The 285120-nt window shown below is 50.9% G+C and overlaps 5 protein-coding genes across 19 annotated transcripts; 3 read left to right on the top strand and 2 right to left on the bottom strand.

Moving 5' to 3' along the window:
• Positions 1-6569: 6569 nt before the first annotated feature.
• KCNG4 (potassium voltage-gated channel modifier subfamily G member 4) lies at positions 6570-19149 on the bottom strand. The gene is made up of 3 exons (XM_067020237.1): positions 18969-19149; positions 17107-17866; positions 6570-7360 (listed from the first exon to the last, which is right to left on the bottom strand). The coding sequence occupies exons 1-3, from the start codon at positions 19007-19009 to the stop codon at positions 6590-6592; spliced, it is 1572 nt and encodes a 523-aa protein (XP_066876338.1). The 5' UTR covers positions 19010-19149; the 3' UTR covers positions 6570-6589.
• Positions 19150-59557: 40408 nt separating this feature from the next.
• WFDC1 (WAP four-disulfide core domain 1) lies at positions 59558-87175 on the top strand. The gene is made up of 7 exons (XM_059045522.2): positions 59558-59957; positions 73329-73512; positions 77497-77580; positions 78637-78777; positions 83158-83199; positions 84937-85009; positions 86739-87175. Exons 1-6 carry the CDS (start codon positions 59814-59816, stop codon positions 84993-84995), a joined length of 654 nt encoding a protein of 217 aa, XP_058901505.1. The 5' UTR covers positions 59558-59813; the 3' UTR covers positions 84996-85009; positions 86739-87175.
• LOC136793068 (guanine nucleotide exchange factor subunit RIC1-like) lies at positions 83819-84718 on the top strand (the record flags this gene model as incomplete). Its single annotated transcript, XM_067019600.1, has 1 exon — positions 83819-84718. A coding segment is annotated over one exon (594 nt), but the record flags the coding sequence as incomplete, so codon positions are not given.
• A 23127-nt stretch (positions 87176-110302) lies between the features above and the next one.
• On the top strand, positions 110303-191944 carry ATP2C2 (ATPase secretory pathway Ca2+ transporting 2). Its single transcript, XM_059045536.2, has 27 exons — positions 110303-110401; positions 143188-143298; positions 144498-144614; positions 151665-151754; positions 152995-153030; positions 153135-153196; positions 156967-157075; positions 165571-165720; positions 165807-165875; positions 166423-166498; positions 170523-170589; positions 176704-176828; positions 176977-177074; positions 177671-177772; positions 178925-179014; positions 179854-179955; positions 181769-181925; positions 183171-183341; positions 184111-184208; positions 184306-184356; positions 185879-186045; positions 186493-186561; positions 186638-186754; positions 187885-188032; positions 189972-190070; positions 190165-190306; positions 191604-191944. Exons 1-27 carry the CDS (start codon positions 110303-110305, stop codon positions 191720-191722), a joined length of 2841 nt encoding a protein of 946 aa, XP_058901519.1. The 3' UTR covers positions 191723-191944.
• MEAK7 (MTOR associated protein, eak-7 homolog) lies at positions 181052-235620 on the bottom strand. Of its 15 annotated transcripts, XR_010837950.1 has the most exons (16): positions 235479-235580; positions 224499-224676; positions 220581-220811; positions 220072-220216; positions 210050-210472; positions 204792-204910; positions 203181-203360; positions 201184-202708; positions 192594-192788; positions 191840-191935; positions 191578-191662; positions 190724-190899; positions 190022-190448; positions 182137-183802; positions 181578-181878; positions 181052-181425 (listed from the first exon to the last, which is right to left on the bottom strand). XR_010837950.1 is itself a non-coding variant. In XM_059045538.2 (9 exons), the coding sequence occupies exons 3-9, from the start codon at positions 224649-224651 to the stop codon at positions 202595-202597; spliced, it is 1365 nt and encodes a 454-aa protein (XP_058901521.1). In that variant the 5' UTR covers positions 224652-224676; positions 232060-232094; positions 235479-235571; the 3' UTR covers positions 199673-202594. The 15 variants fall into 15 exon arrangements, 2 of the variants coding, with proteins under 2 accessions (XP_058901521.1, XP_066876339.1); XR_010837948.1 differs by lacking the exon at positions 181578-181878; XR_010837946.1 differs by having other exon boundaries at positions 181052-181878.
• Between the last annotated feature and the right edge of the window lie 49500 nt (positions 235621-285120).

Consider the following 285120-nt stretch of genomic DNA (forward strand, 5'->3'; position numbering starts at 1 on the left):
GCCGCGGAGCGGCTGGGCCCGTGAGCCATGGCCGCTGAGCCTGCGCGTCCGGAGCCTGTGCTCCGCAACGGGAGAGGCCACAGCAGTGAGGGGCCTGCGTACCACATACACACACACACACACACACACACACACACTATATATATATATTTATATTTCTAACTGATATTTGTGGATGTGTCCTAAAAATGTAAAGCGTTGGTTCAGTTCATCTCCCAAATAAACTGCCTGCATGTAAATCCTTGCCTCGGGGTCTGCTTCTGGGGGAACCCAAACATCTGGGAGAGCCAAGGCAGGCCTCCTCGGGGCCGGCGCCATGTATGGTTAATCCTATCACCACTCTGCCCTCTTCCCTTCTAGGACTTATCACAGGCTCTGCTTCTCCTATGTATCTCCTTCTTGACTTATCCTTGGTCTCCCTCTCTACCCCACTCTTGCCCTCCACCCAGCTCTACAGGAGCATCTGTCTCGCTGACAGAACAATGCCTGGCACGTGGCAGGCATTTAAGAAACACTGCCCCAGAAACTAACCATTGCCCTTCCACCTTCTGACTTGGCCACAGCCCAGGGGTTGGTGAGCCCCGACCCCTGCCACCCATCACCTGGGGGACCCTCCCACCTCCTCCGACATCCCTAGGTCAGCCCCAGCAGTCCCCAAGGCTAGAGCTGCCCCAATACACCAGAGCAGCCACTTATCGCATCTTAGTACAGTTTAATGTTTGTCTAGGAGTTGCAAGCGGGTGGGGCGGGGGGTGGGGGGAGCCCCGGAAAGCTTAGTTAGGAAGGCGCCAGGTGAAATTGCTGAGTTTCCCAGGGGATCTTATTTCAAGCCAGTCATTGACTGAGTACAATGGAAGCCTTTGGAACAGCAAGATTGGCTAATTTTAGCTCAGGGCGTCCAATTTCATGCTTTCTTTCCGTTTGTCCCCCTTGCAGGAAAGGTGATTTATGAAAGTCACGTGCCTTCTCTGCGTCACGTGGAGCTGCGGCCAGGGAGGCTGGGCTCATGCAGCCTCAGCCGGGCTGCTCTGGACGGCCCCAGAGCCACAGGACTGGTGGGGACAGCGGCGTCCCTTTGCTTTATTTTTAACTGACACTGTGTTCCCAGAGGTGCCCCTTGGTTAGTTGTCAAATGATGGATGAGCCCAGCACTGGGCGAGGGTCAGGAGGCTCAGAGCTGCGGGCGCCGCCTGCCACTCCTGGCTTTGCCGCCTCTGACCGTGTGACCTGCCCCATCACTCCCCTTCCTGGGCCTCCGGGTCCATGCCCGTAAAAGGGGCAGGCTGGGCCCAGTGACCACGAGGACCGTTTAGCTCTGAGAATCGGTGAGGCAGGTGGTTGGTTCCCGGGCTGCCAGGGTCAGGAGGGCAAGGGACAGTCCCCTCCTCGTGGCAGCTGGAGAGTGAGGCCCTGCTCTGAGCCTCGGGGACGGGGTCACCTGCCAGGCAGACCCTCTCTCCTCCTCACCGAGGCGCCAATGGTCCGTGCACTGCCCGCCATCTGGCATGTTCTATCTGGGCTGCATGGGAGCAGGGGTTAATTTTGTTTCTTACTTGAATGCCTTGGGCCCAGCCACCACTCCCCTGCTCTGCACTCCCTTGCCAGCATTTCCTGGGGCCACCTCCCAAATAAAGGGCTTTTATGTCACAGTGATGGCATACCCCAGATGTGATACCCTGAGAGTTACACAACCTCACGGATATAGTGTATGGCCAGGAAAGCACAGCCTCAGTCTAAGCACAAGGAGATGGGATGAGCACAAAATGAGGCATGTTTTACTAAACAAGGAGGGGTCTACACTCACCCCACATCTCCATGTCGTCTATGTCGAAGAAAGGCTGTGGAAAGATCCAGATCACAGGAGGCTAAAGAGATAGGACAAGGAAGTGCAACATCCAAGCCTATGCTGGACGCGGTCCCAGACGGGCACGCCTATAAAGGATATTACTAGGTCAGCTGACAAAAGTGGACCAGGCAGTAGATTAGATTAAAATATTGCATCCAAGTTAAATGTGCTGACATTGGTAACTGCATTGTGGCTTTGTAGGAGAATATCCTTATTCTTAGGATCTACGCACCACAGTATTTCGGGTCTCCTTGGGCTCTCCATCTTAAAACGAAGGAGTTGGTTTACCTTAGAGCTTCTGTCCTTTTACTTGGGGGAGGAGTCATGGCTTCCTTTGAGAACCTGATGAAATCATTGAACACTGCACTCTGAAACGCACATAACGTACATGTGCTCTGTTTCATGTCATCTCCAGAGATTCCCAAACCCCTTGTGGAAGCTCTTGGCTGGGAATCCTTGGACCGATGGTCTTCGGATAGGCTTTCCAGTTACTACCTTCTAAAGTTCTGAAAGCAAAGTGCCATGATATAGTCATCTATTCTCAAATGGTCCAGAAAAGCACACTATATAGGTAACTAAAAAATAGAGAGAGCAAACGGTAAAACAAATGGGGCCAAATGTTTCTTAAAAGGTGTATTGGAGGGCTTCCCTGGTGGCACGGTGGTTGAGAGTCCGCCTGCCGATGCAGGGGACACGGGTTCGTGCCCCAGTCCGGGAAGATCCCACGTGCCGCGGAGCGGCTGGGCCCGTGAGCCGTGGCCGCTGCGCCTGCGCGTCCAGAGCCTGTGCTCCGCAACGGGAGAGGCCACAACAGTGAGAGGCCCGCATACCGCAAAAAAAAAAAAAAAAACCAATTGCGGGGTGCCTAGTAATCATTCAACAAGTGATGTCCATTATGAGCATTTCGACAAGAAGAGGAGGAGGGAGGGAGTTTAACGCCACTGGAGGGAGGTGGGCATGTAGAGCCGTGCAGCCAGGCACTGGGGTGAGGCACCCAGGTGGATGGGTAGGCATGTGGCGGGCAGCTGGTGGACAGAGATCTTCATGAACTCCTATTCAAACTTGAACTGCTTGCTGATTTTTGCTATGGGAGCAATTCTGCCGATAGTCAGGGACTGTGGTTAGCTTTTCTTTCTCACCTCTCTCCCTGTTTCTTACCTGCCCCTCTCTCTCCATTGTATAAGTTGTAGCAATGAACTTCCAGAATCCCACTGTCCACGCTGGGAGGGAAATTAACAACTATCTCATCCACCTTCTCCATGGGATCAATGAGGAAAGGAAGGCCCAGTGAAATCAATTTCCATGCCCATGGTATACAAAGGGTTAAGTGTTGGTACCCAGGGACCCCAAGACCACCCTCCTTACTCTGTCAGGGTGGCATGGCGAAGTGTTAGAATCTTGTCTTGAATATTTTCTTTGAGGTCTTGGGCACTGTGTCAGATGAACCTAAGAGCTGATACACTAGAAAGAGTGTCCTGCTGGGAATCAAGCTGCTCAGATCTAACTAAACGAACATGCTGTGTGGCCTTGGGTAGGCGGCTTTCCCTCTCTGAGCCTTGGTCTCTCCATCTTAAAATGCAGAAGTTGATTTACTTAACTTCTTGTCCTTTTTCAGGGCTCATGGATTCCCTGAGGGTTGATAAAATCATTGAATCCTTTCTCAAAGCTGTGCATTTTGAGACACACATACTCTCCAGACGTTCGTGGACACCTCCTGGAAACCACCTGCTTAGGCTGTCTTCTGATGGGCCTTCCAGGTGTCAATTTTCTCCAGTCCTAAAAGCTATGAAAATAGAGTCAGTGGGTCGAGCCCCACTTGCATTGCGTTGAAGAATTAACCCATCCATCCTCCATTCACTTGGGCTCAACTCTGGCTAGAGAGGTGTTGAACTAACATTTTAAAGTTCCCTCTGGGAGCCGCATGAAAATAAGCTTGAAGTCAAGGGGCCTTTGCTCTTTTGCCTTCAGCTGGAAAATTTTGACTTTTGGCTGCAGTCATACCCATTGGCCTCCGAGAAAAACAAGCCCTTCTGGGAATCGCAAGACTCCTTTCAGCCAATGGGGATGAAGAGACCGCCTAGCAACTCGCTGGTCATCCCCATCCCACCCAATCAGCATGAAGGAAAGGCTGCTCCGCCAGGCTAGACTAAACACAAAGAGACCAATCCCCCGGGACATCGCAGGGAGGGAAAAAATAGAGCCTTTAATTAAGCCCCACGTGTGAGCGGTCAATTCCAATTTTCCACTTCTAATTTGGTAAAGAATTTCCACCGGGCGCATACTGAGACGTTATAGAGCCTCATAATGTTAGTGATGGGCTCACCTATTTTTCTTTTAGTCCTGGCACATTTTGTTCAGATGACTGGTGTGGGAAACAGAGGAAAACGGAGAGGCCTGGGTGGGAGCCAGTCACAGGATGGGCTGAGCCAGAGAGGGGAGTTATTGCCTCAGGTTCGCAGCACAGACAATTCTCCAATCAGAAGAAGAAGGAGCGATATGCGGTCTGATGTGGGTCCCAGGCCTTCCCTGATCTGGGGTGAGCTTGCCCCCAGTGGGGGCCATGACTGAAATGGGGGAGGGTATCTAGAAATTTGCGCATTCTCTTAAAAATCATTATTTGCAAGTGCTGCACCTTGGGATTCAGAGCTCTCCACCCACACAGCAGCCCTGAGGGTCTTCGTGAGACCCCCAGCTGGAAAACCACAGACCTAGCCCGATGCCTGAAACTGATAGAGAGGAGCTAAAGTCACAGGAGGCTTTTCTAGGGGGTAGGGCTTTTCCTTGTGAGACTGGCCACCTTGCCACTATGCAAAGCGCCTATTTGGTGGAATAGCATGGGAAGGACTGGGGGGTGCCCTGCTGACTTTTGGGGAGTTAGAGGGACGGGGACCTGTGTGTCTGTCAGCTGGGAGTGCACCCGGAGAAGTCAAAGGGAACGAGGGCTCCCCACGCGAGATCAAGGCCAGCTTGAAGCTAGATGCTGATGTGGGTGCTTCCTGTGCCAGAGCCCGAGGCCACACTGACCCCGGCGTTGAGGTCAGGGGAAGGCGTGTGCGCAGCACATAGTAGGCCTGCACTAAATACTAGTGGAATGAATCAACAGCACGTTAAGTTGTCCCCGCTGATGAAATGCTAACACGCTTACACATGAACCACATCAGATCCACAGGTCCATGATCTTCTCTCCATCATCCAGATGACTGGTATGGGAAAGCCGTACCTGTGCTCTTTCTCAGCGGATTTACAGCCGACGGTGTGCAGCTGTGCACGGCTGAATCACTGGTGGGAGGTGCCCTCGAGGCCTCTCCCAGGTGTGCTCAGCTGGGGAATAAAAGATGAGACTCCAGGGCTGCCACCGCCTTGGTCGATTAATGACGTGGAGGAGGCAGGCCCTCGTAGCTTGCCTGACCTTCTCGACTGTTCCCTGTTCCCAGCTGGTCCTCCTGCAACCCATCCCGTCATCATCATTCACACCCGCAGTCCGTTCACATCACCCCTGTCTCCAGCATCTGCAATATCTCCTCTCCATCTACCGAAATGTCCAAGTCCACTACACAGCATCTCATCCCAGCCCACCTTTCCAGCTTCATCTCCCCAAACAGCCCAAACAGCCCTCCACATTCAACCCCTTCCTGTGTCTCTGTGAAGCCCTCCGTGAGCCGACCACCCAGAATGCACTGCTCTTTCCCCTCTGCTCGGGATGCACTGCTTTTAACTCTAATGACTTGGTCCTACCTCTGCCTCCTACTCTGGATGCAAAGGGCCGGGTCTGTTAATGAATGAATGGATGAGCAAATAAATTCATTTAAATTTCAGCCAAGGTCGTCTATTCTCTGGCATCAAGGGGTCGGGGGAGGGGGGGAGCAGGCAAGGGGCAGATCCTAGGTCTGCCCTCGTTTCTACGCTGCACCTCTGGTGGCTTAGCTGAGAGTGGAAAGCCGAGGTCCCCGCAGTGCTGGAGGGGCCAGCAGCAGGAATGGTTCTCTCAAGGGACAATGCAGTGCCCTGTGAGAGTTAGCCTCTGTCAAGGCCAAGGACCGGATAATTGGACGATGTCTCACCAAGAGCCCAGGTGGCCAAGGAGGACCTGCCGTGCTGACAAGTGCCGCTCCTGTCCAGGTCCCAAGTGCGTCAGGGGGGATGGCAGGCCACCATCCCCCACTGTGGGACTTAACGTGGAGGCCAGTTCTGCCTTCTCGGCTAAGAGCTTCCAGAGCTGGGGGGAGGCAGCTGCATTAGAAAAATGCCATTGGTGGTGTAAGAGAACTGACCCCGGCTAGAACCCCCAGTAGAGCTGGGTGGAGAGATCTGATAAGAAGGGTTTGCAGTGACTGAACCCTCCAGTTCCTGGCGGTGGGTTGGCCCAGGAAAGAGGGTCTTCGAGGAGGAATGGAGTTCTGTAGGCTTGGTTCTCTAGGTGTCTGGAACCTAACCTGGCTTGTTGAAGACTCTGCAGGGAAGGAAACAAGATTAAAGGGAGACAGACCTAACCCAGCAAGCGAATCTGCTTGGGATCAGCGAGGGGCAGGGAGAGAGGAAACGGCAAGTGATGTGGACATCGCGGCCAGGAGGGTCAAGAATCACCCAACCAAATATCTTTGGCCTCAGGCCCCTCCTGGCTCTGGGAGCGAGCCCCAAGCTCTAGAAACACACCGCTGGATGATGTAGGTGCTGGTGTTCTCCGGTTCATGTAAGCCGAGGGCGATGGGCTGAAGATCTGGAATACTCAGGGGGGATTTTGAGTTAAATGTATGCGATGGGCAAGGCAGGGCCCTCCAGGATCAGGTCTTTGACGTCGTTTAAGAGCTCGTGTTCACTGGCTGTGGCCGCGTTCCGCAAGCGGCGGAAGCGAGCCTCCAGCCGTTCCTGCTCCTTCTTGAGCTCCAGGTAGGAGTGCGAGAAAATGTGAAAGATACACGTGGCCGGGAAGGCCATGATGAGGATCCCGCTCAGGATGCTGCTGAGGGCCACCATCTGGCCGGGCACGCTGCTCGGGACCATGTCTCCGTAGCCCACCGTCGTCATGGAGATGACGGCCCACCAATAGGAGGCCGGGATGCTGGTGAACTCCAGAACTCGCCCGGACTCATTCTCGGCCACGTAGACCAGAGGAGAGAAGAGGCTGATGGCTACGCAGAGGAAGAGGAGGAGCAGGCCGAACTCGCGCGTGCAGCGGCGCACCGTGAGGCCCAGCGTCTGCAGCCCGAGCGAGTGGCGGGCGAGGCGCATCACGTAGAGGATGCGCAGCGCCCGCAGCACGCGCAGCGCCAGCCCCGCCTTCTCCAGGTACGAGCTCCGCCTCGGCCTCTCGCCGTCCTCCTGGGGCTCGTCGGACACCGCGAGGGACACGTAGTAGGGGGAGATGGCCAGGATGTCGATGATGTTCAGGGGCCCTTGGAAGAACTGGCACTTGCTCTGGGCCTGGACAAACCTCAAGCAGAACTCCAGGGAAAACCAGGCCACGCAGACGGTCTCCACGATGAAAACGTAGTAGCACTTCTGCGAGCACTGCCCCTGGAGAGGCGACAAAACGCAAGGTAGAGGGGGGACGGGCAGCAGCGTCGGAAATGGCGAAATAACCGCACTGAAAAGCAATTCCATAGATCTGTAACGACACCGATATCGATTCCTATGCAGAGCCTCTATACTAAATATATATTAATAATATATTAACACATACTAATGTATTTATTCTATATTAATATTTATAATGCACATCATAATATATTACTGTAATATATATTATATAATACATATCACAATATAATGATATATTAAGTATAGCATATATTAAACATTAAATATATATTCTCTCTATATTTTATATATTAAATATATATTAATAATGTATTAACACATACTAATATATTCTATATTAATATTTATAATGCACATAATATATTACTGTAATATATATTATATAATACATATCACAATATAATGATATATTAAGTATAGCATATATTAAACATTAAATATATATTCTCTCTATATTTTATATATTAAATATATATTAATAATGTATTAACACATACTAATGTATTCTATATTAATATTTATAATGCACATAATATATTACTGTAATATATATTATATAATACATATCACAATATAATGATATATTAAGTATAGCATATATTAAACATTAAATATATATTCTATACATATTCTTTGTATAGTATATGGTCTCTATATTCTATATATTATCTATCTATCTATCATTTATCTATACATCGATGGAGCCCCGTTGTAGACTCTTAGTCATCTACAAAACCCCTCTTTTTACATAGTTCTCAAGTTGTGGCTGTGTGCACGGCCAGTCAGCTGGATCAGAGACCACTTTTCCAGCCTCCCTTGCAGCTAAGCATGGCCACATAACTAAGCCGACACCCACAGAATATAAACAGAGGTGAGGCACGCCACCTCCAGTTCCAGGAGTTTAGTGTTGGTGTGAGTTCCTGCGCACTCTTTCTCCCCTTCCTGTGAGCCAGGACAACCCAGATGGCCCTGCACCCCAGCTTAGAACCAGCAGATTGGACCAACGCCCTGGGAAGGATGAGCGTCATGGTGGGAAAAATCTGGGTGTCAGAATGAGAGCTGCCCACTCGCCTCGGTCCCCCTCTTTATGAGAGAAACCAACTTCTATTGTGTTGAAAGCTGTTCTATCGTGAGGCCTCTTGGTTAGAGCAGCCAAGTTTCTCCTTTGTGGCATAAGCACCTCTTGTGTACCAGGCACTGCTCTGGTGCTGTCACTTAAGTCCCACAGTGATGCCGTGAGCAGGCAGCCGGCTTCATTTATGGCCCAGGAAATGGTCCTGAGCGCTGAGCTAACTTGCCTGAGCTCACATTCATAGTAGATGGTCTCCCAGAGATCAGGCGCTGTTTTGTAACTACTTTGCCCGCCATCCCTCATTCATTCATCCAACAAAATTGCATGAAGGACTCACCTTGTGCCAGGTCCCGTGCTAGACTCCGGAGGTAAAGGACTAGAGAAGCAGACGTGGTTTCTGGGGGCTTGGAGCCTGGGGCAGGCAGAGAGGACACCGGCAACCCTGTGCTGCGGATGGCAACTATTTCCCTCCTGAGATCCCAGCCCGGTGGGGCTCCAGTGGGTTCCTCACTGTGTCATTCACACCCCTGCCCCTGCCCCCAACGGAGATTTCCGCTAGCCCCTCTACTACTCAAAGTGTACCCTGGAACGTAAAGCATCAACCTCCCCTGGGAGCTTGTTAGAAACACGGAATCTTGGGCTCTGCGGCATCCCTGCGGAGCCAGAATATGCATTTTAACAACGATTTGTGTGCACGATAAGGTTGGAGAAGCTCTGTTCTAGTGCAGTGGTTCTCAGCCTTGACTGAACGTGTTAGAATCACCAGGGAGGGGGCTTTGAAAAATCCTGATGTCCAGGTCAGGATGCCAGAGATTCTAATTTACTTGACCTAGGTTTTAGCCTGAGCAGTAGAATTTTCCAGAAACCCCATCAATGATTCTCATGTGGAGCTAGAGTTGAGAACCTGACTCTAAATATTACATCTACATCTTCATTTCTACCTGCATCTATCTCTATATTGTCTCCATCTGTGTCTGTATCTCTATCATCTGTATCTATGACGGATGAGTGAACCAATGACCAAAGCCAGCTGACTGAGTGAAAAGCAAGATGTTGACAAGTGCAGTTTTCTTTGGATTAAAAACCTCTGACGTGGAAAAAGAAATTATTTCCAGTGCCTGGGCTCACAGGAATACTAAACTGAAATAATCTTTTTGTCTGGCCTTTGAAGAAAGAAACAGGCTGGACCGTCCTGATCTCTATTTGCCGGTCCAGTGCTGGGTAGCTCTCTCCCCTGGTTCTCTGCCTCGGGAGAGACAAACGGGAATGATGCAGGTAAAGAAGTTAGCAGGCTGCTGCATCTGCAGGTACATGAAACATTGTAGCTACCGTATGAGATGATTCAATGGTGGCAGACGTAGCCTGCCTGGTCTGTTTAAGGGTAACTATCCTTCTCCTATCCTGGATTTTACAGGAGGCTGAGGAAATTCTCCAACACACTAGAGGTCTTTGCCTTGACTTCCTGGGGTTTGCTTCAGGATTCTGGAAGCCTCAGGAGTTTTGGACCCTGATTCCCCAGTCCTCCTACAAACTTGCTGTGTGACTTTTCCGTGGTCAGTGCCTCTCTCTGTGCTTTAGTTTCTGATGAAGAGGGTGGAACAGAATCAATATTTCTCAAAGCTGATTCATAAGCCCTGCATCAGAGTCCCCCAGAGTGCTCATTACAAATGTGGATTCTGGGGCCCCCGTCACAAAATCAAAGCCCTGGAGTGGGGCCCAGGAATCTGCATTTTGGCAAGGCCTCCTGTTGACTCAGAGGCACCTGGACGTTTTTCAGCCTCTGGGCCAGATTCTCTCGATAAGGCCTCTTTCGTCACTGACATTCTGGGAGATTTTTCTCTGGTGTAAGAGCCTTGTGTGGCCTGGAAATAGTCTTCCCAGACCAGCGACCCAAGAGCTCAGGGAGGTGACTCCTGGCAGGCAGAGGAGGCTCTGTGGGTCCTTCCTCCCTTTGCCTCTGGCGCTGGCTTTGGGGGGTTCCAGGCATGCACCACCCACCTCCCACCGGCCACCTCCCTGCCCTGAAACAAGTGCTCTGCCGTTTCACCTCCTGCATTGCTGCTCCGCTCAGACAGCCTAAACCAACCTCCCGGCACTGGTCCTCAGAGAAATGCCCTGTTAGCGGCCGGCATTGGAATGGCAGGGGTTTCTGGGGTTCGAGCTGAGAAAATAATTCCCAGGCCAGGCAATATTTGAAGAAAACTAGAATGGAAGGAAAGCAAAAAGTCACTCTCTCTCTCTGAGGAAGTTTCTGGTTGTATTCTGTCTGTAGGATGAACAACTCATCCTGGTTTGCCCAGAACTTTCCAGGTTGAGCAACAGACAGTCCCAGGTCACCGGAACTTCCCCTCAGTCCTGGGCAAACCAGGATGCTTGGCCACCCAAGTGATTGATAACAGCCAACAGTGGAAACAAGCTAAATGCCCACCAACGGATGAACGAGTAAACAAAATATGATCTCTCCACATGATGGAATATTATTCATCCATATAAAGGAAGTCCTGACATGTGCTACAAAGCAGATGAGCCTTGCAAACCTTATGCTCAGTGAAAGAAGCCAACGTAAAGCCCATATATTGTATGATTCCATATCTATAAAATGCCCAGAAAAGGCAAATTGATGAAGATAGAAAGTATATTCACTGTTGCCTGGGGCTGGTGGGATGGGGGCGGAGAGGGGATGGGGAATAATTGGAAGTGTGTGCAGTGTTGCTTTTTTGTGTGTGGTATGCGGGCCTCTCACTGCTGTGGCCTCTCCCGTTGCGGAGCACAGGCTCCGGACGCGCAGGCCTAGCGGCCATGGCTCACAGGCTTAGTTGCTCCGCGGCACGTGGGATCTTCCCGGACCGGGGCACGAACCCGCGTCCCCTGCATCGGCAGGCGGATTCTCAACCACTGCGCCACCAGGGAAGCCCAATGTTGCTTTTTAGGGTGATGAAAACGTTATGGAATCAGTGGGCATGTTTGCGTTACTGTATACTAAGAATCACTGATTTGTGCACTTGAATATTTGAGGCTATGAATTATAGCTTAATAAAAAAGAAACTCGAGTTTCAGTCCGAGTGGCCAAGTCAGTCTGGGTGAGGCAGGGAGTGAGCTCCAGAGCCTTGCCCCATCCTTTCCTGAAGCTCCAAAGCAGAGCTACTCTGAAGGGCTCTGGGGTCAGAGGAAGGCCAGGGTTTTTTCTGAGGACAAAGCCATTGTCCCTGAGGGACCATCTGGACAGGTTGTCCAGCAGATGGCTGCAGGTGCAGCTAGGGCCAGTTCTAGAAGTTCCATCTGAGAGGGACTTGGGGCCAAAGTCTTGACCTTGGAGCCTCCCCTGCACCCTCTGTCTCTCTCACAGCAATGCCTGCCATCTCCCTCTTTGGGAACGAGGCCAGAATCGGCCACGTCTCACCGGCTTAGCTCAGTGCTGGCCCCACAGTCCCATTCAGCAGTTCCACCCACCTCCCTCCCTTTCCTTCCTCCTGGCTGTGAAATCCATCATTTGTGCCTCTGGCGCTGGCCTCCCCCTCCCGGTACCTGGTGCTGCTAACTATGCCTCCCCCTGAGAGCCAGGTCTCTCTGCCATCCTCCCCTCATTTAGGCCCCTTCCACCATCCTCTCCCTTGTCGCCCTCGCCTTGAGCCGCCGTCCCTCCCCCCGAGCCCTGCGCCTACCCTCAGCTGCCTCTCCCTAGCCTCCCAGACTCCGCAACCCTGGCACATGGGGGCTCTGAGGGGAGGGGCTAGGAATTGAACGCACAGAGACCAGGGGAGCATGGTAAGGCGGGAGGGACAGCATGAAGTATGTATACTCAGGAAAGGGGGGCCCATCCAGGAAATGGGGAGTAGGGCCTGTTGGCTGGGATATAGGGAGACTCAGCAGGGGGCAGGCACCCCCACCCCCCCGCCCATACTCCCAAAACAAGAAGAATTCCATAAAGCCATTACCAAATGTCACCGAACACAGTGAAGCTACAGAGCGGGCAGTTCTCTATGGAGCTGATCCATGATCCAAGAAAGGGCCAGGTAGGAGGAGACACTGGCTCCAGCACGAGACTGTTTATCAAAGGCGGGGAGGAGTGGGAGGGAATTGCAGCCCCAAAGGTGAGCTGCACCCGCGCCAGGAGGGAGTTGTTCCATCGGGGGCCCCCAGTGGTTCCACCTGGTCTTTAAAAAGCTCTCTGTAAAAAAAAAGACTCTCTCTGTGCCTTCCTTCTTTCCCCACCCCAGCGAGACGCGGAAAGCACAGAACAGGGCACAAGGGGGCGGGGGAAGCAGAGTCCCTCCATCCCACCCCCAACCGCACCGAGGCTCTGCTCCCATCCAGTGCACTTTGCACAGATGCAATCCAGAGTGTCTCCCTTCGCAACATCCCCGAAGTCCCAAGCAAACCTCTGGGCAGAAGTAGAAGCTAGAACAGGGGGGGATGTGAGAGCATGTGCCTGTGCTTGTCCCCAGGGGTCCCACGGAGCTGGGAGTTTGAGGAACAAAGCAGGTGCGCAGGCGGGAGGGGCGTGTGCGAATCCCAAAGGTGGGTAAAAATAGCCAGTGCTGGCTCTGTGCCGGCACATCATAAATAGACCGTCAGTCCTGTTGCCTCCCTCTGAGCAGGTGCTGTCGTTATCCTCAGTTCTAGGCGAGGAAATAGAGGCATAGAGAAACAGAGTGACACTCCCGAGGGCAGAGCCAGGTAGCAGCAGTAAGGAGGAAGAAAAGGTCAAGAGAAAAGGACCATGTGTCCAGCTGTAGCTGCCTCGTGACCTTCTGACTCCCCCAGAGGGGGGACGAGGTGCTCTGACCGGCAGAGAGGCCAGGCAAGGGCTACAAGGAAAGGGCACTAGGGCTAAACGGCAGGGGTGACAGCCCTGGTAGAGGACTCGGGCGGAGGGAAGCAAAGAACCTGAGGAATCCATCACTGGATGGATGGATGGATGGATAACACATTGTGGCATTTTCAGCCAGTGGAATAGTACTCAGCCCTGAAAAGGAATGAAATACTGACATAGGCTACAACACAGATGAACCTTGAACACGTTATGTGGAGTGAATGAAGCCAGAAACAGAAGGCCACACAGTGTATGATTCCATTATATGAAGTGTCTGGAATAGGCACACAGAGACGGAAAGCAGACTGGTGGTTGCCAGGGGCTGAGGGTGGGGGTGGGGAGCAGCTGCCTGATTGGTCCAGGGTTTTCCTTTGGAAATGTATTGATGGAGGTGTCGGCTGCACAACCTTAAGAATGTGCTAAGGGCTTCCCCTGTGGCGCAGCGGTTGAGAGTCCGCCTGCCGATGCAGGGGACACGGGTTCGTGCCCCGGTCCGGGAGGATCCCACATGCCACGGAGCGGCTGGGCCCGTGAGCCGTGGCCGCTGGGCCTGCGCGTCCGGAGCCTGTGCTCCGCAACGGGAGAGGCCACGACGGTGAGAGGCCCGCGTACCACACACACACACAGAAAAATGAAAGTGCTAAATGCCACTGAATTGTTCACTTTAAGATGGTTAATTCTATGTTATGTGAATTTCACCTCAATTTTCAAAATGGAGCTGGGATGCTCAGGATATAAGCTCCAAGAAAGTGAGAAATTTGTCTTATCTGCAGCATCTGGAAGAATAGGCTTAGTAGGCACTCCGTGACTGTTGATGAATGAATAAAAGGATGAATGTGGTGACTTCCTGTTAACTGGTACCTGACAAGTGAATAATGATGACGACTCACATTTTTTGAGCACGTCCCGTGTGTCGACTTTGTTCCAATCACTTTACGCGAATTACTCTTTTAATCCTCACCACAACCCCCCGAGGAAACGGCTAATAGCATGCCCATTTTACAGATAAGGAAACTGAGGCTCAAAAGAAGTTAAGTGACTTTTCTGAGATCATTGAGTTCATGAGGGATGAGGCCAAGATTCAAACCCAGGGCGTCGGCACTCGGCACCATTACCCTGGACAGAGAAGCACTTCACAAAGTCCAGCTGCCTTAGAAGTGCTAAGTGCCATTAAGGCTGAGGGTCTAGCCTACAGGTCGAGGGCCGAGCATTGGAAGAAGGGGTGCAAGGGGTCAGGTTTTAGAGCCAGGCAGAGGTGAGCTCAAATCTTGGCTCTACCACTTACTAACTTTGAGCTTAGGAAAGTGATAAAAAGCTTCCCTTGAGCCTCAGTTTCCTCATCTGTGAAATGGGGGTAGAAGTGGTATTCACTTCCCAAAGCTGTTACAAGGATTAAGTCCATCCTGTCAAATGCCAGCCTCCTAGAAGGGCACTTAATAAGCATCAGCTCTCTCATCCCCTCTGGGCTGAGCTCCCCCAGGGAACCCAGCAGAGTCTGGATGCTTCTGGAGGTGCTTAGGCACTTGGTTTGGTCTTTCCTGTCCACAATGCCTCCTGCCTCCTCCCTTTTAATTTGCAATCTCGGGCGCAGACCTTGCACCCCAACTGCCAAGTTTACTCAAGGAGTGTTGCTGTAAGAAGCTAGAAGAATTAAGGGCAAGGAAAATGCTTTCTTCGCAGGTGTGCTAATTCTCCAGCCCTGCGTGACACCTCTTCCGTGTCTGATGGAGGTGTTCTGCAAGTCACATCCCCTCAGGATGTTGAACCCTCACGCCTCTTGGGCACTTCCTGGCCCCAGAAGTAGCTGTCCAGCTTTGCAGTCGGTGCAGAATCGCTGCTTTCAGACTGATGTCCCAGAGGACAAATGCGAAATACCAGGCACGTGTGGCCGGGAAACGACATCATCTTTTTATGTAAATATAAGGGCGCGGTTTGAAAGAAAGAAGCCCGCCTGGTCCTGCAGGCTCTCTGAATTACCATCGAAATAGACACACGTTTTTTTGGAGGGCTGCATCTCCCAGCCCCTCTCCGGGCAGAACACCCAGGGGTGGCTTCACAGTTGCACAGAGGTTGCAACGGGACCAGGGATCACCTCCCTTGTCCCACGAGTAGAAATGGCTGCCTGATTCTCCGGTTCTGCGGACCTCTTACCCACCTCTGATTTAATTCTTCAAGTCCCTGTCACACCAACCTGTGTTCCTACCCTGCGTAATTTTCAAAGCATTAGGCTTTGAAAAGAGCTTGTCCCTCTGCACAGTCTAAATCCTGGCTCCCTGAAAATCCATCCCTAAGAGGAACAGGCTTGTGAAAAATCCGGGGGTCCTTCCTCAGCAACGGGGATCAAGGGCACCCTTAGGGGACAGGGGACGGAGGCCCCTTGCTTTGTCCTAATCTTTTTACTGCAGCGCCCACATGTAAATATTTCTGTGCACAAGCAGGCTATTAATTACATGATTTCGTGCTAAGGAATGAAAAAAAATGCCTACAATTAGAGCTATAGTCCTCTCTATGGGGAAAAAAGCTGTTTGAAACTCGAAACATTTTGGCTGGTTTTCTTTAGGACAAAATATTAATAGGTTGAACCAGATACATTTTATTCAGCAAAAATTTATTGAGAGCCTACTCCGGGTGTGAAGCACTGGCTGCTTCTCCATCTAAGTCCTCTCTGTCTGGAAAGTTCTCTGATCCTCCCTGGGATATACGTTTAGGAGAAGGGAACTTAGGTCAACTGACAGCAGTTATAAACCATATACAGCCTGCACTGCCTTATGTATATGTTTTATTTATCGGCTCTCTCTCTGCTATAATGTCAGCCCCATAAGTTAGGGGACGGGGAGCCGTGGAGGATTACAGAGCAACATTTGAACTTAGGAAACAATCCAGTTCTCAGTTTGAAGCTCTCCAATAACCTTCCAAACAAAACGTTAGATTCTTATCTCATTTCTCAGACCATCTGGCCCCCTGGAGGGTGTGGGCGCTCTCCCACAGCTTCCCGGAAAGAGAGGGCAGGAGTGGGCAGGCAAACGTTTCTGCCCTGGCCTCCCGGGGCAAGGTCACTTCCAAATCAACTCATCTGTGAGTCCCCCATCCGGTGGGACTGATTGGGAGGCTCAGGAACAAGGGCCCAGAGACTCTGCCATCATCGGCATCTTCACTTGGTTACTCCAAGGAAGCTAAGTGCCCTGAGCCTCAGTTTATTCACCTGACAATGGAGCTGAGACGCCCACGAGAAGGTTGGCTTAAGAAGGGAGGGAATCTGGTCCTGGTCTAGCGCCTGGCACAGAGTAGCTGCTCAGTTAACATGCAATGGGTGCATGGACTGGGTGCACCTTCCTAGTGGTGTCAGCCGTCTTACAGAGGAGGAAACTGAGGCTCAGAGAGGTGGAGCGATTCGCCAGTGGTCACAGAGCCAGGAGAGGCCGGCCTGGGCCAGCTCAGCCCACTAAGCCCACGGTGGCTTTGTCAATGCCTGGCGCTCTCTATCAGAGGCAGGGCCCCTCATGACTTTCGTGGGTGCCCTTTATGTGCTTCCTTCTTCAAAAAAAATGTATAAAATTCTCTTTTACCGCTGCACTGGTCTGAAAATGAGTACAATTCACACAGGATCATATTCATTTCTTTCTTTCTTTTTTTTTTTTGGTTGTGTGGCGTGTGGGATCTTAGTTCTCTGACCAGGGCTCGAACCCACGCCCCCTGCATTGGAAGGGCAGAGTCTTCACCACTGGACCTCCAGGCAAGTCCCTCTTTCCCTCTCGTCTGCAATGATATTAAGCGTGTTCGTGGGCCCCCAGTGCCGCGGGTCCCGGGCACCATGCCCGATAGGGATGGAACACTCACCTTGCCTTCCTCGGCCCTCAGGTCCGGCATGGTGCTGATACATAGGCTCACGGCCATGGCGGCCACGAAGAGGACGGACACACAAGCAAAGACCTTTCCGGGGAGCCCCGACCGCGGGTCCTCCACCGTGTCCCGCAGCCGGTTCATGAAGAGCGCCCAGCGGGACGTGGGCACGACGGGGCGGCCGGCTGCCCGACGCGGCAGCGTCTCCTCCGTGCGCAGCTCGGCCAGTTCGTCCAGCTTCCTCAGCAGTGTCTGCAGGCAGCACGTCTCCAGATTGGCTTCTTCGATCCCCCAGTAGCTCAGCTCCTCCTGGAAGGACAGCACGCACATCTCCTGCAGGAGGACCAGCTTGCCTGCCGCCAGGAAGCTTACGATCGCCCCGAAAGCGCTGGGGCTCCGGTCAAAGAAGAACTCTTGGTTATCCTCGTCGTAATCGTCGCAGAGCTGCGCGATCTCCTCGTGGCTCCGGCAGAAGCGGAGTTTGCTTAGGCGGCTCAGTGGAAACTCGTCCAGCGTGCTCCACGGAAGGAGGTACCGCTTGCCTCCCACGTTGACCAGCATCTCCTTCTTCAGCTCCGCCGTCCAGGAGGCGTCCTGCGCTCCCAGCTTCCGGGCCCTGCGGTAGTAAATGCCCTTGATGGACGGGGGCTCCACGGCGCGTGGCAAGAACTGACTCAAAGGGCCGCGGGAGCTGAAGTGATGGTGTCCGGGTTGCAGGCCCCTGTCTCTGGAAGGCATGGGTATCACCGAAGTCGTCCTGGCGCCCGAAAGGGACAAGAGCAAGAGAACGGGGGAGACATCAGTCTCAGGGCAGAGTCCTAGACAGCACCTCCTCATGTCTGCTTTCCTGCAACTGCATCTGCATCATTTATTCTTTTAATCTTCCAGCCAACACAGATTTACCGAGCACCTACTATGCGCTTGGGATCTATCAGTGAACAAAAAGAGATGACGATGACATCCCTTCCCTGATAGAGCATTTATTGATATCTCAGAAGAATCTCCCTGGAACAGCTGTGTCATATTCAGGCTGTGTGGTCTTGGGCATGTAGCTTAACCTCTCTGATCTCAGCATCATTATGGCGATGACAGGACTCGTCCCAACTTGGCAAAGTACGGTTGTTGAAAATAGAGCTTAGGGTGTAAAACTTTGTCAAGTTCACTGCCAGGTTGCGATCCCTTACGGACTGCCATCCCAGGTAGGTTTCTCAGCCTCTCTGAGCCCTTTGCTTCATCTTCACGGCTAGGGTACTTTGAGTGCCCACCTCACTGGACACAGTGAGGGTTATGTGCAGTAATACACGTGAAGTGTATATTAAGAACACTTCTAGACGCTTCTGACATGGCAGGCACTGACCCACATGCCTCTCCTATGTTAACTCATCTCAGCAACCCCATGAGGTAGACAGTAGTACACCCATTCTACAGATGAGGAAATTGAGACCCAGAAAACTTATGTAACAAGGAACTGTATGGGGCACAGTGTCTGACTCCCAGGAGAAGCTCCACAGGGATCACCTGAGCCCTCTTATTTGCCTTCCCACTTAGAGGACTTTGCTATCGATGAGAGCACTCCTCCGTGTTCACTGGGTGCTTGCCTTAGCCACCTTGCTGTGTGACCTTGAGTCAGTTACTCCCCCTCTCTGGGCCTCGGTCTTGTTATCTGTGAAATGAAGGGGCCTGTAATGCTCTCTCCATTTCAGACCTATTTGGGATGCTTGACTTAACAGGGAAGGGTTTTAGATTCAGCCCACGCATTAAAAAAAAATCATCGCCACAATATCTCTCATCCTCAGCCTCCCGCAACTGTTTCCTGTGCTATTCTTTCTAGCCAGAGCTGTTTCCAAAGCATCCATAACCTTACATTCCAAGGTGCACTCCAATCAAGAGAAAACCTCATCCGCTGAATGGAAATAAAAGTTCCTCTCAATTTCAGAGCCAGTTGGGTTCCAGCAGACAGCGAAGAGTTGAATCACAGCCGATGCATTGCACACTTGCTCCCCACACAATAGTCTGTTATTCTGCGTGCACTACTTCGTTTACAATGTACGGCCAGAGAACGATGAGCAGCCTGCAGAAAGAAGAGTATTTTGAAATCAGGGGAGCCGCTTCCCAAGCGTTCTTGTTTTCCGAGTGAAAAGACGCAGAGCCAGAGAGCTGAAGTGACTCATCCAAGGTCACACAGCGAGTCCCGGTGCAACCAGGGCCTCTGTCTCCCAGCCGGGGGCTCTTTCTAGAACCCCCCAAACTGCTCTTTCTGAATCCACTGCACAAACGCAACTCTGTAACCCACTGCCACCCAGACATAGCCAGCACGCAAACCTCCTTCCAGAGCGTGGGGAAGGTGCCCACTCAAAACAGCGCTTTGACAAAGGATGTTTAAGAGCGCCCTGCAATCCGCCCCTCCCCCGCCACTGCAGCAAACACTAACTTCTTCCCCCGAAGTTTAACTCACCCTCCTGTCTCAGGGAGCCTCTTTTCCAGCTGTTTCTCTGCCGGGCAAGGGGAGCCCATGTCTCGATGCCCAGGGAAGAGACAGGTTTGCGGTGAAGATGAAGGGGGAGAAAAGAAATAGCCTGAACACAGCAGTTTCGGGCAGAGTTAGCTTTCAACCTTCCTTTCCTTGCCTCCTTCAGAAACCAGAAGTCCGTTCATTCTGCAGTTCTCTCTCCAGCAGCTGTCGAAAAGCCCAGGAGGAGCGGGGTGGGTTTTTTTTCAAATCCCCTTTTCCAGAATCCCTTTTCCCCCGTGAGAGGTGAGGGTCTGAGGGGTTCGTGCTGGGAGGGAGCCGGGCCGGCTGTCCTGCTTCAGCGGTGGGCTCTGCACTCTGAGTCCCACCGGGAAAGCCAGTGTGGTCCTGCGAGAGAAGGGGGTGGGACGACGGGAAGGGCTTAGAAATAATCTCTCCATCAGCCAGGCAGCAGGCAGGAGCAGCCGCCGCTCTGCCGACCGCCTGGAAGGCAAGGACAGCCGTCCGCCCTCCCTTCCAAGGAGGAGCAAAACTCGGAAGGAGCGGAGGGCAACTTAGGGCTGGGGCATCTGCAGCTACCTGTCCCGGGCATCCCGGAAGCTCCTCGGGATGTGCTGACGATGGGGGGGGGGGGGGGCGGGGGCGGGGTGCTCAGGTTGAGGCCGCAGGAGGAACTGCTTTTAACTAGCCCAGGCCTGGGACAGGTGCAGAGAAACCCAGCATCCGAGTGCTGGGTGGGAGTCCCGGAGGCTGCGTGATGGACCGGGAAGTGGTGTGAGCTTGGAGTTGTACACAGCTGCATCTCTGGCTCCCGTGTAAGTGGATGGGTGGCCCTGGACAGGTGACTTTGTGCCTCTGAGCCTCAGTTTCCTTGTTTGTAAAAGATATGAGAAGGAGAGGGGATTTGGGGAGAGTCTCGCCAGAGGGCACGGGGCAGCCTCCTTCTGTGGGTTTGACAGCGTGGTCGGGATAAAGAGGGAGAGGCTCGGTTGTAGGGCCTGCGTCCTGGCTTCAGCTCTGCACTGCCTTGCTGTGTGTCCTTGGGCAGTCATTTCACCTCTCTGGGCCTCAGTCTTCTCCCTGGTCAAATGAGGACAGTGGAAGTGGTGATGGCTAAAATTGCAAAAGCATCTTTTCAAGTAGGTGCTCAGCGTACACTGGCTCTTCCTAATTTTCTTAAGAGGTTCTAAGGCCCAATCTCTTGGCTTCCAAAATGGAGTTATTATTATCAGCTCCATTTTGCAGATGAGGCCCGGAGGTCTAGGGAAGAGGCTTGCTCAAGTCACCTTGCTGGTTGGAACGTGCACTTAACGGAGACTTCGGGTTCTGGTGCGAGGATCTGGAAGTGAGGAAGTCCAAGCTTGAGTCTTCCGAAGCTACCCGGAGGCGGGTGGCAGGAGCGGGAGGACCTCCGTGGGCTTTCTGCAGCGCGGGCAGTGAAAGGAACCCAGGCAGGAGCAGAGGAGATGATGCAATGGAGCCGGTCTAGGGTAGCACTTTGCAAAGGGTATTGCCTGAAACCTGAGGGTTCCGCACGAATGATCAAGGGGGCTGGAATGAGGGGGGAGGGTGACAAAGAAGAGGGCAGGGAGGGATGAGATTCTGCCTCACCATGGCAGCTTCAATCAGATCGGTTTCCCATAGTTCGTCTGTAAGTGTAACCCAAATAACTGCTGTGGCCCCGTGAGGCCCAGTCACCACACTCCGCCCACTCCAAGAGACCCCAGGGCACCTCTGCCCCCTTCACCTGACTCCCCAGCTCTCTCAGACCTCACAGCTGCTCCAGCACCTCTCATAGACGAGTTGCCAAAATCACCTTTCCAGCTCCTGCTGGCTTTTTCCCCTCCTCTCTCTCTCTGTCTCCCCACCTCCTCCAGCTCTTTATTACTTATCTCAATTTAACATCTCTGGCCAAATCTCCCCCAACCTGTTCCCCTACCTCTCAGTTCTCTTTGGATCTGGAGTGCATGGGTTCCAATCAAGAATTTACCACATCCCCGCTGGGTGACCTTCAGCAAGCGTCTTAACCTCTCTGTGCCTCAATTCCCTCATCTGTGAAATAAAGATGATAGAAACTACCCATTGGTTTGTTATGGGTATTGAACATGTCAATTTACATTTCTAAGGCAAGCAAGAAGAAGAGTGTCTGGGGCCAAGCAAGTCCCATTTAAGTGCTTGCTGTTATTATGATTATTATCTTAACAAGTCACCCACAAGAGACCCAGAAAAGGGAGGCAAGAGTCTGAGCTCGCATGGGCCAGCCAATGGCAGGCCAGTGTGCTTTGCACAGACTCAGTGTCTTCTATCAGCGCTGTCACTTTGTTCAGGCATAGGTTCTATGCCTTTAGCCTGGTGTCCTGGCCCAGGGCATTCAAATGAGTCCTTCCACAGGGCTTGGTAAAGTCCTAATTCCCTTTTCACTTAATGCCACTGCCTTCCCGCCCACGATATTTCCCCCGTTGTGTACACTTGACCTCAGCTAATCAGAGAATATAGCCAAGCCCCCATCCCTGTCTCGCCTCTTCTAAGTCTGGGATACAGGACAGCCTAAGCCAGCCCATCCTCTTCTCTTCTGAACGACTGCCACCTGCCATATTTTTCTGATAAAGGGATGACCTGTGACCATGAATGAGTCTCCTAGGGCTGCTGTAACGAAACACACAAATGTAGTGGCTTAAAAGAACACATGTATTATCTTGTAGTTCTGGAGGCCAGAAGCGCCAAGTGGATCTTAGGGGCTAAAATCAATGCATTGTCAGGGCTGCACTCCCGCTGGAGACTCTTGGAGAGAGAATCTGTTTCCAGTTCCTAGGGGCTGCCCACATTCCTTGGCGGGTGGCTGCATTACTCTGACCTCTGCTTCTGTCCTCACATCTCCTTCCCTGACTCTCCTGCTTCCCTCGTATAAGGACCCCTGTGATTACATTGAGCCTGCTGGATAATCCAGGATACTCTTGGAATTTTAAGATCCTTAACTTAATCACATCTGCAGAGTTCCTTTTGCCCCATCAGTCACATATCTGCAGGTCCTGGGGATTAAGATGTAGATACCTTTAAGCCCAGTGAGACCCATTTTGGACTTTTGACCCCCAGAACTGTGAAATAATAAATGTGTGCCGTTTCAAGCTGTTAATTTTGTGGCATTTACGACAGTAGCAAGAGCGAACTAATAGAAACCCTGACTGGGGGAGGGGCCGGCAGGTCACAAACCAGTCATCAGAGAGACTTGCAGTTTGTCGAGGAGAAGGTCCTGCCTTGTCTGTGCAGCCAGGCCTGCCAGCACCTGCTTCCAGAAGTTAAGATCCATCAATCCATGCAACGAATACTTACTGAGATCTACTCTGCTGCAGCTGTCGCTCACTGGCTGTGTGACTTTGGGCAAGTCACCTTCCCTCTCTGTGCCTCGGGAGAGATGGGGTCATGATAGTCCTTACCTCACAGCGTTAGTATAAGGCGTGAATGAGGAAATGCACGGGAAGCACGACTTCAGAGCCTGGCACACAGTAAATGCTCCAGAAGAAATTATGATTTTCATCGTCACTGCTGTGTATTATTACAGGAGCTCAAGCCTCCTGATAACAGAGCATGAGAAGAGCAGGTGCCAGCGTGTTATGAGTGAGCAGAGGAGGCAAATAAACGGTGGTGGGCTGTTAAATGATAATAACTGGCTTTCTGGTGGGCGGGGGGAGAATGCTGATTGGTAGCATTTGCCAATTACTGTGGTGTAAATACTCCTATCACGAGACTTCGTGCTCACAACACAACACCTCGGCTCTTGGAGGCCCGTGCCCCTCGGCTCCGTGTATCACAGCACACGCAGCTCACCAGGCGACCAGGGTAACACTCCCCAAGCAGGACCCCCCGTTAAGCCTCGATGGGCAGGCAGCGGGTACGTGATGCAAGAAAGCAGAGAGGCAGGTGGGAATCAAAAACGATGTGCTTCTCTGCCTTGCCGAGGGCTACAGACTTTACGCTTGCCTGGGGGAGCCTTTGGTCATGAAAGCTGCGGTTCTCCACCCTGGAACATTCTAGCATCACCCTGGCGAGCTTATAAGAAAACCCCAGCGAATGGGCCACATCCAGATCAGTGAAATCTGATAAATGATATGCGTTTTCCAGAGCCCACTGTAACTCACTCAGATACTGCTGGAAGCAGTGTAAATTAACACGATCCTTTTTGTTTCGTTTTTTTGGTTGCATGGCTTGCGGGACCTTAGCTCCCCCGGCCCCCCCGACCAGGGATCGAACCCATGCCCCCTGCAGTGGAAGTTCGGAGTCCTGACCACCGGACCACTCCCCTGGTACCACCCTTTTAAAGGGCGATTTGGCACTATTGAGCAAAACAAGAAATGTGGGTGCCCTCTGACCCACAATCACGTGTCTAAGAATTTATTCGGCAGATATGCTTGTACATGTATGCAAAGACAATTGTATAAAGATATTCATTGCAGCATAGTCTGGGATAACAGTGGATTGGATATGACTGAAATATCTCTCATTAGGGGGCCGGTCATTTATTTATGACTAAATAAATGGTAGTCATAAAGGCAAGAGAAAACTCTTGCTTTAACTCCGCTGTTAAAAAGAAACAGGAGAATCTGTATGTACTGACATGGAAGGACCAGCACGATGCATAAAGTTCAGGGTGCAGAACGGATCGCCCTGAAAGCACTAGTTTGTTTGAAAATAGACAAGAGGAGTGTGTGTGTGTGTGTGTGCGTGTGTGTGTGTGTGTGTGTGTGTGTGCGCAGAGAAGAGTTATTTCTGAAAATGGGTAAAATCTAGAAATTGGGCTTGCCTCTGGGGAGGGAAACCCAGGAGTTTGGGGAAGAGGTGGCAGGGAGAGGGAAATTTCCTTTTCTCTCTATCATTGTGTACTATTTTATTTTTAAAAACCATGGACATGTATTGATTGAAAAACTTCTTTTTAAAGTTAACTTAAAAGGAGGAGATCATTTATCAGCACCCTCACTGCAGTGACCTGATCAAGGTCCTTGGACCACTGGGGTCATTCAGCATGACCTCACGGGTGAAACCGACGCAGCCCGGTAATCTTCATTATAGACTCGCAGCAAAAGCACACTCGGATCGTTTCCCACTGAGAGTCCCAGAGTCAAGGCGCCTCCAGGAGCCGGGAGGATGGCATCCGGCAGGCTGGGCAGGGGTGGTGGGGGAACCCAAAGCCCAGCTCACAGAGGGGGAATGTGGGTGCCATATTGTGGGACCTTTGCAGTTTGAAAGGAGAGCTGTAAGCCTGATCTGTATGCTACATCTCTCAAATTCTAAATGTTGCCAACTAATGAGAAATGTATAAAGCACCATGGAGCTGAACATGTACACACCTGCTGACCTAGCGATTCCTCTCCCAGGTGTACATCCACGAGAAACGCGCTCAGATGCTCACCAAAGGCACGGGTTACGAGGCTTGTCACCGCGCTGTTATAACAGCGGCAAACTGGAACAGCCACTAACAGGAGCGTGGGTAAGTAAATCACGTGTGCTCTCACAGCGGGATACCATACGGCAACAAGTGTGCACACGCTACAGCCACGTGCAACAGCACAGAAGCATCTCATAGCCATTATGGTAAGTGCACGGAGCCGGACATAAAGAGCAGATACAGCGTGATTCCATCGATAGAACATTCAAAAACAGGCAAAACTAATCCACGGTGATAAAAGCCTGGAAAGCGATTGCCTTTGTGGGGGCATAGAGGGTTCTGGAGGCTGATTACACAGTGTTTTAAATCCGTGCAAGTGATATGTGTACCTTAGTATGTATGTTGTGTTTAATCTTTGGAAGTGGGTTGTTTTTTTTAAACTACCACTGACGCAGAGGACCAAATAAGCCATGTCGGTGGGCTGGTTTCAGTCCCGGCCCAGTTAGCTCTAGATTGTCACAGTGAGTGGCTTTGAAGTGGCTAGGCTTTCGAAGCTACTCCAGCCCCAGAACCTCTAATTTTTTTGTCAGTCACCCGTGATTCCTGCAGTTATGCCCAGCTCTGTCTCTACATGGACCATGCCTGCCTTTCCTCCCTCGCATCCTCCTGGAATTCTGATGTCCTAGAGAAAACTCAGCAGTGGAGGTTTGCACGCTCACCTCCTACCTTCCTTCTACCTTCCTTTTCTGGAAGGAAGGTGAGAGCTGTCTGGACCAATGACAGCTGCTTCAGCTTTCTGTTTAAAAATATTGCTCAAGATGTAATTATCCCCAGTGAAAGATGCAAGCTCTTCCCGAAAGCGAGGCTGTCCTCGGGAAGTTTGCAGAAGTTTTGGATTGTCAGGGACAAGTCTCTGCTTCAAAGGAGGCATGTGCCATTGCTTCTGAATGCCAGGCAGCTGAGTCCTTTCTATTGGAGGAGGAATCGCCCTCCTGGGAGATCAGATGTTTTATATTCTGGTTGGAGGATTACAGAGCGGAACACATGCTAGGGGCTCAGCTCCCGCCACCCTCCAGGTGCCTGTAGCTTTTTTTTTTTTTTTTTTTTGCGGTACGCGGGCCTCTCACTGCTGCGGCCTCTCCCGTTGCGGAGCACAGGCTCCGGACGCGCATGCTCAGCGGCCATGGCTCATGGGCCCAGCCGCTCCGCGGCACGTGGGATCTTCCCGGACCGGGGCTTCGTGCCCCCTGCAACGGCAGGCGGACTATCAACCACTGCGCCACCAGGGAAGCCCACACAGGTAACTTTTTTTTTTTTTATTTGCGGTACACGGGCGTCTCACCATTGTGGCGTCTCGCGTTGCGGAGCACAGGCTCCGGACGCGCAGGCGCAGCGGCCACGGCTCACGGGCCCAGCCGCTCCGCGGCACGTGGGATCTTCCCGGACCGGGGCACGAACCTGCGTCCCCTGCATCGGCAGGCGGACTCTCAACCACTGCGCCACCAGGGAAGCCCTGTAGCTTTTTATTTTTTTATTATTATTTTTTTTTTGTGGTACGCGGGCCTCTCACTGTTGTGGCCTCTCCCGTTGCGGAGCACAGGCTCCGGACGCGCAGGCTCAGTGGCCACGGCTCACGGGCCCAGCCGCTCCGCGGCATGTGGGATCTTCCCGGACCGGGGCACGAACCCGTGTCCCCTGCATCGGCAGGCGGATTCTCAACCACTGCGCCACCAGGGAAGCCCCCCTGTAGCTTTTTATTATGACATTTTTCAAACAAGCAGAAAAATTGCAAGACTAGTACAACGAGCATTCCCTGCCTAGGCTCATAACTGCTAGCATTTTGTCATATTGACTTTATATATGAATATATATATATTTTTTCTGAAACATTTCAAGGTAAACTACAGGCACTGTAACAATTCACCTTGAATTCTTCAGCATGGACATCTGGAAAAATAATTTCTACATATCAAAAAACCCTTATCACACCAAACTCGATGAACAATAATTAACAAAAATTCCCTGACATCATCTAATACTCAGTCTATAATCAAATTTCCGTGTCTCCAAAATGTCTTGTGTAGTTGTTTTTCAGACCAACATCCAGCTAAGGGTCACATATGATTCTCGCAATTAGATTGGTGGATTATATTTCTTTACTCTTTTTTTTTTTTTTTTTGCGGGCATTGGGTCTCTGTTCACTTCGATCTCTACTACCATGTATCGCTGAGCTCTTTCTGTGTACCACGCGCTGAACGCAATAAACATTTTAACCCTTACAACAGCCTGACGATTGGTGGTAGATTCAATTATTCTCTCAGTTTAGAGATGGAGACACCGAGGCTTGGAGAAGTTAAGGAATTTGTCCGCAGGCATCCAGGATTCAAAACCGGGTCTGTCTGCTGCTAACTCTGCTACATCGCACCAACCCTTCAAATTCCAAGACTAAGTTTCTGGGGCTGTGTCCCTGCCTCGGGAGGTAACAGAGGCTGGGAGAAGGGTTCAAGGTTGAGTAAGAAATGCGAGATGACACCAGGTACAGATTAAGCTGCCATTGGTAACCTTAAGGTTACGAAGATCCTGAATCTTACTTTCCATTTAACCTATTTTGAACATTCATGTATCATTTTGAAACCTACGTATGATCATAATGACAATAAACATATTGGTAACTATCATAAAGTTATTATTATTCTATTAATTTTATTTTTTAACGTTCAAGACAGTTGGCTAGTTTATGGGGCCTGTTATAAAGGGGTCCACGCAGATCATGTTGAAAGTGCTTGGTTTCTGCTGGAGTTACACTCCCTGCCGGGTTCTGCCACAGACAGGGCTCAAGGGTGGAGCCTGAGGGGCGATCAGCGGTGAGTAAGACCCAGCCCTGGACTTTAGGGCTGCATGTTGGGGAGACGGACTCACAACTGCCTGCAACCAAGATTTAGAGAAATGTTAATGGGACAAAACACTGAGTTTTGGGAGGACAGGGAAATCGGAGATTGATTCTAATTGGGAGAATCCAAGGAAGATTTTTACAGGAAGGGCCATTTGAGCTGGGCATGGAGGTATGAGTAGGAGTCTGAGCAGCGACACTGACGAAGGCCTTTGGGCTAAGGGGAATACAGGAGTGAGGAGAAGGGTGCAGAGTGAGGCAGGTCTGGGAAATGCGATGTGTGGCCAGCTTGGGAGGACAGTCAGAGATTAGGTTAGAAAAGGAGGGCTTCCCTGGTGGCGAAGTGGTTAAGAATCTGCCTGACAATGTAGGGGACACGGGTTCGAGCCCTGGTCTGGGAAGATCCCACATGCCGCGAAGCAACTAGGCCCGTGCGCCACAACTACTGAGCCTGCGCGTCTGGAGCCTGTGCTCCGCAACGGGAGAGGCCACGACAGTGAGAGGCCTGCGCACCGCGATGAAGAGTGGGCCCTGCTCTCCGCAGCTGGAGAAAGCCCTCGCACAGAAACGAAGACCCAACACAGCCAATAAATAAATAAATAAATTTATAATTAAAAAGAAAAAAAAAAGAAAAGGAAATAGGGGTCAGAGAGAACATGGCTTTGAATGTTGGATCGAACACTTGGATCTTAATTTGAAAGGCATTACAGAGTTGTCAAAAGAACTCGGAAAGAATATGACCAGATCTGACCTACCTTAGGGAAGATATGTCTAGGGTGGGATGCAAAGACCAGATGAAAAGAAAGACAAGGCAGGGACCCCAGTTAGGACACCATGAAAAGAGGGCGTGAGGCAGACAGCGGGGACCACAAGAGTCCGAGGCAGCAGGAGGAATGCAGACGAGATTCAGGAGTGTCCGCAGGATGCTCCTGGGGACTGGCGGATGGGAGGGTGGAGGAAGCTACGTGACCCCCAAGATCTCCAGTCTGTGCGGCACAGCGGATGGAGGGCCAGTAACCCACCTAGGAAGCAATGGAGGAGAAGAGGTTTAGGGGGAAAAGGTGTCAGCCTGGTGCGGCTTGTTAGGTTAAGGGCGCCCAGGTGCAAGTGTTTGGGCAATTGCGTTTAGAGCCCAGAGAAGAGCTCCGGGCTGCAAGCTCAGGCGTGAGCCTCCTCAGACCCCCTTCCGGAAGCGGAAGCGGACTCACCCTCGGGGAGGTGCGGCTGAGGGGGCGGGAGGTAAGTGATGGGTGACCCGGAAGGGATGCTGTGTGGAATTTCCTCTGCCTCCCAGGAAGCCAGAGGGAGGCCGGAGCAGCTCCAGGTCCTGGGAGACCTGGAGAGCCCTTGAGGGAAAGGATTTCCCCCAAGGCCAGGTCCCAGATGAGAGGCAGGAAGTGAGTGGGGATCTGGGCTTGAAGGGAGCGGAAACGGGCTGATCCGGGTGTGTCCCGGAACCGCGAACCCCCTGCCTGGTCATGGGGGGCCTGGCCGGTTTCTCCTCCTGCCAAGAGAACCCCCCAGAGAGCCTTGAGGAGCCCCCTGAGGGCCTCGGGTGGGACAGAGGCCCTTTCAGAGTTTCCCAGGGATTCTGAACGACAGCCTGGCTGAGTCCATTTGGCCCGGCCAACTAAGCCGCCACGGGGGTCACCACGCCTCGTCAGGCTGCAGAGCAGTTCCTGTAAAGGGGTGAAAGAGGGTCTTAGAGGGCCTCCCCTGTACCCGCCGCTACCTCTCTAACTCCCCTCCCCCACCCCCAGGAAGCATTTGAACTTGCATGGCTGCCCCTGAAGACGCGTGCTCCAAGGCCCTCAAGGAAAAGGATGCTGTTCCAGGTGAGTCTGGGGGACACGGGCCAAGCGGTTTCCCCCCCTGGGGATCTGCTCAGCAACCTGGCCAATCCGACGTGAGAAGTGCCTCTCCTAGACCAGGGGCTGGCTGGCTGTCTCCTGTGATCCCCCTGACTTCTTGCTCCCCGGGGTCGCCCTTTTCGACAGGCCGTCTCTCCACCCTCCGTTGTTGGGTAGCTCAGCCTGGTACCCACTGGGCTTGGCAGGCTCCCTGGCAGGACAGCGAGGCAGCACCGCAGTGGGGGATGGGCTGGAGTTTCAGCAGGGCCCACGGTGTGGTGGGCGGTTCTCCCCAGGCATTCTGCAGGGGCGGAGTCTCTGCAGGGGCGGAGTCTCTGCAGGGGCGGAGTCTCTGCAGGGGCGGAGAGCTGGCAGGGGGTGAAAATGCCCAGTGGCAGGAGATGTGAACTCTGGAGCTCAGGAGGCCCCTGTTGGCAGTTGGGAGCCTCCAGGTGGGCCCAGGGAGGGAGGGAAGCAGCCCCGCAGCCAGGTGTTCTAACCTTTGGAGGTCTCTCCTCACGGAGCATCCAGCTTCTGAAATGCGCCCCAACCCCCTATCAAAGATGTGCTTTGCTTTGCAAAGATGTGGGGACATATTTCTTTAGCATTGTGCTTTTGCAATCTTTTGGCTGCGAGGAGCTGGCTGAATTTAGGATTGGGCCCACCCCTCAGCGGTGCTCTGTTCCTGTTTCCAATAGGCCTTTTCAAAATGAGACGAGAAAGCGACAGATTGGTTTTGATGCAATGAAATATTTTGGATGTCATTGGCCAGTGAACAGATACATAGGTTAACCTTCAAAATCTATATTAATAGCAGTTGTATTTTTTCTCATGATTTGGAAGCTTTGTTTTTAGAATCGTGCATCTTTTAGTCGGTCTCTGAGAAGCTTGAGGGTCCAGGGGTCTTGGCCAGAGGGGCCCTAATGGGGGCAAGGGAAGAGGGGGAAGGGGCGCCGGGGAGGGACCAGGGGCCTAGGAGAAGGGCTGGGAGCCCAAGGTCTCCAGGAGGACAGTGGCCAAGCGGAGGCAAAGACTCATGTCCGAGTTCAGGAGGACAGGAGAGTTGTAAAGGAGGGGTCCCGAAGTCCCAAGGGCGGCTGGTGGTGTGAGGTCAACCTGGCAAGGTGCCTCCAGGACTAAGCAGGAAGATGACGAAAAACTTGAGAGTAAGGCAAATGGATGCCTCTCCGTCCTTTCAATGTCACACTACAGCCTCAACTAACAGGCCAGCCCGGGAGTAATTGATATTTAATTCTCTAAGGAACCGTGCCTGTGTTTGACTCACTTATTACTATTCATTAGGGTCCAGATTCTGAAGTGGACATGCTAACTAGCAAATGTGTGTCTGACAGAGATGCATATGATTTCTCTCTGTTAGCAAAGAAAGCCCCAAGGATATGGTTGCCTTGCTCTGCAGAAGGCTCACTGGTTTTGAATCTCACTCAGCGACCTTATCCTGACACTGTCAGGTGCCTATAAACTCTAGGTGCTCCCGTGCTTCTTGGACCAGCTTTGCCATCCCGTCGGCCCCCTCGTTAACGAGCAAAATAGATTTTCCGCACGTGTTCATCCTACAAGAGGCATTGTTTCAAAAACTTTCTGAAAGTTATATTTTGATGCCCTTTCCTAGCCAAACATGCCTGCTGGAGGCCCAGGCAGGGCAGGCCCAGGGGGCGGTGGGGACCTTTTAGAGGATTTTTGGTCTCGTGGTTCCTAGATGCACGTGGAGTAGCACAGAGTTCGGCTCAGTTTGTTCAAGTCAGTCTGTGTTTCCAGGACCAAATTTTGTTCCGGGAATCTACTGCTGTAAAACAAACCATCGCGAGCTTAGTGTCGTAAAACAGCGAGCACTTTATTATGCATAAAAAAGAATCATGGATTCTGTGGGCCAGGAATTTGGATGCAGTGAAAAAGGCTAGTGTCTCCTCTGTGATGTCGGCCGGGAGACTCAGCAGGCGGTGTGGCTTCAGCATCTGGGGCTGGCATCTTGGCAGGGATGGCCGGAAGCTGGGCTCAGTTGGGACCGTTGGCCAGAGCATCTCCTGGTGGCCTCTCCAGCGCGGTGGCCTCGGGGGGTGGTCGGACCTCTATCATGGCAGCTCAGTGCTCCTGTGGGCCAAAGGGGAGCTACATGGTCTTTTATGACTCAACCTCAAAGGTCACATGGTGTCACTTCTGCTGTACTCTGTTGGTCAAAGCTGTCTCAAGCCTGCCTACACTCAAAGGAGGGGGCACAGCCCTGCCCCTCAATGGGAGGGGCGTCAAAGACTCTGTGGTCCTGTTAAAGCTGCTACTGCTTCTTTAAATTTCTTTCCTTTTTGGTCATTTGATGACTTGTAACCTCCCACGTATCATAATAAACCATGAGGCTTTATCAGAGCCAAGGGAAGAGCAAACCTCCAGATTTAATCTTTATTCCCAGTTCTGACTTTATTTTATTTATTTTATTTATTTATTTATTTTTGCGGTACGCGGGCCTCTCACTGTCGTGGCCTCTCCCGTTGCGGAGCACAGGCTCCGGACGCGCAGGCCCAGCGGCCATGGCTCACGGGCCCAGCCGCTCCGCGGCACGTGGGATCCTCCCGGACCGGGGCACGAACCCGCGTCCCCTGCATCGGCAGGCGGACTCTCAGCCACTGCGCCACCAGGGAAGCCACCCCAGTTCTGACTTTAGTTCTTGGGTTTTTTTATCCAGTCATGGTATCTTCTTTCTCTTGGCTTTCTGATCATGAGGGTGGAAAATATGCCTATTGACATAAGAGAATATTCATTCTACACTTGGTAAGTGAAAGAGGCAAAGGAAAAATAAAGTGGAAAACTATCTACCAAGGTGCTAAGTGGTTATCTCTGAATGGAAGGTTTAGACATGGTTTCTATTTTGTTATTGCAAATAGGTATTCTTCTTTCTGTACAAATTTCAAGTATCACGTGGAGATCAAGCTTGTAGGCTCTGGAGTCAGATCATCTAGTTTCAAATCTCAGTTCTTTCCATTTCTAGCTTGGGCAAATTACTGTATTTCTCTGAAACTCAGTTTCCTCATCTGTAAAATGGGGCTATCAATAGGCCAATAGCACCTACCTCAGAGGTAGGATGGTTGTAGGATTAAATAAGATAATGCATGTAAAGCACTTACCATAGTATCCAGCATAAAGTAAGCAGTCTAGATTCGGGATTATTCTTAGTGGTATTATTACTAACAATTTTTTATAAAAGATAACCAACCAAAGTTTGTACAATTATACAGAAAAAGGCAAATTATAGAATGACAGAGAACCCTTAAAAAAATAACTAGGTCTTAACTGTTTCTAATGTCCTGACAGCAGCATCTCATGTTAGTGTGTGTGTGTGTGTGTGTGTGTGTGTGTGTGTGTGTGTGTGTGTGTGTTTTATCAAGTGCCTAAAGCCAGTTTTATTGCTGGAAAAATATCTCATCATTTGCTCTCACACCTTTTGAGAGCTGATTGCTCCAGATGCATTCCACCTTCCTGAAGAATTTGAAAATCTAGGGCAGTTATTTTCCTTAGAGGGGAGCGAGAAGGTCACAGAAAAGTGTGCTATCCCGTGGATCCTCAGTATTCTAGAGCAAGCCCTCAATCGGGCAAGGTTGAGAAGGTAAAAGCAATGAAATAATTGACCTTATTATTATTTTTTTTAATGCAGAAGCTTTGTTCTTTCTCTGCTGGAACACAGAAACATTTGTTATCCTAAAAAGAAATGTTTCTCTGACTGCTTTTGCTGTCAGCAGAAATTTTGGCTTTTGCACCCAACAGCCTTTCTAGCTAAATAAATAGGAAGGACAGACAGTATTATCCGTTGTGCATTTAGAGCAAGTCTGGAGGAGCAGACAGTGGTGGGGAGGTGGGGCGATGGTCCCCTCCTCCAGCCGTGGTGGAAGATGGATCCCCCGGCAGCACTGTCTCAGGAGCAGGGCCGGCCTGGGTCCGACGAGGTGGGATCACATCCTACACTGTTGCAGAGGGTAAAGTTGGGCCAGAGCTGGAAGTCTGTCAATTTTGCTCCTGGCATAAGGGCTGGCATGGAATGGACATAGTTATTAGTAATACTATCACTAAGAATAATCCCGACCCTAGACTGCTTACTTTATCCTGGATACTATAGTAAGTGCTTTACATGCATTGTCTTATTTAATCCTATAACCATCCTACCTTTGAGGTAGGACCTACTGATAGCCCCATTTTACAGATGAGTAGCATTGGGTGGGTGGATAAATAGAGGAGTTAAGTGGAGTTGGAGACACTTTCCTGACCCCTGAGCGCCTGGGGCTCCCAAGCTCTGCTTGGGAGCTGTGACCAGAATCTAAAGGAAAGGACACATTTTGGTCATTTTTCTGCATTCCACATGAGGTTTACCTGGCTAAAGATAAGAATATTTATTGGGCTTCCCTGGTGGCGCAGTGGTTGAGAGTCCGCCTGCCGATGCAGGGGACGCGGGTTCGTGCCCCGGTCCGGGAAGATCCCACATGCCGCGGAGCGGCTGGACCCGTGAGCCAGGGCCGCTGAGCCTGCGCGTCCGGAGCCTGTGCTCCGCAACGGGAGAGGCCGCAGCAGTGAGAGGCCCGCGTACCGCAAAAAAAAAAAAAAAAAAAAAAAAAAAAAAAAAAAAAGAATATTTATTAAAGACCGACCATCTCTCCCTTAGGGATGTGGTGCTGGGTTTGCAGAAAACAAGATTTATTTTATTCCGAATAATTTTCCACATTTTCTAGAATGAGCATGTGTTGTTTTCATATATTCATACAAAATTTACGACTATGTACAAAGAAAGCAGATGCACATTCTCCTCTTAACAAAGAATCACTGTTTTTATCTCGTTGTGCCTATTTCCGGACCCTTTTCGACACATTTTGTATTATATGCTTGAGGGCTGGCTGCATGCTCTTCTTCGTGGCCTCCGTTAGCCACCACCCCAGCAGCAACTTCAAGATGAAGGCTTTTCATATCGTCTTTTTACAGATATGAAAACAGAAGCTCAGAGAGGTTAAGCAACTTGTCTGAGGTCACACAGCAATGAGGGGGTTGAGGATCCGACATCTGAGTCCATGCCCTTAAACACCCTCCTGTACTGCTCCGTCCTTGCAACATAATATAGCAAAATTAATTTGCAAGTGTATTTTTTGTGATTTAAAAAGTAAATTCACTTTTTTAATGGGTAAAGATGAGGATGACAGCTGGCTGATAAGTGCAGAGGACCTGGTCATCTCTCTCCCAGACCTGGCGCAAGTGCGTTCAGAGTCCAGGCTCCAACAGCCCAGGGATGCCGAGGAGGCTAAAGGGCAGAGGAGAGGCACTGCCTTAAGTCTTGAACCCCGGTGGCCAGCCTGTCCTCTCTGTCACTTGGAACTCTTTCCAGAGGGTCAGCAATCACTTTGATACCATCAGGTTCTGTTCTCCAGGCGGTGAGGGTAGGATTTCATTTCGCCGTGGTAGGAATTCAGTTGCTTTCAGTTGTACCGTCTTACACCGACTGCAGGTGTCAACAGGTTTGAAGATTAATGTATGCAGAGAAATTAATTATTTAAGGAAAAGCATTTGAACTTGAGAGAGGGTAAACCTAGATTAAAAAGCAGGAGGTCCGAACTGTCAAATACTGCCAGCATATTTTTCACGCTCGACAAAAATGAACAGTAGCCGACACTTGCATTCTTATAATTTACTAGTAGCCTTATAATTTACTAACTTGCACTATGTAGTTCAGTCTTAGGTGATTTGGGAGGTCTCTGATACAGGTGTATCACACCACTCTCATGGATAAGGATGCCAAGGGCCAGAGAGGTCGAGTAACTGGCCCAGGGTCACACAGCTTCAAAAGACCAGAGCAGGGCTTCCTTGGTGGCGCAGTGGTTGAGAGTCCGCCTGCCGGTGCAGGGGACGCGGGTTCGTGCCCCGGTCCGGGAGGATCCCACGTGCCGCGGAGCAGCTGGGCCCGTGGGCCATGGCCGCTGGGCCTGCGCGTCCGCAGCCTGTGCTCCGCGGTGGGAGAGGCCACGGCAGTGGGGGGCCCGCATACCGCAAAAAAAAAAAAAAAAAAAGACCAGAGCAGGAATTGGAACCCAAATTCAAAATTTCTATGACTTTTACATCCACTATTCCTCTGCAGCTGGTTCAATACCAAGATATATATATGCATTGCCGCAGAAGGCGTTCACTGAGGCTTTTGTGACTCTGGCTTTTCCTATTCATTATATATTGATTTGAGGCTGAGAAACAACCATTTGCAGACGTATTTAGGAATACAAGTAAGTCCCATGGTGTCGCTGGGGACACTTAGGCAATCAGAAATTGCACGGAAGACTCACTGTTGCTTTGGGTAGAACATGGACTCTTAGTTATGGAATCAATCGATGGTGACAACACTATAATGAGGCCATTGAATGGGTTCCCACAGCCTCATTCCGACCCTTGTGTATGTGGAGAAGCCACGTGTTCCATTTGAGCTCAATATCATCAAGTCGCATTGTCTTCCCAGCTCAAAGGTATTAAACGCCTGGGGTTGACGTAATTTTTAGAGGGTGAGACGGTAACTGTTGCATTTAATGGGGTAGAATTTGCAATTCTGGTTAAGCCTCGGGTAACTGGACAGACCCATGCAGAAACCCCAGCTCAGCCTCCTCCAAGCAGCATTGCTCAGGGAGAATGCTTCAGTTCTCCAACTACGGCTCTATCCCCTGGTCATCTCATCTGGGATAAGGGTAGTGTCTACAACATAGCAGCACCGTGCAGGGAGGCCTGCCCGGTGCCTCCTGGGTTCGTAGCAAGCCATCAGTAAACATTCACCGCTGTTATTATTTTTGTTGCCAGAGGTAGTGGCCGTGTGCATGTGTGCATGCATGGGTACACATGCACGTCTTTTAAGGCCATGAGAATGGCTCGAGATTAGGAATGGGATCTCTGGGACCTGAGTTCTCATTTCCATGCAGCTCATGGATGATTCTAAAATCCTGGGCAAGTTATCTTCTTTGGGCTTCCCCTTCTGTGAAACGAACTTAAGCCAGATTATCTGTAAATTTCCTATCTATATAAGACATTCTTAGAGTCTGTAATTCTTGTTCCAATTCATGCAGATGGCAAAACCTCACCAGTGGGGAAGGAGCCGGTCACAAACACAGATAGGCTGGGAGGGGAGGCAATAGGGAGTGGTGGGGATTGTGGTGAACTGGGGAGGGTGAGTCCCATTCGAAGGGGGTCACTGAAACTCAGGAACAGCTGCCTGCTGCCACATGGGAGAGAGGGCTCCTCGCAGCCATATTTCCCTGTTTGTTCAAGACAAGCCCGAGCAGAGATTCTAGTATAGAACTTGGCAATTCTTAAATGCTGACAGCTAATTTAAAAGAAAATGAAAATACCCGACATCCCAAACAAAACTGCCTGAATGTCAGATTCAAACTTGGCCCACATTTGTGGCCGCTGAACCTGCCATACCTCCAGGCCAGCATAATTCCCAGGCAAGATCACCCTGGGGGCTGGGCGATCTTTTATTCTAACATTTTCTTGTAACGTTAAGACCCGTATTATAGTCTCACGAGCACCAAGAAGGAGACGGAAAAGGGCCCTGTTCTGGAAACGGTTCATCTGCTTTTAGCCCTCTGGGCTAAGCGTGGTTGATTATATCATCCTGCGGGACTGCTCTTCTGGCACAGGGCTTCAGGGGAGCGCCCTAAATCTTCCTCAGAAACCTCGATTTCCACCGTTAGTGCTGGAGACTCTGACCTCCTTGCACCCACACAGAGTCTCCCCGTCTGTTACCAGACATTTTTTCATAGTACACATGAGTTTGAGTTCTTTGGGGTGTTTCTTTAAATTTATATAAATAAAAATGTAAAGTATATAGATAAAAATATGCATATCCTAAAATTGACCGTTTTCATCATTTTTAAGTGTCCAGTTCTATAGCATCAAGTGCATTCACGTTGTTGTGCAACCATCTGCAGACTTTTTTTTCACTTGCAAAACTGAAACTCTTGTCAGTATGAAGTGATATGTCTCTATGAATTTGACTACTTGAAGTACCTCATATGAGCGGAATCATGTAGAGTTTGTCTTTTGTGTCTGGCTTATTTCAACTAGCATGATGGCTTCAAGGTTCACCCATGCTGCAGCCTGTGTCAGAGCTTCCTTTTTTTTTTTTTTTTTGCGGTACGCGGCCTTCTCTCTGTTGTGGCCTCTCGCTTTGCGGAGCACGGGCTCCGGACGCGCAGGCTCAGCGGCCACGGCTCACGGGGCCCAGCCGCTCCGCGGCACGTGGGATCTTCCCGGACCGGGGCACGAACCCGCGTCCCCTGCATCGGCAGGCGGACTCTCAACCACCGTGCCACCAGGGAAGCCCAGAACTTCCTTCTTTTTAAAGGCTGTATAACATTCCATTGTATGTACGTATATGCCACATTTTGCTTATTCATTCATCCATTGATGGACTCTTGGGTTGTTCTTTTGGCTGTTGTGAATAATGTTGCTGTGCGCAGGGGTGTGTAAATATCAGTTCATGTTCAGTGCTTTTGGATGTATACCCAGAAGTGGAATTGCTGGATCGTGTAGTAATTCTGTGTTTAATTTTTTTGAGAAAGCTTTATACTGTTTTTCCAAAGCAGTTGCAACATTTCACATGATTCCCGGCAGTGCCCAAGGGCTCCAGTTTCTCCACATCCTCACCAACACTTGTTATCTTCGGTTTTTGTCTTTAAAAAAATAATAGCCATGCTCATGGGTGTGATGGGTGGCTTTTCTAAGGGCTCAAGATAAGGGGAAGGGGATGATAACACAAGGGACCTGGGAGATAGAAAGTCCTTGAGAGGAAACAGTATAAACGGCTCCGTCACCTGCAGCAAGCGCTCCAGAGTTGTGCTGTCCAATAAATGCCACCAAAAGTCCAGTCTGTGTATTGTAGGTGCACGTTTCAAGTGCTCGGAAACACAGGTAGCGGCTGGTGGCTGCCATGTTGGACACTGCGGACCTAGAGCACTCCATCATCACAGAAGGTTTTATTGGCTAGAGCTGCTACAGAGTCCACAGAACGCATGTGCACAAATATGTCTCATTTTGAGGCTTGGGACTCCAATACTGGCCCTGCTGGTGACTTGATCTATGTCATGCAGCCTCTGGGTGGTAGAATCAAAAGTGGAGTCCCTCAGACTCCTGATCCAGTGTCCCATGTTCTCTTCCTCTTACCCTAAGTTCACATAGAGCATGGAGGGCAGGTGGGGGGCGGTGGACAAGGGGGAAGGAGTTGATTATAAAGGATGCTGGTCCCACAGCATTTCCCAGGATTTGTTTTTAAAGAGGAGTAGGCTGTACTAATATTTCTTGTCCAGTGGTTTATTACAAGTAATGCACCACATGCTCCAAGGATTATATCACCCTCGTGGCCTGGTGGCTCTGACAGCCCTTAATCGGCTTCCTGACTGCAGCAGGCTCAGGAGATTCCATGACCTTGTGTAGCCAGTTCTCTCTTCTTCCACGCTAATATCATGTCAGCTGGGCACATGGCCGCGCAGGGCAAAGACTACATTTCCCAGCCTCTCTTGCAGCTAGGTGTGGTCATGTGACCAAGTTCTGCCAATGGGATGTCGGTGGAGGGTCAACCTGGCAGCCTCCGGGGATCTATGTTAAGAGATGGCTGGCAGGCGTGGGTCCTCTGCCCCTCCCTTTCCCTCTTATCCCTTTTCCCATTCTGCTGTCACTGTGATTCCTGAATGTTAGGGATGGAGGAGAGGAGCAGAGCCACCATGCAACCCTGAACTGCTAACGTTTGGCCTTTTATGTGAACATGAACCAAGCTGCTGTCTGGGTTAAGTCACTGTTATTTGTTGTCAATGGTACTTGCAGGCAAACCCAGTTTTAACTGATGAGCTAGGTGATAACAGTGGCTAACTGTAGGTCAGGCCCTCTCTATAAACCCTTAACCCTCAGAACAGCCTTAGTAAAGTAGGGATTGTCACGTGGGGATGATTTTGTCCCGGAGGAGACCTTAGGCAATGTCTGGAGACATTTTTGATGGTCCCGACGACTGTGTGTGGGTGTGGAGTGCTACTGATATCTCCTGGGTCAAGGCCAGGAATACAGCTGAACATCCTACAATGCAGAGAACAGTCCACCCCGCGGGAATGATCCGGTTCCAAATGTCCATAGTACTGAGGTTGGAATGCTCTGCTTTATGTTTTGTTTTGTTACATATACGAAAACTGAAGCCAAAGGGCATAAATTACTTGCCTGTGGTGACAGAGCTTGTAAGTGGCAGAGTCAGGACTCAAACCCAGGCAGTTTCAGTGCAGAGGTGAGGGTTGGTATGTACCGTGGGGCAAGGTGTGGGATGCACTGAACATGCCCCCCCAGACACCCTGCACAGTCCCACCTTGTCTCCAGGAGTCTGGCAGCTCCTGGCTTTGCCACTCACTGAAAGAGTGACCTTGAGCTGGTCTCCTCCCCTCTGGGTGCCCCAGTTTCCTCTGCGGTAGGGGTGGGGGATGGTAAAGCCCAAGTGCCTGTTGCGTGTATTGGTGAGCCCAATGCAAAACCTGTACAGCGGCTCTCTGACCAATCAGAATGGACTTAAGCCCAATGCAGCACCTTTACAGCGGCCCCTGACCAATCAGAATGGACTTGAGCATAGATCCCAGAGGCCCCAACTGCGCAGAGCCAGCCCTTTAGTTGCCAGACCGTGGGGGGGAAGCCGAGGAGGGGGGTGGATCTTGGAGGCTGGAGTCGGGGGAAGGTACCTGAGCACGTGCCGTTTGCTAATTGGTATGGAAAGATTTCAACACTTCAACAACCTGCACGGTTAATTCTTGTACCATCCGCCACATGTCAGCATGAGTAGGAGATGTAGAAATCATTCAGGTCAGGAGGGAACCTGGCCTCGTTTGGAAGAATGAATCTGAAGAGCTGGTCTCCTTTAACCTCCAAATTATCCCGCCCATCTTGGGTTTAAAGAAATTAAAACACACCCACCATTCAAATGAAAGGTTAGGGGTGAGAGGGGACTGCCCGATGACCTCTACCTAAGACCAGGAGCTTTGCTATCGTTTAATTCATTTCATTCCCACAGCTGTCCCACACACAGCAAGCGGTGTGTTTATTATCTGCTCCCATTTTACAGATGAGGAAACTGAGGCCCAGAGAGAGTTCGTGCCACTTGCAGGATTTTGTAGCTGGTAAGCAAACTCAGGAGTTTATTTACACAACCACCCAGTTAGAAGGCAAAGGGTGGGATTTGGGGGCCTGTGGCCGTCTCTGATTTGCGCAGATGGGCAACTTTTAACACTCAGAAGGAAATAGGGAAAGGACTGGCCTCAAAGTGCGTTTGGCTTGCTGAGTTTGCTCAGTTGGGCTCAGCACCGAAGTTCACCGGGGCAGAAACTGACGCATTCCATTTCCCTTTCCTGCCACCTGCCTCACCTTGACCCCTAGGACCCGCCTACCGCATTCGCACTGCCTGACTGGCGCCCTGTCAGCACCAGCCCGGGCTCTTCAAGCCCCTCCTCCGCACTCCCTGGCAGGTTTGAGCCACCTCTGGATTAAGGAGGCGCACATGATGTGATATCTCAGCCTGGGAGTTAACTGACCTCTTAGCTCAGTTGGAAAAATTTCCTCTCTCAAATAGCTGTTTTATCTTCTGGCCCCTGCGACCACTTTAATTATAGTAACTCCTCATCAGATGCCTCAAAGGGCATCTGAGAGGGAAAAAAAAAAAAAAAAAGGACAAGAAGACAAGACACTGGGACAGGCTGAGTTGCCTTTCTAGACCATTTGGAACACAATTGCTTATCACCCTCTAAATCACCAGCTTTCACCTGGAGATTAAAAGGCATCCCTTGAGACCACTTGAAATGACCATTAAGGCCTCCAGAAGCTTCATCTTCTCAATGGTCGTGAAAGCTGGGTTTTATGGGACATTACCTCCCCCAGCCTCCAGTTTCCCGTCTCAGGCCATCAGTCCCCTGGGCAAAAATGGTGCCCTGGGAAAATTCACACCTCCACAAAGTGGTTAATGGCACTTGAGACCGTTTCACAGTGTAACCAGAATGACATGTTTCCAACCTTCAGTGAACCTCCAGTGGAAGGACACCACTGACGAGACTTGGAACTTTGGGTTCCAGAAGCTTCCAGGGTGGATGCTTTGCTTTGCTCTTTTCCTCCCTCCCTTCCTGCCTTCCTCCCTTTCTTTCTTTCAATAAAATTGAAGACTTTTATTTAAACTTTTTTGTTTTAACATAAAGTATAAATCTTAAGCCTTTAATATCAACTTGTCTTTCACAAAATTGGAAAAACCACAAGTTGAAACAACATATTGATACTAACACATAATTCAAGAACAGTTTCAAGAGGGAACACATTTTGAATACAGCTATTTTATAATCGGTGTGGTGTCGCAGAACCCAGGCATCTGAACGCAGTTTCTTAGGCTTCAGAGGGATGTAATAGGGCTTGACCTTTTGAGGGTTGATACAACTTAGCTGTATGAGTCCTGGAATAAGAAACGTCAGTGCTAATCAAATGTTCATCTTTAGCAGTCAGTATTTACCAGTGTGAATGGGTTTTGATGAAAGGTGATAGACCCAGGTTGAGAAAACGTGAGAGTGGCCTCAGCAATTACAACTCACATGTATGCAGCACCCATAAGCCAGGCACTGTGCTAACTGCTTTGCAGGCGTTATTTTACTTGATCCTCCCCACAGCTCAGTGTAAGAGATGTTATTACTGCCCCATTTTACAGATGAGGACATTGAGGTTTGAGGGGCGGACAACTTGCCCACGAATATGCATGCTGCCATTACGTTGCTCTGTGACCTTGGACCATTCGTTAGTGGAGTTCTTATATGGCTCTGAAAATGTAGGTCAGATTTTGACCTTGGCAGCTCGAAGCCAGGGTATAGCCTGTAGGAGTGTTTTGGGTTGGCCCCCACAGTGTTATTAAAACTATGTGAATGAAGTGGAATTTGGAACACTTTGGGAAACTGGCAGTTTCTACTAAACTGAACTCGTGCCTACCCTAGAACCCAGTAATTCCACTCCTAACTCTTTCCTGAAGACAGTAAATACTCCTGCCAACCAAAAGACACAGACCAGAAGAGTGTCCACGGCAGCTCCATTTGCAGTCGCCCAAACGTAGAACCACTCAAATGCCCATCAACGTGGATAAGTTGATTATTCTATGGTCGTACAATGGAAAACTCTACGCCAGAGAAGGTGACCGACCCAGTGCTGTGTGTCAACGTGAATCTCACGAGTACCGCTGAGTGAAAGAAGCCAGGCATGGACGAATGCACACGGAATAATCCCATCCGCAGGAGGGACCAGAAGGGCAAAACTAGTCTAGTCTAGTAGAAGTCAGAATCGCGGTTACCTTTTAAGAATGAGAGGAGAGCGCAGTTGTGTAGTTAATGGGACAGGGCGTGGGAAAGGGGTCTGGGATGCTGGCAGGGTCCCCAGCTCCTCTGAGTGGTGGTCACGTGAGTCCATTTGCTTTGTGGAAATTCATCAAGCTCGATACCCTTTTTGTTAATATCGCTCTCATTTTTTGGAACAGCTTTATTTGAGAGATAACTCACATATCTAAAATCCACCCGCGTAGAGTGTAAAATTCAGTGGTTTTTAGTATATTCACGGAGTTGTGCAACAATCGCCACATCTAATTCTGCAACATTTTCATCTCCTCAAGGCGAAAACTGGTACCCGCTAGCAGTCGTTCCCTCTGTACCCCCATTCTCTTGGCCTAGGGCAACCACTAATCTACCGTATGAGTTATATACTCTTTTTTTTTTTTTTGGCTATTATTATTTTTTAACTTGTCTTCCAGTCTTTTTATTTTTTTTATACAGCAGCTTCTTATTATTTATCTATTTTATACGTATTAGTGTATATATGTCAATCCCTATCTCCCCTTTGTCCCACCACTGCTCTGATTTGTTTTTTAATCGAAGTAGAGTTGATTTCTAATGTGGTGTTAGTTTCAGGTGTACAGAAAAATGATTCAGTTATATAGGTGTATATATAATATATATCTATTCTTTTTCAGATTCTTTTCCTTTATAGGTTATTATAAGAGATTGACTAGAGTTCCGTGTGTTACACAGTAGGTCCTTGTTGGCTGTCTATTTTATACATGGTAGTGTATATCTATTAATCCCGAACTTCTGACTTATCCCACCCCCTTCCCCCTTTGGTAACCATAAGTTTGCTTTCTGTGTCTGTGACTCTGTTTCTGTTTTGTAAATAAGTTCATCTGTATCATATTTTAGATTCCACAGTGATATCATATGGTATTTGTCTTTGTCTGACTGACTTCGCTTAATATGATCATCTCTAGGTCCATCCATGTTGCTGCAAATGGCATTATTTCATTGTTTTTATGGCTGAGGAGTATTCCATTGTATATATGTACCACATCTTCTTTATCCATTCATCTGTCACTGGACACTTAGGTTGCTTCCATGTCTTGGCTATTGTGAATAGTGCTGCTATGAACATTGTGGTTCATGTATCTTTTCAAATTAGAGGTTTTGTCTTTTCTGGATATATGCCCAAGAGTGGGATTGCTGGATCATGTGGTAGCTCTGTTTTTAGTTTTTTAAGGAACCTCCATGCTGTTCTCCATAGTGACTGCATCAATTTACATTCCCACCAACAGTGTAGGAGGGGTTCCCTTTTCTCCACACCCTCTCCAGCATTTATTGTTTGTAGAGAGTTATACACTCTTAAGTGTGTATGTAGTTATAGTTAAATGAAAAAGTTACTGAAGAGCCAGTGTACCTGGTAGGAATTGCACTGAGCTCCTAATTCCTATGGTCTTACACTTGCTTGTCTTGTACATTTACATCACCTGCCTGGGTTCCCCAGGCGTTCAAATCTGTGACTTTGGGAATAAACAATCTTGAGAGTGTTTTCCAACCGGAGTATCTCTTGTTTCTGGTTTCTTTCGCCTGGGAGCAGGTCTGGGTCAAATCATCCCTTAATTTAGACAGCACAGTGGAGATGTATTTGACAGCCAGATGTTGAAGTGGGTCAGGTTCCTTCTGTACCCACGTCACAGCTCTCCCTGGAGAGCGGATACCCATCTGGAGGGAGTCATTTCTCTGACTCCTTCACTGCCCCTGGGACCTGCTGCTCTGCGTGAGTGGGAGATGGCCCTCCCTGAAGTGCCTGGCCAGTCCCACGGGAGCCCAGCACCAGGCTGGTCTGAGAAGGACAAGGTAGGGGAGGGAGCAGAGAGTTGTATGTCTGGGCAACTTGAGGATATGAGAGTGGCCTGGCCTTGGGTCACAGTGGATGGGGGAGAATAGTCGAAAGGAAGAGTTGTTCCCTTGGCTGGTCCAAAATTAAAAACTGGCATCCAATCACTGACCATCTTCCTTACTTTCTCACAACAAACATCGAAGGTTAAAATTGCTCTCCCCATTTTTCCGATGGGGAAACTGAGGCTGAAAGATGAACCAGGCCAGGGACTTAAAACAACAATGATTTGTGATTTTCCCACAATTCCATGCATGGGCTGGGGCCCTGCTGATGGTTCTGGCTGGTCTCCCCTGAGCCCCGTCCTGCAGCCGGGAGCTTGGCAGGGAGCTTGGCTGGGTCTGGAATGTCCAAGGTGGCCTCATTTGCCGGGACATCTCTCCATAGAGCCCCTCCTTGGGAGGTAGTCCAGCCTGGACCTCTTCAGAGCATGGCAGCCGGGCTCCAAGAGCTGTTAGGGGCTATGCTCGGAGTGCCAGCTGGGTGGGAGCTCCGACAGCAGGCAGTAAACCTGGACTGGGGATAGACAGAGGGCTTTCTTGAGGACGTGGGACCTCCTCTTGCGTGGCTCCTTAGAGAAACGGTTAAGAGGAGGACTCTGGAGTCGGACCGCCTGGGTTCACATCCTGATTTCAATTGCCAAGAGCTTGGACCAGACACTTGAGCTCTCTGCCTCAATTTCCTCATCTATGAAATGGGCATAACAATCATCCTTGCTTCATAACCCAACCGGCGGTTCCTGTAAAACACTTAGCGCTGTGTCCGGCACATAGTAAGTTCTCCAGCTGAGCTGCCGTTGCCATTATTGTGGTGAACATCATGATGACGATGTGATATGGACAGTGCAGAGGATTATCCAGACTAAGGGGGTTAGGAAAGAGGGTCCTAAGCAGAGGGAACAGCCTCTGCTCCAGCCAGGAGCTGAGAGAACCTGATGCCCAGAAAGAATTGAAAAGAAGCCTGTATAGCAAGACGGGCAGAGTTTGGGGGGATGGTAGTCACAGGCTGGAGAGGTAGTTGGGGGTAAACCAGAAAGTCTCTGTGAGGTGAGGAAAGGATTGTGGCCTCTCCCGTTGCGGAGCACAGGCTCCGGACGCGCAGGCCTAGCGGCCATGGCTCACGGGCTTAGTTGCTCCGCGGCATGTGGGATCCTCCCGGACCAGGGCACGAACCCGTGTCTCCTGCGTCGGCAGGCGGATTCTCAACCACTGCGCCACCAGGGAAGCCCTGGGGCCAGTTTAATACTCTATGGCGGTCCTGCTGGCTGCATTGGGAGCGGGTGCAGGGAGCAGGGACGGGGCAGGGAGTGTGGGGGCCTCTGCCTCGTCCGTGGCAGAGGGAAGGGGGCTGGGAGCTGGCGGCTGCAGAGAGGGTGATGGGCCAGGAGAGCCTGAAGGCTGCAGGAGCAGGAGTTGCTGACACTCGGCGTTCGATGGGATGAGAAGGATGGAGGAGAGGGCAGTGTCCTGGATGCCTCTGGGGTCTGGGGTACGGGGTGGGTCCTTTAAGAACCTGGACACTGCAGAAGGACATGCTTTGGCAGGAGATGATGATGGCTTCAGTTGTGAAGACACTGTGTCTGAGGGACCAGCGCTTCCTTTCCCTGACAAGTGAGCTTCTAGAAGGAAGGACATACCATAGGTGGAGAGAAGGGAAGCCTGTGTGCTGGGTCAGTAGCAGGTATGGGGCTTGGAGGCCTGAGGGAGAAGGATCTGTCCTCAGACCAGAGAGGAATTTCATATGATGGCAGCGCAGGGGGTTTAAGTGACAGGAGCAAGTGGAGGGTGAGAAACGAGACTGGAGGGCTGTGCCAGGCCCACGATGTGAAGGACTTCGAGTGCCCTGGAATTTTGTACGTGTCCTGTGACTCACACATTGCTTCCTGAGGTTTTTAAGCAGGGAAGCGATGTGAGCAAAGCTTTTTTTTTGTTTGGAAGGAGGCCAGAGCGCGGAGGGACCCCACTGGTGGCAGGAGAAGTTAATGCTAATGCTTTGAACCGGGATTATCAAGCCCTGTGAGAAAGCTGCTAAGTCAATAGCTGGGCGTGGGGGGGGAGTTCATTAAATATAGATATTTGCCGATGATGATTATGGAGTCTGGTTCCAAGGATTAGAGGTGCAAACAGCCTGTTGACTTCTGTCACTTGGCAACAAAAGTCCTCATCAGAAAGGGGTAGAGCAGCCGGGCCCCCTTCAAACACACATGGGACGTATTGAGAATCAGCAGCATCTAGCCAGCTTAGTGTGGCAGCCGCCCCGTGGAGATTTTCCATCTCTCCTTCCTTGCGTCTATCTACTCATCTTCTGCGCACCCATCCATCATTCCACCCATTCCTCCTCCTATCTCTCCTTCTATCTATATTCTTCCATTCACCTCTCCTCCCGTCAGCCCATCCTTTCTTCTACCCACTCCTCTATCCATCCATCCACCCTTCCTTCCAACCAGCTATCCTTCCATTCACCGACCTTTCAAGTTTTCCTTTCCTTTACCCGTTTTCCACCCACCCAACCATCTACCCATGCTTCCATCTTTCTTTCCATCTCGACATCCATCCATTTTCCCACCCACCATCCTTTTTCTTCCATCCAACAATCTTCAATCCACCCATCCATTTATCTCCATCCATAAGTATTTGAATGCCTACTTATTTCAGGTTCTGTTCTAGGCACTGGGGAGTGACCAGCACACGAGATAGACAAGGGCTCTTCTCTCGTGGAGCTGACCTTCTTAAGCAGGAGACAGGCAGCAAACAAAGTAAACAAGAAAATAGGAGAGTGACGGATGCTGGAGAGACAGTTGAAATAGGGCAGTGAGATGGACCAGATGGCTGCCTTTGCTAGAGTAGCTGGGAAGACCCCTCTCTCAGGAGGTGACATTTGAGCTGACACCTAAATGGTAAGGGTACAGACTTGCACACTTTTTTTTTTGGTGGGGGACAAGAGCATTCTAGATGGAGGGAATAGCAAGTGCAAAGGCTTGGTCCAGGAGTGAGTTTGGTGTGTTTGAGGGACAGCGCGGCCAGTGGGGCTGGGAAGGGAGAGGCGGGGAGAGAGCAGAGGGTGATGACCTTCAGGAGGGTGGAGGCAGGCCTGAGGCCTCTATGAGTCAAACTGAGAAACACATAGAGTGATCACCACGGGAGGAGTGTGACTCGATCTGACCATAGGAGTGTCTCCAACCCCATCTTTCCTGCCTTAGTCCTGTATTATGTTCTTATTGTTGCTGTAACATTTTACTGCAAATTTAGTGCCTTAAAACAACACAAATTTAATATCCTACCGTTCTGGAGGTCACGAATCTGAAGAGGGTTTTACTGAGTTGAAACCAAGTTGTTGTAAGGCTGGTTCCCTCTGGAGCCTCTAAGGGAGAAGCTGTTTCTTTGTCTTTTCAGGTTTCCAGAGGCACCTGCATTCCTTGGCTCTTGGCCCCTTCCTCCTTCTTAAAGCCAACAGCACAGCATCTTGACATCTCTCTCTCTCTGCTTTCACTGTCACACCTTCTTCTCTGACACGGACCCCCACCCCTGCCCCCCTCTTATAAGGACCCTTTTGATTCCTCTGGGCTCACCCAGATAATCCAGAATAATCTCCCCATCTCAAGATACTTAGCTGATCTGAGTCTGCAAAGTCCCTCTTGCCACGTAAGGTCACAGACTCACAGGTTCTGGGGATCAGGATGCAGATGTCTTTGCGGGGGGGGTCTTTATTCTGTCAAGCACAGTTGGGGTCCCATCCTCGCAGCCTTTTGCCATCACACTCTTGTCCATTCTCCACAGTTATCAGGAGTGCTTTTCTGGGAAATAGAATGGTATAGATGAACTTATTTGCAAAGCAGAAATCGAGACACAGACATAGAGAACAAATTGGACACCAAGGGGCGGGGGTGGGATGGACTGGGAGATTGGAATTGACACATATACACTATTGATACTACGTATAAAATAGGTAACTAAGGAGAACCTACTGTACAGCACAGGGAACTCTACTCAGTGCTCTGTGGTGACCTAAACGGGAAGGAAATCCAAAAAAGCAGGGATATATGTATAATGATAACTGGTTCACTTTGCTGTATAGCAGAAAGTAACACAAGAGTGCAAAGCAACTACACTCCAATTTAAAAAATAACTAAATAAAAAATAAATTCCTTTAAGGGCTTCCCCTTGACGTCAGGATAAGGTTCCAGCTCCTGAGCACATGCCCGAACCCCAAGTTCAAGTCCTCGCCCATTTTCCTGTTAGCTCCGGGATCCTGGTAAACTGATGGAAACCCCCCCAAGCCATGGTCTCTGTACTAGATGTTCTGGGGCCCAGAAGCCCCTCACGAGTAAAGGACTTAAGTCCCCCAGCTACAGGGAACGCTGCTGGCAGCTCACGGCACTCAGCTACCAGCCGTCTGGAAAAGTCCTTGGCTGATGTTATGGTTTGAATTGTGTGCTTTCTCCTCCTCCGCCCCCAGCAGCAAGAACAAAATGATATGTTGAAGTTCTGACCCCCCCGTGCCTGTGAATGTGACCTTCCTTAGAAACTGGGTTGTTGCAGATGTAATTAGTTAAGATGCGGGCATATTGGATGGAGCAGGGCGGACCCCACTCCCACTATGACTGATGTCTCATGGGAAGAGGCGCAGACCCACAGAGAGGAGGCCGTGTGAGGACAGAAGCAGAGACAGGGGTGATGTGTCTACAAGCCCAGGAACATCAAGGATGCCGGCCACCGCCAGAAGCTGGGAGAGATGCATGGAACAGGTTCTCCCCCAGAGCCCTCCGAAGGAAGCAACCCTACCGGCATCTTGATTACAGGCTTCTGGCCTCCACGACTGTGAGGGAACAAAATAGCCTCTCTCCTGTGACTGGTCAATGGGAAAGGGGTCCCCCTGCTCTACCCCAGGACACCCCTGAGGACCGTCCCAGGTTCAGGGCTCCGGTGGGGTGGGCTGAGGCTTTTGTGGAGACTGCACCTCCACCAGCGTGCCCCTCTGCCCAGCTGGGCTCCTACCTTCGCTTCATGGGAGTGGTTCCTCCCAGCTTTCCTGATGCACCTCGGGCTGCAAGGCCCCATCAGAGTCGGCTTCCTGGGAGCCTGACCCAGAACTGCTTCTTTCTAGGGACTTGACTACAGCTCTCCCAGTTTTTGTTTCTTTGTTCACAAAACAGAACTAACAGAACCTCCAGTGGCAGGGTTAAATGAGACACTGCATGAGCCCGCAAGATCAAATGCCCTTTGCTCCACAAATGGCCTGTTAGTGGGAGGGCAGCGGTCAAACACTCCTGTAAATCTTGGTCACATGTCTCCTTCCCCTGCCAGACCACAATCCCCTTGGGGTCGGCAACCACTTCTTCCTTCCTTCCTTCATTCATCCATCCATCCCTACCCTCTCTCATTCATTCCTCCCATTCCGTTTCACTTGTTCATTTTGGTCCATGCACTGGGTCCCATCATCCCCTCCCCCATTCACACTAGCCCACTCTCCTTCATTTTGGACATCACTCCATTTCATTCATTCACTCCCCGTATTCCGCTAGTTCATTTCAGTTCTTACTATGCGACTGTGAGGTGAACCTTTGCCCTCTCCCCATTCATCATGTTTTACGATGATACACAATGCAGTGATGGGCTCTCTTGAACACGCATCTTTCCCAATTGGTCTTTATTGCTCTTTGCTTCGTACAAATCAGGCAGAGGCAAAAAAGTCAGATCAGTTACTCTTCCTTTTTTTAAAAATTTTAATGTCTTTATTGGAGTATAATTGCTTTACAATGTTGTGTTCGTTTCTGCTGTATAACAAAGTGAATCAGCTATACATATACATATGTTCCCATTTCTCCTCCCTCTTGCATCTCCCTCCCACCCTCCCTATCCCACGCCTCTAGGTGGACACAGAGCACCGAGCTGATCTCCCTGTGCCATGTGGCTGCTTCCCACTAGCTCTCTGTTTTACATTTGGTAATTATATATGTCAATGCTACTCTCTCACTTCGTCCCAGCTTCCCCTTCCCACTCCACCGTGTCTTCAAGTCTATTCTCTACGTCTGCATCTTTATTCCTCTCCTGCCACTAGGATCATCAGAACCTTTTTTTTTTTTTAGATTCCATATGTATGTGTTAGCATACGGTATTTGTTTTTCTCTGTCTGACTTACTTCACTCTGTATGACAGACTCTAGGTCCATCCACCTCACTACAAATAACTCGATTTTGTTTCTTTTTATGGCTGCATAATATTCCATTGTATATATGTGCCACAGCTTCTTTATTCATTCATCTGTCGATGGACACTTAGGTTGCTTCCATGTCCTGGCTATTGTAAATAGAGCTGCAATGAACAATGTGGTACGTGTCTCTTTTTGAATTATGGTTTTCTCAGGGTCTATGCCCAGTAGTTGGATTGCTGGGTCGTATGGTAGCTCTATTTTTAGTTTTTAAGGAGCCTCCATACTGTTCTCCATAGTGGCTGTATCAATTTACATTCCCACCAACAGTGCAAGTGGGTTCCCTTTTCTCCTTTCCCCAGCAGCGGCGGGCTGCTTCCAGCAGGGGGTGTCCTGACGCAGTCCTACACCCATCCTGGACACCTGGTACCCACTTCATAGTTAATGGTAGGTTTCAGTCCCCCACTGAATATTGCCTGGGGCCGTCCCTAGCTTTCTCAGAGTTTGCTGGCAACTCTGAAATCTGTTGTAGATTTCATATAAGTCTCCCTCCGTGCCTCCCTTCCTTCCATCACTTTCTTTCTCTTATTCTTTCTGAAGATTCAATTGTGCTCACTTCCTCTACCCATCTTGGACCAGTTTTCCTAGACTTCTGTTAAGACACATTTACCAAGAATCGGAGATGTTGCTCCTTGATCGCTAGAGGGCTAGGACAAGCTAGAAAAGTACATAGAGGGCTGGGTTTTTGTTACTAAGAGTGACCCACTAAGGTTTTGAAAATCTTATCCATTGTATCTAGGGGTGGGAAGGAGAAGCTGAGATGCAAGTGTGAAGGGGCGTTGCCGGAAGCAAACTGCTTGCTGCCTGCTGCCCCAGGGTCCTCGCTCAGCGAGCAGGCGACGTTGGAGGTGGGGAGTAGCAGAGATTCTCTGGCTGAGGAAAGGGGGGTTCGTGGCCCCCGGTGGGGCTGAGAGCCTCATCCGCTTGTTCTCCGAGGAGCTGCCACCACCAGCTGCTGTCTACACCCCCCAGTTGGGGTGGGTGTCAGGCACCCTCTGAACAGCCCCCCACTTCACGTCGAAAGCTTTCAGCTTTGGTCAAGAGTGCGGCTGGTCCCTTTGACACGGATACATGTCTTTGTGTCCCAGACATGATCATTCATTCACTCCCATCTGACTTCCAGTCCTTCTGGCTGATCCAGGGGCTGAGATCATTCCCCACTTTTTAGTTTTTCCAGTGCCTTTTGCAGTATCACTTTGTGGTGCCCCCAGATCACAAGCACCAAGAAAGTTATTTAGAGTGACTTTCTAGTTTTCTATAATGAGATCGCCATGATAAACACGTAAAGAAGCACTGACTATGTGCTATGTTCTATACAAAGTATTTTTTATGTTTTTCTTTTAAATTTGCACAACAGTCCTATGGGCCAGGTGTCATTATTGTGCCTTTTTTTTTTTAAGATTTAATTTTTTTTAATTTTTATTTTTGGGCACGTTAGGTCTTCGTTGCTGTGCCCGGGCTTTCTCTAGTGGTGAACAGGGGCTACTCTTAGTTGCGGTGCGTGGGCTTCTCATTGCGGTTGCTTCTCTGGTTGTGAAGCATGGGCTCTGGGCACACGACCTTCAGTAGTTGTGGTGCGTGGGCTTCAGTAGTTGTGGCTCGCGGGCTCTAGTCTTGCGGGCTTAGTTGCTCCGCGGCATGTGGGATCTTCCCGGACCGGGCCTCAAACCTGTGTCCCCTGCATTGGCAGGCGGATTCTTAACCACTATGCCACCAGGGAAGTCCCAGTTGGGCCATTTTTGATGGGGCAGCATGTGAGGCTCAGAGAACATATGCATTTCTGCCCCAGGGGACACTTCTGGGAAGTGATAGAGCTGGCATTTGAACCCAGGGCCATGCTCTGAGTAATAGGCGATCATTGTAGGCAAATTGGAAACTATATATTAGTAATAATGGAGCTAAAATTAAACCCACCCAAATTCTACCATCCAGAGAAAGCCACCATGGGCATTTTTGATGGGACATCCAAGGCTATGAATGGTGTTTGCTGTTCATCCTGGCTTGGGGCTTTCTTCCTGCCCACTAATGTGTCACAGTTCACTGTGGCTGGTAGAGTTGGGTGTCCCCAACACCACAACTCTCCAACCCACCCTCTACCTATCTGCATTTGTTAATATGCTTGGGAAGGCTTTGCTATTTAGGTTCAAACAAGAGGAACAAGAGTCTTTAGGAGGAAGAGCAGCCCCAGAGGACAAAGAGCCTGAGGTGCCTGGGGGGGTCGAGGAGGAACAAGCCTGGTGTGTGGTCCCCAGGAGCCTCCAACTAGCCTCCTCTCCAAGAGACTCGGAACTAGATTCGAGCTTGGAGTTTGCACGACTGGACAAGATTTCATAACAAAGTGTCCTGATGTGCAGGGTGGAACCAGGAGATCCCACATAGCACGGTCGAGAAGCTGTTGCTTGGTTTTGCACCGCTGATTCGAGACCCTTTGGCATGTCGATTACATTATGAGTCTTACAGCAAGCCAAGCTGGTGCTCACCTCAGGGCCTTTGAACCTGCTTTGCCCCTTGCCTGGAAAAGGACCGGGACACAGAGATCCTGGGTACCCCAGGAAAGCACAAGATGAGGCTGGTGTGTATGAACGTGGGAAGCATTTGCTTCCCTGGAAAGGTAAGCGTTTCCTCAGGGAAAGGATTATGAAATCTCCAGCTCACCTCCCAGCCATGTGTCAGTAGAGGGGAATGGACTGACGTCCAACTTATCGGGAGTCAGAGGGGTGTTTTTTTCATTTTTAAAAAATGTCATCCTTGGCATTTAAACAACATCTTGGATGGTTTCACCTAGCTTAGGTTTTGTGGAGCCCACATTAGCAGCATCCTGGATTGTCTGACCTTGACCCCCATGAGGCTGACCCGGTCGAGCAATTGGCCGAAAGAAACAGCGACATCATGCCTGTCTTGGTGGTTGAGCTGAGTTCTTGGTGATATTGCTGAGCTGTTGAATTTAGCTACTCCCTTGCCCTGGTGTAGGATATGGGCACAGATAAGTGGAATCTGTTTCTGCCCTAGTCCTTTTTTTTTTTTTTTTTTTTTTTCTGGCCGTGCCACATGGCTTGTGGGATCTTAGTTCCCATGCAGGGGCTCAAGTTTGTCCAACCAGGCGGGGGGACTTGGTGCCAGGCTGTCAGCTACTCAGATCACTGGGTGGCATTAGGATGGCCCATCAAAGCCATCTGGGCAGGAGCCCTGGGTGAGGAGTGTGGGAGCACCCGTTTAGCCAATCAGTGAGTATTTGCTGAGCCCCTACTACGTGCCGGGTGCACAGTACGTGAGAAAGAATAAACCAAAAACAATAAAGATGCTGTCCCTGCTCTTAGGGTGCTTTCTGTCTATCAGGAAAGTCAGGCATGGTAAGAAAGAATTGTCACTTCCACCATCGGGTTGTGTGAGCCCTGTCAAGCAGAGGCACATGGGGCCGTGAAAGCCTGTTCTAGCGGAACTGAGCTACTCTGGAGGTCAGGGAATGTTTCTGGGATGAAGGGACTAACTGTTTTGCCGAGAGCTGAGATATGAAGAAGGCTTAACAAGTTTATTCAACCAAGAAAACAGGGAAGAGTGTTGGGAAGTGGGAACAGCATATGCAAAGGCACTGTGGCTAAGGCACACGGTGAGTGTGTGTAGGGGGCCGTCCAGCACGCAGCAGCAGGGAGAAGCAGGAGGGAACGTGTAGGGACATGTGGCCCCAGAGGTCAGGGTCGGGGTCAGTGGGGGAGAGGCCAACTTCATCAGGGCTCCTGGCCCTGGCAGTTCATTAGAATCAGATGGGGAGGGACTTCCCTGGTGGCGCAGTGGTTAAGAATCCTCCTGCCAATGTAGGGGACACGGGTTCGAGCCCTGATCTGGGAAGATTCCACATGCCACGGAGCAACTAAGCCCGTGTGCCACAAGTACTGAGCCTGAACTCTAGAGCCCGCAAGCCACAACTACTGAGCCCACGTGCCACAACTACTGAAGCCCACGTGCCTAGAGCCCGTGCTCTGCAACAAGAGAAACCACCGCAGTGAGAAGCCCACGCACCTCCACAAAGAGTAGAGCCTGTTTGCCACAACTAGAGAAAGCTCGCACACAGCAACAAGGACCCAATGCAGCCAAAAATGAATGAATGAATGAATTCATTATTTTTTTTTTAAAAAAAGAATCAGCTGGGGAACTTTGGAAACCAGCAGTTCTGATTTCCTTGATCTGGGTTCTGGTTCACCTGGTCTGTGCTGGACCTGGGTGTGGGTGTGATTGAAACCCCTTCCCATGGGTGATGGTCCTGCGCGGCCAGGTGGAGAAAGGCCGGGCCGGACCAGCGAGGCCCGTGGAGCATGCATTTTTATCCGTGTCCCAACAGGGCCATGGCAAGGTCTTCAGCCTGGGAGGTGGGATGGGGAGGGGTTTCACGATCACGTGTGATTTGGGGCGAAAACAAAAAGAAGCAGCTGAGAAATAAACCATGCTTTGAGGGTGGGTCCAGGTCCTGCAGAAAAAACCAAGAGAAGTCTGTTAGCGACCTGGCCTGGCAGCTAGAGAGGGGCTGAGCCTGCTGATGGAATTGGTACCAGCCTCGGCTGCAGGAAGAAGGGAGTCGCGAGCCAGCCAGCCTGCCCGCCGGACCTTTCCATCCATGTCCGTTGGCTTCGTAGCTTCCTGCTGCTTGAAAGGGGACCCTGTACTGCAGCAGTCCCGAAAGGCAAAAGGAAGCAAGGGAGGTCCCATTGGCCAGAGAGGAGGGGTCAGTTCCGGGTGGTGGTGGGGTCTGGCCCTGGACCAGTCACTCTGGGGCGCTGGAGGAGGGGAGCAGGCGGAATGGGAGGGCATCTGCTGTGAATTAAGTGGGGAGAGGGGCCGTGAGTGGAGGTCAGGGACAGGGTGGCGGGGTGAAGTGAGGTCAGGGCCTGGCTGTCCAAGAACGGGCAGCCCAGTGGACATCTGCTTTCATTCACGGGCTGGGGCAGAGCGGGGCGGGGCTGCTCTGCAGGCTGATTGTGCAACTCCAGGACCTTTCCTAGTGGTCCTCCCTGCTCTTGCAGAGGACACTGCTGAGAACCAGGCACCTCCTGTAGAGGCTTACCTGTCCTCTATTTAATCTTGGCTCAGAGGGTGCAAAGGCTTACCTGACGTCACACAGCAGTATTTGGAACCAGGGCTATCTTCAGGCATACGTCCCAGGGCCCACAAGACTTTTAGGGGCCCGGGAAAGTGTTTTAAATTCTCTTAAAATTAGAGGAAATAAAAAGAATGTATTCCAGGTTGGTTTATATTTGCCCTTTTATCAGTGCAGTCATAATAGATCTTTTTTTTTTTTTTTTTTCTGATAGAGGAAAGGGCCCAGGAAGGCAAAAGCACCAAGGGCTCATGGATAACATGGCTCTGTTTGGATGGTGACACCCCCTCGCCGCTTAGGTAAGGCGAGGCTCTCCTCCTGCCTCCCTCTCCTCCTGGGCACCAGTCTGCATCTCCAACCCGTTCTCTGTCCAGCCTCGTCCTTCACTTCTCAGATGTGTGGCCACTTTGCCAGGGGACCTCTGCTGGCTTCTGTGACTAGGTCACTCCCCCTTTCCCCATATGCCCTTGTTGCAGCTTGGTCCCGTGGACACACGGTGCAATAGTTTTGAGCCCGGACTCTGAAAGCGAAGGGATGTCTGGGTTGCAATCCCAGAGCCACGCATAGCTGGGCAGGTTGTTCGTTTCTCCGACCCTCAGTTCCCTGTCTGTAAAATGGGGATAGTAAGAGTACCTAACTAACAGGGTTTTGATGGATTGGATGAGTGAATATTTTTAAAGCACCCCGTTGTTAATCTGAGACTCAGTCTCACCTATAAAATGGGATGATGATAGTAACTCTCTAGTAGAGTTGTGATAGATTACATTATTATTTTTGAAGCACTTGAAACCATGCCTGGAGCCAAAAAGTGTCATGTAAGTGTATATTAAAAACACTGATTATTATCTGACTCCTCTACTTGTTAAGCCCCATAAAGACAGGGACTGGGCCCGGTTTTACTCTCCCCGGCATCCCCAGGCCTGGCACATAGTAGATATTCAAAGGTTTGAATGAATGAATGTTTTCTGTTCCTCATTGTATGCCTCTATGTCTGTTTCTGCTGGAAGTCACTCACACTTTAGTATAAAGTATGAATGAATGCCACCTTGTCCCCTTTCCCAGAGCACTTATTTGCCTGACCTGATCACTGTGGAAGAAACGTTCTGTCTCTTTGGGGAAGGAAAGTGGTGCCTCAGTGATCAGGTGGGGGAGTTTCATGGGGGTTGGAAGGGCAGGATTTCTTCCTAGACCCTGGCACCACAACCCATGTCCTCTGCTCCTTAGAGGGAGGCCCTGAGCACTTGCACCCTTTGTATTTTCTTTTTTTTGGCTGTGTCGGGTCTTCGTTGCTGCCCATGGGCTTTCTCTAGTTGCAGCGAGCGGGGGCTTCTCTTCGTTCCGGTGCCTGGGCTTCTCATTGCGGTGGCTTCTCTTGTTGCAGAGCACGGGCTCTAGGCGCACAGACTTCAGTAGCTGTGGCATGTGGGCTCAGTAGTCGTGGGTCATGGGCTCTACAGTGCAGGCTTAGTAGCTGTGGTGCAAGGGCTTCGTTGCTCCACGGCATGTGGGATCTTCCCGGACCAGGGCTCGAACCAGTGTCCCCTGCATTGGCAGGCGAATTCTCAACCACTGCGCGCCTAGGGAAGTCCCACCCTTTGTATTTTTAAAGGAGATATTTTCCTCCCTTTCTGGAGGGAGCAAAGCTGTCAGCAGGCAGCGGCTGTCAGACTCCTGTGGGCAGGCCTTGCCAGCTGGCCTCTGGCAGCAGAGGAGTTGAAAAGCCTTGCCAGCTCCAAGGCTTTCCCAGAGGAAACCCCTCCCACAGATCTGCAGGAAGTCACACTCAGGCTTGATGAATCCCAGGAGTGCAGCCCATGAAGCTTGGGATCAAATCCAGGTCTCCAGAGCTCAGATAAACCAGAAGGACCTCCGCCACTTGGAACATAAAGTTCTGAGGCTTGGCAGGAATTGGGGAGGAGTTGCCTGCCCTGACCGGCCCCCTCGGCCCCAGCTGGGAGCATCCAGGCTGGCTGTGAGGCCGGGATCCTGCCTCGTCCTGATCAAAGGAAAGCGGCTGCTTTCCTGGGTAGATTTGTACGTTTATTTCTGAACTCAGAGCCTTTTCTCCTTCCACGTGAAACCCGGAGGGCAGCCGTGTTCCCAGAATAGTCACCCCCTGTCTTGAAGACTCGGGAAGCTCATTTTTATAAGTTAATGTTTACAAGAAATTAACTGATGGCACACAGCTCGGTGCCTTGGGTCCCTATGGTTTGAGTACAGCTGAGGAACTGATAGCTCAATTGAAGAACATTTATTGAGCACCTACTGTGGCCACGCCCTGTGCCACGTCTTGAGGAAAGGGCCTGGGAGGTCAGTCATGAATGGGGGCTTTGGGAAACACGCCTGACTTCTGTGACCATCTCTTAGTCCGTAGACCAGGGATACGCCTTTGTGTCACGATGATGACCTTTATTCTGTGCGTTGGGCCAGTGTCTACTGAGCTCTGTGCAAGGCACAGAGATGCAAGCAGTAAGAGAGACGTGGGTACGTGACCTTGAGAGCCTACAACCTGCTCCAGGGCACAGCAGCTCCTCTCTGCCGCTGCGGTGAATGACCACAGACTCGGTGTCTCAGATGAGAGAAGTGTGGAGCCACGAGCATCCCACAGACACAGAGGCGGAGCTGGGACTCAGCCCGGGGGCTCTAAATCCAGAGCTCGGCTCGCTTCTGCTTCGCTTGGTAGCGTGTCACAGCGATCGGACGGGGCTCGGGCTGAGCCCCAGCTCTGCTACTACTGCCTGACGTCAGGCAAGTATTGTACCTCTATCTCCCCATCTGTAAAATGGATATCAAAGCAGTGCCTGTCTTGGGGTTGCTGAGAACAGGCGATAGAGTATAAAGTTTGTGAAATATGGATCCTTGTATAAAACACAAGCAAGCCAACACTTGTAGCACACTTATGACGTCTGTGAAGCACTTTACACACACATTTGCATAGAAGTCTCCCAAGAAACACACGATGGGAGTAACTGTCCACACGCCCACATTAGAGCGGAGGTCACCAGGGTTCAAGGACGCTCTTCCCACGGTGACGCGCTCCACTGGTCCCCGTTCGGCAGCCAGTCTTCCAAAGAAGCTTTTGTGGGCAGAAGAGTTTGTCAGACCAGCTCAAAACTTGGACAAAGTAGCAGCCGGAAGCCCCCCACCCATTCCTTGCGTGCCCACCCCACCCCCCAGAGCCAGCACACCTCCTGGGGAGTGGACCCCCCAGCCTGCAAGGAAGTACTCCTTATCCCCGTGTCACAGGGCCCCTCCCGGCCACGTCTCCAAGCAGCGTGATATCCCCCCCTGCCTGCTGCCGCTGCCTTCTGAGCTGCCTGGGCTGCAGACGTCTGGCTTGGAGTCTCCGGGGCCAGATGCAATAGGGCAAGCTAAAAATAACCGGTGGGCGGCCCCCATCGGGAGTGCGGGGGCGGGGGGTCGGGGGCCCTGGGCTGGGCGCGGACACATGATCCCCGGGACCCGGCCGAGTGGAGCTGAGACCGTCCGGCAGACCGTGCACACTTCCAGGACCCCCCCCCCCGCCCCCCGCGCCCCGGCCAGAGGGCCCCTCTCGTCTGCCCATCTGGGAGGAAATGCCTTTGACCAGCTGCAGGATGGACAGCGGCCGGAGGAAGGTCAGCTGGACCCTGTGCTTCCTGCTCCTCCTCCTGGAAGCCAGTTCTGCCAGGAATATCTGGAAACGGGCTCTGCACGCGAGGCTGGCGGAGCGGAGCCGTGTAAGTGCCGGGCTGGGGGCGGCTGGGAGGAGATGCGTGATTCCCGCGCTGTACGGTGTACAAGCGCCCCGCCCAGGCACGGACAGGACAGGGCAGGCGCCCTTCTTTCTGTATCCGAGTTGTACCACAGTCGGGTGGGGAGCCGATGGAACTCACAGCCCTCAAAAGACTCCGCGAGCCTGGGGCCCCTAAAAATGCACAGGGGGACGGTGACGTGCTTTTGCCTACCCACGTTCACGTTCTCCTGGCAAAGAGCACCTGAGTTTAGAGTCCGAGGACTTAAAACTGAGTGTTTGTCTCCACAATCAATAACCGAATGTCGATAGTCGATAGGATGTAATTATGCTTCCCTGCCGTTCCTGACTCATTCAGGAAGCATTTAGTGGAAACTGCTCCGGGCCGGGCGCTCTGTGCGTTCCTGGAGGTACAACATGGAGAAACCAGCTCCCACCCTGCAGGGTGGTCGAGTGGGGGAGGCAGTCAGGTGACATGTGTCAGCAATACAAAGGGCTGGCACGCTGTGCTGAGAGGAGCATGCGCCCTGCAGCCCCAAGTCTGGCTCCAAGCTCTCTGCTTCTCCCAGGCTGTGTGACTTCAGGAAAGTTGTTTCACATCTGTGAGCGCCGGTGAGCTCATCTGAAAAAGACAGGTTGGCTGCGTTCCTTTCAGGTCATCAAATATGTATGTTTGATCGCCACTGTTTACCTAGGTCACTGTTGCCCTAGGCTGTGGGGATACAGACTTAGATGACCCCAAGCCTTGGGGGGCTCGTGTTACCCCACAGGGCTGGGCTTGCAGAGAATGAATGAGAAGTGAAAGGAAAATGTATACAAGCACACCTGATCTTATTGTGCTTTGCAGATACTGCGTTTTTACAAACTGCAGGTTTGTGGCAACCCTGCCTTGAGCAAGTCTCTCGGCGCCTTTTGTCCAATAGCGTTTGCTCATTTCGTGTCTCTGTGTCACATTTTAGTAAATCTGCCACTGCTTCCAACTTTTTCGTTTTTACTCTGTTATGTTGATCTGTGGTCAGTGATCTTTGATGTGACGATTGCGAAAAGATCACGACTCACCGAAGGCTCAGGGGACGGTTAGCATTTCTCAGCAACAGGCTATTTTCTAATTAAGGTGCGTACATTGAGTTTTTTAGACATAATGCTATGACACACTTAATATGCTACGGTATAACGTGACCCTAACTTTTAGATGCACTGGGAAACCAAAATATTCCTGTGACTCGCTTTCTCGCAGGGGTCTGGAACCAAAACCCCAGTATCTCCAAGGCGTGCCGGTAGTGCATTTGGTGACAAGTGTTGAAAAGGGAAATAAAGCAGGAAGGGGACTAGGAGAGAGAGTGGAGGTGGGAAGGGTGTCACTTTAGGTCCCCCACCCCAAAAGGGAGCACAGAGGCATAGAAGGTTCAGGAAGACAGTACCAGCACTCTCAGTGTAAATGACTCCATATCTGTCAAACACAGTGCATAGAGAGTGGCCCTTGAGTCTTGGTGACTTTTACTCAAATATTAGGAAATTGGTTGGTGTTTGCTCCCCCAGGTGCAATGTAGGTTCCTCACTACTGGGCCTGATTCTGTCTCCCTCGGTGCAGTGTTCCTGGTGCCTGCCATGAAGTAGGCGCCCCATATATTCTTGTGGGTAAATTATGGGCAAGTGCAATGGAAGCACAGAAGAGTGTATGCAGCTCTGCCCCAAGAGAGTCAGGGAGGGTTTTCCAGGATCGGGGACATTCAACCCAGGGCTTTGAAAGATGAATAGGAGTTTTCCGGGTGGAGAAGAGGGAGAAGGGAATGTTTAATGACCCCAGGCACCATGTGAAATGAAACTGTATTGAGGCTAATCTCGGCCTCCAGGGCTTCCACTCTATAGGTCAGGCAGGAGGCCACATGGGTGTAGAAAAGCATAGTAGCAAGTGAAATGGTGGTAGATATTTGGAGGGAGAAGAGAGACCCTTGTCAGGTTGGACTCCCCCGTGCTCTTCGCTGTCCCAACAGGACGATTTAGGCCTCAAAGCATCCAGCACTTTGGTTCTGGGACCACGGAGAGATTTCCAATACATCATCTGGCCTTACCTCCACCATGTCCTGAAGCATCACAGGGGCTGATGCCGTGACATCTCACGAGGAGGAGCAAGGAGGCTAGGAGGTTGGGGACGATATGCACTGGGGGTCGGGAGGAGGCTCTTTAGAAACACAGGCCTGGGTGGGCTTCAGGAGCCCAATTACTTCTAGCCACTGTTTGTCAGAATGCACGCATTTTGAGTTTGTACTCACTGGACTGGAACTCTTCCCTGCTATCAGCAGACATCAGCTTCCCTCTCCGGTGCCCAGACATGGGAGAGGTTTGTGCCAAGACTGTGCCTCACAGAGAGCCCCTGGGGAAAGACAGGCTGTCGACTGGTGGCTCAGAGGATAAGGAGGTTGGGCAGGGCGCCAGGCCTAGGAATTTTTCAGTGACATCTCTAATGAGCTGTGCAGCCTCAGGCTGCCTGCTGCCCCTCTCTGGGCCTCAGGTCATTATGTGGGAAATGAAGACAAAGGACCAGATGACCTCCAGGGCCCTTTCAGTTCTGAATCTAACATCCATGCAAATGTACAACAGGGAATCTAGGAGTAACAGGAAGCAGCTCCGCACATTCAGGGGCAAGACGTCTTATGTGGCCCCCATTGCCCACCCCAGGCTGGGTCAGCTCTTCAGCCTTGGCCCTGGACCCCATGGGGCAGGTCAGGGCGAGGAGAGGCCAGGTGTTCAGGATTATGCTGAAGCCAGCTTATACCCACTTCAGAGAGTTAAACAGAGCCCTTATTAAAAGTGAAGTCATATAAACTTATATAATTTACATGAAAAAGGAAGCAAGGAAATCCTCCTTATCAGAAACATATCACTTCCTAATTATTCTGGTTGCATTCTTACCATTCTCCCTGCTCTCGAGGTCATTCATGTCTGCAGCATCTGCATGGTAGAAACACCATCTATCGAGGAGCTATTACCCTTCCCTTCCCAACTCCTCATTCAGTGGCCTCACATTGGTAGCCTGAAATCAGCCCCAGTGAGAGTGTTTACACCATGGGAATTGGCAAAGGCCGCACATGGAGAACTGGGTGTTAAACCCAGACCCGCACGTGGCTGCCTGCATCTTGGCTCCTCCCCTTCTCAAAGCCACGCCCCTTGACGGAGGGGGCTGAGGGGGCCCGGGGCGTTTCCTGGATGCTGTGTGCATTTTCCTGCCCAAGAGACAGGGCCTGAGAGGAAGACACGGGAGGCCCTGTAGGGAGGCTCGTAAGGAGAAGAAGGCTTGTCCTCCGTGAGCCTCCGTTTCCCTGTCTGCAGCATGGGAGGCGGCAGTGCTACTTTGCAATCCAGTGGAAACACCCCGAGAGCCTTCAGCTTGGTGCCTGGCCAGGGAACCCCTCTCTGTGTGTACTAATAAAAACAAAACAAAGACAGGTATTTACGAGGCTAGATAAGATGGAAAGGAATAGGCTGGGAAGAGGGATGTCTGTCAGTGGCCCAAGAGGCTTTCTGGGGAGCTCAGGGTCAGTTCTGTGGAGCTGGTGTTTGGGGACTTGCTTTCCTGCCATTTGATGAAAGTTATAAGAACAGTTCTTTGCTGAGTGTTCCTCTGCGTCAGGCCAGGCTCTCTCAGGATTCTCTGAACAAACCTCCCAGGTGGGACTTACTGTAGCCGCCGTGTCGGCTTGGGGACTGGGTAGCCCCATGGCCCCCATGTGTCCCTGTGGCTGTGTGTCCGTTTTGTACCCTAAGCTCCCATTCAGGGCAGCTGGAAATGGCTAGGCAGTTTGCACCCTGCCCAAAGGTGCCTGCCCAGCGGAGGGGCGGTGTGGGGCTGCAGCAGCCCAGAGGGAGGGTGTAACGCATCCTGCCGGACGGGGCACCCCTTTGCGGTTGGCCTGCCCAGAGCAGCATCTTCTGGTGACGGGCACAGAGGCCCCGTGCAAGGCGTGCACCCCAGTTTCCCCCGGCTGGTCCTCCTTTCGCTTGTTACTTCTGTGAGCCCGAGCGCTTTCTGGCGCATCTTTTATTTTTTGCTCAGTTAGCAAGAGTGGGAGAGGCAGGTGGCCTGGAGCTGTGGGTACCTCCACTGCGCTCTCATCATTCGCTGAGCCCTGAATCCTCGCCTTCATCCTGGAGGCTCTGCGCTCGGAACGCGCTCTGCCGGCACACAGGACGGGCCAAGGTGCTCAGGTCCGTACCGTGGGAACAAACAGAGCTGAAGGGCCACGGCCGGGCTTCCTCGCTGCGACGCCTCTGAAGAGTGATCTGCACAGTTTCTCAGAGGTTGCCCTTGGCTTTGAGCTCCCGCTGCCCGGGGCAGTCACCTGGGCATTAACGGTCCCCAGATGGCCCCCCGCTTCCGTGCCTCACGTGCCCCCTCCCCTGCTAGAGCCGCCTGGGACCCTCTCGCAAATATACCACCTGCACTAAAATCCTAGTCTCAGGGTTTAATTTTGTCTCCCCTACCCCCACAAAAGATGTGTTCGAGTCCGAAGCCCTGGTGCCTGTGAATGTGACTTTCTTTGGAAATAAGGTCATTGTAGTGTAATTAATTAAGATGAGGACATATTGAAATTAGGTAGGCCCTTAATCCTATGTGATGAGAAGACAAGAGAGACAGAGACACACGGGGAGAAGGCCGTGTGGAGACAGAGGCAGAGATTAGAGTGATGCGTCTCAAGTCAGGGAACTCCAAGGATTGCCAGGAGAGGAACGTGGAACAGATTCTCCCTCACAGCCTCAGAAGGAACCAACGCTGCCGGCACCTTGACTTTGAACGTCTGGCCTCCCGAGCCGTGGGAGAACACAGCTCCACTGTTTTAAGGCCTCCAGTCTGTGATGTTTGTTACAGCGGCCCTAGCACGCTCATACGGTCAGCCTCTGGGAACCAACATAATCAGTTCTGTTGCCTGCAACCCGCAACCCCAATGGCAGTCTCTTCCCAGATGAGGGAATTCCGGGCAGAGCAGAGAGTGACTCTCCCCACACCTCAGAGTCCTAGAGTCCTAGAGGCTTTCCTTGCTCCTTGAAAGATGCGAGACTGATTGCACCCCTGCAGGACCCCACCCTCATCACCACTGGGATGCATCCATCTGGAGGGGAGGCGCTGTTCAGTGGGCCCTGAAGCGTTCGTGGTCAAGACCCCACAAGTCCTCCCTGGGGGCTGGAGAGAGGGGACGTGTGACATAACCGCGGTGAAGTGCCCCACTGGAGGCTCGGCCATCCCCGGGGGCCTAACGCAGAGCCTGACCCGTCACAGACTCTCAGAAACGTTTTAAGAACAAGGGGGAGGAGCTGGATGGATGGGCAGGTAGATGGAAGGAAGGAAAAAGAAATGAATAGTGTGACTTTGCGGGTGACTTCCTCCTCTCTGAATCTGGCTTCTGTACCTGAGGTCTCGGTCCTGAAATTGATTCCAGGTGGAAACGAGCAAGGGGAAAAGTATCCAAGAACCATGTGGTTATAATCTGGGGCCCTGCATGCGAGGAGGCGGGAGAGCAGAGGGAAACTTACCTGTCGTAGTGACACTAGTCACGGTAACCAAAGTGGAAACAGCCCAGGTGTCCATAAGCTCAGAAGAGATCAGCAAAAGGGGGTCCATCCACACAGTGGAATATTATTCAGCCATGAAAAAGGGATGAAGTGCTGAGACACGCTCCAGCATGGATGAGCCCTGGAAACGTTACATTCAGTGAAAGATGCCAGTCAGAAAAGGCCACACAGCCTGTGATCTACCTGTATGAGATGTCCAGAAAAGGCACATTCATAGGGACAGAAAGTAGATGAGACGTTGCCGGGGGCTGAGGGGGCGGGGAAGAAGAGGGACTGCTTAATGAGAATAGAAGTTTTCCAGAAACAAACACAACATTGTAAATCAACTATACTTCAGTTAGAAAAAAAAAGAAAAGAATTTGTTTGGGCTGATGTAAATATTTTAGAAATAGTTAAGAGGCAGTTGTTGCACAATATTGTGAATTTCATCAGGGCCATAGAATTGTACACTTAAAAATGGTGAAAATGGCAAATTTTATGTTATATTGAGTTGGCCAAAAAGTTCATTTGGTTAGTGAATATATTGTGCAATAAAATTCTTGGTGAAAATGAAACATGTGTCTTTTATTTTTGCTTAAAACCAAACAAACTTTTCGGCCGACCCAATGTATTGTACCACGATAAGTTTTTTAAAAAGCAGTGGGAACCTAAGATACATCATAGGGATCCTGTGAGGGGCTCCTGGTCAGGCTTGTCTTAGCTTCATGGTCCCCTCCTCAGAGGCCCGTTCCCTGATCTCCTATTTAGGTCTCTCTTAAAGGGTTTCTTAACTTCTCGACTTCTTCTTCATAACATTTACCTCCCTTATTATGATCTGCATGATTTTTTTTTTTATTCTGGCTCTGTTTCATTTTTCATTACCTCCTTTCACAGATAAACAAAAAGAAAGCAATTCGTTTGCTCTCTGTGTGATGTTGGGTTGGTGTTCGTCACATGTCCTGGAGCTGAGCCACGCGTGAAGGCAGGGCCGGTGTCTTCTGGTTTAGGTCAGCTCTCCTCACATGCAGCCAGTGCCTGGCACGTGGTAGTCCTGGGAACTATGAATTTACCGTGAAATGAATGGCTAGATTACATTAAAACCTTCTAGAGCAGAAGAGAAGGGATGCAAAGTTCTAGAAGACCCTCAGGTGCCTAGCAGGGCTCGGTGGACGCCAGCTGGAGGAGCTGGCCGAGTCTGCACTCTCGCCCTCGACGTGCGCTGAGATGGCTTGTCCTGGCGTGAGATCCTGGGTTTTTGAGTACCTCTCTGAGCAAGTCCCGTTAGCCATGGGCGAAACTCTGCTCCTGGAGCCCAGCGTGTCCTGGAGGTCTCAGGGCGTCAGGAAATGGCATTCAATGCACACTGAACTCTAAGCCCTCTGTTCCGGGGAGAGACATATTTTTAGATCTTTGACATCCGAATTCCAGAGGAACAGCAAGTAAAGCTTAGAAGAAAAGTGGCTTTCTTCCTGCACCAAGCAAACCAGTCCTGGGGTGCACATTTATTGGTCAGGCCGTTAACTCTCTGGAACATTCCAAAGAAGGGTAAAGCTCTTGCAGGGGAATGAAGGGGGTGGAGTGCTGAGGGAGGGTTGCGGGTAAACTGGGGCAGCTTTGGAGACTGAATTCTTTCTCCTTAAATGGAAATGGTTTCAATTTTTTTTCCTGATTATGGAAACAATGATGTTTATTCTGCAATGCATTCAGACAATACAGAAAGTCACAAATAAGTAAAAATAGTTTAAATTCTCCAGGACACAAGCTCTGTTGACATTTTGGTATGTGTGAGTGCCTAGACTTTTTCATGAAGCAGTTATGCTCGGCACACATTGTTTTCTTAACGGTATTTTGCTCACAGTGTTTGAAATTTTTTTATGGAGATGAAATTCACATGCTGTACAATTAACCACGTTACAGTGGACAATTCAGTGGCATTTAGTGCATCCACAATGTGGTGTAACCACCACCTCTATCTAGTCCCAAAATATTCCCGTCACCTGAAGAGGAAACCCAGACCCATTAAACAGCTGCTCTGCACTCCCCTTCCCATCCTCGCCCCCTGGCAACCACCAGTCTGCTTCCTGTCTCCATAAATTTCCCTATTCTGGACGTTTCAGATAAACGTGACCGTACAATACGTGGAATTTGTGTCTGGCTTATTATTCATATTGTTTTGTACCATGCATTTTTCATTGAACGATGTATGGTGAATATGTTAATATGATAGATCCGTGTCCTCTTTTCAAAGACTTCTGTGGTGTTCCAAGGTATGGATCTGCAGTTATTTATTTATCCAGCCTCCTTTGGTTGGACATGCAGGCACTTGCTTCAGGGGACTCTGGATTTGGACTGGTGGAATTGGGCTTCCCACTGAAGCAGCCCAGAATTGGCATTTCCCTACCTGCTTCCTCTATATCAGAAGAAGAATGGCTTTGCAAATCTATAGAGGCTTCCAAAAAATGCCCCCAAGGTATGAAAAAAAAAATAGCCACCAGGTCGAAACCTTAAGGGAACCACCTTTATCCAAGTAAGGCATGCAGCGCTGGGACATTCTTGTCCAAGCTGTACCGTAAATGTATGTTCAGCAGCTACTTTGAAGCGGACTTGCTGTACCATCCTTTTGCAGGGATGAAAGTGAAAGATGGAGATCATGGGTTGTCTGGGATGTTCGTGTAGGACGTTGTCAGTCAGGGGCGAGCTGGGATTTGACACGCTGTTGTGTTACTTTCAGCTGAGTGCACCCGAGGGCTGGGGCGGGCTGGGGCTGCAGAGAGCGGGGGCCAGGGCGAGTTCTTTCCAGAATGTATCCCCTGGGGAGGCAGTTACATGACTGCATCCAGAGCAGGGGCTGCTCCAGAGGTGGGCCGGAGGCAGGGGCGTGTGAGAGAGGGGGACCGTGAGCTGACAAAACGGGAAGCGTCTCACAGGTGAGACTGAGAAGCAGCTCCCAGATCCAGGCTCCTGGGGCAGGAAATCGCCAGAGTCAGACAGACCCAGGTTTGAATCCTACCTCTGCTGCTGGCCAGCTGTGTGACCTGGGGCAGGTGCCTTTAATATTTCTGTGTCTCAGTTTCCTCATCAGTAAAGTGGGTTAATAATAGCAGTGAGGGTTATGCCGAGAACTCCGTGAAATTCAGTTACGTGAGGACCTAGCACAGCGTTGGCACACAGTGGGAGCTTAATAAATGCTGCCTGCCCTGCAGTGATTATGAATCAGCCTGCCCAAGTTCTGAGCCTGGCGCTTCCCCGTCTGGTGAGTATGTGCCTCAGTTTTCCTCACCTGTACAATGGGGTCAGCAGGTGTACCTACAGGGGAGCGATGGATGCTGCCTCAGGGGACCCTCAGGGAGCAGTGCTGGGGCGGCTGCTTCCTCTTAGGAACTCTGCCAGCTGTTTGCCCCCATCCCCCCCACCGCCCCCCCTCCCTCCCTCGGAGTGATGGCGCTGCTGCGGGAGGGTCTCCTGCTTGCGTATCTTTAGACCCCAGTTAGATCCTGAACTCCCTGGGGACAGGCACCGGCTCACAGGTTTCTTTTGCATCTGCCTCAGCATCCCACCTAAAGCATCGTCAGAGGGCGGGAAGGAGGGAGGAAGGAGGAAAGACCAAAAATAAAAGTAATGATAAAACCAACCGGTCAGCATCGCTGAGCAGAGCACCCACAGATGAGATCTCATCTGCTCCCTCCACAGACCCCTGCAGCGGGCACGCACTTCTGGGCCCATACTGCAGGCGAGGAAAACGGAGGCTCAGAGAGGTCATTCTCCTGTATGATGACACAGCTACCGGGGTCCAAGCCAGGCTCGTCTAAGTCCCACACCTGAGCTCAAATCCCTGACTGTTGAGGGAGTCACGGCCTCGGCGCCGTCCGTCTTGGTACACTTGAAGGTGGGATGTGACTCCTAAGTTCTTGCCCCAGAGGAAGAGGAGGCATTAGCTGGGCAAGGACAGGGAAGGGTTCTGGGTGCGAGGAAGAGTTTGCAGAAGGCTCCAAGGCAAGGAGGGGTTTGGGGTCCCAGCAAACCTTCAAACACTGACCCCAGACTTCTATTCTGGATGCATTATTTTGGCTTCAGGAGGGAGGAGTGTAATATGACCCTTCTCGGCCGGTGGCCTTGGGCACACCTTTAATTCTCGGAGCCTCGGGGGGCCTCATCTGTAGAGTGTGGATAAAACAGGACCTGCCCCTCCTGGACTCACGTGACCAAAGGCGTGTGCAGATGCTGGGGGAAAGGTACGGCATTAAACAAACGCGAAGGGACAGCTCCACGTCAGTGCAGGCCACGTGGCCTGCGGGGCCACCTTCACAGGGACGTTGTGCAGGTTATTAAACGCCTAGAAGGATGAAGGATGCCTGGCGCGTGGTGAACCGCCAGTAAGTGCTGCCCGGCACTGTCCCGCCTCCGTCATTCTCATCATCACAGCTTTCAATCAACCACAACAAACATGAACTGAGCACCTGCTCTACACCAGGCACGGTCTTAGGTGCTGGGGACCCAGGTGGGAAGAAGACCGCGTCCCTAGGAGGACACGTTGTAGTGGGGGGAGAAAAACAATAAACCGAACAGTGAATCAATACACGGTCCTCCCAAGCGTGATCAGAGGTTTGCAGGCAGAGGGCAAGGGGAGCGTCAGCTACGGGCACATGTGAGCAGAGACCTGGACCAAGTGAGGGCTGGAACCAGCCGGGCGTCTCAGGAGGGAGACACAGCCCGTGCAAAGGCCCAGAGGTGGGACCTCAGAGAGGCCAGGGCACCGGCCAGGAATGAGCAAGGGGAGAGCGGTGGGACGCCAGGAGGGAGGCCAGAGAATTGGAGGGGCAGGGGCATGGGGCCAGCTGGGGTCTGACCTTTAGCCCAGGGACTTTGGCCTTTCACCTTTAACCCCCGTGGGCTGGGAAGGTGATCTGTTTATTCCGTTTACAGAAGTCCAGTTCTTTCTCAGAACACCAGGAAACACCCTTTGTTTAGGACCCTCTGTGAGCATCACCTTGCATGACATGAAATATTTTTCAAAACATTTAATCCTTTAATCTGGGCCCCTCCATGAAATCGGTTCTTTATCACCCAGGACCATCTGTTGTTCCGGCAGCGCCATAAATCACTGGGGCGATTTGACTTCTAAGGCGCTTATCTCTTGTTTTCTCCAAATTCTGAGAACCGACATTTGAATTTTCCCTGGAGAGCGCCCCTGTAGGGGGCTGCCCTTAGGAAGTCGCCCACCTGGGAGGCATTGGAGGCGGGTGGAAAGCGTTTCCCGTCTGATCTCCAGGTTCTGTTAAATTTTATAAATGAGGCTTGATGTGAAAACAGGCTGGGCGGAAAATCCAGCCGTCCCTTCCCAGCCACGCACAGGCATCCTCCCTCACCCTCCGAAGGAGGCCAGGGCAGCTGTCACCTCCGATTAGGATTCAAATGGCGGGGCCCCAACGTGGGTCCGATGTTGCTAATTCTTCAGAAAATGAACTGAGTTAATGGTGCGGGATTATGTGCCCTGCCTGCATCTTGGAAATTATTCCTGAGGATACAGGAATTTGGGGCACCCAGCCGAGCAGAGGATGGCAAAAAGGCTGAACCAGGAGTTAGACGATCCAGGAGTTACAAGGTTGCCCCTTTATTTTGGCTTCGTTTCCGCCAAATGTTGGCTCTGTATTCAGTTTTGCTTTTCACAAATTAAATGATTTATATAAGGGAGAAAAGATGAATTCTCCGGGTACAAACTACTATACACAAAATAGATAAGCAACAAGGGTCTACTGTAAAGCACAGGGAATTATATTCAATATCTTGGAATAGCCTATAATGGAAAATAATCTGAAAAAATATATATGTATAACTGAATCACTTTGCTGCACACCTGAAATTAACGCAATATAGGAAATTCACTCTACTTCTATTTAAAAAAAAAAAAAAGAATTCTCTGGCTGAAGCAGGGAGGGCCAGGAGCCCCACCCTTCCCAGAGTGGACCCCTCCCCCGCTCCACTTGGTCACGGTTTCCTCCCCCACCCCACCCCCCGCCTAGTCTTAGCCTCTGGGGGTGGGGGGTCCCTGGGAGGTAGCTTGAGAACCACTGGTCCTTGTGGTTGCACGCATTGGCAGATGCGCCTGGTCGGGACCTGTTCTCTGTGACCCGACGCCCCCTACTGGGCGCTGCGAGCAGCGCGTGGAGTTTGCAGCTACCGCAATAGCTGTGGCGGAAGGGCACATAGACCATTGTGTAGCTTGCCTTTTATTTATTTATTTACTAACATATAAGGTTTTTCCTGTCATTAATCATTCTTCTTAAGTACTTCTACCTTTTAAGCTTTTTAATTGTCTTCTTTAAATTGAAAAAAAATCAATGTGTTCATGGCAATATATATATATATTGGAACCTGTGCAAAAGAGCATGCAATGAGGGAAAGAAAGTGTACAATAAGGAGAACTCTCCCTTGGCTTCAGAACCTAATTTTTCTCTGCAGAGGCAATCTTTGACCAGTGGCTGCTGTGTATTCTTGTATATCCTTCCAAAGAGGTTTTAGGCCTGTTAAACATATGCATATGACATGTGTGTGCATATGAATATTTGAAAACATAGGTGAAGAGCAGACAAACTGTTCTTTTTCTTAATTTTCTTCATGACCCACCATTGCTTGGGGATCTCTCATCAGCGGGTTTTAGTGGCTGCGTGCTACTCCAGTCTGCAGATGTGCATTATTTACTTGGACAGTACAAGGTGCAGGATTTTGAGATACAAATATGTTGGGGGAGATCGGGGGGTCAGTAGGTAAAGCATTCTAGATGGGTGGGGCAGTTCGGGCATAAGCTGGAGGCGGGGCAAGCCAGGGTTCTTTTTCCCCGAAAGAACCTACTCTGTGTCTAACTCTGTGCGTGGGTGTGCCTGTGTGTGTGCGCACACCTGTGTAGGGATGTGTAAGAGCTGCCCTCCATACACCCCACCTCCATATCCAGAAGCAGAACAGTGTACCCGGCACAGATGGGGTCCGGTGTGACTTGAACTCTCCCAACCCCACCTCTAAAATGCTTATTTTATTGGTAATGCGTCCACACTTCCTATATGTTGAATAGAATATCATATTTTTAACTCTTTCTGGAAACATAGTACCAAAAAGTGTGAAAATCCTGAGTTCAGCTCCATAAATCCCCACAAAACGAACACACCATGGAACCAGCACCCAGATCAAGAAGCGGAACGGGGCCAGCCCCCAGGGACCCCAGACCCCCTTCAGGTCACCACCCACCAGGTGACCACGCCCCTGTTCTCACACCAGACATCAGCTTTGCCTGTTTTTGAACGAAAACTATAGATGGATCCACACTGTATGTTCTCTTGTGAGCTGACTTCTTTCTTTTTTTCTCAATGTTATGCCTGTGACGTTTCTACAAGCCGTTTACTACGTGAATTTATTCATTTTGTGTGTGATCTGTAAATTCTCAAAGCTCTATATAAACACATGAATTATAAGTATATAAATATGTGTATCTATTTTGTTTGTGTGCATACATATACATATGTATACTCTATTTTATATGTAAATACATATGTGTACATACATACGTATAAACATCAGGATAGACGCTTAACGTACAACTCTTATCCAGATTCATGTATCCTTTTTGCTGCTGATGGGCTTACAGTCGTTTCAGTTGGGGGCTATTAAGAGAGAAACGGCGTCCTTTCATCCTCAGGGCAACCCGCTGACGCTGGGTCTGCTGTGATCACGCGAGGACGCGGCGGCTCAGAGAGGCCCAGCGACGCGCCCGCGGCGCACAGCGCGCGCCCCGTCCCGCTGACGCCCCCTCTTCCCGCAGGCCGAGGAGGCTGGCGGCCCCCGGCAGCCCCGCGCCGACCGTTGCCCGCCGCCCCCGCGCTCGCTGCCCCCCGGCGCCTGCCAGGCGGCGCGCTGCCAGGCTGACTCTGAGTGCCCGCGGCACCGGCGCTGCTGCTACAACGGCTGCGCCTACGCCTGCCTGGAGGCCGTGCCGCCCCCGCCAGGTAGGTGCTCCAGGCGGGGGGAGAGGGGTGGGGGGTGCGGGGAACTGTCCTGCCCGGCGCTGCCCGCCTGGAGGAACAGCTGGGCTTAAACCTGGACCACCTGGACGGGCCGCCCTGTGAGATGGGAACACAGCGCTCCCGGAGCAAGCGCCCAGCTGCATGCGCTGAGCGCCTGCTGTATGCGGGGCTCGCCGCGGCCGGCACAGAACTACAGTCCAGGGGCCGCCCGTCCCAAGGAAAATACCCCTCCTATGAAGATGGGGGAGATTTCTCATTAAAAAAAATCCAGATTTCCAGCTTTTCCTTTAAAAAAATTTTTTTAAAAATTTTATTTATTTTCGGCTGCGTTGGGTCTTTGTTGCTGCGCGCGGGCTTTTCTCTAGTTGCGGCGAGCGGGGGCTACTCTTCATTGCTGTGCACGGGCTTCTCACTGCGGTGGCTTCTCTTGCTGTGGAACAGGGACTCTAGGGCACGGGCTTAGTTGCTCCGCCGCATGTGCGATCTTCCCAGACCAGGGGTCGAACCCGTGTGCCCTGCATTGGCAGGTGGATTCTTAAGCGCTGCGCCACCAGGGAAGCCCTCCAGCTTTTCTTAAAAATACTGGACCGCACTCCCTGGGCCACCATCTGCTGGGGCCTCCGGTGCCCCTAGGAGGCAGCGGGGGCGGCCGCCAGGTTTCCAGGGACCCCACAAGGCCCGCTTCACTCATGACGCCTGGCCCTGGGGGTATTTGAGATGGAGACCTGACAGCTTAGAGGTCCAGGTGGGCATGCAGACTCCGGGGTTCACATCCACTGGCTAGCCGGTCCCCAGCTTGAACCCGCACTCCGAAAGCAGGGCTGGAAGGAGAATCTGGAAGTGCTCAGTCCCGCCTCTGGCAAGGAGCAGAAAGTCGGTAGGATGTTAGTTGAATCTGCACGAGGAATCTCTTTGGGAGACACAGTCCTCAGGGGTTCATCTGTGGAGGGAAGGAGTTCCAGATCCCTTCTGGAGAGGTTTGGGACGGGAGGGGAGGGAGCCGGGGGGGGGGGATGGGGGCGGGATACAGGGTGGGGCTGATTATGGGCAGCTGAGTGGAGAAAAGGTGCCCTGAAAGTTTCCTCCGCGGCCAGTTCTGCTTGGGGCTGAGCCTCTGGAGGACAGCAGCCTGTTAGGACCGCACTCTCAGCCGGGGGCTGTGGTCCCCCTGGGCCTTCATTACTGAGGCTACCCCGTCCTCAAGGCCAAGGTAAGAACGAACACACTCAGTTCTCTTTGGGGTGAGGTCACAGCGACGACACGGGGCTCGGCACGCTCAATAATGCTCGTAATTGCAGTCTCTGCTACCTCTGAGCACTGCCTCCTGGCCACGCTGGCTCCTACAGGGCCTTTTATGAGAAAGGCGCCCCTTCCCGGTGGAGGAAGCACATAAAAGTATGCCCATCTGGTTGGACAAGTCAAAAAGGTGCCCCTTCCTTTGGACGGAGACAGGGCACAGGGACTCCAGCCTTACTAGCTGCCTAGAACAGATGCTAATGAGCAGTGCACAAACTGTGCAACTGTCCATGACATTCCAAAGAGCCTTTCCTTACACCATCTCATTTAATGCTCACACAGTCCCACGGGGTGGAGAGACCACTATCAGCCCCGTTTTACAGCTGAAGGCACAGGAGCTCAGAGAAGCTGAGTACGTTGCCCAAAGTCACACAGCAGGCAGAGCTGGCATTTCAATTTAGTCTTTGGACTGTGCAGAAGTGTCCACTGCCTTAGGCTCTGAGTGTAGGGATATGGGGCCCCAGGCTCATTTGTGGGATCCCTCAGTGCCCACAACATCCTCCCCCGAGACACACACACACAGCTCACTTCCTCATCTCCTTCAGATCTCAGGCAGAGGTGGTCACTTTCTCAGGGAAGTTTCCCTCTAAACGGTAATCTTTCCTCCGGCCATTGCTTACTGTCTTCTGGTTTAAGCTTGCTTTATAGCCCAATCTAGAATATTGTGTTTCATTTGTTTCCTGACCATTCCCCTGACTTGAAGGTCAGCCCCATGAGGCAGGAAGTCTGGTTTGTTTCATTCAGGGCTGTATCCCCACTACCTAAAATAGTCTCTGGACACATAAAAGGTACTCAGTGAAGAGTAGATGAATCAATGAAGGCCTAGCTTTCACTGGCCAACAGGAAGGGCCGACAAAATATTAGTCAGTCATAATAAGAATTGTGATAATAATAGCTAGGTCCCCCACCCTTGGCACTCTTGACGTTTGGGCTTGGATCATTCTAGTTGGGGTGGGTGCTGGGGCGCTGACCTGGGCAGGGCAGGATGTTGAACAGCATCTCCGGCCTCCACCCACTAGATGGCAGTGGTGCCCCCACCCCCCACTGACACAACCCAAAATATCTCTAGACTTTACTAGACGTTTCCTTGGAGGGCAAAGTCACTCCAGATTGAGAACCGCTCATCTAACATGACTTGCAATGCACCAGGCCCTGTTCTAAGCAGCTTACACGCTTCCTTGCGGGCAGCCTGTGGGTTTCCTCCAGAGCAGACCCCAAGATAAGGTCTTGAGTGAGGGGAGTTTATTTAGCAGGTGATCCCAGGAAGTTATCTAGTTGGGGGGCAGAGGGGTGAGACCGTGGGCCTCCAGGCCTTTAGGGTCTGCATATTGATGGGAGACCTTGACCAAATTTCAGTATTCCAAAAAGCATAGCAAAATGGGTACATTACCCTGTACAGGAAAAATTAATACATTTCCTATTTAGTAAAAAATCGCATTGAAAGTACATTTTCTAACATTAAGTCCAAGGCGGTGGGGAAAAGGAGGGAAGAACCAGAAGATTGGAAATAGAGCCTCTGGAACCATGTCTCACCCCTCTCGTTTGGAAGTTGTAAACTGCTGGTTCTGCTGTTTCCTTTTCCACACTGAGAGCGCCACCTTATAACCCCATTGTGCTCTTTTAAAGAAAAAGCTAACTGGTGTTTTTACCAGTCCCTATCTAGGTACTTTCAAAGGCACTAGACAGCACATCAATCTCTTTATTTTGGAGTCAGACTAAAGCAGAGGTCATAAACGAATGTGATCCCAGACCAGTTTTATTTAATCTCCAAAGTACTTAAAATTTAAAAAAATTATTTGCCAACATTTAAAACCAAAAGTTTATATTTTTAAAAAATATAGACCTAAAGTTAAAAAAAAACACACACACACACAAAAAAAGCCACCCAGAGGCTCTGGGAACACTGGGAACAGCTGGCCAGAGCTGACCAACCGCTGACGCACTGAGGCAGGAACTCTCTCCAGTTGGCCGTGATCCTACCCAGCCTACCTTTCTCCTTTATGTTACCTATCCGTCCCCAAAGGTATTTGGGTTTTCAACCCCTATTTGGGGTTTTGAAGACCTTCCAGTCTACTACACGGTCACCCTTCCTGTTAAAAATGTATTGGTTAGAGAACAGGCCATGATGCTGTAACAAAAAGACCCACAGACTCAGGGGCCCAAACTATTAGACATTTACTTCTCTGCTGGTTAAAAGGCCGGAGTCGACAGGTGGTCCATGACAGGCAGGTGGCTCTGCTCCAGTCACCCAGGGACCCAGGTTCCCTCTGTCTCGTTGCTCCACATGGTCCAAGTGGCTCCCAGTCTGCAGGAAGCCGGAAAGAGAGAGGGAGGGGAACCAACAGGTAACCCTACAAGGGAAAGCTGGGATGTGGCGTCGTTACTTCTGCTCATATCCAACTGACCAGAACTCACGTGGCACACCTTGCTGCATGGGAGGCTGGGAAATGTAGTCTCCAGCTTGGCCAGCCAGTGCCTAGCTGAAACTCAAGAGTTCTGTTACTAAAAGGAAGAGATGAACTTTTGCTGGGGAACTGAGTTGGTGGTTTCTCCTGGGGGGAGGCTCTGTGTTTCCTCATGAGATGTAGGCTCCCCATCCCCAGAGGCTGGGGCATTTCTCAGCTGCCTTCATTAGGAGAGCCTCGATTTAACCTTCTATTATCTTGTCAGTTTTAGACTGGCTAGTGCAGCCGAAACCTCGATGGCTTGGGGGCAACGGCTGGCTCCTGGACGGCCCTGAGGAGGCATTGCAAGGTACCTGCAGGGTGATGCCCAAGCTGACAGCAGAGCCACGGTCCCCCCTCCTCAGGTGCCCCCAGAAAGCTGATAACCAGGGTCAGCCTCTGCTCCAGCAGGCTGCCTGTCCTCAGATACCTGGCCCGCTTGGACCCTCCCCACCCCGACACGGAAGGGGATGGCCGGGTCTTGGCCAGGCTCTCAGAGTCCCCAGAACAGCATGGGGATTGACTGTCCCTGGCAATGGGGCCTCCTCCCTGGGTGGAGAATGCAGAGGGAGGGGGCTTGGGGTTTTCAGATCCCTCGAGTCACCATAAGGGGTTCACTGTTCCCTGCTGACGAGACCTCCTTCCGGGGTGGGTGGAGAACAGTTTCTGAAAGGCATGGCAGGCAGGCCCAGGGGCCCGGACCACTGCGGGTATGTGGCTGTGAGGGAAGCTTTGCGTCTGTGCAGCTGTGCTTGTGACCCCACGTGCATCCGAGTGCGTGACCGTGTCTGTCCGGGTGTGCAGCTGTGCGTGAAGCCGGCTGGCTGTGCTTGTGGCCGTGTGTCTGAGAACTTGTGCATCCATGTTTGTGCAGATGTGTGCGGCTGTAGGGGTGTGTGTGTGTGTGTGTGTGTGTGTGTGTGTACGTGTGTTAGGACTTGCGGGACGGCAAAAATGTGTGTATGTGATATGTGTGGTATAGGATTTTGGTGGGTACACGTGTGTACGTGTGATTATAAGCACGAGCACATGTGTTTCATCGTGTGGGGCTGACCATACATGTACTGGGTTGGCCAAAAAGTTCGTTCGGTTTTAAGTAAAACTTGACGTTTTTCATTTTCACAAAGAACTTCTCTTGGACGACGCGTTCGCTAACCGAACGAAGTTTTCGGCCGACCCAGTATGCGTGTCAGCACGCGTGCATGCGAGGGCATGTTTGGGATCGTGTGCCTCTGGGCTGCCCCTGTGTGCACGTGCGTGTGCAGAGCCCCCAGGCACAGCGTGGAATCCGGGGTGCAGGTGAGAGGCGGCCCCTCTGCCCCCACGGGGGCCACCCCTGAGCCCCCCGCGTGTGTGTCCCCCGCAGCAGAGGCCTGCAGCACCACAGAGGACGGGGCCGAGCCACTCCTCTGCCCCTCGGGCTACGAGTGCCACATCCTGAGCCCGGGGGACCTGGCTGAGGGCATCCCCAACAGCGGGCAGTGTGTCAAGCAGCGCCGGCCGGCAGGTGAGTGTGGACACCGAGCCCCACCCCGCTCTCCCCGGAACCCCCCACGGGAAGACCCGTCCCAAAGGAAGCCCCCGGCCCCTGAGCCTGGCCACGCCCCCCTGCTGCCCCTGAGCCTGGCCACGCCCCCCTGCTGTCCCCTCTCCGCCCTGCGCCTCTCCACCTTCTCCCTCCCCACCTGAGCAGGATGCGGGCAAACCCCAGCTCGGCCACCTCCTGCCCGGCTGACCTTGGGGTCAGTTGTTTCAAATCTCTGAGCCTCGGTTTTCTTATCTGTAAAATGGGGCCACTTCATGCTGGGTTATGGGGACTCATTGAAATCATACGTGTGGTGCCAGAGCAGAGACAAAAAGGTGCTCAGTAAAAGTTGGATAATTTATATCTATCTATCTATCCATTTTAAACTGCACGGAATTGGAATTGTCTGAGAACCCTTAACTTCTCTCCGCTAGGACGGCTGAGTGTGACTTAATTAGTATTTGTCTTTGGAGACAAGGCAATAAATAGTTCAGTGAAGGTCACGAATAGTGTGGCTTTAGTTTGCATGCTTTTCCCCAGGGGGGCAAGGACGACAGGGGAGGGACTGCTGAGGGTACCTAAAAGCCACTCCTGCCTCATGCAAGGTGGGAGGTCGAGAGGTGAGGCATGGAATTTGCCAGAAACGTGTGGCAAATGAAGAACCGGGAACTTCGGGGAGATAGAGGGTAACCATGTCAAAGTTGAGCTTACTGGAACTTTGAGACCATGCCCTCCAGGGCCCACGTCCCCACGTTAGCATCTCGTAGTCCTAATAGCTGAGGATAATAGCGCACCTTGGTCAAAATCGAGGACAGAGAACCCGTCCCATGCATCACCTGCCAAAGCGTTTCTTTTTCCTCATTTGAGAATTTATTTCTCTGAGGTGTTTCGAGAAAGACATCGATGTTAAAGCTGTTTCACATTTAGTATCAGCATCATTGCGAGTAATAAAATTATGAGACATGGAACTGTCTCAGGAGTCCTGGTTCCTGGAATTCTGAGCTTTGAAAAAAATTACGTATAAAAGAATTGGAACCAACCAGGCGTCTGAGATTCCTCCTACATCCCACTTGCTATTTAGGGTCATGAGTCGGTTCCCCAGCCAGACAGCCAGCGTTCCAGTGGCCACTTGGCCCCTCGCCGCTGTGTGTGGCAAATCGCCCAACCTTTTCTAGGCCTCGCTTTCCTTATCTGTAAACAGGGCTGATAGTAGTTAAGCTGCTTCACGGACTCTTTGCGGAGCCAGTGAGGTATAATCCATGTAAGTAAACCACGTCTGTAGTTTCTCAAGCGCAGAACCGAATCCCGTCTGCTGGCACCACTGCTGTCTGTAGACGCCACAGCGGACGGAGCACGTAGGTGGACGGCTTGCGCGGTCCTGCGGACATACAACCCCGAGAGCAGGCCAGCCTGTGGGAGCCTGCTGGGAGGAGCAGCTTTTTCCAAAAGAGCTGGGGATGGTGGCGGTTAGTCAGGAGTCCTCGGAACCAAAATGTCATTTTTAGACCTGGAAAGGCCTGGAATTACATGGCCTTCCTCATCTCCTGATCTTGCTCCTTCAGTTACGTGACCTCCAAGACCAGAGTCAGCCAGACGGGTTCAAACCCATTCTCGAGGGACAAAACCAGTTCAGAAAGGACCCACTTCAAGGATGGAGATAAACGAAGAGACAGTCAGGTGACCGTACCGATGACACCCGGGGTCGATTGAGGCCCTTGTGGGCGCTCCCCTAAGCTTCAGCGCGAGCCTGCAAAGGCAGAAGCGTGACCCCGAGCAGTGTCGGGTGTGGTTAAGACTGCAGGCCACTGAAGTGGCTTCAAATGCTGCGGCATTCTTCCCGGGTGACCTTGGGCGGCTAACCTAAGCTTTCTTAGCCTCAGTTGCTTCATCTGTAAAATGGAGCAATGAGGGTCACGCTAGTCATCGCATCTTGGGGTAGTGATGAAGCTTGAGTGAGAGGACACTTAATAAAGCGCTTAGGGCAGCGCCTGACACATAGTAGGTCCCCCACCAGTGTGCGCCGCCGTCACCTGTCTTCAGGAAGAGGGAGGACTGGAGATCAGAAACGTGCCCAGACAATGCATACGGCTAACAGGGAGCAGGGTGAGAATTCCAAGCCTGGCCGCCTGCTCCAAAGCCCATGGGGATGTGTTCTCCCTCACCCACAGGCATGATCGGAGCCTTCTAGAGAGAAATGTAATTGAAATTTCCCCTCGCCTTGTCCCCAGAGGGCTGTCACTTAGCAATAATTATTGGTAATTGTACAGGAGTTTGGAAACATCTTAAATTCCAACAACTTCCCTTGGAGCAACGGTCTCGGGGACTAGAGGAGCCCTCTTGTCCCAGGGTAACCAAACAAGAAGCCTTGGATTTTAAGTTTTTAAAAAACTGCATATCTGAGGTAATTTCTTTTTTAAATTTTTTTGGCTGCGTCGGGTCTTCGTAGCGGCGCGCGGGCTTCTCATTGCGGTGGCTTCTCTTGTTGCGGAGCACGGGCTCTAGGTTCGCGGGCTTCAGTAGTTGTGGCACGTGGGCTCAGTAGTTGTGGCTCACGGGCTCTGGAGCGCAGGCTCAGTCGTTCTGGCGCACGGGCTTAGTTGCTCCACGGCACGTGGGATCTTCCCAGATCAGAGCTCAAACCCATGTCCACCCCTGCGTTGGCAGGCGGATTCTTAACCACTGCACCACCAGGGAAGTCCTAAAGTAATTTCTGACTTACAGAAAAGGGGCAAGGAGAGTCCCTTGGACCCTCCACCCTAATTCACCAATTGTTGAATACTGTTTCCTTTATCGCGCTCTCTCTGCCTCTCCCCCAGCCCTGCACTCTCTCTATATATAAATTCAAATAGTTACTTTGGGGGACTATCTGAGAATACGTTACAGATCTCGTGCCCACGCCGAAGATGCAGGTCTCTGCTGAGAGCCGGCTGCTACCCGGGGCCGAGGACTGCTCTGAGTGCAGCCTGGACCCTGACGTCTGGGGAGTTCATGTCTTTCTTGAGAGGAGAATGAACATCAACAGGGGCAGTAGATCTGATTTCTCGGAGAGCAGAGTCAGGGTCCCCGGTGCATCTTTTTGTTTTCTTTTATTTTACTTTATTGAAGTATAATTGATTTACAATGTCATGTTAGTTTCAGGTGTACAACACAGTGATTCAGATACACACACACACACACATATATATATTTATCTCTGTTCCTTTTCAGGTTGTTTTCCCTTAGAGGTTATTACAAAATATTGAGTAGAGTTCCCTGTGCTAGACAATAGGTCCTGGTTGGTTACCTGTCTCATTACATAGTCGTGTGTATATTTCACTCCCAACCTCCTAATTTAATCCCTCCCCGTGCATCTTCTGCGTGGGTTCCATGCTGCTCCGATACTGACCATCCAAGACTGAGATGTGGGAGATGAGCCCACCCCGACCCGACCCTCTGACAAAGTGACTTCACGGGGTGCTGCCTGGGAAGGATAACAAGGAGCGCACCCCAGAGCAGGGGCTCAAATCCATAGGTTTATTTTGTAAAAGTGACACTTCTGGTGCATACACCTGGTGTGGGGTGTGGGGAAGGGGTCCGGCGGCTCCGCACAGACCACAGTCTCCTGCCCATGGCATCAGGGGCCAGAATCCACCCCCAGGGCGAAGGGAGGAGCAGGAATGTTTCGGAGAGCCTCCGGCCTGGAAGAATTTTGCCATTTGCTTCGGAAAATAGCTGTAAATGGAAACATGGAAACATCGTCGTGGAGGTTGCTGATAAGCTCTCTGCCGGAGGGTGTGGATCAGCCGTTGGTTCTGTCGCCTTGTACAATAAGTGGCAGTGCTGGTCCTGGACACCCTGGTGATTTTTAGGATAGCCACAGAAGAGAAGGAGACAAAATGCCCGCTGAGTACATAAATATGATTTTTATTGAGATATGATTGGCATATAGTATTAGTGTCAAGTGCACAAATGTGATGTATTAACCTTATAGCAGTCCGATGAGACTGATACACAGAGGGGGAGGGGTGAGTTTACCGATAGACGCGTTGCCAAGGGAAACGGCTGCACGATCTGGCCAGATTTCTCCACTCTCCTGCATTAAATTTCCCCAACTCCCACCAGAACGTGTTTTACTGATGTGACAGGGTCGGGGCTGAGGAAGGAGGTGGTTGAGGACAATCAACAGTGGAAATTGGGTCGTTCTGCTTCTGCATTTAATCGGCTGTAGTGTCACACGCCACTGTAGCTTCTGGAAAATTCCACCGTACACTTGTGAGAGAATGAGAGTGGAAAACACAAATAATTTCTTAACATTGTTAATGAAAACAGTTCTGGCCTTATAAACTCCCCGAAAGGAGTTTAATCCTCTCACTTCTTTTCCAGATGGGCGATTCTTACGACACAAGTTTTACAAAGAATATCCAGGTAAGAGAAGAACCATTCTTACTTTACGGAGGGTACTCAAAAGGGCAAGTGGGCATTTCTGGGGTGAAGAAAAGAAACCCAGTGGACTGTTCTGAGAACTACAGTGTGAAGCTGCTATGAAGGAAAATGACTGCATTCTCCCTGGCTGCTTTTATGCTGTCAGATGGCATGTTGGGGGTAAGGTGCTGGGATGCCAAGATGCTTCTGTTGTGAAAAATCTCTCCTCTAGCCTGTGTGGTCCTCCCAGGCTGCAGGCTGGGACTGAGGCAGCAGCTCAGGGATGGCTCCTAGGGGACAAAATGGGAACTAGATTGGGAAATAAGGTGGAAGCCCTGTTGTCTGATGGTGGGCAAGAGAGGCTTACAGCAAACACAGCTTCATGCTAAACATCCGAACCCGGGACTAGATGTGCAAAAGTTCCTCCTACTTTCATTGAGGGAATTAGAAAATATGGTTGACACCATCCCTGCAGCCAGTCATCCATCCAGTTATCCATCGCTCCATCCACGCACCCATCCATGCACCCACCCATCCACCCACCCATCCACCCATCCATCCACCCAGCCATCCATCTATCCATCCACCCACCCACCCATCCACCCACCCACCCATCCATCCATCCACCCATCCATCCATCCATCCATCCACCCATCCACCCACCCACCCATCCATCCACCCACCCATCCACCCACCCATCCATCCATCCACCCACCCATCCATCCATCCACCCACCCATCCATCCACCCATCCATCCATCCATCCACCCATCTACCCATCCATCCATCCATGCACCCATCCATCCATCCATCCATCCATGCACCCATCCATCCATCCATCCACCCATCCACCCATCCATCCATCCATCCATCCATCCATCCATCCATCCATCTACCCATCCACCCACCCATCCATCCACCCATCCATCCACCCATCCATCCACCCATCCACCCATCTATCCATCCACCCATCCACCCACCCATCCATCCATCCATCCACCCATCCACCCATCCATCCATCCATGCACCCACCCATCCATCCATCCATCCACCCATCCATCCATCCACCCACCCATCCATCCATCCATCCATCCATGCATCCATCCATCCATCCATCCATGCACCCACCCATCCATCCATCCATCCACCATATCTTTTTAAAAAATCGACAGTTCATATTTATCAAAACTTACTCTTCATGCCTTGCTGGAGGTTGATACATTTATGAACATGGCAGACCCAGTCCCTGCCATCATGCAGCTGATAGCAAGCAAGAAAGTATTAATAAAACATGAATAAGGTCCAAGTGGTTATTTAGTGGCAACAGTGATCAGGACGTTGAAGTCACATGCAGGACACTGTGAAAAGCACACCTTAGACTAGGATGTCAAGGACGGCTTCCTGAGGAGGGGATATTGAAGCCCAGTATCAAGAATAAGAAATAGTGGAGCAGAAGGACAGCAGATGTGGAAATCCTGAGGTGAAATGAACTTGGCCATCGCAGCACCCTGGGTGCGTCGTGAGCACGGGGCTGGGGGCGAATGGCAGGAGTTGAGGGCAGACCACACGGGCTGGGGGCACAGCTACAGGTGGGGACTGGGGGGCCTCTTTGGGGGAGGAGAGGGGGCAGGGCCAGGGCGCCGGGCCAGGCTGAGGTGTTCGGACTGAGTTTGGCTGGTGAGCCGTGAGCACCTGAGCAGGAATCGACACCTCCCCTGACAGAGCCCACTTCTTTTCGCAGAGGGTGCCTCCAAAAATGTGGCAGAACACGGGAAAGGACAGCAGAAGCAGTTTCAATAAAGCGACGGCAGCAGGTGAGCGGGAGGCAGGATGGGTCAGTGACAGCAGGTGGCTTTGGGCAGCCAGGTGTCCAAGGTAGCTTTCCTTACGAAGTTGAACAGTGGGAGGCCAAGAGTAGGGCTTTACCTGCGGGTAGAATTTGAAAATTCCCTTATAATTTCAAAGGGAACCTATGAGAGCTTTGGACGTGCTCAGAAGTGGCAGTGTCTATAGCCGGTGGCCCTAAATCCAAGGACCAGACTAGGTTGTAACTTACACATTCCTTTGCCTTCACGCCTCTGTGAACAGACAGCCAAGCCCTCCTCTGTCCCACGAAGTCGGCCCCTCTGTCTCCCTCCGCTGGCCACGCGGCGCTATCCAGGGCCAGGTCCCGGGCACGAACGGGGTGCCCAGAGGCTCAACAGTCATTCACGGAAATCTCCAGTGTGCAGGCTTGGTGCTGGGGGGACGCCGCGGATAAATCACAGCTCCTGCTCTCGGGGGCTTACATCCCAGTAGGAGACTAAACTGGGCGACCAGTAAATCAGCAAGAAAGGCCCAGCCTGCGATAGTGTCGTGAAGGAAGCTGGACAGGCAGGTGATGTGATGCGGGGTAGCCCGGCGAGGAGGGAGCCGCTTCAGATCGGGGCCAGGAAGGAAGGCCGCTGTGAGTAGAGCCAAGATATCTGAGCCACGATCTGACACGGGCACCCGGGCAGAGGGGACGGGGAGGGCAAAAGTCCCGAGGCAGGAAAGGTCTTGCTTGGAGGAACCCCAGGGAGGCCACGGGGGTGAGAACAGAAAAATGGTGGGGAAAGCTGGCATCAGAGGTGACCGGGTAAGGGAGGCACAGGCTCTGCTTTCAGATGCTCTTCAAGATGAGATGCAGGTGAATGCAAAGGCCCAGGGGGCGTGGCCAGTCAAACCTGAACACCCGCCCAGCGCTGTGAAAGCTCAAGTCTGTGCATGGTAGACAAACGCCCTTGAAAGGGGATGATTCCCCCACCCACCGCAGTGCCCTTGAAAGGCAAACATCAGGTTTGAGATTCAGAATACTCAGGTGTGAGTCCTGCAGGAAAATCTAGAGTCCATGGAGATGGATGCCAACACATCTATTACCTGCTGATGACAGAACAGTCCTTGGAGCGGGTCTGACCCACCTGAGTCTGTGAACCTTACACAGGGACGTGCTGGGGCCAGTAGGAAAAAACGGGACAGTGGGAGATGATTTGGGATGGCTCTTAAGAACCAGCCGGCCAGAACTGGGTTTAAATTCCCGCTCCACCACAAGGTGACCTTAGGCAAATGACTTCCACTCTCCAAGCCTCAGTCTCCTCATCTGTAAAATGGGAGTGACGGGAAGGGATGCGTTAGGAACTAAGTAAGAGGGCAGGGCAGACAAGATGGCGGCGGAGGAGGACACAGAGCCCACCTCCCCCCCCCTCCATGAATGCATCAAAAATACCTCTCCACGTGGAGCACCGCTCACGGAAAACAAACTGGAAACTGGCAAAAAGATTCTCGTACAACCAAGGTTGTAAGAAAGATCCACACAGGGTCAGGTAGGAAGGGAAGAGGAAGATGAGACCCAGAGCGACTTAGCAGTGAGTTAAGGATTTAGTCATAGTGGAAGCTGGCATCTTTCTGGTGTGTCTGGTGGGTGAGGAGGAGGTGGGTGTGACACACACTTTTGACCCCATGTTCTTGGGCTCATATGAACCCAAGCAGTGGTTCCTATTCATTCCCTCTTTGCTTCCCTTTCAGCCAACCTGGAAGAACCTTCCTCCACTTTCTGCTAAGCCTCAGAAACCGTTGGGTAAAAAATGATTTGACCCCCAGAGGACATGCCCAGCTCAACAGAGCATGACCCCAGAGATGCTTGGAGACAGGACCCCTGGCTCTCAACCCCTGGGTGGCCCCACCTGGCAGGGTGACTTCGTGGGAGCCCCTCGCCAGTTCCGGGTCCCTGTCTTATTGTCCTGGAAATGAGGCCCACCCAGCAGCCCCCTTGAGCTTGCAGCTCCCCAGATCTACCGTGGGAAGAAGTTGCTGCCTCTGTGAGCCGTGTGAAGTCCCTTTCTAAGACAGAGGTCAGTGTCTTGGTTGGTACAGATTTCTTCCAGGTTTGACTCTTGGAGGCATGTACCCATCCCAGATGTTCTCAAGATACGTTTGCTCCTCATAAAGTGGAAATGAACTCACCTACTCATGTGTGATTCATAGTGTTAACTGCCAGATGCTCTCAAATTGGAGGTGCTGAAGCCGTAGAGTCCTGGGAGCGGGAGGTGTACGGGTGGGACTGGGGTGAGGTTTCAGCTCAGCTCTGCTTCCAGACCCCTGCACGGTCCGGGCCACACGTGTACCGTGTCAGTGTGGGTCCCTCGGAAGCAGAGGGATTTATGAGGAAGCGATTTATTCGGAAGGTTTCTGGGAAGATCTAGCGGAGGGGTGGGGCAGTGGACAGGAAGAGAAAGAGGTCCTACCAGGTGGTGTAAGACGCGGTCCCGAGGAGGGTAACTTTGGCGAGATCCCCTGGGGGTCCCAGAGGCAGCCTGTGTCCCACCGGGACCAGCTCCAGGGGCGGGGCCCCGCGCTTGGTTTAAGAGAGTTGAACAAGGGGCGCGCCTGTTCATTCTGCAAATGACGTGAGTGGGTTTGGGTCCCACTGTGGCGCCGGCCCCTTCAGAAGGCCAGGGAACCGAGCCCGCTCAGTGGTGGGGTACGGGCTGTCCCTTGGAAGGGGACCCAGGAGGACATGGGCAGGGCCCTGGGGCCACCTGTTACACAATCCAAATCTCCACAGAGACTGCACCGGAATGGACACACACATCCACCGGCTTTTGGGGGAGATGATTCAATTCATTGGGCAGGTAAGACACCCCCCTTGGTGACCGATATGGATCGGTGATCAATCCTTTGTCAGGACTTGACCCTTCAGATTCCAAGACGGGCTTGTGCGGAGACTCCTGAGTACCCGTATTTTCAAAACAAGCATCTCTCCTCACCCCTGCCCCGGCCTACACATCCACACTCTTTCTCCAGATAACATCCGGACTCTCTTGGAAAACACGCCAAGTCCAATTTAAAGTGGAGATTGATGACCGATGGGCCTTTTTTTTTTTTTGGTCGTTTCTGAGCATCCGTGCGTTGACATTGCTCAAGAATTATTTTGATGGTTGCTTTGTTTTTGTGTGTGGAACACGAGAGAAAAACAGTCAGGCGATTCATGTCAAAGTTGTGTAAAGTGTGCCTTTGTCACACCGGCTGGGAGAGGTTTTGACCTTCCCGTTGATGGAAAAGGAATATGCCTTCATCCAAGAATGGCAGGTCCGACCAGAGACAAATCTGATTTCCATCGCAGATACTGAGGTTTATGTCAATCCATTCCAGGCACGTTGTGGAATTTTTACACGTGATTTCAGGGGTCACAGCGTGGGTCACCCATGAAATCCCCAGCGCCCCATCTGTCTGTGCTGGAGGGTCCATCTCACTGGTGTGGACGGGACCTGAGCCTGCAGTTGGCTGAAGCTCCCTCCCGGGGAGGTGGCGGGAATGAGCGGCCAGACCGTCAGGGCCGAGGACCAGAGGTCTAAGGGACTGTCCCCTTCGTGGCCGGCCATACGTGGCAGGGGTAAACAGTTACAACCAGCAGAGACTTGGGTGTCAGAAATCTGAAAGGGCTCACCCAAAGTCACACAGCCCGTGAGTGCCAGGGTCTGGATACCAAACTGGTCTGACCTGCTCACAGCTCGGGCTCCAGAGACCCATCAAGCACATTCCTTCCAGCCGTGGAGGCCCAGAAGGGGACACTGCTGGGGTACGGATCTGCAGAGGGCCCTGGGGACAGGGCGGAGCTCACCCCCACTTCTGGGGGGCTGTCCACTAGATGGGGTGGGGAGAGTAGAGGCTGGTCAACCTGGGCTCTGATCCTGGGCAAGGCACTTCCCCTCCGCTGAGCCTCAGTTTCTTCCTCTGTGAAATGGGTGTGATAAGGGAAACTGCCTTTCAGAGTTGCCGGGGAGGATTATGAGAGATGGTGTATAGAGAGCAGTCAGCGGGTATGGTTATCATTCTTTATTATTATTGCCTTGGCCCAAGAGTCCATGGGCCCCCAGCTGAGCGCCTCTGTTTAAGCCCAAATACCGAGACTCTAATTATCTCACTTCATCCATCAGTAAGTTTCATTGGTGCATTTCCCTTAGGTTCAGGGTAATTAATTAACTTTCCCACTCACTCATCGGGTACACTCATTCACTCACTCATACATTCCACCTATCAAGAAATATTTACCAAGCGCGAACCACCTTTTCTTGGCGAATGCAAGGTGCACGTTTTTTTCACCTTTCCACGTCCCCGAAGCTGGGAAGTGTCCTAGTCGTGACCACCAGGCGTCATCGCCTGCACGTGAGCACATTTAAACATGCGGGCTGGGTGTAAGCAACCGGGTAGAAACTTCCAGGAAAAACCAAGGAACCGCCTTCTGGGAAATTCTGCGTCATCAGAGTCTTGGGGATTCAGAGGCCACGTTGGCAGAAAAACTCGGACCCGGGCAACTTGAGTGGCAAAGTGATTCGGAAGGGTTGGATCCAAGCGTGATGACCTTCTAGGAAAGCCCTTATCGCATTCATCTCACTTACATTTTCTTTCTGACGTATGCGCAAGAACGAGGCATGGTTAAAATCTACGTCTAAATAAATCTGAAGGAGGCCTTTACGAAGTTTACAATAGAAAGGCGAGAGCCTCAGAGCGGCTTAGTTGGCAGTGCTTTTTATCTTTTAATTATGTATAATGTTCTGCTTGGGTTATTATGATATATGCGGCCTGTCTTAGTTTCCATCCGAGACACAGAGGGGAACAGCACAGAAACGGTCCCTGCCTGCATGGCCTTTATGGTCTAGTGGGGTTTGGAACCACCGCCTCCAGGGCTCTGCCCCTCCCCCACGCAGCCCCAGGAACGGGGCTCGCTAGCCCCCTTCCTGGTGGAGCCTCCACCCCGCCCTCACCGGCTTTCCCCCTTATGCCCCTGCCCTGGGTCCTCATCCTGGAGGAAGACACACAGATGAATGGGTGATTGCAGGCACTGGGGTGTACGTACCCGGAGCTCAGCTGTCTTTCTTGGCTTTGAGCCTAGAGCACTGCCCCCTTGGGAGCGGGCACAGCCCTTCCTCGGAGCCCATGGATGCGGCAGCCAGGTGACAGGGCCGCTCGCCTGAGCTAAAGTGTGAGCAGAGGTCCTGTTGTCCAGGACGTGAGAGGCCTCCGGGCTTGGAGCCGGGTTCCGGCGGTGGTCGCAGCCGTGTGCTCCTGGACACAGAGCTTAGCCTCCCTGAGACTCGGTTGCTAGCACGATGGAACGGGATGACGCCCGCCACACCTGCTGCAGGATGGACACGAGAGCTGGGAGACAGGAGGGAAACCCGGAAAGGCCTGTCCTGGGCCCTCCGGGTGAAGAGGCGGAAGGAAGGCAGACGGTGCCCTGGACCGGAGTTGAAGGACCCTCAGGGGCTAGAGGGCCGCTGTGCTGCTGGCAGTGACAGGATCCCAGCCGAGCAGCTGGGCCAAAGAGGGCCCCGGGAGAGACAGGAGGAGCGGGCGGGGGCCCCACTTGGGCGCTAGGCTGATGGGTGTGAGCTTGCACGAGTCAGTCACTGTGCCTCGGTCTCCCCACCTGCAAAAGGGGGTGATGATACTCCGGGCTGTGATGAGGAGTGAGAGTGTTGACATATGTGCAGTTCTCAGAACAATGTCTGGCTCGTAGCCTGGGTCCCGTAAGCGGTGGCGGCTGTCGTTTTATCGTCTCTAAGGCAGAAATGAGCGGCCACACCCGGGCTTCAGGGGCAGCGGGAACCGGGGATGCCGTCCCCCACGTCTCTCTGTTTCCTCTGGGCAGAGCCCCTGTCTCCTCGGGGCATGAGAGTGGCCCCAGGCAGCCCTAGAGCTCCATCCAGCGCGCGCTCCCCGTGAATGGGACGCCGTCCCCTGTGACACCCCTGGGGGAGGCACCCACATCTGGGCCCATCGACTGAGGCCATGGGAAGCAGGGAGGAAGATCCGGCAGGTCTCCCATCAGCAGTGGCCATGGGGATGAGGGTGGGGGGGGGTGCCAAGCCAGGAGGGGGTCCCAGGAAAGCGCGCACGTGGGGCCGGGCAGACAGTCTCCTAGATTCCGCCTCTCATTCCACAGGGGAGGGCAGCAAAGACCCCACAGTGTCTCATGACTTGCCCAAGGTCACACACAGCCAGGCAGCCCTGGGGGACAGTCAGTTCTTACAGGGATCTCCCTCTGCTCAGCCCTTGCCCTGTATTATTTCACGGCTCTCGTGGTAACCTTAACGTGGCCACCAGCACCTTCTGAGAGCTGACCCCGTGTCAGGCGCCTCTGGAAGCCCTTTACAGAAAGCAACCTCTCATCGGAGCTCTTCCAACCCATGAGGAAGAGACTCTTGACACCCATTTTACAGATGAGGGAAACTGAGGCATGGAGAAATAGTCACTTAGCAAGGATCACAGAGCCAGTAAATGGCAGAGTGAAGGTAGAGACCCAAGTAAACGAATTCCAGATCTGACCCCTTGGGAGGTTCGACCTTTGTCTTTTTTTTTTTTTAATCAGCGAGAAAAAGCCTTTAATTTGTGTGGTTTAAGAACACATCTAGAGACTTCCCTGGTGGCGCAGTGGTTAAGAATCCGCCTGCCAGTGCAGGGGATGCAGGTTCGAGCCCTGGTCCGGGAAGATCTCACATGCCGCGGAGCAGCTAAGCCCGTGCGCCACAACTACTGAGCCTGCGCTCTAGAGCCCGCGAGCCACAACTACTGAAATCTGTGTGCCTAGAGCCCGTGCTCCGCAACAAGAGAAGCCACCGCGGTGAGAAGCCCGCGCACCGCAATGAAGAGTAGCCCCCGCTCGCCGCAACTAGAGAAAGCCCGCGCGCAGCAACGAAGACCCAACACAGCCAAAAATAAAATTGATTAATTAATTTAAAAGAAAAAAAGAACACATCTAGGTATTGAATTTTGGATGAAATAGTTGACTTGATTGTGATGTTCTGCTATCTGCAGCCATTCAGAACAGAGGGATATTACATAGCTATTGTCAGTCTCCCAGGAAGTACACATTATAGGAAGACTTTCTGGAAAAGACTAGGAAGGAAAGAATGCGGCTGCTCTTTTTTTTTTTTTTTTTTTTGCCATTAGTTGTGGAAGTCAGATTCTATTTCACACTATGGTCATCTACCTGTTTTTATTTTTCTTTTTTGAAAATAATTTTAAAACATTTTTAAGGGACTTCCCTGGCGGTCCAGCCGTTAAGACTCTGTGCTTCCATTGCAGGGGGCGTGGGTTCGATCCCCGGTTGGAGAACTAAGATCCCGCGTGCCACGCAGCGCGGCAACCCCCCCCCAAAAAAAATTTAAATTTAAAATAATAGTAAATTCACAGAACATGTGAGGAAAAGTCCAGAGAGGCCCACCTCCCCCATGGTAAGATCTTGTATAACTATAGGGCAGTACTGCCACCAGGAAGTTGGCAATGGCGCCATCCACGGAGCATGTGGATTTTCTCTGGTTCCACAGAGGAGCCTGGGAGGGGAGAAGCAATTTACCCAGGGTCACCTAGCTTGGAACTGGCCCTTTCCCCACTCTCCCAGGAAGTGCAAGAGGCCGACCCCACTCCGCAGTCTGGAGTCTTCTCTTTTGCCACACACGCAAAGCCTCCCATACTGGAGAGACCACAGAGGCCATGGCCACGTCTTTGGCTGTCTGGGGACCGTCCCATAGCTGTAGGGGGTTGGGGGGGGGATGCCCAGCCTCTGAGAGAGCTACGTCCCTCCAGAGGATAAGCAGGGCCCCAGGAAACCAGGAAACAGTTGAGCAAGTCAGCCCTGCCCCCTCCAAGGCGCCTGAAAGCAGCTGGACCCTGGGGGCACTTGGCTGAGGATAGGGACGCTTTTCCAGAAGAACAAACTCAGTTAAACAGTCTCTCTGTCCCTCGGGCTGACTGACAGAGCCAACCGTCTTCCTGGGGCCAGGTTCCACCAGAGTCGCCAGGATTAACTATCTTCCCGACCCCAGAACAGAGATCAGCAAGCAGTGTAAAGGGAGAGCAGAGAGGCGCCCTTCCAGGGGACACAGCGCCGGACAGACTTTATCTTATGACCCCAGGGAAGGCCTCTGCATGCTTTCAGCTGGGAGGAGGTGAGCAGGTCCTCAGGGGAGAGGGTGACGGCACCCAGCTGCAGACAAATTTCTCCCTCTGGGCGCCTGGAGGCTGCTGCCTGAAATTCCACTGTCAGAGCATCAGCTCGGAGGTCTGTGGAGTGTGGATTCCTCTGAAAGAGGATGGAGGGGGAGACACTGGTGTGGGGGTGATCACAGGGCACAGTGGAAAGGGCTAGGATAAAGCTTGTGTAGGCTCTGGGCATCTGTGCAGGCTGAGAGGTCAGGGAGGGCTTCCCAGAGGAGGGGCTTCTGAGCTAAGTTCACCAGTACGAGTTTTCTGTAACTACCACACAGATTACTATAAACAACAGAAATGTAGCCTCTCCCAGCTCTGGAGACCAGAGGTCCATGTCAGGGTGTCAGTAGGGCTGGCTCCTTCCGGAGGCTGTCCCATGCCCCTGTCCAGTTTCTGGAGGTGGCCAGTAACCTGTGCCATTCCTCGTCTTACAGACCCACCCATCCCTGCAATCTGTCTTCATTATGCCGTGGCCTTCCCCTCTGTGTCTGTGTGTCCCAGATTTCCCTCTCCTTTGGTTTATAAGGACACTTATTGGATTTAGGACCCACCCTAAACCCAGGACCATCTCATGTCAAGATCCTTAATTGAAGTTAAGGATCGGCATCAGCAAAGATTCTATTTCCAAATGAGGTCACATACACAGGTTCTGGAGTTAGGATGCGGACACAACTTTTTTTTGGGGGGGCACACAATTCAACCCGCTCAGGAGCAAGTTGGTTAACTTAGATCGGGGGAGAAGAGGAAAGGCGTTCCAGGCGGAGGGAGCGGTGTGTGCAGAGACACAGCTGGGCGTGGCTGGAGAAGGGGGCCCTCTGGGGCCCGGAGGATGCTGGGTAGAAAGTTAAGCAGGTGCCAGTTCACATCTTGAGTTTGAACTTGACCGTGAAAACAATGGGAAGCCACTGAAGGTTTTACCTGGGTTGTGATCTTGTTTGCTTCTCCCCAAGAAGGCCAGTCTTAACGATCTGCATTTACAGATGAAAACACTGAGGTTCAGAGAGGTGAAGTCATTTGCCCAAGAGCGGACCATGAGGAAAATGGAAGAGGCAGGATTTGAACTCAGGCCTCATCTCACTCCACAGGTGGGAAGACAAAAGCAGCAGGCGTCTGTGTCCGCGGAAGGCTACGCAGGAAGGCAGAAAGGAACGGAAGTGAGATCGGGTGCCAGGCTCACCGCCCCACCTGACAACGGCTCTCTAATGTTGGGCCATTGTTGATGCGCTGAGACCCGCCTCCTTGGCCACACCTGATTGGTGGAGAAACAGGTCACCTGACTCAAGCGCAGCCTGTCAGATTCCTCCCTCCAATGCACTTGAGTCTTTTTGACGCCGGAAGGTAGCGTGGCCGTGACTAGGAGCCAAGCTCAGGGGCCTCCTCTCAACAGCGTGGCCTCAGGTAACTTCTCGAACCCCTTGATGCTTCAGTTCCTCCTTTGGAAGTCGGAAGGATGAAAGCAGCAGCTCCCTGCATGGCTGCTGTGGGATTACGTGAAATCCTGGTGGTGAAGCCTTTTGCCCGACACCTGGCACACAGAAAATGCTGGGCAAACAGCAGCTGGCTCTGCCAGGGGGATGGACAGGGGGATGGGACGCGGGGCTGCGCGGAGGCCACCTCCTGCCTTGTCCATGAGGAAGAGGGACGGGAGAAAGAGCCAGAGGGAGAGGAGGAGGAGGAGCAGCAGGAAGGGGAGAGAAAGAGAGAGAGAAGCCAGCAGGTTCTTGACAGCTTTCCAGGACTTGCTTCCAACTGATACGAGACTTGGCCACGCTCGCCTTCCTGTACTGAGGTTCAAGGAAACAGCTCAGTGGTTCCCAGTTGCCGGCTGCCCCTGACTTTGCCCTGGGCTAGCACGAATGGGTTGTTTTTGGTTTTGTTTTGTTTTTTGCAATCAAAACCAAAACAGTACAGAACACCAACCAAAACACACCTTGACTGAGACGGTTTGGCAAGCTGAAGGCCCCATGGCAGCCACTGGAACCACCTCTGAACTGGATGCCAGGGATTTCCTGCCTCAGACCCGGGTGGCTAGCTAAAGAAACCCCTGGCACGTCTAAGCCACACTGTGGGGAGGCCCTCCTGCCCGTGACCGCCCAGAAGCCTCACGTCCTGGGAACACACGCGTGGCCTCCCCACCTCACATTCCACATCCACACCGCCTGATCCCAAGTGGGCAGGCTTCTGGAAAGTTCCACGCTCAGCCCAGGAACTTGTTGAACAGGTGCCTTGAGATGGGCGAGTCCCCTGCCCATTAGGTGCTGCCCTGGCCAGGCCAGGCTAGAGAATACGCGAGAGCGGAGTAAATTGAGGGGATTAAAGTCTCATGGGTTATATGCCAAGGTGAGTGCTAACATCTAACATCCACTGTGTCCTCGACATCCAGGTTGGGACGATGCCACCACCTGCATTGAGAGCAGAAAGAATGAAGGCTCAGATATTGCAAGTTTCTAGCTCAAGATCAAACAGTTACTAAGTGGAGAGCCAGAGCTTTCTTCCTACCTGAAATCAAAAGGCTTATTATTAACACTTTCAAATATAAACAAGGCATAGAAAGTGGTAGAAGGAACCTCTCTGGACTCATCAGCCAGCTACCATTGCTTCACCTAGACCCTCAACTTTTTGCAGAGGTAGAGTCTGAGTATTTTAAAGTAAATCCCAGACATCATATACATCACCTGTGAATGCTTCAGAATGCATCTCTAACAGATGCGTATGCTTTTTAACATAAGCATACAGTCATTATCACAGGACCACCTGGACGGGACAGTTCGAGTTGGGACCACCACGCCACGTGCCCTGGGAGGGAGCACGGTCCCAGCCAAGTCCTGCTCTTCCACGGCAGGCAAGGTCACTAGAGCAGCAGTTTCCAAAGGGGGAGCCTCAGACCCGCAGCATCGCCAGGGAACTCATTAGAAATGCACGTTCTCAGGCAACCCCAGCCCTGACGAGTGAGGAACTCTGGGGTTGGGCCCAGCAGTCTGTGTGTGGGGTTTTTTTTAAATTTTATTATTTCTTATGGAGGCATAGTTGATTTACAATGTTGTGTTAATTTCTGCTGTACAGCAAAGTGATTCAGTTATACATACATATATATATGTATATATATATACATTCTTTTTCAATATTCTTTTCCGTTATGTTTTATCACAGGATTTTGAATAGAGTTCCCTGTGCTATACAGTAGGACCTTGTCGTTTATCCATCCTATATATAATAGTTGGCATCCACTGATCCCAAACTCCCAGTCCACCCCTCTTCCACCCTACTCCCCCTTGGCTACCACAAGTATGATCTCTTACGTCTGTGAGTCTGTTTCTGTTATGTAGATAAGTTCATTTGTATCATATTTTAGATTCCACATATAAGTAGTATCATATGCTGTTTGTCTTTCTCTGTCTGACTTACTTCACTTAGTGTAATAATCTCTAGGTCCATCCGTGTTGCTGAAAATGGCATTATTTCATTCTTTTTTATGGCTGAGTAGTATTCCACTGTGTGTATATGTGTGTGTGTGTGTATATATATATATATATATATATATACACCCCACATCTTCTTTATCCATTCATCTGTCAATGTACATTTTGTTTGTTTCCACGTCTTGGCTGTTGTGAGTAGGGCTGCTATGAACATAGGGGTGCAGGTATCTTTTTGAATTAGAGTTTTCTCTGGATATATGCCCTGGAGTGGGATTGCTGGATCGTATGGTAGCTCTATTTTCAGTTTTTAAGGAACCTCCCTACTGTTCTCCAGAGTGGCTGCACCAGCTTACATTCCCACCAGCAGTGCAGGAGGCTTCCCTTTTCTCCGCACCCTCTCCAGCATCTGTTAGTTGTAGACTTTTTGATTACCGCTCTGACCGGTGTGAGGTGGTACCTCATTGTAGTTTTGATGTGCATCTCTCTACTAATTAGTGACGTTGAGCATCTTTTCGTGCGCCTATCGGCCACCTGTACATCCCCTGTTTAGGTCTTCTGCCCGTTTTTCGATTGGGTTGTTTGTTTTGTTGTTGTTGAGGTGCATGAGCTGTCTGTGTATTTTGGAGATTAAGCCCTGTCCGTCCCAGCAGTGTGTATTTCAGCATGCCCTCCCGGTGACTGATGCCATCTGGAATTCCAGAACTGCCGCTCCTGAGGAGGAGGACGGCCCAGGGAGGGGTTTCCCTTCTTGCGTTGTTGATTTCTTATTTAGGCAGATGCTGGCACCTTCCCCAAAGGATGCTGAGGGGTTGCTCTTAAGCAGCGCTGCCTTCCAGCCAACTCAGGAGCCCGGCGGTCGGTGGGTGAGTCCTCCCGTTCCCGAGGTGACCTGAGCCAGAGTTTCCACCTCCATAAAACACGCGGATGACAGCACCAGCCTCCTAGTGCGGCTGTGCCGAGAAACTAGTTAAGTGCTTGGAATGGTTCGTGGTGCGCAGTGGGTATTACGGAAGGACTAGCTGTTCGGACCCAACAGGGGTGGCCGAGCCAAGGGAGGCATAGCCTAACCTACACACCGTCGTAGGATGCTTATGAGTGAGCTCGAAACACGGCAGCGGGCGCCTGCTCCTCACAGGCAGGGCTGGGGCAGGGGGGCCTCCCGGGAGAGAACGGGAAGGAGTTTGGGGGGCTGCTGGGGAGAGCAGGGAGTACCCCTGAGGCAGGGAGACTACAAGACACTGCCGTGGCCCGAGATGGCAAGGGAGGAGCTCACGGTTGCCCAGGGCGATGGGTTCCCCAGAGTCTCGGGGGGGAGGCAGGAGGTGGGCCTCTGAGCTGCAAGAGCTGTGATGCATCTGGGAGCCTCGGGAAGGTTCCTCTCCCCCAGGGCCCCGGTGGGGAGGCAGGAGGCAGGAAGCGTCAAGGAGCATGGGGAACCCTGGACCCCAGGAAGGCTGGGGGTGCAGGGGAGCGGGAGGTCACGGCCGGGTTCCGAGCTGACACTGATGAGACAACTGCCCCAGTCTTGGTTGTCCCTAGGGCTCTGCAACTTCAGTTAAGAATTGTTCATTTAGGGCTTCCCTGGTGGCGCAGTGGTTGAGGGTCCGCCTGCCGATGCGAAGGGCGCGGGTTCGTGCCCCGGTCCGGGAGGATCCCACGTGCCGCGGAGCGGCTGGGCCCGCGAGCCATGGCCGCTGAGCCTGCGCGTCCGGAGCCTGTGCTCCGCAACGGGAGAGGCCGCAGCGGTGAGAGGCCCGCGTACCGCCAAAAAAAAAAAAAAAAAAAAAAAAAAAAGAATTGTTCATTTAAATAGGACACGGTCTCTCTCGGACCGTTGGTTTAAATGAGAAATCTAACAGAGGGATAGAAACCTTGTTCCTTTTACCTGCAGGCATGTGAGAGAAGAGTCATAGGTTTTCACCTTTGAGGGGATAGAGCTGCCGATCAACTAATGTGATCGGGACAAGTCGTGCCGGGAGACCACCATCCACCTGTAGACGTGGGAGAGGGTCACCGTGTGAACCCCCGAGGTGTTTCATTTGGAAAATACGCTTACATTAGCCAACCCTGCCCCCTTAAAAGTCCTAGAGGGCTTCCCTGGTGGCGCAGTGGTTGAGAGTCCGCCTGCCGATGCGGGGGACGCGGGTTCGTGCCCCGGTCCGGGAAGTTCCCACGTGCCGCGGAGCGGCTGGGCCCGTGAGCCGTGGCCGCTGCGCCTGCGCGTCCGGAGCCTGTGCTCCGCAAAGGGAGAGGCCACAGCAGTGAGAGGCCCGAGTACAGCAAAAAAAAAAAAAAAAAAAAAAGTCCTAGAAAAAGTGGTCACCTCTGCAGCCTAACACACAGATTGCGGTCTTGAAATGCCATTTCCCATTTTTTTTGAAAATTAAAAAAGCAGGGTTTCTCAGAGACATAGCTGATTCCAGGGCTGGAAATGTCCAAGAGAAGGCTGGAATATTTTGTTTTCCCAAATGGCAAGGGAACTGTCAGAGAGAGACTCCTGGGATTCTGCTAAAAGAACTCTGAAGCCAGCTTGAAAAGGCTCCCCCGCGGTCAAAGACATGACCATGCGAGCTTCAGGAAGGATAATATTGCATCGCAGTGAAACCCATCTACGCTTACGTTCATGAGTTCACAAAAATGTTTTTAAAAACTAGTGGATCTCCTTCGGAGGATGATAGGAACTGGCTCGTTATCTTGAAATCGGTCAGGGGAGGGAATCCAGCAGTGATTCTGCCTTCCTGTTTCCATTGGTAACAAACTATATGTAGATGAGAGGAAGCGTCTCTTGATGAAAGTATCCCGACTAATACATTAAAAGGCAGTTAAGGGCTTCCCTGGTGGCGCAGTGGTTGAGAGGCCGCCTGCCGATGCAGGGGACGCGGGTTCGTGCCCGGTCCGGGAAGATCCCACATCCGGGAACCTGTGAGCCACGGCCGCTGCGCCTGGAGATGCCACAGCAGTGAGAGGCCCACGTACCGCAAGAAAAAAAAAAGAAAAAGAAAAAGAAAAGGCAGTTGATAGGATAGGAATATCACCGTTTTGCCATCCCCAGGGAATGAGTGGATCTGGATATTGAACATCAGTGATACTGACATCACAAAAAGAGACCAGGGGCCACAGGGAGCCTCCTGATGGAAACACACAAGACCAAGGGGATGGAGCCTGAGCCTGATCCAGCCTCTGGGTTGCAGGAAATTCCCGGGACAGAGGGCCATGCAGCCCTGCGCCTGGAGTATGCAACCAGCACAGTCCAGGCTGTGGGGAAGGCTACAGGGCAGACGGCCAGGGTGTCTCAACAGATACAATGTAAGGGGTGGAGGGGAGAAATGGACGGAGCAGTGGGCAGAGTAACGGCCTCTCAAAGGTATAGCCATGTCCTAAGCCCCAGAGCCTGTGAGTATATGACCTGACCCGGCAAAAGGGCCTTTGCAGGTGTGTGACTTGAGCTGAGGATCTTGAGATGTTGGGAGATGGTCCTGGATGGTCCAGGCGGGCCCAGTGTGGTGACAAGGTCCTTATAAGAGGGTGGCAGAGGGGTTGAAAGCAGGGTGAAGCAGCATGAGAAAGGCCCAAGCAGCACTGCTGGGTTTGAAGATGGAGAGAGGGGTCATGAGCCTAGGAATGTGGGTGGCTTCTAGAAGCTGGAAAAGGTAAGAGAATGGATTCTCCCCAGCACCTCCAGAAGGAATGCAGCCCTGCGGACACTTTGAGGTTAGTTCGGTAGGACTGTTTCAGACATCCGACCTGTAAGAGAACCCTAAGAGAAACTATTTGTGTTGCCACTAAGTTTGTGACTGTCTGTCATAGCAGCCCTAGGAAGCAATTGCAGATGGGAAACGTGCTGGTTAAAGAACTGTACAGGACATAGGAAGTGATGAACGTATGACCGTGAGTCGGGAGAATGGGTCCATCTGTGGGGAGGGGGGTGGTTGTCGTTGGAGGGGGCACATGGCGGAGCCCGGCTGGTGGTTCCCAGGGGCTTCGCCTGGTAATCATTCATTCAGCAGCACCTTTGTGTTCTGTGGTCCTCTAAGACTGTTTCATTTCCGTTCAACCAGGTAAAAATCGTTAACAGTTGCAAGGACGATTCCGTGGGATAGAATAGGATCTCATTCTCCAGAGCTGTTGAAGCCAAAATGTTTCCTCTTCCTGATCTTGCTGACATTTCTTCCACCAGCAGCTCAGCGATTGGCACGGAGGGAAAAGAAAGGTCTGTGGAGCTCATAACTTACGTTATGCAAAGGAGCAGGACAGAGCAGACGTATCAACACGCGGAACATGGGACGTGAAGATGTTTGCAGTGCACATATAAAGCCCGGGGTAGCAGACGTGGCAGTGTCTCCAGCCCCCTGACCCCCAGCATCCCCTCCTCTGCGGAAAGCTGCTTCCCGCGAACACCTGACTCCCCATCGAGGGCTGTCTTTCAACTGCGGGAACGCGCCCAGCCCCCATCAGGGAGGACCAGATGCCCCGCTTCCCAGCCCTGCCTCCTTCCCCTCGGCCGGCGTTTCCTGGGGTCACCTCTCAAACAACATGCGTTCAGATCTTTGGGTTTGGGAGAACCCAAAGCAAGACACTGAGAAAAAGTCTAATGAAGTGGGAGGAGGTGTTTACCCTGAGACACCTGGTTACAGAGAACCCCCGGAGCCTTTACCTGACAGTTTCTCCCACCACCACTGCCCCGCCCCCAGCTCTTTCCTCTCAGCAGCTGATGGATATAGGTGGGTGGTCCGGGAGCCCATCCCTCTCCCACTGGGGAACTGGAGGAGGACGGGTGTCTCTCCCTCCCCTTGCATGGTCCTGGCAGACCTGACATCCTTCCACCAAATTCCCTTTCTGTTTAAAATAACCAGTCAGTTTCTGCTGCTTGCAGACGGGAGGCTGGTCACTGATACAGCCAGGTGAAGCTTAGCGTTAACGGAGCGCTAAACAGAGCACGGAGGTTCCCGACAGCTAAGACCAAAAGTTCAACGCTGGGGAAAAAGTGGACAGTTCATCAAGGGAGAAGAGCTTTCCTGTTGCTGGTTTTCATTTGTTTGTTTGCTTGTTTTGCTAAGTTATCTTATCCCATGATACTCGCCAGGCTCTGAAGAGTAAATCGAATTTTTTTTTTAATTAAAACAAGTGCATGGGGGCTTCCCTGGTGGCGCAGTGGTTGAGAGCCCGCCTGCCGATGCAGGGGACACGGGTTCGTGCCCCGGTCCGGGAAGATCCCACGTGCCGCGGAGCGGCTGGGCCCGTGAGCCATGGCCGCTGAGCCTGCGCATCCAGAGCCTGTGCTCCGCAACGGGAGAGGCCACAGCAGTGAGAGGCCCGCGTACCGCAAAAAAAAAAAAAAAAAAAAACAAGTGCATGAAACATTTAAAACCTTAACAAAACATAGAGATTGATACAATAACCTCGGGAAGGTAGGGCTTCATGGGTGCAGGGGTGTGGCTGAGAATTCGGTCTTCCTTGATGGTGGGCATCCTCCTCCCGTTCTAACTTGCGAGAAGTGAGGTTCAGGAAGCAGGGCCGTTTGTCCAGGGCTCCCGGAAGTCCATCGTAGAGGAGAAACTGGTCACGTGAATTGCTTTCCCTAAGTCTCTGCGCCAACCCTTCTGTGCACTGAAATCCTCCTGCCTTCCCGGGCGCCATGCTCTGTCCACTGCCCGGCTTGACCCAAAGACCCAAGGAAGAGCGTGATGCCCTGGGCTCTGATGGACTCCTGTTGGCTGTGGGGAACGTGTGTGGGTACCAAAGCCCCCTCCCCCGGGCAGTGCTCAGGACGGGGCCCCACCTGCGATAACAGCACCACTGCTAGTCCCGTAAGGGGCTCAGAAAGGGCGCCCATCCTCTGCCACGAGCCTCTTCAAATCTACAGTGGTGTGATGGTGCCCCCAGGACCTCTGCACAACCTGGCCAAGCCCACTGGGCAGCCCTGCTGACCCCAGCCGGGCTCACTCAGCACCAGATGATTCCTCCATAACCACCTGCCAGGTGTGTACCCTTTGCCCCTTTTAGAGATGAGAGAGGGTGACACACGTGTCCCAGGGTCCCAAAGTAGTGGAGCCTGCACCCCACACGAAGGGCTTCCCACGGGAGGGTGGGACGCGGGGCCGCCTCCGTGAGAAAGCTCCACCCGCCACCCAGCCTGCCTGCGGCACGCTGGCTGTGATGACATGTCCTCCTTTCAGCCCGAAGCAGGAGCCACGGGTATTATGCAACTGCCCCTCTTCTAGACTGTCTCTCTCCACCCTCCTCCCCCAGCCTGGCTCCTCTGTATCCCACAGTCCTGGCTCTACATCACCTCCTTGGGAGTCTTCCCTGAGTCATCAGGTAGACTGACACGTGCCCCCACCGGGTCCCGCACGCAGAGACGTTGTGACACATGCCACGGGGTTTGCTTCCTCTCCACGGGACTCAGAGCTCCTGGAGGGCAGGGACCACGCCTAGCTCATCTGTCTCCCAATATCCAGCATGGTGCAGGCACACAGTAGCCCCTAAATGCTGGATTGCTGAATCTGTGACTGATGAGATGCGTAAGGTCGGGTCTGCCTTCCTAAGTAGGCTGAGAACTTCCGAGAAGCGGCCTGAGAATCCTATTTGCCCTCCGTCAGCTAAGAGCCTGGCAGTACGGGATGGTCTGAGCAGGTGTGTGTGTGGATGAATGAGCCCCTCCTCGGAGGCAGTGCAGCAACGCTGGCCAGACGCGCAGGGTCCGGCATCAGTGTCCAGTGGTGGAACTCCTGGCTCACCCGCGTAGCTGTGTGGCTGGGGCCAAGTTACTCACCCACTCTGTGCCTCCGACTCTGTCCCAGGTCGGCTTCCCCAGAAGCAGAGCCTGAGGCAAGACTCGTGGTTTATGAAGGATGTCTTTCCAGCAGAAACTGGTAAGGGAACGGGAGGGGCAAGGTTTCAGGCTAGGTCCCAGGTTCAGCCTGGCCCCTGGAGAGCTCTGGAGTTGTCCCTCTCCGGCGGGGAGGGGGGGGGCACACAGTGGGCTTCCTTCCTTCCCTTCATCGAGGGAAACCTGGGGAAGCACGTTTCCAGGCACTGCAGCTGCTGGATGTCAGAGCGGGGAGCCCGCGAACGGGAAAAGGGGTGCCAGGGCATCGGGGTGGAGGACCCCATCGTCCGCTAGAGTCCCTCTTCTGTGAAAGGGTGGGTGCGGGCAGCGCTGACAGCGAATCAGGCGCGTGCTATGAGGATGAAGCTGAGGGCGCGGCTCTGAGCGCAGGCACCGCAGCAGCAGTGCTGTTTGCTGGCGGGATCGTCACCTGGCCCGGGCAGCCCCTTTCCTCTGCAGGCTCTCACATATTTGCGGGATGAGTGAACCAGCTCGCCTACTGGTTAAACCGGGTCCGCCGTGGCTGTCCAGGCTGGTTATCAGAAGTCTCTTTGTGTCCTGGCTGGCTGCTCCAAATGGCCCACAGCAAGGATTGGGGGGGCGGGGGGAGGGGAACAGGGTGACAGAGGGGGATGCCATTTCTCTGACTTTTTAAACTCTTTATTTTGAAATGATGACAGCTTGACAGGAAGCTACAAAAATTACGCAGCGAGGCCCTTCGCTTAGACTCCCCCGGTGTCACATCTTGTGTAACCACAGTGCCCTACTGAAGCCGGGACGTTGACACGGTACGGATGGGGGCGGTGTGGTCTCCGAGTCACTGGATCTCAGGTACAGATTCGTGTTAAGTACCAGCTCCATCAAGAGACAGAACTGCTCCATCCCCACATAGGGCTCCTTCTCACTGCCTTTGTAGTAACACCATCCCTAACCCCTGCCAGCCACCACTCTGCCCTCCGTCTCTATAATTTTGTCATGTCAAGAGTGTTCTATAAGTGGAGTGATACACTGTGTGAGCTTTTCAGATTTGCGTAGATTCTTCCCAGATCACCCAAGTCTTTGTGCGTGTCCCCCCCCGCCACTTTCTTGCTTCCCCTCCCTTCTTTACCCCTAAGAACCTCAGGGTGCCCTTCCAAAAGGGACATTCTCTTCTATAACTAGAGAACAATGATCGAAATCAGAAGCTCACGTCAGTACAATACCATTACGTCCAGACCTCACTCAAATTCACCACTTGTCCCGCTAACGTCCTTTATAGCAAGTGGTACAGACAGTTTTCCCAGCTCCAAGATCCGATCCAGGATTACATTCTCATTTGAGTATTATGACTCTTTCGTCTCTCTGGAACATCCCACGGCCTTTCCTGACGTTTCTGAAGAGCGTGAACCAGTTATGTCCTAGGCTGCTCTCCAATGGGAGGGCTGCTTCCTCATGGTGGGACTTGCGTTCAGCACTTTGCCAGGAATCCCCCGAACGGAAGCCGTGTTTCCTTGGTGCACCGTATCCAAGGCGCACGATGTCATTTGTCCCATCAGTGGTCCTGGTGACCCTGATCCCTTGGTCCAGCTGGGGTCTGCCAGATTTCTGCAACTAAAGTGACTGTTGCCCTTTGTAATTCATACCTATCTTGTGGGGACCCACTTAAGATGGTGTAAATGTCTTGTTTCTCATTCAGCTTTCATCTGCTTCCTTTTTTAAATGTTAACAGAGTGTCTTTTTATTGAAGTATAGATGACTTACAATGTTGTGCTAATCTCTGCTGTACAGCAAAGTGGCTCAGTTATACACATATAGACGTTCTTTTCTTAGATTCTTTTCCAGTATGGTTTATCCCAGGAGGTTGGATATAGTTCCCAGTGCTAAATGGTAGGACCTTTTTTTTTTTTTTCAATCTGCTCTAAATGTAATCGTTTGCATCTACCAACCGCAGACGCCCAGTCCATCCCCCCCGCCCCCCTCCCCCTTGGCAACCACAAGTCTGTTCTCTATTTAACAGAATCTTTTATTGTGACAACATTTACCTACCGAAAAGTGCACACAATGCAGGTTCCGCTCCATGAGTTATTACAAAGTGGACACCCGGGCACTGAAGTCTAGGCCTGAACGGAGGGAGTTTGGGGTCCCGTGAGGAGCTGGAGGAGAACACACAGCTGGCAGAAGGACCTGTGAAGTTCAAAGGTGGGGAGGCCGGGCTGAGCTCAGCTTGTTTGACAAACGGCCAGGAGGCCGAGGGTGGCGGGGGGTGCTGGGACGGAGGTGCCGGGGTTGACAGAGGGGCCGTTCTAATAGCCACTTAACTGAGCACTAGCCCCACCCCTTCAGCACCACCTAACAGGGGGACCCTGGGGCTTTCTGAGCTCTCCAAGGGCAGAGGCACTGAGAGCTCTGAACTCTCTACCATATCAAAAAGCCAACAGAAATTGGACAGTTGCATTTTCAAACGTCCAACTCTATGACATTCTGGAAAAGGCAAAACTATAGGGACAGCAGTAAAAGGATCAGTGGTTGCCAGGGGTTCGGGGTGAGGGATGGATGAATACGTGGAGACCAGGGGATTTGTAGGCAGTGAAGCTCTCCCATGTGATACGGTACTGGTAGCTAGATGACGTTCTACATTTGTCAAAACCCACAGACTATAGAGCACCAAGAGTAAACCCTCATGTAAATGATAGAGTTCACGTCTGGAGATCTTCAGCTATACCACCACCTTCTAGAAGGTTCTATAACGGCCCCCACCCTCCTCTTCTGAAAAATCTGTCGGCAAACAGGTTTATTCCTGTGCCAGCCCTAAACAGTTGTTGGTAGCTACTTAAAGTTGATGACTAGGAGGATTCCCAGGCCTGTTCCAGCCAACGGGGGAAATGTCACCCCTGGGACTGACACGTGATGCTGCCACGGGCGCGGGAGGTGGGATGGGTGGCATCCGTGCGAGGGGTTTACCTCTCAGGATTTAGCAAGTCCCAAGGCACGTTCACTTGGCACCTGGCCTCCAGTCCCACAGGGCTGGGCGTTGCTCTCCTGGTGGAGTTAAGCCCCATTGGAAACCCAGAGATGCCCTCCGCTGTGGAAGGTTCTCAGCCAGTGTCACCCCATCACTCAGCAAACAATGACTGTGGAAGCGCTGACAGAGAGCATGACTTGAAGAGTGCCTGGAATAAGGCTCTGTGTGGGCGTGGGCGAGTGTGACCAGAGTTTGGGCGCAAATGTGTGAGTCATTTCACATAAGCAGGTCTCACGGTGGCCACACGAGCTAAGCACGCTTTCACCTGGGGCCTTGGTCCCGTCCCTTCCCCTCTGCTTGGAATACTGCCCCCCTCCCCGCCAGATATCCACAAGCGTCACTTCTCACCTCGCCCAGGCCTCTGCTTGAATGTCACCTCTCCTGACGGCCCAAGGGACTCTCCGGTGCCCGCTCTCCATCCGTGTCTTCATAGCAGTTTCTCACGCTGCTCATTTCCTGCGGCGGCCACAACAAATGACCACAAACAAGGGGGCTTGAAGCAACGTGAATTCTCCCACAGCCTGGAAGCCAGAAGTCTGAAATCAAGGTGTTGGCAGCGCCGTGCTCCCTCGGAAGGCTCTGGGGAGGGGTGGGGGGACCCTTTCTCACCTCTGCCAGCTTTGGGCGGCTCCGGGTGGTCCTTGGCTTGTGGCCACACCCCTCCCATCTCTGCCTCCATCTTCATGTAGCCTCTCCTCCGTGTCTTGTGTCTCTCCTCTTCTGTCTCTCAGAAGGACATCAGTCCTTGGATTTAGGGCTCACCCAGCGAATCCAGGATGATCTTGAGATCCTTAATTATGTCTTCAAAGATTATTTTCCCAAAAAGGTTACATTGCACAGCTTCTGGGGATTCAGACACGGACGGATGCTTTTGGGGGGCCCATTCCTCAACCCACTACGTACACTGCCTGACACTGCATTACAGGTGGATTTGTTTGCACCTTATCACACGCACTAGGAGATGAGATACAAGACAGGGGGAATAGAGGCTGTTGTAGCCGGGGCTGGTCTCCACGGCCACATGGCAGGTGCTTAAAAATATTTGCTGAAGGAATGAAAGTGGCTTTACTTCTGTAATTGTTTCATCTGTAAAATGATTATATTATCACTTGTATGCTCAGCCATTAAAAAACAAACAGAATTGAGGGTCTAGGTAAGGTATGACAACTGCAAACTAAGTCCTAAAACTAATATATATATATCTATATATCTCCTTTGTATTCTATACCCCTTCTGAAAAGGATGTTTTCAAGTTTTAACCTTGTAATTAGCCAGTGAGGTTTATTACCAAATACATTTCAGGTGCCTGGGGCTGCGTTGAGGCTTCCCAACAGGGTGTGTTTGGGGGAGATAATTTATGGTTCATGAAATGACACCACTTTCATACAGAGAGTGAGTGGGCCTTGAAGCGTGTGACCTCACTGTTCAAGATGCCCAGAGCCCATACTTCAGGAAAGGCTGGATGTTTTGGCCTGAGTCGTGCCCTTGACTCTCAAGGTCAGGCCAGAACATCAGGATCAGTGGCTCCCAGAGCGGCCAACCTCAGAAAGTTTCCCAGCAACTGTCTTGTCTGAGTTAATTCCTTGAGAGTGGACTCGAGAATTCAACAGGCTGAAGGCAAAAGGGGAAAACGGACCGGAAAGCAATTAAACTGGGAAATATTTCCAACTCTTCCTTTTCTTCCTGTGTCCGATCAGGTCGTCAAAAATAAAGACATGAACAATGGAGTCATGAAGTTAGAGTGACTAAATACAGAACTAATTTACGAAGAAAGTACAACTTACCAATGCTCGTTCAAAGAATATACCAACTTGCCTTAGTGGGATTGAAATATTTACAAAAACTGCCTACAAACTGGGCACAAAGTCTCAGTAAATTAAGGAAGGTTAGTAGACCTGCGTGCAGGCTGCATTTTTCTGATCGCTATGCAGCTAAGACAAAAATTAAGCAAACTTAAGCCTAACAATGCCCATTCAGCCATCGCAGTCACAGAGCTGGTCTCTGAAACTGCTTTCGCTGTGATGCACTCCATTTTTTTTTTTTTTTTTTTTTCATCCCAACAGGTCTGGGTGTTGCACAATATCCACTACCCAGAATTTACTTCCTGAATGCCCTGGGCATTCTCATACATGATCCACAGATTCTTGACAACTCTGAGCTGGGGGAGAGGTGGGGCTTTCAAGGGAAAGGCATTTGCCCAACACATCACCCCCTGCTCACAAATAGTCTGTTTATCGAACTTTCCCCAAAGCACTCAGTGTGAGGCACCATCTGTTTTTTGCTGGGACCCTGACTCAGACGGATAGGTAGCATCATCCCCATTTTGTGGGTGAGTAAACCGAGGTGGAAACAGGTGGTGAAAGTTGCCCAAGGTCACACATCTGAAAGGAACAGGCCTGGGATTCAAATTTGAGTCACACCGGAGTTTTGCTCTTTCCATCACTTCTGGGCCTTTGCTGGAACCAAGCAGCATGGTTTCTGCAAAGGGGGGATGAGGCAGGAGAAACAGGAAGGGTCTCTAGAACCTATCGGCTTGAGTGGGGCTGAGGTGGCCACCCTCTGGGGGGCAGGTGGGGTAAGTGGCAAACCTTTGCTCCAAAGGGGCAGCACAGTTTAATGGACATATACACATGCCCTGTCCTATAGTCCTTAAGTAACCCCACTTGACAGATGAGAAAACTGAGGCACAGAAGAGTGGCACAGCCTTCCCTGAAGCCGCCTCCCTACGAAGCGGTGGGTCTGGTTCTGGATTCCAGTCCCACGTGAAGCCAAAGCCCTGATACATTCCAATACATCCACTTGGAGGCTGAGAACTGCCTGCACTGCACATTCACCCACATGCTTTGGGAGCCATCTGAGTGCAGTGACTTCCCTGTGATGGTGATGACGAGATGATGAATATGCCCCCCACACATCACACACACACTCTGCCAAGCCCTGCCCTGAGCTCGTCCTACAGAACATGGTCCATCAAATCCCCTCAACTTCCCTGGGAGGGTAGTGCAATCATGGTGCCCGTTTTACAGATCGGTAAACGAAGGCTCTGAACATTTTAGAAACCTGCCCCAAGCCCTACGATTAGTGAGAGCCAGGAGCCCATTCTGCAGGTGAGGGAAGAGAGCTCAGAGATCATGCAGCACCACGTGGAGCCCAAAGGGGTCCTCAAACTCTCCAGCTCCTGGGGTTCACTCCCAGGGCCGAGGTGAGGTCTTAGCTTTCTCCTCCTTCAATAACGAACTGGGAACCGCGTTTCAGAGAGGCCATGTGGCTGGTCCCGAGCCTCGCAGCAGCTGTAGGAGTCTGACTCGGCTCCCGTTAACCGTGTTCCCGACACCTCAGTTGACCACACGTGGCTCCCCATGAGAATCACCTGGGTGCTTGGTAAAGCCCAGCTTCCCGGCCCTCTGGAGACCCAGTGACTCAGAGTAGGGAGGGAGGGGTGTGGAAATCTACATTTTAAACAAGCGTTTATCGCTCATCTCCAACCCGTTCCGCCCCCGCCCCGCTCCAGATGCATCTCATCATCTGGCAAGTTTGGGAAACTGCTAGGCGCCTCCGCAGCCCCCGGGCCTTCCCGGGCCGCCGCGGCCCCTGAGGGCGAGAAAGGCTCGGGCGGGCTCGCCGCGCGGGGCGGGGCCAGGGGCGCGAGGGCCGCCGGGGGCGCAGCTCCGCCTCGGGGGCGGGGCCTCGGCTGCGGCGGGCAGGTAGACGGCTACCTGGTAACGTGGGCCTGGCCCGGGAGGCTTGGGCGCGCGCAGCCAGCCCCGGCCACGCCAGGGACCGAGGGACTCAGGCAGGGGCGGCCGCCGGCGGGACGGGAGGCTGGGCGAGGGGCCTCCGCCCGCTCACCATGGTCGAGGGACGCTTCTCCAAGTTTCTGAAGAAACTCGCCTTCTCGGGCGGGGGCCACCAGTACCAGCCGCTGGAGAGGGCCGAGTTGGAAACCTTGGTGAGTCCGGGCGCGGGGCGTGAGACCCGAAACACCCCCCCGTCCCACCCCGTCCCACCCCGAGAGCCCGTCCGCGCGCTGCGGGCTGCGCTTCTCCAGCTCGCCCGCCTCCCCCTGGTTCTAGAAAGAAGGCGTCTTCATAGCAACGCCAGCTCGTGTTTCTGTTCTGGGTCCGGCGCTCGCCTTTTAACCCTCGCCTGCCAGCCCACTTTGCGGACTCGAAACTGAGGCCGAGACAGGGGAAATATATCCCTTAAGGGACACGCAGCTAGCAAATGACCCAGCTAGGAACCTAACTTTGGCATCTCTGACTCCAGAAAATTTTAATTACCGGGTCTCCACGCCAGGCTGCTATCCGGATTTTTTCAAGTGACTTGACTGGGGCGGGGGGATTAGAGCGACGTAAAAAACAAAAACTGTTGTGCAAATGTTTTAGCATGAATAGTAGCAATAATGGTGGATATCAAGGTAAGAGTGGCCGTGCCTCCTACCTTTGTTTCCCACATCTTCAGAGACACTTTAAAAAAAAACCACCCAGATTTGTGTGTTGACTTTGCAGCCTCCAGGGGACCCTCTAGGATAAGCCAACAGGATTCTAGGGCCAGGGGAGTTTTTACCAGCAGAGACACTGACAAAGCTGTCCCCCAAAGCCCTTCCTTCCATGTGGAGGACCCAGAGATGAAGGAGGGTCAAGGGGTGACCCCCAACTTTCTCCATAGCTTGTAAGCAGAACTCACTGCGTGATGCAAAAGCAGAGAGCATGGAATTTCTGCAAAAGCATCTCTGGGTCACTGCCCTTTTTAAAATGTAATCAGTCATTCAAAAATAAAATTCCTGACGTGGAACTCTGGGGGTGCTCGTGGCCTTTCCACGGCTGAAGAGAAACAAAGTTAAATTTAGTTTTTAATGCAAGAGATCAGCTGGAAAAACTTGACAACAGTCAAAACATTTTGGTTGTATGGGTCTTAGTATTTGTGTATTTAAAAAACTAGTATTTTATAAACGGATGCTAACGTGAGAATTCTGGTGCTAGGTTGGTGGACCACGGGGCCGTGTAACTAGCAGTTCTCAGATAATCTCTGTTATTCTGAAGCGACATGTATGTTAACCATGGATTGGAGACAGAGTTCCATTATTTTGCCAAAATCCCTTTCTCTCTCTGTATATGCCACAAAACTCATTCTGTTGAAGGAGTTTGAAGTTAGTTTGCCAACATGGTTGCCTGTTCTATGTTACTTTGTCTAGTTTTTTTTCTTTCCATCTTTTGATGTTTGCATCAAGCTAGGTATCTTTCAAACACTCCTGATGTAGATGCTTAACAGTCAGATTTTATGGGAAGTCCAGGTTTGCCAAGTATCAAGGTGTGCCAGGTATGGGGATGATGTATCATGAGTAGAGATGCCGGGGCGAATTTGATCTCTGTACCAAAGTGGGCTCCATGCCCCCAGAGGGGCCCTCGAGAGGGGGACAGGTCTTCAAGCTGTCTGTAGGTTTGTGGTGGCGGGGGCTTGCCCACCTGCTGTGGTGGGGATAGTCTCAGCTGCACCCTGAAGGCTGTGTGACAACTCAGCAGTGTGGAGGTGGGGCGAGACAGGAGACCCAGGCAGCCAGCCGCAGAGGCTGGCCGAGAAACAAAGTATCCTGTCTTTAAAGGCAGTTCATCAAACCCAGGAAATTGAAATAAACGTAAATGGGGAGTGTGATGAGGGAGGAGCCGAGCCGGGCCAGGTGACCTGCTTCCTGCCAGCTCAGCTGACACCCCTTTGCTCTCACACTTACATCCTCCAATTTGAACTTTTTTTGTTTTGTTTTTCCTCAGAAACATTTGAAAAAGAAGCAAAGTTTGCTTACCGTGGTCATTTCCATGACAGTCGTAACTCTCTTTCACGAGCACTTGTTGTAGGTGGTGTCCTGGGCAGGCTCTGAACCTCCCCGCCACGTTGCCGAGTCACCTCAGTTATTACACTAATTATTATTATTGAGAACTTGCTGTGTCTCTTCACTCCTAGTTGAGTTGTGTTATCGTACCGGTGTGTTAGATGAGGCTGCTGAGGCTCTCAGGTCGGCCAGGTGGTAAGGATACAGTTGTATCCAAAACAGAGTTCATGGGGGAGACTGACAGCAGAGACCCCAAGCGAAGTTTGATTGAAGATCCAAGCGTCTTAAATGGCAGGGTGACTGGGCGAGGGATAGGCGGTTGAGACGGGGAAGGGGGAGGACCTCGAGTTTGGAGCTTCCGAGGCTCCGCAGACGCTTCATCCTTGCTGCATTTCCAGCGCAATGAAAAGAAAAGTGTATGGGAGACTCCCTTTCATTACTGGAAGAAAGCTCTCTCTGCTGATCTGAGCTTTGGACAAGGAGAATGCTGGACCAGAAATTCCTGCTTCCCAGATGACTCAGTACCGACTCGGGAAGTCACCTTTGACCCTCAGGGCTCCCTTCTCGTAACCGAGACTGGCACGGCTCCATCCTGTGCTGCCTTCCCTGTCGTGAACTGATCCGTCTTCCTGGGGCTGTGCAGGGTGAAGGCTGGGTTCCAGCAGACCCGTGTCTTGGTTATTCATGCAGCCCAGGTTCATGGAGCATCTACCCCGTGTTAGGCTGCTGCTGCACGCCAGGGATGGCGTGGAGAAGCAGATGCATACGCTCCCTGCCCTCGTGCTATCCTGTCCGGGGGGCAGAGATGGGCCCCAAACTACAGATCAGAGTTGACTGTTTAACGAGAAGGGATGTTTAAGACTCAGAGGACTGGCAAAGACCCGGGGGAGTGGGAAGGGCAGAGTCGACGGGCAGTTCTGGGCAGAAGGGAGTGAGGGTTAGTGGGAGAGGTTGAGGCTGCCGAGGTGGACCACACAGAGCCCTTGGGCCTCGTAGAGAGTTTGGGCTCCATCCATAGAGCAACAGGGAATCACCAAAAAGTTTTACGTTGGGACGTGATAGTCATTCATTTACTCAAAGACGTGCCGAACTTGAGGAACGCAGTAAACAGAGCAGACACAGGCAGATTTGTGTATTTGTGTTTTTAAGAGCTCCCGCTTGGGTCGCAGGGAGAGGAGTTCTGAGGTTTACACACACACACACACACACACACACACACACACACACACACACACATCACTGGTGTCTCTCAAAATTTAGCAGTATATGTCATCTTTTTAAAAATTTTATTTTGTTTTTATTTATTTTTATTTTTTTGGCTGCATTGGGTCTTCGTTGTTGGGTCTTCGTTGCTGCGCGCGGGCTTTCTCCCGTCGCGGCGAGCGGGGGCTACTCTTCGTTGCGGTGCGCGGGCTTCTCAATGTTCTCTCGTTGCGGAGCACGGGCTCTAGGCGCGTGGGCTTCAGTAATTGTGGCTCGCGGGCCCTAGAGCGCAGGCTCAGTAGTTGTGGCGCACGGGCTTAGTTGCTCCGCGGCGTGTGGGATCTCCCCGGACCAGGGCTCGAACCCGTGTCCCCTGCCTTGGCAGGCTGATTCTTAACCACTGTGCCACCAGGGAAGCCCATTATATGTCATCTTGAAGAAATGTATTGGAGGCCCCCAGTGTTGTCTTAAATTATTTGTATCAAAATGTGACTTAACTAAGTAGAAGCCTAAAATTTGCAAGAAACATAGCCATGTGCTTATAACTCAATAAAGGCGAACTGCATTTATAATAAAATTATGAAGTACACATGTAGCAACTGCATTTTGATGTGACTGGTGATGTATCATTAAAAGTCAGCCAGTAACATCGGACGGTTGTGTTCGTTGTGGATTGCCGTGTAACAATTCACTCCCAAATGCAGCAGCTGAAAACAACAAATGTTGATTCTCTCCCAGTTTCTTTGCGTCGCAGATCTGGGGGATGCTCCAGGTCTCTCGTGAGGTGGGTGTCCAGCTCTCGCCAGAGCTGTGGTCTCATCTGAAGGCTCTCTGGGTGGAAGGGGAGAGAATCCCCTTCCAAGCTCCCTCTTGTGACTGTTGGCGGGTCTCTGGCCCTGGCTACATGGGCCTCTCCAAGGGGCAGCCTCGGGGCTGCCTCATGGCTCAGCAGCTGGCTTCCCCAAGGAAGAGTGATCCTTTTTATAACCCAGTTTGGGAAGTGATGTCTCCTCACTTGCGGCATGTTCTGTTCCTTGGAAGGAGTCTAGATCTAGCTGGTTCTCAAGGGATGGGGATTACACGAGGATGTCATTAAGTGGAGGCGGGGTGATCGGGGGCGTCTTAGAGCCTGCCGACCACTAAGGTAGGAAGAAATAGTTCCTTAAGTGACAGAACCACGCCTGGCACGAAGTCTGCTGCACAGCTGTCTCCTTGTGTTAGGGTTTTTAGTAGTCCTGAGGTCCAGTCTTTACTTAGACTCTCTTGAATTTTGATCTTGATAAAGCTCATGTCTAATTACATGCATATGTAGAAAATGGCATTTACATTGATCAAGAATGTGTTTGCTAGATTAGGACCACCTGCATCATACTTCACCCCGGCTGCCAGCAAGCAGCCCATGAGTTCCAGTTTGAAAGGCTCTCACTTGATAACCATAGAACTGGCTGGCTCACTTGAAGGTAAGGTGAGTGCCAGGCATTGTGGAAGGGATGTTTCTTCACTGTGTGTGATGACCATGCTTGCTGCACATCACCTGTGGCAAGTAGCTGTGTGCAGAGGCTGGGTCCGTCTACGGCCTCGCTTGCAACAAGACGACACTCTTCAGAAGCGAGACGTGTTAAAGCTGATACGCCGATATCAACACCGCCTGCTGTGCGATGGCTCCGTTCTCCTGCCATTTCTTCTCTCTGAGCCCCTGAGAAACCTGCATCCCTTCAGTGTGTCACCTGATTGTTGGCATAGGTGCACGTGTGGCCCTAGGATCACATCACAGCTCTTCATTATAAACTGGCCACCCGAAGGTCTGTATTATATCTTATATTAGGCTAATTATTAAAACACATGTTCAAAGTTTGGAAGATCTCAGAAAACCTGTGGACTCTTGAGAGTACGTCTGAAGATGCCCTGTTAGAAACTCTGCCCCACTCCAGTGTCTGTCTTGAGCCTTATTCTTAATGATAACGGATCCTAGATCCCTGAGCTCCTACGGGGAGGGGATAGCAGGCATGCAGACGGCCGTCTTCTCCCCGTGTCCTCACCTGGTCTTTCCTCTGTGTCCTAATCTCCTCCTACTACAAGGACACCAGTCACACTGGATTCGAGCCCATCCCAATGACCTCATTTTAACTCAATCACCTCTTCAAAGACCCTGTCCCCAAATACAGTCACAGTCGGAGGTGCTGGGGGTTAGGACTTCAGCATAGGCGTTTGGGGGGTGCACAGTTCGGCCTGTAATACTCTGTTCCTTGCAGAAAATATCTGGATGGGTGTTTGGGGTGGGGGGAGAGCTGTGGGTCACACTGGGGAGATACGGAACCTTCTGTGGAGGTTGCAGACCCTCTTAAGGCTGTGCTGGTCACCCCACCAGTGTGGCCCAGATCCCTGGAGACGGCTTGTGTTCTTCCAGCTCGTGTTCCCTGTGAACCTCCCGTGGGCAGGGAGCAGAGTCCAGCAGAGCACGTGTCTGACCCAACTTGAAACTCAAGCACATGCCAAGGAAGATGTGCTCAAAGTTCACGATTCTGGAGTCCCCGGGGCAAGAGAGACTTGAAACATCTAGAATAAAGTCAGGCACTCCCCATAAGTATTCTTTATATTTCAAACCACTGAAACCAGACTACTGTGGTCAGGCTCTGGTAGATTTACAGCTGGTACCCCGGATCCCCCCGTGTACACCCCAGGATCCCCCCGTGTACATCCCAGGATCACCTCGTGTACATCCCAGGATCCCCCCGTGTACACCCCAGGATCCCCCCGTGTACATCCCAGGATCCCCCCGTGTACATCTCAGGATCCCCCGTGTACATCCCAGGATCCCCCCGTGTACATCTCAGGATCCCCCCGTGTACATCCCAGGATCCCCCGTGTACATCCCAGGATCCCCCCGTGTACATCTCAGGATCCCCCCGTGCACATCCCAGGATCCCCCCGTGTACATCCCAGGATCCCCCCGTGTACATCCCAGGATCCCCCGCCTGTGCCTCTCCAGTAACACTGAATCTGGGGGACCTTGCATGTATGGGCGAAAGAATATTGGCCTAGAAGATTGCTCCTAACCAGGAGGTCTTGGTTTGGGGCAGGGACTGGGGCCAGAAGCCCAGAGGTGGAGCCCAGGTTCCATCACTAGGACTGCGTGAGTTTGGGCAAACTTACTTCATCTCTCCACATCAGAATGTCTTTGTCTGATGGTGGGGATGTGCCCCTCGTGGCTTCGAGGTTCCCCATGGGTGCTGTTCCCTGACTCTTTGTGAAGATTAGATTAGCTGATGTGTGCAGATACTCACACGAGTATGACCGTAGTAACAAAACAAGGATAAATGAGAGGGACTTTCCTGGCGGCCCAGTGGTTAGCACTCCACGCTTCCACTGCAGGGGGCTCGGGTTCCATCCCTGGTCGGGGAAGTGAGATCCTGCGTGCCACGAGGCACAGCCAAAACATTTGAAAAACGAAACAGAATAAATGAGAGAATGGTTTAAAACGCTGCACAATGCCCAGTTCAAAACGTGACGACGGGTTTTATTAGGAATCATCACTGTCTTGTTTGTTCTCTGGCCTCGGGTCGAGTGCTCGGCTCCGTGCCCAGGGAGGGGCTCAGTGGTGAGGGCAGGACCAGCTACGTAATTTGCAGAACGAAGGTGTGGGGTCCCGTCGTGGAAAATGGCTGAGAATTTCAGGTCAGCGCCGGCAGGGCGTTGCACGCTGCACGCGCCCTCCTGAGCCCATGTGCCGAGCCGGCCTGGTGGGCGTCTTTGTGTGAGGTCCGTAGTAGGAGATGCTGGAAAGTTCTCGCCATCTGGTTTCCTCCTTTTCAGGCTCCGCACAGCCTACTGACCCTCACGTACTTTGGTGGCTTCTTTAGATCAGCTCTTCCTCACGTGTGGTCTGGGGCCCAGGAGGCTGAGTTGTAACCAGCCCTCGGGTGGGCCTGATGTTCAGTGAGTTTGAGAACCATTGCTTCGCCATCCCTGTGACATCTGTCCTCCTGAGGCCAGACCCCTTCAGTGAGTAAAACACCCGTCTACTGAGTGGAGCTGATAGTCTGGTGGGTAAGTTATCAAGTAATTATATAGTGAGCATATAATTACAAAGTGAGGTAAGTCCCATGAAGGAAAGCAGTGCATGTAAGAAAGGCATTGGATACGGCCTGTGTATGCCTGTCACCTGTGGGGACGCCACTGCTGCAATCCAGGGAGACTTCCTGGAGGAGGTGGCAGGGACTTGGAGAACTGAGATTTGCACTCAAGCTACACATTCTCGTTTGAATTGTTTCCATGGGCCACATGTCATGCACGCCCTGGAACATGGCCTCCCTCCTCTGATCTGGGAGGTACCTCTCTGCCTGGGGGATCCTGCCGGTCACTCATCTCATTCAGCAGCACCTCATCTCCAGTTTCAGAGATCAACCCACTGGGCTGCCCCTCTCGCTGCCCCTCCCTCCCCCAAGTACCAGCATATTGAAATTTGAGTGACAGTTTCGCCTTCATTGACCACTGAATTAGGCTAACGTTAGCTGCTGTTTTTCAAGTGTCTTTTATGAACCAGGAACGCTGCATGTTTTTTTTCTTTATTTGCCTCCCTCTTTGTCCTTTGTTCCCTTCCCTTTTGAAACTTGTCTTAGTTTTTGTTTGTTTGTTTTTTCATAAACCACAGTAAAAGTTTGCAGAGTCTGAGATTCCTCCTTCACTGCCCCACTTCTTTGCTTTCACTTTCCTCCTTGGTGAGGGGAGGAGGGGAGGTACCCTTTGCCACCTAATCAGTTTGCAGTAATCAGATTACCGTTTGCTTGGGCGGCCCTGGCCCCCTTTCCGTGCAGTTCTAGAGGGGCGATGGTTAGGGACACTGGAGTCTGCAGCACCAGCCACCTGGCTGCAAAGTCCAGGTCCGCAGCCAGAGGAAGATGTTAAGCAAATTTCTGAAGATCTCCAGTGCCTCTGTTTTCTCTCCAGTGGGGTCAAGTGTGCACATATCAGCGATCCGTTTTGGAGTGGAATGATTCAATACGCATGGAGTACTCAGGGCGGCACCTGATCACAGTAGTTACTATTATTTATATACAACAACATACGTCTTTTTTTTTTTTTTTTTTTACATACCTAGGGTCCTACTGCAGGCACCGTCAGCACCTCCTCCGCTCTCCCCACATCCCTGCAATACATCCCAATCAAACACATCTTTTCTTTTTTTTTAAATGTGATGGAAGGATAGTTGATTTTAAATGTGTTAATTTCTTCTGTACAGCAAAGTGATTCAGCTATACACTTACGTATTCTTTTTCATATTCTTTTCCATTATGGTTTATCACGGCGTATTGAATGTAGTTCCCTGTGCTCTACAGTAGGACCTTGTTGTTTATCCCTCCTATTATGTAATAGTTTGCCTCTGCTAATCCCAAACTCCCACTCCATCCCTTCTTCGCCCCTCTGTCTCTCCCTGCCCTTGCCCTTGGCAACCGCAAGTCTGTTTTCTGTGTCTGGGAGTCTTTGTTTTGTAGATAGGTTCATTTGTGCCATATTTTAGATTGCACATATAAGTGATATCATTTGGTATTTGTCTGTCTCTGTGACTTACTTCGCTTAGTATGATCATCTCTAGGTCCATCCATGTTGCTGCAAATGACATTATTTCATTCTTTTTTTTTATTAGTTATCTATTTTATACATGTTAGTGTATACGTGTCAATCCCAATCTCCCAGTTCATCCCACTACCCACCCCCACCCCACCCCCACTTTCCCTCCTGGGTGTCCATACATTTGTTCTCTACATCTGTGTCTCTATTTCTGCCTTGCAAACCAGTTAATCTGTACCATTTTTCTAGATTCCACATATATGTGTTAATATATGATATTTGTTTTTCTGACTTACTTCACTCTGTATGACAGTCTCTAGGTCCATCCACGTCTCTACAAATGACCCAATTTCATTCCTTTTTATGGCTGAGTAATATTCCATTGTAGATATGTATCAGATCTTCTTTATCCATTCGTCTGTCGATGGACATTTAGGTTGTTTCCATGTCTTGGCTATGGTAAATAGCAGCACATTCTTTTCTAATGGCTGTGTAGGCATTTTTATTTAACCTCCCTCCCCAACTGATGGGCATTTAGGTAGTTTCCCTTCTTTACTTTTTAGAACAATGTTCCACTGAACATCTGTGGATGCACCACATTACTTTGAATCCTAACAAAAATCCCTGCAGGAATCTGAGCCTTGGAAAGTGAAGTAACTTACCCAGGCCCACACAGCTCGCCCGGGAATTCGGACCTGGGTCTGCCTGATTTCTGTGCTTGAATTCTCCACTCCTACTGCCCCGGTTTCTTGTCTATAAAGTTACTGTTTCCCCATTGTAATCAATTGGTATTTAATGACGAGTCGCGTTAAGGCTATGTCAGTAGCCTGTTTCTCATTTTCTGTTGGTGATCCTTGCCTGAATCCTTTACTTTTATTTATTTATTTAAAAAATTTTTATTGGAGTATAGTTGCGTTACAATGTCGTGTTAGTTTCTACTGTACAACAAAGCGAATCAGCTATAATGATACATATATCCCCTCTTTTTTGGATTTCCTTCCCGTTTAGGTCACCACAGAGCATTGAGTAGAGTTCCCTGTGCTACACAGTAGGTTCTCATTCGTTATCTATTTTATACGTAGTATCAATAGTGTATATGTGTCAATCCCAATCTCCCAATCCATCCCACCCGCCTGTTTGTTCTCTCCGTCTGTGTCTCTATTTCTGCTTTGTAAATAAGATCGTCTATACCATTTTTTTCAGATTCCACATATATGCATTATTACACAATATTTGTTTTTCTCTTTCTGACTTACTTCATTCTGTATGACAGCCTCTGTGTCCATCCACGTCTCTACAGATGACCCAATTTCGTTCCTTTTTATGGCCGAGTAATATTCCATTGTATACCTGTACCACATCTTCTTTATCCATTCTTCCGTTGATGGACATTTAAGTTGTTTCCATGTCCTGGCTATTGTAAATAGTGCTGCAGTGAACATTGGGGTGCATGACTCTTTTTGAATTATGGTTTTCTCAGGGTATATGGCCAGTGGTGGGATTGCTGGGTTGTATGGTAGTTCTATTTTTAGTTTTCTGAGGGACCTCCATACTGTTCTCCATAGTGGCTGTATCAATTTACATTCCCACCAACAGTGCAAGAGGGTTCCCTTTTCTCCACACCCTCTCCAGCATTTATTGTCTGTAGATTTTCTGATGGCCCTTCTGAACGGTGTGAGGTGGTACCTCATTGTAGTTTTGATTTGCATTTTTCTAACAATTAGTGGTATTGAGCATTTTTTCATGTGTTTGTTGGCCATCTTCCATTACTTTTATAATGTTTGCTAAACAGAAATTTTCCAATTTCCTCATTCCTCCCTCATTTATTACCTGTGTTCTGATATCAGGAAGAGCTGCCCCTTTCCCTTCTTCATGTACTTGTTTGTGTATTCATTCATATATTGTTATGAGCTCACAAATTCCTATTAGGTGGGTTAAAATTGGTTACCATCAATTTTTTTTTTATTTTGATGCCCAGATTGCCCAGATTTGGCCAGTAGAAGCCTTTTCTCATGGTGACTTTTGCATCCTCTGGACATTTTTCCATCGTTCTTGGAGCACTTGCCTACTTTCTGGCATCCCAAGAAATTCCAGACTCATTTGGTACCTTCCCTGCCCCAGCCCTGGAATCAGCCATTTCTCCCAGGAGTCTTGGCCCTCTTTTCACTGGAAGAATGGTATTTAGAAATCAAGATCTGGTATGATGTGTGCTCATATTGTTGGGGTATTACGGCCTCTGGGCCCTCTCAGAGCAGGTGTGTGTGTGTGTGTGTGTGTGTGTGTGTGTGTACACTGTTAGAGCCATATTTAGTTTTATACCTGTGTGTTTGTGTATACATACATATTTTTAATATATTGCATCGTAGAGTTCATTGCAATAAGTAGCACAGGGCTGGTGCCAGCTCTTTACATATTGGTAGATCCCTTCACCAACAGCGAGAGCAGCAGCTCCCATGATCTTTGGTGTATATTCACTTATTGCCAATCTCCCTGCGGGTAACCTGGGTGCTCACCTTGCCAACCACCTATTGGCCCCCAGTCCACTGGCACCTCCTAGCTCTGCTGTCTTCTCTCTTGGCCCCTTGACTGCACTGCACCCCACCCCCCAACAAGATACGTTTCCTTGAGGATCTCATGTCCTATTGGCGGTTCTTCGCTGCCTGGGGTCACACCACTGTTACACACACACAGGCCACAAACACTACCTAGATGTGATTTCAGGGACTGGAAAACACCTCTGAAACCCATCTTGACCTGAGGCTGGACTTTAAGACACCCCGCCTCAGCAGTGCTCCGTGTGTGGTACCATTGTTCCCATTTTACAGAGGAGAAAACTGAGACCCAGGGAAGTCAAGGGAGTTGCTGAGAGTCGCACAGCTGGTAGCTGGGGGAACTGGAATCAGAGCCCAGATCAGTGAGACGTGGGCCTCCACCCAGTTTCTGCAGTTAGGGCTCCTCCCCCCCGCACCGCCCCACAAGTGTTAAAAAGTAGTAGGGGGGAAAAAGAGAGAGGGAAAAGAAAAGGAAAAAAAAAAAGAAAGTAGTGGGCAGCCCCTTTGAGTTCATCGCCTCACTCTCGCCCCAGGATCTGAGCCTCCTGTTGCTCTGTGCGCCCAGCCTACTGGCCTCCTTACGGGTCCCTCTGGTCACAGCCTCTGCCCCCCCTTCCCAAGTTAGCACCGGCCCAGTCTGATTCTCCAAGCATCCCTGTCCCCAGGAAGCCCCTCCCCCCCTGCACCAGCTCCACCCCCAGGTTGGTCGGGACTGGTTTCTCCCCCTTGGGATCAGGAATCCTTAACGCATCCGTTCAAGATTCAAGAAGATACAAAAGGGGGTCCAGGGGCTTCCCTGGTGGCGCAGTGGTTGAGAATCCGCCTGCCGATGCAGGGGACGCGGGTTCGTGCCCTGGTCTGGGAAGATCCCACGTGCCGCGCAGCGGCTGGGCCCGTGAGCCATGGCCGCTGAGCCTGCGCGTTCGGAGCCTGTGCTCCGCAAAAGGAGAGCCACAGCAGTGAGAGGCCCGTGTACCGCAAAAACATAAATAAATAAAATAAATAAAAAGTCTTAAAAAAAAAAAAAAAAAGGGGGGGGGGTCCAGTAGGAGTTTGTCACTGCCTCGGTTTTCCACCACCCTGTTCCCAGCCCCAAAGGCGCCCCAGGCCCCGGTCTCTGTGGCTTCTGCTGGAGGTGTGCCCTGATTATACTAGCAAACCCATTCTCTCCTCCTTTTGGTTATACATAGGCTAGCGTATTGTTCATGATATGCTGCACCTTTTTTTTTTTTTTTTCTTCTCAAACTATTGCCAATGGTACCACCACTTGGGAAAACCACTGGGCAGTGTCTCCTGTCACTAAAAGCGCGCAAACCCACCCCGTGACCCCGCAGTCCACTCCTCGGTCTGCGCCCAGGAGAATTGGGGGCTTCTGTCTGCTAAAAGATGTGCACACAGTGGTCCCAGCAGTGTTAATGTGTAAGAGGCCGCGCTGGGCACAGCCCAAACAGCCGACCACATGCAAAGAGTTGCATGCCTCGTGCATATCCACGCAGTGGCATCCTGGAAATACTAGATAGCAACACAAGACAGTGACTTACAGATCATGGAACGAGCTTGATGAATCTTGCTAAGCAGCCAGATGCAGGGGTACATGTGTACGATTTCCTTTATATGGAGTTCCCAAACGGGCAGAGGGCACGAGGGAGCCTTTTGGGAGCTGGAGAGGTTCCACGTGGCGCCTGGTGGGGTTTCTCTATCGTACACGTGCGCAGAAGTGCGTCCAGGCACGCGCAGTATTTGTGTACAGGGCTGTATGGAGGTTATACTGCCATATATATGTAACGTTTTCCATATAGGTAAAAAAAAAAAACAAAAAAACCTTTTGTGCTCTTATTTTGGTGGCAGCAAAGGGTTTCATGTTATGGTGCTACCGTAATTAATTTAACCAGTCCTTTATTAGCGGCACGTGGGTTGTTTCTAGTACTTAGTTATTATAAACAATATTGCAATGGATGACTTGGGACAGAAACCATCCTGCAGTAAATAAATCTGCAAAAGGTATGAGTAGAACAGGTCCCTTTTCAACTTTGGTGCTGCCAGCTGCCCTCCGCTGGGGCTGATCTGGGTTCACCTGCCCCTCCCGGCCTCGGAGGAGAGGCTCCATCCCCGTCCCCTGTCACCAGCTCTCCTGGTAGAAATTTCTGGAACCTTACCTATCAGATAGGTGGCGGAGCGTGTACTGGAGTCTCTTGAATGCGAATCTCTGATTTTAAATGCGTTTGATGATCTTTTTATGTTTTAAAGTTATTCATCATTATTCCCTTTCTGTGGACTCTTAGTTTATGTCCTTTGCCCATTTTTGAAAAACATGAGCTGCTAGTCTTTTCCCTTCTTCGTAAGTAAGAGCCCTTCATTTGTTTGGGGAATTGTGTTTCGTCGGTGTTGTAAGCTACAGACAGTTTCCACAGTGTGGTTTTTACCTTTGGACTTTGCGTGTGATGCTTCTTGCAGAAGACAGCCCGGTTTTATGTAGGGAAGTTGCCGGTCTTTTCCTTCCTGGCTTCTGGCTTCATCTGGTACTCAGAACGTCCTTTCTTACTCTGAGATGTTTTTGAAATGTAGTCCGTGGCTTCTTCTAGTACTTCAGCGGTTTCTTTTGTTCCTACTTGTCCTAAAATTTATTTTATTGAAGTCTAGTTGAGTTACAATGTTGTGTTAATTTCTACTGTACAGCAAAGTGATTCAGTTATATATATGTGTGTGTGTGTGTGTGTGTAATATATATATACACACACACACACATATATACACACACACGCTTTCTTTTTCATATTGTTTTCAATTATGGCTTATCATAGGATATTTTTAAAAAATGTTTAAGTGTGTAATTCAGTGGCTTTTTGTGTGTGTGTGTGTGTGTGTGTGGTACGCGGGCCTCTCACTGCTGTGGCCTCTCCCGTTGCAGAGCACAGGCTCCGGACGCGCAGGCGCAGCGGCCATGGCTCACGGGCCCAGCCGCTCCGTGGCACGTGGGATCCTCCCGGACTGGGGCACGAACCCGCGTCCCCTGCATCGGCAGGCAGATTCTCAACCACTGCGCCACCAGGGAAGCCCCAGTGGCTTTTAATATAATCACAGATACATGCAACCATCACCACAGTCAATTTTAGAACATTTTCATCACCTCAGGAAGAAACCCTGTACTCTTTAGCTATCACAACCCAGTCCCCATCTCTCCCAGACCTAAGCAACCACTAATTTCTCTATCTGTATATTTTCCTGTTCTGGACATTCCATACAAATATCATACGATATTGAATATAGTTCCCTGTGCTCTGCAGCAAAGTCCTGTTGTCCTAATATTCTTTTAAATGAACTTGCTTGTGTAGCTTCTCAAGGCAGAGTAGGCACTGCATCTGCTTTCCCGAGGCACCAGGCAGAGTTTCTTGTGCACAGGGAGGAAGTTGGGGGACGGACGAGTGAACCGACACAGGGTCGTTTGGTGAGAGGAGAGACTCTTAGAGGACTTGGGCCGGCGGCACTGGCCACGGCGCTGCTCAGCTGGCACCACGGGAAGCAGTGTAGGCTCCGCAGCCCTGTGCTCCGCAGCCCATGGCCGTGCCTTCTAAAGGCGGTGTCCTTGGCTCTCTGTGCCTCTCGTTGCCCCTCTGCCACTGCTGCTCCAGTCCTGTCCTGGCTCCCAGCACCCACGGGCATCGAGACCTTCCAGGCGGCTCAGCACCGTCCCCCACCTTCCCTCCCTCTCTCCCCTCCCACGAATGCTTTTGAGTACTTTTCTTTTGCCAAGCGCTGAGCTGCGCACTTGGCTCTAGGTTGGATAGGACCAGCCACTGCCCCGGGGAGGCTCACGGTCCAATGCTGGAGGTGGACGTGTGGGTCAGCAGCGTGCCGGACACAGGAGGACTGGGAGTCTGGGAGCTCAGAGAGCTGGGCTCCTTCTGGGACTGATGGTGGATGGATGGATGGATGGGGTGTCAGTTTCCTCGGGCTGCGGTAACAAATCACCACAGACTTGATAGCTTGAAACACACAAATGTATTCTCTTACGGTCCTGGAGGTCACATGTCTGACACAGGTCTCACTGGGTTAAAATCAGAAGGTCAGCAGGACTGCTTTCCTTCTGGGAGCTCTGGTGGAGAATCTGTTTCCCTGCCCTTTTCCAGCTTCTGCAGGCTGACGACATTCCTTGGCTTGTAGCCCCTTCCTCTGTCTTCAAAGCCAGGCATCACATCCCCCCAGCCTCGGCTTCTGTCTCCTTCTCTGACCCTCCTGCCTCCCATTTCAAGGACCCCTGTGATGACATGGGGCCACTGGGATAATCCAGATGGTTTCCCCAACTCAAGATTGTCAACTTAATCTCATCTGCAAAGTCCTTTCCACCAGGTCAGGTCACATATGCACAGATTCCAGGGATTAGGACGTGGGTATCTTTGGTGGGCTCGGCTTTCCCTGCTGCCACCATCCTTTCCCTCTTCTCCACTTGGAAGATCCAGAAAGTCATGTTTTTCTATCTGTTTTCTCCCACTTGCACAATGCAATGCCCACCAGGACGTTTTCTCGTGTTTTTATAGAGCAGAGACTAAAAGTGCTGTCCTGGGAGTTGACCCAGTCATCCATTGCTTCATCTGTGAAATGGGGATAAAACAATTGCATCCAGCCCCAGAGGCTGCCGTGATGTTTAGATGAGCTCGTACATGTCCAGTGCTGGGTAAGATGTCTAATATTCAACATGTCAGCTATTTCTCTGCTGTACCATGAGTATCGATCGTTGCAGCTATGGTTGTTGTATTGTCCTCATGAGCTGTTAGCTGTCGTCTGCCTCCGCTTCACTGGCCATCTCCTTTCCTTGTCCGCCTGACTTCTCGGAGGCCTCAGACCTCACCCCACTCCTCCTCCAGGAAGTAGAAGGATGCTCCCTGCTTGGACTCCCGCGGCTCTCCTGGGGCCCCTGACACGTGCCACCTGGTGCTTGGTCGGCCATTGGTCACAGCCTGGTCTCTCCTCCAAGATGGCGGCCCCTTAAAAACAGGACCTATGATGTTGCTCTTTGGAAAGGTTTTTATTTTTTTATTATTATTATTTTTGGCCGCACAGCACATGGGATCTTAGTTCGCTGACCAGGAATTGAACCCATGCCCCCTGCAGTGGAAGCCTGGAGTCTTAACCACTGAACCACCAGGGAAGTCCTGGGGTTGCTCTTTGAATGCATCTCCCAGCCAGGCATCCTCAGCTCAGCTCTGGCTGCGTATCAGCATCGCCCGGGGCTCTTAGGAATCCTGATGGCTGGGACGCCCCCTCTCAGTTGGCCTGGGTATAGGCCACAGCAGGTGTATTCTTACACGATCCTAGTGGTTCCCCAGCTTTGAAGTGCATCAGTATCTCCCGGAGAACGTGTTAAAACACAGACTGCAGGGCCCACCCCCGGGGCTTCTGATCCATTAGATCCAGGATGGGGCCCAAGAAAATGCATTTCTAGGCAGCTCCAGATGATGCTGGGCTGAGGACCATACACTGAGAACCGCCAGCCTAACTGGATACTTCACAGATACGCGCCGTGGGAGAGACTGGTCAGGAAGTCTTAGGAAGAAGGAAGCATTTGCATTGAGTGAGGCTCGTTCGCCCCTTGTTTCAAGCATCACCTCCTTAGTGACCCCTGGCCTGTTGTTCTTGGGTTACTGTGACCCTTACATCGTTCCCCTCCCATTGCATTGATCCCAAGAACTGCATCCACCCATTTTATGGCCTTCTCGAAAAGTCAGGGCCGTGTGGTTCACCAGGCCCCTGGCTTGCTCTCTGGCCCCGTCCCTCCCTCCGAAACCCTCCAGGGCGTCGAACTCTCTCCCCAGCTCAGGGAGCTCGGAGCTCCCCAAGTGGGCCACTTGCTGGCTCTTCCTGGTGACTTTTCCACCTGAAGGCCCCCTCTGCTCCGTGGGAGCTCACTCCTGCACCTTCTTCAAGGCTGTTTTCTCGCAATTCCTGAGCGCCCGCACCCTGAACCGGGGTCCCGTGGCTCCTTTGTAGGGCGAGGTGTCCCCGTCAGGGTATTGCTGCACGGGTCACAGGCGTCTCTTGGCTCGTTCCTTCCTGGTGTTGCCAGATCCCCAGAGGATGTCCAGCTGCATCTGACTTTCAGATAAACAGCGAGTTGCTTTTTAGTATACGTGAGTTCTATGCAGTGTTTGCCAAGTACATATACTGAAAGATGATTCATTGTTTATCTGGAGTTCGGAAGTAACGACATCCTGCACTTTTTTCTTTTTTCTTTCTTTCCTTTTTTTTTTTTTTTTTTTTTTTTGCTTATTCTGGCAGCCCTATTAGGAACCCCCTCCCCTACCTTCTTCTTGGAGCTGCTGGAGGATGAGGACATCCCCCCTCTCTGTTGTCCCTGTTCATCACCCCCATTGCTTAGGTTCGCTTATGCTTCCCGGGTGCCAGGCCCTGAACTCAGGGCTCCGAGTCCCTGGTTTCCTGTTACCTCACGGCAGCTTATGGAATCCCTGCTACTATAACCCCCACTTTGCAGAGGGGGAAATCGAGGCACGGGGGAGGTTTTGGGCAAACATGTTGCAGGAATAAATGTTTGCATGAACCCTTTAAGGAGGGAAGCGAGCATTGGGGTCTAACTCAGTAAGTGTTTGAGGCGAACCGAGTTCCCAGAGCTGGACGGGACGCAGAGGACGCCGGGCTCTGCTCAGAGGAGACGGTTCACCCCCAGGTGCCCTGTGGTCGCTTGCTCTGCCGTGAGCTCACGGCTCATCTTTCAGCGGTGCTGTTTGCCTCTCTGCTTCCCTTGGACGCCTCCGCCAGATGGCATCAGCGCTGGGCTGTCTTGCTTGGTGAAAATGCCCTAACAAGTCCATACGTTCCAGACTCTTTCCTCGGGTCTCGGGAATACCCTACTCGCCATCACCAGTGCGGGTCTGTCCTCTGTGAGCAAAGGACCCTTCGGGGGTCACAAAGGAGGCACAGAAGGTCACATATTATATGATTCTGTTCATATGAAATATGCAGAATAGGTCAATCTGTGGAGACAGACGGCAGATTGGAGGTTTCCAGGAGTTGGGTGTGTGTGTGTGACTGATGATGGTACAAGGTCTCCTTTTGGGGCGACGGAAATGTCTTAACCACGAGGTAGATGGGGTCATTGCACAACGCTGAGAATGCTCTGAATGTCCCAGGATTGTTCACTCTGAGACGGGTCATTTTATGGTGTGTGAATTTCACCTTAGTGAAAAAGAACTTCGTAAAAAAAAAAGAGAGAGAGAGACACAAAGGAGAAGGGAGGGGTGGTTCCCCCCAAATCAGGCTGGACGGGAAGGGAGAATCCGGGGGGGGCCCAGAGGGTGCCTGACCGAAGTCAGGATGGGCCACTCTTTACAGAAGGAAAACGCCACGATTCAAACCCAGCAGAATCCACAAAGCACGTGTCCTTAAGGGGGAGAGGGGGCCACACGAGAGCACCCACGTGCCATTGGGAACGAGGACCACATGCCGGTCCCACCTGAGGGCTCTGCTTTCTGAGCATGACAGAACGCCTTACCCCGCAGTAAGGCGGGGTGAGCCCCTGCGGACGCCCTGTCCTAGCAGCCTGGGAACACGGGGGGGACCTGGGACCCCGGCTGAAGTGGGTTGGGAAGTGGGTGGGCGTTCACAAAGCAGAGACAGCAAGCGTAGACGGCTTCTGCCCCAGCTCGATCGATCGTGGGGAAGGAGAGGAGTGAGTGTGTGGTCTCCAGCGTGAAGCCCAGAACGGAGGTTAGGGGGACCTGGAAAACCGCGCGGAAATGCGGCGGACGGATTGGAGCCCCGCAGGGGTGGGGCGGAGGTCTGAGACCTGATGTACTTGGCGTCCAGGAGCGAGTTGGGGACACGGTCAAGGTTTTGGAGGGAGTTCCAGTCGAAGTGGCTGTTTATTTTTTTATTTTTTAAAGAAGGAATATTTTCTTTTTAAAATTTAATTTACTTATTTATTTTTGGCTGAGTTTTGTCTTCATTGCTACACGCAGGCTTCGTTGCGGTGCGCGGGCTTCTCGTTACGGTGGCTTCTCTTGTTGCGGAGCACGGGCTCTAGGCGCATGGACTTCAGTAGTGGTGGCTCGCGGGCTCTAGAGCGCAGGCTCAGTAGCTGTGGCGCACGGGCTTCGTTGCTCCGCAGCATGTGGGATCTTCCCGGACCAAGGCTCGAACCCGTGTCCCCTGCATTGGCAGGCAGATTCTTAACCACTGCGCCACCAGGCAAGTCCCCAAGTGGCTTTTTAAAATTTCTTTTTTGGGGGCTTCCCTGGTGGCACGGTGGTTGAGAGTCCGCCTGCCGATGCAGGGGACACAGGTTCGTGCCCCGGTCCGGGAAGATCCCACATGCCGCGGAGCGGCTGGGCCCGTGAGCCGTGGCCGCTGCGCCTGCGCGTCCGGAGCCTGTGCTCCGCAACGGGAGAGGCCACAACGGTGAGAGGCCCGCGTACCCAAAAAAAATAAATAAATAAAAAATAAATAAAAAATAAAATTTCTTTTTTGAAAAATAAAATTTATTGAAGTGAAATTCACGTAACATAAAATTCTCCACGTCAAAGTGACCAATTCAGTGGCACCGAGTGCATCCCTAATGTCACGTGACCCCTGCTTCTAGTGGAACCCCCAGAGGAGGGCTCCGAACATTTTGCTCACCCCTAAAAGAAACGTAACACCCATAACAGCTGCTCTCCAGTCACCCCCCTGCCGCCGGCACCTGGCAACCATGCATCTACTTTCTGTCTCTATGGACTTACCTATTCTGGACATTCCCTAAAAACAGAATCAGGTGATATGTGGCTTTTGTGTTTGGCTTTCTTCACTCAACACAGAGTTTTCGAGGTTCATCCGTGTTGGAGAATGTCGTCATTCCTTAGGGCTCCTGAGACAAAGCACCCAAAATTATGGTGGCTTCAAACAACAGAAATTTATTCTCTCACGGTTCTGGAGGCCAGATGTCCAAGATGAGGGGGTTGGCAGGTCTGGCTCTCTCTGACGGCTGTAGCGGAGAGCCTGTCCCATGCCTTGCTCTTAGCTTCCGGTGCTGCTGGCGACCCCTGATGTCCTGGGCTTGCAGAGGCATCGCTCCTCGCTGTGTCTTCACATCGTCTTCCCGCCACGTGGGTCTGTCTCTGTGTCCAGAGCACTCCTTCTTCTGAGAACATCAGGCATATTCGATTAGGGCCCACACTAGTGACCTCATTCTCACTTGGTTACCTCTGTAAAGACCCTATTTCTAAATGAGGTCGCATTCTGAGGTTCTGGGGGTGATGACTTGAAGGTAGCTTCTTTTTCATTCCAGATTTTTTTTTTTTTTAAGATTTGATTATTATTTATTTATTTTATTATTTTTGGCTGTGTCGGTCTTAGTTGCGGCACGCGGGATCTTTGTTGAGCCACGTGGGATCTTGTGTTGCGGTGCACGGGCTCTGCGTTGTGGTGTGTGGGCTTCTCTGTAGTTGTGCCATGCGGGTTTTCTCTCTCTGGTTGTGGCGCACAGGCTCCAGGGTGCGTGGCCTCTGTAGCTGTGGCGCGTGGGCTCCAGAGTGCGTGGGCTCTGTAGTTTGCGGCAAGCAGGCTCTCTGGTTGAGGCGCGAGAGCTCAGTAGTTGTGGCACACGGGCGTAGTTGCCCCGAGGCATGTGGGATCTTAGTTCCCTGACCGATGTGGGACCTTAGTTCCTGGACCAGGGATCGAACCCGCGTCCCCTGCATTGTAAGGCTGATTCTTTACCACTGGACCACCAGGGAAGTCCCTCCTTCCAGATTTTTTGAGATCTAATTGACATACAGCACTAAGTTTAAGGTGTACAGCAGAATGATTTGACTTACACATGTCATGAAATGATTATCACAGTAAGTTTAGCAGACATCCATCGCATATTTTTTCCTTGTGCTGAGAACTCTTAGGACTTACCCTCTTAACAACTTTTGTATATAACATACAACACTGTTAGTTATATTAATCATGTTGTACATTATATGCCTAGTACTTATTTATCTTACAACTAGAAATTTGAACCTTTTGACCAGCTTCATCCAATTCACCCTCCCCACCTCTGGTAACCATAAATCTGATCTCTTTTTCTATGAGATGAGATTTTGGTTTTTGAAGTTTAATTGACCTATGACACTATGTTAGTTCCTGGTGTACAGCATAGTGGTTCAGTATTTCTGTGTATTTCAAAATGATCACCGGGATGTCTAGTAACAGCCTGTCACCATATGAGGATATTACTTAATAATTGCGTGTGTCCCTCACGCTGTCGATTTCATGCCTGTGACGCGTTTATTTTGCAGCTGGAAGTTTGTACCTCTCAATCTCCCTCACCTGTTTCTCTCCTCCCACCACTCCTTTTCCCTCTGACACTCACTTGTTTGTTTTCAGCGTCTACAGCTCTGTTTCTGTTTTTTTATGTTTGTTCATTTGTGTTTTAGAGTCCACATAAAAGTGATATCCTACAGTATTTGTCTTTCTCTGTCTGACTTATTTCACGGAGCATGATACCCTCTAGGTCCATCCATGCTGTTGCACATGGCAAAGGTTTCATTCTTTTTTATGGTTGAGTAATATTCCATTGTGTGTGAGTGTGCGTGTGTGTGCATATACATACACACACACATATATATATATATATATACACCGCATCTTCTCTATCCATTCATCTATAAACGGGCACTTGGGTTGCTTCCATATCAAGGTATCTTTTTTTTTTTTTTTTTTTTTTTTGCGGTACGCGGGCCTCTCACTGCTGTGGCCTCTCCCGTTGCGGAGCGCAGGCTCCGGACGCGCAGGCCTAGCGGCCATGGCTCACGGGCTTAGTTGCTCCGCGGCATGTGGGATCTTCCCGGACCAGGGCACGAACCCGTGACCCCTGCATCGGCAGGCGGACTCTCAACCACTGCGCCACCAGGGAAGCCCCAAGGTATCTTTTTTGAAGGGACACAGTTCAACCCAGAGCATAGCATGCATCAGCACTTCATTCCTTTTTGAGGCTGAATAATTTTCCATTGTGTGGAGAGAGCACATCTTGTTCATCCATCATCCGTTGATGGGCCTTGGAGCTGCTGTGAATTGTGCTGCTGTGAACATCCACGAACATGTAGTTATTTGAGTCCCTGTTTTCTGTTCTCTTGTTCACATACCTGGGCGTGTGTCGACGGCTTTCACTCAGAGAGCCCGGCTGGAGGCCAGGTGTCCTCCCACTCTGGGCTCAGACTGTGTCCTCACAGTCATGGTCACAGTACACAGCTGGAATGTGGACCCTCCCCCTCCAAGGCTGCCCTCCTGGCCCCTCCCCTTACACACCCAAGCCTCTTGCAGCCACGTGGCTGGTTCCAAGGGACATGCGCTCGGACAAAGTGGGAGTTCCTGAGAAATGGTGGGAACTCCTGATTATCTTGACCCACAAAGGCAGAGGGACTGGATTCCTTTGGTCCTTTTTTTTTTTTTTTCCTTGCTGTGGATTTTGTGTGTGTGTGCGCTAAAATGTACATAACATTTACCATCTGAACTGTTTTTAAGTGCATGGTTCAGGGCATTAAGTACATTCACGTGGTCCTCCAATCGTCACCGCCGTCCGTCTCCAGAACTTTTTCAACTTCTCCCACTGACACGCTGTCCCCATTAAACACTAACTCCCGGGACTTCCCTGGCAGTCCAGTGGTTAGGACTTGGCGCTTTCACCGCCGTGGCCCAGGTTCAGTCCCTGGTCAGGGAACTGAGATCCCGCAAGCTGAGCGACGTGGCCAAAAACAAAACAAAACAAACAAACAAAAAACCCCAATAATTCCTCCCCAGCTACTGGTAACCACCATTCTACCTCCTGTCTCTCTGAATTTCTCTGTTCTGGGTACCACACATAAGTGGTATCGTTACAGTATTTGTCCTTTAGTAACTGGCGTATTTCACTTAGCATAATGTCCTCAAGCTTCATCCATGACGTGGCAGGTGTCAGAATTCCCTTCCTTTTTAAGGTTGGATAATAGTCCATAGTGTGGCTAGACCACACTTTGCTTACCCATTTATCTCTTGATGGAAATTCTTTTTTTTTTCTTAAACATTTATATTAACATATTTCCATACAAATAACCCAAAGAAAGTTTAGTATTAGTTTTTTTTTTAATTTTTGAATTTCATTTTTTTTATACAGCAGGTTCTTATTAGTCATCAATTTTATAGACATCAGTGTATACATGTCAGTCCCAATCGCCCAATTCATCCCACCCCCACCCCCACCCCACGCCCCTGCGGCTTTCCCCCCTTGGTGTCCATACCTTTGTTCTCTACATCTGTGTCTCAATTTCTGCCCTGCAAACCGGTTCATCTGTACCATTTTTCTAGATTCCACATACATACATTAATATACGATATTTCTTTTTCTCTTTCGGACTTATTTCACTCTGTATGACAGTCTCTAGGTCCATCCGCGTCTCTACAAATGACCCAATTTCGTTCCTTTTTATGGCTGAGTAATATTCCATTGTATATATGTATCACATCTTCTTTATCCATTCGTCTGTCGATGGGCATTTAGGTTGCTTCCATGTCCTGGCTATTGTAAATAGTGCTGCAGTGAACATTGGGGTGCATGCGTCTTTTTGAATTATGGTTTTCTCTGGGTATATGCCCAGTAGTGGGATTGCTGGAACACATGGTGATTCTATTTGTAGTTTTTTAAGGAACCTCCATACTGTTCTCCATAGCGGCTGTATCAATTTACATTCCCACCAGCAGTGCAAGAGGGTTCCCTTTTCTCCACACCCTCTCCAGCATTTACTGTTTGTAGAGTTTTGATGATGCCCATTCTAACTGGTGTGAGGTGATACCTCACTGTAGTTTTGATTCGCATTTCTCTAATAATTAGTGATGTTGAGCAGCTTTTCATGTGCCTCTTGGCCATCTGTATGTCTTCTTTGGAGAAATGTCTATTTAGATATTCTGCCCATTTTTGGATTGGGTTGTTGGTTTCTTTAACATTGAGCTGCATGAGCTGTTTATATATTTTGGAGATTAATCCTTTGTCCGTTGATTCATTTGCAAATATTTTCTCCCATTCTGAGGGTTGTCTTTTCGTCTTGTTTATGGTTTCCTTTGTTGTGCAAAAGCTTTTAAGTTTCATTAGGTCTCATTTGTTTATTTTTTTAATTAATTTATTTGTGTGTGTGTGTGTGTGTGTGTGTGTGTGTGTGTGTGGTACGCGGACCTCTCACTGTTGTGGCCTCTCCTATTGCGGAGCACAGGCTCTGGACGCGCAGGCTCAGCGGCCATGGCTCACGGGCCTAGCTGCTTCACGGCATGTGGGATCTTCCCGGACCGGGGCACGAACCCATGTCCCCTGCATCGGCAGGTGGATTCTCAACCATTGCGCCACCAGGGAAGCCCTGTTTATTTTTGTTTTTATTTCCACTTCTCTAGGAGGTGGATCAAAAAAGATCTTGCTGTGATTTATGTCAAACAGTGTTCTTCCTATGTTTTCCTCTGAGAGTTTTATAGTGTCCAGTCTTACATTTAGGTCTCGAATCCATTTTGAGTTTGTTTTTGTGTATGGTGTTAGGGAGTGTTCTAATTTCATTCTTTCACATGTAGCTTGTCCAGTTTTCCCAGCACCACTTATTGAAGAGACTGTCTTTTCTCCATTGTATATCCTTGCCTCCTTTGTCATAGATTAGTTGACCATAGGTGCATAGGTTTATCTCTGGGCTTTCTATCTTGTTCCATTGATCTATGTTTCTGTTTTTGTGCCAGTACCGTATTGTCTTGATTACTGTAGCTTTGTAGTATAGCCTGAAGTCAGGGAATCTGATTCCTCCAGCTCCGTTTTTTTCCCTCAAGACTGCTTTGGCTATTCGGGGTCTTTTGTGTCTCCATACAAATTTTAAGATTTTTTGTTCTAGTTCTGTGAAAAATGCCATTGGTAATTTGATAGGGATTGCATTGAATCTGTAGATTGCTTTGGGTACTATAGTCATTTTCACAATATTGATTCTTCCAATGCAAGAACATGGTATATCTCTCCATCTGTTGGTATCATCTTTAATTTCTTTCATCAGTGTCTTATAGTTTTCTGCATACAGGGCTTTTGTCTCCTTAGGTAGGTTTATTCCTAGGTATTTTATTCTTTTTGTTGCAATGGTAAATGGGAGTGTTTCCTTAATTTCTCTTTCAGATTTTTCATCATTGGTGTATAGGAATGCTAGAGATTTCTGTGCATTAATTTTGTATCCTGCAACTTTACCAAATTCATTGATTAGCTCTAGTAGTTTTCTGGTGGCACCTTTAGGATTCTCTATGTCTAGTATCATGTCATCTGCAAAGAGTGACAGTTTTACTTCTTCGTTTCCAATTTGTATTCCTTTTATTTCTTTTTCTTCTCTGATTGCCATGGCTAGGACTTCCAAAAACTATGTTGAATAATAGTGGTGAGAGTAGACATCCTTGTTTTGTTTCTGATCTTAGAGGAAATGGTTTCAGTTTTTCACCATTGAGAATGATGTTTGCTGTGGGTTTGTCGTATATGGCCTTTATTATGTTCAGATAGGTTCCCTCTATGCCCACTTTCTGGAGAGTTTTTATCATAAATGGGTGTTGAATTTTGTCAAAAGCTTCTTCTGCATTTATTGAGATGATCATATGGTTTTTCTTCTTCAATTTGTTAATATGTTTTATCACATTGATTGATTTGCATATATTGAAGAATCCTTGTATTCCTGGAATAAACCCCATTTGGTCATGGTGTATGGTCCTTTCAATGTGTTGTTGGATTCTGTTTGCTAGTATTTTGTTGAGGATTTTTGCATCTATATTCATCAGTGATATTGGTCTGCAATTTTCTTTTTTTGTAGTATCTTTGTCTGGTTTTGGTATCAGGGTAATGGTGGCTTCATAGAATGAGTTTGGGAGTGTTCCTTCCTCTGCAATTTTTTGGAAGAGTTTGAGAAGGATGGGTGTTAGCTCTTCTCTAAATGTTTGGTAGAATTCGCCTGTGAAGCCATCTGTCTGGTCCTGGACTTTTGTTTCTTGGAAGATTTTTAATCACAGTTTCAATTTCATTACTTGTGATTGGTCTGTTCATATTTTCTATTTCTTCCAGGTTCAGTCTTGGAAGTTTATACCTTTCTAAGAAATTTGTCCATTTCATCTAGGTTGTCCACTTTATTGGCATACAGTTGCTTGTAGTAGTCTCTTAGCATGCTTTGTATGTCTGTGGTGTCTTTTGTAACTTTTCCTTTTTCATTTCTAATTTTATTGATTTGAGTCCTCTCCCTCTTTTTCTTGATGAGTCTGGCTAATGGTTTATCAATTTTGTTTATCTTCTCAAAGAACCATCTTTTAGTTTTGTTGATCTGTGCTATTGTTTTCTTTGTTTCTATTTCATTTATTTCTGCTCTGATCTTTATGATTTCTTTCCTTCTAGTAATTTTGGGTTTTGTTTGTTCGTCTTTCTCTAGTTCCTTTAGATGTAAGGTTAGATTGTTTATTTGAGATTTTTCTTGTTTCTTGAGGTAGGACTGTATAGCTATAAACTTCCCTCTTAGAACTGCTTTTGCTGCATCCCATAGGTTTTGGATCGTCGTGTTTTCATTGTCATTTGTCTCTAAGTACTTTTTTGATTTCCTCTTCGATTTCTTCAGTGATATCTTGGTTATTTAGTAACATATTGTTTAGCCTCCATGTGTTTGTGTTTTTTACATTTTTTCCCCTGTGATTTATTTCTAATCTCATAGCATTGTGGTCAGAAAACATGCTTGATATGATTTCAATTTTCTTAAATTTACTGAGGCTTGATATGTGACCGAAGATGTGACCTATCCTGGAGAATGTTCCATGCGCACTTGAGAAGAAAGTCTTATCTGCTATTTTTGGATGGAATGTCCTATAAATATCAGTTAAATCTATCTGGTCTATTGTGTCATTTAAAGCTTCTGTTTCCTTATTTATTTTCATTTTGGATGATCTGTCCATTGGTGTAAGTGAGGTGTCAAAGTCCCCCACTATTATTGTGTTACTGTCGATTTCCTCTTTTATAATTGCTAGCAGTTGCCTTATGTGTTGAGGTGCTCCTATGTTGGGTGCATATATATTTATAATTGTTATACCTTTTTCCTGGATTGATCCCTTGATCATTATGTAGTGTCCTTCCTTGTCTCTTGTAACATTCTTTAAAGTCTATTTTATCTGATATGAGTATTGCTACTCCAGCTTTCTTTTGATTTCCATTTGCATGGAATATCTTTTTCCATCCCCTGACTTTCGGTCTGTATGTGTCCCTAGTTCTGAGGTGGGTCTCTTGTAGACAGCATATAGATGGGTCTTGTTTTTGTATCCATTCAGCAAGCCTTTGTCTTTTGGTGGGAGCATTTAATCCATTCATGTTTAAGGTAATTATCGATATGTATGTTCCTATGACCACTTTCTTAATTGTTCTGGGTTTGTTTTGGTAGGTCCTTTTCTTCTCTTGTGTTTCCCACTTAGAGAAGTTCCTTCAGCATTTGTTGTAGAGCTGGTTTGGTGGTGCTGAATTCTGTTATCTTTTGCTTGTCTTTTGCTTTTGATTTCTCCATCGAATCTGAATGAGATCCTTGTCGGGTAGACTAATCTTGGTTGTAGGTTCTTCCCTTTCATCACTTTAAGTATATCGTGCCACTCCCTTCTGGCTTGTCGAGTTTCTGCTGAGAAATCAACTGTTAACCTTATGGGCGTTCCCTTGTATGTTATTTGTCATTTTTCCCTTGCTGCCTTCAGTAATTTTTCTTTGTCTTTAATTTTTGTCAATTTGATTACTATGTGTCTCGGCATGTTTCTCCTTGGGTTTATCCTGTATGGGACTCGCTGCGCTTTCTGAACTTGGGTGGCTATTTTCTTTCCCATGTTAGGGGAGTTTTCAACTATAATCTCTTCAAATATTTTCTCTGGTCATTTCTCTCTCTCTTCTCCTTCTGGGACCCCTATAATGTGAATGTTGTTGCGTTTAATGTTGTCCCAGGGGTCTCTTAGGCTGTCTTCATTTATTTTCATTCTTTTTTCTTTCTTCTGTTCCGCAGCAGTGAATTCCACCATCCTGTCTTCTAGGTCACTTATCCGTTCTTCTGCCTCAGTTATTCTGCTATTCATTCCTTCTAGTGTAGTTTTCGTTTCAGTTATTATATTGTTCATCTCTGTTTGTTTGTTCTTTAATTCTTCTAGGTCTTTGTTAAACACTTCTTGCATCTGCTTGATCTTTGCCTCCATTCTTTTTCTGAGGTCCTGGATCATCTTCACTATCATTATTCTGAATTCTTTTTCTGGAAGGTTGCCTATCTCCACTTCATTTAGTTGTTTTTCTGGGGTTTTATCTTGTTCCTTCATCTGGTACATAGCCCTCTGCCTTTTCATCTTGTCTATCTTTCTGTGAAGTTGGTTTTTGTTCCACGGGCTGCAGGATTGTAGTTCTTCTTGCTTCTGCTGTCTGCCCTCTGGCAGATGAGGCTATCTAAGAGGCTTGTGTAAGTTTCCTGGTCTCTTTTTTTTTTTTTTTTTTTTTTTTTTTTTTTTTTTGTGGTACGCGAGCCTCTCACCGCTGCGGCCTCTCCCATCGCGGAGCGCAGGCTCCGGACGCGCAGGCCCAGCGGCCACGGCCCACGGGCCCAGCCGCTCCGCGGCACGCGGGATCCTCCCGGACCGGGGCACGAACCCGCGTCCCCTGCATCGGCAGGCGGACTCCCAACCACTGCGCCAGCAGGGAAGCCCAATCTCTTTTTTTTTTTTAATTGAAATATAGAGAAATTATTTGAGCCTAGCATCAAATGCAAATCAAAGGAGATTTTTTAAAAATAGGATTCACAATTTTCCTGCCTGTACTTTCAGTGTTGATTAAAAACACACAGATTCGGGACTTCCCTGGTAGCGCAGTGGTTAAGAATGTGCCTGCCACTCCAGGGGACATGGATTCAAGCCCTGGTCCGGGAAGATCCCACACGCCACAGAGCAAGCCCGTGCAGCACAACTACAGAGCCTGCGCTCTAGAGCCCGTGAGCCACACGTACTGAGCCCCTGCACACCACAACTACTGAAGCCCATGCTCTGCAACGAGAAGCCACCGCCATGAGAAGCCCGCACACCGCAACGAAGAGTAGCCCCTGCTCACTGCAACTAGACAAAGCCCGCACACGGCAAGGAAGACCCAACTCAGCCAAAAATAAAATAAATTTTAAAAAAATAAACAAAAGCACACAGATTCAAAAAAAATGAATAAAAATTTTAAAATAAAATAAAACCACACAGATTTAAGTATTGATATATCTTCCAGAGCCACTTGTAAAAGCCTCAGCCTCTGAGGGAACATCAGGGAATATCGTCCCCAACAAGACAAAGTCACAAAGAGAAGCTACTCCAGTGCTGGGGTCGCCACACCTCCTAAATCCCTCTGGTTCTTTAGGCTGCTGGTCGTCTGTGAAATATTTACTGAATGCACCTGTCACGTGCAAGCCACAATTACAGAGTTGCGGGTTGTTTTGTGTTGTTTTGTTTTGTTTTTCGGCGGTACGCGGGCCTCTCACCGTCGCGGCCTCTCCCGTTGTGGAGCACAGGCTCCGGACGCGCAGGCGCAGCGGCCGTGGCTCATGGGTTCCCGGATGTGGGATCTTCCCGGACCGGGGCACGAACCCGCGTCCCCTGCACCGGCAGGCGGACCCTCAACCCCTGCGCCTCGGGAGCCCTACAGAGTTGGGTTTTCTGAAATCTTCAGAACTACCTGGGACGGACTATCATCCCTGGTTACAGGGCTGGTCGGGACAGAGGAGGATTTGAACCCAGGTCTGCGTGATTCCAGCTCCCACGCCTCTTCTGCCTCCTCTGTGTGTCGTCCTGCTCTTGAGTTTTGCCTCAACTTGGCTCGGCCACCCAAGTGATGTCACCGTGCTTGTCATTCCCAGCAAGTGTCGGAGGCCTGGTCCCTGAGACAGGTACCAGGCCAGCATTTACTCAGAGTTCATGGTGAGGCTGGACTGTGTCAAGCCCTGTACAGGCACACACTTGCTTGATTCCAAAAAAGCAGGACGAGGTAGCCAGCCGTCATCACCCCCATTTTGCAGATGAGGAAATTATGATCAGGGAGGTCAACAGTTGCCCGAGGTGACATGCTGGCAAACGGAGCTGGGCTGTCTCCTGGGCAGTGCTGGCGATGAGGGTAAACTGAGGCTTGTGGCCGAGAGTGCGTATCCAGTCGTCCACACCGTGGCGCTCAGTGCACGTGCACTTGGATTGGTGTCCTGGGCTCTGACTGACACATGCTCGCGGAGCAGCCCCTGGGTACCAGGCGCTGGCCCCGCCTTCTGGAGGGGCTGGGTCATGAGTAGATGGAGGCATCTGAGTGATAATCACTTGCTGGTCATTATGCAAATGAAAGTTGTGTAAGTGCCGTCACTGAGACATCCAGGGTGCCAGGGTGCCGAGAGGGTAGAGCAGGGTAATTCATCTGGTCTGGGAAGACATCAGGACAGGACCACCACCTATTTCTTTCTTAAAAATTTTTTTTAATTTAATATTTATTTATAATTTATTATTCATTAACTATTATTTATTATTTTAAAATATTTATTTATTTATTTGGCTGCACTGGGTCTTAGTTGCGGCACACAGGATCTTCGTTGCCGTGTGCGAGATCTTCCTTGCCGTGTGTGGGATCTTTATTCAGTTGCAGTATGCATGCTCTTAGTTGCAGCACGTGGGATCTGGTTCCCTGACCAGGGATCGAACCCGGACCCTCTGCATTGGGAGTGTGGAGTCTTAACCACTGGACCGCCAGGGAAGTCCCCGGTCATCTGTTTCTAAAGCAGGCCTTCTCGCCCTCAGCTGTATGGACATTTCTTTTCCAGGTCATTCCTTGTAGGATGCTTGGCGGCACATGTGGCCTCTACCCCCTAGATGCCAGTCGCACCCCTGACCCCCATTATGACAACCAAACATGTCTCCAGACACTGGCAAAGTCCCCCAGGAGGCAAAACTGCCCTTGGTTGAGAACCCTGGATTTAAAGTTTGGTTTGGCAGTCGGGAAGATGTGCCATCTTCTGCAGGAGCACTGGAGCAGTCCACCCCTGGGGGACACAGGACTCCTCCAGTGGGCAGTGGATTTTTAGCTAGTATGCTGCTGCCCCACCCAAGACCAGGAGAGCATGGAGGGTGGATGTGAGGTGGGGTCCACTGCAGCCATATTGGAGACAGTTGGGTACTGCCCTGTAACTGGAGTCTATCCAAATGTTTCCAGCATGGTGTGTGTGTGTGTGTGTGAGAGAGAGAGAGAGACAGACAGACAGGCAGAAAGAGACAGAGAGCAGAAGGTAGAGGAGGGGGCTAGATGTATACCTTCAAGTTTGCTTGAGATGCTGCATAAAGAGTGAATTGGGTGTGGTCATGCCAGACGGAAATGGTCAGCTGGAGAACAGACAGGCAGGCAGGTCCTGTAACCGCAGGACTGTGTCCATCTGCAGTGTGGGCAAGGATTGAGAGCTTGATGTGGTACGACCAAACCGGGTCTTGAGAGCAGAAAAAACATCCTGTCTCGGCTGTGGTGTGCATTTCTCTGGGAAGTGGATCTTGCACAGTGAAGAAAGTAAGCTTGACTTAAGAAGAGAGAGTCTGTCGATTGATCCGTGTAATAATCACTGGTTGCTTCCTGGTCACTGGCACGGTGAGAAGCACCCCGGGGAAGTGGGTGTGGTTAGCAGTGCATTTTTAAGCAAACAAGACATTTGGGAGATGGGGGCGGGGGTGGGGGATGGCAAGAAGTAAAAGAGGAATTTACTGCCTCTGTTCCAGCTGAAGGAAGAGGTTAGCCAGCGCCTCTCCCCTTCCTCCTTCCCAGTGCCAGACTACCTGGTGGAAAAGGAAAAGATGATTATCATGTTCTAGGTGTCAGAATACTAGGAATAATTTTGCAAAAATACTCAGCGTTTTCCTAATTATGAGGTCTCCTCTGTGTTACCGTGTCCTCCCACACCCTTCAGGCGTTGCGTGTGGCTTCTTCCCAGACCTGCTAGACACCCATACCTTGGCCGGGTTCCCCGCTCTTCTTAGGTTATTGCAGACATCTCCTAGAACAGGCTGTGATATTGCCAGTCACCATCAGGGGGCACTCTCTGTAGTGTGGGGCAAACTTAACTGAGAATCCCAGACATTCAGGGTCCAGGGTTCTAAGCCTGTGAATTGTTGCCTTGTTCTGTCAGCTTTGTGAGTTCCGGTGCTTGCATCTATAATAGCCAACAACTGGAAACAATCCATCAGCAGTAGAACAGATAAATAAATAGCGCTATAGTCATTTGGTGGAATATTATGCAGCCATGAAAAATAGCGAACCATCACTACCCACATCATGCACAAATCTCACTAATAACCTTGAGGCAAAAGCGTATATATTGCATGTTACCGTTTACACAAAGTTCAAACCCCAGCAAAACAAATCTCCTGGGGGCTGGTAATGTCTGTTTCTTGATTTGGACGCTGGTTATATGGGCCAGTTTTTGAAAATTCGAGCTGTACAGTTAAGATCTGCACACTTTCTCTTTGTATATTATACTTTAAAAAGACATATCAGTACAAAACCAATGTGCCTAACAGCAATACTGCTTTTTTTCACAGATTGATGGACAAAATGAGTTGAAAGCCATCGAGAAAGAGAAGACAGTGGTTGCTCTGCCACCCAAGGAAGCAAGCAGATGCCACAGAGAGGATCTGGCCAAAGCATTTTATGTAAGAATTGAATTTGTATCTGATGCCAGGTGCGGTGGGGTCTTTAGATTAAGAAGAAAGCAATACAAAGTCCTGAAAGTGGCTTTAGAAGTCTGTGCTATAGTACAGAATTTTATCATCACTGTTAAGAAAATACTATCGCTGTTGAACCATTCTGATTTCCCACCAGGAATGGCATCCGCATTAATGGCAGTGGCGCTAGTCCTCAAGGCCCTTCCTAGCAGCCAGGATCCTCCCAGATCTCTGTGTACCTGTTGATGGGAGACAGAGGATGTCTCAGGGGACCCACACAGTTCCACAGCAGCACAGCCAGAGTTGAGTCCAGGTGTTTTGACATCAAAGCTCAAACTCTTCACCATCTGCTGTGCACACCCTTCATCTTTTCTAATCCATGGTGTTTCCAGTGACTGAAAACAAATCTCACCAGTTTATCCAGCGAACTTGAATTCCTGTCCAGTACAAGACAAAACCCAAACCAAAGAACCACTTTCGTTCCATGAGGTTCCCCTCTGAGGCTGAAGGACTTTGCTTGCTTTGTGTTTTTAATTATCTTTACTTAGATAACTGAGTAAACATGGTGTTTGTGTGTGTGTGTGTATGTGTGTGTGTGGGGAGTGTGTGTGTGGGGTGTGTGTGTGTCCTCACCACATTTTGCTTATCCATTCATGCATCGGTGGACACTGGGTTGCTTCCACCTCTGGCTATTGTATGTTATGCTGCTATGAACATGGGTGGACAAATATCTCTTTGAGATGGCCTTCCAGTTCTCTTGGTATATACACCCAGAAGTGGAATTGCTGGATTACATGGTGGTTCTCTTTTTAATTTTTTGAGGTACTTCCATAACGTTTCCTATGGCAGCTGCACCATTTTGCATTCCCAGGCCCACCCATTTTTCTAAAGGTGAAACTTAAGTGTTCCTGCATCGCCAGGTGTCCATACTACAATTGCACTCCTTGAAATGTGGGCCCAAGGCTGTCTTTTCTGCAGTATCTGGAGGGCAGAGTGCGGTCTAACTGCAGAAGAATTGGACTGTGGGTTTCCTCCTCTCTCCGGCCCTCTTTGCTCGGTGTCTTGGAACTGGTCCCCTCTGCCCTGTGGACAGCCCGTTTGCCTTGATCGTCATGGAAGTGGCTTCCAGAGCGGGAGCCCTGGGACCTGGGCTCCCTCATCCTTACCTGCCCATCCTCCTCCTCCAGGTGGATTTACAGAACGGGCTGTCAGAGTTCTCGGTGACACAGCGCAGGCTGGTCCATGGCTGGAATGAATTTGTCGCTGACAACACAGAACCCGTGTGGAAGAAATATCTCGATCAGGTAGGACTGTAGGTGTCATTCCGTGAATGAACTAGTGTAAGCCTGGTGGGTAGGGGTGGGTGGGGGGCAGCCATTCATGGTTTCAGTATGGATTGAGGGTGTCCGTGGACAAGTCCCGGGGTGTGGAACAGCTGTACTGCAAGGTTGAACAAGGCTCCCCCCATTCAGGCTGCTCTTAGCCGGCAGGCGGGATCACCCACTACCCCAGCAGCCGTGGCCACGAATAGTAGCTGTTTCAGTCATGGAGGGTTTACCGTGTGCCAGGCACATGCTAACTGAGTAAGGAAGTAAGCATCACCTTACTTAATGTTCCTCCTGATCGCCACTTGGAGATGAGGGGGGGTGAAGTACAGCAAAGTTGAAATATTTCCCAAGGCTGGGTAGGGTTGCCAGATTGAGCCAATGAAGTTACAGGGCGCCCTGTTACACCTGAATCTCACATACGTGAAAAAACCGTTCTTTTTTTAAATCTATGTCTCGCATGTTGCATGGGACCCACTTATACTTACAATAAAATTTTTTAAAAGTTCCTTGTTTATCTGAAATTCACACTTAACTGTGTGACCTGTAGTTTATCTGGCACCCAGGGCCCAGAGTCACGCAGTAGTTAGGGGCACTGCTGGGAAGTGAGGCCAGGCATCGGGTTCCAGAGCCCCGGCCATCGTAGCCTCTGCCATTGGTGCTGAATGCGTGGTGCCTGAGTCAAATGCCTGGAAGCCATTGGGAAAGGGGGGAAAACAATGGAAATAGACACGGCTGCAAATCAACCCCCCACCCCCCAGTACCAGCTCTGAAAGCTCCAGTTAACAGGCAGAACTTCCCGTGAAGCCATGCAGATTGCCTCAGTTTCCCCTCTGGCCTTTTGCACCCTCTCCCAGCCCTGACACCTCTCTCTTAGCCTAACTCGGGGCTGCCCGGCTTCAGCTGCCTTCCCCTGGCTCCCATTTAGGGCTTTCTCGATTGGTCAGTTCAGGGACCAATCACAGCCCTCCTTGCAGCATCCTCACCCTCCATTCTGCTCCAGTCCCCACCCTGCTCATTGGTCGGTTCTCAGTGCCCTAGGGATGTCATTCACTGATGCATTTTGGCACCAAAATAGGCTTCTAGGTATGCAGGTGGTTCTGGCCAACCCAGAAACTTCCTGGAATCCCAGTGTTGGGAAGAGGCAGCAGAGGCTCCTGGAAGGTGAAGTTCAGGGAAGGGGGCAGACACGCAGGCTGTGAGGGACATTCTCCCTTCCGGAGTGGGGCCTTGGTCAGTTCTGCCCTGGCTGCCCCTTCCACTAGGACCTGCTCAGCTGGCCTCTACCTCACACCAAGGGCTCTCCTCCAGCCGGGACCTTTCCGGGAATGAAATCTCTGCAGTTTCTAAGAGCAGGAAATGTGCTTATTCTTCTTAACCTCATCAGTTCAGGAATCCATCTCAGGGAATCCTTGCGGGATTGGAAGGCAGCCCCCGATGGCCAAGTTTTCCCACCCTTGTTGGGCGCAGGAAGCCCGTGTGCTCTCACTTAGTAATTCTTTATGTTCATCGACCATCTGCTACGTGCCAGATGCTGTGATTCTCTTATCTGTCACCTGCAGTGACAGGGAACTCACCACCTCACGAGGCAGCCCTGCTTCTCTGTCTCAGGAGACTCACCGTTAGGAATTCTGCCTTAGCGCGACCCAAGATCCCCGCCCTGGAGTCATGAAACAAAGGTCGGTTAGGGCAGCCGGGTTCAGTTCCCGCTTCAGCCTTGTGACAATTGATTCTCCTTGAGCCTCAGTCGTCCCTATCTAGAAAATAGGCCTAATAGGTACCTCCTGTTCTGAGTTTTACAAAAGAAGAAGCTTAGCCCGTATTAAGTGCCTAATAAAGCTTTGCCCCAAGTCCCAGTGTCTGCCAGTTGGCCCTGGTTTGATTTGAGCGTAGCTGTTAAGAGCACAGGTTTTGGAGTTGCGTGATCTAATTAGATCCTTGGCAGTTCAGTTGCTTTCAGAGCCTCAGGTTGGTCATTTATCAAGCAGGACCACTTAACAGTACCTGTGTCCTGGGGTTGGGAGGAGCCTACGAAGTGATGCAGGTAGAGCACTGAGCACGGGACGTGGCACGGATGAGGTGCTCAGGAAATGCTGGTTGTTTCGGTTCTTACTGTTTGTTGTAATGGACGTCTCCGGTGTGCCACCGTTTCACCGCACGGTGAGGTTTCAACGGACCGCTTTCTGCCTGTCCCCCTTTACTCGTGGGCTTAGAAGGGGCCCCAAGAGCCAGAAGAGTCTGATTATCTGTGGCCAGGGCAGCACTAGCAGCACGTGGTGGGATCTTCGATCTTCCCATTGGATCTGCCACTTGTGTGCTGTGTCTCACGGTGACTCACCTGTTTGGGGAGGGGGAGGGCAGGTGCTTGGGATGGTCTCCAGGAGGGGAGGGAGGCCGGTGGTATCAGTGTCGGCCTGGAGGGTTGCTCAGGTCCAGCCTCAGGGAGAGGGGGTGAGATTATGGGCTTGGAATTAGAGTTCAGGGTGAGGCCAGCACCTGGTCCCGGCTCTCAGAGCGTCCTGGCCGGGACTGTGGACCCATGAGCTAGCCCTGAGCCCATGGCTGGAGGGGTCCCTTGTGCGGAAACAGGCCCCCTGCTCTCTGAGTCTCCACTGGGTACAGCCTGCAGGGAGGGAGGGAGCTGCCAGCCAGGGCCGGGAGAGGTGAGGGCAGAGATCCAGGCGGTGTCGCAGAAGTGACCTGGCCAGGAGGACACACAGCTGGGGCAGTACAGACCCAGTGCTGATACCCGCTCTGCTGGGTGACCGGGGGCAGGAGTTCCAACCCCACCAAGCCTCCAATGCCCCCAACTAACAGTGGGCGTTGTGGCCGTTCATTCATTCATTCTAGATGAACGCCTTTTGTGCTCCTGGCCTGCTCCAGGCACTGTGCATAGAGCAGTGGCCTAAACCAAGTTTCTGGTTTCAGGGAAACAGACACTCCGTGCGTGATACAGCACCCAGTGGGTGTGGCCTGAGGAGATGAGTCAGGACAGGAGTGAGGGGAACCGGTGGTCAGCAGAGGCCTCTGACTGGTGTCTGGAGGGGGCGATGTCTGAGGAGAGACCCAGTGAAGTGAGGAGAGGAGCCGTGGTAGGGTCTGGATGAAGGATGCTGCAGGAGGGGGACGTGCAAAGGCCCTGAGGAGAGGCCTGGTGCATGAGGGGTAACCCGGCCTCAGAAGGCGGCCTGGAGAATGCAGGTGCATGACGGGTGTTCAGGGCGTGTTTGTGCGCCCTCCCCCCTCACTTCTGTCCAACCGGGTGGGAAGTCTGTGATGGGCTCGGGGCTGAAATGAAATCTTATTCTGAACTCCACTGAACTGAGGGGTTCTCCTTCCCTGTGCAAGGCTGAATAGCGTCCCCTCAGAATTCACATCCACCTGGAACCTCAGAATATGGCCTTGTTTGGAGATAAGGTCTTTGCAGATGCGTTTAGTGAGGATGAGGTCTTTCTGGGTAAGGGTGGGCCCCTACCCAGTGACTGGTGTCCTTAGAAGAGACTCAGACACACACAGAGGGGAGAAGGCCCTGTGACGGCAGAGGTGGAGTGATGTGTGTGCAAGCCGAGGACTGCCCGCGATAGCAGGAGCTGGAAGAGCCAGGAAAGGGTCCCCCCAGGACGCCCTCGGGCCTCCAGAGAGAGCTCGGCCCTGCCCACACCTTGATTCTGGACTTGCGGCCTCCAGAACTGTGACGCAGTGAGTCTCTTGTTTTAAGTCCCCCAAGTTGCCATTTGTCACCGCACCCCCGGGACACTAATATACTCTTAGCTGGCTTTGCCCTTCCATCTGGCCCTTCATCCTCCCCGGACTTCCAAGGAAAGGGCGTGTCCCCCTCCGGGGCGGCAGCGTGTGGCCATGGCTGCGAGCTCTGCTGGGCAGCTCGGAGTCTAGTGCAAGGACTCTCAGCGACCACTTCCCTCTGCAAACTGCCCCCAGTCCCCTCACCCCGTCTCCAGTGCTTCCCGGTGCTCTCAGGACCAAAACTGGAACTTCTCTGACCAAAGCCTTTTATTAGGGAAAATTTCAAAAATATACATTAGGAGGGAGAATAAGATAAGCACCCCCATGTATCCACCATCTAGCTTTACTAATTGTCAGCCCGTTTGGCCCCATTTTTTTATCCCCCTTTTTTCGCTGCAGCATTTTAAAGCAAATTCTAGATACTGAATCATTTTACCATCTGTACTTTGGTGTGTATCTCTGCCCTGGAGGACATTGTTCTTTCTCTCCCCCTCCCCCTCCCCCTCCCCCTCCCCCTCCCCCTCCCCCTCCCCCTCCCCCTCCCCTCCCCTTCCCCCTCCCCCTCCCCCTCCCTCTCTTTCTTATTTATTTATTTTTGGCCACCCTGCACAGCACAGCAGGATCCTAGCTCCCTGACCAGGGATCGAACCCATGCCCCCTGCAGTGGAAGCGCGGGGTCCCAACCACTGGACCGCCGGGGAAGACTGTCTTTTTTTTTTGTTTTCTTTTAAACCATAACAGCACTACTGTTATCCCACTGAGACCATGAGCACTTCATTCGCATCATCCAGTGCCTGGTCCAGAGCTGGTTATCCCCACATGCCTCAAAGGCACCTCTTCACAGTTGATTGTTAGACTCGGGGTCTAAACAAAGCCCACCCTTTGCTTTTCAATGGCGTGCCCTTTAAATCTAATCCCTTTTCCTAATCTGTGGACTCAGGCCCGTGGAATGGCTTATGAGATCCGTAAAACGGATGGATAGTTTATTTACATGTTGAAGCCATCACCCTTGGGAAGAACCCTGTAGCGAATTGAGTAAGGTCCATCGCAGAAACTTTGATGCAGGTTTCAAGTTTTTGTGGGAGGCTCTTTTCGCGGGTCTCCTGGGGTTGACTGCCACCAGTGTGTCTCAGACCGGGGCTCCCAGGCAAGCTGGCTTTGAGGTGTGGTTCTCTCTGAAGGTGTGATGACCCCCCTCTACCCCAGCCCAGCCCTGGCGAGCGTCGATGGGAAAGCTTCCCAGAGGGCCAGCTGTTGGATCAAGAGCCCTGATAAGAGGGACCTTTTTCTGGAGCTCAGGCAGCCACGGTTCCTCCCTTTGAGTAGCGTTTATCCAGTGCCTTTTGTAATCAGTCTTGTTCCTTCTGGCTCCCCTGTACTGAGCACCTACTGTGTGCCACCCACTGGGCAGGTCACTCTACCCTCCTTATACCGTTTTCCTCCCATCAGCCGAGAGAGAGAGAGAGAGAGAGAGAGGCTGGAGAAGTCAGAGGCTTGCTCGAGGTCTGTCAGTGAGGTCACGGTGGAGACAGAGCTGGAATTCTATCAGATTCCTGAGCTCTTGCCTGCCTCCCCACGTGCTCAGATCCCCTTCTGGGTCCTGGAAGGACTGGGGACCCCAGGATGGGTATGGCCTGTGTGCTTAGGAAGATTACATTCTAGCAGAGAATAGAGACAAATAATTTGATACAGTCGCAGTAAAATTGTAGCTAAGAAGGTGAAACACATTCGAGTTGCTCAGTCTTGAGGATTCACGATAGATCCAGTGGCTAACACCGGATGGCCCGTGAGCTGACCACAAAGTGCCCTGTCCCTTGTTCAGAGGAGTTAAAGCACAGCAGTTCTGGGGTGAGAGGCATTAAATCCCTTCAGGTACCACACTGGCGTGATGCTGATGTGCTTCTTTCCATCAGCAGTACGAATCACACATCTGATCCCATTTCCCTTTTTGCCTTTGCTGCTGGGAAGCTCAGAGCCAAAGGTACAGCCCCAATTTAAACAACCATGATTTGCTTATTGATATTTTGACTCCCACCCTGATCCTGATCTTTGGTCTACTCTTTCCAATCCTGTTTTTATATGTTTGTGTTTATGCTTCCTTTCACTTGTCTGTAACAATTGAAATGTATGTGTGAAATGAGACAGATACAGTAGTCCCCCCTTACCTGTGGAGGGTACATGCCAAGACCCCAAAGGATGCCTGAAACAGCTGATAGTACCAAACCCTATATATACTATGTTTTCTCTTGTACATACATATCTGTGATACAGTTTAATTAATAAATTAGGCACAGTAAGAGATTAACAGCAGCAATAATAAAATAGAACCATTATAACAATATACTGTAATCAAAGCCATGTGAATTAATCTCTCTCTCTCTCAAAACGTCTCATTGTACTGTACTCACCTTTCTTTTTCTTGTGATGATGTGAGACGGTACAATGCCTGCATGAAGAGCTGAAGTGATGGAGTTGACGCGGGCATTGTGACATAGAAGGAGGCTTATCTGCTTCATGTCATCCTGGATCATTGAGCCACGAGGGTGTCAGTGGTTGGATGCCAGGAGCAGAGGATGTGTTTGGTTGGGAATCCCAGGCAGGATGGAATGGGATAGCACAGACTTCATTATGCTATGCAGAATGGCACAGAATTTTAAACTTATGAGTTACTTATTTCTGGAATTTTCCATTTAATGTCTTTGGACCACAGTTGACCGCAGGTCACTGAGACTGTGGAAAGCAAAACCACAGATAAGAGAAGACCACTGTACATAAAATAATAAAGTGAAAATCCTTTGGGAAGTTTCTGGAACACCTTTTCTCAGGAGGGACATCACTGGAGCTCCCAGAGGCAGTTACAAGAGTGGGTTGTTGTGATTGGGACGCACAGGATTGCAGGACTGGTGTGGTGAGAGGGGACCCCTTGGCCATGCTGGACCAGGGCTGGCATCCCACCAGAGGGGAAGATTCTGACCCGGAGCATCGTGGAGATGTGGCAAAGCAAGACCAAGAACTCAGAGGCAGGGCCAGGGCTGGCGTCTTGACAGGGACAGTGTCAGGATGACCCCAGGAAGCCGATGTCAGTGAAACTGCAGTGGTGGGTCTTCGGGTGGAGGAGAACCGTCGCGTGGCGGTGGTCCTCCTGTCCTCGCCCTCGGGTCACTGTAGGGTTGGCCTGGAAGCGGGCTGTGAGTGAAGAGCTGACGCTGCTACACGGGAGAAAGCCCAGTCTCTGATCTCTGTGAGCCTAGAAAAGATCCCCCTGGCCCTGTGTTCATTTTTCAGTTTAAGAACCCCCTGATCTTGCTGCTTCTGGCCTCTGCCTTGGTGAGCGTCCTCACGAAGAAGTATGAGGATGCCGTCAGCATCGCCATGGTGAGTGCACCCCGATCCCAGACCGGCTGCCAAGGGGCTTGCTGAGTCTGTGCTTGTCTTTGCTATGCAAGGGAAAAAGAGTTCGGCTGTCGATTTTTTTTAGAAAAAGAAAACACAACAGAAAGAAAGGACAGGAAATCCACATCCTTCTCTACCCCCAAGGAGGGCGTCCTGGTTCCTGGGCCGTCGCTCTCTTGGTGGTTACGCTGGCGGCTTCTAGTTCTTTGCCGTCGGGAGCATGTTGTAATGAACTCCTCCCCTGTGACCCCCTGGGTGGAATTGCTGGATCCTGGCTGTGCGCGCAGTACAGAGAATAACTGCTCGGGGACTTCTCCGGCGGTCCGCTGGTAAAGACTCTGCGCCTCCACTGCAGGGGACGTGGGTTCGATCCAGATCCCACATGCCGTGCGGTGCGTCCAAAAAAAACAAAAACAAAGCAAGAATCATCGTTCGTAATCATTACACAGAGAGAACCGTTGGGCACCTTTAAAAAAAAATGTTATTTTTAATTTAAAAAATGAGCCGCTTTAAAGTGAATAATTCAGGGACAGTTACTGCATTCACCGTGTTGTGCCATCACCACCTCTGTCTAGTTCCAAAATGTTTTCCTCACCCTAAATGAGACCCCGTACCCATGACACAGACGCTCTCCTTCCCCGCCCCACCACCAGCCCCTTGAAAGCACCATCGCTTTCTGTGCCCACGGATTTACCTATTCTGTGCTTTTATAGTTCCTATAAATGGACTCCTACAGTCTGCGACCTTTTAAATGGGGTTTCTGAACACATTTTGATGACTTTCGTTCCTGCTTCCTTCTATCTATCAAGTGCCGTCTTTTAAAATACAAAAATCAGACTCCTTCCGTGCAGTGGAATTCGAGGCTTCTGTTCGAAAGCCTGAGGCTAGGTCCGCATCTTCTGATGTGGACTGATGTTTATTAGCTGCTGTTGAGATATAAACGATTATCTCTGTACTAGATGATCCTGTGTTGTAAGTGTATCTGTGCTGAAAAATCTAGAAGGACAGCCCCCAGATGTGAACCTCTAGGTGGCAGAATCGGAGGTGCTTTTCTGGCTCGTCTGTTTTCTAAATTTCTGCACAGTGCTCTTATTTTATAAGAAGAAAGGAAATAATATTTTGCAAGACGATGCCCTCCCCTTGCCTCCCCGGGCCCGTTCACCTGCTGGTTTGGGCAGCTGGGTATTAACGTGTCCCCCCCCCCCCCCCGTTTGCCCCCTAGGCCGTGCTGATTGTGGTCACCGTAGCCTTCATCCAGGTGTGTAACGTGTGTCCTGAGGTCCTGGGCGGGGTCACCTGGGCTGATGGGAGCTCTGTGGAGGCCTCCCTCTTAAACACCACGTTTCACATGCTTCCTGCCAGGAGTACAGGTCGGAGAAATCTCTGGAAGAGCTGACCAAGCTGGTGCCTCCCGAATGTAACTGGTAAGTCAGAGACGACCCCCCACCCCGGGACTTTTTGGTTCATCAGAGGAGCCAGTGGGCTGGTGAGTTTGACAAAAGTTTGGCAATATTTATATCCTTCGTAGTGTGATAGGGGGGAAGCAAGTCTTACTGGGGGTTAGGAAACCTGGTCTCTGCCCTGCCAGCCGACTGCTACATGTCCTTGGGTGTGTCATTCAATGTCCCTGGGCCTCCACTCTGTCACTGGTGTCTAATCAGGGTGCCCAGCCTGGGGGCCACGGGCGATGGGAATGGCTTTGGGGAGAGGGTGGCCCACAAAAGCTGCGATAAAGTGTGCAAAAACGTGTGCGTTTTTCCTAGGGAGGCATTTGGAATTTTCACTGGATTCTCAAAGGGGGGCTCGGAAGAGGCTGAGAGGCGGGGCTTGAACAAACTGGGGCATCAGAGCTCTGGCTGACGGGGGTGGACAACTCAGTAATGAACTCCGGCCATTTGCTCAGCCGCCCGACAGCCTCTTTCTTGCCCGGACATTCCTGCTTTGCCATTTGGTTATCACACAGCCCTCCCCAAAGACATTTTAAAAGGAAAAAAGAAAGACACAGATGTCTCCCCATTCCCCCTGGGCCTGTCTGCTTAGTGCAATGCTGTGCCATAAGACTTTCTGGAACGTTCTATCATGTGTGCTGCCTGGGACGGCATCACTAGTCCCATGTGGCTACTGAGGACTTCACCCGAGGAACTGAAGTCTTCATTTTATTTAACTTGAATTCAAATAGCCTCACAGGCATAGTGGTTGCAGACTCGGACAGCTCAGCGTAGAGGATTTATTTGCAGGGGCTGCCGCCATGGGTAAAGGGAGCCGCAGAGGCAGAAGGGAGAAGGTTTGTTTTTGTTTTTTAATTTATTTATTTATTTTATTTATTTTGGGCCGCGTTGGGTCTTCGTTGCTGCACGTGGCCTCTCTCTCATTGCGGCGAGCAGGGGCTGCTCTTCATTGCAGTGCGCAGGCCTCTCACTGCAGTGGCTTCTTTTGTTGCAGAGCACAGGCTCTAGGCGTGCGGGCTCAGTAGCTGTGGCTCACGGGCTCTAGAGAGCATTCTCAGTAGCTGTGGCTCACGGGCTTAGTTGCTCCGCGGCATGTGGGATCCTGCCAGACCAGGGCTCGAACCCGTGTCCCCCGCATTGGCAGGCAGGTTCTCAACCACTGCGCCACCACGGAAGCCCCGGGAGAATGTTGTAGGCTTGACTTTTTTTGTCCATTTAATTTTTTAGTGTATCAGTAATCCCTATGTTATTTTCCCCTGTAAAAATGAAACTCTTTCGGAAAAGGCCCAGTTCTTCTCCCTTACCCCTGCTAGCGTCAGTTGAGGTTGTTTTAAAGTCACATGTGTTTCCCAAATAGACGTTGTTGCTCAGAAGAAAGTACCTGAAAGTATCTCGTGATCTGAGGCACTTTGGAATTAAACATACAGTAACTCTCTATTACCTGAAGGATAATTTGAGGGAAAGAACCTTAACGTGTATTTGGCAAAATGGAGCATAGGGCTGGGGGATAGAAAGATCTAGTGAGACAGAGTTCCACCTCTCATGGAAACAGCAAGCAAAGAGTGTGTCTGTGCGCGCGCGCGTGTGTGTGTGTGTGTGTGTGTGTGTGTGTGAGAACAGGCAGAGAATAATGAGTAACAAAATAGAGACCAAAAGAGCACGATGTGAAAGCATGAGAGAGGATGAGTCAATTCTAGAAGGTTCATCGGGGGGCAGTAAAAACATCTGGGCCTAATGATTGGATGGACAAGGCTGTCAGAAATCCAGACATGTGATGTGTGACGTAATCCTCTAATCAGACGGAAGCATCTATGATTTAAATGGCTTGATGAGCTGATCTTAAGTTTAAATATCAAGTCTTGGCCTTTTGGGTGAATAGCATGCATTATTGATGTCCCTGGAAGTCACTTCTGAAAGATATTTTTATTTTCAAGAGCAGCGGAGGCAGACAGGCTGGTAGAGTCGAAAGAGCACTGAAGGGATACAGCCTCACTCTCCAAGTCCCTGAGACCCGTGTCGCAAATCGGGAACAGCATGTGCCCTGCAGACCCTTCCTGCATTACTTCCATCCTTTATGCATTCACTAAATACTTACTAAGCACCTACTGTGTGCAGGGAGATATTGTCCCTGGCGAAGCAATGGGAAGGCCCTGGTCTTCGGGGCGCTCACATTTCTAACAGGAGGCAGATGATGAAGTCAAGGATGAGATGATTTTGGAATGTGGCAGGTGCATTAAAGCCAAAAAGACCCCCTGAAACCCAAAGCCACACAAAAATTAAAAGAAAGAGAACCTCACGGAGATGCGGTAGTGACCAGGGGAGGTGTGGGAACGACCTTAAATAGCTGGCTGGCAGGCCACCCTGATCTGACATTTAAGGATGAGCTGACCATTAGGTTGAGGTCTGAGAAACAGCAGGAGCCAGCCATGGGAAGAGCAGATGTATATCTGATAGGCGCTCTTGGATACAAAACCCAGAAAATTTAGCTGTGCAAACCACAAGGAAACTGTGTTGACTTATGGTAAGGGATCTGAGGTTGGGGGGATAGTGGGGTTAGTTAATTCAAGATGGCACCAAGGACCTGGTGCCTTTTATTTCTTTACTCTGCCATCCTCAGCTTGTTAACTTTGTTCTTGGGCCAGCTTCCCTCATGATCCCCAAGTGGCTGCCACAGCTCCAGGCATCACAGCCAGGTATAAAAAGGTCCAACAGAAGAAGAGGCCGTGTGTGTGTGTGTGTGTGTGTGTGTGTGTGTGTGTGTGTGTGTTTGTAGATCATGCCTGTCCCTGTGCCAGTCATGGCAGGCGCTGGCATCACCCTGATGGTCTCAGCCACTCAGGACCCACCCGCTAGAGCACTGGGCTGTGGGGAGAAGGGCAGTACCTGAATAAGATTGAATTCTGTTAACAGGGAAGAGGGGGAATGTCTGCTCCAGCATTCAAGGTCAGCAAAGACCTTGAGAGTAGAAGGAGTTGGGTGCTTTCGGGGGCAGGGGAGGGCGGGGTGACAGGAGGCAGGGCCTCTGGGTTTGACTCCAAGGTCACTGGAGACGGTTGGAGTAGGAGGAAGTTGTGATCCAGTTTTGTGCTTTAGGAGCTCTCTGGTTGCCGCGTACAGGATGAATTGAAGGAGGTCGGGGGGTGGGGGTGCACAGGTCCATCTGGGAGGCTCCCGCCATGTCGGGCAAGGGGCAGTGTGTGGTGGGAGTCCAGTGGGAGTCCGTGCATAGAAGCACATCCGTGTCTAACGGCAGATGGCAGATGGCCGTGAGGAACGGTCCAGGCCCTGGGGGAGGGGGCGTCCCCAGCTTCTTGAGCGCTTAAGATGCTCCTCCCAGCTTTGACAAGCCTCTGCCATCCCTGAGGTCCCGAGCCGGGCTCCGCACACCAGAGTGCTGTGTCCCCTGAGGACAGAAGTGCCGCCCGCCGCCAGCTTCATTAAGGAGTCGCTTCCCTAGATCCGCAGAAGCTTCTGGAGGTCGTGTGGCCCAGCCTTGTTTCTAGGCAGAGTGAACAGTAGTCACCCCACTTTTCAAATGAGGCTCAGGGTCTCCTAGTAACCATACACTTCCCCCAAAGTCTTTTAGGATAGGTGAATTTTAAAAATAATACAACCGTAAAGGCCCAGGGGTTTGTCCATAAGGGAAAGAGAGAGTGTGTTTCTGTAATCTTTCCTCAAGTTTATCAGAGTGCCTAAAAATGAGATGTCAACATGGGTGCTTTTGCTTTCTCCCGTTTCAAACACAGCATAAGAGAAGGAAAGCTCCAGCATCTTCTTGCTCGAGACCTGGTGCCTGGAGACATCGTGTCTCTCTCTATTGGAGACCGGATCCCTGCAGACATCCGTCTCACAGAGGTAAGGGGCCCCAGACCCTGGTCCCGGGGCCATGCAGACACTTAGCTTCTCAGAGGCAGGCGTTCCCTCTGTCTCGTGCACACGTGTGCACAGACACAGGCATGTGTGCACACAAACAGGAAGTTAGCAAGCAAGCTAATTTTAAGCATAAAGCTCCTCCAATGGCATTTCACACATTATTTATTCTCATTTAAGCATAAGCCTAACAAATTGTGGTTATGTGATTTTCCTAGTTTATAGCAAAGTGCAGTGGCAAATTAAACCAGGGTGGGGCTGAGGAATGAGGGAAAAGTTGCTTCTAGAAGTGGCCACACTGATGTCAGAGAGAAACACTGTCTGACTGCTTAATCACGAGGATGGCGGCAAGCAGTACAGCCATAAACAGTAGCACAAGCTTTTACAAGAGTGCAGCTGGGGACATCGGGCGTGGGGCCAGCTCTGTCCCCAGCCTTTGTGGGTCTCAGGGTGTCACAGCTTCACAGAACATCTCCTGAGTCTCTCCGAGATAAATTTGATTCTTGAGAAAAGGTTAAATCTTAGGATCCCTGGAATACTTAAGAATTGTTCAAAGCTTTTAGTGATAAAGGGTTAAGCCCACGTTATCAGCCTGAGTTATTTATTTAAGGAGGACATGTTCTTAGGATCAGTAGCAGGCTGTATGAAGGGTGGCCTGGAGTGGGGGGATGGAGAGAGGCAAAGAAGCTGGGAGCTAACCCCTGGGCGCTGTGTTTACAGCATCCTGAGCCCGTCTTTGAAGTAGAGGCAGAGGCCAGAGGGCACCCAGGCTTTCAAGCCCCTCTGCCCCTGGCTTTCAGATCTCCAGGCAGGGCAGGGACAAGGGCAGGGTGAGCAGGAGGTACCCCGCACCAGAGAGGATTCCCCCCCGTCTGCTTCTCCCCCCGCCAGCATCCGGCCTCGACTCCAGGTCCAGGGCAGGTGGGTCCCATTAGAGGAACCATCGTCCAGTGGCCAAGCCCCACGTGCGGGAAGGCTGGGGAAGCGAACGTGACGTTGTCCATGCCTCCCCTAGGGGTGGGCTCTGCCTCTCGATGTGAGGGAGTCCCCAGGTACGGGGTGGGGAGTCCACATGCCGATAGGGAGGACACGCATATACTACAGGCTCTACAGAGAGGCAGTGTTGCGGAGTGGTTAGTGCCCTGGGACTGGGCATTAGCTGGATCCTGTCATTCATAAGCTGTGTGACCTGGAGCAAGTTGCTTACCCCCTCTTTGCCTCAGCTTCCTCATCTGTCAAAGCGGTTCATGTTTATTCCCACCTCGTGGGGTTCTCCTGAAGCGGAAACGCTGAGACCCGCTGCCTGCTTGTGCAGCACCTGATAGGGGGACAAAGTCACAAATATCCACGATTGATTTTACGGTTGATCTGTACCAGGCTCGACAGCAGTTCTCTGAAGCCATTTTTTAAACCCCCAATGACTCCTTTCCTACTTCAGCTGGTTTTCTTCCTGCCCCACTTCTGTCAAATTAAATTGTGCCCGGTCGTTGCCACCGCGAGGGCTTTTTTCAAGGCCGCCAGCCGCCAACACTCTACAGATTTCCTTTTCTGCCCTTTTGCAACTCCACTGAACAATCAGTAGCTTTGTTTACTCACAGTGGAATATTCTTATCTGCTATTAAGCTCTCTATTGGTTCCAATTAACCAATTAAGCTATTAATTGGTTCCCTTGCTTTTTTCAGCCTCCAGAGGCCGCCCGCATTTCTGGGCTTGTGGCCTCAAATTGCTCCAGCCGCTGCTTCTGTCTTTGTATTTCCTTCTCTCAGACACTTCTCTGATCCTCCTCTTACAAGGACCCTTGTGATGACATTTAGGCCCTATCAGGATCATCCAGGGTAATCTCCGCATCGCAAGGTCATTAATTCAGTCACATCTGCAACGCCTCTTTTGCCATTAAGGTAACGCTTTCACACGTTCCAAGGATTAGGACTTGGGTGTCTTTGGGGGATCGGATGGTCGGGGACTGTTATTCAGCCCAGCACACTCAAAGCCCTCCTCTAGGCCTCTCTGCCCCCCCTGCCTGCCTCAGGGCACCCCTCCCCGTATCCTCATCACTCATTCAGTTAACAGATATTTCTTGAGCACCTACTATGTGCCAGGAGCTGTGCTGGGTGCTGAGGAGGCAGTGGAGAAAACAGACAAGATCTCTGTGCTCATGGGTTTCTTGCCCAGAGTGACAGACAAACCACATCTACTCATGACAGGTAATGTTTGCTGCAGGGGCTTGAGGGAAAAGCACCGGGAACTCTGGGTTTCCCAAACAGGACAGACTTGCCTGGCCCGAGGCAGTCACAGAGGGCTTCCTGGAGGCAGTGGCTTTTGAGCCATCCCGGAATGGACATGAATCAGCTGTTCTAGGAGGCCCAAGCTGTATGCCCAGCGCTGACTTAGAAGCCGGGCGCATTGACGCTTTCAGCTGCCTGCAGTGCGTCTTCACTCAGGAGGGTCATTTCTGCCGCCAGAACCCCCTTTCCACCAGCATGACTTAGCCCTTCTCATTCCTGAGGTCTCAACTCACTGTCCCCTTCTCACTGGCCTCCCCTGACCCCTCTCCTGAGGCATCGCCCCGCACCCCCGCCCTGGGTACCTGCTGCTCTTTCCAGTGTCTGTTTGCTTTCATGTTTTTTGCCAGTCCTTCCACAAAGGCAGGGAGTTTGTCTGTCTCAGCCCTGCTGGATTCCCAGGGCCCAGAAGAATGCCTGGCCCCTCGCAGGAGATGGATGGACAGATGGACAGATTGCCCGCCTCCATTCCAATACATCCAAACCCACACCCACCTCCGCACCTGCGTCCCCTCCCCTTCCCAGCCCCGCGCCGCATTCCTCCTGCTTCTCCGGCCGTCTGCCATCAGAGAGGCACCTTTGTCTCATCTCTCTCTTTCTTTCCTCTTTTTTAAGAAAAACAGACTTTATTTTTTAGAGCCATTTTAGATTTACAGAAAAATGGAGAAGATAGTGGAGAGGATTCCCATAGATCCCACACCCTTTCCTCTAATGTCAACATCACAAATTAGTAGGGTACCTTTGTTACAATTAGTGAACCAATGGAGGCACATTTTTTGTGTGTGTGTGTGTGGTACGCGGGCCTCTCACTGTTGTGGCCTCTCCCGTTGCGGAGCGCAGGCTCCGGACGCGCAGGCTCAGCGGCCACGGCTCACGGGCCCAGCCGCTCCGCGGCACGTGGGATCCTCCCGGACCCGGGCACGAACCCGTGTCCCCTGCATCGGCAGGCGGACTCTCAACCACTGCGCCACCAGGGAAGCCCGGAGGCACATTATTATTAACTAAGATCCATACTTTCACCAGATTGCCTTAGTTTTTCCCTAATGCCCTCTTTTTTGTTGTTGTTCTAGGGTCCCATGCTACATTTAATCATCATGTCTCTTTAGGCTCCTCTGGGCTGTGACAGTTGCTCAGACTTGCCTTGTTTTTGATGACCTTGACAGTTTTGAGGAGGGCTGGTCAGGTATTTTGTAGAATGTGTCTCAATCGGGACTTGTGTGATTAGACTTTTTTCGTGCTTAGACTTGGGTTTGGGGGAAGAAGCCCCTAGAGATACGGGGGCCTTCTCTTCACGTCCCATCAAGGGTGCGTGCTGTCACCGTGACCCTTCACTGCCGATGTAGACCTTGAGCAGCTGGCTGAGGTCTGTTTCCTCACCTTTTAATGTGTCGCCAATTAACGAGGTTCTTTCTGTGAAAGCTCCTCATGCTTGGACAACCGCTGCCGTCACTCCAGCTGGAACCTCCCCCCATCTTATCCAGCATCCTCTCATAGGGTCCTCTCCCCAGGCTCTGTGTGCATGGGCCTCCTACTGCCCTGGAAGCTGCAGTGGCCCCCACGCCACATGGATCGAGACTCAACTCCACCCTCTGACTCTGCACAGCCTGGCCTGCCCCACTGCCCCATCCCAAACTCTGCTGAGAGAACGGAAGCCTGAGCTAAGAAAATGCACTAGCATTCATCCCTGACACAACCTAGCCTTTGGGACCTTGGGCAAGTTTCTTGAGCTCTCAGAGCCTCAGTTTTCTCATCTGTAAAGTGGAGATCAGAGCAGCATCTTTTCCCTGGGATAATTGTGAATGTTTCATGAGAAAATACAAGCACTCAGCAAACGTTTATTAGCCTTAGCATACCATCAACAGCAGTATTTCTTCTCTGAATTTCTCTTACACTCTAACTTAGCAGCATCCTATTCAGCACTTAATCACCCTCTGTTTGTTTCAAGAACTTGATTTCCAAATTTCTTGGAATAGAGTCTGACTTAAAATTCTTTGGGTGTTTAATAGGCATCCACTAAAGTCTTGTTGGCTTGACCAATTGAGAAACTGGGCGAGCAGGTTATATTCTCATAGGTCTTTCTTTAACCAGCAAAAACCAGTGGTCAAAATGAGTTCTGCTTATGTGTTTCTCTGTGTGTTTGGAGGGGTTAGGGTTGGAACTAGAAGAGGCTTGGCGGCCTTCCAGCCCAGTGTCTCCCAAAGCTTACCCCACAAGATGATCCACATACTACCTCCCCCACTTGGAGAGTGTCAGCACCTATTTGCATAGTAAAGGCCCTGAAAAGCCCTGCACTAAGGAGAACCAGTTCACTGGCTTTAACTCCATGTTTCCCAAAATGTTTTTCACCACGGAACCCTTTCTCCATAGCGCACCAATTAACTCCCTGTGAAAGAGGGTTCCCCAAGACACAAGTGGGAAAATGATATTCTAACTCCTCACTCATCCATTTTATAAATGGAAAAACCAAAGCTTCCCAAATCACAGATATGCAAATATGATTTAAAAAAAAAAAGAACTTTAAGAAGTCTCTAGTCCTCGTGGGTCCACTGGGAAACCAGAATGGAGGGACAGGGGGGCTCTTGGGCATGCAGTTAGCATTCAGATAGTCTTGTACAAGTGTAAACACTGGATTTAAAAATAGAACAGGGCTTCCCTGGTGGCGCAGTGGTTGAGAGTCCGCCTGCCGATGCAGGGGACGCGGTTCGTGCCCCGATCCGGGAAGATCCCACGTGCCACAGAGCGGCCGGGCCCGTGAGCCATGGCCGCTGGGCCTGCGCATCCGGAGCCTGTGCTCTGCAACGGGAGAGGCCACAACAGCGAGAGGCCCACGTACCACACACACAAAAAAACAAAACCAGAACAAATAAAGCTGTCTCCTTAGTTCCACTTGCCTGGCTCTTCTGCCCATGCCCGCTCCCGCCCCCTCGTTGAGAGCCCTACTACGCTTCACTTGGCCTTTATTCCTTGGACTGCATGCTTCCCCTCCCAATGCACCTGGCCTACCTCTTCCAACGTCTAACCTCGTTTTTCAACATCTCCCCCATGTCCCTCCTTCTCTGCTCAAGACTTCTCAGGGCTCCTCCTTCCTTAGAAGGTAACATCCCAATTTCGTAACCATTGCCAAACACAGATGGGTTCCGACCACACCTTCCACACGTCCTTTCTCCAGTCACGCTGGTCCCCACACGGGTCCCCAGGTGGACCAAACCTCCCGCCTCTTTGCCTGTGCGTGCCCTCTTGCGTTGATGGGGTTAAGTCCTCTCTTCCAGTCTGCGCCCCTTGAGGGCAGGGCCAGCTCTGCTTCCCACTGTGGCTTCGGCACCTGGGACACTGCCCACCTCTGTCTGCTCCCAAGAGCCTGTCCCCAGAGAGGGTGAATTGGTGCCAGCCCTGAGAATGCTGGGCTCCTGTCCCCTCCGTGCTGGTGGGTTGCTGGGGAACGAGCGGTCTTTTCTTTACCTCCCCCCATCTCTCCATCTCTCTGATGACGCTTGTTGTTACTAAGTTCACCCACCAGCGGTTCTCCAACTTGCCTTCTTTTCCATCCCTAAAGACCCGCCTGATTCTCCCACCAAATGTCTGCTCATTTTTCAAGGCCTGTTGCACGTCCCAGACCCTCCGGGAAACTCTCCAGCTTATCCTCCGACCACAGCAGCCGCTCCACCCGCTTGTTTCCCAAACCTTCTGCGGCGGCAGATTAGATCTGAGGAGAACAGCGGGTGGTTCTAACTACACCTCTCAAACGTAGCCAGTGGAGGGGCTGCCTTCCAGTGTTGTCTATTATTTTTATTACAGTGTTACTTAAATGTAACAAACATCAAGTTAGGTACACATTCCTTGTGCTTCAAAGTAAGTAAGTTACAACGTACTCGTGTGTTATTATCATGTCCCATTAGACAGTGTCTTGGAAACTACATCTCTGCTTGCCACGGAGATGGGCCAGTTTCTGCTGTGCGGGGCCTGTGGGCTCAGCAGCTGGTGGTGCTGGGTGACTCACTTCTCCCATTTCTTCTTTCATTGTGGGTTAGGAGCCGCCCCACGAGCTCATTTGATGTCCTGGGGATAAAAAAACACAAACACAGACTCTAGATCAGTTTGTAGTTGCGTTTGTGGTAACAGATGAAGGTAGATAGATGGGCTTGGGCAGGGATTTATTCCTCTCTCACATGGTGAGAGCCCGGAAGTGGAGTGTCCAGAGACAATAGGGGAATCCACCATGGAACGAAGGACCTGGCTTTCTCCCAGCCCCCCACTCTGCGTTCTTGGGGCGTGGTCATCCTTTTTTTTAATTTTATTTTTTGCGGTACGCGGGCCTCTCACCACTGTGGCCTCTCCCGTCGCGGAGCACAGGCTCCGGACGCGCAGGCGCAGCGGCCGTGGCTCACGGGTTCCCGGATGTGGGATCTTCCCGGACCGGGGCGCGAACCCGCGTCCCCTGCATCGGCAGGCCGACTCTCAACCACTGCGCCCCAGGGAGGGCCACAATCATCCTTTTAATGCTTGTAAGAGAGCCTCTGGAGCTCCAGCCATGAAAACGATGGCCCAGGGCTCCGGAGAGAAAGAGAAAGGTGAGAAGGGCAAAGAGGGCCTGTCAGCTCAACCATCTTCAGAGATCTTCCCCAAGACCATTCATGCCATTGTCCAGACGGGGAGACACCATGAGCTGCCAGGAAAGCTGGGAAATGGGGTTCGGGATGCGCTGGGGGGCATATCATCGGTCCCAGCACCATGGGGTTCTGTTAGGAAGCGGGAAGGGGAGGTGGGCATTACTAGGCAAGTGGTGGCCCCTGTCAGCCTCGGGGACTGGGACTGGGGTCCCGTGGCAGTGTGACTATGTTTTAAAGACTGTTATTCAATTGTAAAATTTCGAAATTAGAGAGCACTCACAGACCTCTATTTGAGAAACACTGATCTAACTGTTCTTTTGTGAGTTTGCAGAAAGGTGGCTTCTCTCTCTCGGTTGCTCATTTTTGCTTAAATGAGAAGGTCCTCGGGGGCAGAGCCCACCCTGATGCCTTGCATGTCCTCGGTGGTACCTGGCACAGTTCTGGCCGCAGGACACTCAACCTCTTGAGTGATACCTACTGGGCCTGTGGTCAGTTTTGCAAGGTGGTTAAGAGTGCAGTTTCTGGAGCCATCGCCTTGGTTCAGACCTCTGCTCTGCCACTAACTAGCTGTGTAAACTTGAGCACATTTCTTAATCCCTCCATGCCTCAGTTACCTCACACGTAGAGAGGAGGAAATAATAGCATCTTTCATGGAGTCTGTGAAGATTGAGAGATAAGCCTTGTGTGGGACTCCCCTGGTGGCGCAGTGGTTGAGAGTCCGCCTGCCGATGCAGGGGACACGGGTTTGAGCCCTGGTCCGGGAAGACCCCACATGCCACGGAGCGGCTGGGCCCGTGCGCCACAACTACTGAGCTTGTGAGCCACAACGACTGAGCCCGCATGCCGCAACTACTGAAGCCCGCGCTCCGCAACAAGAGAAGCCACCGCGATGAGAAGCCCGCTCACTGCAGCGAAGAGTAGCGCCCACTCGCTGCAGCTAGAGAAAGCCTGCGTGCAGCAACAAAGACCCAATGCGGCCAAAGATTAAAAATAAATTTTTAAAAAAGAGATAAGCCTTGTGAAGTGTTCCGCGCCGGGCCTGGCGCGGGCCTGGCGCGTGGTAGGTGTTCTGGAAGTGTCACCCTGGAAGCGTCTGGGTTTTTGTGCGTTATCTGTGCCCGAGTATGTTTTGGGTGTTGACGTGACCTTAGGCTGTCGCTGCATAACCCGGCTCAGTGCTGCTCAGATCGCTGCATAACCCGGCTCAGTGCTGCTCAGACTACCCAGATTGTACGGGACCTTCCAAGGTGGGTGGGATGTGGAGCGTTAGGGGAAAGACAGGATGCTCTGAAAGGGATGTTCTTATTTAACCATTGCCTAAGTTTTAAAAAAATACTGTATTAAAATTTAAAATAATGTTACAATAGGATGTGAGAGCTTTATGCTTTCTGAAAGGGGCCGCACATTCACAGCTTATCTGTTTCCTGGAGGCATCTGAGGCTGTGTTCTGATACTCACTTCCTCCTTTCAGCACGTTCCTGTTTGCTGTCTGTTGGCAATGACACTAAGGTGCTAGACGCAGCTCTGGGCTTTGAAAAGCAGCTCACAGACGGGAGGGTGGGCGCCACGCCTTCTCGCTTTGCTCCTCCAGGCCACAGACCTCCTGGTGGACGAGTCCAGTTTCACGGGAGAAGCCGAGCCGAGCAGTAAGACGGACACCCCGCTGACGGCCGGGGGCGACCTCACCACTCTGAACAACATCGTCTTCATGGGGACCCTGGTGCAGTGCGGGAAGGGACAGGTAAGCCCCGGGCGCCTGGGGGCCCTGGCCTCCGTCACCTGCAGGCTTTCAGCCTCAGAACTCAAGCCCCTCTCTCCTAAACACAGGGCGTCGTGATCGGAACAGGAGAAAGATCCCAGTTCGGAGAAGTGTTTAAGATGATGCAGGCTGAAGAGGTAAGGGCAGTGGGGCTTTGGGTTTTTGTAAGCTGGGGTTTGAGATGATTCTCAGCTGGTGACACCAGCCCCGCCTGCTCCTTAGGAATAAGGATGATACGATTAATGTGAGTACACTTTTTCAAAATTTTTATTTTAAAACATACGTTCGGATTTTTGTCAAGATATAACTTACGGTGACATGCACAGATCTGAAATGTAGCGATGGATTTTTATATACGTGTCCTTGTGTAATCGTCACTCAGCTTAAGACATTAAAAAATCCAGGCAGGGGCTTCCCTGGTGGCGCAGTGGCTGAGAGTCCGCCTGCCGATGCAGGGGACGCGGGTTCGCGCCCCGGTCCGGGAGGATCCCACATCCGGGAACCCGTGAGCCACGGCCGCTGCGCCTGCGCGTCCGGAGCCTGCGCTCCGCAGCGGGAGAGGCCGCGACAGTGAGAGGCCCGCGTACCGCAAAAAAAAAAAAAAAAAAAAAAAAAAAACCCAGGCGGAAGCCGGGGACGCTGCTGGGATCTCATCTAACAAACCCATTGTTCTCATCCTTTCAGACGCCTAAAACTCCTCTACAAAAAAGCATGGACAAACTGGGGAAGCAATTGACACTTTTCTCATTCGGCATAATTGGTGGGTGAAGCAGTTTCTGCACGGGGTCCCACAGGGGGTGGGGTGTGTGGAGGGAGCCGTCCTGAGCACCCACAGCTGTTTCTCAAATACCCTGCTACTCACCTGGGTGAGCATTGGGGTTTGGGATCAGAGGTTCTTGGACAGTAACAAGAGGTTTCTCTGTCAGAACGAGCTAATGGCTGTGACAAGCAGCCTCCACAACTTAATGGCCTGACATGGTCAAAATCTATTTGTTGCCCACACCACAGTCCATGGGCGTGTTCCTGGTGAAATGGCTTTCCTGGATAGCTCACCTCCAAACACTGACCCAGGGGCCCAGGCAACCGTATTGTTGCTCTGCCTTCCTGCAGGTCCTGGGAGGTGGGCCATAATTCTGTGTAGCCAGCAGGTAGGGAAAGAGAGAATATGGAGGCTTGTGCGGGAAAATTTTTAAGGCAGGGACCAGGAAGTGATGTCGTCTCGATTGGCTGGAATGAAGTCACATGGCCTACCTAACTGCAGAGGAGACTGGGAAATGTAGTCTGGTGGTGCACCCAGCCATGTTTCTATTCTACTGAGCGGGTTGTGCCTGGGCTTGTGCGTCCTGACCTTTGGCAACACACCGAACAGCATCCGCAGATGCTGCAGAGCTAAATTCAGGTCTTACTCCTGAAGATCCCCACGGGGCTGCCCGGGTCCCTTCACCTGCTCCCTCCTGCTGTCTCCAGCTCTGGTTTTGAGTCTGTGTCCTTCGTTCCCAGCTTTCAGGATCAACCAGTGCCTGGGCCACTGTAGATTCTCAATAAATGTTGGTTGAATGAATGAGTGAATAAAGGGACAAACCAACCAACCACTGCTCATAGCATGAGCAGTGATGGGAGGAAGTACTAGAGAATCTGGCTAAACTGCAGAGCCAGTAGAGTTCTTGGGAGAAACATCTGTCCCTCCTAGCTGCAGTTTTGTTGTGCTTCTGGGCATCTAGATGCATTCGTTCATTTAGTGAGTATCTTATGACATGCTAGAGCCTATGATAGGTTCTGGGGCCACCAAGATGAGTCAAACACAGCTTCTGCCCTTTGAAGGACCCCAGGGAAATAGGAGAGAGACACCTGAACAAATATGAAATGTGAAGGCAGCAGTTAATTTTGCATGGGAGAGCTGGGAAGGCTCCCAGGAGGAGGTGACATTAAGTTGGGTCTTGCAGGATGGGTAAGAGTTTGCCAAGTGAAAAAAAAAAAGAAGAGATTGGGAATTCCAGACAGAGGAAAGGGTAGATTCAAAGGCATGGAAGGTATCTCCCACTCCTTCACAACTTGTAAGAGGTGGTAAATTTAGCAAAGTGTTAAGAGGATATGGTGTGAAGTCAGAGCTCTCAATTCTGTCATGCTGGGGACAGACCTGCCCACCCTTTCCTCCCTGGCCACACCATCCCAACCTTCTAGTATCCAGTCTCCTTTCCAATTGTCAGCTTTGGATTTAGTGCTCAGACTTGGCTCAGTCAGTAGTTTTACTGTTTTCAAGTAGCTCTGTGTGCTCTTCCCTCCTCTCCACCCTATTTTGTCCTGGAGCAGTTGTGGAAAATAGGTTTTATCTTAACCTGCCAAGTCTGATCACAGCTAAGGGGGCTCTGTGCTTGTGAGAGGATTTGGAGGCCACGCTCCGGCTTGGTGGCAGAGAACTGTGATGGATTAGTGATGTCTGTCATGGCCGCAGGAGGGGAAAGTGGCTCTGCATCGCCGTTCACCTGCCATCCTCGGGGTTACATTGATCAGGCTTCTGGGGTAGAATGGATGCCCACGTAGCCCCAGCTGACCAGAGGACCCTTTTACACTCTGGAGCAGGGAATGGAAACTATGACTCCCAGGCCAAATCGGGTTTGCCACCTGTTTTTGTGTGGCTCACAAGCCAAGAATTTTTTTTTTTTACATTTTTAAATGACTGAAAAAAATAGAAAGAAGAAGAATATGTTATGACGTTAAAGTTATATGAAATTCAAATTTCAGTGTTCACACATCTGTTTTATGGGCACACGGCCACACCCATTCACGTATTATCTGTAGCTGCTTTGCACACTGAAGCTTTCCACCACCTGCTCTAGACATTGGGGTTGCCAGAAGGAGACTGGGCCGTAATAATGGCCCCAAGAGCAAATACCAAGTAGATGTGCTTCAAGGCACATTGTCAAAGAGATGCTCTTAGCAGGCCTTTCCACAAGACGAAACTGGTTTAAAAAAAAAAAAAAAAAAATCCAAGTCAGAGGTCCTGCAAGGTCATTGCCTCGTATAAGCCATTATTCCTTAAATTAAATTAGAAAGTAAATTAGCATCTCCATGGCCAGGCCCATGATACCATTCAGACGTTTTTTCTTTTTAATAACTATTTTAAGAATTGCTCTGGCAGAATGGGAATTTTGAACCCTCAGGGGGTTCAAGAAGGAGACTGGGGGAACAGCAGGCTCCAGCGGAAAGCAGTGTTTCCCACTTCCCATGGTATCAGTACTCACAGCCGCCCATTTCAAGCTATCAGTGCAAAGTTACTGAACGTGGATTTGGGAAGAAATGAGCACAGTCAGCTCTTGTGAGCCCCCGGTGAACAAGCTCAGCCTCCTACTGCAGGAAGGCCCCCAGGGTAGGGGCGGGTCCTGGTGGGTGCGACCCTGCCGCTATTTTTAACAGAGTTCCCTCCCCCCCAGTCTTCTGCATCTGGGTTCATTTGGATTTTGCAGCTAAGAATTTGACTACTGAATCCTGTTGCTAATCATAGTATGAAAATAGGGGCTTCCCTGGTGGCGCAGCGGTTAAGAATCCGCCTGCCGATTCGAGCCCCGGTCCGGGAAGATCCCACGCCACGGAGCAACTAACCCGCGCGCCACAACGACTGAGCCTGCGCTCTAGAGCCCGCGAGCCCCAGCTACTGAAGCCCGCGCGCCGAGAGCCCTTGCCCCGCAACAAGAGAAGCCACCGCCGTGAAAGCCACCGCACCTCAATGAAGACCCAACAGAGCCAAAAATAAATAATTAATTAGAAAGTTACATAGTATGAAAATAGACCCTAATAAATCAGATCTCCTGAGCCCCCTACTCCCAGCACACAGGCACACACGCATACCGCTACTACCCAGCAGAAAACTTGCTGCGGCTCCCCTTTCCCTGCAAAACAAAGCTGATGCTTTTCAGCAAGTCTCCCGGGACGTGTCAGCGGGCGACTCCTCCCACCTCACCTGTCGGGTAACCGTGGCCCCAGCAGTTCACGACCGGGTGTTACTGCGGGCCAGGAGCCGTGCTAAGCACTCCAAGTGCATTGTCACCTCTCACATCCTGAAACAAGTCCTCGAGGAAGACGTAGTCATTGTCCCCACTTTACAGGTGAGGAAACTGAGGCCACGCCTGGCGGCCCCCGAAATTCTCCCCATTGTCAGAACATCTCAGCGCTTTCACGGGTTCCAGTGTGATTCACGCCTCTCCTGTGCCTGGAGGGTCCACCTCTGAGTGACTGTGCGTCCCACGCATAGCGCAGTGCCCGGCGTTTAGGAAACGTTGGGTCAGCGACTGACGAAGGAGAAAAATGGAAAAAGGAATGTATTTAATCACGAACACGCAGGATAAAGTCAGTCCAGAGACAGCGGCCCGTCTCTGCGTCACCGGAGAGCAGCAGACACCTTGGGGCAAGTCCTGGGGGCGCGCAGCCCATGGGAACTTGTGGAATAATACAGAAATGTCGACAACAGCCCCAAATGAACTGGCTGGCTGTTTCTTTCTCTTACTTGGGCTGGCTTGATCCTCTGCTGAAAAAGTAAAACCATCCTCTTTCTCGTAGGCAGGGGAGTTTGTTTCTTAAAAGGAAAAAGGGGAGAGGTGGCACGTGTTTGAGGTTATTCGTAATTGTCCTGTGTCTGTGTTACTGGAAACTCTTTAAGGAAATGAGTTTGGAATGCCTTCGTCCTTTGGAGGAGGTACTCGTGCATGCGTGCGTGCGTGTGCGTGTGTGTGTGCGCGCGCGCATGCGTGTGTATACATACATACGTGTATGTTTTTATCTCCTCCCAGGCCTGATCATGTTCACGGGCTGGCTGCAAGGGAAGCATCTCCTCAGCATGTTCACCATCGGGGTCAGGTAAGGGCCACCCCCCCTCGTCTGTGCCCAAGAGAAGGTGGGGAGACTGGGGGGCAGGAATGGCATGGAGCAGGTGCAGCCCTTCCCCCGAAGACACAGTCTCCCCGTAGCACGTTGTCTGGCAGCTGGGTGCCCAGCGAATGTCTGCAAAAGGAATGAAAGCTGACGATTCGGAGTCCCTGGCCCCCCTGGCCCATGGGTTTGGGTCTTCCTGGCTGAGCGCGGACTCCAGAGCCAGCCAACCCACGTTTAGGTTCCGCCTTGGCCACTTGCTAGCCACGCGACCCCGGCCCAGCATCTTCATTTACTGGTCCTCCTTTTGCTGCTCTGTAAACGGGAACGGGTGTGATGTCAGCCCTCCGAGGGGCGCGGTGAGGACGCCCCAGGTGCCCGCGGCCACGCGGAGCGCGCGGTGGGTGCGCGTTCTCGGCACACATTTGGAACTCGGCCCTTGATTTATGGAGGCGGCTGCGGGAGAGGACAGAGAACACGTAGCCGAGGCCACGCGGCTGACTGCAGGGCTGGGGACCGGGGCCTTTAAGCCCCGGGGAACCTGCCCTTCCCCGACCTGGTGATGCTTACAAGCGCCCGCCCCACCCCGGATCCCAGTGGAGAAGCAGGGGCGGACAGGAGAAGGCAGGCTCCGTGCAGGGCCGTGAAGCTGCCGCGGCTTTACCACGGCTGCTCGGGGACACGGGGCGCTGGGGATTGTCCCCAATGGGGCATGTCCCTAAGGAAGGGCAGCCGGCAGTCGGGGACGTGGAGGGGCCACGTCAGGCCCCTCATGGTTTCCTCAGGGCGGCCCCCCTGTGGTGGTGTCTGTAAGATGGTCAGGTGTTATGTGGAAGCTTGATGTCGGTGAGCAGAAATACACACTTAGCACATCGAGCCCACCGTGTAAACAAACTTAGGTGCCCGTCGAGTAGTGAACAGATAAACAGCATACAGCGGAGTACTATTCAGCCACGAGCAGGAGGGACGCCAGTGGGGAAGGAGAAGCTGGGACGAAGTGAGAGAGCGGCAGGGACATATATACACTACCAAATGTAAAATAGAGAGCTAGTGGGAAGCAGCCGCATAGCACAGGGAGATCAGCTCGGTGCTTCGTGACCATCTAGAGGTGTGGGATAGGGAGGGTGGGAGGGAGACCCAAGAGGGAGGAGATATGGAGATATATGTATACATACAGCTGATTCACTTTGTTATACAGCAGAAACTAACACACATTGTAAAGCAATTATACTCCAGTAAAGATGTTAAAAAAAAAAAAAAAAAAGAGTGAAGCACTGACACATGCTACAGTGTGGATGCCATAGAAACATGAGGCTAAGAGAAGGAAACCAGACACAAATGGCCACAGACCATATGACTTTGTTTCTATGAAATGCCCCAAATAGGCAAATCTGTACAGACAGAACGTAGATTAGTGGCTGCCAGGGACCGGGGTCGGGGAATGAGGAGGGACCCCAGCAGTTACGGGGTTTCCTCTGGGGCTGATGAAAAGCCTCTAAAAGTGATTGTAGTGATAGTTATACAACTCTGAATATAAAACCACTGAACTATGTACTTGAAAAGGGTGAATTTTATGGTACGTGAATTACATCTCAATAAAGAAAACATAAAGCAGGTAATTAGGAAAGCTGTTATTACAAGGATCCCTGGAACCTTTCTAATTTATATATAAAGAGTAAACTGTTTGCAAACAGCCACGGTGTGACTGTCATTACAGTAAATTACAGTAACTGCACCTGACAGTGGATCGGGGCTTCCCAGCGCAGGACGGAGGCTGCGTGTGGGCAAGAGAGCCTGGCTTTAGGGGGGTGAGTGTACACCGCTCTGGTACAGAGTCAAGTCTGTCTGTGTAAAAATGAGTGGACACCATTACCTGGCAATTAGCAATAGAAGAAATTCAAATGCAGGTCTTTTGAGATTCCAAATGCCTCACTTTTTAAAATTGAAGTCTAGTTGATTTACAACGTTGAGTTAATTTCTGCTGTACAGCAAAGTGACTCAGTTCTACACATACATATACATTCTTTCATATGCCTCGTTTTTTAACCACACTGCCCTGTGTGCATTGAGAGGCAGGCCAGCAAAATCCACCTGTGGGCAGGTGTGGTGTATCCTAGTATTCAGGGACTATTTTGTGAATGAATGGAAGCTGGAAAAGTCTGTGTCTGGTTTTAGAAGCTTTGCCATTCATTTAACAAACAAAATCTCATTAATGCCAAATCCTGGGGACATGAAAAAGAAAAAGGAAAAGTTGGCTTAAAGAATATTATGCAGTTAGAATACTATGTGACAAAAACCACAAAAGCAAGATACAAATGGCACACATTTGGAAAACGCCATCTCAGACTAATTCTGCGTATGAAAAGAAAAGATACCCGAACGGCAACTGTCTTTAGGTTTCCACTTTAAGTAAGCTATAAATAAATGGATTGATACCCGGGCTTGGGTTTTCCCCCCAAACTCTTTGGAACCATGAAAATCAGGCCACTGTGCTGAACAGCTGTGCCTGCTGGGTTTCGGGCCTCTTCCCTGAAACACACCCGGGTCGTCGTCGTCACGTTTGGGTGGTGGCCACAGCAGACGGCTTGCAGAGCTCTAGATACAGAGCCCAATGTGTTCTTTTGAGTGGACGAGGTCACGATCTCACGTCGAGTGGGGGGGTTTCCTGACTTGATCTCCTGAGCTACGTGCCGTGAATGGGATAAAAGAAAACAGAACCCAGAGCTTTCGATGGCCGTTTATCCTTCCGTGTCAGTGTCGGAGTGTTGACCAGCTAGGGTGAGGCAGTTCTAGAATCTTGGAGAAAGTGAAGGGGGCGTAGCCAGGGTCTGCTGATGCCGTGTGGAGGAGGGGGAAGGGCTCGGGAGGAGCACGTGACCTCGTTCATCGAGGCGCAGCTCCGTGAGGCAGGCCGGTCCCCATTTCACAGATGGAGAAGCTGAGGGTTAGGCCGACACATTTGCCTATAGTTACAGGATCGGGGAGTGGAGGAGACAGACTGCACACCCCGTGCCTTCTGATCCAAAGCCAGGGTCCAGCTCAGTGCCCCTGGCCACCTTCCGGGCAGGGCAGGGACTGTCCTCCCTGTCCCTGCCCACCCCACACACGTTTCTTGAGCAACTGTTTACTATGTACTTGCATCGTCCAGTGCTGATGGAGCTGGACCACGGAGTCTGCAGGCTGGTGGGGAAAGTAAACGTGAACAATTTAAGTGAATGTTAGCAAAATACTCACAACTTATGATCAAAACTACAAAGGAAACGATGGTTGAGAGAGACTAAAACGGAGGCGGGAAGGAATGTGGCCGGAAAAGGTGGCCGGGAAAGATTCCTCTGAGGAATTGAAGCTGGAGAGACGCAGCTAAGGGTGGGCTGGGCGTTCAGGCGGGGGGGTGGCAGGGGCAAAGGCGTGGAGGCGGAGCGAGCCTAGCGCATCTGTGGAAGCCGGGGGGAGGCTGTGGTCGGGCTGGGTAGTAAGACCAGACAGTGGGGTAGATTAGGGGGCTGATGATGCAGAAACTCACGGGCCCCTTTTTCTCTGAATTCTAATCACATCCTCAGAACCCTTCTCAACACGCCGTGCCAGGCCATCTCGACTCTTCTTTTGGAGCAGAGAGATGAAAAGTGTTGGCCATTCTTGGGATGGTGATGGGAGGTGTGACCCCCGGCTTGTTCTGAGGGGTGGGAAGAGGAAGTAGGGGAGTAGGCGGCTGGCTGCGCCGTGGACGGCGGAGTTTGAGGTGAGGGCAGGGCCTCCTGCGAGAGGAGGAGGACGCCATAGAGCAGGGGGTCTTGGACTTGCCCGTATCTAACCTCACCATACAAGGGTCCCTCGGAGAGCTTGTCCCGCACAGACTGCCGGGGCTCTGACTCAGTGGGTCTGGGGTGGGGGGGCCCCGAGACTCTGCATTCCTGACAGGCTCCCCAGGGGTGCCAATGCTGCCGCCTCGGGAAGCGTCACTGAGCGGTGAGGCCGTGGCTACAGTCACCCTCGTCGGGGCTCCAGCAAGAGGTGGGGCTAGGGGAGAAGGTGGAGCCCTAAAAAGAAGACTCAGGTGACTAGGTCTTCAGAGGTAGGGGTGGTGGCAGAGGGTGGAGCCTCAGCCACGAGGGGCTCCCAGAAAAAGCAGAGCTCTCAGAGGCCATGATGCATGAGGACCTCCCCCAAATAAGGATACGCTCCATCCCGCCTTATAAACCACAGAAAGTTCCATGAGGCAAAAAGACTGTTAAATATTTCCGGGTCAGTAAGAGAAAAGGCTCCTGTCTCCGCCGCCCCCCTACTTCTCCAAGGTCACTGCTGATTTCTTGTCTAGCAGCCCCTTTGATCTCTCCCATCCTACTGGGTCCATGGGAAACTTGCAATTCAAAGAAAACCGACTCTGGTCATTTCACTTGTGACTTTGAAAGGATGAGGTTCTTCAGTTTTTAGCAGAAGAAAATCACTCAGAACCTCTCAGTCATAAGGTAGAAATGGCAGGATAGCTGGTGAGGAAGAGATTCTCCAAAATAAATAGCTCGAGAATCATTCTTTTAAAAACTTTATCCTACTTCCCTCTGCCTTGAGCGACATTCAAGATGACCCGAGGGCTCCTTGCTTTTCCTGGTCTATTCTAATCTTTATTAGTTTGCCAATTAATTTATTATTATGAAAACATCCAGGCACACACAATACCCTTCTCACGCCACGTAGGAGGAAAGTGCCGGTGAGAACCCTTTGCAAATGTTTGCTTAGCTGGCCTTGTCAGCCTGTGCCATAAAACCAAGGAAGTCTTCTTGCTGTCACCCTAGAAACCGGGCGCAGTCCCTTGAACAAATTCCGTCACCTTGGTTTATGTAACCTACCCCTGAATGCTCCATGGTCTCCAGGTGAAAGGCCACCATTCATATACCGTATTTCTTTGATTCTAAGACACACATTCTTTTTCACCTTCTACCTTCTCTGAAGTCAGACTGCTTCTCACAAGTGAGGTGATAAGAAAGCATGCCGGCACCGTTAATGGGCAATATGTTTTTCCTTTCTTAGAGGTGCACAGGATAATGGTGCCCTTCCCAATCAGCAGCGCCTCACATCTGATGAAATACGGTAGCCGTGCGTGGCTTCGGTTGAATGGTCATCCTCGGCGGGGGGGCTTTCTGATTATTAACCCACCTATGCGGAGCGCTCACTATGTGCCGGGGCAGGGTGGGTCCAGGCTCTTGCACTTAACATGTGTTCACTCATTCCTGTGTGTTCGCTCAGCAAATATTTATTTACCGACTACCTGCGGGACTGTGCTGTGCGAAGGGTGACCCGCGCTGGGGCGTGGCTGGTAATGCTCACCCCACGGCTCTGCACAGTCTGCCCCGCACTCTCCAGCCGCCCCCATCGGCCTGAGGTCACTGGCAAGACACAAACCCTGCGCACAGGGGATCCTATGCTCAGTCCCCATGCAGATTCCCAAGGGAGAAGCTCATTGGTTCAGCTGGAGTCACATGTTCTCCTCTAACCCAATCAACCTTGGGAGGGCGGGGCCATGTGGTACAGAAAGAGTTCGGGGAGCCCGGGAGGGGGGTGCGGGGCGCGTCCTAAGCAGATGAGCAGACAGCACAACAGCTGCTTAGGCAAAGGCGGTGCTGTGCCACTTCACCTCCCCCACCTTTCATTTCCTTGGCTGGTTTTCTCACCGGAAGTGTCTAAACCATTAGACCAATTTAAAGTAAAATTCAAGGGACCCAGGGAGAACCCTCTGAACCTAATAATTCTACTTCCCACTTAGTGCCTGATTCCGGAAGTTGCTTTCATAGGGCCCAAGACTTTTGTCTCTAATAGATGACAACAATTTAAATGCAAAAGCACTTAAATAGGCAAAACAACAGACTGATTCACACTAAAGTGTGGAAGTCTGGTAGGAAAGCAGGGTCTCGCAGGGGGAAAGCTCAGAGCAGTGGATGCTGAAGGAGGAGGCAGGTGTGTCATGGGACTGGGAGCAGAGAACAGAACAGAGAAGGTCGGGAAGCCACGGACAAGAGTCACCGGGTAAACACGTTGCCAGTGCCAGTTGGGATTCACGTCATCGTTAAGTGCGTGCTAGAGGTGATCCGCCTGGCCTTTTCGATCCAGCCTGGCTGTGGCCGCCATTCCCGAGGGTCTACCCATCGTCGTCACAGTTACGCTGGTGCTGGGAGTGCTGCGGATGGCCAGGAAGCGGGTCATTGTGAAGAAGCTGCCCATCGTGGAGACTTTAGGTGAGGGAAGCCAGCTGGTCGGATGCTTACAAATTGGACTGCATGGGCATGTTAGTGCCGTGATCATTCAACCTGGGTGTTTCCTAAGCCTGAGAGTTGGTGGTGACGCCTTCTTGTTCCTATAAACTCTGGTGTCTTCTTGTGCCAGGTTGCTGCAATGTCATCTGTTCTGATAAGACGGGGACTCTGACCGCCAATGAAATGACTGTCACCCAACTTGTGACGTCTGACGGGCTCCACGCTGAGGTGAGCCCGTGTGAACTTATAAGGTTCAGGCTGTGCCCTGCCAGACCCCTTCCTTCCCAGAGAAAGCACACGGAGTCTTCCAGAGAACAGTAAGGAGGAAACGAATATGGGTTATTGGACAATCTGCTCGCTACAAGTAGCAGCAGGAAACGTGACTGATGGAAGGCAGCCGTCCTCCGGCTGGCACGTTGCTACGCGCTTGTGTTTTCACGTTGTCCGTGTTTCCTGTCATATCACAGCCACAGAGTAATCGCAGCAGGGATTACTGCAAAGGCTACGATATTTGCTATCGGCTCTACAAGAAAGAGCTTGCCCGCCCCAGCTCTAGAACATTAGCACCCTTGTATGCTAATACTTGGTTTTCATAACCGTAATTTTTACTGGCTGAAGAACGCCCTGTTGCGATTTGCTGAAGCACGGCACTTGGTGAGGTATCTGATTGATACGCAGTCCTGCAGGGGACAGCTCGTGCTTGGAGACTTGTTCGTGCTCGGACCACGTCCTTGGGGATGGATCTCCAAAAAGGGACATGGGTCGACCGGGGAAGCGTCTTCCTGCCTCCTAGGGACACCCCATCTTTTGCCTTTGCCCTGTAGGTCAGCGGAGTTGGCTACAACGGCAAAGGGACTGTGTGTCTTTTACCCTCAAAGGAAGTCATTAAGCAGTTTTCCAACATCTCAGTGGGGAAATTAGTGGAGGTGAGTGTCAAAAGCGCCACCGTGGAAGTAAACGTGCATTTAAAACAGGGCTAATGGGGACTCTCTCCGGAAGGAGAGACAGCAGTTGGACCAGCTGGTTCTTGGTGATGACGAGGCCACGGCCCAGGGGGTCAAGTTGTCACGGCGGCCCAGATACGGATGGAAATATGGGACGTAAGGGGAGAGCTGGGAGCCCCTTCCTCCCGCCTCGCTTGCTGGACAGGGAAGGGGCTCCGTGAATGTGGGGAACAAGCGCGGGGTGCACGCTGCCTGCTGTGACCGTGCGTACTTGCAGCGTGGGCCATACCTATCCTCGCAGGAGCTCACGTCCCTCCCCACGGCAAGTGTGACCACCATCCCCTCCGCGCAGGTCCCACCTCCACGGTGACAATCACAGGGCCCTGAGAGGGCTGCCCCCTCATCTCAGTTGTGCAGATTAAGAAACAGGAGCTCGGGACTTCCCTGGCGGTCCAGTGGTTAAGACGCCGCGCTCCCAATGCAGGGGGCACAGGTTCGGTCCCCGGTTGCAGAACTAAATAAGATACGGCACGGCGGCATGCACGGTGCCAGCCAAAAAAAAAAAAAGAAACGGGGGCTCAGAGAGGTAGCGTGAGTACCAAGGTCCCCCAGTGCCCGGGAGGGAGCCGGAATTCACCCCCGCGCTCTTTTCGTCTATTTGTTTCTACTTCTCTTTTTTCAGTTATTATTTTAAATTGAGATGTAGGTCGCACACCACAGAATTCACCCTTTTAAAGTGTACACAGTTCAGTGGGTTTTCGTATATTCACAAGGTTGTGCAGCCATCACCGCTATCTAATTCCAGGACGCCCCGTCGCCCCAGTCAGAAACCCCGTCCCCGGTAGCGGGCACTGGCCATCCATCACCCCACTCGCGTGACCCCCGCGGTCTGCCTGGCTTCCCGCTGTAGTTCCTCATGACAGCTTTGTGACGGGCAGTATTCAGCAGAGTCAGTAACTATTAACCGTGTGGCGTCTGAAGATCGGGCACTGATGTATTTCGAAGAGTAAACTTGTCCCTGGCCCCCGTGCCAGCCCCAGCTCTGAAAACGGGTCCAGCGTTCAGGGCTGCGCCTTTTCACGTGGGTGCAGCTCCAGATACTAACAGACGGCCTTCGGAAACCTTCCCTTCCAGGCAGGCTGTGTCGCCAACAACGCCATTATCAGAAAAAACACCGTGATGGGACAGCCCACGGAGGGCGCCTTGATGGCCCTGGCAATGAAGGTAGGAGGTCTGCGATGGCTGCGTGGGGAATTCTTTCACTCGGAGCTACACTGGCAGCAGAATTCGAGGTCCTGTCTGAGTGAGGGAGGTCCTCACATGGCCCTGTCCCCTTCTTAGGACACCGGTCATACCGGCGTGGGCTCCCCCTAACAACCTCATCTGAACTTCGTTACACCTGCAAAGACCCTATTTCCAAATCAGATTCGCAGGCACTGGGGAATTACACCTTCCATGAGTCTCTGAGGGACACGGTGCAACCGATGACACTCCCCTAAGGAGACTTTTTAGAGGTTTTTCCCCTAATCACTCGCCCCGTGAGATTTTAGTACCGCAGATAGTACAGAAAGACCCAAACGAACTTTTTTGTCAGCCCGGTAGTATGTGTCTGTTCCTGTACTCTGTGGGTGTCTGTGCTTTATACAGAAAAGGAGTAGATTTTTTTTCACCCCTTGGCGGGGGCAATGGGATGTGCGGGTTAGGATTGGTTTGCAGCTGCGGAAACCAAGGCTCAGAGCTGTCAAGCGAGTGAATGGGAGGCCTGGCGGGGACCCCACCTCCCAGGGCTCCTTTGGCCACCTCTTCGTCCCGGCAGAAACCCCACAGGTTCCAGCTAGAAGCTGCGGCAGAGGCCATCAGGCTCCGCCCCTGGGACAAGAGAAAAGAGAGATTTCTTTTGGGGTGGGACGTTTGAAAGCAAATGGCTTTTCTCTGTGAGCTGAACGCTTGGATTTCGCATCTGCCTGAGGTGGTTTGAATCACGAATAGTGTAAATGGACTGAGCTTTGCATAGAGATTGGTTTAGGATGACTCACGGCAAGCGTCCCATTTTATTTTCCTAGATGGGCTTAAGTGATACTAAAGATTCATATGTGCGAAAAAGAGAGATTCCATTCAGTTCGGAGCAGAAGTGGATGGCGGTTCAGTGCAGCCCCAAGAAGGAGGTGAGTCTGTCCCTCTGCCCCTTGGCAGCAAAGCACAATGCAGACGTCGGAAGAGTCTGAAGCTCCTGGCTACTCCTGTGAGCTTCCAAATAGGTGAAGATGCAGCTGATGGCAGTGACGCCTTTGGTTATCTCGGGTCCTCTTCTGAGATTGTCATCTGAGTCTCTGCTTCTCCAAGTGGGGTCCCTGAAACCGTAGGAGCGTCGCCTTGGAATTTGTTTGAAATGCAGATTCTCAGGCTCTACCCCAGACCCACTGAATCAGAAATTCCAGGGCTGGGACCCGGCCATCTGCGTCTGCTGGGGATTCTGGTGCAAGTTCCCGTGTGAGACTCACTGGCCTCCAGTGCAGTGACTGAGTAATTACTGCTGGAGTGACTGCATCTTCCTACCGATGGCACTGACCCCACTGCTAAGTTCGGGTCCTTTTCTCGCACCCCTGTGCTGAGCTCTTTATGCGTGTGATCTCATGTAACTGTCGCAGCGGGGGAGCGAGCCTTCACCCCGTGGACGGTGAGGCCGCACGTGTGCGCACACATAGGTTCTAGGCCCCCAGGGGAACGGGTACCGAGTTCCTACTGGCTGGGCCTGGGTGGGGATTCAGCCAGTGTTTTTCCCGCCCTTTCTTCTTTTTCAACTTTCTGTAGCTTTTCGGATTTTTTACAATGAAGACACTTTTTTTTTTTAAAGAGATTTTTATTGCCTTCTACCTTTTTCTCCAAACTTTCTGCTCTTTCTGGAGTCCGTCACGTCTCGCCCATGCTGAGATTTCCCACCTCATTCACAGTGCGGGTAGCTCTGCCAGCTTATCCCAGGTCTTTGCCGTGAGTGGACAGGCATATAAATTCCGGGTGCTTAAGAGGGGTTTTGGATTTTTTTTTTAATGTTTTAATACCTTCAAATCTTATTTTCCCCCCAAAGGCAATGGTAATATATTTTATAATTTATATATATATTTTTATATAATATAAATTATATATAATATATATTATATATATTATATATATATAATATATTTTATAATTTATAGAAACGTAGCTTCACAAATGGAAGCCCCCGATAATTCTGCCCCTCTTTTCTCCCTACCCACTCCCCACCCATGCTAACACCCCTGAGCAGTCAGAGATAAGAGCGTTCCAGATTCTAAATGTGCAAATACAACACGTGGGGTGGTAGTCTCAAAAGAAGGTCATGCCGTATACGGTGTGTGTAATTTGCTCCCTTCCCTTAAATGATGTCTTGGGCAGCTTTCCGTGTCCGTTTGCACAAGTTCATTCACTGCCCACTGAGAGCAGGAAGGCGCTGTGTGCCCGTGCTGGGGCTCACAGTGGGACCCACACCGACAAGGCACCTGGAGCTTCCGGTCTCGGGGAGACGGAGCTGAACAAATACACAGGAGACGGGTCAGCTGCTCATCTGCGTTCATTCTTATGAGCCAAGTTCACGGTGTCTGCCTTGCTTGCAAGTCTCCCTGAAATAGACATCTAGTGGTCAGTCACACACTTGAAGGCACAGCACTGCCTGGGATAGGACCAGTTCGTGAAACGTGCGGATGCTCTGAGTGACATTAACCGGGGAGCCCGATGTAGGGCAGGCCTGGTTCGGGTCAGAGATCAGCCTCACCCCTCTCTGGGCCGCAAGCTGTTCCACCACGTGGATTTCCTGTAACTTCTCTAACGTGTCCTGTATTGGTGAACAGTGACGGTCCGGGCTAAATAACCCCGCTGTGAACATCTCTGTGTGGATGAGGGGACGGTCACCGACAGCTGAAGCAGCCAGCGTCCGCCGATTTTTTTCCTTTTGTCTTTTCCAAGGAGCAGGAAGACATCTACTTCATGAAGGGGGCCTTCGAGGAAGTGATCCGTTACTGTGCCACGTACAACCATGGGGGCACCCCCCTGCCGCTGGTGCCCCAGCAGCAAGCCTTCGGCCAGCAGGAGGAGAAGAGGATGGGGTCGCTCGGCCTGCGGGGTCAGTGCCTGCGGCCCCAGCCTCAAGCTCTAAGTTTGCACATGACACTGACTTCTCAAGTGTGTGTCAACGCGGTGGTGGTCAGGGTGCTGTCGGGCAGGAGGCTAATGCGAGCAAAGCCAGGGTGGACTCCCTGGGGCAGATGAAAGATAGGGAGACCCCCACCCATCCCAGCCGCCAGGCGACACCCGTTATCGCAGACGTAGCTCACGTGCAAGAAGAGGTTCTGAGTTTTCTAAGACAGGTGAACAGGCCGCCCCTGGAACAAGCATTTTCCCAACTGGTCACCTTGGTCACAGCTTGCTGTCAGGAAAACCCAAAGCTCCTGTAAATTAATACAGACATCTCATTCCTTCGTTTCCAATTTTCTGCACCAGGGCCAACGCCTTCCCCGACGGGCTGAACGTTAAACCTCATGTTTCCCGTAGTGTCCTATGTCAGCCTGTCCGTTTTCAGAGAAAATGTCTAAAAACACTCTGGAACACGTGTTATTCCCTCAGGGGAAAGTGAGAAGCGTTGGCTTCCTGTATTGGTTTCAGTTGCCCTAGTTCTGCCCTGCAGGGGACAGTAATTATAAACAGACAAGCCTATAAGGTGAGGACATGTCAGGACAGAGCTGAGCTTAGCCGAGCAGGGCAGGGAGGGGTGCCTTGAGAAAGGGGGGGACGGTACCCGCATCGCTGGCACAGCCCCCTGCATCACCGGTACGGTGTCGTGACTGTGGGGTCACCGCTGGAACTTGTTGGCCATAGCTCCCCCCCAGTATCATCAGTAAGGTGACAGAGTAAGGTCAGTTCTCAGAGCACCTGTCCCTGAGAGCCGGGTCTGGCTTCCGTGCCACTGAAACAGAGTCCTCTGACCCTTGTTGCCTCCTGAACGTTTTTCTTGACCTCGGTGGCTGTTGCCCCGGGTCTGCTGCCGTCAGAGATGCGCCCTTATGTGCCAGCCCACGGGTGTTCTCGTGGCCACTGCCCCTGGGGACGGCACCACCAGTGCACAGAGGCCCGTGTCCCGCTGGGCAGGTTGCTGCTTGCCTGCCCTGCTCTCCATCGCGGGTGAGCCGTCAACAGCCGCTGCCCCGCACGGGCCTGACGACCACCGGAAAGATGGTCCCTTCGCTCTGGGGTCCAGGGACCCAGCGCCCAAGCCCCTCGCGGACAGCAGAGGGTCTGGGACACGGTGGGGCTGGGGCTGACCGGGGACGAAAATCTTCTGAACCTTCTGTGGGCCTGGCTCTGTCCGCAGTGCTGGCCCTGGCTTCTGGGCCCGAGCTGGGGAAGCTGACGTTCCTGGGTCTCGTCGGAATCATCGACCCCCCGAGGGCTGGCGTGGAGGACGCGGTCCACGTTCTCTCTGATTCGGGCTTGTCCGTGAAAATGATAACGGGAGACGCTCTGGAGACGGCCTTGGCGATAGGTAATGGGGGAACGGGGTGCAGGGTGAGGGTCCTACCGGTGCTCGCTCCTCGAGGGGCCTGGTCGGGAGAGCTCACACCCACCTTCCACGTGCTTGGAAGAGATCCTGAGGTTCGAGGACCGGCATCCCACCTTCCGAGTGGGTGTCTGTCTCTAAAATGTTGGCAGGTTCCCCTCAAGAGGAAAAGACCTCGTGTGCACCAAGAACGTTCTCTGTCCCGGGGCCTTCCATCCATGATCTCGCCTCGTCTCCACAGTGCACACTTCCAGTCTGGCTTCCGCCAGTAGCGGTGTGCCCTTGGCGAGTCACTGGGCCACTCTGACCCTCAGGCTTTTCATCAGCAGAGCGCTAGCAACCTTCCTCCTCCTCCGCTTTTTATTACCCTTAGCAGGGTGGCCACACCTCGGTTTTCTTGCCCCTCTGTCTTGAGGCAGCCTAGCACCATGGAAAGGTCACAGACTCTGGAATCAGACAGAAAGAACCACGTCAGGTCCAGTATTAGCACTTAACTAGCCCTATGACCTTGGGAAAGTCACCGCGCTCTCAGTTCTCTCATCTTTAGAGTGGGGATGAGAGGCTTTTGTTGCCAGTTCATTCTGTGGATGGAGTTAAGGTCAGATACCATAGCAGGTGCTCTCTCATTGGGGCCACCGTGGTTTTTGTTTTTCCCTGTGGCCAAGGCAGGGCCTGATCAGGTGGGTGGCGTGAGGGGCAAGTGCAGACACCGCAGTCTCAGGCCCTCAGAAGGGACTGTCCACACCTTTTGCAGGAAGAAACATCGGCCTGTGCAACGGGAAGCTGAGCGCCATGTCCGGGGAAGAGGTGGAAAGCGCCGAGCAGGGCGAGCTGGCCGAGCGCGTCGGGAAGGTGGGGTCCTCCCGAGGCTTCGCCGCCGAGGGCCGTGGGGTGAGGGTGCCCCCTCCTCATTCACTGATGCTCGGCCCTCTCCCGTCTCCACATCCAGGTGTCCGTCTTCTTCAGGACCAGCCCAAAGCACAAACTCAAAATCATCAAGGTCAGTTGTGTGCCTCTCTGGTCCCTCAGGGCGCAGCCCAGGGCGGTGGCGGCTCTGCTCACAAGGTGGTCCAGGGCCCAGCGGTGGCCGCCGCCTCTGCACTGGCCTCTGGGGAGGGGAGAACCGGGGACCCCGTGCCACGTCTACCGAAAGCGGGGGGCGGGAATTGGGTGGTGCAAAGGGAGAAACCCAGAGGCCAGCCTTCGTTAGTCAGGTGCTCCTTGGCGTATTCCTGTTGTTTAACTCCAGGCCTTAGTTTCTTCATCTGTAAAATGGGGATAATGTGCATGACAGAATGACACCAGCTCATTCTCAAGGCAGGAGAGGATGAAACGAAGCCAGGGGACTGACCTGGCTATCTAGTGGTTAAGGCTCCGTGCTTCCAGTGCAGCGGGTGCGGGTTCAATCCCTGGTCAGGGAACTAAGATCCCACACGCTGCATGGTGTGGCCAAAGAAAAAAGGGGAAAAAAGCAAGAAAGGAAGCTGGGCCTGTGAAGCCCCTGGGAGCTGCCTGGCCCACGGCAGTTGCCTTCCGATGGTGCATCAAAAACGAAAGGACTAGAACGAGAGGCTCCTGCGTGGCTTTCCCCGCACACAGATGCTTTGAAAAGCTGCTCTTTAACACCTCTGTCTCTTCTTTTGTGTCATTTTGGGGTTTTTTAGTTCTACAGAGTAAATCTCTGTGCCAGTCATTCCTCAGAGAAAAATTAATACTTATTGGGTATCACGTGGATTCAGGGGACGAGTTGATTATTATTTGTTAATGGTCGTTGACTGAAAAAAAAAAAGCACGCTGTGAGAGTTGTGAGTTGAGTTTTATTGGGGGCCAAGTGAGGACCACAGCTGGGGAGACAGCGTCTCAGATAGCTCTGAGGGGCCCCTCCGAAGCGGGAGGGGGTGGGGCGTGTAGGTGACTTCAGCGAAGGGGGTTGCTCTTGCTCACGAGGAACAGATGTCTCTGTTAGTGATTTTCGTGCTTTTCTAGAGGTGAAAAGTTGTAAGAATTGGGGCTCGTGAAACGTGCCCCTGAAAAGAGCGAACTACCTGAAGGCTTGTTCTGCCAGTTTTTCCCTCATTCCCGATCTCCGCCCTGAACTCCTTTCAGGGGGTGTGGAAGGTCAGCGGCTGCAGTGGCCAGTGACTTCATCCTTGTAGAACCAGACGGCAAGCGACAGTTTTTAGCTGGCGTGGTGACAGATGACACATTCACGCCTTCGCTCTGTGCCGGCCACTGTCCCCCCCGTGTTCTTAGTTTAGGGCTCACAACAACAGCCCTGATAAGGAGGGACCGTGCTCCCACTTTGCACATAGAGGAGCTGAGGTTAGGTTCAGGGCTTGCCCAGTGCCCACAGCTCATACGGGGGGGACTGGGACTCAGACCCGGGCCGGCTGACCCCAGTGCCCTCTAGAGAGGGGCCTTTGCCGTGGACCACTCAGTGTGAGAGGCGGGGCAGGAGGAGGGAAGGATCTGGAAGGAAGGTCCTCAGGCTGCAGGCCTCCACTGGCTTCCTCTTTCCAAAGGCTTTGCAGGAGTCGGGGGCGATCGTGGCCATGACGGGGGACGGGGTGAACGACGCGGTCGCCCTGAAGTCGGCGGACATCGGCATTGCCATGGGGCAGACAGGGACGGACGTCAGCAAGGAGGCCGCCAGCATGATCCTGGTGGACGATGACTTCTCAGCCATCATGTAAGCTGCTCTTCAGGTGTTTCTTTAGTGGCAAAAATGCCTGGGGTGGCAGCCCCCTCCTCTGCTGCGGTGGATATACACGGTGTCCCCAGGCCCACACCCCCCCTCATGGAAAGCAGGGCCACGGGGGCCCCTTCTCCTTGGTGGATCCCCGAGGGGCAGGAGGCACTTTGGGAGCCTTGGGTGAGGGCTGGGGTCCCAGGGCTCGGACGAGAGAATGGTCTACAGTCTTTGGACAGAAGGGTGATGGTGGCTTGGGGACCAGTCCCCAGCGGCTGCTGGCACCTGTTAAGACGTCAGCACCCTCTGCTGGTGATTCCCCGAGAATGCCAGCCAGGAGAAACGTGACCTCTGCTGACACCGTGGCTTCCTTTAGCCGGTGACGAAGCCGGCTGACCCTTCTCCCCCGGCCGTCTTTGTGAATAAATGCTTTCTCCTCTCTTGCAGGAACGCGGTGGAGGAAGGCAAGGGCATTTTTCATAACATCAAGAACTTTGTCCGATTTCAGCTGAGCACGTAAGTCGAGGCCGGCGTGCCCCCGTGTGCCAGGTCTGGGAGCGGCTGGTGACGGCGCCCTGTGTGTGCCCTGCAGGAGCATCTCGGCCTTGAGCCTCATCACTCTGTCCACCGTGTGCAACCTGCCCAGCCCCCTCAATGCCATGCAGATCCTGTGGATCAACATCATCATGGATGGGCCGCCGGCACAGAGGTAAGGCAGCGGGCTGGCTGGAGCGTGCAGGGCAGACAGCGAGGGGAATGCACCGGGCGCAGGAGGAGGCGTCTGGTGGGTGGGCAGGGGGACAACGAACTTTCTGCTCCTCTGCCTGGAATGCTGTCCCTGAGCTACCTGCATGGCTCAAGCCCGCTCTTCATTCGGGTCACTGCCTCCGAGAAGTCCTCCCTGATTTCTCTAGCAGCAGCCTCCTCCCTCCCAGTCACCTTACCCTGCTTTATTTTTGCCTAGAGGGGAACATATTTCCTTGTTTATCTGATCATAATCCATCTCCCCTTTAGGATGTCAGCTTCCTGGGGGCAAGGTTTTTGTTTTGTTCCCTGCAGGATCCCCAACTCCTACAATGGTGCCTGGCACACACTAGGTGCTCAGGACGTTAGTGGCTGGATGAATGAGGAGGGAGCGTGAGGCTAACGGAATGAATGATGCAGGAGGAAGGATGGGCTCTGGAGGCAGGGAGGCCAGTGTGAGCAAGCGAGGCACTTCCCTGTGTCTGAGCGCAAAGCGGGTGTTGCTCTCGGTGCAGCTGAATTGTTAGTTATTAATCTAATCGCCACCGGTGACTAGACGGCTTTGCTCCTCCCCCCCCCCCAACGCCCAGCGAGAGGGCCACCTCTTATACGCGCTCTCCCTGGGGCCGCGAGCAAAGCTGGACCCCAGCCGTTTCTGCCCAGCGTGGGCGTCCCCCAGCCTGCTCCCTCCTTGGCGCCCCACACCCTCCACTACGGGCCCAGCCCCGATCCCGCTGCCTTGGAGTTGGCTGAAGGCAGGTCCCCTCAGTTGCTGGGGGGCTCTCCAGTGGGCAGGGCCTGGATCCCATTTCTCCAGGCCAGCTGGGATGAGGCCAGGCCCGAGCTGGGGGCGGGGGTCTCCGAGGTGACAGGGAATGACCGGGCCCCATTCAGGACCATGTGGTCGGCCACAGGCATGGTCCTGTGTCACCGCACTCATGGCTGGCGGGGCGGGAGGGCGGCGGAGCAGAGGACGGGGATAACCTGGAGGCACTGTCCACGCCCGTCCAGGCCTTCGCGGGCGGCCTCGCGCATTTCACCTCTGCACACGTTTTCAGTGGCTTGTTTCAAAGCGTCCGGTTTTGTTCCGAGCAGCTTGGGGGTGGAGCCGGTCGACAGGGACACCCTCCGGCAGCCGCCGCGGAACATCAAGGACATGATCCTCGGCAGAGCCCTCATCCTGAAGATCCTCTTGTCGGCCGCCACCATCATCAGCGGGACCCTCTTCATCTTCTGGAAGGAGGTGGGGGAGTCCTCCTGGGCGTGGCCAGCGGGTCTGCGTGGCGGCAGACGCGGGGCAGGGGGGCGTCCCGGCCCCCAGGGGCACAGGCGCCGTGGCGGGGGGAGACAAACCCACGTGCCGGGGAGGGGGCAGCAGAGGGCGGGGAGGGACTAGGAGCCGCCTCTGCGGCGGTGGGGCCGGGCGGAAGGGACGTGAGGCCTCCCAGGCAGAGAAAAGGCGGCAGGTTTTTTCCTAAATGGGACACGATGCCTCTCCTGCTTCCTGTTTTCCCCAGGGAACACTCTGACATCTACTAAAAAACTATCTTATTCACAGGAGGTCACTATTTGGGAGATCTTACTTTTTATTTTATATTGGGGTAGAGCTGATTTACAATGTCGTGTTAGTTCCAGGTGTACAGCAAAGTGATTCAGGTATACACATACCTGTATCCATTCTTTTTCAGAATTTTTCCTTATAGGTTATGACAGAATACTGAGTTCCCTGTGCTACACAGTAGGTCCTTGTTTATTTGCATGTAGTAGTAGTGTCTCTAAATTAATTCCAAACTCCCAATCTTCCCTGCCAACGATTCCCCTTTGGTAGCCATAAGTTTATTTTCTATGTCTGAGTCTATTTCCGTTTTGTAAATAAGTTCATTTGTGTTATTTTTTAGATTCCACATATAAGTGATATCTCATAATATTTGTCTTTCTCAGTCTGTCTGACTTCACTTAGTATGATCATCTCCAGGTCCATCCATGTTGCTGCAAATGGCATTATTTCATTCCTTTTTTATGGCTGAGTAATATTCCATTGTATGCATGCACCACATCTTCATGCCTTCCTCTGTTGATGGACGTTGAGGCTGCTTCCATGTTGTGGCTTTTGTGAGTAGCGCTGCTGTGAACATAGGGGTGCAGGTATCTTTTAGAATTATAGCTTCGTCTGGGTGATTCTATTTGTAGTTTTTTAAGGACCCTCCATACTGGCTCTATCCGTTTACTTCCCCACCAACAGTGCAAGAGGGTTCCCTTTTCTCCACACCCTGTCCAGCGTTTATTGTTTGTAGGCTTTTTGATGATGGCCATTCTGACTGGTGTGAGGTATTATCTCTTACAGTTTTGATTTGCGTTTCTCTAATAATTAGTGATGTTGAGCGTCTTTTCATGTGCTTCTTGGCCATCTGTATGTGTTCTTTGGAGAAATGTCTATTTAGATCTTCTGCCCATTTTTTGACTGGGTTGTTTTGTTGATATTGGGCTGTATGAGCTGTTTGTATATTTTGGAGATTAAGCCCTTGTCTGTTGCTTCATTTGCAAGTATTTTCTCCCATTCTGTGGGTTGTCTTTGTTTTTATTTTCATTACGCTAGGAGGTGGATCAAAGAAGATATTTCTCTGATTTATGTCAGTGTTCTGCCTATGTTTTCCTCTAGGGGTTGTACAGTGTCCGGCCTTACATTTAGGTCTTTAATCCATCTGGAGTTTTTGTGTGTGGTGTTAGCGAGTGTTCTGATTTCGTTCTTTTACGTGTAGCTGCCCAGTTTTCCCAGCACCACTTATTGAAGAGGCTGTCTGTTCTCGCTGGAGGGGATCTTATTATGGGTCACCTTTCCATGGCCTGCAGGTTCAGGCACCCCCTGTGCTGAGAAGGCCAGCGAGCTAGACAGAGAACTAGGCAGGTGATCGGCCAGGCGTTTACACACCACCACATGGGCGAGAGGGGGGACGGGGCGCCGGACAACCCCCAGGTCTCGGTTTTTCTCAGGGGTGTTCCCCACGCCACCCCCGAGGAGGAGCTGGGCTCTTTCTTGCATCCTCAACGGCCTGGAAGAGGCCCCGCCTTTGTCCAGCGCATGTGGGGGCGGCCGGAGGGGGGGGGGGGGCACAGATCTGTCAGTTCTAACCCAGGGGTCCTGAGGGCGGGGTCCCTGCCTCCCCTGCACCTCTGTGTTCCAGATGCCCGAAGACAAGGCAAGCACCCCGCGCACCACAACCATGACCTTCACCTGTTTCGTGCTCTTCGACCTCTTCAACGCCTTGACCTGCCGCTCCCAGGTGAGACCCTGCTGCCCCCGGCAGCACCGGCTCGTGCTTTCCCGGCCCTGGTCCCGGGGCGGCTCCTGTGCCCCAACTGTGCCCTTCTCCGCAGACCAAGCTGATAGTCGAGATCGGCTTCCTCAGGAACCGCACGTTCCTCTACTCGGTGCTCGGGTCTGTCCTGGGGCAGCTGGCGGTGATATACCTGCCGCCCCTGCAGAAGGTCTTCCAGACGGAGAACCTGGGGGCGCTCGGTGAGTGGGAGGGGTCACCCGGGAACGCAGCCGTCCGTCCTCGCCGCATGCACAGGGTAGCTGCAGACCTTTCCGGGGTGTGACGTCCCCGCGTGGGGCCATCCTGTCCCCAGAGGACTGGGCTCGCTCCTGGACCTCCACACTGGGTAGGAGGGGGCAACGTGATGGGAGAGTGGAGGAGGCGGTGAACCCGGGCATACCTGCTAGGAGTCAGGGGAGGGCCCAGGGGTCTCCACGCCGTGCCTCCCCCCTCCGCGCCCCAGAGCAGGAGGCTCAGAGCAGGTGCCGTGAGACCCGGGGGCAGCGCCAGGATGGACCACAGTCTGGGCTCAGCCTGGGATGTGCTGCCCCGGTTTAGGAGTGAGTTTGCCCTGCTGGGGAGTTTAACAGGGTCTGAGGCACTGGTACCCCACTTACCTGGAGGTAGGGGTGGGCCAGCTGGCACTTCCTGCTGAAAGGGCCACATGCAGTGACCACAGCTCTCTGGGCCCCGAGCACACAGGCCCCGTGGGGGACCGCGGGGACTCCCCTGCCTCTTCAGCGGGCTCTGGCGGGTCCGCGGAAGCTGCGCCGGGTGGCTTGGCCTCCTCTGCCTGAAACGGTGGTGACAGGGTCCCAGGGTGGGAGGAGGGGGCGCGGGGAGGGCGCCAGGGTGACCGGCGGCCCAGCTTTCCATCGGCCAACCCAGACCCCACCCGGAGCCAGAGGGTGAGGGGGCTGGGGGGCCGCGCCCGGGCAGGGGCCCGTCCCCGGCTCATGAAGTAATCGGCAGCAGCCGAGGTGGTGGCGACAAGGGCACGACGGAGAACCCTCAGCTGCTGCTTCCCCCAAATCTAAACAGCAGGGTCCCTGGCGACAGAGCAAAGAACAACACCTAAAAACGTTTTCTGACAGATGTTTCCATCCACTGGGAATTCAGGAAGCTTCCCAAGTCTAAAGGAAGTGCAGGGCCTGTGCCGGGCACCGTGTCCGTCACGAATCGTTGACAGCAGGGAGCCCGGAAGAGGCTCAGGAGGAGAATTTAGGGGTCACCCCTCGAGCCCGAGTCGGGCTGGATGGGGCGTCGGGGCCGGGGGGCATCTGCCCAAGGGAGGGTCTCCTTACATCCTGCCCGCAGCCGCCTCTGAGCCGCCCGCACAGACCAGCTGGTCCTTGGCGAGTTGGTACTCAGAACGAACCAAGCACAGGGAACAGGGCTCCGCGGGCCCCTGGGCTCCGGTGCTGGGCAGCCCAGGGCTGGGGACCAGGGGGGCCAGCTTGCGCTCTCTGACCTTTCTCTCTCTTCTCCTGTCGGCAGATCTATTGCTTTTAAGTGGATTGGCCTCCTCCGTGTTCATTTTGTCAGAGCTCTTCAAACTATGTGAGAAATTCTGCTCCAGAGCCAGGAAAGCCCAGATCCACCAGGAAGATGTATAGTGGACCCCGACCCACGTGAAATCCCCGAAATCTATATTTTTATGTGACTGTGGCCCTCCCCCTGCCCCGCCTCTTCCGAGAGGTGCTTTCAGGACACGGTGGCGTCGGGTCACTCACCTGGCTGTTCCTGGGAAAGCGGCGGGGAGCTTGGGCCCGGCCCTGCAGCCATCCACCACTCTGTCCCGCCAGGCCCTGGGACAAACGGTGAAGGACCTGCACAGAAACACCTATTTATTAAATCACAGTGATTTTTATTAACCACGTCTGGCTCCGTATTTGCGCCGCAGCTCGGCGCCACGCGGCCCCCGGGAGGATGGGAAGGCGGGGGCGGGGGGAGGGCACACCCTGCCCTCTCGAGGCCCCATCTCCTCATCCATAAAAGGGGGGCTTTGGGTACTTTTAAGTGTGATGCCTGGGGCCTGATGATTATTTTGATGGATTTAATCAGCCCTTTCCTACACGCGGCCGGGTGGGAAACGCACCAGCTCACGTTCGTGACCACGTATGTGGCGAGAGGCAGTCACATCCTGAACAGCCTAAACAAAGGCCTCGGCTTCGGAGGCTGAACAGGACGTGGCCTTTGCCTCCAGAATCAGGAACCGGAATACGTCCCCCCAGCCTGAGGCCCGTTTCCCTCTGGCCCCAAGGCTGTTCTTAACACGTGTCCGCCCTTCCAGCTGAAAGATGGCGGAGCAGCGAGGTCTGTGGCCAGGCAAAAACCGCGGAGAAGCAGAAACGCAACTCCATCTTCCATGAAAGGAGGCCACAGCTATAACCCCCCCAACGCAGGGCTTTCCAGAGAAATCGAACCAACAGGATGGAGAGGAGAGGAGAGAAAAAGAAGGACGTTTGTGTTAAGCAGTGGGCTTACGCGACTGTCAGGGCCATCGGGGCCAGGGAGTCCAACATTTCCAGCGCTGGCCGACACGCTGGAGACTCAGGAAGGAGTTGGTACTGCAGGGCTTCGGTCTGGGTTCCTTTCTTCTCGGGGAACTCAGTCTTCTAGCTTTCAACTGATTGGATGAGGCCTGCCCACATGATGAAGGTCATCTGCTTCATTCAGAGTCTACTGGTTTAAATGTTAATCACATCTAAAAGAAATCCCAGAGACATCTAGGCACCATGGCCTAGCCAACCAGACACACAAAAGTGAATCATTACACCCAGTCACAGGAGCCGTGAGACAGGCTGCCCCGGGTGGTAACACCCAGGCCACACAGGGCAGAGAAGGTCAAAGGGGACCCCTGAAGCTCCCAGGCAAAGCCCACATTCCTCCAAAGATTCACAGCTTCACTAGGCTCCTTGGCCCCATGTGACACCAGAGCCAAATGCAGAGACACATACATAAGCCATCCCCACAAGAAGAGGGAGGGGGCTGGCTGGAGAAGACCCCTTTGGGGCAGGGGTGACACCTGCCCACAGCTACCAACCTTTAGTGACTGCCTAGACGTAAAGGCCAAATAACGTCACACACACACAGCCTGCTACGGGGCCTCTCTCTGAGTCAGGGACACTGCCTGCTGCTCCCTCCCTTTTCAGGATTCTCCAGCAAATTGCTGGCCCAAGCAATAGGTTTCTCATTAAAAAATAATAATAATAAAAGTAACTAGGGTCGATTGATCCTTGCAGTAGAAACAACAAAAAGGTATTCTTAACCCTTACTTATACCGTACGGAACAAGGCAGGATAAACTACAGGTGCAAAAGGTAAAACAGTAAAGCTTTTGGAAGAAAAAATAGGGATAGGAAGACACAAAGCGCTATAGCCAGTAAGTGTTGTGTATACTGGATCGATTGGGCTACATGCAAGTGAAGACCCTCTTCTCATCAAGGATGTAATAGAGAGAACAGGACCATTAAGCAACTTAGCTCCATTTATTTTTACAGAACTCCAGCCATCAACAGCAGGAGGCAATTCACCAAAATAAAAACAGTAAAGAAAGAGCAGAAAACAATGAAGTCAAAGGCCAAAACGGAAAAAAAAAAAAAAAAAAAAAGCCAGTTATTTGAAAAAATCACTGGAAGTGTCAGTCTTGCTAGAGGTTCATCAAAGGAAAAAGAAGATACAAATTACCAATATTAGGAATGAGAGACGGTGTATCATACAGATCCCTCGAGATATTCCAAAAATAGAGGAACACTAAGCACAACTTGATGCACTTGAACTCAACAAGTTAGATGAAATCAACCAATTCCTTGAAAACCACAAACGACTAAAATTCACTGAAGATGAACTAATACATAACCTGAGTAGTCATATAACTAGCAAAGTCACTCAAGTTATCATTAAAACCGTCCCCCAGGGGCTTCCCTGGTGGCGCAGTGGTTGAGAGTCCGCCTGCCGATGCAGGGGACACGGGTTCGTGCCCCGGTCCGGGAGGATCCCACATGCCGCTGAGCGGCTGGGCCCGTGAGCCATGGCCGCTGGGCCTGCGCGTCCGGAGCCTGTGCTCCGCGATGGGAGAGGCCACAGCAGTGAGAGGCCCGCAAAAAAAAAAAAAAAAAAAAAAAAAAAAAAAAACCGTCCCCCAAAAAGGAAATCACCAAAGCCAGATGGTTTCACTGGTAAATTTTACTAAACGTTTAAAGAAAAAAAAAATCCTGCACAGTCCCTTCCAGGAAATAAGAGGAGGGAACACTTCTCAACTCATTTTATGAAGCCAACATTACCCTGATATCAAAACCATACAAACACAGTACCATAGACCAACATCCCTCATGAACACAGAGACAAGAATCCTCGATGAAATATTAGCAAATTGGATCCAGCCATATATAAAGAGTACAAGACACCATGAGCAAGTGGGATTAATCCAAGAGTGAAAAGCTAGGTCAAGATTCAATAATCAATGCAATCTAGCGTATTAATAGTCTAGAGAAGGAAAACCACGTGGTCACATCAATTGAAGCAGGAAAAGCATTCATAACATTTAAACCCCAATCATGATAAAAACTCAGTGAACTAGAAATAGAAGGAAACTTCTTGAACCAAATGAAAAGTACCTAGAAAAACTAAAAAACAAAAAACCCTATAGTCAACATCATACTTAATGATGAAAGACTGAATGCTTCCCCCATAACATTAAGAGCAAAGCAAAGATGTCCAGCCTCACCACTCCTATTCAGCATAATACTGGAATTCCTAGTCAGTGCAATATGGCAAGAAAAAATTAAAAGGCACTGGAAAAGAGATTTAAAAGGGGAAAATAAAACTGTCCCTTCTCACATGACACTGTGTATGTAGAAACTCCCAAGGAATCTAAACACAAAAACCTTTCCAGAGCCAATAAGTGAGTCTAGGGAAGCCACAGATACAAGGTTAACAAACAGAAAAATCACTGGTATTTCTACATACTAGCAATGAACAAATGGAAACTGAAATTTTAAACATAATATACATTTACAATGAAGCAAATTGAAATAAGTATAAACTAACTTTTTCTGTTTGTGTGCTGCAAACTACAAAATGCCAATGAAAGAAATCAGAGAAAACCTTAAAAAATGGGGAGACATACTGTGTTCATGCCTTGGAAGGCTCAATATAGTAAAGATATCAGTTCTCCCTAAATTGGTCTATAGATTTGACACAATTTCTATCTCAGCAGGATCTTTTTTTAAGACATAGACAACCTTATTCTAAAACTTATATGAAAAGACAAAGGAACTATAAAATAACTAAAACAATTCTGAAAAAGAGGCAAAAAGTTGGAAGAAACATATTTCCTGGTTTTAAGACTTACTATATAGCTACAGTAATCAAGACAGGGCAATACTGGTAAAGTAACAGACTCACAGATCAATGTCAGCATAGAGTCCAGAAACAGCCCCACACAAGTACAGCCGATTTATTTTTGACAAAAAGCCAACAGCAATTCAAGGGAGAAAAAATATTCATTTCAACAAATGGTGCTGGAACAACTGGACATCCATAGCAATAAAGAACCTCTTATACTTTCTACAAAAATTAACCGAAAATGGGCAACAGACCAAACCACAGAAGAAAACAAAAGAGAAAATCTTTGGAATTGAGGATTAGGCAGAGAGTTCTTAGACATGACACCAAAAGTACTATCCATAAGAGAAAAGAAAAATTGATAACTTGAATTTCACAGATTTAAAAAATTTTACTCATGAAAGTTACAATTAAGAGAATTTTTTTAGAACCTACACACTGAAAGAAAAACATTTTCAAATCATATCTAAAAAAGGACTTGGAGCCAGGATATTTTTTAAATCTCAAAACTTAACAGTTAAATTTTAGAAGGAGCAGAAGTCTTGAACTGAGTCTTCACCAAAGAGAACAGACCCATGGTAAGTAAGCACAAGAAAAGATGTTCAACATCATTAACCAGTAGGGAAAGGCAACCTTAACCCACAATGAGATAACACTACACACCTATTAAAGTGCCTAAAATAAAATACTGACAATACTAAGTGATGACAAGGATGCAAAGCATCTGGAATTCTTATATGTTGCTGATGGGGATGTAAATGCTACAGCCACTCTGGAGAACTTGGCAACATCCTGTAAACTTTAACATACACTTAGCATGTGACCCATCAATCCTACTCCTAGGTACTGATCCTAAAGATGACCTTACCACACAAAAATCTGTGCATGAAAGTTCATGGCAGGTTTATTTACAAGAGCCAAATCTTAGAAATAACCCAAGTGTCCTTAAGAGGATGAACAGAGAAGGGAACTGGTACAACCATACACTGGAATTCTCCCCAGCAATGAGAAGAAACATACACAGAACAACTTGGATGGATCTCATGGGTATTATGCTGAGTGACAGTACCCAGTCTTAAAAGGTTACATACTAAATGGTTCCATTTACATAGATCCCCAAGGTGACAAAATTGTAACGATAGAAAATGTATTTGAGGTTGCTAAGGGAAGGATTAAGAGGGTGTGACTGTCGAGGGAGAACCTGAAGGAGTTTGAGGGTGACGGGACACTTCTGTATCCCAATTGTAGTGGTGGTTTCACCGATCTACACGTGTAATGAAATTTCATGTAACTTGTGGCAGGGGCCCCGAGACTACCCTCAGGCTCAGTGATTCTCTAGAAGGACTCAGGGGAAGAGGACAACCAGAGGCTCTGTGTTTGGAACCCTCCCAGATTCTTCCCTTTGTCTGGTTCTCATTTGTATCCTTTGCCTGTAATAAATATGACCATCAGTATGACAGATTTCCATGAGTTTTTTGTTATTGTTTCTTTTACCAAATTATCCAACCTGAGGGTGGTTTGGGGAATTCCCTGAACTTGCAATTGGTTCCAGAAGTCTTGGGTAGACTTTGCTATCTGGAGGACTGTGCTCTTAACTTCAAGTAGGCCTCAAATCAGGTACTATGGAAAAACTGGTAAGATTCACAGAAGGTTTGAGCTGTTTAGTTCATAGTATTGCATTAACTCTGATTTTCTGGTTTTGATCATTTGGTCTGTGGTTATTTAAGATGTTTTCATTGGGCGAAGCTGGGCGATGGGTACACAGGAACTCTCTGCACTATTTTTACAACTTCTGTGTCAATCTAAAATTATTTCAAAATAAAATTCAAGGAAAATAAAAAGACCCCCCAAAATTGAGCAAAAATATACCAGGCAAATGCAGACAGCAAGTCACGCAACAGGGGTGACACTACTAATGTCAGATGAGATTTTAAAAATCCAGGCCAAAAGCATTCAGTGAGACAAGGGAATTTAATAAGACATAACCACCACCGAAAATCTAATAGGCCTGGGTATGTACCAACACAACATCCAAATTCAGAGAGCACAGTAGAGGAAATTTAGGAAAAACACAGAAACTTCACTAGGAGACTCTTCACTGACCACAAGCAAGGAAGTAAAGTGATCTCAAAAAGAAGATACAGGTGACCTCACTCATCACTAACCTGCCATGGAAGTTCACCACTGAAACCTCGATTGATTCCAAGAAGTAGATATGATACAGTCGACCTCTCTAATCACTGTTCAACAAAACCACGAAAGAAGCTGTGGAGAAATTCTCTAGCACACCAAAACTGTAAAACTTTTGAGCCCAAGAGAAAATCAAAATGGAAGTGCAGAAAAGCTGGAAGCTCATCACACACATGCCAATCAGAATCTGTAAATGCAATGAGCACGCCTCAAGGTAAAGCAGAGCTCACAGAAAAAAAGTAGTAGCCCCATATATTCTCATTTACTCTCTCTTTATTCAGTCAATAATCAACTCAATAAAATGAAAATAGGGCTTCCCTGGTGGTGCAGTGGTCGGGAGTCCGCCTACTGATGCGGGGGACGTGGGTTCGTGCCCCGGTCCGGGAGGATCCCGCGTGCCGCGGAGCGGCTGGGCCCGTGAGCCGTGACCGCTGGGCCTGCGCGTCTGGAGCCTGTGCTTCGCAACGGGAGAGGCCACAGCAGTGAGAGGCCCACGTACCACAAAATAAAAAAAGAAAAAAGAAAATAAAAAATAAATATAAAAAAGCAGCAAAAATAATATAAAAATAATATTAACTACAAAACAAAATTGGTAGAGCCTAATCTAGGGGATAAAATGAAAGGAAAACACAAAAAAATCTACAACTACGAAAAATTTCAAATATTTCAGTCAATCTATGTAAATTAATTTGAAGACTTAAATGATGTGGAAAATTTACTAAGAAATATAAAAAATCATCAAAACTGATCCCAGCAGAGATCTCAGACAACCCAGATGATTTTTTAAAAAGGATAAGGTTAGCAATAATTAACCCCTTCCCTCCACCACCAAACCAAGAAATACCAGATGAAGTCTACCCAAACTTTAAGGAACTCCTTTCATTTGCGTTTTCTAGAACCTGGAAGAAAGATTCTAAATTATTTTTGTAAGGCCAGCACAATTTTAAAGCATGACTTACATGAAATCTGACGAAAACGAAACAAGAAACCACAGACCAACTCATTTATACACACTGCCACAAAAACACTAAACATGAGCCAAATAAATGAACACATTAAGAGGGACAGTTTCAAGCACAAAGATGGGGACTTCCCTGGTGGCACAGTGGTTAATAATCCACCTGCCAATGAAGGAGACACGAGTTCGAGCCCTGGTCCGGGAAGATCCCACATGCCGCAGAGCAACTAAGCCCGTGCACCACAACTACTGAGCCTGCGTGCCGCAACTACTTAAGCCCATCCTCTGCAACAAGAGAAGCCAACGCAATGAGAAGTCTGCACACTGCAACGAAGAGTAGCCCCCCCTCTCTGCAACTAGAGAAAGCCCACGCACAGCAATGAAGACCCAACGCAGCCAAAAATAAATAAATTTAAAAAAAAACAAAAAAACAAAAAAACAAAAAACAATCCTCCTGCCAATGCAGAGGACATGGGTTCGAGCCCTGGTCCAGGAAGATCCCACATGCCGCAGAGCAACTAAGCCCGTGTGCCACAACTACTGAGCCTGTGCTCTAGAGCCCACAAGCCACAACTACTGAGCCTGCAGGCCACAACTACTGAAGCCCGCACATCTAGAGGCCATGCTCCACAACAAGAGAAGCCACCGCAACAAGTAGCCCACGCACTGCAACAAAGAGTAGCCCCCCCTCGCCACAACTAGAGAAAGCCTGCGCAGGCAGCAATGAAGACCCAACGCAGCCAAAAATAAATAAATAAATAAATAAAATTTTTTTTTTTTAAAAAAAGAGCACTCTTGCTAACCAATAACACCCACACCCTAGGAAACCAGGTGAGGGATAGGACACACACCGTTCTTGAAAAATGAAGCTCTTCACTGTCATTCATAAGAGAAATACAAAAAAAAAATTACCGTTTTCAAGCATCAGGTAAACAAAAACTAAATTTTAATATAGTATTGGTGAAAACATGGCAAACAGGCATTCCCGGTCTGAAAAGTATAAATCTAGCTTGAAAGAGGTTCATTTGTTAATATCTAAATAAAAGAGCATGTACCTTTTGATCCAGCAATTCAGCTTCAAAGAGTTTATTCACCAGACAAAACCACACCAAGACATACATAAACAATATTCATTCCAGTAACAATTAGCTACAAACAGACCGTTCCCCAGCCGGGGATGGTTGAACACCAGAAAGGATGGGGCGTCCATCTCATGGGACGTTACACAGACAATGAGAATAAATGGGTAGATACAGAGCAATTTCCACCCAAAAACAAGGTGAGGGACAGACCAGTGTGTACAACACGTTGCCTCCCGGGAACAAAATGCTAGAGCGGAGGCAGGAGGAAGGCTTAGCTTTCAAGTTACATCCTTTTGTATTTTAACCTTTTTTGCTGTGTATGCATAAGCTAATTTTTTAATTAAAAAAATATGTGGTGGGTCTATCAACAGACGAATGAATAAAGAATATGTGGTGTGCATATATATACATAGATATGAATATGTGATGTGTGTGTACATATACATACAATGGAATATTACTCAGCCATAAAAAAGAATGAAATTTTGCCATTTGCAGCGACGTGCGTGGACTTCGAGGGCATTATGCTAAATGAAGTAAGTCAGACAGAGAAGGACAAATACTGTCTGATATCACTTGTATGTGAAATCTAAAAAAATACAACAAACCAGTGAATAAAATGAAAAAGAAGCAGACTCACAAATACAGAGACCAAACTAGTTGTTACCAGGGGGGACAGGGAATATGGGGTGGGGGGGGGAATTATGGGATTAGGTAAGATCACGTGTGTGAAACCTTTTAAGATTGTAAAGCACTGCAGAATTAAAGACTCTTTCATTCAATAAAAGAAAAAAAATTTCCAGAAAAAAGTATGGTGGGGAAAAAAGTAACAACAGCCATGCTATACCTTGAACAGCGTTTTTTTCACCCCTTCCTTTCAGTGCCTACCAGGGGCCCTTATGTGTCTTCGCCTCCAGGGAGACGGCTAGTCCTCACAGGCTGAATTCTTCTTCCCATTTTATCAAAGAACAAACTCATCACATGTTAAAACTAGCGTCGCGGGTTTCTCAGGCCCAGGGGAGCGCGGTTCCTCGGGTCCTGCGGCCCTGGGCACGGCTGACACCAAACTGGTCTGTGTGCTCAGGACCACACAGGCTGGGGAAATCACACGGCCGCCCCCCACCCCCTGCGAGGGCCGAACGCCCCAGGTTACCCAGCGCCTGGGCTGGGCGCCCAGCTCCCCTCGTGGAGGTGTGCTGCCTTGGGAAACCGTCAGGCCCCCAGGTATGACCTGCACTCTTGTTAGAAGAGGCACAAGGCAGAAAACAGGCCGGAAGACACATCCAGCCTCTCTGACAGCCACAGACAGAGGCGGCAGGAAGGGGTCTTCAACGGGCCTTTCATTAGTGAGGTATTATTGCATTGCATTTTTCTAAAAAAAAAATATTCTGTGACACACTGAAGACTCGGGGCCTAATGCTTCAGATGACGGTAAGGATATCTGAGGATCCTAGTATCTCGCCTACGCTTCCCATCGATTAAGAAGTCACAAAATGTACCTGAGAAGCTATTAAAAACTGGCTTTTTACAAGGAAAATCGATCACGACCGAGTGCGCGTGTCACCGCGTGCGCTCGCGCTTCTCTTCCGAAGGCCCATCTGCGAGGCCTTCTACTCAGGGCTCAGCGCAGAGTCTGATGAGCCTCCTGGTAGAAAAGGCAGAACCTGTAAAATGCAAACAGCTCGGTTTGCTATGGCTTATAATTGGGGGCAACTCAATAGCAAGGCAGCGTTTCCGTCAGATGTGCAGAAGGGCAATGTGTGTCAAGCAAAGGAGAAAGCTCCGCGGAGCGGGATTCTCAGTGTGTCCGGAGGTGATGCAGGGACTGGGAGGGACACGGCAGCTCTGCCAGAGGTCCAGCCCACCAACACCTTTGCTAGCACTTCAGGATCACTGTTCGTTTAAAGCAAGTCCACGCTGTCAAAGTACCCAAGATCCCCTCGGGAAGCAGCACGGGGTGGGGGGGGGGGGGTTATGCTGGGAGGTCAGGAGCCCGGGCCAGTCCTGTCAAGTTACTCGCCGCTAATTCCTGCGACAGGCCATGCGTGTATTAACAGGAATCTCAGCCTCAGGGCCCCGAATATCCCCACGTTTAAATTAGTAAGAGAGGCACAACTTTGCTTCTCTGTAGACTGACCTCCTGCTTCTCCCATTTGCTCACAGCACAGACTCACTTAACTCATCACTGATGGGGGGAGGGGAGATTTTTGCAGAAACTAACGGCTGTGGACGGCGATTTGTTATGTAAATGAATATTGAACCGTCTCCATCAATGATGTTTGGGGAACAAAAGACGTATTAATACGTCTCTAGTCAGTAATGTGTTAAAAACAGCTGACAAAGGCAGATGCTGACCCTTACTGAAGACCCATGTCACTGTCATATGCAAAATCTCCAGCTATTACCCCCGTTAGTACGCTCTTGTGTTTTTTGTTTTTTCCCCGAAACACAGAAATTCCAAGTCAGAGGAAGCTGCTTCCCAAAGCGTCGAGATTCCCATCTGAGCACCTCTGCCCTTTACCAGTCGAAATGGGACATCGAGGCTTTTAACTGGGAGGCGTGAGCAGAGGCCCGGTGACCCTCAGTGAGTGGGACCCCCTCTCCCCTAGAGCAAGGACTCACATCCCCGACCACTGCTAATTCCAGTCGGCCTCGAACGCCTCAGCATCACCTTTGGATCTCATCTGTACAAAACGAGCAAAGTCTAAGAGTCAAGTTGGTAATTGGACACTCAGGATTTAGGGGGAGACAGACCCATCCATCGACAGACGGCATCAGAGGAACGGTACTCTGTTTCCATTAGGCACCTCCAGGACCACCTAGACATGACCAGCACGCTCTGGATTAAAGTAAAGCACAGTCTGCAGGCTGAGCTCCAGCTCCAGGAAGGCCCGCACCGGGGGCGCCTCCTCACTGGTCATCAGGTACCTGCCGGAGCCCTTCGCTGTGGCGGACCCGCCCACTGACTTCCAGCAGGGCCTGGGCCGCGGGGTCCACGTCCAGAATGCTCTTGCTGTTCTTGGCCTTGGGAAGAAGGGAAGGATGGCTGTGTTCAGTGACCAAAACCAGGCAGTGACACCCTGCTGCTGTCAAGTTCATCAGAGGGGCATTTCCTACTGCTGCCACAAGAGAAACGTGGTAGAGGCTCTCCCCTGAGCCCCACTGAGACCCCCCGCCCCAGGACGCCATCGTTGGGAGGTGACGAGGCGCGGGGGCCCGAACGGCGACTCACCGTCGAACCCCGGAACTAGAAGGAACCCCAGGACCCTCCTCATCTTGCAGACAAGCTCCCACCCCTCCGGGATCCCACCTCCCTGGGGTGGCTCTTTCTACTAAACCTCCGCAGACCCCAGACAGGATCCTCTGCTCTGCTGTGCACCCACTGGCACCCCTCTTGCCAGCAACGGCTGCTGGCAACAAACTGGAATAAACCATCTCCAGGAGGAGGAGTGAAAGGGACACAGCCGAGCAAGGGCAGGAACGCCCCCGCGCTCACCAGCTGTGTCACCGAAGCGTCTCCCACGGCCCACACCTCCATCTTCTCGAACCGGAAGTCCTCCTGGGCCGAGAGCTGAGGGCTGTTGTACGTGGTGCACCTGGGCTTGGCCTTGCTGTGTCCTTTCCCGAAATCGACATCGATCCACAGGCCAAAATAATTGTGCTGCCCTCCCATGCCCTGCGGAGGGAGGGACGTAGCACCGCCTCGGTCTCGAGCATCGGACACCCGAAGCCCACCCCGGCCGTCAGGCCACCGGGTGTGTGAGAAGTGAACGCAGTTTTCTTCCTTTCTTTTTTTTTAATTTTAACTGTGAAATACATATTCACAGAGTGAGACAATTCAAGTATCCCATGACAAGTTCCTAGAACACTCATCAAGGTGTCCTGCCTCCTACCCCATGGCCCTCTCTCATGGGGCTGCGCTGGCAGGAAACACAAGTGACAACAGAGGACAAAAGAATACAGGCCCTCAGGCCTAGAGACCCCAATCGGTAAGATAAGGGGGGAGGTCTACACAACACTTCCCGGACAGGGATGCTGATCGTCGCCGGGCCCAGGACCGGGCACTCGGCCCAGGTCGTTCACTCGGCACAGCGCGGAGGGAAAGGAGGAAGCAGCCCCGGGAAGGCGGGAACCACTCGGGCACACCGCCTAGCGGCCGATGGGAACAGACTGCTATGCGACCTCTCTGATCCCTTTCTCTAGGCGCCCTCTCCACCAGCGCCTCCCCCCGGGGCCCGGGGAGCCTGGAGCTAAGGCGGAGCAAGAGACCAGGGCAGGAAACGCAGCTAACCTCGGGGCTGCTTCTCCCCTCGGGCCGATGACTGACCACCACCGGGACCCACTGGGTGCTGCTCCTGAGGCCAAGGCCCTCGCCCCTGCATCACCAAACTGTCCTTTCTGAAGGGCGTCCGGGGTCATCAGGTGGCCCCGGCGGAGCCTCAGAGTGAGCCCGGGAAGGAGCACGGGGCCCTCTCCACACCGCCAAGATGCACCAGCCTCCCAGGCCCTTGGCTTCGCAGACACGGGGCTGGAATCTCCCGAGAGGGGCTTTCCGTCAAGAAGCAGGGCAAAGAGACAGGCTGGAGCTGCCAGCAGACACACTTCTCACCCAAGCTAAGCACATCTGTGCGGGCGCCCGTCCCCGCGCCTCACCCCAGCCCTGTTCCCCACCACCGCCCCGCGCCTTCCCCCGCGTCCTCTTCTTCCCGCGGCCGAGTCCCGGCTGGAGCACAGAGCAGACACCCCGCAGGGGGTCCAAAGGGTCTGGGCAGCCCAGCCCCGGCCCCACGCTCGGGTCGTGCCCCCCAAGCAGGGCAGCATCTCCAGCCACGAAGGCCACAGACCAACCACCTGACAGCCAGGAAAACTGGCCGACTCCGTCATTTGCACACCAACCCCGGAAATGCCCCAACAGAGGCCCCTCTTTTCCACGAGAGAAATTCTGTGCTCGTCGTCGCTCATCGCACCACCACCGAGGCTCGGGCAGAACGAACTGACTGCGTACGGCCGCCCTGTCGCCGGGCACGTCGGGGTCGGTGCCATCGGGACGGACAGCACCACGGGGGGGGGGGGGGGGGACACGTGCCCTGCCCTCCCGAGTCCTTACCAGTCCGTTCGGGATGGTCTGCTGCCCTTGATTCAGGTACATGTAGTGGTCGTTGTACCCCGTGCACGTGTACACGGCCATGCTGGGGGAGATGGAGAACAGGAAGCACCTGTCGTCCCCTGAAATTGATCAGAGCAAAAGGCAGCGGGATCACCCATCGGAGCGGCGCGCACGGGGAGAAGCAGGAAACGGAACCGGGCCCGGGCGCAGACGGCTGAACCGGAAGAGCTTCACCCGGGTCCTCAGCGAGCGCGGGGCTCCTGCACATCAGGGGTAGGGCCGGCGGGCGGATCCGGACCCCGCGGCTGGAGGATGAGCTGCCGGTGCAGCGTGAGAGCGACCGTTAAAAAGGAATGTGACAGGGGCTTCCCTGGTGGCGCAGTGGTTGAGAGCCCGCCTGCCGATGCAGGGGACACGGGTTCGTGCCCCGGTCTGGGAAGATCCCACATGCCGCAGAGCAGCTGGGCCTGTGAGCCATGGCCGCTGAGCCTGCGCGTCCGGAGCCTGTGCTCCGCAAAGGGAGAGGCCACAACAGTGAGAGGCCCGCGTACCGCAAAAAAAAAAAAAAAAAAAAAAAAAAGGAATGTGACGTCTGCGTGCTGGGGACACCTGTTAGCGCTCTCCCGGGAAGATGCGAGCCCTGCCCCACCGCCCCAGAGTCAGAAAGGGCCGCCTCGTGTCAACGAAGGAGCAAGGGGCAGGCGGTCACTCCGGGTACTGGCTGGGCACTCACGTGGCCTCAAGTAGGCACACCATCCAGAGCGGAGAAGGCAGGGTACCTGTAGACACAGCTGCCCACGGGGAGGGGAGCGGAGGGGACACACAGGGGAAGGTGACCTTCTCCCTTTGCCCGGGCACAGGAGTGGGCATGCCACCACACTCACAGAAGGTACCGGTCAAGATCCTGGAAATGAGCAGCACTCTCCCTTCTCAGGGACTCCTCCCCTCCCTGACGCACTCACGGGGGAGGGGATGGAGGCTGCACCTCACCTCACCAAGGGAACTCCCGGCTAAACCAGGGAGGCTCCCCACAGCTGTGAGACCTCGGCCGGAAGGACTGACCCTTCACGGGGACAGCGTGAGGGCACCTGACACAGGACCGAGCTCAGGTACTTGGGGGTCGGGCCACCCGTCAGGTGGGAAGGAAGCTCCAGGAAGCAGACAGGGAGCCCGAATGTGGAGGGCGGACAGGAAGGGGGCTTTGAGCCCTAGAGGGGCCTTGGCGAGGACAGCCCTCGGCCACAGATGGGCCTGGACCTGCACAGTCAGGACCAGTGACGCTCGGGCCTCCGATCAAGATGGAGCCCAGGGGGCCTCTGCGGGGACTTAGCTCCCCCGAAGTCGGGAAGGACGTCCTGAGGTGGAGACGGCTGGGTGAGAGCCACTCAGAGAGGAGGGACCCCGCAGGGACATGGCAGGGCACGGGGGGAAGAGCAGGGCCCTCAGCTACAGCGCAGGCTGTGAGCCCTGGCGGGGGAAAGGGGGAGGTGAGCCTGGGGAGGTCACCAGGACCAGGTGGCACAGGGCTCCCCTCCAGGCGAAAGACTCCGGCTTGAGTCCATGTGCCTCAGGTTGGGTTTAGCCACAAGGAATTGCCTGGGCCCACCTGTGGCCCCGGGCACCGGGCCCAAGCATCACTCTTCCATGCCATCCTAAGGCTGCCCTTCAAACAACATTTACTGGGTCCCGGATGCTGAGTGAGGGGATGGGGCCACAAAGCGTGGGCGCCTTGGCTGCAACAGACCTTACTCTAGTCCATCCTGGGGTCTGTGCCCAGAGAGAAGGGCCCCGTGGGGAAGATGACCCTCGAGGGTGCAGGGCAAGGACCAAGGAGTCACATGACCTGCAAAAACATCAGTTCCGCAGAGGGGCTCCCCACCCAACTCTCACGGTGACACCACCACCCAACGCCCAGTGGGTTACAAGCTGCCATTCCTGTGGTTCTGGGGGACGGAGGCCCAGAGAGGGTAAGCAACTTGCCCCGGACGGAGCCGGACTCGGCCCAGAGCTGCGGGCCTGTCGCTGCCCCATGGAGGACAGAGGCGAAAATGAAGTGACCCAGCGGCTCTCACATCATCTCAAGGCTCAAATACCCAAAGTGACTGTTTCCCGGGACAAAGGGACAGGAACGCCCTGAACTTGACTGGAATCTGTGAGGCTAGGCTGCCCCCTGCTGGAATTCTGTCCTCACGCTTCAGAACAGAATGAGTTCAAGTTTGAAAACCTGGCAACCTCATTTTTCCACCTTTCTCCAAGAAGATGAATTCTGCCCGTTAATAAAACATGAAGACGCAGCAGAGCTGACCTGGAGTTAATACTAAAGGAGCTGGAAGAAGCGGAAGTTCCGTCTATAATAATGATTCTCAGGGGTTTTCCACATCCTCCAACCACACAGAGACCCAGCCCGTCACCCCCCCCCCCAGAGCCCCTCCCTGTGACACCGCGGCAGAGAGACGTGGCTGTGTGGAAGCCCAGGCTCGAGACTGGGGTCCCCAGGAGGGCGGCCTTCCAGGGTCGGCCCTCGGCCGGCGCCTGGGAAGGTGCATTGGGGGAGCCCCCCCCCCAGTCCTCCCAGGACTGATGAGCGGCTCCCTGTACCGAAGCCGCGTGAACAGACGGGGGGCTGGTGCCGGACTCAGGCTGTACCGAAGCCGTGTGAACAGACGGGGGGCGGCGCCGGACTCCGGCTGCGCTCCTGCGGGTCTGGGGTTCAGAGGGTGCGCACGTGAACGGCCCCCCGAATAAAGACCCCGTGCGCTGGAGCTCCAACGCGTCCCTGCTGGACGACGCTGCACACGTGCTGTCACAGCTCGCGGCTGGGGGAACTTAGCCCGACCTGTGCGAGCCCGCTCCCCGCTCGAGAGGATGCTGGAGCCTGGCTCCCCTGGACTTCACCCCCCAACCCCTACCCCGTCCCTGGGCTGACCGTGCTCTGCGTCCTCTTGCTGTAATAGGTCCGCTGTGCTGACAGCTCTGTGCTGAGTCCCCGAGTCCTCCAAGCGACCCACTGACACGTGGGTGGTCTTAAGGGACCCTGACACAGTGGGGAAGGGCTGGTAGCAACAGCTGGATTAAAGATCTAGAACAATCTAAAACCTAGAGAAAACCAAATCCTGGAAACAACAGGATCTCGGGGATGGAGGCACCCAGCCTTCACACCATGATCCCTTCCACCCACCCCAGACGAGGGCCACCCCGCCACTGCTAAAAGCTCTCCCGTAATGGCACCTCTGCACCTGGACACGGCCCCCCAACCAGCAGAAGCTTCCCTGGTGCAAAAGGAAGATGTGAACAACTCCAGAAGCGTGCAGTCCCACAGAGGGGCGCCGGGAGGAGCTGGCACTCGTGCGGCCGGGAAGGCTTCCCGAAGGAGGCGACCCTGGACTGAGCCCCGACAAGGACCTGACTGTGCAAACGGGTGGAAGAGGGAAAAAAAGCAGCAGGTGCCAAGTCCTGAGATGAGAGCGCAGCCTGTTCTGGAAACTTCGGGTAATTCAGTGAGACTCAGCCCAGAGCACAGGGCACAGCGGAGGTCGTGAGGCTGCAGATCAAGGAGTCACCGCTGTGAGCGCACCGCGGGTCTGTCCAAGGGTCTCCAGGGGACAAGCACCACGGCAGGTGGGCTGGGAGGAGGCCAATGAACTGGACGGGTGAGACCAGGAGCCGAGGGCCAGGCAGAAGGCACCTGCGGCAATGCAGGTGAGAGTGGGGCGGAGAGAAGGGGGGCGGGGACGCAGGCAGAGTGGATGCAGCTGACAAGCTGTGTGGCTACGATGTGCAGCCTCCATCCCAGAGGAGCGCGCGGCCTTTGTCCCCCGTACTTCGCATCTCAGGACCCTGGGTTCTCCCTTCCACTGACCCAGCCAGGGAGGGTGTTAGTCTCACCCCCTCACTGGGAGGGACCCTCCCCGGAACTGCCCCATTTAGCTGAGGGGAGGGAGGACAGGCCTGTATCTGGCTGCTCAGAGCCACTAGGAAAAGCCCACCATCTCACAGCTGTTGGCCTCCAGGAGACCTTCTGAGAACACAGACTCGGGCGGTCCGGGGCAGGTCCCAGGGGACACACAGTGACATCAATCCTGGGAAGTACGAGAACAGTCCACTGACAGGAGATGTGCACTTTCAAAAAGAGGCCTTTAAGGGCTTCCCCGGTGGCGCAGTGGTTGAGAATCCGCCTGCCGATGCAGGGGACACGGGTTCCAGCCCTGGTCTGGGAAGATCCCACATGCCGCGGAGCAACTAAGCCGGTGCACCACAACTACTGAGCCTGTGCTCCGCAACGAGAGAGGCCGCGACAGCAAGAGGCCCGCGCACCGCGATGAAGAGTGGCCCCCGCTCGCCACAACTGGAGAAAAGCCCTCGCACAGAAACGAAGACCCAACCCAGCCATAAATAAATAAATAAATTTTTTTTTTTTTTTTAAAAAAGAGTCCGGGCTTCCCTGGTGGCGCAGTGGTTGAGAATCCGCCTGCCGATGCAGGGGTCACGGGTTCGTGCCCTGGTCCGGGAAGATCCCACATGCCGCGGAGCAACTAAGCCCGTGAGCCATGGCCGCTGGGCCTGCGCGTCCGGAGCCTGTGCTCCGCAACGGGAGAGGCCACAGCAGTGAGAGGCCCGCATACAGCAAAAAAAAAAAAATAAAATAAAAAATAAAAAAAATAAAAAAAGAGTCCTTTAAAAGTGTTTATCATAGTACTTCTTTGAGGAGGGGAAGTATTTCATCAGGGCCTTTCATCCAGGGCATTCAAGGTCTAGCAAAGAGCTTCCAATCTCCAGCAAAATCTCAAAATCACAAAACCGAAAAACTACAGGCAGAAGCAGCAAAGCACACCCACACAGGGGGTTCCAGGAAAGGAAGATGGTCCCCCAAGAACACACACCCCACCCGCAAGAGCCGGTATCTCTCAGTCCCCTACGCAGCACCTACGGCCCAGCCTCGCCCGTGGTCAGGACCCGGCATCAGTTAATGACGCTGATCCGCTGTTCCCTCACCTGAAATCCAGGGGTGAGGACAGCTGTCCTGCTTACCTGACCCTGCAGCCGAATCTATAAAGAAACCCATGAAGTTAAACCATCATAAAGAAACACCATGCTTCCCTATCCTCCCAAACACGTCTAGCAAAACGCCTGCGGGAGGAGATGGAAGAAACACACACCTCCCCCGGCGGGGCTCGGAGGTCTCCACGCAGCAGCCGTCCGACCAGAACTTGTAACGAGCACTGGTGCTACCGCGTGGGGTTTGGGCGGCCAAGACGTACCTTGAAACTGAGGCTTGACCTCCCAGGAGCAGGAAGCAAAGCCACCGAACACGTGGCCGTCATGGTCCTCGAGCAGCAACACGCAGGGCCCCCCGTGTACAATGCGCCCACAGAGCTGGGCGAAGCTGCGCCCGTGGAGTTCGGATGAGAACAGCAGGCGCCAGTGGTGCCGCTGCGTCCTGGGCAGCTGGGAGTTGATGTAGATGACGGACAGGACATCCAGGACGCTCGCGAACTCCCGCTCCTGCTCGACTTCGCGCTCGGGGAGCAGGGGGGCCAGATCGAGGGACGAGCGCAGGAGGGGAAAGCCGTGGTGGATGACCACGCTCAGAAACGTGGCCACGTGGGGGGCCCTGAACACCCAGTCCTCGACTGTGGTTCGGTCACAGTCCAGCCGCTGAGGCCCCACAAGCTTCTCACCGTCTAGGGGAGGAGAACACAGTATTAGGGGGCGAGGACACTGCCCTTTACCTACTTAACTAAACCTGCTCTGTCCAGCGGGGGAGCCACACGTGGTTCGTCTGCATCGAGATGCAAAGTGTAAAATGCACATCCTGTTTCAAAGGCTTGGTGTGAAAAAAAACGTAAAATATCTCATTTTTTTTTACATCGATTGCCAATGTTAAAGTGTATTTTGGACACATTCTTTAAATTAATTTTGCTTGTTTCTTTTTGGTATCTCCATGTGGTTACTGAAATATGTAAAATTTCATATGTGGCTGGCTTTGGAGTTCATTCTGTGTCTGTCGGACGGTGCTCATCTGAACAGTTCAACGTCGACACTCTTATCTTTTCTCTCTGCTCCAAGCTGCATTGCAGAGACACAGGAGACAGCTACACCCTCACCCCAGGGCCCCAAGACTCCCCAGCAAGCCCTCCTGAGAGGGCTACACCAAAAGCCACTAGTCCTAACAAAATCATTTGGAAAGGATTTAGAAAGTGTGCTGTCCTCCAGCTTTGGAAGGGTAGTGGTTGGTTACTTCCTGGGCACCCCTCTAGTTTATCTGGGGAGAACGGGTTTCATTAACTACAAATTACACTTAATTGTTTCCGACCAGCACCCATCATTCTGATTTCCATCTCTTACCTACTAGGAACAGAGGTGACATGACGGTGATACCAAAAGACAAGCTATTGGTACTTCATTCATGTACATATATACATATATATATACACACATAAATATATGTGTATATATACGTATATATGTATATATACATATATGTGTATATATATATATAATAGTATTATACAGTATGTCATTATTCTTTCCAAGTTCCAAGTACCTCACTTAATTTTTCAAACTGTATTTAAAAATCCAGCTTTATAATAAAACAGTAACACTTTTATTTTATTTTATTATTATTTTTTATTTTTTTTGCAGTCCATGGGCCTCTCACTGTTGTGGCCTCTCCTGTGTGGAGCGCAGGCTCCGGACGCACAGGCTCAGCAGCCACGCCTCACGGGCCCAGCCGCTCCGCAGCATGTGGGATCTTCCCGGACCGAGGCACGAACCCACGTCCCCTGCATCGGCGGGCGGACTCTCAACCACTGCGCCACCAGGGAAGCCCAACAGTAACACTTTTATAAAACGAATCTACTTTGCAAAGAGATTCACCACAAGGTATTTTTTAAATCCCAATTAAATTTAATTATGTACTGTTTCTCAGCCAACAATAGCAGAATATATATTCTTCTCAAGTATACCTGGAATATTCTCCAGAACAGACCATGTGTTAGGCCATAAAACATGCCTCAATAAATTGAAAAGAACTGAAATCATGTAATGTTTGTTCTTCAACCACAATGTAATGAAATTACAAATCAGTAAAAAGACAATCTGGGAATTTCACAAACACAAAGGAATTAAAGAATATACCTCTAAAAATAACCAAGAGGCCAAAGAAGAAATCACGAGGGAAGTTCGAAAATACTGAGATGGGGACTTCCCTGGTGGTGCAGTGGATACGACTCCACACTCCCAATGCAAGGGACACGAGTTCGATCCCTGGTAAGGGAACTAGATCCCACATGCATGCCACAACTAAGAGTTCACGTGCCACAACTAAGGAGTCGGTGAGCCGGAACTAAGGAGCCCACCTGCCACAACTAAGACCCAGAAGAACAACCACATAAATAATGTTTTTTAAAAAAAGCAACAAAGAAAGAAAAAACTGAGATGAATGAAAACAAAAACACAATATACCAAAACTTATGGGCTTCAGCTAAAGCAGTGCTTAGAGGGAAATTTATAGTCATAAATGCCTATATGAAAAAGAAGAGAGATCTCAAATCAATAACCTAAACTTCTAACCTGAGAAACGAAAAAAAGAAAATCAAACTAGCGATCAGAATCAAGATGGTCAGTAGTAGGACGTGGAACTCACCTCTTACCACAAAACCATCAAGAATACATCTATGAATGGAACAAGGCTCTCAGAAAACCAGCAGAAGACCTCAAACACCTCAAAGGACAAGAAAGATCTCCAAACAACTGGGCAGGACAAAGGACCAAAAAAAAAAAACAGAGGAAGTGGGACGAGCCCTGTGCCCCTGGGGGCGTGGAGCTGAAGGAGAGGAGAGGTTCCCGCACCCAGGGAAGCCTCACCGATGGGGAGATCAGCCGGGACAGAAAGGGAGCTTCAGAGGCTTGGAGGAGAGCACAGCAACTGGTTAGTGGCAGGCAGGACAGAGAGAGACCTACACAGACAGTTGTGCCACAGCCCTGTGTGCCCCAGCCTGAGACACGCGTCCGCTGGAATAGGTGGGGGCTGGGTGCTGTAACTCGGGGTTTAGAGGACAGACCCAGGGAGAGGACTGCTGTTGGCTGTGCAGAGACAGCCTGAAGGGGCTGGAGCGTGGGGCGCAGCAACCAGGAGCGTTTGCGGAAGAACCCCGGGCCGCCACGGAAGTGAAGCGCCATCGTTAAGTGGCATGCCAAGGTAGAGGCGGGGCTGCCATCGCAGCCTCTTTCCCCACCCGCCGGCTCCTGCCTATGCAGGCTCCAGGACAGGCTCCCGCCCAGGCAGGTCACACGCCCCGGCCACCCCGGTCCCCTCCAGCCTGGGGCAGGCTCGTGTGCCCCAGCCACTGCCCTGGTGCCCCCAGAAGCAGACACCAGTGGGTTGCCCATACGCAGAGGTGGGGCTGAAATCACAGCTGAGGCCCACGGGCCGTGTGACTTAGGAAGCAGAGCTGAAATCTCTCCCCACGGCTGCGTGAACCTTGGATTTATACCTCCACGGCCGACTTTGTAAATTCAGTGCCTGTGGAACATCCAAAGGGACAACTGGTGCTCCCGCAGCTGGGATGGGTCTGGCCTTAGCCGTTGTGGGCTTTGTGGGCATGTACACACAGGGGCTGGGCTGGGCCAGGGTCTGAGCTGCATCCACAGCTCCCACAGTGGGTCCAGGTGTGTAACTACTGCAGTCCTGGGACCTGACTTCAGTGGATCTGTGCTGGTGGCCTTGTGAAAACAAAACCTGACAGGCACCAGGGCTGACTGTCAGCACACCCACAGTTGAGGTGCGGCTGAGGGCAGTGCCAACAACAGTGTACTTTGCGAGCCCGCACAGCAGGTGGAAGGTGACACACTCACAGGTGAACAGCTCCAGCAGAGTAATACTCAGTGGCTCCTCTCCCAGTGGGAGCGCTCCAATCCCACCTATTCTTGCACTGCAGATCAGAAACACAGCTCAGAAACAGAGCTAGGGGCTTCTACACCAACAACTAGAAAGCAGACCCTGCCCTGGACAGGGCAGTGATAACCACAGAGGGAAGAGGAGTGCCCACTCACTGTCCAGTGCAGGCTCTGGTCACCGCAACACCAGTCGCACCTCCTATGAAGGGGATAACAGCCAACAGACACTAAGGAAAGAAGCAGCAGGCATCCATACTAAAAACAGACCTTGCACCAAAAAAATATTAAATCCATGCAGGCTACACAGGGACGCTCCCACATAAAAATAGCCCTACAAGACGACAGTAGATAATTGTTTCTCCTAAACTCACAGAGCAAAAGAAATATAAGTAAAATGAAGAAGCAGAGGGACCACTCCCAATTAAAATATCGAGAGAATTGCCCTGAAAGAACAAACAATGAAACAGGCCTCTTCAGTCTAATATATACCAAGTTCAAAAAGGAGATAATGAAAACACTGAAGGAATTAAGAAAGGCTATCGACAGAAATGCAGATTATGGTAAAAAGGAACTAGAAACTATAACGAGGAGTCAAGAAACATTAGAAGGGCCATTTGCTGAGACAAAAGCTGAACCAAAGGCTATGAATAGCAGAATAAATAATGCAGAAGAACGAATAAGTGATCTGGAAGATAGAGTAAAGGAAATCACCCAATCAGGACATCAGACAGAACACCAAGTGAAAAACATGAAAGCAATATAAGAGACCTATAGATATAAAGCATGCCAATCTACACATAATAGGGATCCCAGAAGGAGGAGAAAGAGAAAAGGGGATTGAAAATGTATTTGAGGAAATTATGGCTTAAAACTTCCCAAAGCTAAAGAAGGAAACAGATATCCAGATACAGGAAACACAGAGGGTCCTGAACAAGATAAATCCAAAAAGACCTACACCAAGACATATTATAATAAAAATGTCAAAAATTAAACATAAAAAGAGGATTCTAAAGGTAGCAAGAGAAAAACACAGAGTTAATGACAAGGGAACCCCCATAAGGCTATCAGCTGATTTCTCTACGGAAACGTCACAGGCCAGAAGGGAGTGGCAAGATATATTCAACGTCCTGAAAGGGAAATATATGCAACCTAGGACACTCTACCCGGCAAGATGATCATTTAGAAATAGAAGGAGAAAAAAAGAATTTCTCAGACAAGCAAAAACTAAAAACATACAGCAATACTAAACCTATCCTAAAAGAAATATTGAAAAGTCTTCTCTAAATAGAAAAGTAGTAAGAATCTACAGGAAAGAGAAAATCACAATTATTTTTCTAGAATGTGTTTGAGCCTAAGTGACTACCAGTCTAAAGTAAGTAGATAAAGGAAGGGATTAACATACTTGAAAAACAGGGCAACCACAAACCAAAAACATACAAGAGATTCACAAAAATCAAAAAGAAAAAACTATAAGCATAATATAAAAGAAAAGCATCAAACCACAAAAAGAAAAACAAGAAGAAAAAGGGACAAAAGAGTATAAAATCAACAGGAAAACAAGGTTTAAAATGGCAATAAATATGTATCTATCAAAAATTACCTTAATGTCAATGGACTAATTGCTCCCATCAAAAGACACAGAGTGGTAGACTGGATTAAAAAAACAAGAGTCTACAATGTGCTGCCTACAAGAGACCCACTTTAGGGCAAAGGACACACATGTATTAAAAGTGAGGGCATGGAGAAAGATACTGCATGCAAACAGAAATGAGAAGAAAGCAGGGGTCGCAATACTCATATCAGACAAAACAGACTTTAAAACAAAGGCTATAAAGACAGAAAAAGAAGGACACTATACAATAATAAAAGGGTCAATACAAGGAGAGGATATTACATTTGTCAACGTATATGCACCCAATATAGGAGCACCCAAATACAGAAAACAAATACAGACATAAAGGAGAAATTTACAGGAATATAGTAATAGTAGGAGACTTTAACACCCCACTCACATCAATGAACAGAGCTTTGAGACAGAAAATCAATAAGGCAACAGAGGTCTCAAATGATACATTAGAACAGTTAGACTTAATTGATATTCAGATAGATATTCAGATAGACTTAATTGAATGTCCTGATATTCAGGACATTACATCTAAAAAAAAATACATTCTTTTCAAGTGCACACAGAACATTTTCTAGGACTGACCACACACTTGGGCACAAAACAAGCCTCGACAAATTTAAGAGTATAGAAATTATTTCAAGCATCTTTTCTGACCACAATGGCATGAAACTAAAAATCAACCACAGAAAAAGAAACAAGAAAAAAACAATTACATAGAGACTAAACATGCTACTAAAAAACCAATGGGTCAGGCTTCCCCGGTGGCGCAGTGGTTAAGAATCTGGCTGCCAATGCAGGGGACACGGGTTCCAGCCCTGGTCCAGGAAGATCCCACATGCTGCAGAGCAGCTAAGCCCGTGCACCACAACTACTGAGCCTGCACTCTAGAGCCCGCGAGCCACAACTAATAAGCCCGCGTGCCACAACTGAAGCCCACGAGCCTAGAGCCCTGCTCCGCAACGAGAAGCCACCATAATGAGAAGCCCGCGCACTGCAACAAAGAGTAGCCCCCACTCACAACTAGAGAAAGCCTGCACACAGCAACGAAGACCCAACGCAGCCAAAAAGAATTTTTTTTTAAATGGGTCAATGATGAAATCAAAGAAGAAATTTAAAAATAGCTCGAGCAAATGACAATGAAAACACAACCATACAAGAACTATGGGATGTAGCAAAAGCAGTTCTTAGAGGGTAGTTCATAGTGATTCAGGCTTTCTTTAAGAAACAAGTATCTCAAATAAACAACCTAACACACTACGTAAAAAAATTAGAAAAAAGAACAAACAAAACCTAAAGGAAAAGATAATAAGGCAAAGGAAAGACAATAAAGTTCAGAAAGGAAATAAATAAAAGAGAGTAAAAAACAAACAAAAAAATCAATAAAACAAGAGCTGTTTCTTTGAAAGGGTAAACAAAATTGACAAACCTTTGGCCAGGCTCACCAAAAAGAAAAGAGAGAAGACCCAAAGAAACAAAATAAGAAATGAAAGAAGAGAAATCACAACAGATACCACAGAAATACAAAAAACCATGAGTGAATACGATAAACAATTATATGCCAACAAATTTGACAACCTCCAAGAAATGGACCACTTCCTAGAAACATACAGCCCACCAAAACTGAATCACGAAGAAAGAGACAACTTAAACAGACCAATCACTAGAAAAGAAATCAAATCTGTTTAAAAAAAAAAAAAAAAAAAAAGCAAACAAAACAAAACCTGCCTAAAATAAAATTCCAGGACCATATGGCTTCACAGGCAAATTCTACCAAACATACAAAGAAGAACTTACACTGATCTTTCTCAAATTCTTCCAAAAGACTGAAGAGGAAGGAACACTCCCAAAAACATTCTATGAAGACACCGTCACCCTGATACCAAAAGCAGACAAAGACACTACCAAAAAAGATAATTACAGGCCAATATCTTTGATGAATATAGATGCAAAAATTCTTAACCGATTATTATCAAACCGAATCCAATAACACATAAAAAAGGTCATACACCACAACCAAGTTGGATTCATCCCAGGATCACCAGGATGGTTCAACATATTCAAATCAATCTACATGATATACCACATCAACAAAAGAAAGGACAAAAACTACATGATCATCTTAATAGATGCATAAAAAGCATACGATGAAATTCAACACCCATTCATGATAAAATCCCTAACAAAATTGGGTATAGAGGGAACGTATCTCAACAAAATAAAAGCTATTTATGACAAATCCACAGCCAACGTAATACTCAACGGTGAAAAGCCGAAAGCCTTCCTGCTAAAATCTGGAACAAGACAAGGGTGCCCACTCTCACCACTTCTCTTCAACATAGCATTGGAAATCCTAGCTACAGCAATCAGACAAGAAATAGAAATAAAAGGTGTTCAACTTGGTAGGGCAGAGGTAAAATTATCATTATACACAGATGACATGATAATATATATAGAAAACCCTCAAGACTCCATACAAAAACTACTAGAACTGATAAACGAATTCACCAAGGTAGCAGGATACAAGATTAACATACAGAAATCAATTGCATTTCTTTACAGTAACAATGAAATACCAGAAAGGGAATGTAAACAAATAATCCCTTTTAAAACCACACCAAAAATAAAAATACTTAGGAATAAACCTCACCAAGGAGGTGAAAGACGTATATGCTGAGAACTATAAAACATTAATAAAGGAAATTAAAGACGATTTAAAGAGGACTTCCCTGGTAGCGCAGTGGTTAAGAATCCACCTGCCAATGCAGAGGACATGGGTTCGAGCCCTGGTCCAGGAAGATCCCACATGCCGCAGAGCAACTAAACCCGTGCACCACAACTACTGAGCCTGCACTCTAGAGCACACAACCAACAGCTACTGAGCCTGCAGGCCACAACTGCTGAGCCCGTGTGCCTAGAGCCTGTGCTCCACAACAAGAGAAGCCACCGCAACGAGAAGCCCACGCACCACAACAAAGAGTAGCCCCTGCTTGCCGCAACTAGAGAAAGACAGTGTGCAGCAACAAAGACCCAACACAGCCAAAAATTAATTAATTAACTAATTATTTTTTAAAAGATGATTCAAAGAAATGGAAAGATATCCCATGCTCTTGGATTGGAAGAATATTGTTTAAATGGCCATACTACCCAAAGCAATCTATAGGTATAATGCAATACCTATGAAATGACCCATGACATTGAGCACAGAAATAGAACAAATAATAATAAAATTTTTATGGAACCATAAAAGATCCAGAATTGTCAAAGCAATCCTGAGGAAAAAGAGCAAAGGTGGAGACATAACGCTCCCAAACTTCAGACAATATTACCAAGTTACAGTAATCAAAACGGCAAGATATTGGCACAAAAACAGGCATATGGATCAATGGAACAGAAGAGAGAGCCCAGAAATAAGCCCACATACCTACAGTCAATTAATCTTCAACAAAGGAGACAAGAATATACAATGGAGAAAAGACAGTCTCTTCAGCAAGTGGTGTTGGGAAAGCTGGACAGCTGCATTTTAAATCAATGAAGTTAGACTATATACCCACTCACCACACACAAAAATAAACTCAAAATTACTTAAAGACCTAAATATAAGACAAGACACCATAAAACTCCTAGAAGAGATCACAGGCAAAACATTCTCTGACATAAATCATACCAATGTTTTCTTAGGTCAGGCTCCCAGGGCAACAGAAATAAAAGCCAAAATCAACAAATGGTACCTAATCAAACTTAAAAGCTTTTGCACAGCAAAGGAAACCATAAACAAAACAAAAAGACAACCTACAGACTGGGAGAAAATATCTGCAAATGACGTGACCAAAAAGAGCTTAATTCCTAAAATATACAAATGGCTCATACAGCTCAACAACTACAAAAAAACCAAACAACCCAATCCAAAAAGGCAGAAGACGTAAATAGACATTTCTCCAAAGAAGACATACAGATGGCCAAGAGGCACATGAAGAGATGCTCAAGATCCCTGGTGGTCCAGTGGTTAAGAATCCATCTTGCGATGCAGGGGACTCTGGTTCGAGCCCTGCTCAGGGAACTAAGAACCCACATGCCATGGGGCAACTAAGCCCGTGCGCCACAACTACTGAGCCCACGCGCCACAACTAGAGAGAAGCCCGCGCACTGCAATGAAAGATCCTGCGTGCTGCAGCTAAGACCTGATGCAGCCAATGATATACAAATATTTTTTTAAAAAGAGTAAGAATGTATATATTCATATATATATATATATATTATATAAAATGGAGTCACTTTGCTGTACAGCAATTGACACAACATTGTAAGTCAACTATACTTCAATAAATTTTTTTTTAAAAAAGGAAAGAAAACCAAACTAAATGTAAAAGGAGCAGAAGAAAGGAAATAAAAGACTTGAATGGAGATAAATGAAATAGAGATTAGACAACAGAGAAAACCCATAAAACCAAAAGTTGGCTCTTTGAAAACAACAAAAAGTGAACAAACCATTAGCTAGACTGACCAAGAAAAAAGGAGAAGAATCAAATGGCTAACATCAGAAATGAAAGTGGGGACATCACTACTGACCCTGCAGCAATCAGGATTATAAGGAAATACCGTGAACGACTGCCCACGATTAAATAATCTAAACAGTCCTCCAAAGTTGGAAGACTCGCATTTGCTGGTTTCAAAACCTCAGTGCAAGCCTACAGTAATGGAGATGGCGTGGTACCACTCTACAAGGCCAAGGTCTAAGGACTAAGGCAGGGCACTTGCCTTGAAGCTTCATCTCGGAGCACAGCTGGGCAGCCAGCACCTGCACCCTGGATGGGGCGCCTGGAGCTTGCTTCTGAGTCCAGCCTCTCAGCTTCTGTCTGTAGTTGAGCACGTGTGCCACAGAGCCAACCAGATCCTCTGTAAACTTGAAGACCGCAATTTTACCATTAATCGCATTTCTGCTGTGACCTGTGACCTACATCATATCAACACGGGGAAGGGCGTCTCATCTCTTTAAGGCCAACTGTGATGGACCGCAGTCTGGAACAGATCGTGTAACTTGGGTAGTTACTCATTTCCCTAATGATACCTTTGGCTGGTCTGGATTACCAGCGCCTTTTTGTCCGGGAGTTCTGACCACAACCAGTAACGCGGTCGAGGAGCCGCCCCCCCCCGCCAGGGCGGACCCGTGCACAATGCCGCCGTCACCTGCTTAATCGTCCGAGGTCCCCCACCGAAGGAGACCAAGGCTGCCTGGGATGGCTGCGGAGGGCCTGGTGGCCTCTTACCTTTCGGACCTCTCTTGCTTCCACGGGACCTCCTGTGGCAGAAATCATCTTCAGGACCACGAGACTCTTCTCCTCGGCATTTCCTTTCAAAAGGTGGGACATGGACACGGTGAACTGCTCCCGGGAGACGCGCTCGCTGGGCCCCTTGCTCTTCCCAGTCCCGTCCACCCTCCGCACGGCCTCAAACAGCCTGGTGACCATCTCTGCGGGAAGAGCTTCCCCCACATGCCTCTGCGGGGACAGGGAGGTGAAGAGGCCAGACAGGGTGCCCGTCAAATGAGGCAGGAAGATGGGAAAAGAGCTAAGGGAGAAAGACCAACCGCTGCTACCTGCACGTAACCTTCCTAGATGCCCACAGGCACCATCTCTCCCCACCCAGGGGCATCGTGACACCCCAGGACCCGCACACCTAACGCGTCCTGGCTCGTGGCTCATCCTGGCCGTCACTCTTCCGTCACCTGTTGCCATCTTGCCCTGCAGACTTCCCAGCCTCCCCAGACTGGCCGTGTCATTCCTGCCTCTGGCCATCACCTGCTCATCTCTCTGCTCATAAGATCTTCTCGATTCTAGTTTCTAGTAGCTGTCATGTGCGCATGCCCAAGTTTATTTCCATATGGAACATACGCTCTGTGGAGGGCTAAACTGGTCTCCTCTATATTGTGGACTTGCAAATATATTAGCTAGCTTTATCAATCCAAGTGCTTTGTGCTCGATATGCATTGGAAAGGGGGGGAAGGATAAATTGGGAGATTGGGAGTGACGTGTACATACTACCATATATAAAACAGATAACTAATAAGGTCCTACGGTATGGCATAGGGAACTACTCAATACTCTGCAATGACCGATACGAGAATAGAAGCTACAAAAACGTGGATATATGTATATGTATAACTGATTCACCTTGCTGTAAAGCAGAAACCAACACAACACTGTAAATCAACTACACTCCAATGAAAATTTTTTAAAAACTAATAAAATCTAGTTCTCGGGACTTCGCTGGTGGTCCAGTGGTTAAGACTCCACACTGCCAATGCAGGGGGCATGGGTTCAATCTCTGGTCAGGGAACTAAGATCCCACATGCCACGCAGCACGGACAAAAGATTTTTTAAAAATCTACTTCTTAATTGTCTTGCTGGTAACATTCTGTAAATATCCTTTTTTTTAATTTTTTTTAATTTAATTTTATTTTTAGCTGCATTGGGTCTTGGTTGCTGCGCGCGGGCTTTCTCTAGTTGCGGCGAGCGGGGGCCACTCTTCGTTGCGGTGCGTGGGCTTCTCATTGCGGTGGCTTCTCTTGTCGCGGAGCACGGGCTCTAAGCGTATGGGCTTCGGTAGTTGTGGAGCCTGGGCTTAGCTGCTCCGTGGCATGAGGGAGCCTCCCCGACCAGGGCCCGAACCTGAGTCCCCTGCATTAGCAGGCAGATTCCCAACCACCGCACCAACAGGGAAGCCCTATCCTTTTCTCTTTGACTCCAACATCAAATCTGGTTTGGTCCAGAGATCACAAATACAGGGGGAGAGAAAGCAAACCATGAGCTAAATCAGTGGGGTCTGAAAACTGAACTCTGCTGTAACAACTTCCTGTGTCTACATGGTCTGTGACAACACTGATATTCTGCATTTCTTATAAAGCAGTTTCCTACACTCACTGCTCAAAAAGAGTATTCCTATCTCTGTCGGTGTTTCCAAAGTTCTACTGGAAGAGAAACCTCTAATTCATCCCAAAGGAAACTTTATTTGGTTGCCAAGGTTTTCTGATCAACTTTTCACCCTATTTATCTTTTTTCTTTTTTTTTTTTGCTGCATTGGGTCTTCGTTGCTGTGCGTGGGCTTTCTCTAGTTGCAGCGAGCGGGGGCTATTCTTCGTTGCGGTGTGCGGGCCTCTCATTGTGGTGGTTTCTCTTGTGGAGCACAGGCTCTAGGCACGCTGGGTTCAGTAGTTGTGGCATGTGGGCTCAGTAGTTGTGGCTCACGAGCTGTAGAACGCAGGCTCAGTAGCTGTGGCTCATGGGCTTAGCTGCTCTGTGGCATGTGGGATCTTCCCGGACCAGGGCTCAAACCCATGTCCCCTGAACTGGCAAGAGGATCCTTAACCACTGTGCCACCAGGGAAGCCCCACCTTATTTTTCTTGATAAACACCTATGAACGTTGTCACCAACTCAGCAGTTAAGTCCCTAAGTGGCCTGTCTTGTTCTGTCTACTCCTTAGTGGACTAAGCTGTCTACAGCTTAGTGGGCGACCCAGCAGACTGGGGTGCTTTTGGTCTAGTGAAGATACACACGATACACACACACACACAAGCTGTGACCCCAATCCCCCCCGGCCAGTTTCCTCAACTATAAGATGAGTATGTTGGGGGGTCCCCAATGTCATCAGCTCCCATTCTGCATGTTCTAAAAGAGGAGGCGCTCCTCAGAAAGCTGAAAAATAGAGCTATAGCACATGATCCCACACTCCCACTCCTGGGAATACAGCCAGACAAAACTATAACTCAAAAAGATCCCTGCACCCCGATGTTCACAGCAGCGTTACTCACGAGAGCCAAGACATGGAAGCAACCTAAGTGTCCATCGACAGAGGAACAGATAAAGAAGATGTGGTACATATACACAGAATGGAATATTACTCAGCCATAAAAAAGAATGAAAACATGCCATTCGCAGCAACATGGATGGACCTAGAGATTATCATACTAAGTGAAATGAGTCAGACAGAGAAAGACAGATACTAAACGATGTCACTTATATGTGGAATCTAAAATATGGCACAAAAGAGAACTTATCTACAAAACAGAAAGAGTCACAGACATACGGAACAGACCTGTGGTTGCCGAGGGGGAAGGGGAGGGAGAGGGGGAGGGGTGGACTGGGAGTTTGAGGTGAGCAGATGTATACTATTATACATAGGATGGATAAACAATGAGGTCCTACTGTACAGCACAGGAAGCTATATTCAATATCCTGGGAGAAACCATCATGGGAAAGAATATAAAAAAAAAACGTATATATGTGTATAGCTGAGTCACTTTGCTGTACAGCAGAGATTAACGCTACGTTGTAAATCAACTACAGTTCGATAAAAAAATAAATTTAAAAGAGGAGGCTCTGGGGCTTCCCTGGTGGCGCAGTGGTTGAGAGCCCACCTGCCAACGCAGGGGACGCGGGTTCATGCCCCGGTCCGGGAGGATCCCACATGCCGCAGAGCGGCTGGGTCCATGAGCCATGGCCGCTGAGCCTGCGCATCCGGAGCCTGTGCTCCACAATGGGAGAGGCCACAACAGTGTGAGGCCCGCATACCGGAAAAAAAAAAAAAAAAAAAAAAAGAGAAGGCTCTGAAATGTCTTCACACATTGCACCACCTCCCCACTGCCCAGGGGGATGGGCTGATGAGGTCTCTTCACTGTCGTCTCGCTCTGTCTGAGCACACGAACGCGTGGCCAAGAGGCCCATGGGACGGGGCCAAAAGATAGGTAAATGGGCAGTTCTCACCCGTCAGGTGAACCCTGACTCCGAAACTTCGTTACTTTGTTAGGAAAACCACAAAACTCCTAGGACGTCAAACACTTACGAATCCTGAAGGCCAAGGTGGACTTGGAACTTTGCAGTTACTGGACCCACAAATACAGTTAAGGGCAGCCTGTCACTCATCCGGAGGGAAAGCGGGGACAGGAAGAGGCCAGCCCCCCTAGTCAACCTCAAGTGGGAAAAGTCCCCAAAACCCTGTGATACGAAGGCTGGGCAGAACAGCTGCAACACTGACCACAGAACCCACAAAGCTGAAAATAGGTACCTCTCTGTCCCTTCCCAGAAAACACGTCCCTCAGTGTTCCCACACCTGTCTTACAGGAACACACAGCCAACTTTGGCCTGACCCCTCTCCAAACTAAACACGAACTTCTGACTGTTACTCTTGCCTTCAGTGCCTGCAGAGAGAAGGATCTGGGCGAGGTACTGGAGCCGAGTCCCTCTGACGACAGTGCATCAAACAACCTGTCAATCTCGGCCTGCTCCTCAGGAAGAAACCGCGAGGAGAAACGCTGCCCCGCGTGGCTCTGGCTATTTCCCATCTCTCCTTGTAGCTGACAGGATTCTCTGCAGAAGGAAAGTTCACACCCAGTTAGGAGGGAAAGCAAAATGTAATCATCACAGAAAATAAACATTGATAATTATACGGTCAAGGCAACCAATATCGACCTACTTGCAGAAACAACACATCACAGCTACGTAATGTTGTTTCAGTGTGGTAGAAATTAATGGTCGACACAAATAAAGTGGGAAAACCCAATTCTAATTCTTCTGACTGCCTGAGGCCTGCTCACAATTGCCAACCAACAGTCTGGGTTTCTTTATTCAAAAACAGTTTCTAAGCTATTGTAACTAAAACGTAGAAAAATCAGGATTTCAATCTAAATATTCATTTTTTAAAAGTCTGAGTTGAAAAAAATAATCTATAAGGCTGGATGATCACACATATTTAAATAAAATCAACACCCTGCAAATATCACCTACAGAGCAGACGTGCTATTCAACATGTTTTTCCCTTTGCGATCCTGGCTCCACCTGGCTGGCTGTATGGTCTTGGGCAAACGACCAGAACTCTCTGTGCCCCAGTTTCCTCGTTTGTAAAATGGGAATAATCACAGCCCAACCTCAGACGGCTGTGATCATGGTTGGCCAAAGCTGTGAGATCAGGACTTCCCTAGTGGCGCAGTGGTTAAGAATCAGCCAGCCAATGCAGGGGACACAGGTTCGAACCCTAGTATGGGAAGACCCCACATGCCGCCAAGCAATTAAGACCATGCACCACAACTACTGAGCCTGCGCTCTAGAGCCCATGAGCCACAACTACTGAGCCCGCATGCCACAACTACCGAAGCCCGTGCACCTAGAGCCCATGCTCCACAAAAAGAGAAGCCAGCACAGTGAGAAGCCCCCACACCACAACGAACAGTAGCCCCCGCTCCGCACTACTGGAGAAAGCCCGCGTGCAGTGACAAAGACCCAATGCAGCCAAAAATAAATAAATAAAATTAATTTATTAACAAATAAATAACATACAAAGGAATTCCCATAACATTATCAGCTGATTTTTCAGCAGAAACTCTGCAGGCCAGAAGGGAGTAGCAGGATATACTTAAAGTGATGAAAGAGAAAAACCTACAACCAGGATTACCCAGCAAGGATCTCATTCAGATTCAAGGGAGGAATCAAAAGCTTTTCAGACAAGCAAAAGCTAAGAGAATTCAGCACCACCAAACCAGCTTTACAACAAATGCTAAAGAAACTTCTCTAGGCGGGAAACACAAGAGAAGAAAAAGATCTACAAAAACAAACCCAAAACAATTAAGAAAATGGTAATAGGAACATACATCTCGATAATAACCTTGAATGTAAATGGATTAAATGCCCCAACCAAAAGACACAGACTGGCTGAATGGATACAAAAACAAGACCCAAATATATGCTGTCTACAAGAGACCCACTTCGGACTTAGCAACACATACAGACTGAAGGTGATGGGGTGGAAAAGGATATTCCTTGCAAATGGAAATCAAAAGAAAGCTGGAGAAGCAAATAGACTTTAAAATAAAGACTATTACAAGAGAAAAGGAGGGACACTACATAATGATCAAAGGATCAATCCAAGGCAAAGATATAACAATTATAAACGTTTATGCACCCAACACAGGAGCACCTCAACACATAAGGCAAATGCTAACAACCATGAAAGCAGAAATCAACAGTAACACAATAATAGTGGGGACTTTAACACGCCACTTACACCAATGGGCGGATCATCCAAACAGAAAATAAATAAGGAAACACAATCTTTAAATGACACAATAGACCAGACAGATTTAACTGATATTTATAGAACATTCTACCCAAAAGTGGCAGAATACACTATCTTCCCAAGTGCACATGGAACCTTCTCCAGGATAGATCACATCTTGGGTCACAAATCAAATCTCAGAAAATTTAAGAAAATTGAAATCATATCAAGCATCTTTCCTGACCACAACACTATGAGACTGGAAATCAACTGCAGGAAAAAACCTATAAAAAACACAAATACATGGAGCCTAAACAGTGCACTACTAAACAACCAAGAGATCACTGAAGAAATCAAAGAAGAAATAAAAAAATACAAAGGAACAAGTGACAATGAAAACACGACAACTCAAAACCTATGGGATGCAGCAAAACCAGTTCTAAGAGGGATGTCTATAGCAATTCAATCTCACCTCAAGAAACAAGAAAAATCTCAAATAAACAATCTAACCCTACACGTAAAACAACTAGAGAAAGAAGAACAAAGAAAACACAAAGTCAGTAGAAGAAAAGAAATCATAAAAATCAGAGGAGAAATATATGAAATAAAAACAAAGAAAACAATAGCAAAGATCAATAAAACTAAAAGCTGGTTCTTTGAGAAGGTAAACAAAATCAATAAACCCTTAGCCAGACGCATCAAGAAACAAAGGGAGAGGATGAAAATCAATAAATGAGAAATGAAAAAGGAGAGATCGCAATTGATACTGTAGAAATACAAAGGATTATAAGAGATTACTACAAAGAACTATATGCCAATAAAATGGACAACCACAAAGAAATGGACAAATTCTTGGAAAGGTACAATTTTCCAAGACTGAACCAGGAAGAATTAGAAAATAGATCCTAAAAAATATAAATATTTTTTGGTAAAAAATACTCCTATCACAAGAAATGAAATTGAAACTGTAATTAAAAATCTTCCAACAAACAAAGGTCCAGGACCAGATGGCTTCAGAGGCAAATTCTATCAAACATTTAGAGAAGAGCTAACACCTAATCCTTCTCAAACTCTTCCAAAAAACTGCAGAGGGAGAAACACTCCCAAATTCATTCTATGAAGCCACCTTCACCCTGATACCAAAATTAGGAAAAGATATCACAAAAAAAGAAAATTATAGACCAGTATCACTGATGAACACAGATGCAAAAATCCTGAACAAAATACTAGTGAACAGAATCCAACAACAAATTAAAACGATCATACACTACGATTAAGTGGGATTTATCCTAGAGATGTAAAGATTCTTCAACATATGCAAATCAATCAATGTGATACACCACATTAACAAATTAAGGAATAAAAACCATATGATAATCTCAACAGATGCAGAAAAGGTTTCTGACAAAATTCAACACCCACTTACAATAAAAACTCTCCAGAAAATGGGCACAGAGGGAACCTACCTCAACATAATAAAGGCCATATATGATAGACCCACAGCAGGCATCATACTCAATGATGAAAAACTGAAAGCATTTCCTCTAAGATCAGGAACAAGGCAAGGATGCCCACTCTCTCCACTTTTATTCGGCATAGTTTTGTAAGTCCTAGCCACGGCAATCAGAGAAGTAAAAGGAATACAAATTGGAAAAGAAGAAGTAAAACTGTCACTGCTTGCTGATGACATGATACTATACACAGAGAATCCTAAAGATGCCACCAGAAAACTACTAGAAATAATGAGTTTGGTAAGGTTTCAAGATACAAAATTAATGCACAGAAATCTCTGGCATTCCTATACACCAACAACGAAAAATCAGAAAGAGAAATTAAGGAAACAATCTCATTTACCATCTCAACAAAAAGAATAAAATAACTCGGAATAAACCTGCCTAAAGAGGCAAAAGATTCGTACTCAGAAAACTATAAAACACTGACGAAAGAAATCAAAGATGACATAAACAGATGGAGAAATATACCATGTTCCTGGATTGAAAGAATCAATATTGTGAAAATGACTATACTACCCAAAGCAATCTACAGATTCAATGCAATCCCTATCAAACTACCAACGGCATTCTTCACGGAATTAGAATGCCATTACAATTCATATGGAAACACAAAAGACCCCAAATAGCCAAAGCAATATTGAGAAAGGAAAACGGAGTTGGAAGGATCAGGCTCCCCGACTTCAAACTATACCACAAACCTACAGTAATCAAGACAGTATGTTACTGGCACAAAAACAGAAATATAGATCAATGGTACAGGACAGAATGCCCAGAGGTAAACCCACGCACATCCGGGCACCTAATTTACAACAAAAGAGGCAAGAACATACAATGGAGAAAAAACAGCGTCTTCAATAAGTGGTGCAGGGAAAACTGGACAGCTACATGTAAAAGAATGAAATACACTCCCTACCACCACACACAAAAATAAACTCCAAATGGATTACATACCTAAAAGTAAGGCCAGACACTATAAAACTCTTAGAGGAAAACATAGGAAAGACACTCTTTGACATAAACCACAGCAAGACCGTTTTTGACCCACCTCCTAGAGAAACGGAAATAAAAACAAAAATAAACAAATGGGACTTAATTAAACTTAAAAGCTTTTACACAGCAAAGGAAACCATAAACAAGACAAAAAGACAACCCGCAGAATGGGGGAAAACATTTGCACATGAAACAACAGACAAAGGATTAATCTCCAGATATACAAACAGCTCATGGAGCTCAATATCAAAAAAACAAACAATCTAATTAAAAAATGGACAGAAGACCTAAATAGATGTTTCACCAAGGAAGACATACAGATGGCCAAGAGGCACATGAAAAGACGCTCAACATCACTAATCATTAAAGAAATGCAAATCAAAACTACAATGAGGTATCACCTCACGCCAGTCAGAATGGCTATTAACAAAAAATTTAGAAACAATAAATGCTGGAAAAGGTTTGGTGAAAAGGGAAGAACCCTTCTGCACTGTTGGTGGGAACATAAACTGACACAACCACTATGGAAAACAGTATGGACGTTCCTTAAAAAACTAAAAATCGAACTACCGTATGACCCAGCAATCCCACTACTGGGCACAGACCCTGAGAAAACCATGATTCAAAAAGAGACATGCACCACAATGTTCATTGCAGCACTATTTATATAATAACCAGGACATGGAAGCAACCTAAGTGTCCATCGACAAGTGAATGGATAAAGAAGATGTGGCACATAGATACAATGCAATATTAGCCATAAAAAGAAACGAAATCGAGATATTTGCAGTGAGGTGGATGGACCTAAAGTCTGTCATAGAGGGAAGTAAGTCAGAAAGAGAAAAACAAATACTGTATTCTAACGCATATATATGGAATCTAAAAAAAAAAAAAAAATGGTACTGATGAACCTAGTTGCATGGTAGGAACAAAGAGGTAGACATAGAGAATGGACTTGAGGACACGGGGTGGGAGAGGGAAGCTGGGGCCAAGTGAGAGTAGTATGGACGTATATACACGACCGAATGTAAAATAGAGAGCTAGTGGGAAGCAGCCGCATAGCACGGGGAGACCAGCTCGGTGCTCGGTGACCACCTAGAGGGGTGGGACGGGGAGGGTGGGAGGGAGGCTCAAGAGGGAGGGGATATGGGGAAATAGGTACACATATGGCTGATTCACTTTTGTGTACGACAGGAACTAACACTATTGCAAAGCAATTGTACTCCATCCAATAAAGATCTATTTATAAAAACAAAAGACAAAAAAATAAAAATAAAGGAAACTCCAGGTACCAAAAGGAAAAGAAGTGAACAATTCAGTGGCATTTGGGACAATCCCAACATTGAGAGACCACCACCTTTACCCAGTTCTAAAACACTCCCATCTCCCCAAAAGACACCCCACACCCGTGGGGTCATTCCCCATCCCCGATGCCTCAGCCCCTGGCGACCACGAATGCGCTTTCTCTGTGGATTTGCCTATTTCAGACATTTCATGTGAATGAAACCATCCAGTACATGGTCTTTGGGGTGTGGCTTTTTTCATTCGGCATAATGTTTGAAAATTCCGTCTGCATGGTACCATGATCAGTACTTCATCCCTTTTTATGGGTGAAGAGTATTTACGGTATGCCGTCTTTGGTTTATCCATTCATCTGTTGATGGACATTTGGGCTGTTTCTACTACCCTTTGGGTGTTGTGAACAGTGCTGCTGGGAACATATGTGTACACGTACTTATTTGAGTCCCTGCTTTCAAATTTGGGGGCGGCAGGTACCATACCTAGGAACGGAAGTGCTGGGTTCTATAATCTGATGTCCACCTTTTCAGGAGTTGCCGAACTGTTTTCTGTTTTACATTCCCAGCAGGAAAGCACGAGGGTTCCAATTTCTCCATATCGTCTCTGACATTCTTGCTATTTTTCCATCTTTTTAATCCAGCCATTCTGGCAGGGGTGCCCATCTGCCCCGAACGGGAAGCCTCCGGCAGAGGGCTCCTTGGACAGGAGCTGTAGCGCACTTGCAAAGGCTGCTGGGAATGGGTGCTCGTGCAGCCCAGTTTGGGGCTATCACTCAGGGGCCACCTGATCTAAATGTTTCCAATTCTCAAGTTTTTCAGCAGCCTAAGAGCCAAGGAGGAAAACTTCCAGCCCTGGGCTCAAGGTCCAGCCTAAGTGGGGCTTTCTTCATGTCTAAGAAACAACGAGCAGCAGCAGCTGGCGCCTGGTCCCCTCCGGGGGGCACAGCCCAAGCGGCCATGCCAAGGCAGACCCGTCCTGTTTGTCAACTTTTCTAAGAGCCCCAGGAAACAACCTGATCACGTAGGACTTGATGAGGAGGCGAGCCATCATCATTTGATTTTTAAACACCTGCCACTTCTGGAAGGGAGTAGGAAAGAGTGCCAAGCAAAGGCAGAAAGAAGGTACAGAAAGAACATCACCGACGCTGCAGTTAATTTCATATATTCTGCCAACTGCAAAGCAGTGCTCTTAGTATGAAGTGTCTGAAAGCAATGCCGGAGAGAAATCACCATAGAAAATCGCTCGATGCCCCCTGGCTAAAGACAAGCAGGAGTGCGCGCGTGGTCAGAGCTGCATCTCCAGCCCAAGGCAGCGAGGAAGCACGGGGGGGCTCGGTGAGAGTGTGAAGGGGGGATGCTTTCTTGCAAGGCTCAAAGAAGGTGCGGGTGCCATGCAGTGACTGGGGAGCTTGATCCTTTTCATCAAGGATGCAGGAGGAACAGGGAAGGGCTAGTGTAATCATCAGGAAGGATGCTGCACTGTTCTGTTGGCCAGAAAGCAGGCTGCAGGTTATTTTGGGACCCCGCACAGTGACCTAATCTGTCTACGCAGCCCGGTTTTGCTTTCACTTGGTTCCACCCCAGCTTTACTTCCATTAGCGATAAACCACGATAGCTTTAGTCAAAAGTATTTTTAGGTTCATACCCTTCCAACCAGGGAAATGCAAGCTTCTCTCAAAATCTGTGTTAATTTTATCAAGTCACCAAAAGACCCGTCACACAACTCTCCCTGTGTCCCTACCTCGTTACCCTGCTGAAACCCTGGAAATGGTAAATGAATTAAAATGTACCCTAGAGCAATCTGTTTCGTTCTCGGGGTCTTCCTAGCAAAGATCACCACGCTTTTTCACTTCATCTACAAAACCTTAAGGTTTGTGACATGAGAAGGCCCCCGACTCACCTACGCTCTGGAAGAGATGACGGCCTTCTGAACACCTGGGGGGAAAGGTTTTTGAGCTGTCAGCACAGCTTCATGTCAGAGCCGGACCCTCCCGGCCGGCTCACAGCCGTGCCCACGCAGGTGGGCTCCCAAGGCCGAGCTGGCGGATGCGTGTGGTCCCCTCGGAACGTCAGACACCAGTCTCTGTGGACAACTCCCTTCCGCCCGTTGTCTGGCTCAGAGGACCCTCAAGTCCACGTCTGCAGCCCTCACCACCTACTCAGCCTCGGGCTCCGAGAAGAGCCGGCGTTCCTGACTTGCCTAGAACCGACTGCTGCCCTGACCGACGCGGACACAGGTCCGTCCTTACCCGCTCTGCTTTGCGCTGCACCCACACCTGCGTGCCTGACTCACCCACCGGAGAACCCGAATGCCATTAGAGAGACGGCCACCTGGCCAGCACCCGAGCCAGCCTGGCACACGCACGCACGGGGACGTGCCCACCAGGCCTGGGCCACCAGGCAGAGCTGACAGCAAGGACGGGGGCTCCACCTAAAGGCCGCACCTCCAACTCCCCACAATCCTGGGAGAGCATCCTTCCTTCTCAAAACCGAGGAATCGCTCTATGGGGGGGGGGGGTACCAGCCTCTTTCAGGGGGACATCTGGGGCTAAAAGGCTGCCAACATGTAAATGCCTCTCCCTCAGACATTCCCAGATGTTCCCTGACTGAGCAATGAGTGCGGCCGGGGGCAGCGCCACTGAGAGGTCCTGGGGCCTACCCCCTCCGGCACACTGGCCTTCCTGCCATCCATACATGTATCTAATTCCTTCAACAGATAACTAACTCAGCGTCTCCTGGGCCAGGCTCCGTCAGAGGGAGAGCAGACAGAAGCCTCAGAAAGGCCCAGGGCCTGCAGGAGCGTCCCGTCCAGCAAATGCTGCAGCGATCGGCAGGGACGGGGCAAGAGTAGAGAATGTCCCAGAGGACATGCTCCGGCTGGGCTTTCCGGCACCCACAGGGGGCTCGCCCAGGAAGCAGGAACAGTGCACACAAAGGCGCAGGGGTGAAACCGACATCGGCCAGGCGAGGTCTGGTGTGCGGAGGGGACCAGAGGGGTCTACAGAGCAAGGTGGCCTCGTCTGCCTCCACCCAGCCCCTCACTTCCAGCCCATCCCAGCCCCCTCCTCTGTCCCACCGGAGACAGGCTCCCCCACTGCTGTCTGGAAACAGCAGCCTGGCCTCCTCAGGGCCCGAATGCCTGCGAGAAAGGACCAGAGCTGGGCAAGCAGCCCACAGGAAGGACCGGAGGGCAGAAATGCACAGGAAAGGTGCGGTCCATCGGCATGCGGCAGACTCAGGGCGGCACCTGGAAGAGAGGCCAGGGAAGGCCCAGGAGCAGGGCAGCTGGCAACACTGGATTTTCTTCTAAGAGGAGGGAGAACTCATACACCCTCACGCAGGAGCCACAGGCCTGGAATCAACAAGAGGTGGAAGGAAAGGCAGCCTCTCAGACCACGCCCCGGGCCCCGGGCCCACCATTCTCAGTGTCCACAGCGCACTGGTAAGAGGACACGTCTTTAGACAGCTCCAAGGACACCCCGCTCCTGTTAAAGAGCTCCCACAAGGCAGGATGACACAATGGCAGTGGTACAGCGGCCCCAAGTTCATCCAGCCCGGACTCCCTCGTTTTCTCAGGCCTGAAATCTCTTTAATCAACTTTGGGGAGGAACCGAAGGCCTTTGATGCGTCCTTACTTCACCCCAGATGCATATTCCTGAACTTTCTTTCAGTCCCTGGCAATGGTTTTCTCACAGGACTGTCCTGGGTGCACCTCGGTATGTGCCACAGGCTTTATTTTCCGGCCAAGCTGTGCATAAAACAACCCAACGCTGGCCTGAGTCTCCTGCAGGTTTACCTATGTCACGTTCTCTTTCGAGAGGACGCGCCTCAGTGATCCTTTAAGTTTGCAAACCCCAGTGGGTCTCAACTGGGGGCGGTTTTGTCTGCCGGGCACAGCGGACAATGATGTCTGGTTGTCACAACCAGGGAGAGGGGTGCTGCTGGCACCTAGAGGATAACAAGCAGGGGTGCTGCTAAATACCCTACATCACACAGGACAGCCCCCCCCCCGGGAACAAAGAAGTCCCTGGCCCCAAATGTCAGTAGGACTGAGAATGTGAAACTGGCTTCCAGAGATGCAGGGCCGCGGGGCCCAGCGGGGGGGTGGGCACTGAAGTGCAAAGATGCACAGATCCGAGTTCAAGTTCTGACGCTGGTCGGTGTTAGGGCTGAGGGCAAGTGATGAAGCCTTTTCCAACCCTAGTCAAAGAGGGAAAGTGCCACCAGCCCTGTCATGAGGGGGAAAGGATTAAATGAGGCAACACAGAGCATTTATCAATAATTCGGCTTTCTGGAGGCCAGAGAAAGAGACACATGAGCCGAAGGCAACAGAAGATTTCTTGCCTTGGAACAAGACAAACAGCCCAGGTTGGAAGGAACAAACTCCCCAGTGCTAAGGAGGGAGCCAGGAGCTGTTTTTCTGCAGAATGGGCCGCAGTTCCTGCTGGCATCCTAGCATGGCTTAGGCACCTCTTTTCTGAGCCTCTCTGACGACTCCTGTCCTCGAGGGACACCCTGGACTCTCCACCTCCAAGGGGCCACTGTCCTGGAAGCAGCAATCTGGCCCTCGGCACAGCCCTTCTGGGAAGACTCCCACCGCCTCACCTGCTTCAAGCTTTGTTTACATCCGAGAACCTTCTGCGAAGTGTCAGCTTGAGCCTGGGCCAGCAGCCCGCTGTGCAGAGCCCCTGCTGGCCAGAAGGTGCCCTGTCCCGCTCCTGCCCTATGCTGGCTTCCCTCCCTCCAGGGAGCCCCAGTGGCTCATCTGCAGGGTGTCAGCCTAGGAGCACTTCCTTCTCTCCCCTCTGCCCTGAATTTAGTCATCACCTCCACTCTCCGGGGACAAAGTAAGTAGGCGGTGGTCAGAAGAGAGACTGCCCCAGCCCGGCACACACTCCAGTACAGCCCCCTGCCTCGCCTCTTCCCGCCGCCGATGCTTCCCCAGTTCTGCGTCTCTACAGCTCTCTCTCGCTTTCCCTTCTGACAGCGGGCCTCCGCCCTGAGAACCCTCGGGTAAGGATCGGCCGGAACCCTCTGATCTCAACCACACGGAAGCAGAATGTGAGGAGTGATTCTGTGCTCCAACTGACCACGCGGGGAGACTCTTCCTCCCTCGCAGCTGTCCCCCCACCACTCCCCATCCCGCCGCAGGGCAGAGAAGCACGGGCTGCCAGGGAGGGGCAGGGCCCAGGTCCACTCTGGCACCATTCGCTCCCAGGAGCAGGGTCATCGCCCCCACCCCTAAGCTGGCCAGGCTGCTCCCTCCAGGCCTCCTGACCAACGACCTTCCGCCTCCCACACCCCGACCCTTCCGCTCACCGAGGCCCTCGCCCACTGCCCCAGAGCCGACCCGAGCTGCCTTTCCGCTTGCGGTCCACAGATTTTCCTCTAGAGCAGCCCACCCCGTTGCCGGGCGACGCTGCTGACGGACGGCTATCTGCCCCAATGGCAGAAGCGGAAGCCTAGTGGGCGGAGCCTTACAAAGAGTTCAGTCAATGGATATGCACCTCGTGGGGAGCGGGCCGGTGCAGGCGGGTGAGGGCGGGGCCGGCTGCAGGAAGGAAGGAGGGGGAGGAACTGGAAAAGACGCTGGAAGCGGAACTGCGAAAGAGAGTGGCTGAGGATTCATGGGAGGAGCCAGGGAGGAGCACCTGGGGAGGGAGGGGTTGTCTGGCCTCGGGTAAAGTAGCTGGGCCTTGGGAGCCGGCATGGGGACGGAGCTGGGAGACAGGAGAGCGGGCCTAAGGGAGACCCAGCGAGAGACGAGAGAGGCAGGTAACCCAGCCGCGGGACCCTCCACTACTGAGGTCTCCATGAATTAAAACCCAGACCACCACCCTCTGGCACCCCTCTCGCTCCCCCTCCCCCAACTAATCTGGGCACAGCCTAGCATCCCAGGGCCCGGGCTCCTGCCTCCCCGCCTCCCCGCAGCCCAGCCCCTCTCTCTTCCTGGGAGCCCTCACTTCTGTCTTCGTTCTCTGACCCCCAGTCCTTTCCAGTGGCATTTAAACGTGCTTAAGTCTGTCCAGTCTTGATAAATAAACTCACCTTGACCCTCAGGCCTTCTCCAGCTTCTCCCACCCCATCCCCAACCCCTGGACCCCAGCTTCACTGCAAAATGTCTCAGGACTGTTGTCCGGATTTATGCACCTTCCATTCTTTCCCCAAACCACTGAAACCTGGCCCCAGAGGCTCTGTCACTAAACCCATGGGGCACTCTCAGCCCTTACACGCAGGGGCTTACAGTGAGCATTCCTGCCTTATTAAAACTCTCCCTCCTGGGCATCTAGGTCACTCAGCCCTGGCTTTTCTCCCCTCCCTCGCTGGTCGTTTTCACCCTACGCGTCCCCCCTGACATTAATTCCTTCCTCCTGTCTTCCTGGTGACTTCACTTCCCACCTGTCTGCTCTGCTGACCCCCAAACCTGCACGTCCAGCTGGTGGTCTAGACCGCACTCTGACCCCTAAGGCCCATCAGGCTGCGTCTCAAACTCAGCCCAGCCAAACCCAAACTGTTCCCTCCGAAACGGCACCTCCTATTTACTTCCTTCCTGAGGGCCGGCCACCACCTTCCAGGCCCAAGTCAGAGAACTGGAACCATCGTGGATGCTTCCTCCTCCTTCTCTCCCCATGTTCCATTACTTACTAAAGCTGTTTTACCTCCAAGATCTGGCCTGCATCCACCCACTTCCCTCCATGTCCCCAGGGCCCCCTGCCTGGGCCAGACCCCAATAACAGCCTCCTGCCCTCCTCCAACCCATCTCCCAGCCAGAGCCAATGGAACAGTTGGCGCAGAAATCCTTATCCTGCCCCCAAGACTGAGAAGTGGCATCACAGGGTCAAGCAGAGTAACAGACACAGATAAAACCAGCTGCTGGGTTTTGCTGTCAAGTTCACGAGGGACAACATTTCTCAAGGACACTCAGCTGCAGCTGTAAAGTGTCATAACAACCCCCTTTTTTGTGTAGTGACTGTTTTACTCAAAAAGAACGTAGAACTGTAAAGTCATAGATGAGCAGTAACTTCGCTGTTTGAAATTCTATCACTCAGAATGAAACTTCCTGCTCCCGCCTGAGAATTTGAGTCCACTTTGACGGAGAATCAGCCTGGATTTCCAACCCACGTGCAGATCCATATAAGCGGTTTCTGGACGTGATGGTCCACTGCCCTCCTAACTCTGTGGTTCCCAAGGGAACGGGAGCCGAGTCCACAGTGCAGCCCAGACCAGATGCTGGCCGCTTCCCACACAGCCCTGTTTTGCCCTGAGCCTGTTGAAACGCTGCTTCTTAAGTTTCACCCAAACCCCACCTTTGCACAACGTCCTATGAGATCTCTCCTTGCCTCTGTCAGTTTGAGCTGCCCAGGGTACCCAGTGCACTGGGTGAACAGGCCTGATTTGTCAGGCTGCGGGTTGATCTTGGTGGTCTTGGGCCTGTGGGGCTAGGACAGCTGTAAGGTCCAAAGGGCAAGGGCAGTGCTGGTCACAGGTCCCCAGAGAGTATTGAGCACCTACTACATACGTGCCAGACGTGGCGATACAGCAGTGAGCATTCGAGTCCCCGCCCTCAGTCTTCGGGTCCTTTATCATTCAGTTCCACCTGCTGAATGAGTGGGCGGGAGCATAATTAAACTGAGGGGAGGGGATGGTTGGGGGGGGTTCTGGCTGTGGTGGAGAGTCTGGGGAAGATAAGAGGGAGAAAAACCAGGATGGTGAGAAGCTGTGGCGGGAAAATAAATGGGATATTAAAAAATACACGGAGACTTCAAGGCTTAAAAAGAATTCAGAGCTGGAGAACAGTACGGAGGTTCCTTAAAAAGCTAAAAATAGAGTTGCCATGTAATCCAGCAATCCCACTCCTGGGCATATATCCATAGAAAACTCTAATTCGAGAAGATACATGCATGCCTACGTTCACTGCAGCACTATTTACAACAGCCAAGACATGGAAGCAACCTAAGTGTCCATCAACAGAGGAAGAGATAAATAAGATGTAGTGTATATATATACTTATACATGTACAGTGGAATTTACTAGGCCACAAAAATGAATGAAATAATGCCATCTGCAGCAACGTGGATGGACCTAGAGATTATACTAAGTGAAGTAAGCCAGGCAAAGAAAAATATCATATATTGCTTATATGTGGAATCTTAAAAAAAAAAGTACAAATGAACTTTGTGTGTGTGTGTGTGTGTGTGTGTGTGTGCGGTACACGGACCTCTCACTGTTGTGGCCTCTCCCGTTGCAGAGCACAGGCTCCGGACACGCAGGCTCAGCGGCCATGGCTCACGGGCCCGGCCGCTGCGCCACCGGGGAAGCCCCTTGACTGTGCATTTTTTTTTTTTTTTTTTGGAGCACAGGCTCCGGACGCGCAGGCGCAGCGGCCGTGGCTCACGGGTTCCCGGATGTGGGATCTTCCCGGACCGGGGCACGAACCCACGTCCCCTGCATCAGCAGGCGGACTCTCAACCACTGCGCCACCGGGGAAGCCCCCAAATGAACTTATTTACAAAACAGAAATAGACACACAGACACAGAAAACAAACTAATGGTTACCAAAGAGGAAGAGAGGGGAGGGATAAATTAGGAGTTTGGGATTAACAAATACACACCACTATATATAAAATAGAAAACCAACAAGGACCTACTATATAGCACAGGGAACTATACTCAATATTTTGTAATAATCTATAAGGGAAAAGAATCTGAAAATATATATACAACTGAATCACTTTGCTGTACAGCTGAAACGAACATGACATTTTAGTCAACTGTACTTCAATTAACAGAAAAGAACTCAGAGGCCGCCTGAACGTTTTCCTTTTTTGTGTCAAGGCACTACTGCCTTCCACACTCTCTCTGTTCACCCTCGTCCCCGCCGTTCCTGCCAGCCGGGTGCCTCCTGGCCAGAGCCCTTTCTTGCCTGCTGCCTGGGGGCTGCCTGGATGCCTCCGGCCCGCAAGGCACCGGCCCTTGTGGAGAGACGGGTCTGAGCACCGAGGCTGTCCCGTGGGAACAAAGTGTTCCGCAGCCCAGGCGCCCTCACCCTCCTGGACACGAGGGAGTAACCCCAGCTCTTCGTCTCCGCTCGCTCAGGTTTCTGCCGCCTGCAGCCAAGGGAGCAGAAGGGTTAGAGCCCCTGTACTTACGCGCGCAAACCTCGTGAGTATACTTTCAGGCACAGCCGAGGTAGTGGCATTCTGTGCAAAAAGGCAATTTCCTAGAGGCCGGAGCACGCCCAGGGCAGGGGGCCAGGGGGCTACGGTGATCCCAGGTGCACGCAGTGGGGGGCAGCGGGGGCCCCCGGGCTGCAGAGAGACCAACAATAAAACCAACGAAAAGTCACTCTGCTTTTTATCCCCAAGCGCCAGCAATTCTAAGCAACATCAAGTGATATCATTCTCCTCCCTGAAAAAGCCTTTTATTGGGCTAAGCACGAAACCAGGGTTTGGCAGACTTTCTCTGTCAAGGGCCCGACAGTAAATATTTTTGATTTTTCAAGCCATACCGTCTCTGTCACAGCTACTCACAGCTCTTGTGGCACCAAAATAGCCACGGGCAATAGAAAAACAGTTGAACATGGCTGTTTATGTCACACATTTATGGACACAGAAATGTGAATTTCACACACCATAAAATATTACTCTTCTGATTTTGTTTCCAACTGTTTAAAGTGCGAAAGTCATTCTTAGCTCACTGGCTGTATAAAAAGCACAGTGGCCGGACTGCAGTTACTGTTACGGTTTTTTATTTGTTTGGTTTTTTTTTTTTTTTTTTTTTTTTTTTACTAGCATGATGAATTCTTAGAATTTAAAAAAAAACAAAAAAAACCAACTTTACCCAAAGAAGAAAGGTTTTTGCTACTTCAAATGTGCCAGCAGAGGAACAACTCATCAAGCCTAAAAAGCCACAATAACAACGTATCACAAAAGGAAAATGACAAGTCTCCAGAAACCAAACATAAAGTCAAGGAATACCGTGATCTAACTGATAAAGAATTCAACACAGCTGTCATAAAGAAACTCAAAGAGCTACAAGAGAACTCACAAAGGCAGTTCAATGAGCTCAGGACTAAAATTAAGGAACAGAAGAAATAATTTAGTAAAGATACTGAACTCTAAAAAAGAACAAAATGAATTCTGGAGCTGAAGAACTCAATGAGATGAAAAATGCATTAAAAAGCATTGGAAATAGAGCAGACCATATGGGAGAGAGAATTAGCACGAAGAAGCTTATGTTTTAATAATATTTATGTTTTTTATTTATACATTTTCATGTATATTTATAATATTTATATAAGCTTCAAATTGTACATTTTTATGACATTTGTTTAAAAACTGAGTTTATCAATCCTGTTTAAAATTGCGTCAAAAAAAATAATACCTAGGAATAAACCGAACCAACGAAATGAAAGACCTACACGCTGAGAACTATAAAATACTGATAAAGGAGATAGAAGATGATTCAAAGAAGTAGAAAGATAACACATGCTCTTGGATCGAAAGAACTAATATTGTTAAAATGGTGTACTACCCAAAGCAATCTATAGATATAATGCAATCCCTATCAAATTACCCATGACATTTTTCACAGAGCTACAACAAATAATCCTAAAATTGACATGGAACCACAAAAGACCCAGAACTGCCAAAGCCATCCTGAAGAAAAAGAACGAAGCCGGAGGCATAACCCTCCAAGACTTCAGACAATACTACAGTAACCAAAACAGTGTGGTGTTGGCACAAAAACAGACATATGGATCAATGGAACAGAACAGAGAGCCCAGAAGTAAGCCCACACACCTATGGTCAATAAATCTTCAACAAAGGAGGCAAGAATACACAATGTAGAAAAGACAGTCTCTTCAGCAAGTGATGCTGGGAAAGCTGGACAGCTCCATGTAAATCAGTGAAGTTAGAACACACCCTCTCACCATGCACAAAAATAAACTCAAAATGGGTTAAACACTTAAACATGAGATATGTCACCGTAAAACTCCTAGAAGAGAGCATAGACAAAACATTCTCTGGCATAAATTGTACCACTGTTTTCTTAGGTCAGTCTCCCAAGGCAACAGAAATAAAAATGAAAATAAATAAATGGGACCTCATCAAACTTACAAGCTTTTGCACAGCGAAGGAAACCATAAACAAGACGAAAGGACAACCTACAGAATGGGAGAAAAATCTCTGCAGATGATGCAACTGACTAACAAAGGCTTAATTTCCAAAATATACCATTGGCTCATACAATTCAACCACACAAAAAAACAAACAACCCAATCGAAAAATGGGCAGAAGACCTAAAGAGACATTTCTCCAAAGAACACATACAGATGGCCAATAGGCACATGGAAAGCTGCTCAACATCACTGATTATTAGAGAAACGCAAATCAAAACTACAATGAGGTACCACCTCACGCACATCAGAATGGCCATCATTAAAAAGTCTACACATAACCATTGCTGGAGAGGGTGTGGAGAATAGGGAACCCCCCTGCACTGTTGGTGGGAATGTAAATTGGTACATCCACTATGGAAAACAGTACAGAGGTTCCTCAAAAAACTAAAGACAGAGTTGCCATATGATCCAGCAATCCCACTCCTGGGCATATACCCAGACAAAACTATAATTCGAAAAGATACATGCACCCCAATGTTCATAGCAGCACTATTTACAATAGCCAAGACACGGAAGCAATCTAAGTGCCCATCAGCAGATGAATGGATAAAGATGTGTTACATATATACAATGGAGTATTACTCAGCCATAAAAAAAGAATGAAAGAATGCCATTTGCAGCAACATGGATGGATCTAGACATTATCATATTAAGTGAAGTAAGTCAAAAACAAATATTATATGATATCACTTATATGTGGCATCTTTAAAAAATGATACAAATGAACTTATTTACAAAACAGACTCACAGACAAGGAAAACAAATTTATGGTTACCAAAGGGGAAAAGAGGATCATGGGATTAACAGATACACCCCACCATGTATAAAATAAACAACAAGGACCTACTGTATAGCACGGGGAAGTATATTCAATAGGTTGTAATAACCCATAATGGAAAAGGATCTGAAAAAACATTACACATTTATAAATATAAAAGCAAATCACTTTACACCTGAAACTAACACTACTGTAAATCAACTATACTTCAATAAAAAGTAGACTTTTTTAAAACACTGGGTTTATTTGGAGAACACCCAGTTATGGATCTGGCCCCAACACACATGGACACAGCTACAGGCTTTCAACTCAACAGCAAGTTCGAAATACCCGGAATTTTCTGAGGTCACTCAGGGGGCAGTTTGGGTCTGCAGCGCCCCCTGTGGGACATATTCCTGCGCTGAGAGAGCAGATTTGAAATAAACATCGTAAGCACAGTGATACGCGTGACCAAGAAACAGGCCTTGGGCTACTTCAGTGCTGACATTCTACACGACAACTTGGACTTTGTGTGGTTAAAAATTCTCAACTGCAGAACAATCTGAAAGCCTCTAGAAGAAATCCCAAAAGGAACTGAGGCAGAAATGGTTTTTCAGTTTCTGGACTGTAGTGTGTAATGCAATTTGGGTGAATCTCTGTCAAACAGAGCCTTAGGCTTAAGGCTTTACCTACTCATACAGCTGTTGCTTCACGAAAGCAATCTTGAAAGCAAAGCTGATAGAACTTGTTCATACATATGTGATGGATTAAATAAACGTGGAAGAGAAGGCAAATCTCCCTTTGCAAAGAGCCCCAGAAATTTAGGTAGATGCTCCCAAGTGGAGGAGGTGAGGCAGAACCCCCCCTCCTTAGGCCTGGGCTGCACACGGTGACTTCCTTCCAGAGAGATCGGGATGGAAATGGAGATGGGAGTGAACCAGACAGAGCGGCGAACTGACCAGGCTACCGCACGCGGACGATCTCGGCTGACATCCACAGTCATAAATTACGTGGACACAAGGGGCCCTTCTGACCAGAGGGTGCCTCTGTGACCTTGGTTTGGAGAGCCCTCAGCTCATCATGGACCCAGCGAAGACAGCTTCTTCACCCCATCAAGCTGGCCTGCAGGCCGGGGACCCTCAACCCCCTGGTCCCCTGTGTATTTCCGCTTTCTCTGGGAAATTCCACCCAGTCCCCACCTCTCCCAGCCTCAGCGGGCTGTTCTTCCACTGCTCTGAGCCTTTGCACAGCCCCCCCCCCCGCTGGCTGGCATGCCTTCTTTCTTCCCTCCAGTGAGCTCACATCTCCACTGCAGGGAGGGTCAACCCCTCGCAGGAGGAAGGTGTAAAAGAGTCAAGGTCAGGGCTTCCCTGGTGGCGCAGTGGTTGAGAATCCGCCTGCCAATGCAGACGACACGGGTTCGTGCCCCGGTCCGGGAAGATCCCACGTGCCGCGGAGCGGCTGGGCCCGTGAGCCATGGCCACTGGGCCTGCGCGTCCGGAGCCTGTGCTCCGCAACGGGAGAGGCCACAACAGTGAGAGGCCCGCGTACCGCAAAAAAAAAAAAAAAGAGTCAAGGTCATGGAGATGAGGAGAGATCTGGGGAGAGACTTGTTGGAGGGCCGAGTCTGTTTCCCCAGGAGGAGAGGGGGTAGCCTGCCTCCGACCTCAGGGCCTGGGGTTTTGGGGCTACAGTGCCCCTCCGAGAGCTCCAGCCAATGGCCACGTCACACATGCCACAGCTGAGGTGTGAGGGCAGCAGAGCAGGGTCTGCTCCTGGCGGTGACCATCCTGCCACCCAGCAGCCCGTCACAGGAGCAGGATCTGGGACAGCATTCAGGACATACCCTGGGCGCAGCCGCCTAGAATCACAGTGAGTCTCCCCAGGGCCCCACGGCTCCAGGCTGCAGGGCATCAGCCAGCCCAGGGCGGGCAGTGCCCAGTCAGGGGAGTTGCGGCGGCCAAGGAGGCCTCCCAAGGATGAGCAGAGGTGACCATGAGATCAAAGTCAGCTCAAAACATGGGCCTGGCCCAGATGACCTGAATCCAGCATGCCTCCCGTGGGACGCCAAACAGCAGAGCCCCCAAAGACGTCCAGGTCCTAATTCCCAGAACCTGCAGGGATATGTGACCTGACATGGCAAAGGGAACTTTGCAGATGTGATTAAATTAAGGATCTTGAGATGGGAGATGACCCTGGATTATCCAGGTGGGCCCAGTGTCATCACAGGTCCTTATAAGAGAGAGCAGGAGGGGACCTCCCTGGTGGCGCAGTGGTTAAGAATCCGCCTGCCAATGCAGGGGACACGGGTTCAATCTCTGATCCGGGAAGATCCCACATGCCGCGGAGCAACTAAGCCTGTGTGCCACAACTACTGAGCCTGCACTCTAGAGCCCGTGGGCCACAACTGCTGAGCCCATGTGCCACAACTACTGAAACCTGTGCGCCTAGAGCCCGTGCTCCGCAACGAGAGAAGCCACCTCAATGAGAAGCCCATGCACAGCCATGAAGAGTAGCCCCCGCTCTCCACAACTAGAGAGAGCCCGCGCACAGCAACAAAGACCCAACGCAGCCAAAAATAAAATTAATTTTTTTAAAAAAGAGCGGGAGTGTCCGAGTCAGACAAAAAGATGTGATGATGGGGGGGAGGGGAGAAGAAGGAAGGAGGGAGGGAGGGGCTGGAAGATGCTATGCCTACTGGTTTGAAGATGAAGGATTTTCTAGAATCTGGAAAAAGCAAGGGAATGAATTCTTGATTTCAGACTTCTGACTTTCTGAACTGTAGGAGAATAAATGAATGTCTGGAGCCACTAAATTTGGGGTAATTTGCTCCAGCAGCAATGGGAAATGAAAAAACTGTCATCCGTCAAGTAAAAACTTTCTGCCTACCTACCACCTCTCCTCCCTCCGCCACAAGCCTGGAGGGGACAGAAATAGGAGGGACAGACGTAGCAAATAAAGATGTAAGACGCCACGTTAATTTTGAATTTCAGATAAACAATAGTATTTTAGTATGGATAGTCCCAAATGCTGCACGGGACATACTTATACAGACAAGAAATGATCTGTTTTTCATCTGAAATACAAATTTAACTGGATATTGTGGCTGCATCTGGCAACTCTAGCCAGAAACAGCAGGTGCAGGGGAAGAAAAGAGCAAGGAAGAGGAAAACTGCCCTCCTCCCCGATACCCACGGCAAGTGCTTCAGGGGAGAAGAGAGATTTAATATTAAATCAAGCCCCAAACTTTATTAGCTGGGACTGGACAGTTTTAATTCATGAATTGGGACCACTTTCAATCTCAAGTGACCCTGGGACCTAGTTTCCTAAGAATGGAGAGAAAACAATCACAGGGAATGTCTGGGCTTTTCATCCAAGGATGGAGAAGATGGCTCCCCTCCCTCCATCACACAGAGAAGGTTGGAGGGACAGCAGGAAATAAAGCTGCTGCACCTGCCCCGCTGGCTTGGACCAGTGACAACGGGATGGATCAGCTCCATCTCCCGCCCAAGGTAAAGGTGCAGATAGATGTTGGCTGCGAGGAGGAGTCCTGTGTTTGCTTTGCACGTTCCCCACTGGATGTGCAGCCAGGGCAGGGCCGGAAGCAGGCCTATCCCATTCCCCAAACCCAGTCTGTGCCCCTGCGTTTCTGAGGAGACCCGACACAGCTAATAGAGCCGTGTGCCCACAAGGTGGCGCTCAAGATCACTGCAAAACATGTGCTCCAATCGTTGTCGTCACAAAAAAATATTTTAGAATACTTTTAGAATTACAAGCTCGTTGAGAATAGGATAAAAAGAGCTCCTGCGTGTCCCAGACCGAGCTTCCCCTGTGATCAACGTCTTACATTAGTGTAGAACATTCGTCAGCACTGATGAGCCAATACTGATCCCACATTACATTTAATCAGCATATCTCTTAAGGCATCTTTGGGCTATGACAGCTTCTCAGACTTTCCTGGTTACTAATGACCTGGATAGGTGTTCTGTAAGGTGCCTCTCTGAGGGGATTTGTCTGAGGTTTTTCTCATGATTAGACCGGGTTTCGGATTTGGGGGCTGAGGACCCCAGAGGTCCAGTGCCCTCTCATCACGGCGTATCAAGGGCACACGCGGGCCCCAAGACTCCTCACTGCTGGTGCTGGCCTTGATCACCTGGCCGAGGTCAGTCTCGTCCAGCTTCTCCTCTCTACACTTACTCCCCGTTTCTATAATGAGCTCTTTAGATCATGTGTTTAAGTTTCCTTTTTTTTTTTTTTTTTTTTGGATGCACGGCTTGCAAGATCTCAGTTCCCCTGAGCAGAGATTGAAACCTGGGCCACGGCAGTGCAAGCCTGGAATCCTAACCACTAGGCCACCGGGGAACTCCCAAAGGCTTCCTTTTTTAAGTCATTTCCTGTCACCCCCCCTGGTTCAGTTAGGACAGTGGGGGGGGGAGAAGAGGGGGGCAGGGGGAGCCCCTCACATGGCGTGAGAAATAAGTGGAGACACGCAACCCAGGACGTACAAAGGTTGGAGCCTAGGACAGTTACTCGAGGTTCTTGCCTCTTCCCACCTCGCCGATGATCCAAGTAAACCTCCATCAGTGTCCTCGAAGGGGTCACAGGAAGGAGAGCACAGGAGAGGGCGGCAAGGGAGAGCGGTGGGAGAGGGGACCCTGTCGCGCTAACCTGGGAACCGCACGGGGATGCGCCGTCCCAGCAGTGCGGCACTGCGCATGCGCCCCACTCCCCCCGCCCCGCGCCGCAGCAGGGGCTCAGAACAGAGACTGGTGCCCCCCCCCCCCCGCCCCCCCATCCCACTCCGCCCAGGCCGGCCTCCCTGTAGCTCGGTGAGTTTCCTTCCGTTAAGTCAGATCACACCGCTCTGCTTAGAAACCCTTGTGTGACCTCCCCCGGTCCCAGGCGGACCCTGCGGCCTCCACACCCTGGGCCTGGACATCCCTCCACCCATCGGGTCGGGGCACACCGACTCCCCAGCTCAGGGCCTCTGTAAGGGCCCTTCCACTCTGCCCAGGACAAGTGTCCCACTTTCTCCACTCCCTCACCTTCAGGCCTCGGCTCAGATCCCAGGTCCCAGAGACCTCCTGCCTCCACCCCCATCCCTACCCCGGAGGCCTCGATGAAGTGGAGCAGAGAGGGTGGTGTCCCCTGAAGACAGAACAGGGTTCAAGGACCATGTGGCAAAACCTAACCTGGCCAGCAGGGAAGACCCCAAGGCTGAGCCCTGAGGCTCCGGAGGGGGGGGATGGGGGTTTACACCCCCACCCCCAGCCCATGACCAACCCCCCACCGGGCTTAAATTCTGCAGGTGATTCCTGTGGCCGCCTCCTGACACCCCGGGGGCACACACAGCCTCCTTCGCGGTATCTTGCGAGCCAGGCGCTCTGCTCTGAGAGGTTAGTTACATTCTGGTTTTGCAATAAGGGTCTGGGAGGTCAACCCAGCATTTCTCACCACGATAAAAGCTCTGTTTTTCTGCTTTTGTGGTGCATGGTCTTTTTCTTCTCTAAAACCATATAAGATCACAAATCAACCCCCTACCCTGCCCCCATTGCTGAGATCCCGTGGTGCACACCCTGAGTGAGGAGCCCAGCATTTCTCACCACGATAAAAGCTGTTTTTCTGCTTTTGTGGTGCACGGTCTTTTTCTTCTCTAAAACCATATAAGATGACAAATCAACCCCCCACCCTGCCCCCATTGCTGAGATCCCGTGGTGCACACCCTGAGTGAGGAGCCCTTGGGGGCTGGGCTGAGCAAGGCCCCTGCAGCGGCCTGCTCACCTGTGTGTCAAGGGGTTGCCTTATAAGGTGAAAAGCAGCTGCCCGCCCCGCCCACTGCGGGTTCAGCCCAGGGCTCAGAAAGGAAGTCCTCAGTTTCGCAAGAAGCTTTGCTCGGATCTTTGCAGCTCTGGCCTCCAAGCCCCCAGCCAGCTTGCTACAGGGTATCTCAGGGTATCTGTTAACAACCAGGAGTTAGCTGCCAGAGACGCACGGGGACATGGTCCGACTTTCTTCTCAGCAGTTAAAACCAGAAGAGATGCTCGGGCCTTCATTGCCTGGGGAGGCCAGCAGCTAGCAGACAGAGGCAGGAGGGCAGTATAACATTAGAGGAACCAGATGAAGCTGCAGTTTGGGGTTTCGAATATGACAATACTAGTAAATGTCCGCTCTAGCGAACCATGGGCCAGGCCTGAACCAAGCGCCCGACACGCAGTATCTCATTTAACGCTCGCAACAACTGGGTAGGATAAGTACCACTATTAGTCCCACTTTGCAGATAAGGAAAACTAAGGCTCAGAGGCAGGCAGTAACTTACCTAAGGTAAGATAAGTAACTTTTCTACCAGACAACCAGCAAGCGGGAGAGACTGAAGAGGCCTCCAGGAATCCCCCTCTGAGAAGGATCGCTGTTCAACGCAGCAGCCACGGGCCACATGTGGCTACCAAGCCTTTGAACTGGTCCCAGCTGCGATGTGCTGTGAGTGTGGGACACACACCAGAGTTCAGAGACTTGGCTGCATCTTTAAATTTTAAGTTAAAAAAATGTGAACTGTAAAATATCCCCAAAATTTTCAGCTTCATTTTGAAATCATTATAGATTCATGGAAAGTTGCAAAGATAGTACCCAGAGGTCTCTTCACTCAGTTTCATGTGGTGCCATCTTATGTAATTATCATAATTGTACAGTATCGAAACCAGGAAACTGACGTGTGTGTATAAATGCTACGTCCTTTCATCACGTGTGCATTCGTGTAACCAACGCCGTGATCAAGATACAGTAATTATAAAATAGAGGTGGCACGTTGAAATATTATGTTGGCTGTGTGGGGTTAAACAAAATACATGATAAGGGCTAATGCCGCCCGTTTCTTTCCGCTTTGAAAATGCACCATTAGAACATTTAGAATCGTGCACGGGGCCTGCCTGTTTCCACCGGACAGCACTGGCCTGCAAGTTCAGACCCAGCTCGGCGGTTAGGACAGGTCACTTGACCTCCCCGAGCCTGGCTCCTCTGGAGTAGACCAGGCCTTTAGAGTAAGTGTACAACTGCTCATTCATTCAGTGCACTTACTGAGTGTCTGTCGTGTGCTGGGCATTACGCTAAGGGCTGAGGACACAGAAGCAAAGACTGTGGCTCCAAAACACGAATTGTCCCTGGCCCCCAGAGCAGGCAAATGCATCAGGGGAATCCTGGAATCCCACCCCCTTCCTGACACCTCCCAGAACTCAGCAAGAGGCACGGGGAAGGAAGTGACAGTGGCAGAAAAACAAAGTGCCGACACACACGGCTACTGCTCCCACTGAGAGAACTCAGGAGCCAGCCCTGGAACCCAAGGCCCGCCTCCCCTCCCAAGCATCCCTTATCCCCCACCTGTCCTTCCATCTGCCTCAGCCTAACAGACCCGGGGTTGCCAAGGGGGAGGGGGCTGGGAGAGGGGTGGAAGGGGAGGCTGGGGTGAGCAGATGTGAGCTTTTACAAAGAGAACGGACACACAACAAGGTCCTACCGTAGAGCACAGGGCACTATCTTCAATATCCTATGAGAAACCAGAATGGAAAAGAACAGCAAAGAAAAGAATGTGTGTGTGTGTGTGTGTGTGTGTGTATATAACTGAGTCACTTTGCTGTAGAGCAGAAATTAACACAACATTGTAAATCAACTATACCTCAATGTAAAAAAACAAACAAAAATACCAGACCAACATTCACACACACAAAAAGAGAAATTTCTAACATGAGGAAAAGCAGGGTAATAAAACAAACCTTACCCCACCACGTAGCTTTAACCATGATCAACATTTTGCCCTATTTCCTATTGTTCATGGGAGTATTTGAAAGAAAATGATAGTCACCCTAACATTTTAGCCTTAAATATATCCATCTGCATCTCTGTAAAAAATGACACCTTCTCACCCAACCACAATGCCATTATCAATATTTCCTTAATATAACCCGGTCTTCACTCTTTGGACGCTGAATAGAAATGCTGAGTCCTGGGCCTTGCCCCAGGCCTTCTCAATCAGATCCTGCATCTCCATAAGGTTCCGAAGAATTCGTGTGCCCATTAGTTTGAGAAACAAACTTTACATCCGGTCTGTTATTGAATTGTCCCCTAAAAATCCATACGTTGAAGCCTGAACCCCCAGGACCTCAGCCTACGGCGTTATTTGGAAATAGGGTCATTGCAGACGTAATTCGTTCAGATGAGGTCAGACTGGCATAGGGTGGCTCCTAGTCCAATATGACTGGTGTCCTTATTTTAAAAATTAGAGACAGACATGCATAAAGGGAGGGTGATGTGAGGAGACAGTGTAAGAATGAAATGCCATTTGCAGCAATATGACTTAGAGATTATCATACTAAGAGAAAGACTTTGCCACATGATATGTATGTCACATGATATCACACATGTGGAATCTAAAAAAATGATACAAATGAATTTATTTACAAAACAGACACATAGACTTAGAAAAAAAAAAGTTATGGTTACCAAAGGGGAGAGGTGGGGGGAGGCATAAATTAGGAGTTTGGGGTGAACATATACACACTACCATATATAAAACAGATAACAAACAAGGACCTACTGTACAGCCCAGGGAACTCTACTCAATATCCTGTAATAACTGGGCTTCCCTGGTGGCGCAGTGGTTGAGAGTCCGCCTGCCGATGCCGGGGACACGGGTTCATGCCCCGGTCCGGGAAGATCCCACGTGCCGTGGAGCGGCTGGGCCCATGAGCCATGGCCGCTGAGCCTGCGCGTCCGGAGCCTGTGCTCCGCAACGGGAGAGGCCACAGCAGTGAGAGGCCCGTGTACCGTAAAAAACAAACAAACAACAACAACAAAAAATCCTGTAATAACCTATACGGGAAATAGACTCTGAAAAAGAGTAGATATATGTTTATGTATAACTAAATCACTTCGCTGTATGCCTGAAACTAACACAACATTGTAAATCAACTGTACTCCAATATAAAATTTAAAATTTTTTTTTAAAAGACAGAGAGTAGACGGCCGTCTCCAAGCCAAAGGAGAGGCCTGGACCAGACCCGTTCCCCACGGCCTCAGAAGGACCACCCCCTGCTGAGAGCCACCTTGAGTTCACACTTCCGGCTCCCAGAGCTAAGACAGGATACACTTCTGTTGTTTAAACCATGCAACTTGTGGTACTTTGCTGCGCCAGCCCTAGGACACTCAGTATTCAAAGGGTGGGGGCGTGGGTTAATTGCCCCCAGCTGAGCCCCCATTGAAAGCTTCTGATATAACGGGTCTGAGGCGAGACTCAGGGGTGGGCGTTTGTAACGCTCCTGAGGGGTTCCCAGCTGTAGCCGGACTGGAATCACTGCTCTGCTTCCCCAGTTAACCAGCCAGCCAATCATCTGCTGCCTACTGCTTTGTGGCGAAGGGCTAGCAAGTTATCTGGGGCGAGAAATACCCAACGCCGAGGGGGGAGTCCTCAAAGCAGGCACCAGCTGGGAGCTCGTTGGAAATTCAGATGCTCATGCCCCAGGCAGACCTGTTTCAGAGACTGGGGGGTGGGGGGGGGCGGAAAGCTATGTTTGAAGGAGCACCCCCCCTCGTGATTCCCACGCACCTCAAGTTTGAGAAAAAGCCTCAGAGAGGTGTGGGCCCCGAGCTCGGAGTGCATGTAACCGGCTCCATCCAAACCAGCCGGTGGGAACTTAAAGAACCATCAGCGAAAAAGCAAAATCCATCACTAGCCACAAGCCAGATATTTTCTTCCTGAACCCCTAACCAGCATTCCCCCTCTAACTCTGGTTCCCGATTTCTTTGCTAATTAACTTGTCGGTTGAAATATGAACACACCAACACAGTAACAATTGCAAACAGTCCCAGAGAGGAAGGAAATCTCAGCGCGGTTCCCAGACGTGCTCCCCCAGCAGCCACCATGGCCAGAAGCTTCTTGTGGAGTTTCCCAGAGCTCTGCTATGAATCCACCGTCACAGGCAGCCATTTGCCTTAATCCCACACTCCATAAGCCGGCTGCAGTTTCATACCTCTCCTCCCTCTGCTTAATCATGGAGCCACACAAGCCTCTGTTTTCATTACCTGCCAGTGTCTGAGAACACCGAGCGGATCTAAGCCAATCCGCTATGGATGAGCCTTTCCGTTGCTCCCCATCTTTTAGTTCTATGTGTGATGTTACGTTTAACACCCTTTCGCATATGTACCTTTATACCAATGGCCGGACGCTAAGGTCTCCAGATTTGTGGATTTCACAGATGAATTAAAAACACCAAGGGGAGGGGGGGGGCTTCCGTGGTGGCGCGGTGGTTGAGAGTCCGCCTGCCTATGCAGGGGACGCGGCTTCGCGCCCCGGGCCGGGAAGATCCCACATCCGGGAACCCGTGAGCCACGGCCGCTGAGCCTGCGCGTCCTGAGCCTGTGCTGCGCAGTGGGAGAGGCCACAGCAGTGAGAGGCCCGCGTACCGCAAAAAAAAAAAAAAAAACCACCAAGGGGCTGATACGAGGCTGCCTGCTTCTTATTTACCGACAAGGATGTTAAAAAAAAAAAAAGTAATGCCATTATCATCACCTCTGTTCCATAAAGTAAAAGCACTTTAACACCGAAATCTTAGCAAGACAAGATTTTTTTAAGAGGCAAAAAAACCCCGACAGACTTTGCTTCCTAGAAGATTCGCGTTTCTCAGTTACTACAGACCTGCAGTAACTTCCTCCTGGCGTGGTTTTCGACACGATCCTTCGAGGAAAGAAGGGATCCAGGACTGCACACGTGCACTCACCCACCAGCGCCCCCAAGGGTGTCATTTTGGAAAGAGAGGCTCCAGCAGGTGCCCCCATCCTGCTCCCGGGTGTCTCTAGTGCAGAAAGAGCCTTCTGTCCTCATGAGGAAGGGCCAAGTGAGTTGCTCGGGGAAGGTATAATTCCAAGCGCATGCCTGATGAGATTTTTGAGACAGCTGGGTTTCATTCTCAAAGAAACCCTTTGCCAGGTGCTCATTCACTCAGCTCTAGCAGACGAAGCCAACTGCTCCATAATTCAACTCCTGGTCTCTACCATCCAGGTGTTAAAATGGCTAGAAAACAGGACGGCGGTTTGACACACACCCCCCCACCTCCCCGAGAGCACGCCGTCGCACACCTCCTATGCGTGTTTGCAGAGGGATCCTGCGGATGTCTTCTAAACTGGGCCCATCGATGCCTGGGCTGAGGGCAGCAGAAAGCACCACCTGGAAGCCAGAACCCAAGTTTCACCAGGTGACTGGCAAGCACCGGAAAGCTTGAGAAAGGCCGCCCAAGCCGAGCTCTGCAGACACCCAGAAAGGCATGCACTCACACAGCGTGAATTTGGGGGCACTGAACTGCCAGACAGCTGGCTGTGCGTCCCACTCCCCCGCCACGTCTGTCTGTGGACACTGAGCAAGGTGCCTCTCTCTCTGCGGGCCTCAGTTTCACCATCTGTAAAATGGGGGTAAGAATAAGAGCTGCCTCCCAGGAGTTGTTCTGAGGATTAAATATGCTAATGAATGAAGGCATTTTGTCACAGGGTTTGGCACACAATAGGAGCTCAAAAAAAACACGGGGGCTTTTTCCCTGGCCTCAGTTAAGGGACTCTGGCTCCCTCAGGGCCACTGTCTCCCCAACCCTGACCACCCCCAGAAATCCACACGGGCCTGGGCACCTTAAATTCAGCGGTTGTAAGGCTGTCCTGGGGAGGTGGTTAAACACGCAGATGTGGTGCGTGGTCCCAGAGAGGCTGACTCTGCAGGTCAGGAGTGGGGGCCTGGGACGTCTCCATCTTTCCTCAGCATCCAGGTGTCCCTGGCACACGTGGTCCAGGGAGCACTCAAAGACCCACTATCCTAAGGCCTCGCTTGGGCCTGCGGCATCACCTGGGAGTCTGTTAGAAATGCAGGACCTCAGGCCACCCCCAACTTTTTTTTTTTTTTTTTGCGGTACGCGGGCCTCTCACTGCTGTGGCCTCTCCCGTTGCGGAGCACAGGGCTCCGGACGCGCAGGCTCAGCGGCCACGGCTCACGGGCCCAGCCGCTCCGCGGCACGTGGGATCTTCCCGGACCGGGGCACGAACCCGCGTCCCCTGCATCGGCAGGCGGACTCTCAACCACTGCGCCACCACGGAAGCCCCGCCCCCAACTATTAACTCAGGACCTGCATTTTAACAAGACCCCTGGGAGACCCAGCATCACCCAGGTTCAACCTGCTTCGCTAAAGGCAAAATGCAAGGACACGGTCAATGTGGTGGCCTCCCGGGTTTGGGCCTCCCAGACCTCCCAGCCCACCTATTCTTCATAGGACAGGTGCTATAGCTATCATCCGCCAGTGTTCAAGCTTGATTTTCCTGGAATGAGTCTTGCAAATATTACTTCCTGGAGCTGCTCTAATGAAGCACTGCAAACTGTGGGGCTTAAAACAACAGAAATGTATTCTCTCCCAGTCCCAGAGGTCAGCATCCAAAATCGGGGTGTCGGCAGGGTGGGTTCCCTCCGGGGCTCCGGGGGACAGTCCGTCCCAGGCCTCTCCCAGCTTCTGGTGGCTGCCAGCAATCCCGGGCATTAGGGACCTCGGAGACACATCAGTTCAGTCTCCGCCTGCATCACCACACGGCCTTCCTGAGGCTGTGACTTCTGTCTCTCATCAGGACACCCGTCATTAGATTCAGGGCCCTCCCTAATCCAGGATGACCCCCTCTCCACAGCCTTAAGTATATCTGCAAAGACCCTACTCCAAACAAGGCCACGTGCCCAGGGGCCAGGTATGAGGGCTGGGACCTGCCTTTTTAAGGGGGCTGCCATTCAGCCCCCCGCAGGTCTGCTCTGTGGCTGACACCTCTGAGAACTTCAGCCCCTCTTCTCTGGAGGTTTTGTGTTTAAGTCTCCACTCTCATCTGGGAGGAAGAAAGGCTGCACCCTCCTTTAGGAGATTTCAGTTTCCGAGAGCTAACGGTGGACGCCGCCTTCATCCCAGACAGGTGCCACCAGCCTCAATGACAGTGGCACCAGCGGCTACTGACACCCGCCAGGAAGCTGAGGCTGGAGAGGGACCGCCAGGTGGCACTCCTCCCCCAGGGGTGGGGGTGTGGCCTTGAGACAGGGCCCCCCACCCACCAGCCAGCAAATTCCACAAGATAAAGTGGGGCACCCAGGAGAGGCCACCAGGGAACGATCGGGCATTAAATAAGAGGATGTTCATCTGGCGGCGCTTTCTGAAACACCTGACACCTGACACTGAAGGATGTGGGAGTTGCTTTGATGAGAGCCACTGACTGTGAGTGTCCCCAGGCCTCAGGGCTCAGGGGCTGGAGGTTACCTGAGCTGGGCCACGCGTGACACACACACTTGGACAGCACAGGCTGCTGGATCCAGAGCGTAGCTGAGTCGAAAGATCCAACTTCCCGTCGCTCTTGGTGTAGACCAGCGGCTCTCAGCCTGGGACCCTCCTCATCTTCTAACCCTGTCCTGCAGGGGACTTTTGCCTCCAGAACCCACCCTCTTCAGGGCTACTCTGTCTGTGCTCCTGGGTTTGTGGTGGCCATGGGGGTGCACTGCTCAGATCTCTCTCCAAGAGAGAACGCGGCAGCCTCCCTGCTCCCAGCCAAGGACAGACGTGGAGGAACGGGTCACTCCGGCCTCCCGGGGGCTTCTCCATCACCTCATCTTCTCTCTGGGGCTCCGCATCAGCAGCGCCAAGACTCCCTCTGTGCTGCCCTGCACGCCGAGCCTCTTCTCCTGCGTCTCCTTTCCCGGGTGTCAGACCCGCACCGCACCGTAGGGCTCCCCTCCTGCTCCCTCCCCACCACCAATCCATCACAGCCTTGCCACCCGATCACTCTTGCACGTCTAATTCCAATTCCAACCAGGCATCTGAATTGGCACAGAGTTCAACTTGGCTTCTAGCTCAGGACCCAGCAGGTGGGTGGGTCCCCACAGCCAGGAATGGGATTCGACACGCACATGGCCGTAACATGACAAGTGTCCTCTCTCTCCCCAAAGTCCCCCCCCCCAAGCAGCAGCCGACCCTCTCGCTCCCTCCCCAGCACCCCTGCTCTCCCCTCTCTCCCATCCTTCTCTCTCCCTTTTAAACACCTGGTCTCCTCTTCCCTGCCTCTCTCTGCTGTGCCCTTTCTCATAGAAACATAACCCATTTCCCTGATCAGAGCTATAAAGATCTGAGAGGTGCCAATCACGCAATCCTGCCATCGGTCCCACTTGGAAGAGCTGAGAAGGATGTGCATACTTTGTGTTAATATTTTCCCCATCCCATGGACACCAACTTAATGATTACAATAACTTAATAACTCGCTTTTGGAGTTACTGCTAAGCATCCCTTACTTTACATCAAGATGAAAGTTCAGGGAATTGCTGACCATTTGCCCAGAAGAACCCAAGGAAGGCCCCTCCTGACCAGCCAGTGGTCCCCAGACCACACCTTCAGGAGCTCTGTCCTAAGGGTGCCCCCATCGCCCCTCTCCCCAGCTCGACCTTGGAACTGACAGCACCCCACTCCCCACCCCACAAGCCTTGTGTGCAGAGAAGCACCTCAGCCCCAGGCTTGGGGAGGGCTCCCCCTCTCCTGTTGACCCCAAACTCCCTCCTGGCCTCCCTGCAGCCTCGTGACCCCAGGGTTCCACCGCCATCTTTGTTGATCCACACGGGCCAAGCTAAGAGCATAAGCAGATTCCAGGCAAATCGCCCTCAGAAAGCACAATCCTCCTTTGCCAGCCCCGCCAATCCAAGAGGCTGCCCCGACCTTCCATAACCTCCAGCTCCGGAAAGCCACGGGACACCCAGAGCAGGGGGCGAGCGGCCCCAGCACATTCGCGGTGCAAGCCGAGGCCTCAGAGAACTTCGTGTGTGCTGCCTCTTTGGTCAGGACTGAAGAGTTCCCGATGCTCTTCTCAGGCCCACCAACCCCACGGTGGAGATGACGAGCCCAGCCCCTCGGCAGCCCACGAGGTGGGAGACAGGGAGACAGAGGCTTTCCAGCGGCGCACGCGCCAGGCTCAGAGAAACAGGATTCTCCCTCTGAAGTTGTATTTGCCCGTGTGAATCTCAGATCGCTGCTTCCAAGGAAGAGACTCTCAGGTTCAGTCCCTTGCTCTCTAGACCCAGTATTTCTCTCACTGCTCAGAGGAATCTTGTGGGGAGGACGACCCCTGATTTTGCAGGTGGGAGAAATGCTGATCAGAAGCGTCTAGGAACCTGCCCAATGTCACACAGCCGGAAAGGGCAGCCTGTCCGGCCACCCAGGAACCCACCAAAAGAATCTTCCAACAGAGCTCTGTTCTTTGAGCAAACATAGCTTTGTTGTTATTTTAAGATGTAACACCACCAAGCACACATACGGTGCTCACAGCCTGCCAGGTGCTGCTCTGAGCCCTTCACCGGCACTGTTTTCATTTGATCAGCTCGCAGGCAGGTTCAAGTATGACAGCTGAGGAAACCGAGGCACAGAAAGGTTAATGGACTCCCTCAAAATCACACAAGGAGGTCGGAGCTGGGATTTACACTCGGCATGTGGTTCGGAATCGATGAGCTTTAAATTGCTGCCCTCTGCCACAGAGGAAAGAAAGGAAACACAAAGAAAAGAGAAGTGGGTTTGGCTCACGAACAGGACCAAAACTCACTGAATTTAAGGGCAGAAATCCCCTTGGCCTTTAGCATCGAACAGCTTTTGTGATGAACCCACCGTCAAACAGAGACGGCAGAGCCTCCAGGTAAAGAGAGGCGGCCCAGGAGCCAAGCTCTGCAGATTCCCCAGCTGTGTGACCTGCGCCCGCCCTTTAGCTGGCCTCAGTTTCCCCATCTTTAAAATGTACATAATCACTTGATCACAAGTGTTGTGAAGGATAATACAACAGGACCAGGAGAAAGGGTCACAGAAGAATGCGACCTGGGCTTCCCTGGTGGCGCAGTGGTTAAGAGTCTGCCTGCCAATGCAGGGGACATGGGTTCGATCCCTGGTCCAGGAAGATCTCACATGCCGCGGAGCAACTAAGCCCCTGTGCCACAACTACTGAGCCTGTGTGCCACAACTACTGAAGCCCGGACGCCTAGAGCCTGTGCTCTGCAACAAGAGAAGCCACCGCAATGAGAAGCCCGCGCACCGCAACAAAGAGCAGCCCCCGCTCGCCGCAACTAGAGAAAGCCCGCGCACAGCAACAAAGACCCAACGCAGCCAAAAATAAAATAAATTAATTTAAAAAAAAAAAAAAAAAAAAGAAGAATGCAACCTGATCAGGGAGGGTGGGAGCTTAGGAGATGGACAGTAAGGCGAGAGGACAAATCAGGCCAGGCTGCAGGAAAGTGTGGTCATGGTCCAGCAGCACCAGTGAGGTCTGAGGGTCTGTTAGAAATGCGGGATCTCAGCCCCCAGACCTGCCAAACCGGAATCCACATCTTAGCAAGATCCTCCAGGGAATGTGTCTGCAGGTTAAATTCTGAAAAGTCCTGCCCTGCCTCATGGGATTCTTGTTTGGAGTCAAGAAAATCTAAAGTTCCTGGTACCTTATTGGCTTCGATGAAGGTCAGCTCCTCCCCCCCCACCCCCCCTCCCCCAGCACGTGGTCACGACGACCCCAGGGAGCCAGCGGTTAACAACAGCTGCCGGGTGCCTGCTCTTCACATACACAATTTCATTTCAGCGTGCCTCGGGTGAAGCAGAAACTTCTGTCACCATGTTACAGATGAGGAAACAGGCGCTCAGAGAGACAGGTCCCTTGACTTGCCCCCGTTCCCTGGGGCCGAGGCAGGCGGGGCACCAAGTCTGTGTGATGCCCCAGCCCTTGTTCTAACCCCTGCGCTCTCTTGCCATGTCACTCAGCCTGCAGCGTCTGGAGCCCTGGGCTTGCGTGCTGCGTTTCTAAGAGCCACCCCCGGGGCCCGCTCTCCCTCCCCCTCCTCCATCCTCGGCTTCCAGGAGCCCGGAGAGGCGGCATCTCCTGGTGTGAAGTCAGCCCCAGGGGGACCAGTTGGGAAACTCTGGACAAACGCGCTGTCCAAGCAGACAGGCTAGAACAGGAACAAAGAAACACAACAATGTTACCGACTTGCAAATTTAGGAGCGCTCTGGACTCTGCCGGGTTTGCATTTTTAGCACAGCGATCTTTTTGCCCACTCCGCTGGCTGAAATCACCGTTTTGATTCTCTCATTCGGGGGCGCAACCAGGACAGTCACCGGGACAAGTGAATGGGATGCAAGCAGTGACCTTTCCAGAAAAGAATGGCCAGTCGCCTCCGCATTCCTGAGGGGACCCCGGAACCAGGTCTGGAAGCAAAGCTCCTCCACTGCTCACCATCTCCTCGACTTGGGAGTTCTGGTTTCTGGCTGCATATGCACACCCTTGGTTTCCCTTCCAGGGCTGAGGCCCTGCTCCAGGATACCCCCCAGCAGCTTCCTGGCTTCGGGGGCAGGAGGAGAGGCGGGCATGGGCTCTGACCGTCTCCCCCTCATCGGGGGGATGTCAGAGCCAAGGGCCACGAGTGGGAAGGAAGCCACCGGGCTGAGCGGCTGCTGGACATAGTCAATGCGGATGCTGCACCGAGAATGGGATCTTGTTGCTGAAATAGCATCGTGGCTGTGCATTCGCTCGACACAATCTTGAGGCGCGTATTTCCGTGTCCCTTGTGAAAGTAATGTAACTACCTGCCAGAAACCAAAAGCAAGAAATCACCCACACCCGTTGCGGCGAGGGTTCCCAGACCCACACCCACATTCAGAGACTCAGTGGAAGCAGCCGCGCGTCTCAGCACAGAAGTCATTTCCACGGCGAAGGTGAATTCCCAGCGGCGGAGTCAGGATACACAGCCAGATCAGAAGGCAAAGACCCACCGCTGGATGTTACCGCCTGAATGTCTGCGTCCCCTCAAGATTCGTATGTTGAAGCCTTAACCCCCAAACGTGACAGCAGCTGGGGATGGGCCCTTGGGGGTGTACATGGGAAGGGAATACTCGAACTCACCGAGGAGGAGAAGAAGAGGATTCAGTGAATTCCTCAGTTAATTAAACACAGCAGCAGACCCTGCATTACCGAGAGGTGCCCATGGGGCTTCGCAGCCCCGCTCTCCGCACTGCTGGTGGGGCCCCCCTCCGCTGCACTGAGCCAGGGGAAGGTTCTCTTTGCTCTGATCTGATCCGGCCTCCCCCTCTTCACTGTCACACGCTGTGGTGGCCCCGTTTGGGGTCCTCAGGCTGCACTGCTCTGCCCTCCAGGCCTCGGGCTCCGTCTGCACTCGCCCGGCGGGAGGGCATGTAAAGGAGTGTGCTTTGCTCCCATCCCACCCCAGGGCTCCCTGCCAATGGCTGCCAGGCGCCTGCGAGCAGGGCTCCCTGCTAGATGTCTTTTCCTTCATTTTATTCCTGGACTCTTTTCTGTCCATTCTGGTTTCCTGGCCTGTGGCTGCCCTCTTTGATGCAGTTCTGGGAAGAATTCTGAAATACCTTTTGTTCAAGTCGGAAGACCACCTTTCCGGCCGGGTCTGTCTGTCTAGCTCAAGACTCTTTGGGCTGCAGTTAACACGAACCCAAGGCTGGCTCCCAGGGGCCCACAACCTGCATAGTCACAGGGCCTGGCTTAGAAGGGTCCCCACTTGGTTTTTTTTTTTGTGTGTGTGGTACGCGGGCCTCTCACCGCTGTGGCCTCTCCCATTGCGGAGCACAGGCTCCGGACGCACAGGCTCAGCAGCCACGGCTCACGGGCCCAGCCGCTCAGCGGCACGTGGGATCCTCCCGGACCGGGGCATGAACCCGTGTCCCCTGCATCGGCAGGCGGACTCTCAACCACTGCGCCACCAGGGAAGCCCTCCCCACTTGGTTTTATGCTCTGCTGTCACCAGCTTGAAATTCTGCATCATGTTTGAACAAGGGGCCCTACGGGCTCCTTTTGCACTAAGCCCCCAGCATGATGTGGCTGCTCCTGCATAAAGCCACTCTAGAAACTAGAGCTACCAAAGGAGATTCAGTGGAAGGTCAGGGGGGTGTCTCAGAGACCCCAAAGGCATGCATGTGGTTAGGTCTCACAGCGCTGGAAGCAGGGCCTGGAAAACAGCAAGGAGGTCTCTCTCTCTCCCCTTATCTCTGCCGCCCCTGCCTCCCCCTTGAGCTCCCCCCTTCTGCACCCCTGCTTATTCTCTCTCTGAGCAAGACACACACGGCTGCCAGCCCCACCCAGGATTTCATCTTCTCTGTTCCAGAATCAGCCCTGACGGTGTTTCAAGGGGGCAGAGACGCTGACTGGCCCAGCGCGGATCAGATGTCCAGCCTTCGTGCAATCAGTTCTGGCCCAAGGGGCAGGGCCCAGCAGAAAACAGAGTCAGCAGTTGGCAAGAGACAAATCGGCCTTGAAGCTTCCCGAGACACTTGGTCAACAGCCTCCTGGCTGCCGCCACCCGGAATTTATGGCTTCAGCACCTGGTGCTGACTCTGCCATGAACTTCACTTCTAGGCAGGAGCTCCTCAAAGCCTATTTGGTGATTGATTAGCTGACCTTTGACCTGAAGTCCATTTCCAGCTGAGCTACTGATTGGGGCAAACCATCTCCCCTCTTGTCATTTTCTTCCTCCTCCCATTTAAAAACAAACCAAACTGAAACAAAGAAAACTTCTCATAGAGGCCGGAAGGGTGAACAATACAGAGATCTGTGAAATGGCTGGTCTGGAAAGAAGCTACCCACACACACACACACAATAGAACGCGTGTTTTCTAAGACACTGTAAGCAAGTTATATATCTTCGGCCCTTCAAAGTCTGACCAATACTAACTCATGGCAAAGCATTCCCTGGCGGGCATTCAGAGTTCTGCGCCCCAAAAGGAAGTTGATTAGACTCCGGGAGATAAATCTTGTTTGCTTCCTTCCTCTCTCAGATGATTACAAGCAGGGAACAAAGGCCCTGTGTCCCGAGAGGCGCCTCCACCCGACCCCTCATGCATTGTGAATCGCAACCTCATCATTTCATGAAGCTTTCCACAGCCCAAAGTGGCTGCGGCCCATCCACGGGCCACACACTGCAGAGCCCCCTCGGCCCCTTCAGACTGCTGGCCCCTCCCTGCCCCGTGCCAGCCCCCGGGGACTAACCCCTGGCCATAAGTGCTAGCCAGGCCCTTCTGCTGACGCCGCCAGACGGCCCCTTCTCCACGAGGCTCTTCCGTTTCCCCTGACAAGCTGGCCCCCCCTGCCTGAGGGGGTCCAGACAGCAGGGAGGCCGGGTGCCCTAAGGGGGTAACAAGCACAGGCTTTGGGGGCAGAAACAGCAGCCTTCCAACCTGCCCACTTCCCAGCTGCTGCAGGGGAGGGTTACTTCCTCTCTCCTTGCCTTCGGCTCCTTGTCTGCAAAAGGGGGCTAATGACAGTAACGCTGATCTCACAGGGCTGGTGAGAGGTTAAATGTGATCACATGTGTGAAGTACTTGGGCAGAAGGGCTTGGCCACGGGGAGCAGGGGATGAACTCCAGCCAGGGCCGCCGCGGAATCTGTAGGCCCAGGCGAAGGGAAAATGTGCAGCCCTTGTTCAAAAGGCGGAAAAAAAAAACTTTTCCTCCTCTTCATCTTTCCCTTTTCTTCTTTCTCTCTCTCTCAAACTGTCATGGTGTTTTCCGTTTGTTATTTAATGACAGGCTCCCTCAGACAGAGGATGCTCATGGGACAAGTGGGTGGAGAGCAGCAGTGGTTACTGGGAGGGGGGAGGGGGGAGGGGGAGGGGGGAGGGGGGGAGGGGAGGGGGGAGGGTGGGAGGGAGCCAGTGGCTGAAACTCATTCCGGGAAGCAGGGAGGTGGCAGCAGGCAGGCCTGCCAAGCCCCCAAGGCACGCTCCATTATCCCATCACACATCACTTAACAAAACACAAACATAAAGATAAAATTATTTAGAGTTTCAAGAAGGCTGCCACAGAGCATTAAATCCCAAGCCCAGGCCCCTCTGAGCGCAGGGCCATTTGCCCGGGAGGCCAGCCCTGACTGCAGTGATGACTTCGATTTATCCATCACCCTGATTCTTGGATTCCATTAAGTCATTCACGGAATAAACACTTTCTAACCATCTGGGAGTACCGGCTAGAGCTGCACATAGGCATAACGGTGTAAAGCAGAAATTCCACTCCTCCGTACACACCCAGTAGGAACACCTGCATGCGTGAGCACTTGTAGTACAATGTTCTTTGCAGCGCTGCTCACAGGAGCCCCGCACTGGAAATGCAATACCCAAGGGCCCATCAACTGTAGAATTCTTAAACAAATGTGGTCTTTCCAGGAGATGGGACCCACACAGAAGAAAGAATGACTTAGAAATACAAATGACAACAGGGCTGGATCTCACACATAACTGGGGAGGCTTTAGGGGGTTAAGGAGCTGACTCGGTCCCCTCCCCCCAGGGCAGCCCCCCAAGTCCTAGGTTTCCTTTGCCTTCTGACTATCTCCTTACACTGAATGTGATTTTGTGGCATTCAGACGGTCTCCTGGAGGACAACGGTGATGAGAGAGGACAGGCAGGTTGAACGTCATCCAGTACAGCGCCGAGGTACACTGCTGATTTTATTTATGGACCCTATTTGAGCCCAACTAACGTTGGATGCACACCTACTATGCGCTTGGTATTAGGGACACAAGGATGAGGGTGTCCCTCCTCTCAAAGCGCTCAGAGTCTGTGACAGAGAAAACCCCAGGGCTCCGCATCAGCTAGGTCTCAATCTACAATGGGCGCATTGATATGCCAATATCAGCATCTTGTCGTTCCCTGGAATTTCTATTTATGGTACAGAAATAGTCACATATGTGAGAGCCATGCTTAGCTACAAGACTGTCAGCATTTCATCGCAACGCTGTGAAAATGGTGAAAACATTAAACACGGTCCTACTGTATAACACAGGGAACTATACTCAATATCATGTGATAAATCATAATGGAAAAGAATATGAAAGAGAATGTACACATACGTACGACTGAATCACTTTGGTGTGCAGCAGAAATTAACACTGTAAAATTTTCTTCAAGGTTAAAAGAGTGAACAAATGAAAAATAACCTGTTTCCAATGATGAGAGATTGGTCCAGAGAGGGACAGAAAAGCAACATGAGGGACCACTGCACAGCCACTGGAAACCATGCTGGAGAAGACTTGAGGAATGGCTCTCAAGGCCCGTGATGAGCGGAGACTGTACCCAACATGCAAGCCCACAGGTGAGCCTGCCGCAGTTTCATAGCTGCTGCAGGAGACGCGAGACTCCTGGATCAGAGACAAAGGACTCGATCCCTTGCACACAGCAGGTGGCGTGAGCATCAGCTCTGCAGCAGGCCACCTGGCCCAGGTTCCCCGGGGCGACATGAGGGGCCCCGACAGGATACCACTCACACTGCATGTTCCCCCCTGCCGAGCAGCCCTGAGCTTAGGGCACCCAGATCTCTTCTGCTGGGCAGGCAGCCTGCCTGACCTTGTCCTGGAGCGAGAGTCTGTATTATATTCAGCAGAAAACCCTGGCCTTTACTTGAAGAGAAGCACCGTGTCTAACCACCACTATACAAATACCCGTGAACAGAGGGTCCATGTTTTCCATTGAAAACATGCAGAAACCTTAAGAGGCCCACGGACAGCAGCTCCCAACAATGAGAGAGAGAGAAATTTGGGGTCACCGAGAAACAGGTTACCAAACAATCCCTATGTTGCGATCTCGAGGTACGGGTAGACAAGCATGCATGTTACATAAGCACTGATACCAGACTGGCAAAATATACCCATAAATGTTCACAGGGGGTCTCTCTCTGAGTAGTCTAATGTTTCTGTAATGAACAAGTATTGGTTTTACATGCCGAAAAATACACATAAAAAATAGTTCTTGTAGCTAAGAATAAATAGCTAGCCCTTGCTATACATTTACAAAATGCCAAACCCTGTTCTAAGCACATGACATGTATCACCTCATTCAATCCTCACAACAAACCATGAAGTAAACACTGTTTATTCTCCCCATTTTCCAGATACAGCAAACTGAGGCCTTGAGAGGACACGCAGTGGGCAATCAGTACAACCAGGATTCTGAACCCTAGTGTGGCCGCAGACTTCATGCTCTTAAAAGCACCTTCGGGCTTCCCTGGTGGCGCAGTGGTTGAGAGTCTGCCTGCCGATGCAGGGGATGCGGGTTCGTGCCCCGGTCTGGGAAGATCCCACATGCCGCGGAGCGGCTGAGCCCGTGAGCCATGCCCGCTGAGCCTGCATGTCCGGAGCCTGTGCTCCGCAACGGGAGAGGCCACAACAGTGAGAGGCTCGCATACCGCAAAAAAAAAAAAAAAAAAAAAAAAAAGCACCTTCCTATGCACCTGGAATAAAGCCTCATTATTAAAAGAGAAAAAGCTCTCTTAGCAGCAGCCTTTTTATTTATAGATGTAATGATAAATCTAGTAACAGAGACAGGAATTATTTTCTCTCCACCCTGAAAATTAACTGAATCTAAAACCAACCACAGTTGGATAGGAAGACCATGTAATAACATACAAATGCTTACGATCGAATCAAAAAGGCAGAATATATAATTTATGAAGCGCAACATTGCACATTTGTAAGAAAAAAAAATACATATATCCACAAGGGGAGAAAAGCACTAGAACACAAAGTATACAAAGATACTACCATGTTTGTTTTAGGGGGATGAACTCTCAGGGATACTTTTTACTTTTCTCCTTTTTCTGAATTTTCTATAACATGGTTATAGCTTTTTTTTTTTTTTTTGCAGTACGCGGGCCTCTCACTGCTGTGGCCTCTCATTGCGGAGCACAGGCTCCGGACGCGCAGGCTCAGCGGCCACGGCTCACGGGCCCAGCCGCTCCGTGGCATGTGGGATCCTCCCGGACCGGGGCACGAACCCATGTCCCCTGCATCGGCAGGCGGACTCTCAACCACTGCGCCACCAGGGAAACCCTATAGCTCTTTTATGATGAAAAATGTCAAAAAATTTAAGAAGCAAGACAAAACACCAATGAAGCTAATTGTAGGCTACGAGGGCTAATTCAGACTGTCAAGTTCAACCCGGCCTATAGTTTATGAACTGGCTGCCAGCAGGCCTAATCTGCCTGAAGAATGTTTTACTTGGCTGAATCCCTGTTTAAACGAACATTCACTGCTTTCTGTCACTATAAAGTAGGGAGGTTTCAGAGCAAATTCAGCTCTCTCTGAATGTGTGCCTTCCTATGAACCAGCAATTCCACCCCTGGAATGAATTCGATAGAAATGTGTTCATCTGGGCTTCCCTGGTGGCGCAGTGGTTGAGAGTCTGCCTGCCGATGCAGGGGACACGGGTTCATGCCCCGGTCCGGGAAGATCCCACATGCCGCGGAGCGGCTGGGCCCGTGAGCCGTGGCCGCTGAGCCTGCGCGTCCGGAGCCTGCGCTCCGCAATGGGAGAGGCCACCACAGTGAAAGGCCTGCGTACCGCAAAAAAAAAAAAAAAAAAAAAAAAAATCCATCTGGCTGGACACTTTGGATGTCAACACCTTTTGGGGGCATGAATGTTGTATGTTAATTTAAAACTTTAAAATGACAAAAGTATGATACAAATCTTCAAAGGAAACAAAAGCCAACATTCCAGTTTCTCTTGAAAAATCAGCAGCTCCAGAAACCCGAGCCCTCATTCCCACATAGGAAGGGCAGGGGTCTCCCAGGCTCACTTAGCCCGGGCACCACCTCCCTATCTGCTTCACCCATGCCCTGGCCCCTGGAGGCACCTAAGAGTCTCTCACTTGTGAGCAGAGGAAGCTGAGACTCAGAGGAAGTGGCCTGCCTGAGGCCACACACCAAGGCGGGCAGCAGAGGTAGCTGGAACCCAGGTTAATGGGGCCCTCAGGACATCACCCACGCAGGACAGGTTAATTTCATCTGGGCTGGAAGGAGGCAAGGTCACTTTCGAGCTTAAAGCTGCATTCTTGCTATGACTGCGGTGAACAGAAGCCCGGGACCCTTCCCCTCTGGATTCTAACTCCACTGACCGCCCGGAATAATACACTGCTTCAAACCCCGCGGCTCTCGATTCTTCTCTCCTTTTTAAAGCAACTGGGACCCACTGAGAAAGGGATACTGACTCCTTTTGGAGTCATAAGCCGAGGGGTGACTTTTCTGGGAGAAGCATCAGGTACCCTCCCCAAGATGGGGGGGACCCTGGGCATCAATGCAGGCAGGTGCCCCATGAGCCAGTAAATCACAGTGACATAGAAACGGGAAATCTGGGGTTCAGATCCTTCCCTAACCCGTATCCTTTTACTGCCATCAATTCCACGGGGAAACTTCTGAGAGCAAGGAAAGTGGAGCTTAAAATGTTCTCCGCAACCTGATGCCTGAAATTCCAGCACGAAAGCGTCCATCCCTGTCATCCTTTCTCTTCCCCTGGGAGGGCACTGCTTTGCTACTATCAGTCCTTGGTCCATACCATGGAGGAAAGAGCTGAGAACAAGGGTTCCAAGGTGGGGGGCAGACACCTGCGATCGGGGGTGCGGAAGACACCGGTCTCCTCCACGAACCCCAGTGAGCACTTCCTGTGTTAGGGGAGGTCCTTGTCCTCCAGACAGGGCACCGGATGAATGGAGAATTATAATAGAGCAGCAGACAAATCTCCCGGCATATAGGACAGAGCAAATCACACAGGTGGGAACAAGGCTCTAGTGGCTTAGCCTCACTAAGCCTCCGTTCCCTTATCCGCAAAGTGGAGCTAACATGAGTGTCCTCTGAGGAGGACCGGCATGAAGACAGGGTGACAAAGTCAGGTCAAGCACTAAGCAAGGTGACTGGCAGGCAGTAGGTGCTCAATGCATGCCAGGTGGGGAGGAGGGGCTGACCCCGGCCCGGGGAGTCTCACCAGCTGAGTGTGAAACCGAGTCCCCCGAAAACTGAATTCCCTTAACCGAGTTTATGATTCATCTCTCTAACAGAAACTGTATTCCCTTTCTTGCCCCCTTTGACCTTAATTCTGGCCTAACTGAACACTAACTTATCAGCCAGAATCAGATGACTAAGACTGCTGTTGTAGATAACATCGTTAATGTACTAAAATCGCCATTATAGATGTCATCATTAATGGACGAACTCAGGTTGTTCCTCCAGGGTAACATGAGCTCACAGAGCCCCCAGCCATGGACCACCTGGCCAGAGAATCGTAAACCAGAGACATTCCGAATCCCAAAACGATGATTAAGAAAATGTCACAGAGATGTCACAAGACCACGATTAAGCCCAGCTTCTTTGTTCTTTGCCTTTGAAACACCCCCAACTCAAAGACAAGTTCAAGTGGATCTGAGGCTGGTCTCCCACTCCTTTACTTGGTGCCCTGCTGCAAACTCCCCCTGCCAGAGTTTGGCTTTCTGAGCCTCGGGCACGTAAGCCCTTTGCTGGGTTACAAGTATTATGGGTCTAAACGCTGGCAGCTGGCTTTGCCCTCATCCCTAAATAGTGGAATCAATTCCCTGGCCTGTAACAAGGGCGGGAACTTTGTTGTTTATCTCCCCAGTGTGTCCCCAGCACCTAGAATGGTGTCTGCACACAGTAAGTATTTGGTGACCAAGTGAATAAATGAATGAATGAATGCATCTTTTAAGGCTAATTCAAATACCTCTCCTCTCTGAAGCCTCTGATAGGTCCCGGCCCTGGGCCCCAGCACCCCTCACCAGAGTGGTCTGGCAGCATCATGAAAGCATGTTTCTCGTCGGTCAACACTTTCAGGAATGAATACATGAATGGAATGGGTTACCAGAGTGAAGGAGGAGGTGAGTGGTTAGCGGATAAACGCACGTGCTAAGCCTCTGGCTCTCTCCCCACCCCTCCCAACTCCCCTCCTGGCTCTCCTCCTGCTTTAGGATTCGGAGAAAACACGCAGGAAGGTCCTCCCTGCCCCTCGGCTTGGTGGGGATTATTCCAGCTCGGAGGGACCTTCTAAAAAGCGGACAGGCCGAGCTCTTTCCTCTCGGGGGCCCAAACAAGCGAGGCACCCCCGGGGGAGAAAGGCCGATAGGATATCGGCAAAGGGTTCATTATCCTTGTGCAAGAAGCTATCTGAGGCCTCCATTCCTGAACTTCAGGCTGCAGGTGGGGTCCTTGCAAGGGGTCTACAATCCACTAGTGAACAGAATTTTTAAATGGCTCCAATTTATGTGCACTATTTCACAAATTTATGTAAATGAAGTTTTAAGGAATAAAACACATGCTCCCTTACCATTAGCGTCTTAAATTTGCAGCGGTTTTTTGTCCTTAGGCATTTTCTGTATCAGCAGACGATGAAAAGCACAAGTAGGGACTCCATCTTCGAGCCCACCCACCCCACCTCCCCGCAACTCTGCTCCGCAAGCCCCTCGGGCGGCTCCGACCCTAGCGGCCATATTTGCACCTTGGAAGTCAGCTGCTCTGGCTGTAGGTGATTGGACGAGGGGTGGTCACCTGACTCAATCTGGGCCAATCAGGTTCTTCCCCTGAGCCTATGCCTTATCATACTGTGTCCTGGATTTGTGATTCATAATTTTAGGTGCGGGGCGTGGGGGCAGCTCTCTGCCACGTGGGTAGAGGTGAGTAAGTAGACTGGCAGAGAGAGAAGATGGAGGAGGGATACTACCAGGGTCTCTGATGGCCTTCCATCTGGTTCTGACTCCCGAGGAGTCAACCGTGTGTCTGCCAATCAATTCCTCTCGTTTCCTCTTAAGTCCCCCCAGGTGGGACCCAGCAACTCTGAGAGCTGCGCTCACACTTTTCCATGTTTACATGAAGCAGGGGGCTTGTGTTTGTAAGGGTTCAAAACGAATGGTCTCAGCTGCATAGAAACCCAGGCTTTAGTCATTAAAATAATTGTGTGCTAAAGCAACATCAGAGGAGATCTGGCTCCTCTCCATAATAGGATTCTTGAAAAATATACTAGGAAATTGCATACTTATCCTTCCTTCTAAAGACAATGTTTTATTAACTTCCTTGTTTTGGAAAAAAAAAAAAAAAGTCAACCAGCAACTTCCTTTAATTGGGCAGATTTCTCTAATAAAACCTCAAGAGCAGCTGTGGCCTTGGCCCTTCCCATTTGCCAAAGGATCTTGTTACTCGTCCGTGGTGCTTGTGTTCGAGAAGAATCTCAGAATCTCATAGAAATCTTGGAAGGGGTGGTGAGGCGGAAGAGGGTGGGGGCCAAACAGATGTAGAGATGGGTGACCTATGGTGGTTCACGGTTTTGCTTTGGGGCCCTGGAGAGGATTCTCAGTCTTGGGCCTCTTTTGTGAAATGAGTGGCTAGACTCAGAGGTACTCAGCTCCCTTCCCATGGGGTTCTGTAGACCCAGTGAGGGCCATCTTCACCCACGGGCTCCCTCGTGGGCATCTACAGGCCACCCTGACCTCCCCCCCACCCCGCTCACAGGCAGCCTGGAGGACCAAAGGGCAAAGAACAAAGAGCTCTGCCCTGCGTCCTGCCCCCTTGGTGCCTCTTGCTCACCAAAGCAAAGACTTCTGACCACTTACGGGGAAAGCTGTCCCCATCACTCCCTAGACACACCTAGAGCTTTTAAAATATGGATTAATTCCAAACAATTAAAATTGAGAAATTTCACATCAAATCTAGATTCCTGACTCTTCTTGAAATGGTAGATGATCTGGCAGAACTGAGCCGCACTCCCGGCACGGTTCAGTCCGCTGAGCTAGGTGGCATTGTCACTTCAGAGGGAGCGCCGGCCCTACATGGTCCCACAGTCCCCACGAGGCAGGAGGTAGGGAGACCAATCGTTCTGAATTGCCTAGGACGTGGGCCTTCCAGTTTTAAAACTGGATGATCCTCGGGCAAACCGGGGCAGTCGGTCACCCTTGTCCCCACCCAGACCATCTGCTCACTTTGGTCCGTCTGGCCCCAGAGTCACAGTTTGGGACCTTGTTAATGTTAATTACATGTTAATCACATGTCCCCCGCCGATCTCTTTTGCCACTCTAGCCCCAACTCCCCTTTGCCTTTATCATGTGATGTCCCCACCTGCCCTTGACTGCCAGCACCTGTATTGCTCTGCTTGGCAGCTCGGTTTGGCCGGGACCCACTTTATCCACCTGTAAGGCTGGCCCACCAGACAGCCTCGGGACCCTCATCTGTGAAATGGGAATAATCACCACTCACCCCACAGGGTGCCTGTAAGGATGAGCGGGGCAAGGCAGGAAGGCTCATGGCAGTGTCTGCACGGGCTGAGTGCTCCCACAATGTTTACTGTGTGTGGTTCCCGTTGGCATCACCGGTGTCTCGATCTACCCCGACCTGCAGGACCCCCCAGGAGTCCCATAAGGAGATTGTCAGCACCCTGGGGGACAGATTCCTAGGCACCCAGGCTCACGCTACCTCAGGACACAAGAGACTGAAACACATCTGCCAGAAAGAGCCAGATTCCTTTACAGCGAGACAGGCCTGGTGGACAAGCCATCGGAAACTGACGCAGTGTAAACAGCTTCCGGGGCCAGTGCAGAAGCAGAGATCTAAGAGGAGCCCAAGGATCATCCCAGAACAGATTCCGGGTCTCAGGGATAGAGCTAGGGAGAGGAGCGAAGGATTCAGGTGTAACAGCCCAGCTTTGGAGGCCCACATTACCCATCTCCAGCAGGGGACAGCTGCCAGGGGAACCAGACGTCAGGGTGTGGATGAGTCTTACTGGGCTAAAATCACGGTGTCGATGGGGTGGGTGCCCTCCTGGAGGCTCCAGGGGAGAATCCATTCCCTACCCCTCCCGCTCCCAGAGGCGCTCACATTCCTTGGCTCACAGCTACATCGCTCCAATCTCCTGCTTCCATCGCCACACCTGCTTCTGTAATCAAACCTCCCCCTGCCTCCCTCCTAGAGGAAAACGTGTGATTACATAGGCCCACCTGGATAATCCAAGATCAAGCACCTTGTGTCAAGAATCTTCATCTCACCCAGAGTCCCTTTGGCCATATGAAGTACTATTGGCAGGTTTCAGGGATTAAAACCTAAATACCTTAGGAGGCTCTTATGCAACCTATACCACCTTTCTCCCCAACACACCCAGATCTCCCATCGACCACGCCTCCTCAGCCTTCCAATTTCAGCTTAAGCTTCACCATCCAGAGAGGCTTTTTAGGATCACCCTGTTTGAAAGGGCATCTGGCACCTCTCCCACCCATGGCTGTGCTCTTATTACACCCTCTTGCTTCTTTCCTTCATGGCAGTAACTATAATCATGTGGAGTATTTACTTTTTTTTTTTTTTTTTTTTTTTTAAGCTCTCTGAGTGTATCATTGGCTTCTGCTAGCCCAGCACCCGGCACAAAGCCTGGCACACAGTACAAGCACGGTAACTATTTGCTACATGAATACATGAGTTGGCATTTTGTCTTTGAACAGGCTCACAAAGCTTTGAGTGGATCTGCGAGGCGCTATGACAGCATAGGCGACGGATAGGAATGTGAGACTGGACTGTCCCCAGTTTGACTTCTGGATTTCTCTATTACTTCTTTATTCTTAGCCTCCCCAAGCTTCAGTCAGCAGACAGTCCTTATCGTGTAACATATGCAGCGAACACCCACGATCCACCCAGCACATCTGAGGCGTGCAGTCAACGCTGCTTCTGGTCCCACGAGAGCACGTGGCACCCCAAAGACCATTCAAGGCCACCTTGACAGATCTCCCCACATCCAGGCACGATGGAGGGTGGATTTTTTAAATCTTGTTTTCTATTTACATATTGATAAGACTTTGAAGGAATGGGCATAGATCCAAATTTTAGGACAAGTTCAAGCTGGCATCACTGTTTAAAATTCAAAGAGACTTGAGACTTCCCTGGTGGTCCAGAGGTTAAGACTCCTCGCTCCCAAAGCAGGGGACCTGGGTTCGATCCCTGGTCAAGGAACTAGATCCCGTGTGCTGCGACTAAGACCCAGTGCAGCCAGATAAAAATAAAAAATAAAATTCAAAGCCATGACATGCATCTCAGAAACATCTAGAAACATCGTCTGAACACATTAATCCCCAAGAGTCCCCTGCTTGTTCACCTGGTATGACCCTCTACCACAGTGGAAGTGCTTTGGGATCTTTCCTCCAAAGGAGCGGACACATTTTCCTTATAAATAAACCCAGGAAAGCTCATCTGAGCTAACTCTGTGGTCTGCAACACAGCAGCACTGTTATTCAGTTCATATTTTTTAAAAAATCAACCTACTGTGCTTTTTCTTTTCTTAGCCATACCCTAGGCAATATCCATGAAATCAGGGTTTTGATGAGCTGTATAGTTCAGTGATTAACAACACAGACAGTGGGGGACATCCCTGGTGGCGCAGTGGTTAAGAATCCACCTACCAATGCAGGGAACACGGGTTCAAGCCCTGGTCTGGGAAGATCCCACGTGCCTCGGAGCAACTAAGCCCGTAAGCCGCAAGTACTTAGCCCGTGTGCCGCAACTACTGAAGCCCGTGCTCCTAGAGCCCGTGCTCCACAACAAGAGAAGCCACCACAGTGAGAAGCCCGCGCACCGCAACGAGGAGCAGCCCCCACTCGCCACAACTAGAGAAAGCCTGTGCGCAGCAACGATGACCCGACGCAGCCAAAAATAAATAAATAAAAATTAAAAAAAAAAAACACACAGACGGTGAAACCAGAATGTTTAGGCTGAAAACCCCGCATGAGCTGTGTAATCTTGGGCAAGTTACTTAAACTTCCTGGGCCTCTGTTTCCACATCTGTAGAGTGGGAATAACAATAGGAATGTGCTGCCTCGGGCGGTTGAAAGGATTCAGTGAGTTAATACGTGTGCAGTGGTTAGAAGAGCTATGGGCAGGCAGTGGCATGCTGGGAAATTTAACAAGTGGCTCTGAAGGGAGCCCTGATTTGCAGCATTTACGGATTTCCAATTTCCCTGGTGTAAATATCTCCATCACAGTCAATGTCAAGTTACAGACGTGAGGTCACCAAACGTGCTGCCAGGAGGAATGAGCCCCAGGTGAAGCCGCTCCAGCACACCGCTGAGCACATCGCACCCCGGAAGGATCCCGCTGGGCAGTGGTTCTCAAAGTGGGGTCCCCCGGTCCACAGCATCCGCACCACTTGGGGGCGAGAAAGGCAGATTCTTGGGCCCCACCCAGACCCACTGAGTCAGAAATGCTAGGGGTGGTCCTGGGGATATTTAACACACCCTCCAGGGGGTTCTATGCATGCCCAAGTGTCACAACTGCTGGAGGAAATGTTAGCTCCCTTTGTTGCATGTTTTAATACATTCTAATTATTACATGGCAATTAACATAATGACTGTTCCTCGGTGTGCCCTGAAATTACCACGCAAATTGGCAGTCTCATATCTGGCAACTCTGGAGGATGCCGACCTGACCCCAGGGACACTGGGAGCCATGGAAACAAAGGGACTGTCCCAGGGCCACACAGCTTGTCCCCAGCACAGCCAGAGTCAGAGCCAGGACCGCAGCACTGCCAACCCTCCCCCTCTCTGCCCGGGGCCCCTCTCAGGGACACACGGGGTTGAGCGGATGCCTTTGGCCTTTTTCAACTTCTCGTTTTGGTGGACGTGTTGATTCTCAAAATTCCTCTGGGTGAAGGGAACACGATTTCATGCGAGAAAGCGCAGGTTTTGGGGTCAGAGAGACAGCCTCTCACGTGCCGGCTCCGTGACCCTGGGCGGGCAGGAGATGGGGGTCACTGGGCCAACACCTGGCACCCGAAGGCCAAGGGGCCCAGGGTCACCCCAGCGTTGAAATCAACCCTGAAACCAGAGCTCAGAAGCAGCGTGTCAGGGGAAACCTGAGGACCCCATGACCGTGGCCTCAGGCATTAACTTTTTCTTTTTTTTTTTTTTTTAGCTGAAATAAAGTGCGAGCCATGAATAATTAAATAGCTGTCTTGCCCCATCTTTAGGATAGATCCCCAGGGGTTCCCAGAGCATTTGGTGATGTGTGTTGTCTCCCTCCTAATCTGGAGCCCTCACTCCTGCGTCCCCGACCCTCTCCTTTCAGGCTTTTTTTTTTTTTTTGGCTGCGTTGGGTCTTCGTTGCTGCGCGTGGGCTTCCTCTAGTTGCAGCGAGCGGGGGCTACTTTTTGTTGTGGTGCGCGGACTTCATTGTGGTGGCCTCTCTTGTTGCAGAGCACGGGCTCCAGGCGCGCGGGCTTCAGTCGTTGTGGCTCACGGGCTCTAGAGCGCAGGCTCAGTAGCTGTGGGGCACGGGCTTAGCTGCTCTGTGGCACGTGGGATCTTCCCGGACCAGAGCTCAAGCTCGCGTCCCCTGTGTTGTACCACCAGGGAAGTCCCTTTCAGGTTTATTAAAGATTCTTCTGACTTCAGTACAAATAACTAGTGAAGTCACAAGTCTGGCCTTTGGAGAGATCGATACACAGACCATCTCGATCATCCCTGGTTTTTATGTCACAAAAGCCTCCTCAACACAAGGTTTAGAAAAGTTTCCAACATTCCCTCCCCAGTCCTTGTCACACTGCTGATATCTTAGGGCGAAGACAGTAACCCCGTTTACCGAGCGTCCACTGTGGCCCAAGTGCCCTCCTAGGTGCCGGGAAGGGAGAAGTGAAGGAGCAGATGGTCCAAGACTGGACCCACTGGATGCCACGTAGCACCCGCCACCCTTCCAGTCAAGATCACCAAAAATGTCTCCAGACATTGCCCAGCGTCTACTAGGGGGCAAAGTCACTTGTGGTTGAGAATCACTGGTCTGACCTCATGTCAAGGGCACCAAAGCAAGGTGAAATAAGGTGGAACAATGTGAAACAAGGTCATAGAACGGTAGGCATCTTTTTAAACCCCCTAAGCTATTTATCCATAAAGCCAGGGTTCCAGATAGATATGCATGTAGACAAAGATACAGATAAAGTAGAAATACAGATATGGAAACAGCTATAGAGGCAGACAGGGATGCAGAGATAGATTTGTTCTGGTGTAGGGGGTGATTAGCACTCCGAAGAAAAGTAAGTAAGGCCCAGGGCCTAGAGAAGGAGGCAGGGGGCCGTTTTAGAACAGGGGTCAAGGCGGGCCCCTCTGATAGGAGACAACGGGCAGAGTGCTGTGTGAATGAGGGATCCAGCACAGGGACGTCAGGGTGAGCAAGCTTCTGGCACACGGAGGGGAGGCAGCCGTGCAAAGGCCCTGAGGCTGACTGTGCCACATGAGCATGAAGCACAGTGAGAAGGCTAGTGTGCCTGGACGCTAGGTGGTGATGCAGGGGCAGGAAGGTGAGACATCGGGGTCCCAGTCACATTTGGCCTTGGTGCTGTTGTAACCACTCTGGGTTTAGCTCTGTGGGAACGGGGACCTATACCGGATCTGAGCAGAGGAGGGACGTGATCTGACTTAGATCTTGAAAACCAGGCAAAAAGGGGAATCAGGAGACTGTGGCCATGGTCCACACGAAGGATTGTGGCAGCTTGGACCACCCCCATCTGTTAGGCTTGAGAGGCCGGTAGAATACCCAACCTGGAGTATAAAAGACCATGGTATGGATGGTTCTGTAGGCGATGGGGAAGGAGAGGGGGAGGGAGGGACAAAAGGAAAAAGAGAGAGGGAAGGAAGGAGGTAGAGGGGGAGCAAGGGAGGGAGAGAAAGATATCAGGGTGCACTTTGGAGCCAGCAGACTCGGGTTGAAATGCCAGCTCCACCACTTTCTAGCTTTGTGACCTTAGGCAAGTAGCTTGACCTCTCTGAGCCTCAGGTTCCACATCTGTAAAATGGCTTAATAGTATTGCATTCCGCCTAGATGAGAATGCGGTAGGCTTGTCACATGGTAGGCCCTCAATTAACAGGGTCTTCCTTCAAGGGAGGGGTTCTTGCTCCCCTCCCCCGACCTACCCTGCCAATTTCTCCTCTGAGCACAGATGTTTTAGTGGTAGGCTGGGCAGGAAGCCCGGAGCTAATGCCTTCCCGCATGGAAATGAAACCTGAGATCTTAAGTGGCAGCAAACCTCCTTAGGGCCTAATGGCTATTGTCAAGAGCAGCCGTGGTTTTTTTTTTTTTTTTTTGGCCACACAGCACGGGCTTGTGGGATCTCAGTTCCCTGACCAGGAACTGAACCCGGGCCCGGCCATGAAAGCGCCAAATCCTAACTACTAGACCAGCAGCAAGCTCCCGAGAAGAGGCTTTTAGAGAAACTTGCAAGCAGGAGCCAGGTTCTAAGGTCCCCAGGAGCTTGTTAAAGGCCGCAGTGCCTGCCCTCACCCGCGCCCCCCGACCCTGCTCCCTGACAGCTGGTGTGGTCTCAGCCACCTCCCAAAGCCTGGCCTGGGGCTGAGGGTTTCTTTCTTTCAGCCCAGTAACAGCCGCAGCTTCTAACGCTTTCTCAGCACAATTCACCAGCCTGGGCAGGTCAGAGCCGCCCCCTCCCCTGCTCAGAAACCCATCGCACACCCCGGCCAGACATCTCCGTGTCACACGGGGTGGGGTGCTCGGCCCTGGCCCCGGAAAGCGACACACACGGGTCTGCTGCTCTGCAGACGCTAGGCAGCGCTATGGAAACGGCCACAGTCACGCGGGCGGCTGGAGAGAACATTCCAGAATCTTTAAAGGGCCTAGCAGGAGGGAGCAGGGCCTGGAGACTAGCCGGGGGCGTCTGCCTGGGGCTTTTCAAGCCTCCAGCAACCTGGGACCTGCTGTCCCCACACCTTCTTTTGGCAAGGGAGCCGCCTGTGGGGAAAGATGGCTCCAGGCCTCCCCCCGCCGCCCCCGCTTCCCCCGCCCCGGTTGTCCGGAACACCGAGAGCTTGCTCTCTGAGTAACATGCCAATCCCTTTTATGTAAGTATCCAGATCTGGGGCTTCTTTTGAAAATCAGAAGATCTGGGAACACGCAGCCACCACAGTGTGGGTGAGGGTGTGGGTGTCCTCTTTACCATGGCCTCGCCCCTGGCCGCAGTCCCCACCCCTCCCTGCTGTCTCCCTGGCACTCAGCCTCCTTCCCTGCCCCCTGTCCCCTGCAGGAGCAGAGGAGGGCCTGAAGGGGGCGGGGAGCAGGATAGGAGGCAGGAGGCTTTCTCAGTTGGAATCAACAGACCTCGACAAGTAAGGGAGGAGGGACACGAGGGTCTCCATCTGGGAGGCTGTTGATGCCGTGATGGGGGTTGACGGAGATGGGGGATGCAGGGAGGAACGGGAGGGAGAAGATGTGTCCATTTGGTGTTTGTTGAGCCCCAACTGAAACACACAAGCCTGAGCTCAAGGAGGAGACAGTGCGTTATGCTGCTGTCAAAGCAGTTGGAAAAAAAACACCCCTATTTGCAGATCCAATTGGCAAAAAAGTAGAAAGGTTAATAATAAGACAGAAGGAAGGGACTTTCCTGATGGTCCAGTGGTTAAGACGTTGCCTTCCAATGCAAGGGGCTTGGGTTGGATCCCTGGGTTGGATTCCTGGTAGGGGAGCTAAGATCCCACATGACTCACGGCGAAAAAACTAAAACATAAAAAAACAGAAGCAATATTGTACCATATTCAATAAAGACTTTAAAAATGCTCCACATCAAAAAAATCTTTAAAAAAAAAAAAAAGAGAAAAGATTAGCGGCTGCCAGGGCGTGGAGAAGGAGGTAGCAAGCAACTGCTTAAGGGGTATGAGGTGTCCTTACGGGGTGACGGAAAGTTCTGAAACTACATAGTGGTGACGGTTGCAGTGTTGTGAGTATAATGCCAGTGAATCATTCACTTTAAAATGGTTAAAATGGGGGCTTCCCTGGTGGCACAGTGGCTAAGAGTCCACCTGCCAATTCAGGGGACACGGGTTCGAGCCCTAGTCTGGGAAGATCCCGCATGCCGCAGGGCAACTAGGCCCGTGCGCCATAACTACTGAGCTTGTGCTCTAGAGCCCACGTGCCACAACTACTGAAGCCCGCGCGCCTAGAGCCCGTGCTCCACAACAAGAGAAGCCACCGCGATGAGAAGCCAGTGCGCGGCAATGAAGACCCAATGCAGCCAAAAATTAAAAATAGATAAATAAATTTTAAAATAAAATAAAATGGTTAAACTGGGGCTTCCCTGGTGGCGCAGTGGATGAGACTCCGCACTCCCAATGCAGGGGGCCCGGGTTCGATCCCTGGTCAGGCAACTAGATCCCACATGCATGCCGCAACTAAGGAGCCTGGCTGCCACAACTAAGGAGCCCACGTGCCTCAACTAAGGAGCTGGCGAGCCACAACTAAAGAGCCCACAAGCCGCAACTGAGACCTGGTGCAACCAAATAAATAAATTCTCACAAAATGTTTAAAAAAATAAAATGGTTAAAATGGTAGATGTTATGTTGTGTGCATTTTACCGTAATAAAAGAGATGGCTAACAGCCAGTGATGGTAAGGGTGTGGGGACACGGGGCAGAGTGTCAATCGACACAGGGCTTCAGGAGGGCAGTTTGGTGGGTCATGTCATAATCTAAATGCTTCACCCCCAAATCTTTTAGAAATCCTGTGACATAAATATGCATGTGCAAGAGGTTCTAGACAGAGGTGTTAATTAAAGACAAACACACACACAAAAGCTGGAAACAGCCTAAATGCCACATTCGTCTTCTGTTGGGTTAACAAATTACCCCCAACTTGGCAACTGAAAATGAGACCCCTCTAACCCCCTGCCCACCTAGGATTTCCCGATTCTGTAGGTTAGAAGTCCCGGCACAACTGGGCTGGGTTCTCTGCTCAAGGTATCAAGGCCAAAATCAACACGTCAGCAAGCTGTGGCCTCACCTGCAGATCACAGCCCTCTTAGAAGCATATTCGGGTTGGTGGCAGAATTCATTTCCCTGTGGCTTTATAACGGAGGCCCCCTTTTCTTGCTCACTGTCAGCCAGGAGCGGCTCTCCACTCCTGGGGACCTCTCTCAGGCCCTTCCACGTGACCCCCACCCCTCAGCAGTGGAGAATCCCCCCACCAGAAAGAACCCATCCCTTTTAAGAGCTCACCTGATTAGGTCAGGCCCACCGAGGGTAACCTCCCTTTCTTAAAATCTGCAGTGCTGTGAACACACCCTCGTCACAGGAGTGACACCCCATCATATTTGTAAGTTCCTCCCACACTCAAGGGGAGGCGGATATTTAAGGGGGGGTCACTAGGGGTCATCATAGAATTTTGCCAGCCGCAGTGTCCATCAATAGGGGACTATCTCAGTAAACCGTTGTACCTCTGTGACCTCAAAAACTGAAGAGAATTTAAATAAAATGAAAGATATCTATAGGCACTGGTGGGGAACATCTTCCTCGATGCACTGTTACATAAAAGTAGCACATTGCAAAACTATATATACTCTCTCTCCACATGTATGTAAAATTTCTCATATATGTGCAATTTTACATATATAATTTCATTTTATCAAAAATCTATCTATGCGTGCCTGTACATGTGTGTTTGTACATGTAAAAAGAAAAGTCTGGAAGAATACAGATGATTGAGGTACTCGCCATTTATACTTTGGTCTGTATTCTCCCAGACTTTCTATTTTACATACTTCTGTATTATTTAGAATTAGTTACACTGAGTATCTATTACTTTTGTCGTTTAGAAAGATTAAAACATTAATATGGAAAAGCTCACCGGGACTTCCCTGGTGGTGCAGTCGTTAAGAATCCACCCACAAATGCAGGGGACACAGGTTCGAGCCCTGGTCCAGGAAGATCCCACATGCCGCAGAGCAAGTAAGCCCGTGTGCCACAACTACTGAGCCTGTGCTCTAGAGCCCGCGAGCCACAACTGAAGCCCACGTGCCTAGAGCCCTTGCTCCGCAACCAGAGAAGTCATGGCAATGAGAAGCCCGCGCACCGCACCGAGCAGTAGCCCCTGCTCGCCACAGCTAGAGAAAGCCTGCGTGCAGCAACAAAGAACCAACAGAGCCAAAAATAAAGAAAGAAAAATAAATTTGTTTTTTAAAAAAAGAAAGAAAGGAAAAGCTCATGACTTAGTCACTAGTTGAATCATTACATTTTAAGGCACATAAAGGAAAACTGGTCTGGCTCTCACCCCACCCCCGCAGGCTTTTATGATGTGATGATGCTGGGAGTAATTTTCAAGCCAGACTCATTATTTCTAGCTTTGAAATATTCCTTAGTGACTCTCAAACTTACTCATTGCTAAGCAAGAGCTCCCAGCAACCAGAGTAGTGAGAACTTAGAACCACCACACCCCTGTACAATGTACTCGAGAGGGGTCCAAGTGCCTCCGGGCAGGCAGGCTGCAGTTTGAAGTAGGTTGTCTACACTGGAGGTAAGCAGCCCCCCCTGAGGCCTGAGTCAGGCTTAGAGTCAGACCCAGCTGCTGATGGAAGGGCAGGGCAGGCACACACACCAGGAGGCCAGCAGGGATGGGGTACCGCGGATGGGGGGATGGCATGAGTCAGGCTCCATGCAGAAAGCAGAAACAATTCTAAGTATTTCCGGCAGAAAACAGTTTAGTACAAAGCACCAGGCGCTTACAAAACTGAGGGCTGGCTGGAGGAGCAGCCCCAGGCTCAGCTGCAGTAATGACCTCCAGACGCTGCAGAACTGACCCACCAGGGGAGCTGCCACAATCAGGAGGGCTGAGAATCAGAAAGCTGCCAAGGGGACTGTTGAGTGAGGAACACATCTTCAGAGCTGCAGTCCAGGGGTGAGAGCCCCCACTGCTGCCCTGCCCCTGCCTCTAGACAACCCCAAAGCTGGAGACTGGACACCAGCATCCCCCCGACCTTGATGGCCAAGAAAAAAACAGACCACAGAGACACAGCTTCATCTCTTTCCCACCTTCCAAATCTCCTGTGAACGCATTTAATTAGCAAAACCAAACTCATACCCAGAACCTGAGCTCCAAGAGAATTTGGGGAATTGGGTTTTAACTTTTTAAAGGAGTTAGAATGTACACTGAGTACTCAGGGTCATTACCCAAGAGACACAATACATGACACGAGTTCAAGGACCCTGACGGGGACCTGGGAGACAGGACAGAGTCCAACTCCAAGGCCCAACAACACACTCACGGTGGCAAGGAGAGCCTTGGATGGCCCCCGTGATTACTGTTGATATCAAAATTCTAATGGCCATTCTGTATCGAGCGGTTATCATTATTAGTGGAGCACCGTGCCGAGGGCTCCATGCCTTACCATGTATCAGATATTTTGCCGCAACCTTAGAAGATGGGGACTGTTGGGCTTCCCTGGTGGCGCAGTTGTTGAGAATCCGCCTGCGGATGCAGGGGACACCGGTTCGTGCCCCGGTCCGGGAAGATCCCACATGCCGCGGAGCGGCTGGGCCCGTGAGCCATGGCCGCTGGGCCTGTGCGTCCGGAGCCTGTGCTCCGCAACGGGAGAGGCCACAGCAGTGAGAGGCCCGCGTACCACCAAAAAAAAAAAAAAAAAAAAAAAGAAGATGGGGACTGTTGTTATTATTAAAAAGGTAATGAAACTGAGGCTCAGAGGGGTTTTATCACTTGCGCAAGGTCACACAGCAAGTGAATGGCAGAGTCAGGATTAGAACCCATTTTCTTAACCACGATATGACTTAGGCTACAACAATTCATCTTTGATTTTTTTTTTTTTTTTTTTTTTTTTTTTTTTGCGGTATGCGGGCCTCTCACTGTTGTGGCCTCTCCCGTTGCGGAGCACAGGCTCCGGAGGCGCAGGCCTAGCGGCCATGGCTCACGGGCTTAGCTGCTCCGCGGCATGTAGGATCTTCCCGGACCAGGGCACGAACCCGTGTCTCCTGCATCGGCAGGCGGATTCTCAACCACTGCGCCACCAGGGAAGCCCTGATTTTCTTTTTTTAGGTTGTTGTTTTTTTTTTTTTTTTCCCGCGGTACGCGGGCCTCGCACTGCTGTGGCCCCTCCCGCCGCGGAGCACGGGCTCCGGACGCGCAGGCCCAGCAGCCATGGCTCACGGGCCCAGTCGCTCCGCGGCATGTGGGATCCTCCCGGACTGGGGCCCGAACCCGCATCCCCTGCATCTGCAGGTGGGCTCTCAACCACTGCGCCACCAGGGAAGCCCTGATTTTCTTTTTAAATAAGAAAACAAGTCTGTGCTTCCTAAACGCAGTTTGTTTGGAAGACAACTGTTCCAAAATATGGGATGCATGGGGAGGTAAATAATGAAAGGAATCCTTTGTGGGGGAGGAACTGCAATCTATAGGACTAAATGGTACCTATGCTCCTTTCAAAGCTAACATTCTGTTCTAAAAGCACAGCTACTTCTCCCCATTAAAAAGCCACTGTATCTATAGCCATGCTAGAAGTAACTCCCACCGGGTCGGGGTCTGGGGGGAGGGAGGGATACTGCTTCTTGGAGGATGCTGTGATCATCCCTGAAGCAATCTACAATACGGTCCCCGAGTTGCTATAGCAACTCCCCATCTGGGTTATTTAAATGAAATACAAGAAGCATCTTCTGTCTCTAGGCTACTGTGGCTTTGAAAAGTCATTCATTCATTCCTTCAAGAAATATTTAAAAGTGTCATCCAGGAGTGGCAAATTCAAACGCTTATAGGATCAGACTGTTGACATAAAGGAGTTCGTGTAAAAGGAAGGCCAGGGTTTAAACCAGAGCGGTGATGACTGCAGGGCCCTGGAGAGTGCACACACACACCCGCATCTGTGAGAGCAGCCGTCTCAGTCCCAGGCTCTCCTCGCTCTGCTGGAATGTAATGCCAGTGTTACTAGATCTTTGGATTTGTCAGAAGTTGAGAGCTGGGTTTGTACGTGAAATCTTTCCATTTTTAAACAGTGGCAACCAATTCAAGATTTGGGGTGGGGCTTCTGAGTACTGTTGTGCAGGTTGTACACTGCACAACCACTAGTCTCATGTAAGTTCGGGGCAAACTGTGCAGCTATATATCAGCAATCCCATCACATCTGGAGCCACATCTGGCTTCTGGGTCACCAGCTTGTCAAGGGCAACTCTCTAAACATCCAGTCCTAGAGGTAGGGCTAAATTCATGACTGGCCAACTATCCAGTATAAGTCATAAAAAGTGATGACTAGAGTAGTATTGACTGACCTGAAAGAGTGTTCACCACATATTGAGGAGTAGAAAGAGCAAGTTACAAACACGTGAACAGAGTACAACCTCCAGTTTGAAAATAAAATTGTATATGCTGCTTTAGAAAATCTGGAAAGATAGACCCCCAATTGGGACAAGACTTCTGAGAGGTAGAGTATCAGATCACTTTTATCTTTATCTTTTTTTTTTTTGGGGGGGGCGTGCCTTGAATCATGTGGGATCTTAGTTCCCCGACCAGGGCTCGAACCTGCACCTCCTGCACTGGAGGCACGGAGTCCCAAGCAATGGACCACCAGGGAATTCCCTATGTTTATCTTCTTTATCTCTGCTTTGTAAATACTTTTATGATGGCAAGTAATACTTATACAATGAAAAACATAGCAAAAGGGTGGAAAGTAGGGCTGTGGTCAGAAACAGGGGTTCCCAAACTCAAACACGCACCAGCATTGGCCTGAGGGCCTGTTGAAACGCACAACCCCCCAGCCCGCCCCCAGAGTCTGTGATTCAATAGGCCAGTGACTGGGCTTGAAGAGTCAGCCTTTCACCCGTTCCCAGGTGACGCTAATGCAGTGCCTGGACCACAAACACCAAGAAGAACCAGGGAGAAAATGCATTACTAGGCTCTACCCCCTGAAAAGACCTTCTTATCAGGGTAGCTAAGAATCACTTGGTAAACTTGCTAAAAATGCAGATTCTGGGATGATCCCAAAGACACTGACTCACTGGGTCTGGGTTGGGGCCCAGGAATCTGTGTCTTAGCAACTATGCCAGGTGATTTGGCTGCGGGTGCCTGGGGACATGCTTTGAGAAGCACGGCCCCCTCTTCGTAGTACCAGCTCATTTAGGTGGTATCCAGTTACTGAATATTAAGTGGGTTCCTACTGTATGCCAGGCACTGTGCCAGGAACTGGACAGATGCATAAGCCATACCCCTGCCCTCCAGGTGTGACCCTGGAGGCAGAGCCAGAAGCAGCAAGCACCCGGTGGAAGGCTTCTGCCGAGGCTGACGAGACGGGGTACAGGGATACAGGACGTGGGGGCCTGGGCAGTGGGTGCCCCGGGTCTTGAGGGAGGCAGCCTGGAGGAGGGTGCTGGGAGCATCTGGGGA

Source organism: Kogia breviceps, chromosome 18 (assembly GCF_026419965.1).
Source record: "Kogia breviceps isolate mKogBre1 chromosome 18, mKogBre1 haplotype 1, whole genome shotgun sequence".
NCBI lineage: Eukaryota > Metazoa > Chordata > Mammalia > Artiodactyla > Physeteridae > Kogia > Kogia breviceps.

Excerpts from the sequence above, each read along its gene's own strand:
- KCNG4 (XM_067020237.1), bottom strand. The coding sequence starts at position 19,009 with ATGAGGTTTTCTCTTGATTGGAGTGCACCTTGGAATGTAAG. Across the intron at positions 17,867-18,968 it reads AGTGCACCTTGGAATGTAAG|GACGACTTCGGTGATACCCA; the intron begins GTTATGGATGCT and ends TTCGGGCGCCAG. Across the intron at positions 7,361-17,106 it reads TGAGGGCCGAGGAAGGCAAG|GGGCAGTGCTCGCAGAAGTG; the intron begins GTGAGTGTTCCA and ends TCGCCTCTCCAG.
- WFDC1 (XM_059045522.2), top strand. The coding sequence starts at position 59,814 with ATGCCTTTGACCAGCTGCAGGATGGACAGCGGCCGGAGGAAGGTCAGC. Across the intron at positions 59,958-73,328 it reads GGCTGGCGGAGCGGAGCCGT|GCCGAGGAGGCTGGCGGCCC; the intron begins GTAAGTGCCGGG and ends CTCTTCCCGCAG. Across the intron at positions 73,513-77,496 it reads GGCCGTGCCGCCCCCGCCAG|TTTTAGACTGGCTAGTGCAG; the intron begins GTAGGTGCTCCA and ends TTATCTTGTCAG.
- ATP2C2 (XM_059045536.2), top strand. The coding sequence starts at position 110,303 with ATGGTCGAGGGACGCTTCTCCAAGTTTCTGAAGAAACTCGCCTTCTCG. Across the intron at positions 184,357-185,878 it reads ACAAACTCAAAATCATCAAG|GCTTTGCAGGAGTCGGGGGC; the intron begins GTCAGTTGTGTG and ends CTCTTTCCAAAG. Across the intron at positions 188,033-189,971 it reads TCTTCATCTTCTGGAAGGAG|ATGCCCGAAGACAAGGCAAG; the intron begins GTGGGGGAGTCC and ends TCTGTGTTCCAG.
- MEAK7 (XM_067020238.1), bottom strand. The coding sequence starts at position 224,651 with ATGGGAAATAGCCAGAGCCACGCGGGGCAGCGTTTCTCCTCGCGGTTT. Across the intron at positions 220,812-224,498 it reads TCTCTCTGCAGGCACTGAAG|AGGCATGTGGGGGAAGCTCT; the intron begins GCAAGAGTAACA and ends CTGTCCCCGCAG. Across the intron at positions 220,217-220,580 it reads AAGCAAGAGAGGTCCGAAAG|TTTACAGAGGATCTGGTTGG; the intron begins GTAAGAGGCCAC and ends GCGGTCTTCAAG.